A 288,358-nucleotide genomic window follows, 5' to 3' on the forward strand; every position below is an offset into this window, starting at 1 on the left:
ATAGACACTGACATTCCAACAAGAATATAAGAGTAATGATCAAGCATTACTAAACTACTGTATATCTGTCAGGCATTTCACCGCATCCTAAAATGCAAGACATTATCATTATGATTTTATGTTAAATGTTAAATTTATTTAAATGTTGGACAGAAAGTATTACACCAATATATACAGCTAGATTTGTAATATGTACATAGATACATTTAACAAACAATACATTTTCTACATCAAAGATAAAGGGACTTTCAGGAATTTCTCAACTCACACTGATAAAATCATAACTTTTATTAAGAATTTGGTAGAAATGTTGTCGGTAGTTGACAGAATAAAACGAAAATTATAATTTTACCTAAATACATACCTATAAATAGTAAATCTAGAAAAACCGAAAGGGACCATAGAAATCTTCTTTTTTTTCAGGGCCATATAAAATACATACAAAATATACTGTAATTGTATCATTATTAATTTATACAGTGAAATTAAATATAGATTCACTACATTTTCTCACGTTGTAACCTGCGATTACATTTTTCTCACGGTAGATGGCGTCAGTGTTCCACATCAGCTTCAGCTTCATTGGCGACGGAGTGTTTCATTCATAAAATCAAGGATTGCTAAAACCCCATACAAAAACAAAAGCGATTTACCTTTCAACCTATTTATAAAATTACCTCATAATTAGGTACATAATATTCTTATACTTTTCGAAAGAAAATGGACTGAAATATACATATATATATTTTTTATAAAACTGTTGAAGCTATATCATTGTAATTTATTAGGCTATATATGTAGCCTATCTGTTTCGTTTTTTAACCTCAACTAAAACGTATAGTTCTTATTTCAGTATAAATATTATTACATTTTTTCTAGAAGTGTTTTGGTCATTTGTCTAATTGCAAAACTCCTCCCTTTTTCCAAGCACTGGTTTGGGTTCCTCCCCACTTAGGCTACTTCTTCTCATACAGTAAGCCTTTCAAATATCCACTCATCACCAGCTATCCAACAAACTGCAGATCCTTTTTCTGTCTATACAGAATCTATTAACAACCCCCTGCATCAAATTCAGGATTTTTACGTCATCAAGGACAATATATGAGCATGGGATTAAATTCATATGAAGACTAATCTTCTTTTTTACTTTACCATATTATCTTACCAACCTTCCTTGTCTGAAGAACTTGCATGATGGAATTTTTGAGGCTGATATTCCTAGTTTGCTGTGGAGCATCTTATTCCGCACAGGTGAATGAGATGGAGCAAAAGACTGCAGACAATGCAGACAACCATGCAACTCTAGAAGATGAAATGGACAATCAAGAAAATATTTTAACACAGGTATATTTTATTGGTTATTTATATTCTGCCTAATATAGTACATCTACAGGTCTACTTTCTATAATCTTTATTCTGTATAAATGCATATACTGAGCCTGTATTATATAAACTGCATATTATGCATATGCATATGATTGTATAAATGATCAAAACACTTACTAATATTTTAATAATGTATAGGTCTTTTATTTAAGATCATTTAGAGTAAATAAATACATTTTTCAAAGACATTTTACGGTAAAAGGTGTTTTTTACAACATGTTGCAGTAATGCTTTTTTGTCAAAGACTATACATTTATTCATCTCTTCTGTCTAACAGCTCATAGGAGATTATGACAAAGTAAAAACTCTGTCCGAGGGCTCAGACTGTCGCTGTAAGTGTGTAGTGAGGCCTCTGAGCAGAAGCGCATGCAAGCGCATTGAAGAAGGACATGCCAAGACTGAAGACTTCTACACAATAGAGACAGTCACAGGACCCAACTGTAAAAAGTGTGCCTGCATTGCCCCTCCCTCTGCCCTGAACCCTTGTGAAGGAGATTTCAGGTTTAAGAAGCTACAAGAGGCAGGAAAGGAAGATGTCAAGGTAAAGTCTTTTGAAGAGAGACATGGAGATATAGGGAGAAAATAAACAATGGTGAATGTAAAAAGGAGCAAAACTGGACTATCCAAAATTCTAATGCTAGTAGAAAATACATTTGATAACTTATTGTTATGGTATAAGTTATGTAGATGTAGTCTACATATAGTCCAAAAGAAGCCAAAACACGTTTTCAATTTTAATGTAGAGTTTTTTTCTTATGTTATTCTGCATTTCTTTTTGTTTTTATTGCCAAACTGCATACATTTTTTTAGCTCTCAACCATTATGGACCTTCTGGAGGGATCATTTTATGGAATGGATTTGTTAAAGCTTCACTCCGTCACAACAAAACTCCTGGAACGAGTGGAAAATATAGAGAAGGTGAGTTGCAATTGTCTTCTAACTCAGTGGTTCCCCAGGGGGGCCGCGAGATGGTGCCAGGGGGGCCCCAGTTTTATGACATTTTATAAAATACATTACTTTATCATGAATTCTGTGTCATTAAACCTAAAAAAAAAAATAAGGCTACTAACCAACAGCACTACGTTTGTTTAATTAAAATGTTACGTTTTAGAACTGTTTTTGTCTTAAATTTTCTTTGGGGGGGACGTGAAGGAATTCACCGTACACAAGGGGGGGCACACGCTGAAAAAGTTTGAGAACCACTGTTCTAACTCATTGTTAATTCATGGCAAAAATCCAAATATTTTAAGAACTTATAACTGTGGTTGATATTGACACAGATTTACCCAATGCTATATGGATCATTCAATTATTAGCCGCTGAAATAAAGACATTAAAGGTGCAATTTGGGACTTTTAGCGGCCTCTAGCAGTTAGACTGTGAATTGCAACCACAGCTCAGTCCACAGTTCACTGAAACGCATAGTGAAGCTGTGGTAGCCGGCAAAGGACAAACATGTTATCGTCTGAGTCAAAGTAGAATCAAAACATGCTCTGTAGAACAGTTTGTCCGCTTAAGGCTACTGTAGAAACATGGTGGCACGAATTGGCGTCTTCCATGTAAGGGGACCTACGGTGTATATAAATAAAACATTCATTCTAAGGCAAAAAAAAAAAAACATTACCTTTCAGTTTTTATATTGCATTTCTGTCAAAAGATCCTTTTAAAAGTTCCACATTGTACCTTTAAATTACACCATGAAGTATTTTTTATAGTGCATAGTATCACCATGGTAACAGAAACACTGCTCTCAAATGCTGCCATCCTTTGGAAGAATCTGGTGAATGGATGAAACTACAGTACCACCACCCATGAACCACTATTGTGTTTACATTCTCACTATACAGTTGTCAAACCAAACAAAAGAGAAAGTCAGCATAAAAGGTGAAAAGGCACAGGGTAAAGGGTCTCGCTCCAATCAGCGTCAAGAGAAGAAGAAACGTTTGAGTGAGCTGGAGCCATCACTGCAGAAGAATGTGGCAGCTGCATTTGCTCACGCTGAGGTACAGCACAACACATTAAAACAAGAAACATTTATTCAAATGTCATATCATATCAGGATTCATTTACAATGTTTAATGCTGACGCAAACATATTGGTTTAAAAAAGATTAAACTGTGCGCATTTGCTGCAGATTTTTTTAAACAAACTTAAAATCCCCATAAAATCTAAATTGACGCTTTTAATATGAATGTGTTAAAGCAAAACTTTAAAGGGACATTCCACTTTTTTAAAATATTCTCATTTTCCAGCTCCCCTACAGTTAAATATTTGATTTTTACCGTTTTGGAATCCATTCAGCTGAACTTCGGGTCTGGCGCTACCACTTTTAGCATAGCTTAGCACAATGCATTGATTCTGATTAGACCATTAGCATCTCACTCAAAAATAACCAAAGAGTTTTAATATTTTTCCTATTTAAAACTTGACTCTTCTGCAGTTACATCGTGTACTAAGGCCGACAGGAAAATTAAAAGTTGCGATTTTCTAGGCCATATGGCTAGGAACTATACTCTCATTCTGACGTAATAATCAAGGACTTTGCTGCCATAACATGGCTGCAGCAGGCGTAGTGATATTACACAGTGCCCGAAAATAGTCCCCTTAGTAACTTTCAATAGCAGGGGACTATTTTGAGGCACTGCGTAATATCATTGCACCTCCTGCAGCCATGTTACGGCAGCAAAGTCCTTGATTATTACGCCGGAATGAGAGTATAGTTCCTAGCCATATGGCCTAGAAAATCGCAACTTTTAATTCTTAGTGCACGATGTAACTACAGAAGAGTCAAATTTTAAATAGGAAAAATATTGAAACTCTTTGGTTAATTTTAGCGCGATGCAAAATGGTCTAGCTTACTGTCAAATTCCAATCTCATAAACAACAACATTGGCTAATTTAAAAGGGAGAGAAGCGACTCAATATGTCCCGCAACTTCAGCCATAACTTTCTCTTTTTACAACAATGCACCGAACAAAGGAGCACATTTAAAGGCACATCAGTGTGTTATAAGAGACAATTACATAATTTCATATTCAGGCGAATGCCACTAAGTTTTTCCACACAGTTCATTCTACTCTACCAGTCAGACTGGAAGACATCTTGGTGGGGGAAAAACCATCAAAGCATACTGCTTTCCCCCAGCATGTTCAAGTCATTAATACACCACAAATTCCTCCTCATCTTATGCAGCAGGAACCTTTTGTAGCCACAAAGTGGGCGGCTTGGAAACATACAATAATTGCTTATTTGGTGCACTGTAAGAGTTTCAATATCAGGTTACTAACATGCATGCCTGTGTGAAGGTAATAACTAAACTAATATTTCCCCCCTGCACAGAGAAAATATGAGGAGAAGTTTGTTGGGAGCCAGGGTCCCAGCAAACCGGTGTTGAAGAGAAGCAAGTCTGAGGTCCAGGAGGAGCCCAGTAAACCTGTGAAGACCATGCCAGGCCCCAATGGCATAACCATCAAAAGCATGACCTTCTACAAAGCGAACACAATGGAGAATAGTAATGGGGAAGAGCAAAGTGAGTGTTTAAAGCAACCATGACATTCTGTGGTGAAATATTTTTTATAATTACCACGGATGCATCCCATTTCTCCTATTGCTTTTTACGAGAAAGTACACTGTAGTTAGTATGTACTGTAGAAAAAGAAACTACACTTCAAATTTTCACTTGAAATAGTAGACCATTCCGGTGCTTGGTAGATTATTCATTTCAACAATTTAAGACTAATATGTTTTAGGACAGATGTGACTCTGTCTTACCTTTTAACGTTTCCTTTTAACAGTAGCCACAGCAGCACACAAGGTTTTGACAGGCGATGGCTCAATAGATTTAGTAATTGAAGACCAGATTCATGAGAAAAAGTTGCCTGCACCTGTTACAAGGCCTGGAGACACTTCACCAACAACACAGTCTTCCACAATGCACCTCACCCCCAAACAACCAGGCGACTCCACTACTTCAAACATTCTTACAAAAGAATCTGAGAAGGAAAGCACATTTACAACTACGACAAAGACATCCCTGTCAAACTCAAAGCCTTTAACTATCGCAATAGCACCAAGCATCAATACAGAAACCCATGCAATTCCTATTGAGGTGCCAAAACAGCTGGACAGTGTTACAATGCCCACAAGAAGGTCAAAACAACTTTCCTGGGATGAAGCCACTACTGTAACAAAATCCCCAAAAAACCCCAAAGAACAAGGTAAGGTAAATCTGAGTATAGCAAGTACATGTATATGTGTATTCATTGCACACCTGCTTTGAAGATAAACCAGAAGTGCAATGCGTGTAATATAATGGTTCTTCCTGGTGGTGTTGTTTACAGGGGTCTGCAAGGACACATTAGCAAGCATTACTGATCCTGTTACACATAACACATATGGGAAAAATGAAGGTGCCTGGATGAGGGACCCAAAAGGCAACGGGAAAGTCATTTATGTTACCGACTACTACTATGGAAACAAACTTCTGGAATTCCGTGATATGGAAACCTTTAAGCAAGGTATATCTAACTTTATAAAAATATGTGATACCCAATACATTTTTTGGGTAGGCATAGTGTTGTTTATCTACTGACACTGCTTGGCTTAATGGAACGATAAGCATAAATGACATTGGTTTCTTTTTCTCACAGGGCAATTTACCAACTCTTACAAAGTCCCCTACAATTGGATTGGCACAGGCCATGTCGTCTACGGTGGCTCTTTCTTCTACAACAGAGCTTTTTCTCGTGACATTATAAGATTTGATCTTCGCCTCCGGTACGTTGCAGCCTGGAACACCCTTCATGATGCAGTCTTACAGGAAGAGGAAGAAGCTCCCTGGAGCTGGGGAGGACATTCAGACATTGACTTCGGTGTGGACGAGAGCGGGTTATGGTTGGTGTATCCGGCTCTAGACGAAGAAGGATTTCACCAGGAAGTGATCGTTCTTAGCAAGCTGCACCCCTCGGACCTGCAGAAAGAAAAGACGTGGAGAACCGGCCTGAGAAGGAACTTTTACGGTAACTGCTTCGTCATCTGTGGCGTTCTGTATGCGGTCGACAGCTTTGAACGCACACATGCCAATATCTCCTATGCGTTCGACACTCACACGCATACCCAAATGATTCCCCGCCTGCCTTTCATAAACAACTATACATACACCACACAAATCGACTATAATCCAAAGGACAGAATGCTTTATGCATGGGACAACGGCCATCAGGTGACCTACGATGTAATATTTGCTTACTGATAGTAATTTAAACAATACAGTTTATTAGGAGACTGCTTGCAGCACTTTTTTGTATAAAAAAGATAATGATTATGTGTCTACGTAGGTTGTAGATCAGTCTACATGACCATTTTATAGATATCTCTTGTTGTTTCTATTTTTGTCAGTGATTATGGGTCTGTTGCATGTTTTTCTTTGTTTATCAGTGGATGTGGAAAAACATCTTTAAGCTATTTATGACAAAGTTTTCACTGCTACTTAAAGTGCATATGTATATAATGTAATTTTGAATAAACTTCATAGCATAGGAATAGGGTTAAAATCACATGGCATTGCCATTTCCTGAAAATGCATGGTACCTACACATCTGTTTGTTGCCACTTTACTCATTTATAATACAAAAAAATTTGTGAGATGTGAGATGTGAATGTTGGTTGAAATTGTAGGCTATATATTAATTCATTTTTCTACATTAATTGACACCCTGCGGCTTGGTTCAAATAGTACAAACAATCTTCTGCTTATCAAAGAGGTGCAATCAATTTCTTTTATTGAAACCCAACCACTAGATTTCATAATTGTTATTGCTTCAATCTGGATTAAGAAAATGCTTTTGACTGTTTGAATGAAATAAACCGGGAAAATTTATCCCTGAAATTTGCATTATTTAATTACATAAAAGTTGTACTCCACATCGTCTATCAGACTTATTACAATATGTTTTGTCCCAAAAAGTTTGGAAAAAGCAACACATCATTTAAGGCTTCTTGGTTTTGGCTCAATCATTCAAAAAATATTTAAGTTAGATTACAAATGGACACTTACATTTTGTTTCTCATACAATTAGCGAAAGTCACAGAAGTGCAAATGTTCCTCCCATAGAAACAAACAAACATTAAGGATCAATACAATGGATAGATTTTTTAGGAAGGGTGCACATTTATGTCAAAATATGATGATAAAGATTTTACAAATAGAGATAAAGACCGAAAGCACAAAATGTTCGACTCTGAGTAACTACAGTATGTAAAAGGAATGATACATTTAACCCCATGTTAAGTGCCCCGCTCACACCTATAGTAATACCAAGAAAGAGGTAAACTAACTTCTGAAAAGCTCCACAGAGAGATGACCCTCACTATGTGGGATGGTGGTAAGAGGATGTTCTTGCTATGCAATGAGGCGTATCTTGCCCATTACTATTCCTCCATGGCCAGATCTAAAGGAATCATAACAGCTTATTCCTCCACTGCCTCCATTAAAAAGAGGGACAGAGATCCTCTGGAGCTGGCAAAACATCGGAACAGGCCAAGATAGTGACCCATAAGCCAAATTCAGCTATAATTTTCCAACACTTCAGATGAACTCCAAAAGGGTGAGGTTAAGAATGTTGCGCAGAAAAACAAGGTAAGATGAAAGAGAGGGGTCATAAATCTAAGTACATTGTCAAGATCTACAAAAAATTTACTGTGGGCCTCTTCACGATCAAGTTTACCAGGTGTTTCCATGGTCCACTAACACATTGGCCTTGAGAAAACTGTTTCAGACGTTCAAGGGTCCCTTTAAAGACTTCATAAATTGGCTTAAGGGACACAGCCTATTTCCTGTGTTGATGTATTTCTTAGTAAAACAGGAAGTTGAAGTGAGACATACAGTATCGAAGGGACTAATCCATTTTAAAAAATAGCCAATGGCCTTCACTGTACACCATGATCTCATGATTTGCTACTTGCTATTAAATCCAGATGCTATTATAGTTGTATAACTCCAGAAAGGCATAAATCATACATCCCATATCATAAATATCTTTTTATTCAAAAATAAAAAATAAAACTGGAAAGACCAGAAAAAACATGTTATAGTTTTTCTCAGTCGCTCTGGAGCATTTCTCAGATCAGAAATTTTATTTAAAAACATTTCTTTCAACCTCCACATCGGTTGTGCACAATAAAAGCAAAGTTCTTATTGTTTTGAACAAATTGCAGATGTTTGATACAATCATGCAGATGATTATTGTCTGCCGTTTTCCTACATTTTCAGTTGCTTAGGTCATTTTTATCAAAATAAATTATACTGGTTTCTGTTAAAATAGTCTTATACCTCAAATCATTTAGAAATTCGTTAATCGTACAAGGCATGTCATGCAAAATTGTTGCCCTTTGTGTCATAATCTGTTACTGTAAGCATGTTTTCTATAGTTTTTTTAGTGTTTCGTAATGTGATCTTAATTGATAAATGACTATCAAGTGAATCTTGAAATATTGAGTTATAGAAAATTTGACATTTCTTTACAGTGAATTTTGTAATTTTTTTATTTGTAATGTAAAATATATTTTCTTTTTTTAAATGTGTGTATTTTATTTAAAGAAAAAAATTGAAAATGTTAATTCGTCCACAGTTCACATCAGAAAATACTGACACATTATTTTGTACAAGTTTGACTGTCTTGTTTATGAACAATGAACAACATGTTCACTGATATAAAAAAATTACTTGTGAGGGATAAACGGATTTTGAACAAATTAGCTTTTGCAAGACATCCATGATGTTGTGCAGTTTGTATAAATTGTTCTGAGAAATGCATACACACTGTAAAAAATACTTTGTGCCTTAAAATTTTTTGTTAAATCAACTCAGATTTACAAGTCATGTCAACAGAGATGAGTTGTCACAATTTATAAAATATAGGTGTGAAAAGTCAACTTAATTTTATAAGTTATAACAACTAATTTCTAGTCAAGATAAATAATAGTAAGTTGAAATGACTTGTAAATCTGAGATGATTCAACAAAAAATTTTAAGGCAGCAAAGTATTTTTACAATGCATTATTTTGCAAATTTTAAGAAATATTCAAGAAAGGCTCCAAAGCGACTGAGAAAAACTGTACTACAGGCATCTTAAAGAAGAGTGTCCCTATGTTTTAATTTAAGTCAAATAATTGTGGGTAAAGTTAACTACATTTAAATCATATGTAAATATATTAATTTATGATAATGAAATTACAGAATGACCTCCAAGATAAAGAACAATCTACAAAGACACAAGGCAATACATCCAAAATATTGCACCAAAGCAAAGCCTTATAATACCCAATGAAGATATACCATTATATTGTATACATCATCACCAATACTGCGTTAATTCACTCAGTGGGCTAAACTGAGCCACTATAAAAACCATGATGTCTTTGTGAACAGGCATATTTTTAAATACACTCTCCAACAATGCCTTTAGGTCCAGCTTTCCTTTCCCCCAGCTCATGGGTTATTCCCAAACCAATCTGGCCCCAGTCTGTGCTTTCTATCATTGTGTCATGTGCATGTGAATATGCTCTGGCCATTCAATCAGCCAGTAAAGGGTTTTAGAGCAGAGCTTCTTGTCTTTGCTATAGTGTCAGCAAGATTTAACCCCAAAAAAGAGAACTGTATCTTGTCTCCATGCACACTGGCTAACAGCTTTAAGAACTGGTCAGTCAGACTTGGTTGTGTTTATTCAGTTTAGCTTATCAAAAACTTTAGAGTTCTGAGCAGCGCATATTTTGATTAAATGTATTTATTATTTGTTATATTAATATTTGTTATAATATTAAACTTAAAAAATTATGAAAACAATAACAAAAACAATCATATAAAAAACTTTTGTTGATATATGTGGACATTTTTGTGAAATCCAGGCTAAAGTCACAATGATCTTTGACATGGCCTTACTCAGTCAATATTAACAACAACAGGGTTAGATTTTCACATAATGTTCTTTATATTACAGTACGTAGGATGATTCAATTCAATCACAAAAATGACTTTAGCTGTGTTTTTACAGAAAGGGGCACAACAATACAGCATTTCTGCTTAAATTGAGCCCTGTGTTTCCTTTACCTATAAAGCGGCCAACTGAGCCAAGCCCATTCCAGAAACACATACACATGCGAGTACACCTCATAGAGAAGCAGCCTCCATTGGAGACTTTAAAAAGTCAAGAGATAGAAATCAGGCATGGCACTTTTTCTCTCAAGTTCCCACGAGCCCCATTCTGGCATATCATCAGACAGAAACACATTGGTCGGCTCATCTAGTCGTCATCGGGTTTAAATAACGCTGAAAATCAGGTCTGAAACTTCAGAGGAGCTGTCTGAATAGGGCTGATTGTGGGAGTGTTATCCCTGCGTGGCATTGGTTTTTTTTCTCTGAGATAGAGAACAGACTGAATGGTGAATTATCAGATTAGCATCATGGGAAGGCTTTTACCAAACCTCATCAGACTGTTTATGCAGCCATCAAACACATGGCATTACTGGAGACCTCTTAGAGGAGAACTTAACATGCTGTATCTGTATTAGATCAGGCATTACACATCATTCTTTAAAGTGAATGCACTTTTTTAGGTCTACTGACTGATTTTTAGTCATGAAGAGCAAAAATGCAAGAAACGAACTTTTTATTTTTCATATTTGGAATACTTCCATATTGTGAATTGCTTCAAATAATGTTTTTTTATATAAAAATCAACCTTGATTTCTCTGTGTATGTATATCCCAGTGTTTCTCTTGTCCTTTCTCGAGTATTGTATTTTATTGTAATGTTTGTTCCTTGTGCCTCTCCTGTATGGATTATCCTGTTTTTGTTTTGTTCATATTAAACCCTACTGCTTTGGATCCGCTTCATACAGTCTTGTTCAAAATAATAGCAGTACAATGTGACTAACCAGAATAATCAAGGTTTTTAGTATATTTTTATTGCTACGTGGCAAACAAGTTACCAGTAGGTTCAGTAGATTCTCAGAAAACAAACGAGACCCAGCATTCATGATATGCACGCTCTTAAGGCTGTGCAATTGGGCAATTAGTTGAAAGGGGTGTGTTCAAAAAAATAGCAGTGTCTACCTTTGACTGTACAAACTCAAAACTATTTTGTACAAACATTTTTTTTTCTGGGATTTAGCAATCCTGTGAATCACTAAACTAATATTTAGTTGTATGACCACAGTTTTTTAAAACTGCTTGACATCTGTGTGGCATGGAGTCAACCAACTTGTGGCACCTCTCAGCTGTTATTCCACTCCATGATTCTTTAACAATTCATTCACATTTCTTGGTTTTGCTTCAGAAAAAGCATTTTTGATATCACCCCACAAGTTCTCAATTGGATTAAGGTCTGGAGATTGGGCTGGCCACTCCATAACATTAATTTTGTTGGTTTGGAACCAAGACTTTGCCCATTTACTAGTGTGTTTTGGGTCATTGTCTTGTTGAAACAACCATTTCAAGGGCATGTCCTATTCAGCATAGGGCAACATGACCTCTTCAAGTATTTTAACATATGCAAACTGATCCATGATCCCTGGTATGCGATAAATAGGCCCAACACCATAGTAGGTGAAACATGCCCATATCATGATGCTTGCACCTTCATGCTTCACTGTCTTCACTGTGTACTGTGGCTTGAATTCAGAGTTTGGGGGTCGTCTCACAAACTGCCTGTGGCCCTTGGACCCAAAAAGAACAATTTTACTCTCATCAGTCCACAAAATGTTCCTCCATTTCTCTTTAGGCCAGTTGATGTGTTCTTTGGCAAATTGTAACCTCTTCTGCACATGCCTTTTTTTAACAGAGGGACTTTGCGGGGGATTCTTGAAAATAGATTAGCTTCACACAGACGTCTTCTAACTGTCACAGTACTTACAGGTAACTCCAGACTGTCTTTGATCATCCTGGAGGTGATCATTGGCTGAGCCTTTGCCATTCTGGTTATTCTTCTATCCATTTTGATGGTTGTCTTCCGTTTTCTTCCACGTCTCTCTGGTTTTGCTCTCCATTTTAAGGCATTGGAGATCATTTTAGCAGAACAGCCTATCATTTTTTGCACCTCTTTATAGGTTTTCCCCTCTCCAATCAACTTTTTAATCAAAGTACGCTGTTCTTCTGAACAATGTCTTGAACAACCCATTTTCCTCAGCTTTCAAATGCATGTTCAACAAGTGTTGGCTTCATCCTTAAATAGGGGCCACCTGATTCACACCTGTTTCTTCACAAAATTGATGACCTCAGTGATTGAATGCCACACTGCTATTTTTTTGAACACACCCCTTTCAAATAATTCAACTAATTGCCCAATTGCACAGCCTTAAGAGCGTGCATATCATGAATGCTGGGTCTCATTTGTTTTCTGAGAATCTACTGAACCTACTGGTAACTTGTTTGCCACGTATAGCAATAAAAAAATATACTAAAAACCTTGATTATTCTGGTTAGTCACATTGTACTGCTATTATTTTGAACAAGACTGTATATCCTTTATTATAAGATGGACAAGGCTCTTGACCCTGTCTGTGAAATCCAGGTTAAAGTCTCAAAATCTAATTATGAGCATCAAAGTTTGATTTTATTGCAATTATATTATGTATGATGATTTTATGTAAAGGACTTTGGCTGGATTTTCACAGCAGGGTCAGAATTTGGTCCATAAGAGATAATGGTTCCTCTCACTGTGTGAATCAAAGCAAACCTGGTCTCACTGAAAATTATAACAGTTTTCATGAATGAATAAATATCACGAATAATACCCCATCCCTACCCTCAGGGTCACTGGGGCGAAAACAAATCTAACTAAAACGTCCAATTAAAAAATTCAAATTAAATTGGTCACCTCATAAAATAGGTACAGCCAGAAAAGTGTGTGTGTGTGTATCAGGGCATGTGTATGTGTGTGACACACAGTCACTGATTAGCAGAAATTTGACCACGTCTAGGACCACTGACATTCCAAGATCCCCATTAGGATTCTCCCATTACACAGAAGAGGGAGATTCATCGGAATGTAGGCAGTGAATGATGTAGGTTGAGTGCTAGTGAGCATCTAGGGCGTCATGAGGCAGATTAATGAAGGAAAAACAGGTGAAGGGAAGAACCCCCATGAGGACTGGAGGTCTCACCAACTTATGAGATCACTGCCTCTAAAGCTACAGAAGGACAAGAGAGTTTATTAAGCATGCAGTATTTGTGACCAATGGCTGTCTTTGTTTTCTATAAAATTATCCTACATAATGTAAAGAAAATTGTTATAACCTTGATATATTTAAAGAGGACATATCATGAACATCAGACTTTTTCCATGTTTAAGTGCTATAATTGGGTCCCCAGTGCTTCTATCAACCTATAAAATGTGAAAAAGTCAGTAAATAAGTTTTGGTAAACCATTCTCTGCAAGCATGTGAAAAAATAGGTCATTTTGGCTCCCCTTGTGATGTCAGAAGGGCATACTACCGTCCCTTAACTTGCCTTATCCAACCACAGCACTGCCATTTAGTGCAGATATCAGCTCATTTGCATTTTAAAGGACACACCCAAAAACAGCACATTTTTGCTCACACCTACAAAATGGCATTTTTAATATGCTATAATAAATTATCTATATGGTATTTTGAGCTAAAACTTCACATACGTACTCTGGGGACAAATGTTTTGTGAAATGTTCCCTTTAATACTGATTGAGTAAGGCCAGGTCAACGATCAAAATCAAACTTTGATGCTCAAAATCTAATAATTAGATTTTGAGACTTTAGCCTGGATTTTATAGGCAGGGACACATACTGTATAATAGGCTGTGCACAATGAGGAACCATCTTTTTCTTTGTATGAATAACTTTTGAAGATTGAGTTAATGTGACAGAATATAATATACTAAGCTACTTGGGCCAGTTTAAAAGCTGCATGACACGTCGCCGGGATCTGTTGCCTGCATGTATATGATTTTGCCATTTATCAGGTTTGAATGCCTGCAGGGGCTCATGGGAGTGTTTTGCATGGATGGGAGTGTTTCGCAGGACTTAAAGAAACACATGTGTGTAAAAATGTACTTTCTCTCAGCTCCTGCCCTCATTCAAGCCAGCCTTGAGAAGACAACAGTTGTGCTGGGTAGATCTATAAAGATTCTGAAGACAAATACTCTTCAAACTCTGCATTTCATTGAGCCCAGTAACTGTTACAGCCACATGCACTATTTAATATTTTTATTTAATGTATTAATTTATTAAATTTATTTAATTTAACACACTAACTTGATTTTATATTACTTTTCTTTTATCTATGACTTATGATTTTTTATTACTTGATATTTCAATTTGTTATTATCTACACTTATTTATTTTTGTGTGGTTGTCATTGTTATTTGTTTTATGTGCTTTAAAACTACCGTACAGCACTTTGGTCTGCTTTTAAATCTGCTCTATAAAATAAACAGAACTTGAACTTAATGTAAACTTCAGATTTGTAAAAGCTAAAATTCAAGTTTAATTCAAATTAAAGTATTTACAAAACCATTTATCATGAATGTTGTTATTTCAACCAGTTTGCACAACAGACAACAAATAATGCTTAGATGCCCATAGTGATGGGCTGTCATTCATTTAGCCTAAACAAGAACTGACATCACACAGACTGTATTCATGTGCACATTACTATTTTGTTGCACAACACAATTAATAAATGGTAAATAATTGCAAACTGGTCTTCCCAACAGTGTAAATAATCATAACTTAGAATATATTCTAAGTACAATCACCTTTGATAAGTGAAAAATAAGTTTTTCACTTATCAAGTAACTTTGCATATTGTGCACCACGACAAATAATTATAACAAATATTGCCATTTTAATCCTATGGAAATTCTGCACGATTTGGTGTGACCTACTTATAACTTCATTACGTCTAGTGATTAAGCTTATATTGTTTATTGTGGAGGTTTGTCAGTATACGCTCTGACCATCCTGAACAACAAATCCTGTAAAAGCACAGCTATGGACAGAACAACAGAAAGGCTCTTAAGAAAACTCTAATGTGAAGTTTTAAGAATAGTAAAATTAACTGGGAGGTATTTCACTGATGCTTTTATTGCATCCTTTGTTTCCCATTGCTAAATGTATTATATATAGACAAATCAAACAGTTGTGGCTTTTAACAATAAATCTCTTTGTTCTTGGGAATAAACCAGACAGGACTTTTATAAAGCTTCACAATGAAGTTAGATTGCTGGGTGGATGCCAGAGTGACCTCGAGCAATCATTTATATTCCTGGACAGCGTCTGTGGCAGGGAGCAGCTCTACAGTAAAAGTAGGCTGCCAAAACTCAAATGCTGCTCCATTACTTAGTGTGAGACTCACATCAGTTACATAAGCAGATTCTGCTCTTAATGGGTTCTGCACACTCCATCAGCTGCGTTCACACAGACAAACTGCATTACAAACTCTGTATGTCACCCAGACACAGACAAACTGCTCCTCCGAACCTTTCCCTTTATATCATTTTTTATTTGATTTCTGAGGACATGTTTGAATAAGTTGAGCTAATAAAATATTCTTTAATCAAAATCAATATTTGTCCAGTTTTTACTCGTGTGGCAAGTAGCAGCCGGTTGTTATTACAAAATAAGCTTCTTCATGGTGATACTAGACCTGACCACCCTGTAAGGGTTTATTTTGTATTACACAGCTCATTGGAATGCTTGATTCTGATTGGCCAGTCACAACATTTGCAGGTTTGTTATTCCCAGATAACAACCGCTCAAAACTAATAACACACTGTAAAACGGATGCTGCGAATCATTTTCACAGGTACAGTTTCATGTTATACATACATGACATTATATTTACAAATGATTAAACCTAATGTTCCCTCACTTTCTTATGATATAAATAGCTGTGTAAATAATGGGATCATGTACAGGCAGACGGTTGTTATCACAAAATAAGCCCTCACACGGTCACATCAGGTCCTGATCACACTGTCGGGGTTTATTTCCCTTACTTAACAACTGGCTGGATGTACATAATCCCGTATGTGGGTGTGTGTGTTTGGATTATGGCCTATATACTGTATATAAGGCCATGTGTATCTAGAAGGATGCTGTAAACAATGTTAGCTGTTCTGAAACGTTCATCAGATAGTCACTGAATTTGAAACACCTCCTGTTTCTAAGCTCCACCATTCACTGATACAGTTTCAGCACTGAGAGATCTGGAAATCATAGTTCATAGGCATATAAGACATAAGCCATGATAAAAAAAGTGTATTTCCATCATACATCTGATTTTAAATGAGTTTACTGTTAAAGGTCCCATCTGGATTTCATTTATCAATACATTTTTATCATCCAAGAAAGTTTCTACATTAACAAGAGCCCAGCTATGGGATTTCTGTGTGTGTTTTAAACATTGACACACATGTGTTTGTGTACCAGATATGAAAAGGTAAATAAATGTAACATTGTTTAGCATACCGAATTAATGTCAAAAGTTAACACATCATACTTTTTAGAGAAAGCTACACAATGCCATTTGAAACAGCTGCTCTAAAAGAACACACAAGCTTCAGCTTTGATGTAACCATAAACACTCTTTTATTTAACCAGGATACTCAACAAAACTTACATCTAATGGTAAACTCTGTATGGATTTATTAATAATCAAATAATTGGCGACTATCAGTGAGAACAAACAACAGAACTAAACGATAACAACATGATACAGCCAGGAAAGACTTACAGTATAACAACTTGGGTCGAATTGAGCGCTTTAGTTCTAAATATAAATGCATTTGTCTCATCGAGCCACTTCCCAGCTGACGTCTCGGCATTCCTGCTTCCGAGAATCCTGAGCGCATGGAAAGTCCAAACAGCCCAGAGCGCCAATAGTCCAACTTTCCAGAGCATCCATCAAAAACTCAAACCCTGATTCTTTGCACGTTAGTGAAGGGAAAGAAATGAAAATATGGGCACAAGTCAAGCAGTGTGTTTACAGAACTGTGGACTATATGCAACACTGAGCAATCTCTCATTCAGCCATTCATTTAGATATTTATATTATTTTGCAGATTCTCCGATCCAAAGCGAAATACAGAGCATTCAAGCTATACATTTTTTTTCATAATGCGTGTTTCCTGGGAATCAAACTCATGACCCTTACGCTGCTCTTTCAATACAGGAGCAGAAGCTGGACTTCATTAAAACACAGAGGACGTGCTTAGACTCCTCTGTGGTGGGTTGTGAAAGGATCAGAAGTCAATACCAGCCAACAATGCTCTCTGTATCATGCGGTTATCAAGCCTCATTACGGACGATCAGATTGCATTAAGAAGTTCCCTGCTTTTGCTATGAGAATTGCAATGGGGACAGAATTAAGGTTAATTATGGTTCTGTTAATGTGGTCAGTTTCTTTTCATTCAGGGGTCTGCACTTTATGCCAAAGACGCCTGTTGACCTGATTTCGAGACGCAGATTACAGAAAAAAGCCATGCATGAACATCTAAATTAGAGCTTGCATAATGGAACAAGTCAGAGTAAATGACCAACAGGCGGTTTCAGTAATTTTACAGATTACAGAATCTACAGACATACAGTCTCTCATGAACAATATGCTGTGACTCCAGTTGTACACAATGATATTAAAAGCTGTGATAGTTTACATCATTCAACTGCAAAAAAAGAAAGATTTGAACCTCATAAAAGACTGATTTGGTACTGTCTACATAGGCGGCAGCTCTGCACTGGAACCTGAAACCTTTATGGCTGTATAGACAGCATGGAATATGGAAATCATTTGATGCAAAACTTTAATAATTTTAAGTCAAAACTTAAAAAATAAAAAAACAAATATATTATAAAAGTAAAAATTATGATTTTTGCAATTTAGGAACTTTTTTTAATAAGTACAATTTTAAATGTTCACTATATTTGTGAGGACATTTAAAAAGGTTTTTTATACATTGTGGGGACATTTGGACTGCACAATGTATAAAAACCTAGACACACACACACACACACACACACACACACACACACACACACTCGCGCGCGCACACACACACTCGCGCGCGCACACACACACACACGCACGCACGCACGCACGCACGCACGCACGTTCTGGTTTCCATGTTTTTTGGGGACATTCCATAGACGTAATGCATTTTATTCTGTACAAACTGTATATTCTATTCCCCTTACCTGCCCCATTCCCTTACCCCAACCATCACAGGAAACTGTCTGATACCTTAGATTTTCAAGAAACATCATTCTGTTTGATTTATTAGCTTGTTTCCTCATGGGGACATCAAAATGTCCCCACAAGGTCACAAAAATACTGGTATTCCTATCTTTGTGGGGACAATTGGTCCCCCCAACGTGATAATTACCCGGCCGTGCACACACACACACACACACACACAAACACTCGCACACATTGATTAATATTCTTCTAATCAAGAGACTATTGGTCTTGACATTTTTGGGTCATGTGGACTTAAGGTCCTTCTGTGATTGTTTCCACACTAGAGAAATGTAAGATTTCTAATGAAACCTATCAATGCGAGATTGACGTCAAGTTGAAAGGTTGGAAATTTAAATCACAGTACAAATGTTTTTTCATTCACGCTTTTCTAAAGCAATCAGGATCTTCAAACTTACTCTGAGGATAGACTTTGGCAGTTACATCTTATTCAGCTCATCTGTAAATCTGTTCCAAAACCTAGAGAGATGCTTAAGCAGTAACCTAACCATAATGAAACCTCATAAGAGGCTGTTTTGTAGCTGTCCACATAGAAAACTTAAGCTAAGAGACTTAGCTAATAATGTTGCTATTAACATTGACAGACTGTAAAAAGTAACTCTAACTTTCTCTATGAATCACTAAATCCAAACTATTATGTTATCAATAAGTCCTCTTAGCGTCTGCTAGATGTCACAGGTTACAGGATTAAAACCTAACACAGATGTGCATATCCAGGTTCCAGAATTCATCACATTACAGCTTTCAATAAACAGCTGTAGCATTGCAATATGGAACAAATGACCTACAGTCATTAAATAGTTTAATTAGCACTGCCTGTTGAACATTTCTAGATACTAACAAGACCTAGTTATAGCTGTCATAAGGACAGCCTGGAATAGAGGCAATCTGATGCATTATCCAGTTGAATGCTCATTAAATCAGTGAGGAGTATTACTTATCATTAAGAAAAATTCGAACAAAATAAAAAAAATTAAAAGCAAAAAGATTGGTATGCAAATAGTCAAAATAGTCCTGCCTTTAGTACAACGTAATAACAAACACAATGTAGTTATATTTAAATAATATCTCTTAATATATTTAGCTTTATGTGCTGAAATACTAAAACTACAACAAGACTTTAATATGCTAAACAACTAAAATTAAAGGAAAACATCACCGTTGTTTAATATTTTACTATGTTCTTACCTCAACTTAGACAAATTAATACATCCCTATCATTTTTCAATGCATGCACTTAATCTTTGTACAGCGTGTCGTGAATGTGTGTTCATTTAGCCTAGCCCCATTCATTCCTTAGGATCCAAACAGGGGATGAACTTAGAAGCCACCAAACACTTCCATGTTTTCCCTATTTAAAGACTGGTACATGAGTAGTTACACGAGTAATGGTGGCACAAAATAAAACGTGGCGATTTTTAAGCGGATAAAAAATTAGAACTATATTGAACAATTCAACCTCGGGCTAAAACTAAATTCATCCCTGTTTGGATCCTAAGGAATGAATGGGGCTAGGCTGAATGCTTACACATTAACAATGCGCTGTACAAAGATTAAGTGCATGCATTTAAAAAAAAGATAGGTATGTATTAATTCATCTAAGTTGAGGTAAGAACACAGTAAAATATTGAAAAACTGTGGTGTTTTCCAACCTAAAAGGAATGGAGTGAACTACACTGCAATCTAAACTAAATTGCAAGGTGAAATTGACAATAAAACTGAAATAGAAAGCAACACTAAAGAATAACCCATAATAAAAAAGCTAAGTATAAGAAAAGAATATGAACAAATCTTAAATATAAAATTGAATCCAACCACTGGTCTATAGGACAATCCTTCATTATAGTTTCAGTGGGTCCATCTCTGCACACAAAGAGCATCATAAAACCACAAAAGATCTCCTCAATGTCCTCCTGCAGCAGACAGACCTCACTCAACTCATGCAGCTCTGGGATCAGTTTTTGTATGCCATCTAATGCTTCTGGCTTTAAAACAATTTAGGTTCCAACCACAATGTTGTATTTGGTTTCCTAAGAAACGTTTCAAATCTGGGAGCCTGGCCATCTGTGAGGTCTTTTGGAAAAAATGACATTTCTGGCATTGGAATAAAGAACTGATACGTACGAGTGCAAGCCCGAGCAGCCATACTCAGCAAAAGTCAAACCCACTGCAAATTGCAAAGACAGAGAGAGGAAACTCATTCTTTTATGATGTTGCTGTTAACTTGGAGATGAACTAAACATTTGCCATTGTAAATAAAGGGTTGCCGCCCTTTGCTTACTGGGTTAAGCCCCCTTTTGCTTCCAGCCTCAATTGAACACAGAACAAAAAACCTCAAACACGTCGTCTTTGTGACTAAACAGTTTGCTTCAGAATTATAGGAACTGGGGTGCTGCAATTATCTGGATTGGCCAAATGTACAAAATTCATCACTCAAGCAAAAGAGACAAATATTCAGAAAAAAGTATCCGAAAATGTCAAACAATTTATAAATCCTAAAATGATTGAATAACTGACTGCATGCCTCAGAGAAGAAATTCTTTTCTTTTTGAAGACAGATTTACTTCCATAGCTCTCACTTCTATCTCCACAGCAAACATAGCAACAAATCTGGATTTCAAAGAGTCAGATGCTGTAAATTTTGTGGGTGTTTTTTTCCTCTGATCGTGCTTTTATTTAAGATCTGAGTGATTTATGATGATACCAACAATATCAAAATTATATCTCACTAAAATTTCGGAAATTCCTATATGACTTCCGATTTGGCATTATTCATTGAAGTATATAAAACTTACCCATTAATTTAATTGTAACTGCAGTGTAAGCAGATTGTACATAACCATGAATTGGTGAATTCAAATCAATTCACCACTAGTCCATAAACAGTTGAAATTTTTGGATGAAATTATTTAAAGCTCACAAAAACTTCAATGATGAAGTTGCACACTTTAAATTCTGCTGTGTTATTTTTGATTCCACACACAATTGGTAAGTCATAAAAATTGTTTTAGCTGTCCTGCATTAGCTGGGGCCTCTGCAAATAGACATCTTTCTTATTGTCTTCATATGACCACTGGCAGTACTAGCTAAAGGACATCATTTCAGCAGGGTACTATGGGCTCTTTGGTTTTTTAAATACTTCTGCCTTGATCGCAAGCCAAAGGAAGACATCAATACTACCCTACAGTCCACAGATGCTTAAAGACAAATTTCACATCCAGTAGCTTCTCATGAAAGACTGGACCGATAACATTAAATATGTGCTTTCATTTGCATCACATTTTTCACAGCTGTTTTGTTGCCATTTACAGTATGTGTCTCTTAAGATGAAAGAAGCATGTGTCACTGCCGTGACCTTTCTGAAGAGGAATATTTAAAGACGTGGCATGGAAATAAGGTCTATCCAACTGAAACTACTTAAATAGCCCAAGGTTGTGTCACTTGTGACATGTTGTTAATTCAAAAGCAGAAGTGGCTACTAACAGATGAGTAAAATTAAATGTGCATATTTGTGAATTAGCTCTTTAAACGAATACAGCTGAATAGACGGACAGGAAACCACTGATGACAAGAGCAAAAGTTTTGATTTAAAAATGTTAAAACCAACTTTAAAAGACATCTTGAGGAAAAAAAATTGTATTATCTCATTTAATTTAATAAAAAGCTCCAAGCAAAGCACAACACCATATAAATACTAAACAAGAATATCTAAAGAGTCATTCTTATGCATGATCCGACATATTCAACCAAAAAGCTAAATGACATAAAACTATTTGAATCTCATTTATCCTGAACAAGACAATGAGACGTTCCCAATTCCATCTAAATGGCTCAGATGTTGTGTGAGCAGTTGGCCAGATGTTCAACACAAAGAGCATATTTCCATATGGTTGTCACTTAAATGCATTCACTTTATATTTCTGCAGGATATAGCAGAGAAACAGTATAGTGCTTGTTGTTTGTATTAGCAGTAAATTTAACAGTAAGCACATTCTTATTATTAAATATGATACTATTGTTTCCTCTGATATAATGCATATCTATAGCTATTGGAGTCAAGGTATTGTACTTATGAAAGTAAGTACTATATTTTTATTTTGACAAATGCAACACGCTAACGATTTTTATAACAGCTTACCATAAAAGCAAAAAGGGTTATGCCTAATGTGCACATCTTTGACATGTTGTGCCACATTCGCTTGCGAGTTTGAAAGAATAACTTCTGCAAATTTGCATTACATCAAATAGCATGATTGATCGAGTTACATTAGTGCTAAGCACTAGGATGATCTACAAATCTAAGGAGTTTCATTTTATACCATATATGAAATGTATGTTTGACTATAAGATATACTGTAAAAAAAAATCAGACCTCTCTAACTCAAAATTTCTAGTAGGGCTGGGTATCGATTCAGATGTTCCGGATTGATTCGATTTCGATCTCGGTTCGATTCCTATTCTCGGACCGATTTTTGGATTCAACTCGATTCAATGAATATAGATTTGATACAAATACTTTATTAATATAAAAAACAGTGAACATAAGTTTACAAGTGGGTAACTAATAAAAAGAAATTAAGAGCCACCAACCTGTATATTGCACTTTTTTATTTTAGGTACACTTTGGTACATTAACACAGAACCCATCTCTAATTTTCAAATGCATACAATTATGTTAAATACAATAAAATTTTGATGCAAGATGAAAAATGTATGCTGAAAAAAGTCAAAACAGTCGCATTCCTTGATCAAACAGGATCAGGTTATTCCATAAAAAAAAATCGATTTGTGGCCTTTGATAAACGATTTTTAATCGACCATGTAAAAAAAAACGATTAATCAATAAATCGATCTATAATAGGTTCTATAAATTTATCACTTGTGCCAACGGTCCATTTCTCAAAATTGACAGAAATTACATATTAAAAAAGTTTTAGCCAACAAGTAAATATTAAGACGAAGAGGTCTGTAATCTTACAGTTTCGTCAAGTTGCAAGATACTTTCTGAATTGTTTTTTTTTAGTTGTGCAATTTGCTAAATAAATCTAAACACTGTATGGTGCACTAAAGTGAATCAGCCTAAACTACACTGTCTTTCTATTTAGCGAGTCTCACGCACACCCACCCAATCCCAGTTTTACAGTCAACATAAGGGCAACACTGCCCATTCCATTTGGAAGAACAGATTTTTTTCTCATTTCCTGATATATTTCTGTGAAACACTAATAGTTGTTTACACTTACTACTCTTGAAACAAAATGTGTATTGCAGCCCAAACTGTCAACAGTTTTAGATCTCTGAACCAATCAGATGCTTAGTTTTCCCACACCTTCATCATGACAACCAATCAAGCATAGCTGCTAATTCTGGGAAAGGAGCCTGCAACCATGATTTCAATCCCACTGGGTTGGCCTGAGCCCACTTCAACGGTTGAGCTGGAGCACAAAGAACCACTTGATTTCAGTTACATTGATATTTAACTTATATTTGACTCCTAAAATAATCCTGCTCTACTCCTAAATGATAAAGCCTCTCTCTCTCTCGTCTTGCTGGCACACCGAAGCAAAGATACACTTTACACTTCACAGAGAAAGAGTACAAGTCATTACATAGAGGATATGACCCTCATAAAAACAACAGGATCTCACAACTCCATGCCATTACCACCCACAGTGACTCTCTATGAACACATTACTACATAAAATGAAAGCAACTTCAACATCTTTTTGAATAAGTGCAAAAAAGGCTCAATTCAAACACCAAGACCTGTTTTTCTATAACTGTTGATTTAGTAGTAGAGCGTAAAGTCAGATACATAATGTCACCTAAAACTACTAGATTCATCAGCAGTGAAATCCAAAGACCTTTTGCTAGTATAGTGTCAAGACAGGACCAATGCAATCAGGCTTAATTGCAATCCTGGTTATAGGATGCCACCCAGTGGAAGGATCTTCTACTGTTATAGTGCAAGGTTTCAAAATATAAGGTTTGGTTTGAATAAAGATTAAACTTAAGAAATGATTTATTTGAAAGAGACAATCACTAATGCTTGTCAGTTCTTAAAAATGAATAAGGACCAACACAAATTTAATCAGAAGCAAATAGATAGATGGAATCAGTGCTTTCCATGCAAAAACAAATTGCGTTCACATAAAGCACTGTGCTAATCTGTATTTATAAAATATATGAAAAATATTGATGTATCTAAACATATATTACAACACTGTTGTCTTCAATATTTTTCCATTTCCATTCTTTTTAACGATAACAAAATAATCCCATGCATGTCATACAAATGATTATTTGTGGGTTATTTGAGTGGACATATACTGATGTATTTAATTTCATCCACTCTGTTTTTGTGCATCTGGAAGGCCGGTGTCACCCAGCGGCCACATGAACACTGTTCACCATACCAGTTAAAGGAGCCCAGCTTTGAGTTGCACTTGGGACACAAAAGCTACAAGAATAAAAAAGAATATATTTGTGTTAAGATGCATCCATATACAGTAGATACAAAGCAAAAACTAATGAATAACAGATATATAATAACAGAGTATTTGAACTCTGACCTCCCTAGCAGAAAAAACAGATATCAAATCTGTAAAAAGCATAATATCACCCAATAAAGACATCTTTATTTAAATATTTTATAATATATGCTTCAGTCCAGATGTGTGAAGATAGTTGGGTATTACCTGTCCATCCATAACACCCAGCAAGGCTTGCTCCATCCACTGCACTGGCTCTATGAAGTAGGATGTGCACTGTGTCTGCTCTTCATGTGTAGGGGTCACTATCTTGGTCTTTTTATGAGAGAATGCTGAAGCTCCGCCTCCCACGCAGTGACTCAAAATGCTGGAGTGGCGGAAAAGTGTCCGCCTTTTGGATCAGAGCACAAATGCGAACAATGTCATATTTGTTCATGCCATTCGCATTTGTTGTTCGGAACTTTGGAAAGTTTATAAATGTGCAAAAAAAATGTACCTGCACTTTCTACATCTGTAAACAGCCTCTGCATTCTGGGTTTGGGCAGGGTCAACAGCGAACACTTCTTTTGGAACATTCTGGAGCTCTGGATTGATGAAAATCAATACCCGTTTTAGGACAGTGAAAACAGCGGTATACAGATAAGTATATTGTTTGAAAAATACCGCGTTTTGACATGTGAAACATGAACTTCAAGTTCAAGTTTCAAGCTTGTGTTTATTTATATAGCACGTTTAAACACAGCAACCAGGGCTGACCAAAGTGCTGAACAATATAGACAATAAAAGAAAAACAGAAATAAAAAGCAATTCCATAGCAAGCAATCACATTGAGTTAAAAGCTAAAGAGAAAAAATATGTTTTAAGAGAGGATTTAAAAGCATTTAAAGATTGAGCTGTTCTAATGTAAATGGGGAGACTGTTCCACAGCCTAGGCCCAGCAACCGCAAAAGATCTATCTCCTCTTTTCTTTAACCGTGCCCTAGGGGCAAACAGAAGTCCCTGATCACCAGACCTCAGGTTTCGTGAGGGATTACGAGGACGGAGAAGGTCGGACAAATGCGTCGGTGCCAGATTGTGAATAGATTTAAAAAACAAATACAAGAATTTTAAACTCAATTCTAAAATGCACCGGTAACCAATGCAATGATTTTAGGATCGGTGAAACATGATCAAACTTACGTTTTCTTTTGAGGAACTTTGCAGCAGCATTCTGTACTAATTGAAGACGGGCAATAGAATGTTTGGATATGCCATAGTAAAGGGAGTTGCAATAATCCAACCTCGATGTAATAAGCGCATGGACAGCGATCTCTAAGGTTTTCTCAGAGAGAGAGGATCTGACCTTAGAGAGAAGACGTAGCTGGAAAAAACAGGAGCTAATCAGCGCATTTATTTGTTTATCAAATTTGAGATTGTGGTCCCAGAGAACACCTAAATTCTTAACGCAAGAAGAAGTTGGGGGAAGATAGTCCAGAGCAATGCCACTGCAATTAAAATTATCATGGGGGCCAAAGACAATAACCTCGGTTTTGGATTCATTTAAAAATAGGAAATTTTGAGAGAACCACATTTTTACTTCCTCTAGGCATGCAAAAAGAGAATTAACAGCCGAGTCTTTGTTTCGTTTCAGAGGAAAATAAATTTGAGTATCATCTGCATAACAGTGAAATGTTTTCTGAAAATGGAGCCGAGAGGAAGTAAATATAGAGAGAAGAGAATAGGAGCTAGAATAGATCCCTGCGGCACTCCACAGGAGAGTTGGATTGGCGAGGAAGAGGAATTACTGAGTTTAACGGAAAAACTTCTATTTGTTAAATAGGACCTAAACCAGCTAAGGACAGTTCCCTGGATGCCCACATTAAATTCTAGTCGGGATAAGAGAGTTTTATGATCAACTGTATCGAAAGCCGAGGTTAAGTCTAAGAGTATTAGGATCACAGGGTCACCAGCATCAGTCGCTAACAGAATATCATTAGACACTTTTAATAAAGCAGATTCCGTGCTGTGCAGAGGTTTAAAACCAGACTGAAAAGTTTCAAACATTTGATTAGAGTTAAGAAAAGTGTGAAGTTGATTAAGAACCGTTTTCTTCAACATTTTTGTAATAAAAGGAAGTGTTGAAATAGGTCGAAAACTATTGAAATCTTTATCATCAAGTGAAGTTTTCTTAAGGAGAGGTGTAACAGTAGCTTGTTTTAGTAAATCAGGGATAGTCCCTGTACTCAGACATTTATTAAAAAAGGACACCAAACACACTCCAACAGATTCAAAGGTTTGCTTCAAAATATGGGGAGAGAGAACATCAAGAGAGCAGAAGGAGGGCTTTAGAAGATCAACAATTTCTCTGAGTGACAGAAGAGAAACTGGGTCAAAAGCACTCCATGTAGCTGAAGAATAGCACAGTTCAAGTGATACATCAGCAAATGGTTGTATCTGAGATCTTAGAGAAGTGATCTTCTCACAAAAAACCTTGAGAAGCCATCACATAGTGATACTGAGGGATTGACAAACACATTTACAGGTGGATTTAAAACAGAGTTTAAAACAGAGAATAAGGCTTTTGGGCTGTGATGATTTTTCAAAATTAGATTGGAAAAATACTTTAGCAGATGACATAGCTTTCTGAAAAACACTGAGAGAGTTTGACAGCATTTCATAGGATATTTGTAGCTTATCGCTTTTCCATTTGCGTTCTGCTCTTCTACATGCTCGCCTTAAAGACTTAGTTCAAAATAAACTTAGTTATATTGCGCACTGTAAACACAATCAAAGCTTCAAAACATCAGAAAGAACGGGACCTTTAACACTTACACTAAGGGTGTAAAAAATTTACACATACTTGAAAACTTTAAATGCAAGTAAATTGTTGCAAGTAAATGTAAAAACACACCAGACATTTTTGATCTATTAAACAAAAGTGTAGGTAAGTTAAAGTAATGAACTATACATACTTACCTGGATATTTCTCTGTAATTTTCTTTAATCTAAACTGTTTGTATAAGGGATTTGTGGTGTCTACTTTACAATCCATTAATTCGAAAAGAGCCAGCTGGTCCATAAACTCTTCATTCATTCTAACAAAATAAGAGAAATGTGTCACAAATCTCTGAGCACATTTTTAACCTTAATGACAAACTTTCCAGCGGGAAAACAAGCAATAAAACATACTCACTTTACATCAGGCTTTAGGTTTTGTAGTTTAGTATATGCATCTTGTAAACTCAGGCCTTGTGTTTTCATTAAGTAAGCTGTCACCACAGCAGCGCTTCTACTTTGCCCCACATGACTGCAGAAGAAAAATAAGTTTAATTTCAGATGTGTACAAAAGGCAACTGTTGACTAAAGTGATTAACAACAAACACAAAAAATGTATACAATTTTCCAATGCTTTCTATCAAGTTAGTCATCAAGAATGCTCAGCAATGATCAATAACATATAAATACATATGAAATGCATGACGTTTCCATGTATTTGCTTGCACATTAACATTACACTAAACATTATATTTTATAATAAACGTGTTTGCAAAGTACTAAACCTACCAATGCACCAGAACAGCAGATAGTTCAGACTGTGTCTGAGCCTCCGTTATGAAGCTGACACAGTCATCCAGTTTGCTAAGGAGATCTGTAGATGCATCATCCAGAGCGCGGACAAATTTCGTGTGAAATCCAGTAAGAGCAGGTTCATCCGAGTCAACGGTCAGTATATGCGTTATACCTGCATCTGTTAACATCTGCACGTCCTTTAGATCGGACACAGATCCGATATACAGTCCAGCCTCCACTGCTATCATTATTTACTGGGTAAGAAGACCTTATTTTTAATCAATGCATTAAAAGTAATTACAAATTAAAAATAATACAAACACCAAGTAGAAATGCAAATACATTTAGCAATAGGTTGCTGATGTATTAATGTACTGTCTTACTGCATATCGCCATTGCTGACAATATTTAAAATTAAGAGATTAAATATAAATTTACTTTTTCAAATCAAATCTTAATAACTTACTGTAGCCTGATCTTTGCTTTTCTCACGTGTTACTGTTGTCAATACAGTGGTCCTGTAAAATAAACGGGTCGGTGGAAACGAAGAATAAATGTATTGGTTCCGGGCAAAAATATGATATTGCTTCGAATGGCCACTAGAAGGCGTCAAGAGTAAGATCAGGAAATATTTAGATTTACGCTGTAAATATGGGGGGGGGGTCATTTAAAGAAACACAACTAAACCAGCCTAAGGTGGTTGTCTGGTTTTTGCTGGGTTAAGATTAATTGAAGTAGTTTAAACTGTTCCTCCCAGCCTGGTAAAGCTGATCAAGCTGCTCTTTCTTTCTGACCAAGCTGGTGCTCTGCATGGTCTTACAATCTGACCAGCTAAGACCAGCTTGACCAGCTAAAAAAGTGGTCAAGAACCTCCTACAAAAACCATCTTGTTAAACCGGCTAATCCAGCTAAAACCAGCTTACCTCTTAGGGTTGCTTTTTCAGGAGGAATAAAAGTCCTGCAATTCCTGTTAAGGTGATTTAATTTTCTTAATTAAACATCTTTATAGCATGTTAAAACACTTCAGATTGATATTGATTATATCAAAACAAAAATCCATATCAATATGTGACTGGACCACAAAAAAAAATACATAAAATAAATCAAAGCTGATTAAATAAGCATTTCATTAATATATGGTATGTTGGAATAGGACAGTATTTGGCCAAGATATATCTGGAATCTGAGGGTGCACAAAAAATATTTAACAAAATGTCTTTAAAGTTCTGCAAATTATGTCATTAGCAAATGCATCCACTCACAAAAAAACTAATTTTGATACGCTAGGAAATTTACAAAATATAATGAAACATGATTTTTACATAATATCCTAATTATTTTTGGCATAAAAATGTATATTGCTTTTGCCACAAATATAGGCCTACTGTGCTACTTATGACTGGCGGTCATTTGTGGTACAGAGTCACATATAATATATATTTAATACATACACTTAAATAGATAAATCTCTAAAAAATAACTGTATTATTTCTTAAAAGTACAGCCAGATATTATTTTCCCCTGGACACTACTGACAGTAGCTTGCATATGGAAAACCTTCTCTGTTGACTTACTTATATTTTGCTCCTTTTTGCTGATGTAGTAAGATCTGCTGTCAGATATGTTCAGCCTAGAGTTCCTTGAGAACATGAGCTTGATTTGAGCTTTAACTATTCTGTACATCATATCAAGTTTCTATGATGTTTCTTAACCTAGTTCTACCTTTTCATTGAGCTTTTAGTTGTCCTGCATGAGATCCATGAAAGCCAACACTATGACATTTAAACAAGAGTGAAGGAGTTCAGTCCACTGCATCTTATGTCATTCAAAGTCTGTGTTTTACACCTCTTATATAACATTTTCTGTAACACAATGCATAATTAAAATATATTTCCTGTGCTTTATACAGTAAATGTGTTTTTAAACACTAACTTGTAGAGGAAGCTGCAAGAGATTTTGGGCAACAATAGGTTTTTACTGAAGAATATCTTATGACATATTATGCAATGTTAAATAACACATAAACAAGTCACTGTAACATTACACAGATGCCTGTGCCTTAATCTTACTAGTCCTCTCAGGACAAGTCCATCTTAACCTCACATGGTCCCTCAGAATCCGTGCCCAACCTGTTTCTGTACGTCTTTCCTAGAATAAGATGCAGAGCATTTACAGAGCATCACAGCAATATCCTATTAATTCCAGTTGAGATGAAACATATTTTGATCATCTTTTCTTTTGTCTAAATGCAGTCTTTTGCCTTCTGGCTGTCATATAATGATTAGGGTTATTGATTTTTGTAAGAGCATCAGAAATTTGTCTCAGCATCTTGAATTCGTCTAGACCCACAAACGCAGAGATTTAGGATTTAAGATCTTAAAGAAACACAGAACTGAATTTCTTGGAAAGAAGCATCTGTGTACTACAAATACTTCACTTCAGTTCTTTAGCATCCTTCATACTTGCTTGAGACATTAAGACCTCAACTAGAAAACATAATTTGCTCTTGCAACAGAAGAGTGTTAGATAATGAAAAGTATATGTTATTATTGAATGTTCTGCCTTGCCTTAATATATTCCATGAGAAATAAAACACGATATAGGAAAACAGATGCAGAAAATATTTAATTTATCTGTAATGTTTGGTCCAAAAGTCTAACACTGAACAATTTCAGCCTTATGGAGGTGACATGTGACATTTGCAATCAAAATTGAAATATAAATTCTCAAAGACTTTATTACCAATCTTTTGAACTATCTGTTTACATTTTCCAAAATCCCTGATGATAGAGTCCAGACATCACAAAAATATGTGACGAAAAATACTTTTTTGGAAGACAACATACTTTGTTCTGTAAATTAAAAGGCACAAACCAGAAGCAATACGCAACAAATAAAGAAAAGTTGGTTCTTCAAAGAACATTTAATATTTATTTTATTTTTTATATCTTTTATGCAAATTTATGAGGAAGATACAACTTTATGGATGTGACATTTCCTTGTTATGGACATGACAATTCTGATATCTGCACTTATTTAATCATTAGAAATGAGAATTTAAAAAAAACTTTAAAAAATGTAACAGAGACTTTTCATGGCAATTTAAACCACCAAATATAGACATCTGAGAAATCAATATGGTTAAAAACTTTGAGTTAAAACTTTACTTTTAATGATAAGGTTGACTTTTGCATGGAGTTGCCCTAATGCTTTGTGGTATTTTTTCTATAACTTTCAAATTATTTTTTTGGTCTTTCCCAGCTAATTATATTATCAGCATAACAACATGACTGATTTACATGAATGTGGCACATGTTGTGTTGATGATCCATGTTATGATATCATGATTAAAAAATATCCTAAAGTAAATAAATGGTGTCTTAATAGACTAAGGAAAGTCTGAGATTTTATACAAAAGAGTTTGCACAAATGTATTAACTTGATTAGTGACCTAAAAATAGTAAGAATGGTAAATATTTCTTAGATGCCATTATGTTTGTTAAATTTTATTTTTCAAAATCACAAAACTTTCTTGCAGGTTAGATAAGAACTTATAGAAGAAGCTATTTTTATGTAGCATAAAGTATTAAATATTGTAAATACATTTGTAAATTATTAGAAATAAAAGTTTTGGGGGTATTTTTTGTTCTGAAAACACCATATAAAAGTATGGTCGCACTTTATTTGATGGCATCACTGTTACAGTGTAATTATACATTTAAGTACTAAGTAATAATCATTAACAACATGTACTTACTATAGGGTTGGGGTTAGGATTAGGGTTTGGGTTAGTTGCATGTAATCATGCATAATTAACTGTTATTACTATAATAATTACATGTAGCATGTGTAACAAAGACACCATAAAATAAAGTATTACTAAAAGTACAGTGAAGTCTGAGATTACATTAAAGGGATAGTTTACCCAAAAATAAAAATTCTGTCATCATTTATTCACCCTCATGTTGTTCTAAACCGGTATGAGTTTCTTTTTTCTGTTGAACACAAAATAAGCTATTTTGATAAATAATGGTAACCACACAGTTGACGGTACCATTTGACTTCCATAGTAGGAAAAACAAATACTATGAATACAATGAGTACCACCAACCATGTGCTTACCATCATTTCTTCCTTTTGTGTTCAACAGAATAATGAAACTCATACAGGTTTAGAACAACATGAGGGTATGTAAATGATAACAGATTTGTAATTTTTGGGTGAAGTATCCCTTTAATGTGGTCTGAGACCTCACTGTACTTTCTTTATATGGTGTTTTCAGAACAAAAATATACCCAGAAAACTTATATTTCTAATTTACAAATGTATGTACAATATTTAATACTATATGCTCTGTAGGAAATAGCTTAATTTTTCTATTCATATGGTTCGCCTCAAATGTAGTCCATTCACAGAAGTGAGTTTCCCATAGCCACACTTTTAGGGAAAACTCAATTTTGTGTTGAAAGTGCCAAAGAGGTTTCTTACATTTGCACAAACATATATTAGATATATGACATATAAAACGTTCTAGAAGCTTGAATCTTGTCAGACTTCATAGTGGTTCTTTATGCAAATGATTTTACCAGAGCTCTTATTTAAAATTAGAAGCATCAATTGGGCTCAACGCAAATAATTTTTTATACTGACCTGGCCCAATTGGCCCAGTGGTTTAGGTTTTTAATTGCTCTGCCAACATTTTCACTGCCCCACCAAACAAAGATTTCAGAGTCACATATTTAAAAGAATATTTCAAAAGTCAAATATAATTGAACACATATACATTTTTTCATCATTTGTAAAAAGAATTGGCAAATTTAAATGTAAACTCTATTTCTGAAATTCCACAATACTTTTATCAGGATCAGTAGTTGGGGGTAGATAATAAACCAATATTAATAAAACAGTGTTATTAATATGCTCTCAGTGCACTTAAAATTCTCTTCATTCATACGTCTTGTCATTAAGCTCAGTGGACCAGATGAAGGGTTATCGGCAACCCTTTTAGACACCATGCAAACAAAAGGCTCCCAACTTGTCTGCTTTACATGGAAACTGATGGCAAACTGCAAAAAATTGCATAATTTATTTCGTTGTGTTTTACCCCTGTAAATCTCTGCTTCCAAGATGTTAAAAAAATATGTTTTTGTTTGGCCTCGTAATTAGAGAGCGCAGTCATCTTAACGTCTTTTTGTCCTACCAGTTGACGAAACACAACACACACACAATAGCGTCCACAACAACCAATAAGGTAGGAGAAACCTCATGACATTGCTGAGAAGTTACCGTTGGCAACGCTTAAAATGTGTCTTGATGGTAACATCGTATAATAATACATACAGATAAACTGGCCGATCCGACAAGTGACAATACTGTTTACGGGCCCGAGCGTCTCTCACACTGGCCACGGGCCACCGGGCAGTCCTTTATGTTGAGCCTTGATCAAAATAGCTCTTCTCACCTGGCACCCCTGACTCTTGTGCCTGTGTTCCTATAAGGCACAATTGATTTTGTCCTGTTGCTTCCTCTCAGAAGTTCACTAGGGGTTGCCTTGCAGTAGCTGTTTCTATTTCAGTGCTTCAAGAAATGAGCACTTCATTGCCAAGTGTGTTCCTGCATTGGGTTAGTTTGATTAATCAACTATTGTGTAATACGGTTTTGTTGTTCACTCTGTTCTTTCCTATTTTTCTATTTATATATCTGAACTATAAACACGCGGTGATTTGGGTTTTTTTTAACTCTGGAAAGTGTCTCATCATCAATTTGCCAAAATTATTTACAAACTTTCACTACTTCTTTCCAGGCTGATGTTTTAACACTTCCTTTATATCTAATTATACATAGTTATATTTTTTTCGTATTTTGAGACACATTTGAGACACATCAGTGGTGGGATAGGAACGTACTCTTGTTGCTGTCCATTTTGTATTACAATGCTTTTCTTCGAAAACATACCACAGTCTCTATGTTTTTATGTTTGATACTGACATGTCGATCAGTGTCATGGGTCAGGGTCAGGTCCCATGTGCTCTTCTGTCAATCGTCTTGAGTAAGATTTATTACGCACATCCTGTGGCGAAAGAGCAGCAGGACGCCATTTGTGATGTAACACCGGCAGTACTTTCTGGAGCTCATCTGCAGCCGCTGTGTTGCTTAAGTCTTCGTCCCACGTCCAAATTCTTTAAACAAATTGGTTGTGGGACATTTAAGGGAACTCTTACAAAACACTTTGTTAGGACATTTACGTCAGAGGACATTTAACCTAGTTTGCAGGGCATCAGAGCAACCTCAGATAGACATTTATATTAGGAAATTCATCTCATAGTTCATTTTGAAGTTTTGAGTTTTAGTGTTTTACGCTGTCTTGAAATGTGATCAGTAATTTAAATTTTCATCTTATACTCACAGTGATCAGTGTGCAACAAAAGTCAGGCCTCTTATTGGACATCTGAAGGCCATAGTTGACCAGTAAATAACATTTTGATTGATGCTTTCTTCTATAGCTTTAAACAAGATCATTAAAAATAAAGCTCAAATCATCCGTTTGCACTTCACACACAATAGATCTGGCATGCTGCTTTGGTGTGATTTGATCAAAATGTTGTGCAGTTTCACACCAAAAATATGCAGCACGTTCGGCTTTTGTGCTCGGAGATTAATGACCTTTGAGATTGATGATACTTGATGTGGCTGTGTTGGCCATGTCAAACCGTTGTGGGCAGTGTGTGTGTGTGTCCATGTGTGTGTGAACGGGCGTGGTTTGCGTTTGGGCACTGATTAAAACATGAGGGGGCTCTGTTAATGAGTGTATAACAGATGGAGGTCTCCCTAACACACACACACACGTCACGCACACAATCCTATGATATGATCAGTAGAGCATAGAGGGCAAATGCATCTTAAACAGGTTTTAATTTCAACTGGTCAGATAAAAATGACAAGTGTCACAAACAGGCATTAGTTTATCTCAAAAACCAGGTAAAACAAATATCTTTTTTAAGGAATAGTTAAAAAAATGCAAAATAAATTTACTAAATCATACTCAAAACAAGCCAGTTATTGGGCCTGGGCTTTGTATTTAGACAATTGATCTGTGAAACCATTCTGGTGAAGATGCGCTTACTGTTAGGTACATTTGAGAGATGTGACATATCATGGGACCAAAGCTGTGGCTAAATGAACAGTTCTTTAGAGAACAGTGGCACATTTATCTAGTCGTGGGGACCTCTATGTGTGTATTTGCCACATGGTTCCCCTAGACATGGTCTGTTGTCTGAGGGAGAGATGACCAGACTGTGCTCATTTCTCCTGGCTGGCCTCAGCTCATTGACTGTTAGGTTAAGGGGTGGGCCAGTGTGCTTTTAACTGGTGATAGATGATTGCAAGGGTGAGGTCCCCAACACTCTGCAACTGAATGGTCCATTGCCAGCCATTGTTGTAGACAAACACCAAGATAATTCTCCGATCCTTCTCCTATACGTGCAGTGATTTAGAGCTTCTCTAAATCACTGACCATCCGATCTCTTGTAAATTTCATATTTTCATTAGCCGTACAACTAAACGTCTGTGCATTTTGAATAAAGCATGCGCCACTTTGTGTTGTGTTTGCCGTTCTGCTTGTTAATGAAAGCAATCGGATTAAAAACATCACCAGGAATCATTATGTTGCTCGTGTTCTCATTGAAATATAATCCTCATTCTTGTTACCCTTCTTTTCATCGCTAATATACTTTGCAGCTCAGGGCGATTCTAATGCTTTGGAACATGTGGCTCCATTAGAGGGATAAAAGGGCGGTTGATAAATTGTCCTTTTAGTCCCTTTCTTTGACTCCACAAATTTACATTATCTAACAGGGAACAAATGAAAAGGCCCTGATTAGTGTGGAATGAGTTGGAAGAGAAGCCATTCATCTTTGTTAGCATCCCCCTGTGTTCTTTTATGTTGTGTTTTTACAAGGATGGGAGCCAGTGTGTTTTTCCCATTCGACAGCCCAGCTCATGGACTGACAGAGTGGTCATCACTAACACTCTCGGTGTCCCCCTTAAACAGGAGTTCAAGACTCTGAATGCTGGTGACTTCTGAATAACCTCCTGAGGTAGTGGGAGCTCACCCTTAAATGACCCCTCACTCTAAAGAGTTCCTGGGGGGCGTCAAGGGGTCTTCGGACCCTCTGTTAGCCTTGTCGGCAATGAGAGATTGGAATTTGGAGAATTTTTCCAAATTCTCAAAAGGCCATGGTCAGCAGATCTTTTACTAGGTAGTTTGTGCACAAGGAATGGCCTATTATTGTAATGCCTTGACCATTGTACTTGCCAATAATAGGGCTAGTTTAAAATAGTTAATTGATAGGATAACATGTAAGCTGTTAAAATTATTGAACACATTATGTTTTATCTTTACATTTGGTTATTTTAAACTAGTACATTATTATATATTTTATTATTTTATTAGGTGAAGCACCTTCCATTGATGACTTACTTGTACTTTAAGCTGTATATTTAAATCAGTGAACGTTTATCAACTTTTAGCATTCATTTACATTTATCCAAATATCAAACTTTTCAAAACATTTCTTTCAGGGTAGCTAGTCTGTGTATGATGCATTATACTTCTGTTCGCCCTGTATACTTATACATCATTGCATACAAGTATTTGGTTTCCAACGATAACTAATGTGGACTTAAGACAAATCATTTTAATGTATCTTAATTGCGTAAATAATGACGTCTGATCCATTATTATTGAGTATACAACCGCATGCTGTTTTTGTCTCCTACATTTCTAATTTCTGCAATTTTAGTAGGCTGTCATTGGAAGAGGTCTGGCCCTCGCCACCCCCTTGGCGGGGCCCCTCTTGTGGCAGCAGCGAATACTCAGTCAGATCGCGGACAGCAGCGGGGAGATGCTGCCGTCCAGCGCGGAAAAACAAGAGACTTTACAAGATATTTGGATTGTTTTTTTTACATTCATCAAAACATGGATAATAACGACACGTATCTACATCTTAGTAAGTGTTTAGTAGTTTTGTTTTCCTTTTCCTTCTCAGGTCCGCGTTCTTTCATTTGCACGCGTCTGTTTCTGAGTCCCCCCATGCTCTGCCTTATCTGAACTACGAATTCTTTTGACGGACTTTGTACGATATGGTCATAAATTGTACTTGTTTGAGTTATCGGCGCAGTCGTGTCATGTGTATTGACTTGGAACCAGTGCCAATGTTAAAATCAGGTGATAAAGATTGTGCCTCTCAGTCAGGGTCAGGGGTTGGCACTTTAATTGCGGTTATGTAATTTATAGCTTTCCAGAGCGCCTCTTGCTAAACAGTTTGCTGTCGAGTAGTTATTAATGGCTCTCAGTTGGTATCTGGACAGCAGTATGTCCTGGTTTATTTATTTGACAACAGTTTTGATTTTGTAGCCAGTTTACAAAAGGTCTATGACAACCCAAGATTGCCCCAAACAGGATCAAGCGGTCACGAGTAACTTCACAACAGATCTGATGTCACGATACTGACAAGTGGAACGTGGATTTTCCATTACTCTGCTTGTTATGCAGTTATGATTATTTCATTTTGTCACAGTCATCAAGTTGAGTAGACTTAAATAAACAATGTACAATAAGCATATTGTACATCTTTAATTGTGTAGTTAAGTATGGAGTACTAGTTCAATATTGAATTCTCCCTCATTTGTATAAAAGCGTCTGCTAAACAAATAAATAAATGTAAATGTGATTTATTAACAGCACTGAAATGAATGAGCATAGTCGGGCTTATTTCAAGCCTAAAATTATTGACTTAGTGCTGAAATGTTGCTCATCATCACACCTATTAAATTATCCGGACTCTGGGTTGAAGGTGTTTGAACATTTAAAGAAAGCGACCGTACTTGTTACATCGTATAACATCGACCCTGAAGTCATTTTTCCTTTACTAACACCCGCTTTGATGTTTTTTTTATATTTACCTTTAAATTTGTGTTCAATGGCAACCTGTGAACTCAATGTCCATTTATTTGAAGTTTATCTGCGTCTCGCGATAAGTTGTGCGCGCTACCTGAATTTATTGCATCATTTCACGCCCACGTCATTTTCGCCACAAAACAACTAAAATAGCAACATAATCAAAATAAGAGATATTAATTAGTCACTCTATTAGTCATTAAAAATTAACTTGAAAGGTTAATGATGTTATGACTGGTAGTATTGTCATTTATGGCATACTTCAAAAATGAAGAAAGAATGAGGGTAACATGATTTATTCATTACCTGGTCCTCCAATACTTTTTTTATCATCCATAAATATATAAAGTAAGTAAAGGAAAATTTGTGTGCATTTTCTAATAAAGTAAGGAAAGCAGTGTTGTACTGTAACTACAGGTCAGCTGATGTTTCAGTAGAAGACCAGTATTGTGTTATTGGTGTTTAAAGACCCCTTTCTTACTTGTGTTTATACTGGCCTCCAGGTAAAGGCTGTGATGTCCTATTCACTCTTCACTAATTGCAATTGTTGCCGTTTTGTTTTCACATCTTAAGAAGAATCTGGAAATCATTGCTGTCTTACCCGTGTTTGTTGACTTTTGTGATGCCGCAATTGCTTTGAATAATGTCAAAAAGTCTGAATGTCTGCTTGCATTAAAAGTAGACTGTCGCTATTTTAGACCAGCACAAAACAAGTTTGAACACAGATGACCTGATCCATTAGATAACATTCAGTCCAAAAAGCCTGGCCATTAATGGTGACTACCTTCAACACAGGCCGAACTGTTATTTAGCTTGCTAATCAAATTGACCTTCTTTCTGCCCCAATTATGACAGGCTCTTCCAAGGCTAGTTTCAGACATGAACTATGTTCCAGATGACCCACGTTATCCTTGATGATGTTGGCTGTTTCGCATCCCACACTCTCAGAAAATGGTACAAAAGCTGTCACTGGGGTGGTGACCTTTCAAATAAAGCACATTTTTACCTAAAAAGCGTAGTATATCATATGTGTGCCTATAGGGTGCATATTAGGACCTTTTTAAAGGGTACTGCCCCCGTTACAGCATTCGTGTAATTTTCTGAGAGTGCATGCAAGGTCACTACTAAATAGCAATTTATTTTAGGAACTTTTAAAAAACAAACAAATAAGCACCACTCTCTGTATTATTGATTCATATTTTTCTAATTAAAATTCTATAGATTCCTAAAACAATTAATACATTTCACAGATTTGATAGTAGCTTGACTGTCAAAACATTTAATTAAAGACACAACCACAAAGCCAAATCTGCATGCATTCCCACTCTGACATTTAGAAAGACACCCTTATTATCAGATTTTTGTCTTGCATCAGTTAACCAGTTCTCTTGTGATTCACAATATGATAATCTCCTTAATCTGAGTAGGTAATCCAGCATCACTCTGCCACACATCCCCCAGGGGAAATTGTTTCAGGACCCCCTCTCCATAGCTTTAAGATCCAAGTATCTTTTCCTAAAAAGAATTAACCAAGTAGTACCAAAAGAGATAACGTTTATTAAAATCTTTTCATTGCTATGATAGCTGTTGATTCACAGACTTGCGATTTGTGTGTGATATTAGCAGATTTTCTGTGCTGTTTCTGAAAAAAAAACAGTCTGTAGATGGGACAGCATTCAGTTAAGATAATCACTGCTAATGAACCGGATGTTGTTAAGAAGACTGGGAGTCTTTAGAATAATTACATTTAATTTTTCTTAAATACGTAATGCTATCTGTTATTATAATGTGACATATAGGACAGTGTATATCTGGCAGTATATAATAATAGTAAAAATAATTTACTTAATACCTATAAATTCATTCCCACGCATGTTCATTGGCTTGTTACTTAGAATTAAGTGAACTAACATTAAGCCAATCACAGGCCAATCATCTGTCATGCACGTTTGTTCCGAGTGTGAAAGCTCAACAGATGGAAATGGGAACATCGCGCTCATGCAGCTGAATACAGTGCTGATAGTAACACACAAACTATACATACATCAGGATATGTGTTAGAAACAAGCTGGTCAATAAACTATGCTAATAATAGGTGGCAGTTAGTGCAATGTGCAATTTTATTTATTTATTTAAAAATCAGAACAAAATTGATGCGTTGTGACTTTGCAGTAGAGGCCATTTAGAAGAACGGTGTCAATAACATGCTGAATAATCAAGTGAACAGTTCTATTTAAACCGATCCAATTTAAGATGATAAGTTATACTGTGTATACATGCTGTATAATAATTAGAGCTATGTGCTCCAGAATCTGTGTTTGTTGGTTACATTGATAATTTGGGGTTGTTTATTATCCAACCGTTTGATGGATATAACTATCTGTTAATATAAAAAAAAAATGTATATCTTGTTTAATCTTGTTTAAAATTAAATAAGTTAAATAAACATTATTTGAGCCATCACCATTAGCAAAATTTCTGAAGTACACTTACCGTTTGTCTTTGGTTGGCCAAACTGATAACCCAAACACACACCATCGATTGAACCAATGTTGCTATGTCAGATTGATCTGGATGCTAAAACAAACAGAGCTTTAAAATCATTTTTCAAAGAAACAATTGTTTAATATTGCTGCGTCTCTAGGTCTGTTAAGGATGAAAACTTTATAATAAAGCCTTATAATAACTGTTTGTCTTATAGGGCAAGTTATGCTTATAACAGTCAGTGGGTTTTTTGAGAATCCGTTTTAGAGAGGCATGCATTCATGGTATGCAAAGTTGTGGTTTGGAGGAGCTTGTTCAGGCCTAGAGGATTATATTAGGGATACTGATCTCCTTACTGTAAGTTGTTCCAGAAACCGAATGATCATCACGTGCAGCAACTACGGCTGTGAACATGAACACTCTGTCGTTCCAAGGATGGATGTTCCTTCTGGTTGGAATGTGACATTTAGATGGCGTTAATACCACTAAAATCTCGCCAGGACACGGAAACCCGTCTCTCATATCTCACTTGTGAGTGTGCGTGGGTGCAGAGGACACCTCACTGGCCATCTAAAATGACTTTATACAAAACATCCCACATAAGATGAACAGACAAGTTTGGAAAACATACACTGTAATGCCTTTTAATACAATTAGAGTAAGGGAAAACATTTGTTTTGGGCCGACTGACATGAGCGATTGCATTGTGGCTGGTTGTAAAAATCAGTGTGAAAGCTGCAGTGTATTTGTAATATGCATAACTTCTTTATACAGCCAGGCAGTGTTTTGCTGAAAGGTGTGTTTGGTAGATAAATAGAAGCTTTTGATTGTATTCTATTAAAACAGCTTTAACAAACCTAACCTGGATTGATGGTCTTAGCTGGTTTCGGGGCAGCTGGTAACTTGTTGGCCAGGCTGGAACACCAGATAGACACCAGTTTGGCTAGAAAGACCAGCTAAGACCACCAAAGCAGCTAAGATTTTGTTTTTAAAGGCATAGTTCACCCAAAAATGAATTTTATGTCATCAATTAACCACCCTTAGGATGACCTTTAGTTTCTTTATTTTTTTACACAAAAGATGTTTTGAGAAACGATGGAGGCACAGAGTTGATGGCATACATTAACTTCCATAGTATTTGCTTTTCCTAATATGAAAGTCAATGGGTAGGCTACTGTCAACTGTGTGCTTAACATAATTTAGAAAAATATCTTGTTTTGTGTTCAACAGAAAAAAGAAACTGTGAGTAAATGATGACATAATTTTTGACATAATAAAGGCATTTACTATAACATTTAAAACGTTTTATTAATGTAAGCATTAAAATTAAGCGTAATGATAACAAATAAGATGTACTGTACACACGTTTTAAACAATATAAACATTAAGAGTCACATAAACATGTTTATGTAATGTATTAAAGAGGAAACAGCCTACATCTTGCACTCAGATGAGGCTGATGTGTGATGAGCCCAGAGTGCTTGAATTCAGTCACACCTGTGACCTCAGCTACTGTGAAAATGCCACCAATCATTAACCTCATGACCGAGATGTCTCGCAGCATTTCTTTCATAAAAATGTCAAACTGTCACTTTATGTTTTTTTATATTTATAAAGTAAGTCGATGTAGAAAAAATTGTGGAATAGCATGAACAGGCCAAAGACATACATGCATGACATTTTTCCCCATCTTGTCTTTTTTTCAGGTTCTTCTTTGCAGGTGACCCATAGCCACCTGAGCTCTCCTCCATCCCAGCCTCCTCTCAGCTCCATGGTGACCCATCACCACTCTTCTATAATCAATGGTATAGGGTCACCCTACTCAGTCATCACCTCCTCCTCCCTGGGTTCACCCGCTGCGTCCATGCCCACCACATCTGGAATGGGTTATGGAGCACTCCACAGTCCACAGGTACAGTACAGAGAAAGATTAGATGACCTACTGTGCTAGCAAACAAGTACACACTCAATAATACAAGAATTTCACAGAAAGGCCAGATTGAGATTAAATGTTGTTCGCTATAACCCAGCTTAGTGTTTTTCTTTTTTTGAGGGACTTGTTTACATCTGGTTTTAAGATGCATTGTGGTAGACTGGATCACAAGTGGACAATGCTAAATATACAAGTGTAAATGGGGTGTAAAACGTTTTGAGATGGTCCACTTGCTGATCTTGATTCATGATTTAGAGCTAGTCGAAAATGCATTTGGTTTTGTGGTGTAGACGTGCATGTGGTCAAATGTGTTCGAGCAGCCATAAAAGACTGCCAACTATTTGCTTATTGATCTAATGTGTGATGGTGTACCGACTCTGAGCACAATGTTTTTACATCGGACATGACTTCTAGCGTGAACCCTTTAGGGTCTTTAGGCTTTTATTGAGGCTGATCATCTCCTCTTTCATTTTTGTTTCATTTTGCGAATGTGTGAAAGTCATCAATTGCTCTGAAATATCAGGGAAAGCTCTTACATATACATGGACAAAACTGTCTGCAGTATGTTTACTAACAACACAAGCAGCAGACTCATTTCTCCAGCTTGCGTTTAAAGGGGACATATTATAAAAATCTGACTTTTTTCATGTTTAAGGGCTATAATTGGGTCCCCAGTGCTTCTATCAACCTACAAAATGTGAAAAATATCAACCCAGTAATTTAGTTTTGGTAAACCATTCTCTGCGAGCATGTGAAAAAATAGGTTATTAAAATTTGTCTCCCCTTATGATGTCAGAAGGGGACAATACCGCCCCTTAATCTGCACTATCCAACCACGGCACTGCGATTTAGTGCAGAGATCAACTTATTTGCATTTTAAAGGACACCCAAAGAACGGCACATTTTTGCTCACACCTACAAAGTGGCAATTTTAACATGCTATAATAAACTATCTATATGATATTTTGAGCTAAAACTTCACATATGTACTCTGGGACACCAAAGATTTATTTGACATCAGCTGACATCTTGTGAAATGTCCCCTTTAAACGAAAACAGAGCGACTCGCCCACAAACCACCCCGTTAAAGTAATCAGGACAGAAGTGGTCGAAAGTGGACAAAAGAGACGGATTAAAACATCAGGTATAAATGTGAATGTGTCTCTCTCTCGTTCAGTTGTGATCTGATTGTATAAACAGCCCCTTTGCATGTGTAATTTCGGCAAAGTCATAAGAGGTAATGGGACTTTCTTAAGGGGACAGTTCACCCCCCCTCCCCCCAAAAAAAACCTACTAAAATTCTTTCATAATTCACTCACCTATACTGTGTTAAAACTCATGAGACTTTCTTTGTTCCTTAAAACTTACGTAACACACGCTGTTTCTGCATTTCTGATGTTAATCTGGAGTACCTATAGAGTAGTATTACATCCTTTATATATCTCCGAAAAGTCTTTAGTTTAATCAGATTTATAAAAAAAAGATTGGCTTTACCGAATCTTTCCGATAACGTACAAATAAATGAAGAAGGAGGAGTTATACCGCGGGAGGAGCGAGTACGAGTCATGCAACACTATACAACACTTATAACTTATGACTACATGTTCGTGTCATTTATATAATATGCACGCGCCTATTTCCAACATAAGACCGAAGTCTTACTTACCGCATGCAACTTATGACCCGGTTTGGGAAAATCAAGCGCATCAAACACACACGCAAAACTCCGCTGCTACCCCGGATAATAAACTATATCCATTGTTTCCATAAGGCTGGCTTTCTTCTCCTTACATCCAAAAACACACTTTCTTCTTTCGTGCCATTGTTGAGTTTTGAAATTAAACAAAGCTGTGTCGCGTGATAAAGATGTTTGCAAGTTCTAGCGTCTCCCGCTGATTGACGGGGTGGGCGGGGTTTTTCGGGGGAAGTACCCAATATAAAGAAGTGGTATGTATAGAAACCCCTGAAACGTCAGTTGGACCTGTTATCGAAAAAAACTTTCAGAAACTTGTACGAACCCTGGTGAAGTGCATCCGGCACAGAAATACTCTGTAACATGCCCAACTGCTTTTTTGACACTTTGCCTACGTTTAGCATGAGGAAACAACTCTATAACTGTGTTAATAAGTCAGAATGCTTGAAATACCATTGAACCACCCCTTTAAAAAAAACAAGAATATCAAATAGAATGTTATGCACTGCTTCGCTCACCATTTGTTTCCATTGTATGCTGTGAAATTGAATGGTGACTGAGGCTGTCGGTCGTTAACACTCCCCATTTTGTGTTCTAACATGATGATAGAATTTCATGTTTGGGTGACTATCTCTTTAACGTCCAGGGCTCTGAGGACAAACCTCGACTGTATGCACAACAGTCAATGAGGGAAATGCAGAATGCTCTTTTAATGCATCTCTTCTTTCCTCTGCAGGGCCTCCCTTCAGCCTGAGGGAGAACAGCCCATTCAGTTTAGTCTAGCCTAAAAAGAGCTAATGTAGCGTGACGGACAGCCCTAGTATAACCTTGGCTCACATGGAGGGAGATATCATTGCGCTGAGGCTGCGGAACAGCGGGCGCAATATGCCACGCTTCTAGAAAGCTGTGGAAACCTACCATAAAATTTGCAATAAAAAGCGTCCTATGTGAATGTCTCACCTGAGAGAAGCAACACCTCGGTAGTGGAAATTATTCTTGTGATCAAGACCCAAAGGCTTTTAATTATATACTGTATAGACTATAGGTGGCAGATTAAAGGAAGGTGATGGGGACTGGAATGAATGCATGCGTGCTGTTTATCACCTTCACAGCATCTTTCTGCCTCACTGCCTCATACATGCTTACAGTTTTAGGATAGCGCTCTCACAAAATGTGCATGTGTGTGTGTGTGTGTGTGTGTATGTAAGGTGCTATCCCTTTAAGGTTTGAGAGTGTCAAAATTAATACTTCTCGCTCTTAACATGAGTGCATGGTTGTGTTTGGCTTGAAAGCCTGAAGGGCAAGACGTTTTAGGCAGCTTAAATGAAAGCTTAATACTGTTTTCTTGCAAAGTTTAAAGGAGGGAAAGACTGTATGAAATATGCATTAACTAGTGCTGAGATCCATGAAAAATGCAAGTTGTGACATTGTATGAAAGATAAATGATGTTGTGTTAAAGGAAAACACCACAGTTTTTATTAAAAATATTTTACTATTGTTCTTATCTTATTAACACATACCTATCTTTTTTCAATGATTGCACTTTTAATCTTTGTACGGCGCTTCGTGAATGTGTTAGCATTTAGCCTAGCCCCATTCATTCCTATGGCTCCAGACTAAAGTGTTATTTTGTGCCACCATACTTACTCATGTAACTACTCATGTAACAGTCTTTAAATAGGGAAAACATGGAAGTGTTTGGTGGCTTCTAAATCATCCCTGTTTGGATCCTAAGGAATGAATGGGGCTAGGCTAAATGCTAACACATTCACGAGGCGCTGTACGAAGATTAAGTGTACACATTAAAAATAGATAGGAATGTATTAATTTGTCTAAGTTGAGGTAAAAACATAGTAAAATATTGAAAAACTGTGGTGTTTTCCTTTAAGCGTAAGGAGCAGCTATTGAGCAATAAAGGAATTTTATAGTTTTCTTTTTTTTCAGTTCTTTGACCTTTCTCTCTCTCTTTAGGCATGCCTGTGTAATTGTATAAGATTGATCTGCTCTGTCTACTTGACCATGATCTTGTTTCGCTCATAAAACTTGCCACTTTTGTTAAAGCTTTTGCTGTCCTCTACTGGTGAATGGAAAAGTAAAATAAAATCTCACTTTACAGCTATTGTAAGTGAAGTATGTTTTGCTTCACAGAATTGCCAAAGAAATACTACCATAAATGTTTCCTAAATATTTTCCCCAAAGCTGATCCTGCCTCAAAACCTACCAGAGCAATATTTTGATGACCCTGCACGCAGTGTCACAGTGTTAGAAGACATTAGATTTTACATTTATGCATTTGGCAGACTCTTTTATCCAAAGTGACTTACAATGCAAGATATAAATTATTTATCAGTATGTGTTTTCCCAGGGTTCAAACCCATGATCTTTTGTGTTGGTAACGCAATGCTCTAACACTGAGCTAATGTATACAGGAGCTATACAGATGTGCTTATCCAAAGCAATTGGACTGCATTACAAGCTATCCATTTTATTAGTATGTGTGAACCCATGACCTTTTGTGCTGCTAACATAATGCTCCACCAGCTGAGCTACAGGAAACACTGAGCCACAGTCATCCACCAAATGACTTGCAGTCATCTCTGCACTTTAAAGGATGAAGTATTCAGACGCTTTCTCTTTAGTGACACATATATGCAAACAAAGTTTACATTCCATTGTTGCAATATTTCCCCATCCCTTCTACATGAACTCTTTGAAATCTGTTTACCATTCATGTCTGTTAAGGCCTAAAGCCCAAAAGAATGAACGGAAGCCATACACAAACATTCTCAGGTCACGTGACCCAAGAGGAAGTGCTCAGGTAACAAATTTGGTCGTCGAGGTGGCAGGAAACTGGTGCGCACAGAAACACGTCCTGTCACAGCTTCGCTCTTTCTCATTGTTTTCTCTCTCCTGTCTTACAGATGAACTCTCTGAACAGTGTGAGCAGTTCAGAGGACATTAAACCTCCTCCGGGACTGGGCGGCATAAGCGGTTACCCGTGCGGCAGCCAGGGGTGCCTCTCCAAACACATCTGTGCCATTTGTGGAGACCGCTCCTCAGGTAACTGCCCTCATAAGTGTACCCACACACGTGCATGTTTCATCATGCTGAAACTCTCTATTGAGAAGCAGTCGCTCGAGAAAACTTCAGTCACCTTAAAGCGACAGCTCACGTAAAATACAAATTTTGTCACACGTCATGCAACTCGTATAACTATATGTCTTTCATGAAACACAAATGAAGATGTTATGCCAAATGTTAGAAACAGACAATCTCAGTCACCAATTTACTTTCATTGTAAAGGAGTCAACATTATTTCCTATTTCTTTTCATTTGTAGAATAGCATTGATATTGTATATACTTTGTTTGTGGGGGGGGGGCTATCCTTTTAACTTAAGACAAATCTTATCCTAATAGGCTTTATGCCTTGTTTCCTGTCTGCCATTATTGGACAAACTGATTAATCCAGGTGTGTCTGATTATTGTTGTTGTGACTACTGAGGTCGGGCACACCTGGATTAATCAGTTTGTCCAATAATGGCAGACAGGAAACAAGGAGCTTGGTGAAGTTCAGGAAGTAGTGCAGCTGGGCATAAAGCCTATTGACTTGGTAAATAGGATTTAACTTTTGTATCTATGATCTTATTCTTACAGGGAAACATTATGGTGTTTACAGCTGCGAGGGCTGCAAGGGATTTTTCAAGAGAACCATCCGGAAAGACCTCACATACACGTGTCGAGAGAGTAAGGACTGTCAGATAGACAAACGCCAGCGTAATCGCTGCCAGTATTGCCGCTATCAGAAGTGTCTGGCCATGGGGATGAAGAGAGAAGGTATGGATTGATGTAGTATTGCAGGTGAACCTGTATTGATTTGATTTTATACTTTGTATTATTAACCCAGTGTGGACTACTATGCTGGTCCAGGTCAATTATGGTGGATTAATGTAATAACATTGCAATGCTGTTTAACATGAAAATGTCTGGGTGACCAGTGTGGAAAATAAATGCAATTTTTTTCAGTAGGGTATTGAGATGTTTCATTTTATAGTGATGTTTTGTATGTGCAGCGGTGCAGGAGGAGAGACAGCGTGGCCGAGAAAGGAGCGACAATGAAGTTGAATCCAGCTGCAGCTTTAATGAAGAGATGCCAGTGGAGAAGATCCTGGACGCTGAGCTCGCTGTAGAACCCAAGACTGAAGCTTACATGACTGAATCCAGCACCGGCAACTCGGTGAGATAATTTATGAAGTCGAAAAAGCATGTCCTTCTGATATTTTTTTACATATGTGTCCCTGTCTGTGAAATCCAGGTTAAAGTCTTATGATGTAATAATGAATTTAGGTGCATCAAAATTTGATTTGACTTATTGGTTTCATTTTTGACCTTGTTAAGTCAATAATAAAGATATAAAAAATTAAAGTAGGGCTGTCACAATGATTAAATAATCGTCTTATCATGACTGTTTGACCTCATCGCGATGATTTCAGATCACCGCAATGATTGCACATCTCTTTAAAAAACACAAGGGGAGCTGCAGTGCCTGTATAAATAAGACCGTATTAGATGGTGATCCTTAACTGACAAGTGTAACACGATACATTATGCAAAGCAATTCAATACAGTGAAAAAACAGCATTTAAAGAAATGCTGCAAAACATTGATATGACCTTAGTAGGAGTGGTTACTATTTAAGGCCTGTTCTGGTATAGTCAGATTATTTTGATTGCATTTTTATTTTCAGTTATTTTTTAGACACTTTATTGTGTTTATATCTTATGAAAAAGTTTAATTTTTGTGAAAGATATATTCATTAAATAATAATATTTGTTATGTGTATTCATATTTGCTGCCAGGTAAACCTTGCAAAAGATTTAAATAATGACAACAATGTGTGAAAATTATTTCATGAAGAAAACAAAAAAATTATGAGGAATTAAATGTTAAAGCAATAACACAGACAATTAAGTCCTAAAACAGGCAATTAATCGTCATAATCATCACAATTTATTAGACAATTAACTGTCAGACAGATTTTATAATCGTGACAGCGTGATATAGTCATTTTTAACAAAATCATCCTACATAATGTAAAGAACATTCTATGTAGAAAACAGCCAATCACAAACAGTTTTCACAGGCAGGGTCATATTAGGGCTGCTCAGTTATGTGCAAAATCGTATTCACGGTTATTTGGGTAAAAATCGTAATCGCGATATGCATTTATTTAACCTTTATATCAAGTAAGTGTTACAATAAGTTACACATGTCAAAGCAGTGGTGCCTTCAAAGTACCTTACAAACATCAATTTATATTTTAATCGCAGAATAATTGTTTTACCTCGATTATCTTGTTTTTGTAATTTTTTGAATCAAAAATTAATAAAAAATTAAAGGAAAACTTTAATTGCACAGCCCTAGGTCATTTATTCATAAAATGTGTATTTGGAAAAATCTGATGGGAAATGTTGTAGTTCTTTTAAAATCTTTGTTATCTTGGCAAGTAAACCCTGATTGGAAACCAAGTATTTTTCTTAGGAATAGAATCTGTGAAATGTAGGGTTTAATTTAATGTAGTCTTATAAAACATTTATTAAATGATTTTTAACAGACAATAAAAATCTACCCAAGAGATTATTTTCCTTTCCTACAGGTGGTACTTTGTTAATATGTACAAATTTCTGTCTCTGATTCTCAGACAAATGACCCAGTGACCAACATTTGCCAGGCTGCAGACAAACAGCTCTTTACTCTTGTTGAATGGGCTAAGAGAGTCCCACACTTCTCTGAACTACCTCTGGATGATCAGGTTATCCTACTGCGAGCAGGTCAGTGGCCCTTTATGCAGAAACACTTTTGTGAAATACACTATACAGCCTCTCTTACTCTCTGTGTGTGTATTTAGGTTGGAACGAGCTGCTCATCGCTTCATTCTCACATCGATCTGTGACTGTTAAAGATGGAATCCTATTGGCCACTGGCCTGCATGTCCATCGCAGCAGTGCTCACAGCGCAGGAGTGGGATCGATATTTGACAGGTCAGATCAGATCTCTTATACTGTCACATAATCACAAATACATTTCATTCTGAATGTTGGCATTGCAGCTCCTCCTGGTCTGATGTCTGATGCTACTGTCTGATTACTGTGTATTGTTTGCAGGGTATTAACAGAACTGGTTTCTAAGATGAAGGACATGCAGATGGACAAAACAGAGTTGGGCTGTCTCAGGGCTATAGTCCTCTTTAACCCAGGTAACAGCCTGTCCTGTCTCTTCATCCACAAATAGGTGTTTGTCTTGAAAACCTTTAAAAAACCTCTAAATCAACGAAGAGTTAAATTCATTTTTAAGATAAGATGATGAAATAAATATAAATGTAACTGTCCACTTTTTAGATGCAAAAGGATTGTCAAATCCATCTGAGGTGGAGGGATTGAGGGAAAAGGTATACGCCTCTCTGGAGGCTTACACCAAGCACAAATACCCCGACCAACCGGGCAGGTACTTCGTCCACAGCCACCTTGATGTTTTATTTATAGAAAAGCACTTCTGTTCCTGTTTATGAAATACTTTTTACTTAAAGGTGTCATTATGAAAATTAGACTTTTTCCATGTTTAAGTGCTATAATAGGGTCACCAGTGCTTTTATAAACCTAGAAAATGTGAAAAAGAACAAACCAGTAACATAATTTTGGTAAATCATTCTCTGCAAGCAAGTCATTGAAATTTTGCTCTCTTTGTGATGTCAGAAGGGGATAATACCGCCCCTTAATCTGCACTCTCCAACCACAGCACTGCTATTTAGTGCAGAGATCAGCTCATTTGCATTTAAAAGGACACACCCAAAAACAGCAAATTTTTGCTCACACCTACAAAGTGGCAATTTTAACAAATTATCTATATGGTATTTCGAGCTAGAACTTTGCATACATACTCTGGCGACACCAAATATTTATTTTACATCTTACAAAAGTCTTGTAAGTGAAATGTCCCCTTTAAGATCTTACACATATATAGGTCACGTGGTGGTAAAGTATGAGTAGTTAACCAGTATGTACTTTTTAAGGTTTGCCAAGCTGCTCCTGCGTCTGCCCGCTCTGCGTTCCATAGGGTTGAAGTGCCTGGAGCACCTGTTCTTCTTCAAGCTCATTGGAGACACACCCATAGACACTTTCCTAATGGAGATGCTGGAAGCTCCACACCAGATCACATGACACAAGTTCAGCTTCATGTAAATATCCCCTAGCGCACACTTACCCCAATTTCCTGAAAGAAGTTCTTATTTTCTACCAAGCACAATGTGAAAAACAACAAAGATTTGTAATGGTATTTTCAAGGAAAGCGCCACTGTTGACGTGAAATGTAAATTTACTGTATACTTTTATTTTGTACATAGATTTTTATCCACTGTGATAGCAGCAGCAACTAAATGTGAAATTATTTAATTCCAATCGCAAATTGTATAAAACAGACACCAGCAATGAATTTTAGGATTATGTAAAATTAAAAAGTTGTTTAAAAATGTTGTTGTTTATGACAGTAAGTTATTTTAACATTCTCAAAGTCTGACATCTGTTTAGATATTTAACTTGTTGGTGTGATCACAATTACGCAACAAACCACTCAGAAACATAATAACTATTAGAAAAGTGTGGGATTTTGTGGTCACATGAGAACAGATTTTGCCTTTTCAAACCTCTGTCAAAAAGCCATAGATATAGTGAAGTAATATGGTGAAATGTGGGACCGATTTTTATCAGCAGGAGCTGGATGTCTTGTTAAAAGAAAATGAAAATGTATAAACATATATTTTATTATATATAATAAATTTACATACAATTTACGTATACTGAATAATTACATTGGTGTTATAAACAAATAGCTGCATGTTCTTATGCAAGTTTGCATCTTATTTCTATTTTTTTTTTTTTTAAGTCAAAGCCCATAAACAAAAACTTTAAACACTGCTTGTTAAAACTAAAGTCGTACACAAAGATTATATGGGAGAATCTTACAGTGTTAAAAATTGCATCCTACAAACATCACTTAAAAAATATCCCTTTGGGTGAACATGATTCAACTTTGATCTAGCACAACACACGCTAGCAAACTTTTAAAAAAGCTTTTTTTTAAACCTTGCTCAAAGACATCAAACAGGCTTGACATTGTAATGTAATGCCATCAGATCAAGCAACCCATTAAACTGCTATTAAAGATTTTACAGCCTAAGCAAATGCTCTACTCTTATCCTCCTAAAAGACACCTAACAGACAATCTTATAAATACTAACACAACAGAATGCTAAGCATAAATAAGTCTCCTCATTGTTTCATCTTGATATATAGCACTTTATTTGGACATTATTGACATTATTCAGTACCATGCAAAGTTTAATGGTAACTGGAAATCCTCAGCATGGTGTCACTAATGCTTAAAAACCGTGTTAAATTAACGATTTAGTAAATAGGACAAGGAAGAAATTTTATTGTGTTTGAGCTACATGATTGGATTGAACAAAGTTCAAGTTAACCCAAAAAGTAACAATTTCAAGTCAGTTTAACATGAGGCAGTCGTGTTTGAACGACAAACATGCAATGCCATTAAATCAAAATAAATTGTTTTAATAAAATCAAAATATCTTTTGTGCATCATCTGACAGAAACAATGTCAAAATTCTATCTTAAAACTGAAAACAGTACACACTGCTAAAGACTAAAGTTATAGGCCTGTTTAATGTGTGACTAAGTAATGAAGAATTTAAAATACAATATAAAAAAGTTTAGTATTAAAGTTTTGACTAAAGTTTCTCATTACTTTTAGGTGTAAATGTTTTTTTCAGGTCTGTCTGATGTGTCTAAATCAATGAACTTGTGACTCACTGGTTGGGAAACTACTATTGCTCCGCAAATTAAAAAGCACTTGTAAAGTGTCTGGACCAGCCGGAAAGGAACAGCAATAATGATTTTTTTTCAGAAGGCATGAATGAAATGCTTTCATCTGCCTCTTTGTTGTGTGTCTAGACTGATGGTATTTATATTGTTACAAATGTAATTTATGGTTTTATGGGTAATTTATAGGTTTATCCATCAAGTGATAAATTCTCAAATAAATATTTTTGCTAAAATCTCACATATGGAATTACTGCATCAATTGCATCACTTTTAAATGAAATTACACCTTATTTTTATTTTTAAATCTTTGTAAATGTAAACATTAGTGGCAATGCATACCCTTGCAATAGCGGAAATATATGACTTCTTGAAAGTATAACAATTGAATTACAAACAATTACAAAACATTTATTTTAAAAACATTTACAAAATGTCTCTTCAAGTCACATTTATTTGTATAGGACTTTCCTACATTGACTATTAAACATGTAGTTATTTAATATGATAAATAACAGGTGTTATATTAAACTACACATCTTACATGGAAATGGAACTTAAATAAATAAAAAACAGAAGAGCATTATTTTGGCATTACATAAGGAATTTGAAAAAATGCCATGAATAGCGATGTAAAAAGCATAAAGAAATTATAGCAAGATCAAGTGAACCACACACCTACAAAATTGAAAAAGTGTGAAGTCTTTAAGAATGCAGCTGGACCATTAGAAGAAAATCTAACTTAACAGAATTTACAATACCATAACTTAAATTAACAGAATTTACAATACGGCTAAGCTAAAGCCAGCGGTCTCCCAGTAAGCAAGGCTTAGCCAGGAGGACCAGTTCTCCTGTTGCACCTCATAACTTTAGGTTAAAAGGGAAGCTTGTAATAGCAATGAAATTAAAATTTTATTTGTTTGAAAACTGGTCTGATTTTAGGGTGGATGTGACTGAAAAAGAGACATACAGAGATCGCAATAAGAGGCCTTTTTGTTGAATAAAAAAGGAATACAGTAATAAGTTGGACAAAAATGTTGGTTTTGTCAGTCAAAAGTTAAGCAGCTGATGAATGATTTAAACAAAGAGGCATTATGTTGCTATAACATCGCATGTTGTTACACAGAATATTGTGTTGTCTACTTTAACTGGGCTGGAAATTGACACAAAAAACTAAAACAACCAGGCACATAAAAAGGTTTATTGTGATGTGTAATACCTTCAAAAATAAGGTTTGTCCAAGTTAAAATCCCTTTCTAACAAATAAAAACTAAATCCCAGAGAGCATAAGGTAAGTCTCAGAATATTAATGACATGTCTGAACAGAAAACCGATTGCCTTTCACTGTTGTGGACAAATGTGGTGGGTGTCCCTGAGGCAATGTTTACTTTGTAAAGTGCATGACTAAAGCAGAGGTTTAAAATAATCACTGCAGTATGTCTGAGGGTGGAGCGAACCGTCTCTACATCTGAAAAACATCACTTCAATACAAAAAACCACTGCCCACAAATAGGATGTTTTCCCTCTCACTTAAGTTTGTTCATAGCACATGGTAATTTTATTGCAAAAGAAAGAAAATATAACAATAGAGAGCAAAGCTGAAATATTTATTACATAGCACAATAAAATTTTAATAACTAGTAGATTGTTAAAATTGGCTATTAAGAGGTGATTACTCTCCCATTCTTTGCAATTTAATTGTGTTTTCTTGCAGATTGTTTAGTGACTGAAAAATCGACTTCACATTACACTCATTTACATACTTTTCAACCACACAAACATTCATCAAACACTCTATAAATCTATCTTCTTACATAAACTCAAGACTTGACACTATTGGTAATTGAAATAATAAGTCTGTCTCAAGTTCACTAAGTAAACCTGAAAACCTTTACCCATAGAAAAGAAAGATCAGAAATGAGATCTGTTTAATACTGTATATTTTTGAATAAAGACAGAGGTCTCTTTAGGACCTATATTTATAATTATACAAGTACTTTTCTTTCAGCTGTGAATAGATGTGTTCCTTGTGTTTAACACAGTAAATCCAATAGAGTTTGGCGTCTATCAATGAGATCTATGGTAACTGTTTTGACAAAGGTGTGAAAAATGTTTTAAAACAAATGAAAAAGTGTTAAGGCATTTGCAAGAGAAGACTTCTGCTGTGCCAAGAATGTGAAGGTGAAGCTCAAGATCAAGTGGATCCTCATTAAGTGTGTCTTAGAAAATGAGAAAAGCTGTAAATAATTGCAGGTACAAAGTCATTATCTGCTTTTTCAAATGTTTATATTATTCTAATAATTTGTTACTCTTTGTCTTGTATCACAAGATGTTACAGGCCATAACCATACAATATTTTTTTATAAAATGTGTCTTATGTAAATCAAAAAGATAATTTCCTGTTGTCCGAAATAGTATCAAGCTAAAGGGTGGACAAGTTTAGCTCCAACCCTAATCAAACATACCTGAATGTAATTTCTATTTCCTGAATATTACTTGGAAATGACATTCAGGTGTGTTTGATTAGGGTTGGAGCTAAACTTTGCAGAACAGTGGCCCTCCAGGACCAGGAATGCCCACCCCTGAGCTAAAGTGACAGTGTTAACAGCATGTAACAGAATTGGGGCCTGTTTCAGTGAGGAGGGTTAACCAACTCTAAGTTAAAACTTGAACTCTGAGTTGACTTACTCTGAGATCGAAATCTTAGAGTTTGTTGGTTTCAGAACAGCTGATCTGAGTTAGTTCAATCGACTTCTAAATAGTTTGACTCTGAGTTAAGCGCATGCACAGGCACTATGAAAAGCCATCAGTAATGGAGCACTGATATTATGATTCGGCAGGGAAACAGCACAGAAAAAAAAAGGTCTGAATCCTTTTTACTACTAAAAACTGAAAGTGCTGCTGCAAGTGTACAGCAACTACGAGCATATATTTTAAATAAAAGAGTTGTAAGAGTTGTAATAAACTGATGATTGTACGTTATTGAACCTTATATTAATTTTCATGCAGATTCAAACCCATGGACAAGAAGAACATGACAGAAGCTAAAAATTTAAATTAGGAATTAGGGGGAAACTAGTTACAAGTAACGCGCATTTCATAATAATATTACTTTTCTAAAGTAACGAGTAAAGTAACATATTATTTTATAAATGTACACATTAATATTTGAGTTTCTTTTTTAAAAAAGTAATGCGAGTTAATTTAAAAATAAATTAATGTACTGAATTAAACTGAACATATTAACATAGAATTACGCACTATGTGTGTCTGAGCGGGAACAGTTTGAGTCAGAAACGGAGATGGCAGGCCAGAGCTTGACATTTTGCGATAATAAAAAACACCTGCAAGCCTTGAAAGAGTGGCTCTGATGAGTTCATAAGAAATGTAAAGGCAACTGTTCGGATGCAAAAGCATGGCCACAGAGGCAGATGAGTATTGATCTATGGTATTTATATATTTAAAATGAAACAGAAAAATATTCATAACACTGTTATAAAACTATATTACAGGGTATTAACATTTAACATTTTAATGACAAATTCAATTTGTATCAGTGGTAAAAAGTGGTCAGTTACGTTGTCTTGCTAATGTCAAGATGACATGACAAGTTATGTGTTGGTTAATATCAAGTTGTCATAACAAAGAAATTTCAAACAATGTCATCTTTGCTTTAAAAATGACAAAATTCAACGAATGGCACTTAATGACAGTTGTCATAAGCGTGCATAAATCTCCTTTATGTTCATGACATGTGTCATGCCATGATTATGAAGGTGTCATGTCAGTCTTATGAACACCCCTTCAAGTAAAGTGTTACCAGAGCAATAAATAATGACTTGGACACGAAATGTACCTGCAATTATATAATCACCAACATGTGTTTCCTGGGGATCAAACTCACAGCCTTTATGCTGCTAACACAATGCTTTACAGGTTAAGCTACAAGAAAACTTCTCTTTAGGTATAAAGGAGTAACCACTAAGCATAAAAACTTTCTCCATGGTAAACTCGGAAAGGTCAAACGCCATCTGAGACAACTAAATAAAGTCTGGGAATAAAGCAGGACAACATTGGTTTCTCAGAATATGATTAAAAAGTTCATTTTGGACAATGAGCTGAACACATATGACGTACTGAAATCTAAACCAAAGCTTAAGGAGCATAAAAAAAGAAACAAATTAAGTGGTCAAACATGATTTTATTCCATTTCTGATATATGAGGAACATTGAGATCCAAAGATTTTTTTAACTGTGGCCAATTAATAAATGCCACAGACTCATCTTTTTCAGACACACTGGTGTAGTATGAAGTGTGTGTGTGTGTGTGTAGGAGGTTTGATCCTCCAGTCTTTACATCATCATGCTTTCATTGGGCTGCCGTGGTTAATTAAACAAGTTGCATGCCAATAGAAGAAATCCAGCTGCTGGTTGATATAAAAGAAACGGTGGCCAAAGACAGAACAAGGTGAGTTCAGGAAGGCGCTTCTACCCTGTAAGTCCTTCTCTTATTATTCAGATATCATTAACAATAAATCATTGATTTACAGAAGTGAGAACTTCATTGCTTTATGATAAAGTCAATGCTTTTTTTAATGTAGGCTTTTCGATTCATTGTGATTTTTGAGACTGACTGTTATTACCATGACTGAATCCGCTCTGGTTTCATCTCTCGTGGCACTGCTCTGTGCTCTCCTGCCACTCTGTGCTGCTCAAGGTGAGTGGGATCTTTTATGAATCTCTCCGTTATTGGTAAGGTCTGGTTGAATACTAAAGACAGCATGTGTTGTTGTGCACAGGCAGCTGCAGGGGCAGATGCGGCGAGCCGTTCGCCCGTGGCCAGATCTGCAACTGTGACCACAGCTGTTTTGTCTACGACGAATGCTGCAAGGATTTTGAAGAAGTCTGCACTACCAGTAAGACCCTTTTTTAACAAATCAAAGGGATTTTCAGTCTTTATATATTTATTTATTTATTTTTAATTGACAGGTGGCTCATGCAGGGGTCGATGTGGAGAGCCGTTCCTTCGTGGAAGAGAGTGTAACTGTGATTCAGACTGTGTCCTCTATAACACCTGCTGCTCTGACTATCATGCACAGTGTGGTAACAAAGACTTCTTTTCATTTGAAAGTACAGAATAGGCTTTATGCCCAGCTGCACTACTTCCTGAACTTCAGCCAGCTCATTGTTTCCTGTCTGCCATTATTGGACAAACTGATTAATCCAGGTGTGTCTGATCATTGTTGTTTGTGACTACTGAGGTCAGGCACACCTGGATTAATCAGTTTGTCCAATAATGGCAGACAGGAAACAAGGAGCTGGCTGAAGTTCAGGAAGTAGTGCAGCTGGGCATAAAGTATTGATTATGTTACTATTTTAATTTAGTTTCAGATTGATTTTTTTTTTTTTCATTTTTCAGATGCTTTCTCCAATCCACAAGCTGCAAGAAGCTCAATGCTTCACAAACCAACAGGTATTATGTTAATGTGTACCTATTCTTTTCATAATTGTTGTATGATCTGTTCAGCACTTTGAATGAATGAATCTCCCCTTAAAAGTTAGACTTTATTGAATTAGCAGCGCAAAAAGTCATGAGTTCGAACCAGAGGAACACATATTAATAATAATTAAAAAAAAATGTATACCTTATAATGCACTGCAAGTTGCTTTGGATAAAAGTGTCTGCTTAATGTTTAAATGTGAATGAAAAAATGTTTGCTCTACTCAAAAACATCAAAGATTGCAAATCAAAGTGGTTTTCTGAAAAATAGTTTAAATAGTTTCTGTGAATGGTTTGTTTGTTTTAGCTTTTTCCCCCTGCCTAGCTAGTCTAATACCTCTAAATGGATGTCAGTAAAGTATCCTAAACCTTTCTAAACCAGCAAACAGATCAACTAAGAAAGCAAACTATCCTATGCTGGTAATACTGTTTATTCATTAGGGTCAGCACAAATAAAGAAGAACCATAAAGAACCTTAATGTTGTTGGTTTTACAGATTATACGGACCAATGTATGGCATCATGTCTCGCAGCTCAACCAAGCCCAGATCTCCGGATAGATGGTAAGAGAGATAAGTATACAGCGCAGCAGACTTGTGTATTATTTCATGTACAGCACTTGTATGGTTATGTTTTCCCATCAAAGGGTCCAGTGCTCTGAACTCTATGTCTCAAACTGACGCTCCAGCAGTCCTTGCCGGAGCCCCAGTCGCCCTCAGCATTTATGCCCCCATGACCCCGTCTGACGTACCAGGTGACATACTGAGCTTCATACAAATTAAATATTTCCTTAATGTCTCTGAGTTTAACAAATATAATATTTTTATAGCCACTGGCTCCAATACTTCGGAAGTCCCTCTACCTGACTTAGATCCGACCTCTGGACCTTCTTCCGGGCAACCCCTAATTATTCCTTTACAGGCATCCCTCTCCATCAATGAACAAGGCAATAGCACTCTTGATGACATCACACAGGCAATGGGCGCAAGCACCCCTGCAGGATTAGGTATTGTAGCTGCAATAGCACTTTTGAATTTGTGCACATGCCTGATGTATTCATGTAGCATTTGCAGACTTTCATTAGTGTGTTTTAAATTAAAAAACATTTTTTAAAGATGCAAGTTTGAACCCTGACATCTGCAGCAGCCTTCCTATTGATGGGCTGGCAACTCTCTTCAATGGCACCATCATAGTTTTTAAAGGTAATCTTTTCTATGTGTGACTCAGCCTGTAAAAATCCAATCACGAAAAAGTCATTTTATGATTGTTTTCTACATAAAATCGTACATAATGTAAGAAACATTCTGTGAAAATATAACCTTAATATCTTTAATATTGACTAAAGAGGTCATGTCAAAGATTAAAAATTGTGTGAAATCAAACTTTTATGCTTTGAATTTTATTGTGAGACTCCAGCCTGGATTTCACAGACGGGTCACATATGTTGTTTCATTTTTCTTTGAGTGGTCACAAAGACATTAACATTGCAAAGTGATTAAGCAAAATGTTGCCCATCCCAGGTCACTACTTTTGGCTGCTGAATCCCAAGACCAGAAGAGTCGGTCCTGCTCGTAACATCACAGAAGAGCTTGGCATCCCGTCCCCTATCGACACTGCCTTCACACGCTGCAACTGTCAGGGAAAGACCTACATCATCAAGGTACTGACGAAAAAACCTTGTAATGTTGCCGATTATTATTGGATCTTCAAAGCATTTTTGTGAACAGCATTAAACAGTAAGGTTAGACTTTATGATAAGGGTCCATGAATCATACCTGAATGAATTAATTCTTACTTAAATATGAACTAATGATGAGTCATCATTTTATCTATCACGACACACTCATTGGAAAGGTCTGAACCTTTAGAATACATATTTTAACAGTGTTTTATAAAATAAATTATGTAGAGAGTAGGGCTGGGCAAAAAAATAGATTTTTCGATTAATCGTTTTTTTTTTTTAAACGTGGTCGATTCAGAATCGATTCTCAAAGAGCAGAATAGACTTTTTTCTTTCATGTTTATTTCTGCAAACATTGAACGAAAGATTAACGTTAATCAAATTACTAGTCTTCTTCAATAGATGTCACCCTCTTTTTTGCCTTGCGCAATGTTACCAAGGAGCTAGAGGCAAGCCTGTCATTCATTTATTCAGTGCTTAAAATGGTTTCAGGTGGTTCATCGATTTTATTAATTACCCACTTGTAACCTGCTGTTCACTGTTCTTTATTTAATATTTGTAGTAAATCTATTCATTGAGTTGAATCGAGAATCAAGTATAAAAACCAGCCTGAGAACCGGAATCGAAAATTGAATCGAGAATCGAAATCGAATCGATTTGATAGCTTGTGAATCGAAATCGAATTGATCTGGAGAATCTGAATCGATACCCAGCCCTAGTAGTGAGAGTAATTGATTCATTTTTGAAAAGAGTGTGCCTCAAAACATTTATATCCTGCGAAATGTCACTGTCTCGCCTACGTTTACTTCAGTGTTTTGTATGTGAATTCTTATCCAATCATGACAAACTATATATCATTTCAAAAGCTCAAAGAGTGTCGTTTTCATATTTCATCACCATTTCGGGAGAATTATGACGTAGTGAGAGTCAGTTTCTAAAAGGTCACGGGCCCACAGGCAGGCCAATGTTTTTTTTACATATTTATAACACTAAAACCCTACTTTAAACCTAAACAATCTTGACAAACTATATATCATTGGAAAGCTCTCAGAATGTCGTTTTCCTATTTCAGGATCATGATAGAAATAATGTAGTGATGTTTTTTTTGTTACAATCCCATAGGATTGCATATTAATAGGGCTGCCTAACAACTAATCGCAACTAATTGTTTGCAGAATAAAAGTTTTTGATTACATCATATATATTTGTGTATTGTGTATAATAATGTATATATAAATACACACAAATGCATGTAAAATTTTAGGAAAAAAATATTTGTATAAGTATTCATGTATGTACAAAATAAATTATATATTAATATAAAAATGTATATACACATGTAAATATTTCTTAAATATATACATGCATGTGTGTGTATTTATATATACATAATTATTATACACAATACACAAAAACGTTTATTCTGCAAACCATTAGTTGCGATTAGTTGTTATGCAGCTGTACATATTAATTATTATATATTCGTAACACTATACTATTATTAATCTTCAAAAACTTTGACAAACTATAGTAGTCAACATTTGAAGTGGATCAAAAACATTCATCAAACTTGTCCTAAGACAAGAACGGGTACTGGGTATTGGTTTTAAGACAACTTTTAGGAAAGGTTTTGATCCACTTCAAATGTTGACTAGTGTATATATCATTTTGCATTAATAATAGTAGGAATTTATTAATTTGTGACAAGAGTATGCAACAAACCAATGACACCTAGTGGCCGTTGTTGGTAAAACTACCAAAAAAGTGTTGCAAAAACCTAATTTTTGTGATTTTAACTTGGAATTTGGATCACAACTACTTGAGACTTATGGCTACATGTTTATATTATTACTTTTGTGAAATATTTACATTTTCAATGTGTTATTACATTATTTTACAATTTAAACTCCTTTATTACACGGCTCTCTGGAATGCTTGATTCTGATTGGTCAGTTGAGACATTTGCAGGTTCGTTCTTTTCGAATAATAACCGCTCCAAAATAATAACGCATAGCCGGTACTACTTTTACGAGTAAGATCGCTCCGCGCCAATAAAGATCAATAAAGATTACTGTCTGTTTGGCGCCATCTTGTGACAAACACTCGACAACCACGACAAGACACAGAGAGCTTACTGAGACTGAACTTGACAAAATAGAGCATGACAGCTACGAAGCCAACACACAAAAAAATACAGAATGGGCATTAAAACTTCTCAAAGACTGGCTAAAAGAGAAAAAAATGGAGACAGACAAGTATGAAGCAGAGGATCTTAATAAGGTATTACGATCATTTTATGCATCTGTGCAAAGTTTCGCGGAAGGATAAAAATGTTAATTTAAAACAAATATGCCAATAAAATGTTTCAAATTCATATTCATGTCCAGTTTTTTTTCTTATGTGACAAGTAGCCGTGTAATAAGCGGGATAATGTAGAGTCAGCCGGTAGTTATCGGGAAATAAGCCCCTTCAGTGTGATACAAGACCCTCCGCTTCGCGTCGGGTCCTGATCACACTGTCGGGGCTTATTTCCCGATAACTACCGGCTGCCTCTACATTATCCCTTACATAACATTTTTTTTTATATTTCACCTCCAGACACTTCTGTGAAAAACCTTAAATTGTCTTTATTAAAACAAGACCAAGATTAGGCTTCTAGACCAAAAAATACTGGAGTTATAATAATTTAAATGTGTGCATCACAGTTTTACCCATCACTCAAAAGGGATTTGTGTCAGTTAAGGGGTTTTAATGTATTAGTTAACAATGAATTCATGTGAACTGAAAATAGTTTGTTGTGCATGCATGGTAATATAAGCCAGGCCTAAAATGAACCACAATTTATACAATACGTAATATCTCTCTATCTAGCATTAACCCTTTTGATGGGTGTTAAAATATTATTTTATTTCAATACAATTTTTTGTAAGGTCATAGACAGAATTGTAATTATTTTGTCTGAACTCTTTTTCTTGTAAGGGTGAAAACTACTGGGTTTTTGAGAATGGTGTCATGGAGTCTGGATATCCTCGATTAGTGTCTAAGGACTTTGGTGGGCTCACTGGTGAGATCACTGCTGCTTTGTCTATCCCAGCACTTCGGAAGAGGCCCGAGATTGTGTACTTCTTTAAGAAAGGTGCTAACTAGGTTTCTCTTTCCCCCTTATCCACTGGTTGTACAGTTAGTATACATACTGCTCAACTGAGAATGTTAAACCTTGTGTTTTCAGGAGGAGTGGTTCAGAAATTCTCTTATCCACCTGGAAGTGGACCTGCTTGTCCTGGAAAGAGAAGCAAAGATTCAGTCTACGCCAAGATCCGGCGTGCAAGACAAGCAGGTAGTGTGATGGCGGGAGATTTTTTTTAGATAGTTGGGTGTTATGCAATCATTCAAGGAATATCAGATTTTTAAAGTAGTAGTTACAGTGTGGTTAAGGCTTAAACTAAATAAATGCCTCTGTTAACAGGGAACCAGTTATCAGGCGAGATCAACATTAGCCTCAAATGGAAGGGTTTCCCCACCCCGGTGACTTCAGCTGTGTCTGTGCCTAACTCCAGAAAGACTGAGGGGTTCGATTACTTTGTTTTCTCTTGGCGTAAGTGACCGTGTTTTATGTATTTCATGTATTTTTTATAACAGTACACTTGGCAAATGGTATTGGCAATACATTGTCAGAAAAAAAATAGATTTTAACATTGTGGCTTTACTTTACATTTCAGATTTTTTTAAGATTCACCAATTGTTTTTATGGACATTTTATTTTAATAAATGTTATAGATTTTTTGGGTAACACTTTACAATAAGGTTGTATTTGTTAACAATTAGTTAATGCATTTGCAAACATGAACAATACTTCTACAGCATTTATTAATCTTTTTTTATGCTAATTTTAGCATTTACTTATAAATTATTAAAAGCAATATAGTAGTTAAAGGGATAGTGCACCCCAAAATCTAAAAATTCTGTCATCATTTACTCACTCTCATGTTGTTACAAACCCACATAAATTTCTTTGTTCTGAAAAACACAAAGATATTGTGAGAATTTTTTGTAACCAAACCAATTGTGGACCCTCTTTACTTCCATAGTATTTGGTTACAAACATTTCTCAAAATATCTTCATGTTGATCAGAACAAAAAAATGTGGGTTTGTAAATGTTGACAATTTTCATTTCTGGGTGAACTATCCCTTTATTGCACCATGAACTAACATGAATAACTGTATTGACATTAACTAACATTAATAAGAATTAATAAATGCTGAAAAATTATATGGTTCAGTGGTTGTTCATGTTAGTTACTAATGTTTACTAATACAACCTTATTGTAGTGTTACCAATTATTTGTTTGCTATGGAATCAACAGAGCATTGTTTATTTAGTTTGCAAAAATATAGACCTACAGTGAAAAAAATACTTGATTGTTAGTAAAATAATACCGCATCTCTGTGATTTACAGCTAAAGTCTACAACATTAAGATCAATGGTGATCTGCCTACTTTGGCAGCTCCTGCCAGCAGCTCCTCCCAGCAGAATGAGATCAGAAGCTGGCTCGACTGTCCCTGAGAGATCGACACTAACCAGACATCAGCGACAGCTGCACAGCAACACACATTTCTTCATTTATTTGCAAAACTAATGAACATAGCATCAGCGTAATTACTCACAAAGTACAAAATTAATCAATTGCTTTAAAGCTCTGATGAAATAAAAATTTTAAACGAATTAAACAGTGGGTTGAGTGATCAGTGTTTCTGCTGGGCAGACGCTGTAAAGTCAGATGGATTTAAATGGGAGTGCCCCTGTTAAGACCTCGACCCCGACCTCCACGAGGAAAACCATCACCTGCAGGAAACAATTGAGAGCCTTGAGTTAGAGATATGCACATTTGTTAACAAATCTGTAAAAACATCCAAATTTTCACGAACTAATACAATTTTTTTTTGATTAAAGCTTTTGTATATGCATTTCAATAATCCTTTGCTTCATTAAAAAAAAAATCGGAAAAGCTTAAAGACATTTGTAGTCTGTATTGTATGTGATGTGGAGAAAATGGGGTAAACTGCATGTGATCTGGAGAGGTGACGGGATTGGTTAATCAGTGCTAACCTCTTCTGATGAGCTGGTTTCTCCTGGGCAGCTGATGCTGGGGAAGGAGCCGACTTGCAGGTTTGACCGGTCCTGTACTGGTGCAACTGGTGTCTAAAAAGAGAAATAATATGGAGTGATGCATAAGGCAAAACACAATGTTTGTTTGCAAGCATAAAAGACTGAGATGTTTGGTACCTGCAGAGCTGGACGTGGGCTCTTGGCTAGTGGACGGCAGGCTCGCATCATCGTTGGGCTGTGCAGATTCCATCTCCGACTGGCTCTCTAGACACGCTTCACTACTCACCCTGCACAAAATTATCACAATTTAACTCAATAACAAGTTTTGTGTCCTATAAACATATTCCTGAAGTCCCGTGTTCCCACATTCCTATATTCTGATCCCTGAACATGGTGGTGGTCCTCCTATCAAAGTTACATGATTTAAGGTATCATGAATGTCTGTAGCACAAAGTATTTGTATGAGTTATGCAGAAAAGCTTGATACTTTGCGAGTTGTAGTAATGCCTGGCTTGTAAAGCAGCTATAATAATACACTGCTGTGGGTCCCTACCCTTCACTCTCAGCCTCGGCTACAAAGACATCATCGCCGTCATCTCCCGGCACAGCTTCTCCCGAGCTAGTAAGAGCACCAGTGGACGTGCTCACCATAGGAACAGACTGGGAAGCGGTCTCTGATACGTCAGACGGGTGGCTTTCTGTAAATACTGTCACTGTCAAGAAAATGATAAAAATAGGAGGCAGAGATGTTAGGCATGTCTTTGATTAGCAGCAGAGATGTCAAACAAATTACTAGATGTCTTACCTGGAGCTGCCACCTGTAGAGGGGTGGTGGGCACACTCCTACCTCCAGACTCTTCATCATGGGTAGGCAAGAAGAGAGGACTCTCGTACATGCCCAAACCTTTGAATCAAAAAACATTAACTTACTTCAATGTGATTTACTCAGATTTACTCAAATGAGCATAATTGCAGGTTTTCTATTAGTTAGAATCACATAACCAAGAATACTCCTGTACCTTGCATAAGGGTTCACAAAATACCATTTTCAGTTTGGGTGATCATATTAAAAAAGTAGAACTTGTTCAAAACGGCAATATTGCTGCTGTTTCTTTACTCACCTCCATGTGTGGCCAGATGGCTCAAGTCAGAGTGAGATGAGCTGGCCTGGGGCATCATGTCCTCAGGAGGGCCGAAACGAAAGCGAGGGACCCCGGCCACCTGAGGGGAACTGAAATGAGGAGATGCTTCATTAATGAACTTGTTTAATGATGCGTTCATCCCATGCTATGAAAACAATCTCCTGGGACTCACTGAATGGCCTCGGCAAAGCCGTCCGTGCGGTGTGGTACCACAAGAGTAGGAGTGCTGGGAACCATCCTGTCATCATCATCAAAGAAATGTTGCTATAGGAAAAAAAATAATAATACCTCACATCAGAAAAGTTAAAGCCCTAAATATATGTATAGGTAGAATTTTGCAAGGTATAGGCGGGTTGTACAAATATTAAATATACCATGCTTCCGATTCCAGGCGTGAGCTGGGGTACACGACTCATCGAGGGCCGTCTGGTCTGTCCTGACTGCCGCTGTAAAACAAGACACATATGATACCTACTCCACATCTTTCTTAACATTAAACTTGGAATAAGTGTACAGGTTTGTTCTCTATACCTGGATGAGGGGTGGTCCAAGCTCAGGGACCGGGTGGATGTTGAGGCGTGGGGGTGGGGTGTGATGTGGCCTGCGGGGGGACGGGGGCAGGCGTGGGCCCAGGGAAGAGGTGGTGGTGCTGGGGAGTGGCTGGTGCTCTCTCACTGGCTCAGCAGCAGGAAAGGATTCCAGGGTGCTTACACTAACTTCACCTACAAACATGTGAAAAACTCAGCTGAACTATTCAAGTTATTCATCATAGTATTATAACTAAATATGCATTGATTTGTAAAAGTAAGAGGTTCAATGTGTTCATATTCTTAATCACAGTGAAGGGGATTTGGAATGGGAATGTCTACACAAAGTCTGCTAGTAGAGTTTAGTAAAAACCTTTTGGGAATCCATTCAGCTGATCTCTGGGTCTGGCGGTACCACTTTTAGCATAGCTTAGCATAATCCATTGAATCTGATTAGACCATAAGCATCGCGCTAAAAAAATAACCTTTGGTTAATTATATTACGCAGCAGCCAAAAATAGTCCCCTTAGTAACTTTCAATGGCAGGGGACTCTTTTCGGGCACTGCATAGTATTATTGCGCCTCCTGCAGCCATGTTACGGCAGCAGAGGCCTTGATTATTAGACCAGAATGTGAGTATAGTTCCTAGCCATATCTGCCTAGAAAAAGGCAACTTTTAATTTTCTGTCGACCTTAGTACACGATGTAACTACAGAAGAGTCAAGTTTTAAATAGGAAAAATATGGAAACTCCTTGGTTACCCAGAGATCGGCTGTATGGATTCTAAAACGGTAAGAATCAAATGCTTAACTCTAGGGGAGGTGAAAAATAAGAATATTTAAAATACATTAGTAACCATGTATGCATTTATTTTACCACTCTGAGAGTCTGCTTGTTTCTGGATAGAATCAGATGCTTCTTGACTTTCTTCATTGTCGACAGCTGGATCTGGATCTGCTGCACCTTCACCCTGTAAACACACCGTAGCACATCAGCTATGCCTTTAAATTGTTTGACTTTTCGAACCTTAGAGAAATGGCAAAAATTTGTTTCAGAGAAGGGGGATCAACAAGTTCACCTCTGCCTCATCCCCTTCATATGCCTCATTGATATCTCCACTGCCTTCATTACTCTCTTCTCCTCCTTCCGCCATCCCTTCATCACCATCATCATCATCCTCCTCATTTTCAGCATCATCATCGTCATACTGTAAAGAGAGGAAAGTTAATATCTGTTTATGATGCAAACAATACAACTCATGTACTTCTCAGAGAAAACGTATACAGACCTGTCCAGCATCTTCTTGCTCCTCCTCTTCCTCGTCGGTGGTGCTGTCCGTCTCTATAACAATGACCTCCTGCTTATACTCCTCAGATAAGTCCTGCTCACTGATCTGAGACTCGGGAGGCTGAGACTCGCTCACCTGATCCATTGGGACGGACTGAGACAAAGACTCTTCATCTCCCTCTCCTAAAACTGGATAGGCTACCTGTAAAGAATGAATGAGTAATATAAGATTCACTTATTCTTAAGTTTCACACCCATTCGGTTCTGTGAGCAATTAACAGCTGGTACCTCACTGTCATCTGCAGGCTGCTGACTATCGAAAGCTTCGACCATGGCATCGTTGCTCTCCTCTGTACCAGAAGCATCCTGCAAAAGAACATTGTGAAAGGATTTGTTTTAAAGCATATATAAAATATATATTTTATTATGTATTGTGAAAGGGACACTCCAATTTTTTTGAAAATATGTTAATTTTTTGGAATCCATTCAGCCGATCTCCGGGTCTGGTTGTACCACTTTTAACATAGCTTAGCATAATCCATTGAATCCAATTAGACCATTAGCATTACACTAAAAAATAACCAAAGAGTTTGGATATTTTTCCCATTTAAAACTTGACTCTACTGTAGTTACATCGTGTACAAAGACCGACTGAATATTAAAAGTTGTGATTTTCTTGGCCATATAACTATGAACTATACTCTCATTCCAGCGTAATAATCAAGGACTTTGCTGCTGTAACATGGCTGCAGGGGGTGCAATGATTTAACACAGTGCCCGAAAATAGTCCCCTGCCATTGAAAGTAACCAAGGGGACTATTTTTGGCCGCTGCGTAATATCATTGCGCCTGCTGCAGACCTGGAAAATATCAAATGTTTAACTCTAGGGGAGCTGGAAAATGTTTTGTATTGTAATGTATATACACATACACTGCTCATCTCCAGACCCGCCCGCCTTATGATGCGGAGCTTCTTGGAGATGGGAGGGTGAAGGGTGTCATCCTGCGTGGTGTCTGTCACCTCACTGGAGCTCTCTTCCTGCTCTTCACGCACACGTTTAGGAACAGACGAGCCTGCGGTCGCTGAAACTAACACAACAATCACAAACTCAATGACTTCAATATGACAAAAAGGGGCAAATGAGTGCATGTGACTGAAATTACCTTTGTAACAACTTGCTAATAATGGGCAAAATGAGAAACGTACCAGTGTCATGTATTTCTGAACAGATACAAAACTATTTTGGCAATGTTTTCTATTGTCCCTATGATAAATCAACAAGTCAGCCATTTAAAATCTTACATCTTCCGAACCTAATTTTCCAACGAGGTAATAACGGTTTAGCCACTGTTATTGAGCTCAGTCAATGAGCTTAGACATTTCTCATACTGCTTGTCAATATTTACTAGCATTTGGTAAGCTTTAATCTTTTAACACTATTGTACCTGTGCCAAAGACAGCAGTGGAGGTGGACGGTCTCTCCATCTGTGAGCTATGCACCGCCTCCATAATAGTTGCTGTTGCCTCCTGACTGGCCTGCTGTTGAGTTGGCTGCACAAAGGCTGTGGCTTGGTTCTGCTGCAGGCTGAGGATTGGCTGCATGGTCTGTATGTTAGGACTGGTGGAGCGCACTGATCCACTGGCGCTGCCAAAGACAGTAACATGCTCCACTGGACCCTCAGTGGACTGAAGGGCTGATGAGGCAAACCAGTAACGGTGATCTATTATGACTTATGACACACCAATATAACCAACTACATCAAATAATAGTGAATTAATTAATGAAAAAATAAGAGAATAGGTCTAAATGTCATGAACCTATAACCATACCTTCCTGCGTTTCCACAGTGGTGGGCATGACTGTAGCCGTGGGCGTGGACATTGGAGCAGGTGTTACCATTGGCCGGATGCTTGCCCTAGGAGTAGACTTGCTCCCCGCAATCGGTGAAGGCTTACCGGGGGCACCGGTGACTGGCGTGGGCTTAATGTTAGCTGTGGGGGGTTCTGATGTGCTGGCACTGTTTATAGATACAAAGATAAAATTGAAGAACTTTCCTGGAAAAAGAATTACATCATCAGTCTGGGGTATATATATAAACCATTACCTTCCCCTGTCAGCAGCAGGTGTGGGTTTGAGAGTAATCTGTCGGGGGTCTGATGACCTCTGAACCTCTTGAACCTGCAAGACATTTAACAGTACTTAAAATCTATCCTACTTTTGTTATGTGCCATTATTAAATTAATGTATTTTGACAAAATACTTTTAGGAATAATGTATGGCGCACTAACCACGCCAAAAACACATAGTAAGAAAAGCTCCATGCATGACTATTAATTAAACTGAGATACAGCCATCAGTAAGTGCACACATAAGCAGTAAGTGTCATGTATGTGGTCTCAAACCTTGCTTTGACCAGGCTCCTGAGCTTCATCTCTCTGGTCCCCATGTCTCTCCTGCTGCTCCCGGAGGTCTTTCAGCTCCCTCTCCTGTCGGCTCAGTCGACCTTCGTACTGGGACTTGAGCGCGCTCATCCTCACCTCCATCTCTTCTCTCTGCTGCTTCAGCTCCTCATTCTCCTTTGAAAGCTGCTCTTTCGCACCTAACACACACAGGCGCATGTTTATCTATCTCTAAAGACCCCCCCCAAAAAAATCTGACTTGTGTTATGGACATAAACAAATAGCTCTTTGATCATAGTAATATATAAAAACTCATGTGCTTGGTCTGGTTTACTAACTGTTGAGCTGATTGATCTTCTGCTTGGCACCCATGAAGGCTTTTTTGGTCTTCTCTTCTTTATCAGCCATCTGCTGTCTGAGCTGCTCTTCTAGGTTACTTTTCTCCTGCAGCTCCGCCTTCAGGCGGTTGAGCTCTGGCTGCACCGGTCCCAGCTGCTCCTGGAGGCTCTTCACCTCAGCTTCACGCTCCTGGACTGTCTGTTCATACATAAACAAACATCATCACTTATTAAGTCTTTAATTGACTGACTGATTAGTCATTTAGGGATCACACTGAAACGTCTCATTGTCAAAAGTGACCAAACCACTAAAAATTGAACTTTGTTAATGAAATCAGTGTAGTATATTGTTAGTTTGTTTTATTTTAATATTTTGTATTTGTAAGAAAATTGGTTTAATGAAATAATTTTTTCTTTTTTATAAAAGTATTTTTTTCTATTATTTTATGTTTTGTTATCAAGGCTGTATATTAGGTCAAATATAGAAAAAGGCATTTAAAATCCATAGAGGCTTAACTCTTTCACCGCCATTGACGAGATCTCTCGTCAATTAAGAGAAAACCCTCTCCGCCAATGCCGAGATTTTCCGTCTTTCCGCAATACCGGAAAAATAAACTTTTTTAACCTGGAAGTATTGCCCTATGGCAAGCGGCTGCATGTCCGTGTCTGTTTTAAAGATCGCTCTGAATGGGATCTCTATGTAAAGTCCGTCACAAAAATGGAATTATGTCTGCTTTTTGCTCAAAATGTGGTGTTTTTGCATAAACCTACCCATATTCAAAAGCTGATTACAAAAGAACCTCTGAAGTTAGGATGAAACGTTTTTTGTTTTTTGAAAGCAGAGGGTCTGTTCTTTCATTTGGTATATTGTATGTTTATATATTTAAAGAAGAACATTTTCTGGAAGGCATTAAACTTGAAAATCATGAAAAACGCTGGCACTGGCTGGCAACTTTTTTAAAAAACGCTGGCGGTGAAAGAGTTAATTAAAAACAGCAAAATATAGAGGTTTGTATGTGTGTCTTATTGTTTTTACATTTACATTTATACATTTGGCAAATGAATTTAATCAAAGCGACTTAGGCTGGCCACACACACACACATGAAGATTTTAAGCCTATTCGCACCATTGATGATCGAAAGGGGGCGTGACACAATTAAAGTTTTACCGCAGAAAATTTTTTGTCCAAAAAATGAATAAATTCTGGTGTGTGGTGTAAATTGAGATTATTTTGCTGCTCCCTAACGCGTTGGAGCCTCCCTAGTCCCAAATCGTTAAAACAAGTTTGATATTTACGACTCTTGATTGGGCTGCCTCAGACATGAGTTGCCATAGCCAATGAGAGTGTGCAAGTTTTAACCGTTCGGATGTTACAACAGTTTGAAAAATCTTGCAGCACACTAAACTTCAAATAAGTACCTTCTGTGTATTGTCCAGCTGGGTCTCCAGTTCCGAGGTTCTGTTTTGTGCCTGACTTAATGAGTTCTTCAGGTTCTGAATCTCCTGTACAGAGGCCTGGCGGTCTTCCTGCTCCTGTGCTGGCTTAGCAGCAGTCTCAGCCACCATCTGTCAGAAAGCGAGAATTGTGTATTAGGCAATGGTTGGAGAGACATGGGCAGTAAGCTGGCACTTTGATAATCTGCCAATCATTTGTTCTGGTGTACCTTCTCATGCTGTTCTTTGAGTTCTTCGTACTGGGTTTTGTAGCGCCGGCCAATCTTCTTGACCTGCGTGATGGTTTTGAGTTTCTCCTGAATCTCTAGTGTCTTGGCCTCCAGCTCCTTCTTCAAATCATCTCTTTCAGTATTGATCTTCCCTATGCTGTCCTGCAGGTTTTGCACCTGGCTCTGAACTGTGGTGATGTATGCTTGGCTCCTGTTTAGAGAATGCTCAGATTTAGAGAAGATTCACAGTGACATAGCTTCTTCATACTAAGGAGCTTAAAGCATGCATTGACCTGGCCAATTCATTTTTTAGCTTGCCCGTCTCCTCTGTAAGCAGCTGGATGCGTTTGAGATGGGCTTCCCTCTCAGAATGTAGTTTCTTATTTTCTTCTTTATCGCTGTCTTTTTGCTGGCTCAGTAGTTGCTGTAAAGAAAAACAGTTCAGTGTGAGTTTAGTAATACCTTTACAATATTCATATTTTGGATTAACTCTAATATTATATACTATATATTTAAAACCATAAGATACTGCATGATACATTCATTGAACAGCACATTCATGAGCAGTGAGATCCTAAACCTGTATGCGGATCTTCAAGCGCCTGACGTCCTCATCCAGAAGTCTCTTCTCGACCTGTAACATGCCGTTCTTCTCACTCAGCTCAGCATTAGACTCCTGCAGGGGTTGAATGTCTGCTTCCAGCTTACGCATCTAAAGTCACAATACAAGAATCAGGTCAAACACTCGTAGTATAAAACTGATGGTTTTGCCTCTAAATACAGAGTATAAGAGCTGTATTCAAAGATGTTGCTCAAACTGGATATCAATTAACTTGTTTGATAAAAAAATAATGCTTCAAAGGGATAGTTCACCCAAAAATAAAAATTCTGTCATTATTTACTTACCCTCATGTTGTTACAAACCTGCAGAAATGTCTTTGTTCTGATGAACACAAAGGAAGATATTTTGAAAAATGTTTGTAACCAAAATGGTTGTGGATCCCATTTACTTCAATAGTATTGTTTTTTCCTACTATGGAAGTGAATGGGATCCACGAATGGTTTGGTTACAAACATTTCTCAAAATATCTTCCTTTGTGTTCATCAGAACAAAGACATTTCTGCAGGTTTGTAACAACATGAGAGTGAGTAAATGATTTTTTTGGGTGAACTATCCCTTTAAGCTACTGAATAACATGGATGATGGGTCTATTTAAAGGGATAGTTCAGCGAAGAACGAAAAATTACCCCATGATTTACTCACCCTCAAGCCATCTGAGATAGGCTACATGTCCACCATCTTTCAGATAAACACGTTTTTAGTTATTTTAGAAAATTAATTTAATTAATAAAGGATTTAAAGGGTAATCAATGTGATTTTGTAAGAAAAGTATCAAAAGTAGCTTTTGGTGACATCCAATGCAGATTCACCAGAAGGTTGCAATGCATACGATATGTAAGATGATCTGGTGAGAAAAGACTCTCGTGTGAGAACCGTGCATTGCGAGTTGTCCTGGAAAGTCCTGGACCCCGTTTTTAACCGTTAAATTGCTTGGTAGAGCTAGGGCATTTTCTAAAATAACTGAAATTGTATCTCGGATGGTTGAGGATGAGTAAATCATCGGTTAATTTTCATTTTTGGCTAAACTATCATCTCGAGGTCTTGCCTTGGCCTGGTTCTGCTGTAATTCATGCTCCAGTCTGTTCTTCTCATTCTTCAGCTTATTGTTGATCTCAGTCAAAGCATTCATATTCTCCATTCGCTTGATCATGTCTTCTTGCTGTGCCAAGGTCTTTGTAGTAACCTGTACCATTAAAACAATCATTATATTTGTTGATACCAGAAGTGCACAAAAAACACTTAGGAGTGGTTTCCCGGATAGGGCTTTTCACAGTCCCAGACTAAAATGCATGTTTAAGCTGCCTTCATTTAAAAACAAATTGCACTGATATATCCTAAAATGCATCAGTTTTATTGTTTTGTCTCAAGATGCACGCCTGCATTGTTTTTCGTAAGGTTTGTTTGTAAAAACTTCTTAAATGTCCTCATAAAACGAAGGCCTAGTCTTGGACCCTGTCTGGGAAACTCCTCCTTAAAGTAACTGCAATGCTTAAGAGCCTATTAAAGTATAAATGACCTGAAGTTTATCCCTTTCTGCAGTCAGACTCTCCTGTAGTTCCTTCAGTTCTCCCTCGAGGTACTCCAAGCGCTGTTTATAGCGCAGAGTCTCCACCTGTGCAACCTCCAGCCGAGTCTCGGTAATCTCTTTCTCCCGACGAACAAACCTGGGTGGAATGGGACACCGCATTAGTGAACTTCCTTGCGATATACAGAAAAGGATTCTAATGGCACGTGCCACCAGGTCTAAACAAGGTATTGTTTGATATAGAAGAACTGGCAGGATTTTCACCTTAGGATTTCCAGGATCTGCTCATGAGACGTGCCCTCTTCGCTCAGACTGCTCTCTTTGGGTGTCTGCTGCTGGGTGGACGCAGCGATTTTGCTGCTGAGGTTCTCCATCTGTTCGTGGAGCATCGTATTTTGTTTCTGCAGCTCCTCTGCTCTTTTCTGTGCTTTAGACAGCTCCTCCTGAGGTGAAAAACAATATATTCATTTAAAAATAAAATCAACAGTTTACAAAAGCATATACGAAATAATATTTCTTATCAAAGCAACCCCCCCATCACTCAACAATTCCCCCATTCAAATATGTTTTCAGCTGAGATTATAACTATAACATCACTTACACCAACTAATCTCTCACCTTTAGCCTCTTTTCCTGCTGCTCCCAGTCAATTCGACATTGACGAAGCTCGGCCGTTGCCTTCTGAGCCTTCTCTTCCAGCTGCTTTAGATTCTGCGCTGAAATCTGGGCCTGCTTCTTAGCGGCCTGGAGGGCCTCCACATCCGCAGCATGCAGCATGAGCTCTCGCTCGTACTTATTTTGAGCTTCTGCTGCCAGTTTACCCTGGAGCCCAAGAAATAAAACATGAGTAAGCCAATCAAACCATCTTCTTACAGTCTCACATGGACTGATCTGATCACCTGTAGTTTGCTATCCTGTGTGGCTTTCTGCTCTTGGGCCACAGCTGCTGTAGCTCTCTGTAGGGCATCCTGCAGCTCCGTTTGCATGTCTGTCAAGCTGCTCTTCAGCTCCTTCACCTGGCACAGAGCCAAAACAAAGCGTTTTAATTATCAGAACTTTGCCGCCCTGTACAGGTGCCGAAAACCGCAAGGGTTCCTTACACGTTCTTCAATGCTCTCCACAGCTTTCATCTTCTCCTCCTGGAGCTCCAGCTTCTCTTTCTCTGCTTCCGCCAATCGGGTCTCTAGCTGCTGGCCCAACTCCTGCGCTGCCTTCAGCTGGATTTCAGTCGAGGACTGTGCCTGCTCAGCCAACTGAAAGAAAAATTTTTTATTGGTTCTCAGAACTAAAAACTTCCTGTCCAGTCCAAAATGCATTAGGTAAAGCTAAGCAGCAAAACACTTAATTCATAATATAAATATGCACATTTAATTACTATCCACAATTATAATAATGTCCAATTATAATACTAAATGTACAATATGGTAGATCCTTAGATTTTTAAACACCAATCATTAAGAAACCAGGACAGTTTAAACAGTAAATGCCCTGGGCATTACCTGCTTCTCTTTGTTGAGAGACTCCTCCAAACTGAGCACCATGGACCTGTACTGCTCTACGCTGGTGGTGGTGGTTTTCAGACGTTCCTTCAGGTCAGAGTTTTGCTCCTCGGCCTGCTGTAGACGCACACGGAGCTCATCCACCTCCTGCTGAGGAACGCCAGGAGCTGCAACAGCAAACAACAACATTCTTACATGGTACAAAACAATGTTAATTTGAGCAACAAGTCCAATGTATAATTATAGTTACCTCTAGGTAACGTCCTGAGAGGTGGTTTAGGTGTTGTGCTGTTGCTCTCATTGTTCAGTTGCTGTCTGAGGGAGGTAATTTGCTGTTCAGAAGTTCTTAGCAGCTCCTTAGTCTTCTGATGAAGTGCCGTTTGTGCCTCCAACTGCTTCTTAGCTTCCAACAGCTTAGCCTAACCAACAAAATTGAGAGAATTACAATGATGCATCTGGAAGACGCTTCTACCTGAAGCGTCTTACAGTGCATTACATGGCATACATTTTTTTTTTATGAGTATGTGTGTTCCCAAAACCATATCCACGGTGCTATACAGTAGCAGATTTTACTTTTTTTATACACCCTATCAGAGACCTACAATAGGCACTGTGTTCCTGCTTGGAAAGTGGAAAGTACGGCTACACACCATAGACTGTAAAAACGCAACCCCGCTTCCTTTCATTATAATGAATTGAAGCCAAAAATGTCCGACCATGGGCCCTGCCATGTTACGTAAAAATGTCAGTTTGGAGGCAGGGCATGCGCAGAAGGAATCGTCCGTGGAGCCAGAGGCGGAGCCGCAGTATCAAACTTCCGCCCGAACGTTTGCGCGCCCAATTCATCCACGACAATCATAACAACACGCCCCGTTTCTATAGCATCAAATAACTAGCTAAAATGAAACTTGTCACAAAAATGAACAATTGAACATATATCAGCGTGATAACAACTACCTTAAAGGACCAAAACTATCTTTCAGAAAATTTTATTGGAAGTGTGAATAATTTGTGTCAGTGCCTTCACTTTTCAAGATGTATGAGGCATACCCGCTATAAACACATAGGGGTTGTGCACACCAAAACTTTTAAACACGGCTGAAAACGCCTGGAGGACACGAATTGCCAGCTGTCTTTTCAGCTGACCGCCAGCTTTCTTAAGCTGAGCCCTTTGATAGCTGTGATACTTGAGCTGTGAGCCGGTTGGTTGTTGTGGTAATGTCCCGCCCCTCCTTCACTGTGATTGGACGGCCGTGTGAGAACTGACATTGACGAGTGAAGCTTTTCACCCAAAGTTAAATTTCTTTCAATTCCCGACACTATGCGCCGAGTAGAGCCCGACCGATATATCGGCAGCCCAATATTATCGGCCGATAGGCATTTTCCAAACTATCGGTATTGGCATTCATAATAGCCTGATAAATGAATGAAAAACGGACGAAACAGTCTTCATTAGATTTCCTCAATGTTGGTGTTTTTGACAGAGCGCTCTGAACCAGTAGCTGCTGGTGGGGTCCAGATTTAGGCATCTAGCCACTGCCTGAGTCAAGTGATCAGCAATTTATATTTGGCTGTTGTTGTTATTTATCAGAACTTAACAGAATTTGTCCCCAGTCCTATTCAAAGTTATATTTATGAACCAAGTCTTTTAAAACTGGTAACTTTGATTTGGTTGTTGTTGTTGTTGTGTTTTTGTTAAAAGGCTTTTACGTTTCATATCTTAAGTTTGTATTTTTATACATTTTATTTATCAGAACTTTAATATATTTTGATGTTCCTCTGTTCTGTTGTGACAATAAAAGAAACAAATTTCTTTTTAAAATCCATTATTATTTTAGTTAAAACTCATAAATAACTACAAATATCTAATATTAGGGAAATCTGTTAATGTTTTGTTGCGCGTTTCTGGGAGAAAAAAAAATCAGCAGATATATCGGAATATCGGATTTTAAAACCAACAAACATTTGTATGGGTATCGGCCTTCAAAATACTTTATCGGTCAAGCGCCGGTTTTCAGCGTTGAAAAAACGCTAGCTGCTGGCTTATTTGAAAAACTCAGCGCTTCCATTGGAAACAATTGAAAACATGTGCCGGCCGCAGGCGTAAAGCTTTGGTGTTCACGCCTCATACTGCTAAAAATATATAGCTTGAACTTGTACTCGAAGTCACAAAAATTTAAATAGTTTGAATCTTACCTACAATACTAAAGTGTTCCCATTACAATAAATGACACAGTCCTATCTGCCTGTAAACAGCATTGCATTTCATCTGATGCGGTCTATGGCAGAACCGCTGCATTTTACATCTCTGATGTCCATCTCACTTTGGACTGTGTCTGCGTGACTGTGGTTGTTTTGGTTTCATCAGCTCGCTTTCTGATTGGTTATCGTTTCAACAGAAATGTTGAAAATTTACGATTGAAGGAGCCACAACGTGCTTTTGAGCAGATTCAGTTACTCTTAACACACCACAAGAAAATCAGATAAGATAATCTGTACAACCACAAAGACAATCGAGGCTTTACCTAAAATTCTTGTAAGTGGGGATAATCGGCACACGTTCGGCCCAGTTATCTTTTATTTTGTGCCAGCCTTTAGCAACTTCTTAGACAAACAAGACTTAAAAACAGCTCTCCTCAAATATTGTAGATCTACTTGGTAATAAGACTGGTTTTAGACAATAGGATCAAAAAGCAGCACATTCCTATCTTACATCTTGGTTGCGTTCCAGCGCATGTCTTTGTTCCACCTCCTGCTCCAGTTTCTTCTTAAACTGGACAATCTCTTTCTCCAGACGCTGGATTTGATTATTGTAGCGTTGCTTGGTCTCGGTCTCAGAGCGCTCCATGGTCAACTGTAAATAAATAAGAAAGCTATTAATAATAAAAAACACCATTAGGAAACATGCTTTAAACAAAGTATGGCTGGCATATGCACACAACCTGAATGGATTTGAGGTTGGTAAGCAGAAGGTTCTGACTCCTCTGCTCCGACAAAATCGACTCCTTCTCCTGGGCCAGTCTGTTCTCCACCTGTTTCAGTATGTCTCGTTCCTTACGGGTGTTCTCAACACGCGACTGGCAGGGAACATTTCAATACCAGCAGAACATTAGTTTGCTATTAGCCATGCCTCTAAAGCAATTTTAATATATTTTCCTTTTAAATAATGCTGTAACAATGTTTTAAAACCTTTCTTTTTTTTAAAGGAAAGATGACAAAATAGCATCACTTGGATTCTGTATGGCAAAACTGAGCTGCCCCAACGTGTCTTGTCCAAAACTCTTTCCGTCCTAAAGTTAAAAACATGAACTTGCCCTCACCTCAGCCATAGCTAGCTTTTCATTGGCCTCTCTCAGGTCTTGGGTTATTGTGTGAATGATCTCCTCATGTCTCTGATGAGTGGCTGTCATCTTCAGATTCCTCTCTCTCATGGCTTCAATCTCTCGTCTAAATCCTTTCACATTCTCCTGAAGCATGTCGTACCTGCAAGAGTGTGATATGAAAATATTAAAAAGGAAACTGGACCACTCCAAAAGTTGGAAAACTTGATGATCCATGTTTAACTGAATTTAAGTAAACTTAAACTAACCGTTTGGATGCAAACTCCAGCTGAGAGGAAAGCTTGGCCTTTTGTGACAGCAGTTCAGACATTTGACCTTGAAGCCTCTCTATTTGTTCATTCAGAAGTTTGTCGTTTTCTGCCTTTTCTTTTTTATAGGTTGTGAAGGCATCATTAAGCTTTGAAAAGAAAACATTAGTATAAAGTGATTAATATAATAGTTGGACAAACTCTTTCACAGCTTTCAAAGCAGGAATTAAGTGGGTTAAGTATGTGTATAACCTGTTTGAGTGCTGCTCTGGCCTGTGTTGCCTGGACAGATTCTGCAGCTGCAGACCTCAGTGGTATAGCTCGGCTGCCCATGACTCCTGGTCTGGTGGGAGTGGGGGCCGGAGATCCACCCTCTGAACCTGAGCAGAGACACAAGAAATGAGTAACACGCAGGTTAACACCTAGATCAAAAGCCGATAAATGGCAATGGGTAAATCACCCTGTGTTGGAAGCTCGACTCCGGCTGTCTGCAACAGGATGCGGTACATGTCTCTTTGCCGAGTGCTGGAGTCGGCCAGCTGTTTCTGGTGATTCATCTGTTCCTTGATCTGCTCCAGATCCTTCTTAACCTTCTCTAGACTCTGTTCCAGCTCAGTTTGCCTGAGAGAGCAGAGAAAAACACCAATAATACCAAATCTCCTCAACTCTCATGTTTTATAAAAGTACTTTTTTTGAGAAGACACAAAATGGCCACACTTGAAAATTGAATTTCATATCATAGATATCTCTATCCGCCTATGTATTGCAGATAGTACCTGGCAGTCTTAGCCTGAGTCTGCTCCCTCTCTCTTTGCTCCTCCAGCTCTTTGACCTGGGCCAGAAGGTTTTGGTTCTGCTGCTGAAGCTCTTGGACACTGCGGAAGGCCACTTGCCGTGAGCCCTGTACCTCAGAGCTGCTGCTAACTGCAGAGCTCACGTCCTCACGGACCACATGATTACCACGCGCCTCCTCAAGCTCCACCAGCAGCACGCACACCTGAACCATTTTAAATAAAGCAAGAAAAACAAGAATGTGTATTTTTACTGACTGGAGCTAAGGTTTTTATTATTTGTATGTGCAATAAGCATCAGATGGCCTAGACTACATGCTGCATCTCACAGTTTAACATAACCACATAGTAAGTGTGACTTACCTGTTCAGACACGTCTGCTAGCTGTCTCTCAGATCGCTGATTATCTCTCTCAAGCACTAAAGCTCTCTTATTGGCTTCATCCGTCTCCTTCTGCAGCCGATGGACCTCCTGATAAATAAACCGCACAACAGATTAAAGGGATAGTTCACTGAAAAATGAAAATTCTCTCATCATTTATTCACCCTTAAGTTGTTTTAAATCTGTATAAATTACTTTGTTGTGCTGAACACAACGTTAGACATTTTAAAGAATGTTTGTAACAAAGCAGATCTGGGCCACCATTTACTTCCACAGTAGGAAAACAAAATACTATGGAAGTGAATGGTGCCCCTGATCTGTTTGGTTACAAACATTATTCTGAAAGATATTATGAAGCAAGCAATTTATACATGGGTGAGTACATGATGGAATTTTCATTTTTGGTTGAACGCCTCTCCATTATGCTCCTATTGCCATCTCTCTCAAACAGGCACAGACCTTCATGGCTTGCTCCAGTTTCGCACAGAGGCTGGCCATGGACTTCTGCATGTTCTCATACTCCTCTCGCTGGCGTTTTAAAATGGGAGCCTTGGTCTCCACCTCCAGGACGATCTCATCCAAAACCTTGTTAACACGCTTGTTCTCCAGCTTCTCCAGGTGCAGTTTATCCTGTGCCTCCACAAAAGCATTATAAAGCTGGAAGCAAATACAAGAGTTACTTAAATTAACCTTCTCGTACTCTGAAAAAATATTCTTCGATTATTCCAGTGTGGATATCAGTGGTTTGCATGAGCAATTGATTTAAAAAGAAATGTTTGTGAGCATCTTTCCTACCTCCATGAGCTTCATACCAGGCTTAACAATCTTGGCCACTGCAGCTGCAGTTGGGGAAAGGTTTGTCAGCTCTTCTTCTGTGAAAGCTGGAACACCTTTAAGTACACAACATAGATACGGCATGAAACCTTGCACAGTGTCAGACACAAATGATTCATTTGATAAATAAATCAGACATGTATTACCATAAACATATCATGCTACATTAAATTAGATACTTTAATCTAAAATAAAATGATGAACCTCAGGCATCTCACTGTATTACCTCTCCTCTTAAAATCTGCCAGGCGTGTGTTGGAGTTCTCAAGCTCTTTTTCCAGATTCCTGATCTTCTCCTGTAGATCAGACTCTGCTTTTTCCCGTAGACCCGCCAATTCTGAAAGCTTCTTCTCTGTGTCTTTTCTGGCTGTTGATGAAAATGAAACTTCCATTAAGCTCCACATATCATCTCGATTCAGAATAATAAATCTTTGTATCATACGCTTTAAATCATACACTTTTTTCATAGTTTTGATTTGTTTGAACTAGTTTTAGTCACTGCATAAATCCTATAGTTTACACAAAAATAGGCAAGAAATTGTTCGGACCGTCCACGGTTTCCTTTAACAGCTTATTAAGCTCCTCTACAGCTCTGTTCAGCTCGCCGTTCTTGGTTTCAGCTTCTGCGGCTGCATCCTATGGAGAGACAACAAATGGATTTGGACCTTAATTGTTCCACACATCAGCATGGTATGCTGCTAAACACATACACAGTTTACAGACCTTGTACAGGTTGCAGAGTTTGAGGTTAGCATTCAGCTCATTGCGATACTTCTCCTCCATGGAGGTTCGCTGGTCTTTAGCCTGAAATAATGAAATACAAAAGTAAACTTCGAGTTTCACTTTCCCACAATGTCAAGGGGTAAACCAAAATGTGATATTGGTGAACCTCTTTGAGCTTGTTCATCAGATCTTCAGTACTTTTCTGCAGGTTGTCATTGTTTTGCTTGAGCGTGTTGACTTGGTCCTGAAGCCTGGTCACCTGATGCATATGACATGTAAGTTCATGTTAGTGATTCAATTTAGTTATAATTCATAGATGCCAGCTCGAAAACACAAGTAAATGCTCTCATACCTCATCCGTCTTGCTCTCTAGAGAGCACCTTAGCCCCAGGATCTCTTTCCCATTTTCCCTGGACAGTTTGGATAACTCCTCGGACTTGCTCTTCAACTCTGAATTCAGCCATGTGTTCTGGTTCTGGAGGAGCTCTTTCTCTTGTTCCATTCTTTTCTCACGGTACTGATGAGATGGAACAGATCAGTTAACTACTTCAGAATTAAATTAAACAAATACAACCCACATGCACTTCCTGTACACTTAAAGACCCAATGAAATAAATTGTTCATAAATGCATGAGAAAACTAAGCTTGTCAAGTCATTTCACAGGAGGCGAGTCATTACTTACTTGAATGGAAACTTCAGATGCCTGAAGTTCATCCAGTTTAAGCTGGAGCTCCATCTTGACTGTGTTGGTCTCCACAAGTTTCTCATTGAGTCGCTTGAGATCCTCTGTACAACAAGCATAAGCAACTACATCAGCAACTATCATCAAGGCCTTTTAAATCATTTTGATCAGATATGCAAAAAGTGGACTGAAATCAAGTGCTGAAGTAAATGACAGCATTGATCACAGAGCTATAAGTAATTCATACCACTAAGATTGTCCACTTCTTGAGATCTCTTTTCAAGCAAACGGGAGAGCTCTCTGTTCTCTGCCTCGATTTCATACTTGGCTCTTGGTGGTTTACTCTGAAATAGGAAAGCATTGGAATCATTTCCACATATAAAATTAGGTATGATGAACTATGATGAAGTGTAAAATTCAAATAGTTACCTCCTGTGTTGTCCCCTGCTCTTCCTCTATATCTTTTAACTTCTTAAGTTCCTCAGCTTTAAAAGAAAAACACAAGCACTCACCTTATAAAGCAGCTCTTCATTAATACATTCCATAAACTTTATAAAACAAAGAACTTACTTAGTCTGGCGTTCTCCTCCTTAACACTGTGATAATCTTTACTTTGGGACAAGAACTGCTCCTGACTCTCAGCTAGTTTCTTCTCAAGATTAAAGTACTGTTGCTCTGTAAGTATAAACACGCAAGTAATGATTTACATTGAAGCCAGTAGTTCAGTAGGTATGTCATTATAAAAAAATGCATTCATTAATCAAATACGTTAACGTTATATGTAGACAATACTCTAGGTTTTTAATTGTGGGATGATCTGGCCTGTCTGTTGTTACATACCACAGTCTGCTTTATGTCTCTCGTGATGGGACTTCAGTGAGTCTATTTCTGTCTGCTGGTCGCCGAGAAGCTTCTCGAGCTTGTTCTGGATAGCTTTCGGCAGTTTGCTAAATTCGTTTCTCTCCAGAGTTTGCTGCAGAAGTGCCGCCATCTCTCCGGCACACTGCAACGGTTAGCATTAGCAGCTAGCTACCGTTACATCATATTTGTGCGATTGTAAACTCAAGAAGCACCGAAGACGGGGCTGTCCAATCACGAGGCGCGTTCGACTTCATGCAGCGCTGCGCAAACTAATCAGGTACCGCGAGAGAGATTCTACAGGTGGGCTTTTGAAATGCTCTCGCGATACTTATATTTCATACGCTGTGTGTCTGCGCAGCGCTGCATCAAGTCGGGTTGCGCTTATTTGATGCGACGATGTCATGTCACACGTATTGGTTAAGTGTTCATCAGCTGCCTGAAGTGTGCACGAACTAAGGTACTTTTAAGGGTTTTATTAATTTCGTTTTCTTTTACATTGCAGTGTCATCATACGCCATAAAATCGCTTTATTCTTCTTTATGCGTTGTAATAAAATATAGATGTTTGTACGTCTGTTACTGCCAGCTGTTAGTTTTTAGTGCATACAGTATGCTTCAACCTCATTGAGGTTTAACTTACTATCAGCCAGGGGATATTATCATGGGATACATACATTCAAAATGTTTAAATAACAGCATGAATAAAATAATGAGAAACAGAAACCAAAGACAGAATTCACAATCAATGTTAGCAGTTTCATAGTCACATAAAAATGTCAGATAATATGTATTAAAAACATACTACAAAGTCGGCATCTGCTTCATGTACAACCATGTTAGGTTTTGGTTATGCTGACAAAATTATGTCATTTGATCCACATAAACCCGACTATTATAATAGGACTGGGTGAAAACTATTTCTTATCCCCTCTAAAGGAAACTAAATAGTATCCTGTGCTACACATTGCCTGTTTTGTGGGTTAAAGGTACAATATGTAAGATTTGTTTGCATTAAAATATATAAAAGCTTCTAACACAGTGTTTGTTTACAGTTGTTGGTTTAGAATTTGCAGTTTTAACCAGCGTAATGCCCCTATTTATAGAGTTGCTTGTCAGTGGAGTCATGTCTGGGTTATCCTAGGTTTGACATCAAAGAGTCGTGAGAGCAATTATGAAAGCAGTACTGTTGTTCAATTAATTTTTTTTACTGTTGTGTCGCTTTCATGATACTTTGATGTCATAAGCCGATCAATTTTTGCAATCTTGCATGGGGTAATAGTGTCTGCACGCCACTTCTATCAAGCCATACTGTGGGCTTATGTTACAATGTAACGGTTATAAAACTTGATTTCATTACGTCATCCACGACCATGATTTACGAGTCCTGTCAGATTTTTATATCTTTTGTATATTGTTTGTTAGGGGTTTTAAGACATTGATAGGGTGCAGCACACACTAATTGTATTCGTTTATAGGCAGAATGGGTAGAAGCTACATTGTAGAAGAGGCGGTGGAGATATATCTTGGTGGGCTTCAGACACCTCCTGGATCGTGTGTCACAGGACTTTTAATTGGTCAGGTAAAGTAACATTTTATCATATTCTACGTGTTAGAAAAAAATGTGTTTTGGTTGGTAATGAGATGTCCCTGTCTGTTCATAGTCATCCCCTCAGAGAGAATTCATAGTGTTGGCTGTACAGACTCCATACAGGGATAGTAAGGGCCATCCGAAGGTTTCTACAGGCAGTCCTCTGGATGAGATTGATGTGGAGTGGGTAACAGAACATGCCAAGCAGGTGGGTTATCTGCTTTAAAAGATAATTGTTTATTTGTATGGTTAACAACCCACTGAAGTGTCTTGAAATGTGCAACTTTGTTTAATGTATCGTCATTTCAACAGAAACAGGAAGTTAGGCCAGAGCAATTTAAAGGTGTATTGTGTAACTTTTAGTAGGATCTCTTGACAGAAATGCAATATAATATATACATAACTATATTATCAGTGATGTATAAAGACCTTACATAATGAACTTTATTGTTTTTATTACCTTAAAGGAATAGTCTACTCATTTTCAATATTAAAATATGTTATTACCTTAACTAAGAACTGTTGAATCATCCCTCTATCATCTGTGTGTGTGCACGTAAGCGCTGGAGCGCGCTGCGACGCTACGATAGCATTTAGCTTAGCCCCATTCATTCAATGGTACCATTTAGAGATAAAGTTAGAAGTGACCAAACACATCAACGTTTTTCCTATTTAAGACGAGTAGTTATACGAGCAAGTTTGGTGGTACAAAATAAAACATAGCGCTTTTCTAAGCGGATTTAAAAGAGTAACTATATTTTATGGCGTAATAGCACTTTTGGGAGTACTTCGACTCGGCGCAGTAACACCCTCCCTCTCCCATTATGAGGGTGAGAAGGGGAGCGGACTTTTCAGGCGAGTCGAAGTACTCCCAAAAGTGCTATTACGCCATAAAATATAGTTCCTCTTTTAAATCCGCTTAGAAAAGCACTATGTTTTATTTTGTACCACCAAACTTGCTCGTACGACTACTCGTCTTAAATAGGAAAAACGTTGATGTGTTTGGTCACTTCTAACTTTATCTCTAAATGGCAGCATTGAATGAATGGGGCTAAGCTAAATGCTATCGTAGCGTCGCAGCGCGCTCCAGCGCTTACGTGCACACACACAGATGATAGAGGGATGATTCAACAGTTCTTAGTTAAGGTAATAACATATTTTAATATTGAAAATGAGTAGACTATTCCTTTAAGGGATAGTTCGGCCAAAAATGGGTCCACGTCTTTCAAGTCCAAAAAATTTGCATCCATCCTTCACAAAATAAATCCTAACGGCTCCACGATGATAAACAAAGGCCTTCTGAGGGTAATCCGTGCAGTGTTGTTGTAGAAATATCCAAATTTTAAACTTTATAAACGAAAATAACTAGCTTCTGGTAATGCCGCCATCTTCGACTAGAAGCTAGTTATTTTTGTTTATAAAGTTTTAAATTTTGATATTTCTACAACAACACCGCGCGGATTACGCTCAGAAGGCCTTTGTTTATTATCGTGGAGCCTTTTGAATTTCTTTTGTTAAGGATGGATGCAAATTTTTTGGACTTGAAGGACGTGGACCCTGTAACGTTGAGTAACTGAAAGATCTAAAACATTTTCTAAAATAACTGAAAATGTGTTTGTCTGAAAAACGACATATGCATCTCTGACAGCTTGAGGGTGAGTAATTAATGGGTTTAATATCATTTTTGGACAGACTTTCCCTTTAGAATGAGACGTTTTTAACTCCATACATCTCCATCTCCCCTTACATGAAAGTTGCCATCATGACTCATGTTTCTACAGTAGCTCTAAACGGACAAACTGTTCTACCGAGCGCATTTCGTCCCTACGTTGACGACAAAATGTTTGTCCTGTGGCGGCTACCATATGCGTTTTAAAATTGAATAGTGGTGGGCTGTTCGTTGCCATATCACAATCTCACCACTAGATGCCGCTAAAATTTACACACACCACCTTTAAGTATCTTCTGCACATTTTAAAATGGCTTATAGTGTTTAGTACCTTATAGCCTGGAATTTGATGAGAACCTGAGATGCAGAATGATAAAATGTATTGATCAGTATTGAGAGACTGTAAGCTTTAAAAGCTTATGTCTTCTAAATGCAAATGTTATTAATGTTTTGGAGCACACTTGTTTAACTTTACAGATACCCTTAAGGCTAGCATTCTCATACTAAAGCCAAAAAACATCATTGTTGTAGTTATCCCACATGTTACCAGGAGGTCTCAGCATCCTTGGCCTGTTTTTGGTAACCCCACCTGAACTATCTAAAGATGCCCAGAACACTCTTAAAAGGGTAAGTTTCACATGCATGTGTGTATATGGGACTGTGTCTGTTAAAAAAATTAAGGATGTTGCAAGAGACCATCATATCATCACACAAAACAACATCAGTCTGACTTCAGTTATTTCTTTCCTTGTTTTCTACATACAGCTTATATTTGCTGTGGATAAATACATAACTAAAGGAAGACTATGGGAGCTCTCAGAGGAGGACGTAACGGATCGAGTCACACTGCACATTTGCTCCAAATCGAAGAAGTATCCTCCACACTATCATCCATTTTACCGGATATAATCATAACTATGTTATGCTTGTAAACATGTCAATAGTGTAGTCATTTTTAAAGTTGCAAATGAAAGGTGATTCTTGACTTGAATCTACAGAGCTGTCTGTAAAACATTCGATGTGAAGGATCCAAAGGTGGGAGACACTTTTCTGGCTAAAACTTTATACAAATTAAAAATTGTAAGGTTTTATATTTTTTACTTTGTTTACTCATTACTTATTACCGGTTTGCAGAGTTCAGCCAAGCCAGCAGACTGGAAGTATCAGGCAGGAGTCTCGACATCCTGGCCCATGTTGACCTGCTCTGTGGAGCTCGATCTTCTGATACCTCTGACTGAATCATCTTCCGATAACACAGATAAGTGCATGCAGGTGAGACCAAATACAGGCAGGTATACTAAGGCCGTTTACTTTGTCTGCTATGTCTGCTATTGTACAAAACATTGTTTAGATAAAAAAAAAATTCTTTGTTATCCAGGATGGTCTTAGGAAATGGGCCAAGCAGATCGAGGCTGGTCACTGTCTCATAAATGGTAGACAGGCATTAGATGACTCTGAACTCATTTCAGGACAGGTAAAAGGGTTTACTCTGATTTTTGGTCATGCATAGATAGGGATATTTTAATTCTGCATTTCAGCTGAAATCTTCTTTTACAGAAAAAAAATCCAAAGATTACCCAGCATCTTACTCTTCCAGTACGGATCCTTGTTTCTGATGTGAGGACTGCACCGTCATTTGGACATTATTGATGTGTATATACTCTATTGTGCACATTGTCAGATGTTTAATTTTCTCACAGGAGCAATCAGAGGTGGATGAGAGATCCAGTGCGCAGGTTCAAGTGTGTAGTGGTTCAGCAAAGGTTCGAGGGGTGGTGTACTGCAGGGCCTACATCCACAACAATAAACCTAAAGCCAGACATGCAGCACAGGTCATTGAAACTGCTATCACTATTTTGCTTGCATATGTGTTTGTGTTGTGACTTGTGTTGTTTGCCTGGTACTTCCTGTTATGAAATCAATATTTGTTTTGTGCTGGTAGGTCATTAAGAGAGACATCATAAATTCGATTTCCTGCAGAGTTGCGATGTTTCTTGAGGATCTCTTAATAAGCGAGGGGAGTCACAAAGGTACAGTGGCATATTTGACTAAAAAATTTAAACAAAACTTCAAACTTTCCAAACATAATACTGGCCACTAGATGGCATCCAGGTTTCATTTTTGTTTTCGACACTGAATTCTTGCACAGAAAATGATAGTTTAAGAATAATTCAGGATGTTAATGAACTTTCCAGGCCCGTGCAGTGGTCCGAAGGCTCTTCCTCGACGTGTTTTTGTCCCAGTGCCCTGCTCTGGCCTGTCTGTGTGTGACTACATGTTCCCAGATGAAAGCACAGCTGATGTGGCCGAGCGTCTTAAAGAGATGCTGGACTGGGAAACACCAGAGGGGAACATAGATATTAGTCTGGAGAGCAATTACTGTAAGTCTTTCCATAATTAACATTAACAATTAAATCAGTAACAATCTAATATCAAATTTTTTTGAGTTTTTTTGTAATAAACTGTACCATTCTCACGCTTTCCAAGCGTGTATTGTATGTGATTAAAGAGTATTGTGTAATGTAAGTAACCTCTTGTAAAGACCCTGCAATTTAGAGATGAATGTGCACAGGTATTGTTGAGTTTCATTGTTCAGAATGCGTATCTAACAGTCATGAATGTGTATAGGTGTGGGGCTTGCTGAATCCAAAGGATAACCCTTGGCAAAATGAGCTTGAACTGTTTAACAACCTGGGATACACCCTGTCTCATTTCCCCTTCACAATAATAGCCAGTTACGCCTCTCCTCCTGTCCAAACCCGTTTAAGAAAACTTTGCTGATAAATGAATCTCCATTTGTGGGAAAAGCAATATTATGACAGAGGTAATATTGCTAACCGCAGGCGATAGAAAATCCAATCTCTCTTAATAGCAAGCCCTTTGGGAAGTTTGGATTATTTATCTCTATGGCAACATAATCCCAACAATTTATAGACTGCGTCAGTGGCAAGAGACGGTCCTCACTGAAGAATACGATATTCAGGGGGCTGGTTGATCCAGATGCAACTTCTCCTAGTTTGTATAGACAGTTTCAGCAGCAACAACATAAACAAAACAGGCTTTTGTGGACTAAACGCAACTTCTGATAGACTTTCACATATAATCAATAACAACAGAGTCCTTTTAGAGACGTTTATTTCTGATAACAAAGTAAATTATATCATATCTAAGGCGTATCAACTATTACACTGAGCTAACATAACTCTATAAAATTTATGTATACAATGGTAGCTACAGGTTCTTGAATTCTTAAACTGGCTGCCAAACCTTTTTTCCCACAGGGGTGATCCATGCTTGCTGTCTTCCCTTGTCTTTAGGAAACCAAAACATTTTTTTTTTCTAAAGGTATTTGTTCAAGAGGTTAGTTTAGCCACTAGCCAGACCGATGAACAAACACAGACTAGACATTAACTTTGGGCTAGGCACCTAACCATGGCAACGCTTGTGCTTCCGATAAAACCGTCTATAGGACAGTGACAGAAAAATAGTTATTTCTTTCTTCTGCTTGGTGATATAAACCCAGTTCATAAATTGCATGTTTTCATGCATCTGTATGCATTTCAGTATTTTGCCCTGATGTAACTGAAAGTCGCAGTGATGACTACAGCAGTCCTTTCACTTCCGAAGCACAAGTTGAAACACCTAAAACCCAGAAAGCCTTTCAATACTATGCTGGTTAGTGTCTTTTTTCTATAAGTATTTATTGTATTGCTGCTATGTACTATTCAATTATATTAAAATATGCTGTTAAACAGCTCGTGGTGTATATTTAATCTGTCTGCGAGTAATAATTGGAGCAATTTAGTACTGTAATAATTATTTTATCTTGTGGTTTTAGTTGATGCTTAAACCTAAACAACAAAACAAGCCTTATCGAAAATATTAGTTTTCCTCTATTACAGAACTCAATGACTAGCTCAGTTGTATATGTTGGATGCTGCTTAGATGTATTGAACAGATTATTTTTACTTAATTATTGGACTTTCACTTTAATTATTTAACTAAACACTTCTCTTGGTCTATGTCCAGTCATCAGATTCACTGTCTCTCTTTTTCTCCCACAGGTTTGGCAGTAGCAGCAGCCATTGCTGTTCTTGCTACAGCTACATCCCTGCTGTATTTCAATGAATAACACTAAAAACTACAGTGTATGTATGTATGTATGTATGTATGTATGTACAAGTGTATAAAATAGCATGGTTGAGTAATATTAAATGTTTTCAAATATAATTTACTTCAATAAACACTTTAGGTTGTTTATAATTCATGAAGCTATTTTATACATTATACATTTTATTGACATTTTAAACAACTTAAGTTAAAAAAAATGTAATGTAAAGAGCATTCTGTAAAAATGTAACCTTGATATCTTTATTACTGTCTGAGTAATGCCATTTCAATTATTGAAATCAATGATTTAAAGCAAACTTGATGCTCTTAATCTCATAATTGGATTGAGAATTAAGCCTGGATTTCACAGGCATGGTTGCAATTTTTATTTTCTCCTTTATTTTCTGTTTTGAAAAGCACTGCTGGCATGTTTCCACATGTGCTGTATTAAGAACAAAATAAAAGTTATTATCGTCATCTTTCTTGAAAGTCTGTGGCTTCCTCATTGGCATTTTGAGTCATTTTTAAACTGGTATTTTCTGGCTTCTGCCAGCCCCTCATCTTTGAAGAAATACAGGAAATGATGCGTAAAAATGGAACAGAAAATCCCCTTGGCAAGACAAATAATTGATGTATTTATAATAGGTTTTATGATTTACCTTAACTTATTACTTAATTCACTATCCTTAAAGGTCACATTCTTTCTGAACCAATTTTTTAAACTTTAGTTAGTGTGTAATGTTTCTGTTAGAGCATTTATTATACCTGTAAAATGATAAACGTCAAAGTTCACTCCCAGGCGATATATTTTCTTTAACAGTATTCGCCTTTTAAAGCCTACAGCAAACGGCTGGATTGGACTACAGCCCGCTACTTCCTGCTTTAATGACATCACTAGAACCCCATTCACACAGACCTTTGGTCCCAGAAAATACCCGTAAAATTGCCAGACAAGCGTCTGTGTGAACACAAACATGTCGCATATATCTTCTGGGATCGTTGCTGGAAAGAGAACCTAGTCAGATACACGGAAAACCCTCTGTGTGAACAAGAAGCCGAAACAATGCAGAAATGGGCGTGTCATAGTGAGGACGCACGAATCATCACAACAAATTTATGGTTCAGCTCCTTAAAACGAGAGATAACATGCATATAAACATTCACGATGAGAAATGTCTGAAAACTGTTTTAAAGCAGAGATCAGGGAGCTCGTCAAATATCCACTCAGAAGCTGAGATCATTCACCAGAATAGAACTGTGCATTCACGCGCTCCTTTATAGTCTTATCATAAACAAAAATGCATGCGAGTTGTTTCTGGAGAGATAAATAATCAATAATATGCAAACTTCAGATGCTGTGTAGAAGAGAGGGCAGGACTTTCAACAGGTCACGTGTCTTTCCGGGACCTTGCAGATGCCGGCTAATCATGGCAGTGTGAATGAACAAAAAATCAAACGATCCCGAAAAAATTCAGGATAGGATGCCTTTTCCGTGTATTTTCCGGAATGTCTGTGTGAAAAGGGCTTAGAAGTTTTTTTTGACTAACCTACGCCCAAGCAAGCTAAGCTGCTATCGAATCACAACACACTAACAAGCTACACAATCGGAAGTCGTTACGTATTTCTGAAGGAGGGACTTCATAAAACAAGGAAGACATCAGCCTGTTTTGAGGACAGTGAAAACAACGCTATACAGATAAGTAAAATGTGTGAAAAATACCGCTTTTTTTACACGTGAAACATGAACATGTTACATTGCGCACTGTAAACACAATCAAAGCTTCAAAAAAAAAAAAAAAAAAAAAATGAAAGAACGGGACCTTTAACTGTCAATTCAATACACTTAAACCACATTCCCCTGAACCACCAAATAAACACATCCGCATGTGGATAAACCTGTAATCCTGTGGTGTGTGTTGGTTGCTTGTCAGGACTTGTTTTATGGAAGGGCCTTTGTTGCACAAAAGTAACCAGATATTCATGATGACATAAAAAAGTGAATATGGGTCCATTTTTGTAAGGTAGTCTATATGAAAGAATGTAACTCGAATTTCATGTAGTGAAGAACTGCAACGTAAAGTCAAACATTCTTCTTATAAGGTAAAACATTTATTATAAAACGGGCAGTTCTGGTTCTTCATTCTGATTGGTTGAAACGCGTTCTAAGCCGTGATAAAATACACCGGTAAACTCACGGTTCAGACCACATTACATAAGTATCACTGCGCCACTGTTACTGCGTATTGATTTATGAAAATAAACACCACAGTCTTAAATCATATTTTTAATTTGTCTACAATTGCACAATTAATGGCGATATCCAGATGAATGTCCATAAATATTGTTGAGTCATCTCGTCGATAAAGAGAAAACGTTGTCTGAGGATTTTATAACTCAAGTTCATACGTCCGCTATTATCCACTGGGTGGCGATCTTACCCAACTTAAACACTGACGCATTCACTGAAAACACCGTGTAATACTGTTCATGGCTCCATCTGAATCTGATCTCTTACTAAAGTTCTTCACAAAAATGGAAATATCTCCGCTTTTAATAAAAAAATTTGAGAGGTGATAAGAGATCAAATGAAGGTAGGATGAAATGTTTTTTTGTTTGTTTTTGTTTCAAAGCGGATGGTCTGTTCTTTAATTTGATATTTTATGTTTATATAAAGAAGATAATTTTCTGGAAGGCATTAAACTAAAACTGGGTGGCAACTTAAAAAAAAAAAAACGCTGACAGGGAAAGAGTTCAGCATGCTTCCAAGCATATTTGATCATCACTTCAACAGTTGCACGATATAAATGTTAATGTATAAATTAGATGAATGGTGATTTATAAAATAAACACCACAGTCTTAAATCATATTTTCATTGTGTCTTTGCTGTGTCTGTGTTGGTTGGGAACTGCGCTCTGTTTCAGTCACACTTGATTCTGAGGAACTACTTTGTTCGGCGGAAGAGTAATATTTGTACTAATATAATTACAACTTTTTTGGGTTTTATTTTATAAAATCCCGCTAACGTTATGCATATGAAGTAACCGTTTTATAAACGCAATAAACCCCTCGAAGCGTTGGGTTACCAGTGCATTTTATAACAGCTAAGGGGGTTTACTCCGCTTCGCGTCGTGCCTAACAACGCCCCTTAGCTGTTATAAAATGCACTGGTACTGCTTCTCGGGGTTTATTGCTTTATTTTATTCGTTAAGCAATTACTAGCTTGATATACAATAGAGATGCTATATTTACATTTATATCAAGTTCTGAAGTCTTCATAGCGTCAACAGGATCTCTATTAGTCAGGCAACTAGATGACTGGTTTAACCTTTTAAAGTTTAAAAGCTTCATTCCACGTCGGCGTTGTCATCTTCATCGGGACAGGCTGCAAACTCTTTTTCTGGTAGCAGACCATACGCATTTAAGAAGTTCTCCACATCTGTGGCGAAGAACTCCTCGTTCATGTGCTTTGTAATGGACAGGAAGTTACCCAGCAGCTCTCCAGCCTTGTACACCAGCAGAGCAGGCAGAACGTCATCCGAAAAACGCTCACCTGCCCCTGTAGCAAAAGCCCGTATGCGGCAGAATTTCACGCTAGAATACTCCGCTGCAAGGCAAGTCAGGCAATTGTTGAGCGCGTCGCAACCTTTAATCCCGTCATCGTAGATGTGCACCACTACCAGGGTCAGGCGATGTTCCTTCTCGATGGCCTCCAGAAAAGCCTCCCCGTTTTCCAACTCAAAAACGCCATCAAACTTGGGGGCAAAGCTCAAGCGCTCATGCATCTCCTGCATACACTGCTTGCGATACTTACGCAGACAACTTTCATCCTCTTCTTGGATCAACTCGTATTCCTGCATGCTCATCTGCGGGCAGATGTAGTGTTTTAATAACTATGGAAAGCAAATATCATTTAAAGATTTACCACAAAAATCCTCAACCACACCATTAGCTTGCATGTGAAATGTAGATTTTTTTATGAAAAAAAAAAACACTTAAATTATTATGATAAGATAGGAATACCAGTATTTTTGGGACATTTTGAGGACCCAATGAGAAACCAAGCTTATAAATCAAACATAATGATGTTTCTTAAAAATGTGAAGCAGCAGAAAGTTTTCTGTGATCGTTGGGTTAGAGTTTGTGTTAGGGGAAGGGAATAGAATATACAGTTTGTACAGTATAAAAACCATAACGTCTATGATTGAAATGTCCCCACAAAACATGGAAACCAGAATGTGTGTGTACGTGCATGTGTATGTGTTTGTGTTTTCTACATTGCATTTGTGCGCAAGTACCAGGCCTTAATTTCTGTGTGGAAAGTTTCAGATTTTTGCTAGGTTAATTGATTTTGTTTTTACAAATGGAAAAAATATTTTTTGTTGTTTTTGCATTACCCATTCATATTCAATTGAGGTCATATTAACCTCAAAGACCAGATTAATAAAAAAAATACATACCTTCAGAACAACCCAATCAAGCCCAGTTTTTTGTTTATGTATAAGATTATTTAGGAAAAGTCACAAAATGTTATATCTCTGAGAAGAAGGGAACCACTTTTTTAACTAATGAAATGTCTATTGGGGTCATTTAGACCCCAAGGATCAATTGAGGGTTAATCTGTAGTTATTTATTTAGATTACATCAAAATTGTATTCTTTATTATGATTTTTAAAAATTTTAAGTAAGGGATAATCCACGGCTAGCCATGCATTAAAGGTTTTTAATGCACGACGTAGAGGTGAAGAACCACCCGACGCGTAGCCATGCATTAAAACCCTTTAATGCATGGCTAGCCGTGGATTATCCCTTACTTAAAATTTTTAAAAATTTTGTAAAGAGAGACGCTCTCTCTCTCTCTCTCTCTCGCCCCTCTCTCGCTCTCTCTACAAGTGTAACTGTGTAACTATGGTTACCAATGTTTATAGTAGCGGATTAATTTCTAACTTTAATGAAACTGACTGGAACTACCTGTGCGTTAAACGGTTTTAATGCACACCTTCCAGCCAATCAGAATCGAGTATTTGAACAGAGCGTGGTATAAAATGTATTATATCATATTTATATAAATATAAAATGTAAAACAAAAACATGTATGAAATGTAGTGTAGTAAAAATTATGTTTGAAATCCATGTTTTTCAATGAAAAACACTTATAAAATATGAATACTTGAAAATTTTATTTAAGTAAATAGAAAGTAAAAATAGTACACTACCCTCTGTATTTGACTGGTAGAGTATGCAAAGCTCAGACATGTAAGGGCATGTGAGTCACATAATCATTAAACCTCTGCTGTATTTAAAGTAGGCTACAAAGTGATGGGAAATAGATATATAAATGTATTTCCTTTGAATCATTTGTTTTTTTAAGTGTGATCATCAAGTATGCCTTACCTTGCGGTTGATCAGTTCTTGTGTGTCATCAACATAACTGGATTTTGGGTTGGACATCTGTCTAAGCAGCTCTCTCTTGTTAGGTGGGATGCTGTCATGATCCTCACTCTCTAGTTTAAACTTTCTCCAGTCGTGAATTACCCCTTTGGGCCCTAAGATGTACGAAAAGATGCCATGTTGTTGAAGTTTACCCGCTAATTATTGATCTAATTATTGATCTAATTATTCTTCAACTAGTTTAACTATTTACTAATGTAATTGAATGGAACATTACAAATATAGCACCTATTTTAGAGGTTTGTGCTTATGGAAAACTGGTCCACCAGGAATGCAGTAAATGGGCCTGAGAAGATGTAAAAGCAGCTAAATGCCACCTCCATCAAAAATTAGATGATATTAACCGAATGCTCTCGGCACATAAATGATCATCAAATAATTTAGCTTCAAATCTGTTTAATTGTGGGCCGCGGCCTGCAGGCCATTCAGAAATATCTGTTTGTTGGCAGAATACATTAGGAGTCTTATAAAAATGCTTATTTACAAGAAAACACGCACTAAGATGCACTTAGTGGGTTTTACATCTGAACTCTTATAGCTCAAAATCATTCAGAATGGGTTGAGAAAAGTATGATCAGCAAGACAAATTAAATTGGTTGACTGAGGAGTATTTACAAATCCATCTTTTTAAATCCTTCTTCCAAATCGGAAGTAGGCTACATTCTTTATTTACTAATCATCATGGGTGTGTCCGTATAATATGGGATAGTCCAGTATTACCTCACTATCACTGTTAAAACCTACATGTTTACAAGTCCAATCAAGGTGACACTTGTTGTGATTTTTTATTAAATCAGATGCCAACAACTCATACGTTGCTGATTTGTGCTTTCAGTTATCAATGGCTTATTCCAGACATCAAGATATCTGTAAAAACATTTGTTTAAAAGCTGTGAGATTTTTGTCAAACCTGTCTGTGTTGCTGGTAGTTCTTCATTCCCAGCTGACATGACTTCTTTAGGATCTTCTGTGGAGATCTGATGGTACAAATTACAGATCATATTAGATTATTATTTAATTCAGTTTATTTATTTCATTTATTTCTAGGGCACATTTTAGCAATTCGGCTGTACAACATAGGAAGAAAAAGTTTTAGAATAGCAAAAAACAAGACCTCACAATATATTAAAAAAGATAGCATACAAAGCAAGCAAAATATTAAAATATAATAAAAGCCTTATAAAAAGATATGTTTTGAGATTTGATTTGAATGCTGAAAAAGGAAGAGCGACACTAATATAATAATGAAGACTGTTCCATTATTTAGGACCGGCCACCCAAAAATGTTTCAAAAACCCATGGGACTTGGAGAAAATGTTTCATCTTCCGATCTTAGGCTATATGTTAGGTCTAGACTATGAGCCAAAGTATATTATTAGTAATTTTTATTTAATAATCTTTTTATTTATATTTTTTATCTTTACTTTTTAAACTGTTCTGGTGATTTAAGACAGGCAAAAACAGATAGACATTTACATTTATTTGGCAGACACTTTTATCCAAAGAGACTTTCAGTGCATTACAAGGTATACATTTTTTATCATGTTGGTTCAAACCCATGACCATTGCAAACACAGCTCTACCACCGAGCTATACAGGATAGAAAACCACAGGAATGCTTATCCGGAATGCTCCCATTTTGCGCAACTTCCTCATATGATCTAAGAAATGTAAATTTAAAACAATTAAACTGAACAGGAATAGTGATGAAATGACGAGGCTGACATAACACAGTTGCTTCACTTAACTATTATAAGAAATGACAGGAAATGTGAGATGTTGGCACTGCAAGCCTTTATACATTTATCCAGGTTGGGATGGAATTAGCAGCTTCCTGTTATAATTGATGGATTAAAATAAAATTTTGTTCAGTTTGAATGAATTCCTGCAAGGTGTGCGTCTTCTTGTAAAAGTGCATTATCATTGCGATACTTGCAAAGACTGAACAGTTTTACCAAAATCACAAGTAATATCTGCATAGATTGAATCAGCAAACTGCCTAGTTACTGGAGCTGCGGTCTTAACGATGAAATATGCTGATTGTGTCAAGTGCAATGAGTAATACAGATTCAGACATACGTCAGAAATAATCTTGTTTAATCTCATACAGATCCCTCTATGGTTTCACACATATTTTCACAACTAACATAGACCATATAAACTTCAATACCAATTTTTTTCTTAAGATTATAAAAAAATGGATACTAAATACTATTAAGGACTATTAAGGAACAACTGCGCCATTAATTCATATTGTATCACAGATTAAAATCATTTTGCTTATCATGCACAGTTAAACATTTTGGTGGCTTTACCAAATTGAGACTTTATAGTTTCACTTTCATATCGTCTTTATTGGGTCCTCAATAGTGCATATGCAATCAAAAGCAGATTTTAATTTTCCCCGAATGTTTATGATTTGTGCAGCCTATGTCAGAAAATAGCTAAAGTTACAGTTGACTATGCCTGCAGTGGTCATTTGCTGTTTTTAATCCCTGTCTGCCATACATTAGTTACAATTTACTTTTATGCATTTGGCAGATGCTTTAATACAAATGCTTTTTACAATAGGGTTTAAACTTGCGCTGTTAACACAATGCTCTACCATTGAGCTATACATGAACACATACAGCATTTTACACTTGATCTCAGAAGCGAATAGTCAGAAATTCTTACCTGACCGTTTGTCTCTCTGTGCACCTGTCACTGCTGTGCTCTATTAAAAGTTTACTGATAACTGTCTCACTTATACAGGGGCTTTGTCTACATGGACATCATTGTTATATATGTGTAATAAATGAGTGTCATGTAATAGGATTAGTGCACATAAAGCCTGCTCTAATATTGTCTCTATCCAAAGCACAGAGATAAGCAGACAAAATACAGGCCAGGTTCAATATGCCTGTTTACTGCAGTTGTGACTTCAAGAGCTGACAATTAGATACAGTATAATTGTTTGTGTTGTCTATTTGACTAATATGAGTAAATTTTGCAGTGAAAGTTTGTCTGTTATAGCTATCACTATATGTTAGTAAACTCGTTCTAAGTGTATTTGATTTTATGAAGAGAGCAGATTTACACTCTTCAGCACCCCCACATCTGATATTAGCAGGCCACACATCTGTCTGTGCTGGCAATCTGCCACAATGTGCTTGCAATCGTTTGTGGGCCGTTACCACACACCCTGTGCTGACGCTTTTTTGAAGATTGGGTTCTTGATATATTTTTTACTCACTAAGCAAGCACCAAGCCCATGGGCTTTGTTACGCCATTTTGGGGGGTGCTTAAGCCCCCACCACCCCCCACCCCAAAAAAATTATTCTCAGTCCCTCTAAATATTTTGCAATTTTACATGAAAATGGCAGCAGGGAAGATTTCGGCTCTTACCCCATTAAAGCAACAAAAAGAGTTTTTTTACCTTAAAATAACGTTTCCAAAAAAGTTTCAGTGGTTCATCCACTTGAAACAGGGTGAAAGGCACTTTCACATTTGCTTTGCAGCCCTCTATCGGCCAAAATCGCACTAAAGAAGTTTCCAACCGTCGGGTCGCGGTCCTGTAGTTTGAGTAAAAACTACAAAAACTTGCTTTACGGCAGACCTACAATCCAATCAGAGCCAGCTATGCTGCAATGTTTACGATAGTGGTAGTGGACAATTACGCTTCTAACCTGTAGGGGGAGCAAAGAGCAAAAACTCTTTAGTGTTGCTTTAAGTCAGCACATTATTAGCTTGTTCAGCCCATCCATGCAATACAGTGGAAAAATCCAATAAGATGGCAGAGCTAGAGGGGTGTCTGGGTGTCCAAATTAATTCCACTTTCTCTAATAAGTAATTTCCTGTTCATCGACGTGTTTATTTAGACATGGGGCAGCGCAGCACATTTTTAAAAACAAGTACTAACAAATGTATATTTGTTTACAAAATATACATTTTCTACACATGCCAGCCAAATCCAGTGAAGCTGGAATAAATAACTCTTGAGTGTGTCCAACCAAATGTGGATAATGTAAGATTTACTCTATGTTTTGGCTTTGTGCTACAGTTTAAATTAATTCAGTTTTTAAGATCCTTAGTAATATTAATTTAGTTATTTAAAAAGGCTACACCCACGGGAGAGCAGTAGTGCCTGGCACAGTTTAGCTTGTCTGTTGTGCAATAAGTGAAAGTTTGAGGAAGTGGAATATCCGTGCTTGCTTCAGACCCACTTGGAAAGCTTCCTTCCTGAACACATAAGTGTCTGCATGCGTCTTGTCCCGTTGCTGACCTCATAAGGTTTTATCATAACTAGTGCGCTGTAAACAAAACTCGCCACTTGGTGACGTTACTCCTGGATTGTCTAAACAATGTTCACCGGTCAGGAATGCTTGAATTCGTAGAGAGTTTGTAACAAGAAAGGTTAAATGAGTAAAACACTGTGACTAGATCTTAGATATTCCCTTGTTGCACTTACCAAAATTATTCCTTGGACTGGATATAACATAAATACTTGTTAATCTCAGGGTTAATCATGCAATGTGTAGCCTGATATTGCTTAATTTGATTAGTTGTCAGACATGATTAGTTGTCATACAACTGTCTTTTGCACATATCTTGTAAATGTAATAAAGATGCAATACTTTCTGTATGTTAAAGTCACAATGAATTTTAAATTTAAAACTTTATTTTTTTTAAAAGGTTGTGGTATTATTTTACAATTTTTTTACATTATTTAAAAAAAAATTTGTTGCCATCATAATTTTTAATCATCTCCTCCCCTCTTCGAAACAGTCATGATGAATGTCAGGAGGGCGAGGCCTTGGAAAAGATTTTAGCAATTAGCAACATGCATTGACCCAACTTCCAACGATCCAATCAGTTCTCGACTGGACAAATTCTAGTCCTGCCCTGCCTTTTTTTCGTTTCAGAAGCTGTTTGACTCGTATCAGGACAGGAAAAATAAGACAATCACTATTTCCGTTTCATTAATAATAAAATGGATTGACAATTAATTTCACAGTGAAATTAACAATTTTTCACAGTGAAACCTTAGGTCACTTAGGTTTAATAAAATTAAATAGATTTGTGTTAGTTGATGTTGTCTTAACTTTTATAAGATTCTTAAAACATTAGAAGTTAAAACATTACATTGTAAAATCAGTGCGCAAGACATTTTGTCTATATCCTGCAATGTTAGAAATAAGTAACTTTATACACTGAAAAAAATTATTTGCTGCCTTAAATTTTTTTGTTAAATCAACTTAAATTTCCTAGTTATTTTAACTCACTATTATTTATCTAGACTAGAGATGAGTTGTTATAACTTATAAAATATAGTTGAAAGAAGTTATTTTATAAGTAAAAGCAACTTATCTTTTCTCAAGATAAATAATAGTAGGTTGACATGACTTGTAAATCTGAGTTCATTCAACTAAAAAAATAAAGCAGCAAATATCTTTTTACAGTGTAGGGAGATTGGTTTAGTTCAATGAATTTGTAAATCACATCACATGCAAAAATGGGCTTTATAAAAAGCCCTTTCCGTGAAGAGTAAATTTAAAGAAAATTCAGTGAAATTAGGTACTTAACCTTCAGAAAATAATATTGTCTGACACCCTCAGGAGGTAAAACTAAATATTATAGGTTTAGGATTTGGGTTAGGGACCTTGTGAGTTTTGAATATTTGCAAACATCGTTACCAATACTTTAAAGCATGGTTTTGGTATTTTACAGTAATTATTGGTTTGTATTAATAGAAAAAACTATTTTCCATAAACTGTAGCAATTAATAATAATTTTATTAAATTTATTTCTGCTACAATAATTTGGGTAACAGTGTTGATTAAATTGAGGAATACTAATGATCATTTTTAGACAATAAAACATCATATAGTCATCACTCTAAATGTTTTCTTTATTTTGTTTATGAATCATGTTTGGTTCAATCCACTTCATTTTGTCAATTTTATTAATCAGCAATTCATCAGTCAGCCTCAGCCAGTCTTGACCAGCATTGGCTAAGAACAACAACAAACCAGCACTGACCAATACAAGCCAGCTTAGACCAGCATGGATATTGACGCTGGTCTCTTGCAGCAAGACTCTTACTCACAGCCGGAGGAAATACGATGACTATTAGGAACTCTTTTTCTCTGGTTTTGTCATTATTATTCTTCATTTTTTTATAATTTCTTCTTTCCCAGAAATGTTGTAAACTGCTGAGAATGAGACCTTATATAATTCACCCAGTTACAGCTCATGAAGGATTTTCCACTTTTTGGAAGTGTGTGTTTTGGTGAGTTCATTTAAAGGTCACGTGCAGGACAGAACTGATAACCAAAGTTATAATAGACTACATGTACGTTTGATCTAGGATGATCCAGCACTGTTTGAAATACTCACATTTTGAAATGATTTACAGTGGCCAGATGTTGAATCGGTCAGGACACATACAAATTTTTATCAAATCACTTCCTGTGTTCCCTTTACTTTTCTGACTCTTGAATTAAAATATTAATTTTAGATCTCAAAATCTGCAGTGTCTGATTTCTTTATAGGTCACATTCTCGAAACTGGCCTTTCAGGTAATAACATCTTGCCATTCTCAGTTTTCCACCTCTTTCTGTCTTGTGCAACCTAAACTGTTATTCAAATTCCACGCTACAGATAACAAAACATTAATTGTTCACAGTGTAAGATCTGATTTTGTGATGCGTACAAATTTACCAAGATTTTGAAAACCACTTGTTATATTTGAAAGTCATGTAGGAGAAGATAAATTTTTCAGTTTCAAGTATAGTTTATTTATTAAGCACATTGAAAACAGCCACAAGGCTGACCTAAGTGCTTAACAGCATCATAAAATTAATGAGGCAGAAAACATGGATAAAAACTACAAAAAGCAGGAAAGCAAATGTTTGACATAACATCATAGAATTGATATGACAAAAGCAACTTAACCTTACTAAAATGCAAATCCAGTAAATCTTAATAGGCCAATGAAAACAAGCAGACTTCAAAATGCTCAGTCTAGGGGCCATATAGTCTTTCGTATATTTTGCTTTGCAAAATCACCCGTTCCATGTACGTTGCCAGAACTCTTACTTTCTATTTTTCCAGGCACTATGCCATCCATGCAAACCGCTGATGCTTTAATTCCCACCATTGTGTGAGATGCCCGCTGTGCGTCCGAGCATACCCCAGATTGCGTAGACAGTCAAAGCCCTGTGTCAGAACTTCCACAAGCACAGACTGTAAATCCGTGACAGCTTTACATGAACATTGCTTTACTGTTATTACAAAAATGATGAATACGGTTATTCTAGCTTACGACTGGTTTACAGTAAGTCGTGAGTAAGTGGGAGAAATGTGTTTGAGTCTCCGTGAGGTAGAGAAACCAGTTAGTGTACTTCACACAGAAAATTACATTCCCAGACGCCTTATTCACATTCAAAATTGTAGTGTAAAGGTGAGCAAAAGTATTTCGTAGAAATTTTATCAATGGCAATTTCAAAGGTTTTTGACATCCTAGAGTAGTAGCGGTGTCAGCTCACAATGTGATCAATCTTACGCCCAGAACAAAACAAACAAATAGACCTGCGTCCCTAGCAACAGGCCTTGCCTCAAAGATTAGAAACGGGTGAGCAAGGAATGTGATCATAATCAGTACCCTTACCTTACTAGTCCATCACTTCCGCTCCAAAACCAGCCAGTCACTCCACTTTCTACATCAGATGTTCAAACGTGTCTTTACCTGTTTAATACATTTGAAGTTTTTCTCCTTAGAGTCAGATAGGAAATAAACTAAGCAATGCATTCACTAATTTTACACCAGATAAAAGTTTATTTCACTTATTCTTCTTTTATGCTCAATATACCTCTTGTTTGTGAACAAATGACGTGTACAGGTGGAAAGGTTCTCGGGTCATTTCATGTCTGTTTACGGTATACTTTGTCGTTTGTTTCAGTATGTTCTTGCCTTTGTGTACATTGCCTGCCTTTTTTAAATTCAGATATCATTGGTAATATTTGAACGTTTCGGTTGAATTTCTTTTTAATACCCTGTCAAAACAAACAGTCCTCTTTCATATTTTTCAGGTTTTGAGTTAATTAAAAGTTTAAGCATTACAAACCATCACCATGTATATTATAAAAATGAAATGATACTGTTGTTTGAGATTTTTTTGATGACACACTGGTGAAAACATCTCGAGAATCTCTCTTTCATCATTCCAATTCTGAAAGTATGTCAACACTCTTAGTTTTTTTGCATAATGTTCTGTGTTGACATGGGTTTACTGTGGTTTGGTAACTCTCTAAGTAATTGACACTCCAGAAACTACCTTTCTCTAAACTCATCTTCTTATCAGATGACTGTCTGTGACCTGTATACATTAGACCGTGGGATAAGTAAGACATGTCAACAGTGACGGCTGGTGACATCTTTTTGGAGGGCGAGCGATGCACATGGTTCACATGACGCAATGAACAAATATTTTGGAATGACGAGCAACACACATGACACACCGAATAAATTTTGAATTTGCGCCTCTCGGAAGAGAAGTCACCGGCTGCCACTGCACTTCACTATATTGCATGCATTTACTAAATGTAAATAATCTGTGAAGAACATTTGTGACCCTGTCTGCGAGATCCAGGCTGACGTCCCATAACTTGAGATTAGAGAATCAAAGTTAGATTTTGAGTCATTAATTTTTCTCAGTTAGTAATGAAGATTTCAAGATTATTTTTTTACATAATGTTTTTTACATTATGTAGTCAAAACTAGTTCTCTGTGTACCTTATAAAATAATATCCCAAATGCTTGATGTCAGGGCAATCAGATTTTAGAAGCAAATTTAACCTTATTATATATATATATATATATTTTTTTTTTTTACTTTTCATGCATGTTCTCTTCTGTTTCTTACACAACACATGTGCAATAAGCATAAAGTTGTGTAATCCAAACTGTATCGGTAATTTGTAATCTTTTCACCTTTGTGAGGAGTGAGCTGAATACATTGTGTCCCGTGACTCTTGCCCTTCTTTCTGGTACTCCCCACATTTAACATCAATCTACCTCTTATCCCACTGTCAGTTGGGTAAAGTGAATGAAACATTTTTCGGTGGCCTTTGTTAGGCATGCTGGTACTTGTATAGAGCCCTAAGCTCCTTATGTTCCTCTAACGTTTCAGTAACACCCAAAAAGTCTGAGGTCTTTCAATGATAGCCAAGTTTCACTAATGAATATCTTTTATTTAGAATTCTTTATTTGTTTTAGTGATTTGTATGTTTAGACACACCTGCAGTAGGCCAAACTAAATGTGATTTATTTGTGTCTGTGTCAGATTTTTTGCATAAGTTTTTTCTTGTTTTAGAATCACGGGGGTCTAAAAGAAATCCAGAATAGAATTCAAATTAATGTTCAGATTCAAAATGTATTGCTGCACATGGGCTTTGTATTGTTAACATTTGCTCTTAAATATGTTTAAAAAAATCTTATAAGTAGTCACAGAGAACATATTATATTATTTTCCATTGCCTTATTTTTTCATTGCATATATATATATACCGTGTTGGTTTTTTACATTATCTAGTCAGGACTAGTCCTCTGTGGATCTTTTGTATAAAATTATATCCCAAATGCTTGATGTAAGGGCAATCAGATTTTAGAAGCAAATTTAACCAGCTTATTATATGTATATATATATATATATATATATATATATATATATATATATATATATATATATATATATATATTTTTTTTTTTTTTTTTTTTACTTTAATACCATCCTTTCATCCATGGTTTTTTCTCTTTCCTGTTTCTTACACAACACACGTGCAATAGCATAACAGTTGTGTAATCCACGGTAATTTGTAATCTTTTCACCTTTGTGAGGAGTGAGCTGAATACATTGTGTATTCATATATATATGGTTCATATATTGTAGTCATATATATATATATGACTGCAATAAACCATATATATATACATATATATACATATATACATACACATATACATACACACACACACATATATATATATATATATATATATATATATATATATATATATATATATATATATATATATATATATATATTACCATTTTAACACTTTTTATTTTTATTAAATGAAAGGGACAACACAGTTAATAGTTACAGTAAAGTAATTGTTTAGTTAAGGACAGATTGTATTGTCTTTAACACAACAGTTTTTAGAGTCTACCATGTCATCATTGGTCCAAGAGTTTCCTGTATAATAGTCATGATGTCATGATATCAAGATTGGTGTTAATATTACCCATTTGAAATACACAGTAATATTTACAAATATAGCTGCAAGCAGCAATTTCATAGCCAGTCATCAAGGCAGATGACAAAAGTACAAAGATAATGCAAGGTTAAACCGGTGCCTGCAGCTTTTGGCCATCAGGGCATTCAATCCTTAAATATGGCCTGAAATAAGCCCTGAAAGCTTTCATCTGAGCAGCTATAGTGACACTAGAAGGTTTACTAAAAACAAAACCATTCACACAACACTTTGATTTCAGAAAATCTCCACACAATTGGCAGAGAGCCTTCTGTGCGAACACAAACACGTGCCGTAAATGTTTTGGAATCGTTCCTGTAAAAATAGGGTTGCCATTGCCAACTGTCATGATTTCTTTTTATATAGTTGGTTATTTAGCCGTTTGTACACGTATAATAAGATCTGCATAGTTACAAAGTTCAGTCAGTTCTGAAGAGATTACTGGTCTAGACCTGCCTAAATACCTCAATCTGAAATGTCCCAAGGCATTTCCAACTTTGCTAGGACATTCTTTTGATTCACAGCATGTGCTATGTTAGTTTTCGTGTCACAAACTAATACATCATGTGTCTTTATGGGATCTTTAGGGTATGTTTGTGAATGCACGGTGCACCCAAAGTTTCCGGAAAATTGTTGACAGTGCATTTCTGCAAATGCAAATCCAGGCATTTTTCGTGTATTTTCCGTAATCTCTCATTCTTTTTATTTATTTTAAAGAGTGAGCTAGACAATGGAAATAAAATAATACAAAACTGAACTTGTATTAAAATAATTTTTTATTTGTAAAAAAACATTGTCAAAGTTTGTCAGACATACATCAAAATAAAAATTATATAAATAACAATCAGTACAAATCACCCAGAAATAAATAAATGATTCAAATAAATTATTTAAATAAATAACCTAATAAATAAAAACTTAAAGGTGCCATGTGGGACTCTCAAAGGATCTCTTGAGATTGGTTGCAATTCACAGTCTCACTGTCCCACACTGCACCTTTAAGTATTTGCATCAAGTAAAAATACTAAGGCATAACGCTGATGTGCATTTAGAGCTCTGAACTTCTCTCTCTTAAGACAACCGTTGGGTTTATATTATTTTGTGTGGAGTGCACTGAGCTTAAATTAACTTTTTCTAAATCTTGATATTTTACTTCGGGCACCTGAAAGGACACCACTGGACAGGAGCCTTTGATGTTCATGCACACCAGCTTCTTTAGTGAGGCAGTGTTAACAATGTCAAATCCGACTTTCCCACCAAATGTGCTGGGCATCCAGTATTCAGGAGAACAAATAGCATTTCCCATGAGGCCTTTGAGAGAGAAGGGGGCTCCCATCTCCACCATAGTCTCCCCAAAGACAGAGTTGGGTCTGGGCTTCTCAATAAGAAGACCAGTATACAGCTCAACTGCATTTACATCACCGTACAGGTTCTTCAGGTCAGCTGCTAGCTCCTTGTCTCCTGTTTAATCACACAGAATTGGGGATACGTCTCAGAATATGTTTTTACACTTGTTGTAATAATCCTCTAGGTCTATACAAACACATTTCTATTAGCTTTTAATGTGATTGACACCCGTGTTTGTTCACTGTTTATCTTACCTGTCATTTCCTCAAAGGACATGTAGGGCTTCATGTTAAAGCGCTTCCTGTAAGCATTGAACGACTGGTAACGCATCTCTCTGGAATGTTCTAAAACTTTAACAGCCACTCCCTGGACAGCGGCTGGCAGGTTTCGTCCCCCAGCGACCTGTTCACATATAACGCAGCGAAAATTAGCAAGGACAACCGAGTAAAGATAAATTAAGCTTTCTATAAATGAGTAAATCTCACCCTTCCAGATCTCTGTTTGCTAAAGGACTCCACCATATTGCGGATGCCATGTTCTGTCACTATGGAGTTGTTAAATACGAACTGGTGGTAGCCGTAGACCTGATCCTGGATCTGAAAGTTGTCGGGCATCAGTGGGTGCCAGTGATACAGAGTGTTGAACTCAGATGCGATGCGATTTTGGTACTGGAAGCGCTGATTGAAGAGAAGCTCTGGGTCAAACTTGAGCTTGAAGTGGTAGCCGCTCAGATGCTGGACATAGTCCTCGATCACAATTTTGATTGTCTCACCTGTAAAAAAAAAACAAGCATTAAGTCTTTGATTTCGAGTCATTCATATATTTACCAAATTTAGGATATTCAGAGTCATGGTTTACCAATGAGGATAAGACGGGTGGTCTGAAAGATTCTTTCATCGTCCCAGTCGGGATGTTCTTGCTTCATGATATCACAGACACGATTGTGCTCGCGCAGCCAAATGGTAGCATACATCATCAAACCTGGAACCAGACCGAAGACTTCATGGCCAACAGCAAATTTCTGTTCTTCTGGGATATGAGGAGGGTAGTGCATCTCCACCTGGACATCTTTCACCAGAGGAGGGTATACCTCGCCATCCACAATCTGAGGGGCCAACCATATAAATCTATTATTGACTGAAGTTTATTTTAAAATGCTATACAGTAGAACTTCAATTTGCATGTCAATTTATTTCATTATGTCACAGTACCTGATACTTCAGCTTGCCATCTTTAAACAGACGGAGTTTGTGTTGTCTTTCCATTGTTTCTCCATAAATATGACTTAAATCCACCTAAAACATAACGGAATTGTTAGAAATGGCATCATGGTTTCTATATTAAATGCAAAGTGAAAAGATTTTTGACTGAAACTTTGAATGAGACTTACTCCATGGCCTAGAGCTTTTGTGAATGCTGGTCCTTTTTTAAAGTCAGTTTTGAAGAACTGGTGAGTGAAATGCTGGGCGAAGAAGGCAAACATAAGACTGGTCCCTTGCGGATCAGGGATGAACTGTTTTCTTAACAGCACCTTCTCCACAACCTGCTTTGGGTTAGGGAGATCAGGTGTAGGACAGTTCCTGGACAATGGCGGAAGAGTGCGCGTGTAGTAGGACAGGTTGGAATATGCTTCCCAGCTTTTGTAGCCATATTCTGCATTGTAAGTTGGTGGACTGTCGATCAAATGTGCTCTTGCTGGAAAACAAGAAATGAGAAAATACCAAATTAAAAATACATTCGTTACTTCCTTTTTCAAACAATATGCGAAGGAGCCAGCGATTTCGCTCTGAATCCGAAGCGTTAAACTTACATGTCAGGACATAGGCCATTATGGAATTTCTCAAATAGGAGATTTTGTTGATCAGATCCCAAATCCATTTATAATGTGTTAGGATGTAATGCAATGTGCTTGGAGCTGGTTTCACAGTCAATTTGATCCATGTCAGGAGTTCAGCTGTAAGGGAAATAAAAAGCAGAAATCTTTTTTTAGTATGTTTTCTACATTAAGTTAAAAATCAAATGTAAATACAATCCTATGGAAAACTTACGAGAAGTGCAGTTTACACCGTAATATCCTGTCCTGGTACAGTCACATTCATAAGCATCGGCACCTTTAGATAGACACACACCCTGGTTTTGACAAGGTTCTGCACAGCAAGGGTCATCTGTGGCAACAGACGCAAAGAAATAGGTTAAACAATCTGGCTTTGGTAAAAAAATCAAACCTCAAAAGCTGCACTTCTGTCTACTTACATCCTTCACAGGAAAAGATCCAAAAGCTTGAAAGTAGGACCAAGAAAATCACTTTATGCATTCCAGAAGTTTTATCTGCAGTGTTTCTTATTACAAGGCAGAGCAGAGCTGTGTGCTAAAGGATCTCCGAAAACTGTGCCTTGATGGATTCCTGCGCCTTTTAACCAAAAGGGAGAGGGAGGGACTCTTGCGCAACTTAAGATGTAAGACGAGTAACGTCATAGACCTAGGCTATACTGTATTTTTCCATAAAGCTTTAAAATTGATTGATTATTTCTCTAGAGCTTGGGACCTTGACCTAAATATTAGCAAATATGAGTTGATGTCAATTAAAGTTTGTAATGTTTCCTTATATGCAACATTTCTGTGAAGAATTTTTTAGGAATTGTAATTAGTAAAGAGCAAAAAGAAAAATGTAAACTAAGCTTTGATCCTCTGATTACAAAACTAAAAGGAAACTCTACTTTTGGCTACACAAAGATTTTTTAATAAGAGGAAGAATTTTGCTCTCTAAAGCTGAAAGACTGTTTACTCACTTATATGCAGCTGCTCTCTCCTTGGAGGTTGATAAAGGAATGTTTAAAAAAGGTTGATAAACAACTTTATTTGGAAAAATAAAACCCACTTTGTTAGAAAATCAGTACTGATGAATCCAATAAAGGTGGTTTGGATTTTTTTTAGACTAAACAACATGTTTAAGATCAATTGGCTTAAGATTTTTTTAAGAACCCATTTTCACTCTGGAATACTTTCCCTAACTTATTTTTTTCTAAAATTGGTGGCCTGAATTCTCTTTTATTTCTTTTTTTTGATGTTACAATTTTTTTTACAAAGTTTTTTTTAAGTTTCTTATTGTCATAAGCAGATGCTCTTATCCTGGTCTCTATAAGATACAAATAACTTTTTTTCATAAAAATATTACTCATGGAACAATAAGAATATTCTCTACAAGAAAAAAATCTACTTTCTTTTACAACCGGTTCAAAAAAAAATATTTTGTTAGTTGGACAACTTTTTAACTTACATGGCAGACTCTATACTTAGATTCATTCTAATAAATACTGTTTCCAATGCTATTCCCTCTGGAGTGTTTTTATTGATTCAAGGATCAACATTTCCATGGCCATGTACTTATTGTTTGAATTTAACTGACACAATAATTGGAAGTATGCTTTCGGTGAAGCAATTTCAGAGAGAATTAACTAAAATTCCTTATGTAATAATATTGTAGAGTTTCTCTGGGAGACACGGTCTTTGCCTCGAAAGTTTTTGCTTACCAAAAAAGTAAAGAAAGTAACATTAAAATAGATTAACAAATGTTACCAGACTAAAACTTTTCTTAGAAAATATAAGAAAAAAACTGCTGTTTTTGTCACTCTTTAGGAAAATTTTATACCTGCACAGAGAAATTTTAAACAGAAATCTTATTGTTAATACAGTTTTCTTTTGTTAGTGATTTCTCTTTTTGTTTTAAAGATGTCTTTTTTTTGGATTCTTTGACTGTTTGAAAGATACAGGTCAATTTTATGTAGGCTAATTAATTTAACCATTGGTTTTACTGCAGTTAAAACAAAACAAAAACATGGTTACTAAAACCACAGAATAACCACCATAGTTAAACCATGGTTAGTGTACTAAACCCATGGTTTTGCTATAGTAATCAATACACCAAATAACCATGGTATACTTTTACCACAATAAAACCATGGTTATTTTGGTAATGATTGCTCATATAAAGGTTGGAGCCCCCTTATCTATGGAACTATTCAAAGCTCTATTAATCCTAAAGCAATAAAAACTATATCTCCGTTTTGTCCTAAATTTATTTTGTCCTCTGTGGTTCCCTGGCATCGTATTTGTATTTTTATTTATTTTTTTGTTTTGGTTGTATGACCTTTACTGCTACTGTTGTTTTGAATAAAAAAAATGAATCTCTGTTACGATCCCAAAAGTTATTTAGGGGTACGGATGGGATGTAACAATGAATGATTCATTCGATTTTAGAAGATAAAATGACCAGCGCTTTAAACGCAGATTCCTGTAATCTACTACAGTTCGTGAGCGCCGCCTCGTGTCTATGCAAATGTCTCACTTTTGCTATTCAGTGTCATTGGAGCTGGTGAGAGTGTCGACCCGAGCTCGAGCTTCATTCATATTAACGATTCGTTTCGTTTACGGCGGTTCTTTTTGATACATTTTAGGTAAGTGATTATAAATGTGGATGAAACGTCTGTCAATATTTTTTTATTTATTTTTATTATTTTTTAATTTTTTTTGGTTGAAAGAAACTCAAAGTTACCTTTTATCACAATATGAAACGTGTTTTTAACCTTTTTTAGTTGAATGTGTCACTGAAAATTACTGAGACTCCTACTTTTATTTAATATTTATTTAATTTTTCAGCTTTACCCTCAAACATATTCCATATTCGTTTGATACACTTGCGAATCGAACAGAATCACAAAAATGAACCGACTCAAAAGAACAATTCGTTCACGAATCAAATATCTTTAGTCCGCCCAGTTTATGCGCATTCCTCTCGTCTTCCTGAAATGCCTTCAGTCGGAGAGAGTCCAACATCACTTTACCACCAGTGGTAAGTTCTCACGCGTTTCGTTTTTCTTCTAAACTGTTACTACGCGCCAATATGATTTTTGAAACAAGTCCATCACGTCAGTAGACACCGAGAGTAAAGCTTTGTGGTTCGTTTCAAGACGTCTTCCTTATGAACTCTGCATATCTTATTCGACAAGACTCAGTGTCATGTTTCAGCGTCTTGTGGGTCGACACTATTTTTTCTTCCTTTTTTTCATCTTGTTAAAATAACAGATGTTTCCCGGACTGTCCTGAAAAAGTGCCGTCCTGACCATCAAACTGCAGCAAGAATGTCTTCCAAAGACCCCTATCAGTACATCATAGTAAGTTATATAACAGTAAATCTATAGTCATTTTATTGTTTAGTATTTGATGCCATTTTTTGGGTCATTTCAAAACACAGAGGTTCATTTATGTGTTGTTTGTTCGGAATAAAAAAGTAATGTTTAAAGTCTTACATTTACTTAAAGTCACCAAAGAGCTGTAAAGTATGAATAATTTGCATGAGGGAAAATGGGACAAACTTGACCATTTTATTACTTGTTTATTCATGTCAATACAATAATCATATGCATCTTAAAGAGACACAATTATATATTCTACTATTATGTTGTATCATAATAACAAGTATTAACTGTGTTAAATACTTATTTTGCTTACATATGTTTTATGTTTCGGTTTGGGATTCACCTGTTGTGCGCTTCCTAGACAGATATTTAAATGAGCTTCCTTTATTACATAGATAGGAACATTTTATTACCTCTGCCACTTTTAATCCCTGACACTGAGGATCATTTATATATACAGGTTGAGCATCAGTATTCTCATAGATTGAAAGTGACCGTGGTGGGAGCTGAAAATGTGACTAAAGGTGCATTTGGGGATTTATGTGAGTATACAAGATCTCTTCTCTTTATTTAAGGACATCTTTATTTATATAACAAGCATACATGTGTTTGTTCACAGTGGACACCCCGGACCCATACGTGGAATTGTCCATTCCCACCACCCCAGAGTCTAGAAAACGAACACGGCACATAAATAATGACATTAACCCTAAGTGGAATGAAACCTTTGAGTTCATATTGGACCCCAACCAACCCAATGTTTTGGAGGTGATAAAATCATAATCTTTTACATAGAAAAGTTCAGAAGATGCTATTAAACTGTCTGCATGCTATCAGAGACTTATTGTTTTATTCTAAGCAAACGTCATTTGATTCTCTTCACTGTTGACAACTTAAACAGATCATGCTTTTTGTTTTGAATCATTGAAGTATAAAAATGTGCATCATATTTATAATGTCATTTGACTGTGCTTTTTTTTAAGATGATATTAATGGATGCTAATTATGTCATGGACGAAACTCTTGGCACAGCTAAATATTCCCTTTCAAAACTCAAAGTGGGGCAGACTGAGAAAGTGACACTTCCTATTGGCAAGGTAAAAATCCAAAATGCTTTTTTGCTCACACACGGGCATACATTATAAATGGTTTGTAATTGTCAATGTCTTCAATTCCTTCTAGACCACCAAAGTGTTTCTCAGCCTGTCCTTAGAAGTGTGGTAGGTACAAATGCAATTTTATGCAACATATTGTTCCCCTTTGTACACGATTTAGTGTGCTCCATATAGACCTGTGAGAGTCACATTGCTATTATTGTGAATGAATGAGTGATGCAAATTTTTTTTCGGTTTCAAGTGCGTCCACAGACTTGCGCTTCAGCATGGCTCTGTGCGATCAGGAAAAGCTTTACATGCAGGCACGCAGGGACAGAGTTATGCTTAGCATCAAGAAGCTTCTTAAAATGGAAAACCCACGGTTCCTTCCAGCCTCACCACGAGAGGTAAACACAAAACCCACTGCAACCATGTCATTGCATATTTTATACTAAAAAAGAGATCTTATCACGAGTGAGTCTCATTGCAGTTCTGTCTGTGCTCAGGTTCCAACCATCGCTATACTGGGCTCTGGTGGGGGTTTTCGTGCCATGGTGGGCTTCTCGGGAGTGATGAAGGCTCTGTATGAGTCTGGGGTGCTTGACTGCGCGACATATGTGGCAGGACTTTCCGGATCAACATGGTTAGCAGTCAAATAGTTGGCTATAAATGCTTTATTTTGAGTTTTAGTTGTTTGTCTTGAATACAGCACTGCATAACTGAGATTTCATAATAATGAATTTCCACAGGTATATGTCCATGCTGTACTCGCACCCTGAATTTCCTGGTAAAGGACTGGGCGATATAAATAAGGAGCTGATGAACAGGGTCAGCAATAACCCACTTAAACTTCTCCTGCCCCAAAACATCAACCGCTACGTCAAGGCACTCTGGAAGAAAAAATCAGCCGGGCAGCCCGTCACCTTCACAGACATCTTCGGCATGTTGATAGGAGAGACTCTCATTCCAGGGGTAATATATGCAGAATATATACTGCTTCAGAGAGTACGAATACGGTGTACACTGTTAGCTATTCAAATACAGTCAAATACAAATACAGTCCTTTGTATGTTGCATGTCTATTATGCATCATAATGCAAATGGTCCCATGTTGGGAACATCGTCCGTATGAATCAGGAAGATACTTTTTTAACAGAGTTGAAAGCTGAGAGCCTTTATATTTGCTGTATAAATGAGTCAACAAAACAGCACACTTTAATATAATGTGTTTTAGCTGTAAGTCAGTGTTGATTCAGCTTCTTTAATTACCAGATAAAATTGTGTAATTGTGAATTTTCCTGTGAAATTTGTACTGCATATTTGTGCAGAGAGTAATATGCAGTAGAAAAACATTGATAAGCAATGGCTGAATGAGCTGTCCCATCAGTGATACATTTATTCCAATGCATACTGTATATTCGGTACCCTATATACTAGTGGCGGCTGGTGACTGCTCATCCGAGGGGCACAAATTCAAAATATGTGTTCGGAGTGTCATGTGTTTTGCTCGTGTTTTCATAATATGTGTTTGTTGCATCTTGTGAACCATGTGCATCACATGTTTGGTCAAAATAAGTGCCTGCTGCATACGCTTCAAAACCATTCATCACTATAACCATCACGTTAATAAAGTACACGCAAGACACTCCCTTTGATTATGCATGAGATTATGCGAGTATCTGGCAAACTCGAGGGTCTCTTCTATCATAAACCCTTAAGTTGCATCTGCAGCAGGCACTTATTTTGACAAGACACGTGATGCACATAGATTCACTCGACGCGCAGAACGCATATTTTGAAATTACGAACCACACACATGACGGGCTTCATACATATTGTGACGAACTTCGCATCGAGTGCCCTCAAAAAAGACGTCACCCGCTGCCACTGCTAAATACAAAACAATGACCATTTAGACAGACTAGAAACTTTCAGGCCGGTGTGTTTAGGGAAGTTTCGGCAAAACTCTGCAGGACATCTGCCCTCCATGACCGAGTTTGGACAACCCTAATTTAAAGTGTTCATGTACAGAAGTAAAGTTTCTGTTGCTTCAATGAATGTCAAATGTTTTTATTTATAGTACGGATATATTTACACTCAAAAGAAAGTTTTATCCTGTGTGTTTGTGTGTTGTTTAGAGAATGGACACTACTCTTAGCTCCCTGCAGGCGAAGACTAATGAAGGTCAGTGTCCTCTGCCTCTCTTCACCTGTCTTCACGTCAAACCTGATGTGTCTGAGCTCATGTTTGCAGGTAAGAATAAAAAAGAAAGTTGACATAAAACACGCAATGAATGGCAGTAAAATGATGCATATATTTATAAAACAGACCCTCGGTCAAATAACCTGGTGCATTGGGGGGGTGCATTAATAATTCATTTTAAATAAAAGTAATAGCAACTGTTGCAAAAGTCACTATTCGTAAAGATAGCGAAGGGTTGTGTGTGCTCTTCTCGGCCACGGTGGAAGAAATCTATTTGTTTATATTTGCTTAATTCATTGGAAACATGCAAATATCCATACAGTGTGTGAACTAATGATTGACCCACTGTAAAGTTGGTGTGTACGTAAACAGCTCTGCCCACAGATGTAGACTGGCTATTTTTAGAGGCTATCTATTGTGAGTGGGTTGGTTGTTGTTTGCTGAATGGGATCAGAGTGTGTGACTAAGCATGGAGTTAAAAGAACTACTTGCTGATGAAAAGGAAGTTGGTTACATTTATCTTCCTTTAGTGCTAACTTGAGTCACACAAGTATTTTTAGCATTTGTTAACAGTATTGAGGGGATTATGAATGATTTGTGTTAGTAATGATTAAGGTAATGTAATATTAAAACATTGTGTTTGATTGATCATACATGAGCAGTTATTCATGTGTCTGTCTCCATTAGACTGGGTAGAGTTCAGCCCGTATGAAATTGGCATGGCTAAATACGGCACCTTCATGTCTCCTGGGCTATTTGGGAGCAAGTTCTTCATGGGCAGCGTTGTGAAGAAATATGAGGAAAACCCCTTACATTTCCTCATGGGTAAGACTGGAATTGCTCTGAATTTCAACAGAAGCATTTACTCATTCAAACCCTTCCATTATAAAAGTTAATTTAGGATCAGTACGGTAAACACTGTTTACTTCTTATACTGTACTGTATATATTACACACTTCATACTTCCTGTTAGTCACATGTTTCTTTTCTAAACTCATAGTGTGAAAAACACTTTCAATGTAAGAACATCTTATCTGTGACAAGTTGACAGCTGATCTTGCACCTCGCATCTCGGGCTCGTTTCTGCAAAAGTCCTCGAGGGGATGAATTTAGGCTCTTTATTACAACTGATTATAGGATTCTTAGTAGAATACCATCAGTTTTACTATTGTCTATTGTACTATGTTTAATCCATTAACTTTATGTACTGCAGGTGTATGGGGGAGTGCTTTCTCCATACTCTTCAACCGGGTTCTGGGTGTAAAGGAGACGTCCAGCAGTAGCACCATGGAGGAGGAGTTGGGTATGATTGATTGTATCTGTTCAATGTTATCTCCCTTCTTGATATTACAATTGAGATAAAGCACACAGTACAAGGGATAACTGGCACTGTATTTCAAGACTAAGTCGTATTGTATTGTCATATTCCTTTGTTTGTGACAATGTGTTATGCTGAAAAAAGTGCCATTACCGGTTCTTCTAGTGAAGAACTGTGCGGTTAATACGCACAGTTTAGAAGGTGTGGACATACAGTAATAAACAGTCACATACTAATCTACAAACTATTACTTTGTAACCTCCATCAAAAGCACACACTCACCGATTTCTGCAATAAAAATGAATCAATATACTTTTAACAGAGAGCTATAATTCCTATTCACAATGAGTCATATGTTTAAACGCTGTATCAGGTCTTAGGGAATAACCTTGTGGAGTTTATTACTAAGTGTTAAAGTGTCTGTAAAGTCAGATATTAAATGTGTTCTGAGTTTGTCAAACAACAGAAAAATGTGGTATTAACCACCCAACCGAATTTGAATGCAAAAAAGCTAATAAATAAAATAAGTTATCATAATCTTGGAAAAATAGGGAACATTCACTGCTCTTAAAAGATTAGTCCAGTTTCTTAAAAAATAAATCCAGATAATTTACTCACCACCATGTCATCCAAAATGTTGATGTCTTTCTTTGGCCAGTCAAGAAGATATTATGTTTTTTGAGAAAAACATTGCAGGATTTTTCTCATTGTAATGGACCACAACTCACATAGCTCTAAACAATCCCAAACCATGCGTAAGGGTCTTATCTAGCAAAGGTTCATTAACGTGAGAAAAATCCTGGAATGTTTTCCTCAAAAAACATAATTTCTTCTCGACAGAACAAAGAAAGACATCAACATTTTGGATCACATGGTGGTGAGTAAATTATCTGGATTTTTTTTTTTAAGAAAATTGACTAATCCTTTAAACAGTCAAGCGTTAACGCTTCTGTCCCGTGTGAATGTACCATTACGGTACATTCACACGTGGCGTAAACGCTACGCTTGACGGAAGGCGTGTCTAAAGCGTGGCCAATAGCCAATTACAGTGGCCGCAACACATGGTTCTCTGGTCTTGCATAACGTAATTGGCAGGCTTTGCACTAGGTTATTTGCATAAGGCGATCTGATGAGACGATAAGGCGATCTGATTGAAAAGTTGAGAAATTTTCAACTTCTGCCGCGAGCAATGGCGATGATGCGACGAATCCAAAATTCAGTTCGGCAATGCATGACCCATTCAAAGTAAATGAGAAGCATTAACGCTTATGCCCCGTGTGAATGTACCGTTAGGGGCAGGGCAATTTACAGGGGCTTAACTTAAGTGTGTCATTGAGCCACTCGGAAATGGTGAAAAACTGTATAACTGCAAATCAGGACTACATATTTTACAGTATTTTTGGCATGTTTCAGCAACACATTTCTAACATTTATAAAAAAAATATAAAACATTTTCAAGATTGACTTTATAGAGACTTTATGAAACTGCATGAGGATCACTTCCTGTCAAGTTCTATTACTTTTCCTTGGTTTATTAAGATTATGCTATGTATTAGGCTGGGATTTGAACCTGGCCCTATGCATGTAAAATAAAAACTGGTGCATGACACTTGTATTACACTGACAGAGGAGCTTGTTCAGTCCATCATGTTTGTTATTCTCATGCCTGTTTGAATAGGAAGTGCTGTGTTTATATTGGCTTTCATGTTTGTGGGTCTCCTGTTTTCAGAGCAAATTAAACCCGAGCATATTGTGGGAGATGACTCGACAGATAATGAAGAGGAAACACAAAGAGGTGAGAAGAACTTCTTTCCCACGCAGACCATTCAGTTCATTGCACTTTGCAAACTACATATTGTGCCAATATAGTACCACTTTATAGGGAACAGTGTCTTTGTGGAGGCCAAAAGGCAACACATGTAAAGAGGTTTTGTGTAACTCGGTTAGTAGAGCATTGTGTTAGCAATACTAAGGTTGAGAGAAAAAATTCCAAAGAATACTTATGCTGATAAATTGTATAGCTTAAATGTGTCATTTTGGATTAAAGCATATGCCAAATGCATAAATATAAAAGAATGTCTCTTTCTCTTTATCAGGAGGCACAGAGAGCACAGAGATGCAGGATGAGCGCCAACGCCATGCCCAGGCTAGTTGGATGCAGCGCATGTTGACCTCCATAATGGGTGACACCACCCTGTTCACCACACGTGAGGGGCGTGCTGGAAAAGTGCACAACTTCATGCTGGGGCTTAACCTGAACTCTTCCCTGCCCTTCTCTCCCTTTGGCAGCTTCATGAACCAGAACTCTGTGGATGAGGAGGTGGATGCTGTCACAGGTACCAACACTGCATGAGGAGCTACAGTATTATGAAACTTCCCTACTGAAGCATAAGCTGGTAGCTGGTTTTAGCTGGTTTAAGGTGGCACTAGCTGGTTTACGCTGGTCCTCCCAGCCCGACAAAGCTGGCCATGCTGGTGGGTCAGCTGGTCTTCCAGCCTGACCAGGTAAGTCCAGCTAGACCAGCTTAAAAAGTGACCAAAACACAGCTAGACCAGCTTGCTACACCAGCAAAACCAGCTAAAACCAAGCTAGGAGAGCAGCTTAAACCAGCTCACCAGTATTAGTTGGATTGCTGGTATTAGCTGGATTTTTCAGTAGGATTTACATACAGCTTTTTGAGAGGGTGTAATGCTTACTTTAAGTATATTAACAATTATGTATTCATATAATTTTTTGCAACCAGTGATATATGAAGAGTTTGGTTCCAAAAAGCGATAAACGCCATTTAAAAAAAATGACCACCAAAATCAGTATTGTATCTGGTCAGTATTAAAAAGTAAATTCTTAATTTTTCATGCAAAATCTGATATCCGCCGTGTTATTCTGTCATCTTTTCTCACTTTTTCTCAATAAATCACAGCACACCATTCCACACATTGTAAACAATAAGGGTGGCGCTTTGAATACATGGAATCCTAGTTTTTCTCATCTATTTTGTACTTCGTGATCAACAAACAAACAAAAACAAAATTAAACTTGATGGCATTGATAAACCTGTGGTGGTTTTCTGTGGCGGGGAAGAAATGTAAGACATTCGCGTGCTCGGACGAAGGATAAATGCCGGCTGTTGCTTGTTCTCGCACTTTGTGGATCCACAGGGTCTTAAGTTTACATATTATTCGTGATTTCATTCTCCGATTAACCACAAGCATGCAGTTTTGTTTCTGAGTCGATCATAAAGGATCGATCTCGGTTTCAGAGCAGATAGTGACGACCTCCCTGATCTCTGCTTCATTCCAGTTTGCAGACATTTTTTGTTGTGAATGTTGATCTGCATTAAAACAAAAAGTTGAACCATTACTTCTTGTTGCAATAACAAGGAACTTTTCTGGGATCGATGTGCTGTGTAAATTGGGTTAATGAGATTAGCAGCAACGTTTGATTTCACATTAATTTCAATCTTTGACATGGTCTTCGTTTTAATTACATTTCTACATTTTTGTTTTCAAAATAAATAAACTTGTCCATACTGCCGTTTCATAAAAGATCTCTGTCTACACTATACACAACCTTCGAAGTCTTAAGAAGTTTGGCCTCCCCTTCAACTTTTACAGATGCATTGTTGAGAGCATCTTAACTGGGTCCTTGACTATCTGGTATGGTAGCTTCTCAAACGAAAGGCCTTTCAGAGAGTTGTAAGAGCAGCTAAATTCATCACTGGCAGCAAACCCCACACCATACAGGAAATTTTGCATTTACGATGTCTGAGGAAGGTTTGCAAAATCACAACAAGTCACACTGCACATTGCCTGTTAACCATACTGCCTTCAGGCAAGAGGTACCAGAGCAAAGAACAGATTTTTAATCACAGGCCATCAGAACACTTAACAGGCTTTAAATAAGGACACTATCTCCCTTAACTCTCTGCACCGGATGTATATGCTTCAGCACAATATGTATAGATTCATTTGTATGTAATCTATTTACCCAAACAGTTAAATTCCCTGCTGGTGTGTGCACAGCATTAACTTCAGCAGCACTGCGCAACTATGACATCAGAAGATCGCAGGAAATTTTGAGACCATTGGTTAATTTACAAGTTGTAAATGTAATCTGTCAAAATGACAGACGACTTTTAGATTTTTCCTTTACTGCTTAAAATAGTCCGTCAAAGACAAAAAAATTCGCTTAACGCGACCTCTGCATCACACATACCTAACTCAACATTTCCTACATTCTTTTTACGTGCACTTTACTGTATTGTACTGTACTTGCACACACAACCCACATTCCCAAATACAGTACATAATAGATTGTTAGATAATCGAAGTACACTTGACAAATAACTTGAACTTGACCATAAACTTATGAAACATGACCATTCCATTCACAAGTCAAGTACAAGTCCTCTAATAATTGTAGACAAATGGGAGCTAGAGCGCTGCTGGTATCGCTTGTATCCTCTTGTGCTCTTTGGAAGAGTTAATTATAAAAAAAAGAATTGGAAAGAGTCCAGGCACTCAGTAGGATGCAAGTTTAAAAGCCTTTATTATTTTTAAGAGCGAAAACCATAGACTGTAAAAAAAGATAGATGTAGTGTCTGTGAAGTCACTCATAGGTTTCTGAAGATCATTGTTGAAGCTTAAAGTAGGCAGTGCCTGCTGTCGCCATCTTGGCCACGTGTCACAGCTCATCACTCAGATATTAAAAAATGGGTAAAGAGGCGGGACGTGGGTGAAACTGAGGTGGCTGGTTGCTGAAACCACGCCCGCCTAGCTCGACTCTAGTGACAGCAGTGGCTGTTCAACGGTCACTCAATTATGCAGAACTTTAAGGCTTAATATAATTTAAACAGATAAGTAACACCCCCCTCACAGTTGCCATGAAGGTCAAACTTAGCTATTCAGACCCAAAACAGTTTTTGTACCAGGCTGTAAACATATTATTTTCTACTGTAAAGTTGGCCATTTTAACATGGTGGTCTATGGGAATTGACTCCATTTTGGAGACAGCCTCTAGTGGCCAGTCGATGAATTGCAGTTTAAATCACTTATTGCTTCATCAGAGGATCTTCATCAGGGAAGGTTGCCCATTGGCTACAACATTAAAACACCAACGCATATCGGCCCACTTGCCTTTATCAGGGTGTTGGTCAACCTTTACACCAACTCCCTGATGAAGGCCAGTGGGCCAATATGCAATGGTGTTTTAATGTTTTAGTCCTCAAAAATTATTTTTTTCCAATTCATTTTTTTCCTCTAATAATAATTTGTCTCTTGCGCATGTTGGCACCTGCAGTGTTATTTAATGCAAAGTTTAACTGCACAACAGCTGTTAACCTGTTAAGCCATTTGTATTGTAATTCATAACCAATGCCCCTGGCATGAATTTATACTGCACATGATGGAAGCAGGCAGTGCGTGCTACTGCATGCAGCTCAAAGCGAAGCACTCATAACACTATATATCCATAAGGATAGGTGTGTAAAAAAAGTTGATATAGGGGCAGCTTCCCGGACAGGGTTTAGATTAATCCAGGACTAAGCCTTAGTTATATTAGGACATTTAAGTGGTTTAACTCTTTCCCCCCAGCATTTTAAACACACACACACACACAAAAAAAACATTTTTGTAAAGGACTTTTTGATAGAAATTGGATTTAAAGCCATTCTTAAAACATACACAGACATACAGCTGTTTGCCCTAGGGCGATACTTTTGGGTTTTATAAGTTGGGAAAGAGCATAATGGCGGAATTACGGATTGCCGTAAATACTCGTCACTAGCATGGAAGCATTCTCTCATAATTGACGAGTTAAAAGAGAAAGCGTTAACAAGCAAACCTTAAATAAAACATTACTGTGCATCTTGAGAAAACAAAACAACAGCACAACAGTCTGGGAATAGGAAAGCACTGTCCGGGAAACCACTCCATAGGGTTTATAATCTGTGGCAATAGTTGATTGCACTAATAGTTAAGTCCACTATTAACGCCCCATTCAGACAGCCAGCGACCCGAGCGAAAGTGACCGCTGGGGACCGTATGGGTGTGTCCATCGACGCGAGAAAGTTAAGAAAAGTTTAACTTTATGCAAATGTCGAGCGAATTTCGGGAGCGACTACCAATTAGAACAAAGCAGTGGAGTTCACGTCATCCTTCTCTCGCCAGTTACTGGCGTCGATGGTACTCAATTGTTTATGACAAGGGCGGATTTAGAAACGCCTCATTGAAAGTGACGGGCGACACACAGTGATAACGTCGCTGGCTGTCTGAACGAGGGGTTAGGGTGCGGTTTAACTCACTGTCACTTTAAAGCTGGCAGTGCTTAACAATGCAGAGTTGTGCATATTAAACAAGCTATTACTGTACTAATTAGTTATTAAGCTGACATTTGCATCCAAAGCAAGTGGTGGTGATTAAACCTACCACCTTTTGGTTACCAGCCCAGATCCTTAACCTTTCATCTAATTTGACTCAAAACATGTATGTTTCTTTGTGCCCGAAAGTATACCTTATACAGGCCCCGTGAAGTACGTGGGTGAAATGGGTGTGACACAGGTGGAACAATAGCCTGAATGCTGGTCAGGTGCCACAGAACTTGAGGATGGGATTTCGAACATTATTTAGTGCTGAAGTGGGAGGAGAGGGGAAGTCAGTTAGTCAGCTCTCAAAACTTCCCGCTCGTATGAAATACCAACACACCCACTGGAGATTAACTTCTCCCCCAGAGGTTAAATACACAGAGACACCTGACTACACCGCAGACATGAACCAGCATTAAAAGAAGCATGCCACTGCAAGATCAGTAATCACATTACATGTGGCAACGTTCAGAGCTCACTCATTGCGGTGTGTGTTAAGTTTCTGTGTCATTATGCTTCACGCACAGATGAGTAAATGCATGGGTCCCACTTTATAATTATTACTAATAATAGCATTGTATGTTTCAGTGACTCAGCAAGAGTGAACTTCCTGTTGATGGGTTGGGTGTGGGAACATAGATAAACTTTTTAAAATTCATATTTTAAGAAGAGATCACATTAACAGTGTATCAGACGTTGTTGCAACATAAAAATGTCATTACTCATAAGCAACATAAAAGTAGGTGTGTCAACCTTAATTGAAATCATGGTGATGTTGTGTTACATTTGTGTTATAAAAAATGATTCAATATTTTACATGACCCTACTCCCATCAATATTAAAGATAAGGTTATATTGTTACCGAATGTTTATTACATTATTTAAGATGATTTTATGTGAAAAACAAAAAAGCACAATATAAAATGACTTCAGCTGGGTTTTCACAGACAGGGTTAAATTTGGCAGAATAATGAGAAATAGCGAGGTCCTTACACAATCAAACCACTGAAACAAACAGAATGTGTTTTTGTTTTGTAGATCCGGATGAGTTTGAGCGAATCTATGAGCCACTAGATGTGAAAAGTAAAAAAATCCATGTGGTGGACAGTGGTCTGACCTTTAACCTGCCCTACCCTATCATCCTGCGACCTCAGAGAGGGGTGGACCTTATTATCTCCTTTGACTTTTCAGCCAGGCCCAGTGACTCCAGCCCACCATTTAAAGTGAGTGTTTTAAGTTTTACTAATGAGTGTCTTGTATGCCACATGAATGGGTATAAATGTATTCAAATGTAGATTTGTAGTAAAAAAAAAAATTATACATTTGGAATGGTCTCATGTCATACAGCGCTGTTTGTAGCATCAGAAAGTGTACACATCTGTACTTTATACATTTTATTGGTTTTATGGTTTCTCTAACCTTTACAGAGCAGAAAGGACTTGGTCATATGTGTATTCCTCTTATTTTGTTTTTGTCAGGAGTTACTGCTGGCTGAAAAGTGGGCTCGTATGAATAAGCTGCCGTTTCCCAAGATCGACTCCAAAGTATTCGATCGAGAGGGTCTTAAAGAGTGCTATGTGTTTAGACCTAACAAGGGAGATAAGAATTGCCCTACTGTCATTCATTTTGTCTTGGCCAACATCAACTTTCGGGACTTCAAAGCACCAGGTAAGAGCATATAAGTTTAATGCATGTCACAAGCATTTTAAATATTGGTTTAACCGAAGGTTGATTGCGAGTCACCTGGGCTGAAGTGTGAGAAAGTAATCAAGGGATTTCATGATTCACATCAATGACTTCTGTGTTTAATTTAGTCTGATTCACCTTGTGTAAGATTCAAAATGTAGGAATTTTTCACTCTTGTCACAACCCCATTTCTATCCTGTACCATCTGCATTCCTGTTCTCATTCAAACATCACAATTTCCACTGTATTACTAATAAATACTTAGAAGTAGCAACGTATAGGTGTTTCTTGAAATTTTCAATTCGTAATTGGGTAATGGTTCACATGACTCCTACAAACTTTTAACTTTGCAGTTTTTTTTCTGATAATTTGCTAATATTTAGCGTTATTTAGCATTTCGGTAATTATTCACATAGCCCAATTCACAACCTGAATGATGAACTCACATATAGGTATTTTACTGTCCACCGTTTTAATTTATTTAAGTTAAATGATAAGACACGTTCCAATGGACGTGTTACGTTATTTGGTGCCATGATAATGACATAGAAGAAATATCATGACAATGCTTGTAACATTTCTATTCACTGCTGGCGTGTTATTTACGCTTTTTCTGGATGACTGCTGACAGCACGTCGTGTTGACAGAGTTCAGTGAAAACTTGTCAAGTAATGTCTACAAATTTGAGCTTAAGGTGTATGATGAAAACACATGCGTACTTTAGTTAGTGCGATATAAATACAATGAAATTGTTAGCGTGGCGATGTATTGCAATTAAAATCGGCATACACCGCATGTTTTAATACGTTTATTCTTGCTGCAATTATGCGCTTATTTGCACTATTTTGATCAAAGTATTGTGTTTACATTAAGTGTAATTGCGATATTTCCGAACCCTCATTATAATTGCATTATGACGGTGCATGTAAACTAAAGGGCCGTTTACATTATAATGATAACTAAAAAAAGTTTATTAAAGGAAATATGTAATATTAGTTAATGCCATAGAAGGTAAATGATCTGCGTGAGTACTGCGCCTCGCGAGCGAAATAGCATTAAGTTGTCGTTATCGTTCAGGAGGTAATATAGTTATTGTTATAGTTATTGTTATAATGTGAACGGCCCTTTAGTCATTGTCAATATATTATTTAGCAGATGTCTACTCTTACTCTGAAAATAACCATTTCACAAAATAGTTTATTTTTTTTATTGTTTAACCGAGAGGCATTTTTAAAGAAAATGTTAAAGTACACACAGTTAATATCTTAATTTTGTACAACTTTACAGTATTGTCCCTTTACGTATGTTTCTGTTGTCTTTCAGGAGTACCCAGAGTATCAGACAAAGAGATCGAGTTTGCTGATTTTGACATATTTGATGATCCAGCTTCTCCTTACTCTACCTTTAACTTTAAATACTCCAACCAGGCCTTCAAGAGGATGCATGATCTCATGGAGTTCAACACGCTCAACAACATTGAGGTCAATTTCACTCATTTACATTCATTCTGATTACAGAGTGAGTTTTTAGTCTTTGTCCAACACGTTTCTGTGTGTTTTGTTTTTAGGTTATAAAAGAAGAAATTAAAGACAGCATTCTGCAGAGACGAGAGAGTCCCTCACGCTGTTCCGTTTCCCTTTTACTCAATGAGATCGAAAACAAGAAGTTCCTGAAACGGGATACAGGCAATGCAAAAAGACACACCTAACAGATAGCTATGCAAGAAAAACCCTAAGAACTACACAAAGCCTCAGCTTCTGGTGTTGAGACTGCATTGGTTTTGCTCTGATGATTCTGAATCATGCTGTTGATGAGAATCACGTGCAGCTATAGACAAGACTGAATCAATCATTTTACTGAGGTTCAACATGTATTGAATTACAGTGTCGTTTTCAGCATGCTGCTTGATATCCTCACATATTTAAAGTGCTTACATATCTGGTTTACTTCTCTAAAGGTTACAAGGAGCCGAATACTGGTGTTTTTTATGGTTTAGCAGCAAATGCTGCTCTGAACTCTGACAGTAATATATGGACTCAGTGACAGTCTAAACCTCAGTACATGCTGTTCCTTATACATTTCTTGCTATGCGATAAGAAAACAGTTTATGTTCTCCATTAAGTTCTACTGTGACGCACCCATGACCAGTAGATTAACCAGGTTTGTGGTAGACCTTGGCTTCAACACACGATTCATCTTGTATGAATTATTATTTTTTTTTTAATTTAAAACTGGATTTTTTTCTTACAAATGTCAATTTGCCTGTTCAGGGGATTGAAAAGAACAAGAAGATGATACAATATTTTACTCATCCCACACAGGTCTCCACCTTTTAAGAAGTTATAGGACATAATATCCTAAGATATTTGATTAGATATGTGTAATTTCCTTTTGTATCACATAAGTTACATTTGTGTCACACTATGGCATATAATATTTAAAAAAAATCAAAATCTGGTTTACCTCCACATAATCATTCCTCTGGTTTACATATTTAACAGTGAAAATATACCGTTATTTATTTGTATGCTTATTGTGTAGTTTTGTAATATTCAATGTAAGATTTTTATTAATTTGATCTCATTTAATCCATACAAATTATGACCTGGAAGGACATGCGCAAAATCTGGTTTGACAAAGCCTTTCCTTAAAGGAAATGTCTGCAGAATTAAATTGAAATGTGTAATATAAACTGGCAGAGCAGGTCAAATTAATACAACTGAACTGAGGTCAATGGGAGAGAGGTACATGCTGGAAAACAGAGTGGTAAAATATATATATATATATATAAAATATACGGTATAACATTTAAGAGATAACATGCAGTTTTGCCTTTAATCATAATTTCTACATGTATTATGACCATTTCTTTCCAGTGTTTGTTAAATTCCAACCTCATGAATGACAAAGTCACCCAACATCAATGTGTTTTACATTAAAGATGTGATTACAAATCAGGGTTATTCCATTAAATTTATGTTTTTACAAATTTCCTAAAAACATGTAAAACATTAGCATTTTGTTATTGAGAAATGAATTTGAACTTGTATATTTTATGTTATTTGGACCATGTTTTCTCCATTTCAATTGTCAGTAAATAAATGCAAATAAAACATTATTTTTATTAGGAACTTGGGAGAAATGTTTTCGGTAGTTGGCAGAATGAAACAAATCATTTTACTTATTATGTATAAATAGTAAAATTTAGAAAAACTGAAAATAATCTTGAAGTGTTCACCTTAACATTATGTGTATGTACCCCTTTTGCCACCAAAACAGCCCTGGACCGTCCAGGTATAATAGAAACTCCACTAGAGTTACACCTTACTCCTTACACTTGCCCATTTTTCTTGCTTCTATCACTTCAACTTTGAGGAAAAATACTTGTCCTCAAAGTTGACGTGTTATAAACGGAAAGGGACAAATTGTGATGGCTAGACGACTTAGTCAGAGCATCTCATCTCCTTCTTGGGAACACTATTGAACACTGCAGCCCGGAAACACCCCACAAGAGCTGCAGTGTTCAAAAGTGTTCCCAAGAAGGAAAAGTGGGAACCGGCAACAGGGTCATGGGCGGCCAAGGCTCATTGGGAAGCGAAGAGTGACCCGTGTGATCTGATCCAACAGACAAGCTACTGTAGCTGAAATTGCTGAAAAAAGTGAATGCAGAAAGGTCCAGTGGCGTCCATGCCTCGACGGGTCAGGGCTGTTTCGGTGGCAAAAGGGGGACCTACACAATAATAGGCAGGTGGTCATGCACTGAAAAAAATGATTCATTGAATTTAATCAATTTTTTAAGGTAAGTGGTTGCAATCAATTTATTTAAGTTACATTTAAACAAAAAAGATTAGTAAAGTAAAATAAAATATAAAACTTTTGTTTAAATGAAGGTTAAATAAATTGATTGCAACCACTTACCTTAAAAAAATTTATTAAATTCAATGAATACTTTTTTCAGTGTAATGTTTTGGCTAATTAAAAAGGACATTTGTCAAGGACATTTACTGGAAAGTGTAGTATTGGGCAAAGCTCACATGCATAAACTCTGAATGACAAAAATCATTACCGAACCTTTTAAGGTAGCATGTACACACTAACTTGCATACAGTTGCATGATTGTTCACATGATCAAGATTAAGTGCATATGTTAAAACACAATTATACAAAAGTGTATTTGATAGAAAACAAATAAGTATGTATTGAAAATAAACAAAACAATAAATTATATATAAATGTGTAATTTATAAAATAAATTACAAGGCTTCTTAGATATCCACTTATTTTTCATTGGTTCACAAGTAAGCCATTTGATGATGGATTTGGGTGATTCTCACGATTTAGAAGGTGTTCGTTCAGCATCAGAATTTTTGCACATATAAGATTAAGGTCTGAACTTACTATAACCATTATTTTAAGAGGATTTAAAAGAAAATTCCTATAGAATTATTTACATTTTTTAGATTATGATTATAAAATGATGATTACCGTAACATGACATTACATTAAATACTGCATATGCATTTAAAAACTCATGTTCGGTAATGTGAACTAAAAAGTTGTCTACTACAAAATTTCAACTTTTATCTGGAGAGAAAAATAAGAACTGCTCACCTGGTAGCCATCTTGAGTGTCACAGTGAATTACATGTATGCATCATAAGTCTGATTTCGCGAGAATCACCCATTTGCCCAGGTACTGTGTGTACTATTTGATAGGAAGCATCTATTTGAGCTCAGGAATCTGATTGTACTGCACTGGCATTATATGATCATATGCTACTGACAATTGTGGCATAAACAGCATCCCAACCAAGTAGTCAGTTACACCATAGATGTTACACCTTAGAGTTTTGGATGGGTATCTGGGTACACGGGCATCTGCTCTGAAGCCATTAGCCTGTAAGAGTGAGTAATACATGCAGGCGTTCCAGTGGATGATGAGATTCAGAAGATGTTCTGAAAGTTGGTACAGGACTTAAATGTTGATGAAATTATGGGGCCGGGTCGAGTTTGAACTGAATACTCAATTCAAATGTCAATTTTAAAGCTTTTTTCATCTTTTACCAAGAGACACTGTTCTGGATCCTGCACAAACATGTGCACATGCCTGAACTACTCTTTGTCACAAGATCAACCAGGAAAATGTAGTTTTAACAAGGGCATCCCTTAAAGCTGGTTTCTACAAATATGAACTATTGGACATTTAGCCTCTTTATTATTTAAAATGCATGTTACACTGTATTTGTATATAATCTTTATTTTTATTTGTGGGTCTGAATGTTGAATAGAAATTTTAAAGGAAAATTTGGTGACCCAACATTGGCCATATCACCTGCTGGGCCTCATTTATAAAGTGTGTGTATGCACAGATTTGATCGTAGAGTGTGCAAAAATCCACGGCAACGTTTACATTTATAAAAAAATTGACATGGAAAACTGCTTACCGCCAGTCAAGGTCTGTGCTTTACAGTTAGTATGAGCAGTGCAGTGACATCATCTTGTGACCTTATGAGCTCACAGTGAGTGTGCAGTGACATCATAGGCGGCAGTGGCTCAGTGGTTCATGTAGGTTGTCTACAAACCGAAAGGTTGGTGGTTCAATCCCCGGCTCCACCGGACCAAGTGTCGAGTTGTCCTTGAGCAAGACACCTAACCCCAGCTGCTCCCGACGAGCTGGATGGCGCCTTGCATGGCTGACACCGCCGTCGGTGTATGAATGTGTGCGTGAATGGGTGAATGTGAGGCAAACTTGTAAAGCGCTTTGGATGGCCATAGGTCTGTTAAAAAAGCGCTATATAAATGCAGTCCATTTACCATTACCATATTGTGACCTTATGAGCACACAGTGAGTGTGCAGTGACATCATATTGTGACCTTATGAGCACACAGTGAGTGTGCAGTGTGGTTACACTTTTAGATCACACATTGTGATAACATTATGAGCATCTTGTGAACTCATGGTGACTTCACTGAGAGATTAAACAAATACCTTGTTGAAAATAACAAAACATTTGTTTGTTTCCTAGGTAATCTACATGTTGTTTATTTTGCTTGTTCTTAGGGATGCACCGATACCACTTTTTTTTTAATACGAGTACTTGCATTTCAGTACTTGCCGATACCGATACTGCGAGTACTTAAAAAAAACCCATGATTTAAATTTACAGGTAACAGCTTTAGTCATATAATTTAACAAAAAAACAAGGGACTAGTTTTCCAGTTTGTTGTAAACTCTGCCTCTTTGGACAACACAAGAGGCATTAACCCCTTACACGCCGCTCAAACATAGACATTTCTCAGACCGTGGCATCGATCCCCGGTATCGGGGGACTTTTAATGAGTACGAGTAAAATGTGGTATCGAGGCCAATACCAGTATCGGTATCGGTGCATCCCTACTTGTTATAAACTACTTTAAATGGATTTTGGTGTTATTTATTTTTAGCGGAGTTTACCAGAAGTTGCGCGTTTTCCACGAAAGACGCTTGTTTATGTTGTTACTGCTGAAACCGTCTATACATTTAAACATGCACCTTTATTTAAATATAGATTTTTTTTAATTTATGAAAAACATTTAAAGGGACACAAGGCAGCATTTTTATGTTAATAAATCATCTTCGTAAGTCGGTATATGGTTAAATGACTCATTACCGGACGAATGAAGACTCTCTCACCCGCCCCTACCGTCTGTAGGAAGAATACCCCACTTGCAAGTTTGCTGTATCCGACCCGGTGTCCTTCAGTCTCGCAAAGTCTTAGATATCACGAGAAGCAGGATCACTTTACGGCAAACAACACAGAGGCAGGCGAGCTAAACACGGCTATCGATTGTTGCAAATGGCAGAGCCGGGGAAGAAGCATCGAAAACCCTTGACGGAAGGGAAACATAACTGGATTGGATACAAGCTAATAAACTTGGTTCCGAGGGGGAGGGACAACAGTTTGTTTTTACGACAGTGTGTTTGAAAGCATTTACTTTCAGACACTAGGGGAGGTTGTAGAGAAATATTATGCAGACTTGCCTGGTTTCCCTTTAAGTCAAGGGAACAGTATTATATTTTGATTCTGTATGTATAAAATTATTCACTCTCAAAAAAAACCTTTTAATAATTTTTTCTTGAAAAGATGTTTTTGAAACGGACTGAATGATGACACACAATACCTTAAATCATGCAACAGGTCAGCACCATCAGCCACAAACAGCATAAACAGGTGCAGAACATCAAAATGTGTGTCTCTTTTCATGTACAATACACCAGTAAAACAAGTACTTACTGTCCTTAAAGCTAACTGTGATTTAACCTCTTATCACCATGTTTCTATTACATTTCCCAAAAATGAACAAGATAGCTGTGGGGAAGTGTATGTGCATGTTTGTTTTTTTTTCAATATCTTTGTTACAGAGAGATGATTAACTGGCACCCTGGAGCGGTTGAATTGCCAAATTAAGAAGATCAGACCAAAGATGATGTAACCCATGACCTGCACAGGTCAATCTGTGAACAAACTCTTACTTCTTGTTGGCACAATCAAACTAGATATGCTCTGAACTAGACGTTCATGTGTGGAAATTTTTTAAGTTTATCTATAGCTTAACCAATCAAACTCATGAAGTTTGACATGGTGTTCTAACATGGGGTTAGAGTACAAATACTTTTGTATTGTAGGTACTGTATGTATTGTCTTTAGTAAAATTTATTTTATTAATTTCATCTCTGACTTCTGGTATTAAAGTATAAGGAGTTTGCCAATAATTTTCCAAGCACAATGTGTAAATGTATGTTCTGGAAAACTAAAGCTTGAACTTATTAACGCAATGATCAATGAGCGTGAGCTCCGATGCTAGAGACAAATTAAAACGTGATCATAGGCAGTGGAGCATCACGCAGAACTTGTGTGTCATTATTTGCACACAGCTGTCAAGTTCACACTTTTCTGTGTAGCCTGTCATAACAGCTGCAGTGAGACTGAAATAAGTGAAGCGGAGCACCTTTCATTTTCGTAACCAAAATTTTGTGCATCACAACTGAATAATGAAGAAAAGCGGTCAATAAGCAAAAAAAAAAACCTTTCTTCTTGTGCAGACTTTGATGGACTACTCCATGTTTTAAGCAATCCATGGCACCATATATGCACAATGTGTTTGACTTCTTATTGAGTCGGAAAGAGCAGAGGGTTATTCGTGAGCAGGCTTGGTGACACAAGATGAAACAAATCTTTAAATCTCCAAACAAGATAAAATGTATTAAAACCAAATTTAGCCTTCAAGTAGAGCAACCAAACATCAATCAGCTGTAACTTATATTTCAATTAATATACAGAAAACAAAAAAGTAACAAAAACCTAAAAAATAATAACTTTCATACATGCTTTCAAACCATAAGCCAAAAAGACAAGTTAGTTCAAATCTCTCTGGAGCCAGCCAAACAAGACACAAGGAAACATAACAGCTGTATACACAGCAAAAATTGTAGAGATCAAATTTCAGTGTTAAAATTTTTTAGTTGAATTCAACACCTAAATAGTTAATTTAACTTATTTAGAGTAAATTGTTGTTCAGAGATAAAGTTAAAGGTGCAATTGGTAAGATATTTGCAGTAAAATATCCGAAAACCACTAGGCCAGTGTTATATATTTTGTCCAACTGATTACTAACAATATCTTTAATGTTTTCAACTACTTGTAAATCGTGAGAAAATTGCCATTCTAAACATTGACATGGGGCAGTGCAGTTGCCTGTCAATGACGTTAATATCCACGTGACCCTTTGTTACCCAAGTTTATCTTTACTACTGACGTACTGATGTAAATTTATCCTCTCCAAGGCCGCGTTATCCTAATGGGCAACATGGGCTGCAGCCCAGGGCCCCGAACACTAGGGGGCCTCCGAGACAATTCTATTTTGAGTTTTTAAAAACATTTTGATTGACGTAATTATGCGTAAGTGCTACCTAGAGCAGAGGCCCCCAACCACTGGGTCGCAAGAATGTTCTGAAAAAAAATTGTATAATAGCTACGTAATAGCTTATGGGATATTTTGTCCTTTAAGAGCTGACAAATAACATCGATCATTTCCACTCTTGTACAAGGCCGCGGTCTCTCTGGGACCTTCAGCCCACCAGGAAAAATTATAAATGGAGTACTAGATTAAAACCTTGGATACTGTACATAATCTATGCGGACAGCATCCAAGACATAATCTATTAAAGACTTCTCCCTGTATTAATTTCGTGTAAGAAGGCTGTGTCTTTATTTCTTGTTTGTGTATGGATCGACTTTTTTCTTAGTTTAACTGTTGGATGGATACATGAATAGCCATCTTCTGTGGTAAGTCCTTACATTAAGTATATGCAAAAGCGAAGTTGTAAGATAAGGCAACATGCATGTTTATTCTGTTTCATGTTTATTTCGTTTCGTTTTGTATAGCCCTTTTTATTTTATTTTTTCTGCACCCGTTGCAACTGCAAGCAGCAGAGCAACCTGCCTTCGCTTTTTAAAAATAGTATGTGTTGATAATAAACGTTTAAACTAACATTGTGATATGCTAAAAATATTTATTTAAATAGTTGTTATTATAGGCAAGTGTTGATTTGAGAGGCTGAATTCATCATACATGTCGTCAACTTGCTGTCGGCCGCTAACCACTAGTTATCATAAAAAACTTTAACAAACAAAAACTGCTCTAAAATGTAAATAAAAAAGAAATATAACTATTTTGCCATTTAAAACAAAACTGAACTGCTTTAATTGCTGTAAGAGTACAGCTGTACAAGCTGTGTAAGCAGTTATTTTTTGCTATTTCTGCGGATTTCTTTTGCAAAATCTATGCAGAATTTTGCAGAATGATTTAAAATGTTTTAAAACGATCTGAGAGAATGTGTGCTGTGAATATTACAAAAAAAATTAAATATTTTATAACATATTATACATTTTATTAAAGGATTACCCTGAATTAAACTAGACCAACATGAACCAACAGATAATGGATAATGTGCTTTCACGACCATAGAGTTTTTTATTATATACATATATTACTGTCTACAGTGTAACAGTAAAAAGAAAAGGCTTCTCATAATAAATATAGCGTATATAGCAAGATAATTTCATCAGTTTAACAACACAATGTATATATATATTTATCTTGTAAACGGATTTGAAATAATAAATAATTGTCGCGTCACGTAGCAAGAGAGATGATAGAGATCTCATTAACTTCTCCGCAGTAAGTTTTATTTCAAATTCAAGTTTTACATATTAAATAGACTATTAAAAAGTTTGTGCTGCTCTCATAAAAACCTCACTGCAGACAGCACAGACTTCTACTCACAAACATACCGCGATGCAGTAACTATATCTGCGGAAACAGATTCCTAATGGGGAGAATTAAAAAGTTCGGACTCGGGCTGAGAATTCTGGGCTCTTCTACTTCTACAACTTGATTTTAATAATTTAAATGAGGAATTATATTTAAAGAAGAACAGACAGAAGCACTTTTAGTTGTGAGTTGCATTTAATAAATGTTATTTTCTGGGCTGTTTCTGATTGTAAAATTATTACTTGATAATATTGTTTAATTTATTTAAATAATTTCAGCCTACTTTTGCGTCAACTTGATTTTAATGATTTAATTGAAGAATTCTCTTTAAAGAAGAGCAGAAAGAAGCACTTTTTGTTGTAAGTTTTATTAAATAAATGTTATTTTCTGGTCTATTTCTGATTGTAAAATTATTTGATAATATTGTTTAATTTATTAAAATAATTTTAGCCATTTAATGTTGCACATACACTGTAAAAAACACTGGATTTACTAAAAAATATAGACAGTTGCATCGTTTTTGCATCCCTTCTTTTTAAGTAAGTTTTACTAAAAAAAAATTCGCAATGGGGCACTTAGTAAATCCAGCCTATTTTTTTCAGTGTATATTGGGGGGGGCCTCAAACCAGCTAGCCCAGGGCCTCACAAAGGCTTAACCCGGCACTGATCCTCTCTATCATCATCTCTGTTTGAAACCTAAAATTGCATTTTACATCTTACTGGTAGAGTTTGTTGGTTTTATTTACTGACATACTGATGTAACTTTATCCTCTCTATCATTATCTCTGTTTGAAACCTTAAATTGCATTTACATCTTACTGGTAGAGTTTGTTGGTTTTATTTAAAGTCACCATCATTGCATCAGTGTTTGCATTTCATTAGCTCATTTGCATTATAAAGACACAACCACATTTTTGCTTGTACACAGCAAAATCACCATCGATAAATGTATGCTGGTGGTGTATATATGGGTATCACTAGATCTGATGGTACTCTTATAAACACCAGCAGTATACATTAATGCAAGTGATTTCACTGTATACAAACTGGCAATTTTAACATATTATAATAAATTATCTATGTGGTATTTTGAGCTAAAACTGCACTCCACGTGGGCACACCAAAGACTTATTTTACACCTTAAAATATCAAAGTCAAAGAAACTCCCTATATAAAACATACACAAAATATTATTAATTCAAAACATTATAATACTAAAACAGTGACAAGCTTTTTTCACAGAGTTTTTAATTTAACAAATGTTTTAATTTAAATGTTTATTTTTTTAATATTCAGCCATTATTACAGGTTTGGATAGCCTAGGCTGTGAAGGATTTAATTCGTTCTATCCTTCGCAGCCCTGAGAAAGAAGGACGCATTCCATATTCTGATGCTGCATTTTAAGCATCCTTCGAATTGGGACGGCCTTACTAGCGTTTAGTCACGTTGTGACGCAATCGTTCTTATAGAATTCAGCCTTGTTTGGAGGTCGCAGCTTTCGAATTGGGATACAGCTATCAGCTATGCCTTTCAAGGCTCTATCTATCATAAACTCTTCTCCCCTCTAGTGGATGTTTTAATATCTGCTACATAACAGACTGAAATGAGTAACGCTGGAAGGTTTTTAGGCTAATAATCATTTACTTTTGCAAACTATAAGCAGCAGTGACTGCATTAAATTTTTTATTATTTCATTTATTATATACATTGGTATTGATTATATAAATATAAATGTATTATTTTATTAAAATACAAACAATACCTGATCAGCAGCATTTTAAGGACTGGAGTGAGTGCACCCATGGCCCCGCCCCTGTCTAGACATGCCAATGTGGGCCTTTTTCTCAAGATTCGTGAAATGCGTCATCGTAATATTAATTCTTTCCGCAACATATTAAGAATTTTTTCATTTAACGCGTTTTCTATTTTTTTTTCGTTGTTTCATTATTTCTTTTCTTTTCATGTATTTCATGTATTTGTTGTTTGGCAAATTGTTCTTTTGGTGAAGTATTTACATATTCATTTTATCCTTTAGATAATCGTAATAGATCAGAAGGACCCATTATTTGTCACTACTGAACAACAAAAGCTCCACCTAGAGTTAGCTAAGAGATGACACGTAACATGTCAATTTTAGTGCAGGCACTAGGGGGCTGTCTATGCGGAAGTTGAAAAGCAACCGAACTGCTTCCTGAAAGTAGTGGGACTAGTCTGTGTTAAATTATATTTCTTATTGAGTGACCAAAGCAGACATGTCGAAGAACACGGTGTCCGATCGATTCAGAAAGGTTGATATAGATGAATACGACGAAAACAAGTTTGTCGATGAAGAGGATGGCGGAGAAAATCAAATAGGTCCGGACGAGACAGAGGTGGATTCTCTCATCAGATCATATCCTTGCATACCTAATACTTTTATTTTATTTTTAAATATTGCATAACGCTTGTTTTTAAGGTTTTCAAGGAATGAAATGTTGAGGATAAACTGCTGTAATATTTTTTGAGTAGACATGGGTGTGGTAGTCAGTTACTTCATTCATTTGGAGCATGCAGCCTTTAAGCTCACTTAACTAGATTTCCTTGCTGGATGCAAATCTTTAAAATACTTTAAAGTAAACAATTACCGCTATATTGATTAAAGCATTTTGTGTGTAAAGTTGAACCCTATTTATGTGGCATTTATCGTGATCTTGGGGTTGCTGTAGAAACACTTCCGGATGATGCTGATTTCCGGTGGCATGCTTCTTAATTTCTCACATTAAATCTGTTTATGTAACTATTGATAGAAACTTATATCAGTAACTAAATTAAAATACAGCTTTGTGAGATTCTTTCCTTAGTGCATTGTACAGGTAACCTGATGGGGGCTTTGCAGGCAGTACTGAAGAATCCACCAATCAATACTAAGAACCAGAATGTAAAGGTGAGTTACAGCTAATGTCAAACAGTTTAACCTTTGGTTACATGATTTAGTTACATATTTCATTAAGATTTTTTTGTGTGCAGGACCGGGCTGAAGGCCTTGTGTTGAAAGTACTCAGCGCTTTCAAGGCGAGCGATATAGAAAAGGCTGTTCAATCTCTGGATAAGACTGGAGTCGATCTCCTCATGAAGTACATCTACAGGGGTTTTGAAAAACCCTCGGACAACAGTAGCGCCATTCTGCTTCAGTGGCATGAGAAGGTAAACAAAGTAAAAAATTGAAAGTTTTCAGCATATGTTAAAGAACGGTTCCTCGCCCTCCCATTAATAGGTGGTTAATTTGTTAACTGATACTTAATGGAGTAATATTCATGTACCTTATTACACGACACTCTAAAATGCTTGATTCTGATTGGCCAGTCGCAACATTTCAAGGTAACAAACAGATAACAATGACTTAAAACTAATAACACATGGCAACCCGGATGCTGCAAATCATTTTGACAGGTACAGTTAATTATTACACAAAAATAGGTCTTTTAATAGCATATATGAAATTATATTTACAAATAATTAAACTAAATAGTGTGTTTGCCTTATCTTTGTAAACGGATAAAAAAAAATTGTAATCAAAATTTAATGTTCCTTACGTTACTTATGAGGTAAATAGCCGTGTAATAAGCAGGATAATATACAGGAGAATGGTTGTTATCACAAAATAAGCCTCTTAGTGTGATACAAAACTGTCTGCTTTGCATCTGGTCCTGATCACACTTTCGGGGCTTATTTTTGACAACCTGCTGCCTATACATTATCCATTACATGCCTGCTAAGATCCAAAAGGTAAAAAAAGTATTCTATTAAAATTAAGCAAGAATAATTCATTGTTCTTCTGTTAAAAACAGATATTATTTATTGGATGAGTTGATATTAAGTACCTGAAAAAATGTCATCATTATTTGAAGATCTTTATGTTTTGGATCCTGAAAGTATAACAGTGGCTTCTGCACCTCTTGTCCTCAGGCTCTCTCCGCAGGTGGGGTTGGCTCCATTGTCAGAGTCCTTACAGCTAGGAAAACCGTGTAGACTTCACCATTCTTATACTGTGGCAGGATCAACAAAGGGACTGGCTGGCACAACCCCTTGTGGTCTGGTTTCTGCCCTTTCTGCCATACTGTGGATGGTGTTCAGTCAGTCACCTTTTTTAAATGATCAAACTTTACACTCTCATTTGAATTTTTTGCAGTGATATGCACCTTGGATCAATATATTAATAGAAAGGTTATAAGAAATGCTGTTATTGACCTCAGCAGAAAGTAAGCACGGACGTTTCAGCTGTTATCAAAGGATTTGTTACTTGTCTGTTCAAGCTTTTCTTAATGTCTCAACAGAGCAGATTAAACAGTACAATGTAATAGCATTTTAAATCATTATACGATACTGCGGAGTATATTGGTAATTGTTTTACCCCATGAGATGTAATCAGAGCTGCTCTGTGAAACATACCAACATCAGTATTCAGCTGCTCAGTTAATTTAATGGCATATGCTGTATTCATTACCACAATTTCTTTTCCATCTAGATGTTAGTTTTAAGGTGCAGCCTCATATTAATGCCTTGGCTTTTAGGCAAGAGGTTGATTTCTTCCTCAATTTATTGTCTTCAGATTGATTATTTTCCTTCCTCATGCAGCTGTTATGATACATTCATATTGTTTATTATCACACAGGATTACATATTTGAAAAAACTTTTTTATTGTCACAATTGTGGATTAATAGTAGTGTGCTTTTGTACGCTTTACAAAAACAATGGATTTAAATGTTTATAGTGTTTAGTATTATTAAAATTTACCATGTCACATCATTTTTTAACAAAAAAAGTTAACATTATCAACATTATTTCTCAACATGTACTTTGACCTCAGACATTGTATTTCAGGTGCTGTTGATATAAATACCTTCTGAGACGCACAAAGTTTGTGCACTTTCCACCAAACACAGCAGCAAGCTGATCACGCTTTAGGCTGTGAGAAACATGAGTGCTGATTGTGCTTCCACTGTGGTATACTTTTTTTGCCAAATTTAAGCCATACGTAAGCAACCCAAGGAAGTTTTTAGTAAATGTTGAGTTTGCACCACATCAGTCACTCATTTGATTAAGTGCAAAATTATCAACTAGTTAACCAACTGCCTTATAAAAAAATCATTTTGTATTGTATGGTTCTTTTTGAGAAATAAATTAAATGTCTTTCACAGTTTCTGTGTTTTTGTGTTTAATACTTTTGAATTTTGGGTTGCTCAACCCATGGTTGGGTCAAATGTGGACACACCCAAACATTTGGTTAAAGTAACAAAAAATTCTGTCCTATTTCACACTGACTTTTTTCATTTTTGGTAGTGGGTTATTTTTAAAAGATTTAAATTTTGGTCCAAAATGTTTGTAATTTTAATATACTTCCTTTTTTTAAAATACTTACTTTACTATACATTATTTCTTTTAAACATTAATTTAGTAAAAAAAAATTTGTAACATTTATATTAAGTGCATAGGTTTAAATTCGTTTTGAAATGTACTGTGTAGTAGACTTTAGCCACAAGAGTGTTGTTTCGAATCTGTTATTTTGCTATTGTTTGGAAGTCTATTGAATGCAGTTACATTGTGTTCATATGCAGCAATAGCAAATGGCACTATTCTTACTCTGGTTATTCCTATCATTAGGTCTCCAAAGGTTCGCTTTAAATTCTGCACTAATAATAATCATTCCTAAAGAAATCGCTTGGGGTCGCTGTTTCCTGTTTATGTTTGCACCTGCGTAAAACATAGGCGTAAAACCCTTTCGTTTCCTCGTGCGTAAATGAATCGTGAAGAAGATGCAAAAATGTGGGTCACATGACGTGGTTTTATGTGAAGAGGAAAATATCTGTAAATACTTGAATGTTTTGAGGGCAATATAGAGGTAACTTTGGAAACACGGTTAAAAGAGTTTGACTGTTTTTTATTGTGTTTATGAGTCATTGAACTTATTTGATCATTAACCCGAAGCAGTCACTTTCTCAGCAACTGTTTTGAAGTGGATTACCAAGGTTATTTTGGACATATTATTACATCCAACACTTAACAAAAGACTCGATTAAATGTCAACATACTCGGCAGTGTCTGACAGGTATTGTGTCTTGTCCTGAACAATACAAAGTAATTCTGCATGGCTATGGCAATCATTTACGTAGCCTAGTGAACAACAATTATGACACACAAATCTCCACACAACTGTTTGAAATTTAAATGGCTAGCGTGACAAAAGCTTCTTAAGGGTCTTATATTACAATCTGGCAAACTTGGCGTATATGACATATGCGAGTAGTAGATCATACAAGATTGCCCCAAATGTCCCTTTATTAAATCCCTGCTGGGCCTTCACTGGGAATCTAAGGGCCCATAACAATTCCCTCTGTGATTCTCCATCTTAGAGATGTACAAGGATTATTCAAATAATATATAAAAGATGTTTAAATATATATATGATGTCATATGTTTAGCAACATATGCAACAACAAAGACAAACGACAGAACTCAGATTAACAATAGACCTAAAAATTCTGGAGGCTATAGGAGATTATATATTGTAAAAAAAAAAACTTGCTTAAGCATGTCACATAGTGTCTTTATTTATTATGCATGATCATCTAAACAACCGGATGATTTGAGAAGGGGTAAAAGTGGCGCGTGTGCATATATTCATGTGTCCTGGGTGGATGGAAACCATGGAGACACCAGAATAATTTAGAAGTGCTTAAGTTGTGGTGATGGCATAATGCAGACCTTCACATTGGAATGTAAAATGACTTCACAGGAAGTTAAGGTCTGGGTCTAAAATTCAGCACTTTTGAAACTGGTGCCTGTAGAGCTAAAGAGAGACAGAGGGGAAGTGATGATAGAGATGTGATTATCAAAGTTATTTTATTTTGAGAGTACTAATAGATGTTTGCCCCATACGGTGTTACCACAACATGCGGCTTTTAGGACTTGTTTTTTTGGATCTTGTTTTTATAAATAATAGCCATCTATATTACAGGCTGGGTTTCTTAATATAATATTACAAATACAAACTAGGGCTTCATTTTTATGTTTATTTTGAGAGAGAGCTGATCAACCATTCATTTTTTTTTTGTCAAACTAATAGCTTCATGTTCCCGCCCATCGTGGTGTTGTCGTCAGCGGTGACGCAGCATAGTTAAGCGCGCTCTTTCTTGTCATTCACTGCACCACGTTTCGGCGTTTGTTTGATGGTAGTGTTGTTTAAAGTGTATACATTAATAACAATTATTTTGCTGTTCGCTTGGAGAAACAATGTCAGACATCGTGAACAAACAAAGGAACCAGGTGAGCCGTGAAATTTAGATTTTGGTGTGAATATATAGTGTTTTTGTCCGGTAGTGATTTAACGTTAGCCAGCAGGTTCGTTGTGTAAAAGGTTTGCCCTTACGCTTCAATTTCGGTTGTGGTTTAAACGATTAACGTTATGTTGTTCAGTTTTACTGCTGCTGATGATAATAATTTTTTGTATTTCCTCTTTTGGGGTGGATAACTTGTTCAGTTTTGCTGACGAGTTCATAAAACTCAACTTGTGCTTTAACTCTCCTTGAAACAGGCTGGACGTTTAACGTTAAATTACGTTAAGCCGTTAACGTTAAATTACTTGCTACATTTAAATCGAATTGACTTTAACTGGCCAGACAGCATGGACATCATCACCACTTTAATAAAACGTGTGTTTGATTTTTAAGATCGTTAACATCTGGTTTCTTTCAGGTTAGAAATATTATTCATAACAAAGTTATGTATTTCAAAACGTGTTTATCTAAGTTAGCTTTTCATGATGTGACCGTAACGTTACTCCAGGATTGTAATTGTTATGTGTTTATATTATATTGTTGTGAATACAGCGGCGACTTCCTGTGTTTCAAGATACCGGTTCAGTCTAGAAAGTGTGGCGTGCACTGCCTCGAGCCTTACATTAGCATTAAACCCGGAAACTAATACAAAACTGTTTAATGTATCTTTCCGCGTGTGTATTTGTTTATGTGTAACAACAAATATATGTTTTTACATTTTCCAAATGTCCCCACAGTGATAGTAAACAATTTAAATTAATTAATAAACATACTACATTTTTATTCAAAAGTCTAAAATGTGAAATTTTCTTTTAAAAATGTTCTACTATTACATCATATTTAGTATTATGCACTTAAAACTGAGTAGAAACGGTTCTTGTATCTTAAATTTGTGTTTCTTAATTTTTTGGTTTAATAGATCTTTATGGATGATCAAGGTGGAAGAACCAGGATTTTGTAGCTAACTGAGGTACATCAGGCACAGTTAGTGAGAAAGTCTGTGAAGTACAAGTTGACGCAGCATCTGGCTCTTCTTCGCTAAAACATCTCGAGTAGATCACCATCATCAATTTTTTTCCTCATATGGTAGGTGTGTCTTACATTAACATTTATGCATTTGGCATATGCTTTTATCCAAAGTGACTCGGTGATCGTACATTTCAAGGAATATATTTTATCAGTATTTGTGTTCCCTGGCTTTGAACCACTGAGCTATAATACAGGGATATCTTTCTCTTTCATTTCCCAAGAAAGATCTGAGGAATTCTGCTGAATTTGAATACCTGTCAAGTTCAACACTAGTTACACGTTCACTTATTAAATGTTTTGACTATGTTTTCAGTTTCTAGTTTGAGTGTAGTACTCTAGCAGTTAGGATCTTTAAGTGTATTACTTTTCGGCACAGATGGCAAAAAAGCACATGCTTAAATGTTGTTCTGGGTGTAACAACCAGCAGTTCTCATTTTCCTACATTTTCCTCATTTCTCTAGCACTTCTGATAGATCCATCAAAATGCTTCCCAACGGCTGTTTAATATTTGAAGATGAGAGCTTCCTTGATTCTACTGTGGCCAAGATGAATGCTCTGCGTAAGAGTGGTCAGTTTTGTGATGTCAGACTGCTGGTAAGATCTTGGTCTATTTGCTTATCAATGTTTTCAGTATCTACTCCAAGCGTCTTAATTATGTTGTTCCCTCTGCAGGTCTGTGGACATGAGCTGATGGCCCACAAGGCTGTGTTGGCTTGCTGTAGTCCTTACCTTTTCGAGATCTTTAACAGTGACGCTGAGTTACAAAATGGAGTCTCACTGGTCAAATTGGATGACCTCAATCCGGATGCTGTCGAGATCTTACTCAACTATGCCTACACGGCCCAGTAAGTTTATTTTTCATGGGATTTAAACTTTATGGGGTGGTTTCCCAGACAGATATAAGCTGAAGCCAGGACTAGACCTTAGTTTAATTAGGAAATATAAGTAGTTTTAACAAACATGCCTGACTTAAAACATTACTTGTGTCCATTCTGAGGCAAAACCAAGGGGACTGGTGTATTTTAAGATATGTCAATGCAAGTTGTTTTCAGTTTGGAGAGCTTTTACACTTGTTTTAAAAGCACATATTGGGTTTCTTTCAATGCACATAGTGTATTTGTTAATTTTATGCAATTAAAAATTACATTTGCACCATTTTTATGAAAGTTGAGACTGAATGGGCCTGAAAATGTCAAATGGTGTAACCACCAATTGTGCCAAAGAATAAGAAATATTAAATATTTTATCCACCTTGATGGCATGTAAGCATATGTAATTTTATTAGTTATTTCTAAATGTAAATTGTAATAATATTTAATTAATATTTAATATTTAATACCATTTTGTAATATTTGTCCTGACATATGCTAAAAACAGTTCTTTTTTAATAATCTTTGAAAAGTGTATGTAAAAAAAATCATATTGCACTAAACAAGATGATTATATCTTATTCCAGATTTTTATGAATATATTTTAATAAAAAAAATACTAGTCACACCAATTGACATAGACCGGTTACACTGCATTGACATTTTTGCAAATATTCTTACAAAATGAAATAAATCCAGAAATTTTAGACTTGGTCCTTAAAAAAGAGGATTTATGCAAGTAATCTGCAAATTTATTTTTGAAATTTTAACCCTTTTACGTTCAATTGAACCATACGGACACAAAATAATTAATGTCACATCACTGACCCTTATCTATAATTTCTTTTTGACAGGTTAAAGGCAGATAAGGATCTGGTCAGAGATGTGTATTCTGCAGCAAAAAAGCTTAAACTGAAGCGAGTCAAACAGGTTTGTGCAGGCAGATGATTTGAACTGTCACATGTACAATAAAATAATGTAGATAAATAATAATCTTTTGCATTTTCCTTTGCTGTTTAGGTCTGTGGAGACTACTTGTTATCAAAAATCGACAGCCAAAGTGCCATTTCCTTCCGCAGTTTTGCTAGATGCATGAATGATAATAGGCTTCTGGAAAAGATTGACATCTATATCCAGGAACATCTTCAGGAGATCTCAGAACAGGATGACTTCCTTAAACTTCCTCGTCTGACGGTGAGTCTAATGCAGGGTTTTTATTAGATTTTAGGTAGTCCTGAAAATTGCTCTGGTGTGTGACAACTTCTTCCTCTATCCCAATAATCTTGGTGTGTATGTGTGTTTGTAGCTGGAGGTTATCTTGGAGGAGAACTTGAGCCTGCCGGGTAATGGCAAACTTTATTCAAAGGTGATTAAATGGCTACAGCACAGTTTGTGGAAGAATGGAGATCCTCTAGAGAAACTGATGGAGGAGGTCAGTATTTTCCCTTTTTTGCTTACTCTTGTTTCCTAAATGTCTTTTTGAGAATGTCCATTTAGAGTTCACCCCCTTCTTCTGCCCCCAAGTTTTGCTCTTAACCTTTAAGTTTTGCAGTACGTTTGCTTCTCGAAATACTGAAAAACTGAACGATTTTCAGGTGAGCCAAACTGACTGTTCAGTTTGCTTCCCCCTTTTCTTTCAACCCTTGTCTATTGTAACTTACCATTTTCTTTCCAGCAGGGCATTTCGAAGTATTATTCATTGGATTCTAATGGCCACTCCTCCCCCTTGATCTCCCCATCTCTCCTGTAGGTTTAATATTACACAGCAACAGCAGATTTGTCAAGCACTGAAGAAGAACGCAACATCCCATCCATCAATGATACTATGTGAACCAACCAAAAGCCGTACGCTTCCATCTGTGTTCCTGAGAGCGTTGGAGATTTTTTCCGAACCCCTCTGTGCATCGATTGTTTGTTTAGATGGTGCTTTGATGCAAAGTTACTTGCACTAGGAATGATCTCTTCTTCCAGCAGTGTTACTGTATTACAGTTATTGTAGGCACGTGCATTCTTTGCCTCCTCAAGGTCTAAATAGCACGGTGTTGGTTGCCAAGGACCTCCCTCATAGCAGCTGACTCCTGCTTCAAGAAACACAGCACAACACTTGCTTTGTTCTTGTTATGGAAACACCCACATGGGTCTTGTTGGTGTTTTGTTGTTGCAGGTGCAAACGCTGTACTACTCAGCAGATCACAAATTGCATGATGGGAGTCCGCTTGAGGGGCAGGCAGAGGCCTGCAGCTCTGAGGATGACCACATCCAGTTTGTGCAGGTACAGGACTGGTTTTCAGTCTTCCTCCTACAGTGCACTCTATATTCACTGCTATAGAATAGCACTGTTATCTGCTTTATTAGCGGGTGGTACCAGTATAAACCACAAGGTTTTTTTAGTTGCGTGCACTGTGGAAGACCCCTTTAATGGTGGCAGATGTTATTTGAGTGGGATGGATTTGAGTTAGTCTATGGCCTGTGTGCCTGCATGCTTGGTAGAGGTAAGGGGTGAAATCAAGGGCAGTGGTTTGTAGCCGCCTGATTTAATTTTGCAGAAGAAACCTCTTCGAGAGCGAGATGAGATGAGCATGAGTGCCTCTGCCAGCCTCTCAACCACCTCCAACAGCCAGTTCAATACGCATGAATGGAAGTACATTGCTTCAGAGAAGACGATCAGTAAGTCTGTGTCAATCTTGGTATTGAAAAATCTGTCGCTATGCTATTAGCATGTGAATTTTTTTTTTAACTGCATATCAACAAGGCTCTGAATCTCCCTGTACTCTTCTCCAGACAACACATACCTGTGTCTGGCTGTTTTGAGAGGCGTCCTCTGTGTGATCTCACTGCATGGTCACAGTAGTCCCCACAGCTCCCCATCTCCAACTCCCTGCTTGCAGAAGAGCCTAAGTGTTGAGGATCAGCCAGAGGAGGTGCAGGAGAGACTACTGAAGCCTATGCTTTACGCTCGCTCAGGCCTGGGAACTGCTGAACTGGATGGCAAACTTATTGCTGCAGGTATGCATGTGAATAGTTTAATAAAGTACTGAGGTATGTAGTTGATCACATGTTCCTTAAGAGTTGTTTTGTAAAGCTCATTGTTTGTTTGCAAAATGCACACTCTCCATTCATTGCATGTATCCTTTCTTTGTAATTGCATTGAAGGAGTAAACAAATACTGTATCTTTCTGCTTTCAACATGTGTCATCAAGCTCCATTGAAGACCGTTCGTCATAATTATGTTCACCCCACCTCATGTTATAACATAGAGGCAAACATTGTAAGACAAACACTTGCAGTGGTGGATGAGGGAGTGGAAACAAACACAAAAACGAAAGCAAAAAATAGCATAACACAAGATTAAAATGTTACGCATGGAAACGAGCTAATTATGAATTACTTCTATATTGGTAGATGTACGTCAGATTAAGGAATTCATTGCATAGTTTTAGATCTGATGTTTATACCCGCTTTCTTTGCAGGTGGCTACAACAGAGAAGAGTGCTTGAGAACTGTGGAGTGTTACGACCCAAAAAAGGACTGCTGGACTTTTATTGCTCCCATGCGCAATCCACGAGCTCGCTTCCAGATGGCTGTGCTAATGGTAAGGACGGCACTGTTTCTAATCTTAAACTAGCTATTATTCCTGCTACTAGAGTTAATTCAATGGTTTTGTTTTAGGGTCAGCTGTATGTGATGGGTGGCTCCAACGGTCATTCGGATGAGCTGAGCTGTGGAGAGATGTATAACTCTGTAGCTGACGAGTGGAGTCAAGTCCCAGAGCTCCGAACCAATCGTTGCAATGCAGGTATGCATCACTTCCTGTTGTAAAGGTGTGGTCAAATGAAAACAGGAAGCAAGTTCTCTATGGTTTCAGTTTTAATTAAATACATTCCAAATGTCAATTAGTAGTAGTTTAGTAAAAATGTTGTTCTACCTCCCACAACCTTCCAAACCATGCCGCTTTGGAAGTTGAGAATAGTTCCTTGTCTGAATGAAAATGGAACACAAAGATGTTATGGTACAAAATGACTTGATTGGCTGGATGATCCCTTTTTTGTGTCGTCAGGTGTGTGTTCCTTGCAAAACAAGCTTTTTGTGGTGGGTGGATCTGATCCCTGCGGTCAAAAAGGATTGAAAAATTGTGACATGTTTGATCCGGTGTCAAAAACTTGGACCTGCTGCGCTCCACTCAACATCAGTATGTCAAATCCTTCTTTTTATATAAAGTAGTTTGAATCTGAAAATATCACTAATGCTAAATGTGTTTTCTAATGTTTTTAGGGAGGCACCAAGCGGCGGTATGTGAATTAGATGGATTTGTTTATGTTATTGGTGGTGCCGAGTCCTGGAACTGCTTAAATTCAGTTGAACGCTACAATCCCCAAAACAACACCTGGACGCTTGTGGCCCCCATGAATGTTGCTCGTCGTGGAGCGGCTGTGGCTGTGTTTGAAGGTAAAATAGGATTATTTATAAAGTGTATCATTTAGTACCTGGCAGACATTGGGTAAAAACTTTAATTGGGTGTGACAAGCTAAAGTTATTTTTGTGTTTACAGGGAAACTTTTTGTGGTTGGAGGGTTTGATGGCTCTCACGCTTTGCGCTGTGTAGAGGCCTATGACCCTGTCAAGAACGAATGGAGGATGTTAGGAAGCATGACGTCTGCGCGAAGCAACGGAGGGGTGGCCGTGCTAAACCGTGTGATCTGTGCTGTTGGGGGCTTTGATGGCAATGAGTTTCTCAACACAGTGGAGATTTATGACCCTGAAGTCAATGAGTGGAGCCCTTTTGTAGAGGCTTTCACTAAAAACTGAAAAGGGTGGGGAACTTTTTGTCCCCCAAAAATCGAGGTTTGTAACATAGCTTTGTTTTACTAAGATGCTGCTGTTTTTTTTTTGTTGTTGTTGTTTTGTTTTGGTGCTGATGAGAAGAATGGGTGGGTAGGATTTTGGGTTGGGGGATTTAACTTTGATAGATGATGTCACTGAGTTGCCTAGAGCAACATTTAAGCCTTTGCATATTGCATATTTTACCATGTAAATAGATTTTGTTTCGTTATAAATGCTAGTAAATGAAGTCATATTTGGAGATGGTAAAGTAAATGCCATTTTACAAATTTTCCGATTTATCAGTATGTAATATGATCTGAAACGAAAGGTTCACAGCTTACTGCAGTCTGATGCATTTCTTAGTCTATCAGGAGTAATTTGACATTGATTCACAGTGCCTTGCTTATTGAAGTTAAAATACATGTATAGTTAAAGTCTACATAATGCTTATATGCAAAATACAAGTAAACGCCTTGTCATCTTGGAGAGCTGCTGCTGCTTTGGTGGAATGGTATCTTGCCTTTTTATAGCTTTTTACTTGTATCTAAGTTTCCAGGATAGATAACATCAAACACAATTAACACCAACACACAACACATTTCTAATCATTTCTGTATTTTAAGCTATGTTAGACCTCAACTCTAAATGGATTTTTTTTCTTTTGGTACAAAAAATGATGTATGATTAAATAAAGCATTTCAACTGGACTGAATTTTGTGTTGGTCAGCTTTTCATCTGTTCTACCAGAAAGTTCTAGAACAGAACTTGAAAACTTCAGTGTCCATCAAAGACATTGTTAAAGACAAAGCTTCTGGAAAGGTCACATAAATTCATGCAGGGCCTCTGTACTTAGAGTAGACTAACCTTCGCTCCTGATCACTGTGGTAACATTAGGGCAGGTTACTGTGGATAAGTGAGTCCGCGTTGGAGTTGAGACAACAATTGCTCTTTACAGCAGGTGTCAAAGACAGGTCATGTAATCCAATTTAAAGACTTTGTTGCCCATTTGACCCGTTACGGCTCTATCAAGGATCTTCAAAAATGTTCAACACTAATCTGAAAAGTGTTTTTAAAGATTTTACATTGGGGATATTATTTCAGATGCACAGTTGGGAATTAATTTGAATTTCATGTATAAAAGCTTTAAAATAAAAAGTGTCATCCACTGCTAGGGGCCAACCTGGCCTTTTTGCTTCAAAACAGTGTATCATTTGCATGACAAGTTTTACATTTATGCCACACATGTATTATCTAGCAGGTAGAGTTATAATGATTAAATAATTGTCTCATAGCGATGATTTCAGATCACCACAATGATTGCATATCTCTCTAAAAAACACAAGGGGAGCTGCAGCGCCTGTATAAACAAGACCGTATCAGATGGCGCTCCTTAACTGATAATGCAACGTGATACATTGCAAAGCCATGCAATACAGTGGAAAAACAGCATTTAAAGAAATGCTGTAAAATTTTGATAAGCAGTATGAACTGCCAGGTAAACATTCGTTTCCAAAAAAGCAATTCCAAATTTAGGGATGTCAAGGATGCTATCCTTAAGGATCTGTAAGAATTTTTTTTTTTTTGCAGCCACTACAGACTTGTGGTCCAGTAATAATATGACCTTAGAAGGATTGGCTACTATTTAAGGCAGGGGTCACCAATCCTGCCCCTGGCTGGCGCCCTAATTTAAGGCCTGTTCTGGTATAGTCAGTATATTTTGATTGAAAATAAATATGCAGTAATTTTTCAGACACTTTATTGTGTTCATTTCTTATTAAGAATTTTCAGATATATTCATTAAATAATTACTTTTATTCCATGGGGCTGTTGAATGCTGTGATCTGACTGGTTGAGAAATGTTACATGGGTGTTGGTTATTTTTCACCTAACTATGGTATAAGGTGGTAATGAGGCATGAAGCGGAGTGCCGTTACACCGCGGTTGTGCATTATTTTCTTTTAATTCAAAGAACCGGAGTCAGTTATCATTTATACATTCATTGCTACTTGTATCTCTCGCTTGCACAAAACATGTAAGGGATAATCCAGGGAGGCTCGCACTCCGTCCACTTCAAATAAAGTAGTGCCATTGTATTGCTTTTATTTAAATGAATGACATTAAATGAAAACAAAAATTAAACAGCTGGAAATTTTGAAGCGATGTTTTAAAAGAGATAGACAGAGAACTGAAAGAGAAGCACCAGAGAGAGAGAGAGAGAGAGAGAGAGAGACACACTTTAAAGAGAGATGTGACACACTCAAGTCTCTGTTGCTCGCTCTCTCTCTCTCTCTCTCGCTCTCTCTGCAAGTGTAACTGTGTAACTATGGTTACCAATGTTTATAGTAGCGGATTAATTTCTAACTGTAATCAAACTGACTGGAACTACCTGTGCATTAAACGGTTTTAATGCACACCTTCCAGCCAATCAGAATCGAGTATTTAAACAGACCATGGTATAACTACACATGTAGTATAAATCTATAGAAGGGATAGTTCACCCAAATATGAAAATTCATCATTTACACTCATGTTGTACCTGTATACATTTCTTTGTTCTGATGAACACAAAGAAAGATATTTTGAGGAATGTTTGTAACCGATCTGTTGACTGTGGGTACCGTTGACTGTGTGGTTACCATCATTTATCAAATGATTATCTTTTGTATTCAACACAATAAGAAAACGCCTACAGGTTAAAGAACAATATGAGGGTAAGTAAATGTTTAGAGTCAGCCACAGGATAAATCGCACAGAGATGCCACAGTGGAACAATGAACAGCTGAGAATGTCGAAGTTGTTTTATAAGCGTTATGTAATTATTTGTATTGTATTATGGAAAGTAAATAAATAATCAAGACTGGAATTTCTCACCAAGAGACTTGAAATGAAATGTAATATAGGCTACCAAACCCTTTTGTGCATTTGTTATTTGTCTGGTTAGAGATTATGTATGAGTCATGTCATCTTATATAGTTGTGGTGTGTTACATAAGAAAGGCTGGGCCTGGTACTACAGTTTAAAAACGTATAAATAACAGCCCTAAACGTTTTGAAACCAAGACTTGTGCTGTTCACAGGCCCAAGCTAAATGTGTGATAATCAGGAAATTATGAGTTGCAGTAGGTAGTTGCCTCAACTCGATGTTAGAAGATGTGACTATTTACCTTTTATCGCTTTAACGATCTTCTGCACTTTAGATTTAACATGTTGTTTCAATGTGTTTTTTATTACGAGCTGTATTAGCAACACTAAAGTTTGTGGGTTGATTCTAGGGAACATATTTATATATATATTTATATATATATTTATTTATTTATATATATTTATATATATATATATATATATATATATTTATATATATATATATTTATATATATATATATATATTTATATATATATATATATATTTATATATATATTTATATATATATTTATTTATATTTTTATATTTAATTGGTGCATGGCAGAGAGTGGCCAGACAGGAAAAGTCTGTTTGATGAACTGTATGAGGATAGAGGTTTGTGTTGTCATCACTTACAGAAAAGCCAGGTATTAACATAACCAAGAACTGGAGAAAACTTGATAGACTACCACTTCAATCTAATGTTTGATTCAAATGGAGAAGTGTGGCACAGTGCTTGGAATGGGAGGAGTTTTTGAGGGGGCATAGTATTGTTGAATGGCAGCAGACATAAAATATCCCTATAGCTGGATTTCTTTGAATGTTTGTTCCTCATTACAACTCTATGATGGTTCCTAGTAAGAGGAATGATTCCTTCAAAGGTTTCACTGTAAATTATAAAAAAAACAATGTTGTTTTGTTTAGTAACTGAATTAAAACTCGACATTAGTCATATTGGTTACTTGACACTCTCTTTCAAACGAGTCTATGCTGGTAAAGCTGTTAACAATATGACTGCTGGTGGGTGACAAGGTCCTTCATGGTAGTTGTGAAGAACATGTGTCAATATTAATAGTCCAGAATTTAGATAATATACAGTAAATACACTGTCAGAAAAAATGTCCTAATATGTCCCAGGTATACATTTGGTACCAATACTAATATGAACTCTTTACTCTGTTTGAAAATACCAGCCCACTGACAAGCTATAAGGACCATTTTTTTCTGACAGTGTTACCTTTTATGGACGAATATTTGGATTTAGTATATTTAATTGGAAGCACACATGAGAGAGAATTTGTATGTCAGTAGATTTTAACAAATGCTTCAAACTAATTGTTGATGACGTTATTTCAATATTTATATAATAAGTATTTGCTACTATTAAACATCATACTATTATTTAAATGATGTTTAAATAAACTTTCAATGAATGAGAACATGAGAAGCAAGTGTATAAAAAATCACATTGGGAAACCAAATCTCTGTTATGCAAAGCTATTAACATATATGCAGATATAAGAGATATGCCAGCATTCATTCTGCACATCGTAAATGACATTTAAACATTGACACAAGCATGGCAGCACAGATGTAAAGATAAAACACTCAGATTTCCATGAAAGTGCACGTACGTGTACGTGCGGCACATGATCTGCTTGAGAACTGGCTTGAGGCGTGCGCTTTATGTGTTGTGAACACAGAGTTACTTTGTGAAGTCCTGAGTCACGCATACAAAATAGACATAGTAGCAACAGCACACCAACAATTCTTCCAAATGCCCAAATAGTGGCACAGTGCCCATGATCTCAGATTTGGCCCACGTTTCTTATTGCTCCCAAAACAAAGTCCTGGAAAGCATTCACTTAAAGGGCACCAATTACACCACAGCACATTTTGTACTTTTATCTCATTGGCTGAAGAAGCTTGATTTAAGACAGAGTGACAGTTTATCCTTCTACAACAACAACAAAAACATTTTTGTTGGGACTTGAACGTGTAGGTCAGCATGTGCTTAACAACTTTAAAAAGTCAGTATGGTAACTTGGCAGCAGATGCCACTGGATGCAGGGATGGCTTTCTCACATGGGATCAGATAAAGACAACTTTGTTGTGTGATGTGAACACACTTTATTCAACAGCAAATGTTTGAATGAAATTGCAATAGAGTACAAAATATTAAATCTTGTATTTCTTCTAAAGAAAAACATTTCACCAAAAGATGCTTGTTAGGTTTTAAGTGATAAAACAGATAAAAACAAAAGATTTTGGATTTTCTGGTTAAACTTTAGTGAAACTTGAAGGGAATAAATTTATAATCTGTAGTTTTAAATGTGTGTCTTAAAGGAAAACACCACCATTTTTTTATATTTTACTATGTTCTTACCTCGACTTAGACAAATTAATACATACCAATCTTTTTCAATGAATTTCGTGAATGTGTTAGCATTTAGCCTAGCCCCATTCATTCCTTAGGATCCAAACAGGGGGGAATTTAGAAGCCATCAAACACGTCCATGTTTTCCCGCGGCGTGCAGTAACATCAACATTCCTGACTACTTCCCCTTTTGCTCAAACTTCCATCAATATTACTGCGCCCGAGGTCAAAGTGCTGCAAACTAAAGGGCGATTTATAGTCGTGCGTAGGTCCTACGGCGTAGCCGCGACGTAGGTTCCGCGTCGGTTTTCATTTATACTTTTGCGTCGCCGTCCGCGTCGACGTGCAAACACACGCGAAACCGCTGGTTGGCAGTAATCACGCGTGTAACCACAGTAGCAGCAGAAGTCGTCACAGAAGAAGAAGCTAAGCAAGTTAACCCACAAACGAGGAAGGAAAAGGAACTTGTTGTGTATAATTTGAGAAGACCAGCAATGATGGAAGTAAATAAACAGCGACTTATGTTGCAGTTTGAGTTAAATCACTCCTAAACTTGGCTCATCTTTGTTTTCACCGTCTCAAACGGAAATACCTATGACGCAGTTTTTTTACCTGACGGGAGGGGTTCTGTTGGACCAATCACAGCGCTTGCGGTCTGTGTAGAGCCGACGCGCTGTTAGAAATTTTGTGAGGTGCGCGTCAGGCTACGCAGAGCTACGCACAGGCTACGGATAGCCTATGCCATAGCTACGGCGTAGGACCTACGCACGACTATAAATCGCCCTTAAGTGCTCTTCCACCATACAATATAGTTCTAATTTTTTATACCACCATACTTACTCGTGGAACTACTCATTTACTTCCATAGTATTATTTTTTCCTAGCCTGACATTGTCATACTCAATTCTAGTCAGAATTTGAGTCTGATACCGCTCCATTGAGCTATAATTATGAGGCGTGTCTCAACCGAAAAAATGCCTCTGCACTCAATTGGATAGACCTACGACCAATCAGAGCAATGGGGTGTGAGACGTATGTTGAAATGACGTATTTGCAGCTTGACCGAACTGCTAGTTATTTCGTTACAATGACACACACTACAAGTCTGAGTTAGCGAACGTACATCAACACCTACTATGTTTACAACATTTCATTTATATCACAATAAGTCATACAGTAAGACTATCTCTTACCATTTGTACATTAGTTGAACTTCATCCACGACGATACCCATTACGTTTGCTTGAAAAATATCCGAGCCTAGCATGTCCCTCCACGATTCCGGGCTTCCGAAAAGAAGCTGGCAACGACCGCTAATTATATCCATCTCGTCGTGCACACCGAGTTGCATCGCTGTGATACCCATTTCAGTTGCTTCTTTAAGTTGATCTTTCATAAGTGCGACAACTTTTGCCGAATCCCGTAGGAAGGACTGCAAAAACATCAACAAATGCCTTGCTCGCGTGTCTCTGTTCTTCTTTTAAAATCAATGCTCTGTCGATATCTTTTAGAACAGACTCAATGTCAGAATCCACACATAATAATAATAATAATAATAATTAGTTACATTTATATAGCGCTTTTCCAGTGCTCAAAGCGCTTTACATATGAATGGGGGAATCTCCTCAACCACCACCAATGTGCAGCATCCACCTGGAAATCACATCTGATTTCTACCGCGGCAGCCATTTCGTTGTAAACAGATTCAACACACGCGCTCTTTGGTGACGTGGTTGATACGTTACTGTTGATCATCTGTCCATCATCGTATAAAGCCCGCCCTCACAATTTGATTCGTCTGCCAGTTTTGGGACTCGCATAGTAGCTCCTCAACGGTGAAACCCCAGACCGATCTTCCCCTTTCTCAAAATGTTGTGGGTGGGGCTAAAATCGGCTGGCACCCAGGCTAATTTTTTCCTATTATGGAAGTAAATGGGGTCCACGAACGGTTTGGTTACAAACATTTCTCAAAATATCTTCCTTTGTGTTCATCAGAACAAAGAAATTTATGTGGGTTTGTAACAACATGTGTGAGTAAATGATAACAGAATTTTCATTTTTGGGTGAACTATCCCTTTAAGTGCACGCATTGAAAAAATAGGTATGTTGAAAAACGGTGGTGTTTTCCTTTAAGTGTGTAAATATTTATTGGGAGCAATGCACCGTACAGTATGTCAATACAAAAGTAAAAACATAATGGACCTAATCGTCCACTTCTATTGCATCCATGACAGAAGTGATAAATCGTTCAAAAGTGAGATTAAAACTAAAACTATTTTCTTTAAAATGACATCCCAAAGTCTCCGAGATGATCTTTTTAATGTTTGATAAAAGATTTCAAGCAGCAGGCCTTCCATGACCTGACCACATGAGTCGCACTGTGTGTGCTAGTAAAAACACATTTCTCAGACTGCAGAGTCAGATGCACCCTTGCTGTGAGGCTGAAAAATCCATTATGAATAGGCATATCAGACTATAAAAACTGCACAGCAAATTCACCAGTTTTAAATGTACACTCCTGGTGTATATATGGGTACCACCAGGACTGGTGGTACCCATATAAACACCACCAGTGTAGATTTAACACTGGTGATTTTGCTGTGTGACACACAGGCTTAAAACCCAACGCAGGTAGTAAGCCACATGGTTGTCTTCCTTTAGTTGGCATAAATGACTGGAAGGTAATCTGAAGTCAGGTTAATAGGGCAATTTAGATCACTAAGCTTACGCCACAGGAACGGAAAGCGAAAGAGAGGATTAGTTTAAATCGGGCAGAGATTATCACTTTGTAAATGAAATACAGTGGCTTAAAACTATGTTTCACGCATGAAGCACTATAAAATATACCAGAAAAGCCAGTCTTTTGAAATGTGAATTTGGCAACGTGATTGAGAAACACTGACATATGGTCATAAGAACAACCATTCCACTTCCTCTTAAAGGGACACTTCACTTTTCCATTCAGAGGATTTTCGGGTCTGGCGCTACCACTTTTAGCGTAGCTTAGCATAATCCATTGAATCTAATTAGACCATTAGCATAACACTCAAAAATGACCAAAGACTTTCAATATTGTTTGTATTTAAAACTTGACTCTTCTGTAGTTACATCGTGTACTAAAATTAAAAATTGTGATTTTCTAGGATAATGATATTACGCAGTGCCCGAAAATAGTCCCCTGCTATTGAAAGTTACCAAGGGGACTATTTTTGGGCACTGCGTAATATCATTGCGACCCTGCAGCCAAGTTACGGCAGCAAAGTCCTTGATTATTACGCCAGAATGAGAGTATAGTTCCTAGCCATATAAGCTTATAAAATCGCAACTTTTCATTTTCTGTTAGTTTTAGTACATGATGTAACTACAGAAGAGTCAAGTTTTAAATAGAAAAAATATTGAAATTCTTTCGTTATTTTTTTTGAGCAATGCTAATGGTCTTATTAGATTCAATGGATTAGGCTAAGCTATGCTAAAAGCGGTACCGCCAGACCCGGAGATCAGCTAAATGGATTTCAAAAAGGTAAAAATTAGTTGTTTACCTCCAAGGGAGCTGGAAAATGAGCATATTTTCAAAAAAGTGGTGTCCCATTAAGCCACCATTCTTCACATGAATAACCTAGTACATAGGCCTTCCTTGACCTTTAGTGGTCTTCAGATAATATCTATTATTGCAGTGTTTCCCAACCCTGTTTTTGGAGGCACACCAACACTACCAAGCTGATGACTGGATTCAGGTGTGTTTGAATAGGAAGAGGTGGAAAATGTGAAGAAACGCCAAGGTGGGAAATAATGGGGTCAGATGTTGGTAACATCGGAAACGTGCACTGTTGGTGTGCCTCTGGGAACAGGGTTGGAAAGTGCCAATCTATTGCACTGGTAAGCGAGAGAAACAATCATGTGACCTGTAATGACAGACATTAACTTTAGGCATTGATTGACAGATTATGTAACCATTCAATAATCCAATAGTTTAAAGCATAACTCATTTAAAGATCCAATCCATAACCTATCAATTCTCTTTAGCCATCTTTGTTTGAAACATAAAATTGCCGATCACTTTACATATATTTTCTCATATTGAGAAACAATTGATATTTCTACTAGGAATCTTACTCAACAGCTCAATTTATGCATCATTATTATATAAGGTTTCTGTTGTGAATCAGATTAAGATAAGGAGAAAGTTTTGAACACTTTAGGGTGGTTTCTCAGACAGGGTTCATCCTAGTCCAAGGCAAAAATGCTAATGAGCTGCCTTAATTTAAAAAATTTCACTGACATATTTTAACACATATCAGTGCCATATCTTTGTCCCAAAATGTACACCAGTAATGTTTTTGGGAGATATTTGTATATTTTTATGTCCGAATATAACTAAACCCCGTCTGGGAAACCCGCCTCATAATGTAGCCTATTTGTTGAATGATTTTAGCTGATTTCTAACCAATGAAGTTATGAATTGCAGCTTTAAAATCAATATCATTTAACCTATATTTCTATCACCTTAAATGACCTGATGCACTGGCGCCATCTGCTGGGAATACGTTTCTACTCAACCTCAGCCAGAAATAGCTGTGGCATGGCACAAAAGTTGTGACACCAGCATTTGCATACATTATTTTATTATTTTTTCAAACAAAGAACGCTGTATACATTTTCCCCAAACAACAACAACTCAATATGTATGCCAAGAATGTCAAACTAAAAGTACTTCATGCTCTAAAAACTTGATCTTGTCTTGATGATAAAGCTTCTATGAAAATGCGACTATCAAAAACTTGGTTCATTTTGATGTACAACTGCCAGTTTATGTTTATTGAAAAAGTACTGAAATAGCTGTAACAATGGTATCAATATACAATTTCAATGTGGTTACTATAAAGTGATGTATGTACAATCCCCAAAGCATATGACGTTTTTTAATTGACCAACACAGTAGCGCAGACTAGTGACACGAAAAGTGTCAACTATGCCATCACATTATCTGGACACACAGTGGCAAAATGCAATTGTGTTAGTCAACAAATGTTGCTGCTACAGGAGTGGCGTGTCAACAAATGCACTTAAAATCTCTCACAGCTTCACAAACGCTTCATATGTGTAGTTTGATGTTAAAAGACACCACCACTGGCTACGAAGGCCACCTTCTGAAAGAGTCTTTCGTGAAACATCCTGTTTGACTCTTAAATTAATTATGTTGTGGTATCCGTTTTGGGGACTAACCTGTTGGTTTGTTGAAGGTTATGTTCTTGATTCAAAAAATAAGAATTGAACATATGACAATGAAATGATGGTGTCAACTTAAAAGTGGGGAGGGGGACATCCACACACTGGTTTGACTCTTATGGCCCTCTCACCCCATGCCTATTAATCAACCCTTGTCTCATTTCCAATACAAAAAGACAAATATAAAACAAATCAGAGCAGCCACAGTTATTGAAGAGTCAAGGCTCCAGAGAACTCCAGACATGGAGGAACAGCGAGAAGACAGAAGGAAGGAGAGAAAGACCAGAGAATGAACCATCAGTCTGTCCTGGGCCTGTCTCAGCCCTTGTGTCTTGCTGTATTCATTTGTGCTCCTTTGTTGGGGCGAAGTACAACTCCATGGGCTTGTTGACCTTCCAGTACTTCTCGCTCACCAGCTCCAAGGAAAAGGAACCGTTCAGGACCTATGGGGGAAAAGTGACATTTTCATACTGAAGAAATTCAGATGACATGCTACTACATACTCTGTGTGTGTGTTAGGCTACGTAGAAAGTGTCTGATAACAGAGAAAATTTGTTATGTAAGGGATAATGTTTTAAGGTTCAAATGTCAAGAACACACTGTTTGATTGAATCATTTGAAAATATAATGTCATATGTTATTAACTCTTTCCCCACCAGCGTTTTTTTTTAAAAGAGTTCTAGTCAGCGCCAGCATTTTTATGATTTTCACAAAAGTTTAAAGGGACACTTCACCCATTTGCATTAATCTTTGTATAGTTAGAACCCCAGTCTTGTTTTTTAATGGTCGTGCATCATTTCCTCAGTTGCCGCTGAGACAGGAGAAATACAGATTTCAGTGTTGCACTTCCTTCTTTCAATGATGTAAAAATCATCATTTTGCATCATTGAAAGAAGGAAGTCCAATATCTTTGTTGAGGGGGTGAGACTACAAACACCACTTTTCTCAGTCAAATAGGCACCAAATTCTAAATGTATTTTACATTATAACACACTTTCAATAAAGATGAATGTTTCTATGGGTGAAATGCTCCTTTAATGCCTTGCAGAAAATGTATAAACCTACAATATATCAAATGACAGAACAGACCCTCTGCTTTCAAACAAAATGTTTAATTCTACCTTCATTCTTTCTCTTTTTATCACCTCTCAAACATGGGCAAATATGGGTTTTTCAACAAAAGAAGCAAAGATAATTCCATTTTTTAAATCAGATTCAGAGCGATCATCAAAACATACCCAGAGTTTGAACTGTTTGTCCTAAGGGACTACTTCCGAGTTTTATAAGTTGGGTAAGGGCACCCCCTGGTGGATAATAGCGATTAATGATTGCCAAAAAAACTCGTCACTGGCAGGGAAGCGTTTTCTCTTCATTTTATTTTTGTGTAATAATAAACTGTACATGTCAAAATGATTTGGCTTACTGTACGTTATTAGTTTTGAGTGGTTAACTGGGAATAACAAACCTGCAAATGTCACATATGGCCAATAAAAATCAAGCATTCCAACAAGCCAAGGCGTGTAATAATTAAAACGAATATATTGTGATCTGTGTTACATCAGTGTGCCCGGCAATAATATGGTGATATGATCATGCAGTTATGCGCTTTTTGGTCTTTCCAGCTTTAGATGCATTATAGATGCATGTCGATAAGCTTGTTTAAATGCATGCAGTGCTTCCACAGAGGGATTGTCATAATACATAAAAATACAGTGAGAACAGACAGTTTGTTATGCTTTCGAACTGGTCTCCCATAAAATTAAAAGCAAGGGTAGTGGTTCAGGATATCACTGCATACGCACATTATAACTACGTTTAGCATTAGAGATGAAATGATATGAAAATTTTATATCAAGGTTTTTAGTGACCAAAATCATCATGATTATCAATATCATGGTTTTGTGAACAATTTTTTGAAATGTAAACCAAATTTAAAATTGATTTTACATTTAAGTGCACTTTTTTTTGCATAAACGTCATATAAATAAGATTAATCATGGCACATTTGGGGTCATAAGCTGCACACCTGCACTCACAGAAAAAAACAAACAAAGTAGAAAAGAGCTTTAACTTATCAGATCACATCATTTAATGGAAAATGAATAGAAAAGATGGATCTGTATAGAAATATTCATTTAACATGTGTCAGTAAAACTAACTGTTTACACTTGGCATTAAAGGATAATTCCGGTATTTAACACTTTGAGTCTCATTTCTGGTTTGTTTTTGATGAATTACAGTGATGGACACCGAAATTTTGACAATGGGTCGTGTCTTGACTTTTGACTCATTTTAGAATGGAAGTCAATGACCATGCACAAACATATCATTAAAACTCTTTTACACTTAACGTTCATTTTCAAAACTGTGCTACTCACCGAGTGGTTTGTGGTGTTCGTTGATGATTAAAAACAAGTTGTGTAGCGAAATACAGCTTCTGTCGTGTTTTATTTGGCCTTTTGAAAAATTCCATTGACTTCTCTTGGAAGACTCATTGCTCGCTGATATATCACTCCGCCGCCGGGAAACAGAAAAGGGTCTGTTAACATGTGGTTGTAGTTTTTTCGCTCGGTTTCTCTCAGAAGAATTTTTTCCCATATTTGATGGCTCAGTGACCAGCTTTAGGTTTGAAGTTAAGCTCGATTGTGACTGTCTATACGCTACACACCGAGCGTACTTGTATGGCAAAGTGGTTGTCGCCATCAAGTTGTCGGGAGTGTGCTATCGCTTCAGACTCAAATATGGAGCGGAAGTATATACGCGGTTGTGAGGTATCTGAAAAAATAGTTCCACTATAGCAAATAACACGGATTAAAATCATACATTGCGCCAATATATTTGTTTTTAATCATCAACGAACACCACGAACCACTCGGTGAGTAGTACAGTTTTGAAAATGAATGTTAAGTGTTGTTTTAATGACATGTTTGTGCATAGTCATTGACTTCCATTCTGAAGCAGTTAACTCTTTCACCGCCAGCGTTTTTAAAAAAAGTTGCCAGCCAGCGCCAGCGTTTTTCATGATTTTCACCAAAGTTTAATGCCTTCCAGAAAAAGTTCTTCTTTAAATAAATAAACATACAATATACCAAATGAAAGAACAGACCCTCTGCTTTCAAACAAAAAAAACCGTTTCATCCTACCTTTAGTGGTTCTTTTGCAATCAGCTTTTGAATATGGGTAGGTTTTTGCAAAAACACCATATTTTGAGCAAAAAGCAGAGATAATTCCATTTTTGTGACGGACTTTTCATAGAGATCCCATTCAGAGCGATCTTTAAAACAGACACGGACATGCAGCAGCTTCCGGTTTTAAAAAGTTGCGGAAGGGCGCCACCTGGTGGATAATAGCGGTATTGCGGAAAGACGGAAAATCTCGTCATTGGCGGGGAAGCGTTTTCTCTTAATTGACGAGATATCACGTCAATGGCGGGGAAAGAGTTAAGAGACGCTTCTAAACGAGTCAAAAAGTCAAGACACGACCCATTTCAAAATGTCAGTGTCCATCACTGTAGTTCATCCAAAACAAACCAGAAATGAGACTCAAAGTGTTAAATACCGGAATTATCCTTTAACATGCGTTTTCATCGATCGGATCACAGTGGATGACGTTAATGCCAGGTGTAAACGGTGTTCAAAACGTTTTTAGCTCGTCCACTTTCGACCACTTTCAACCACATTCAGAGGTAGTGAAAAACCCTTTCGATCGGATTGTTTTTGTAGTGTAAATGCACATGTGGTTGAATGTGTTCGAACGGCCACACGCGACTGCCTTCTCTCCGCCCATTTATCTAATCTGAGCACAATGTTTTACGTCTTTTCTGACTTCTGCCGCAAACACACAGTGTACAGTACTATTTTAAGCCTTTCATTGATCAAACTAAAGCGGCTGATCTCTGCAGTTTCATTTTGCAAGCGTGTGAAAGTTGCGCGATCTTATTTCATCAATTGCGCTGAAAATTCAGAGAAAGCGCTAACATATACATGTACAAAACAATGTGCAGCATGTTTACCTACAACAAAAGCGGTGGACTCAGACATTACATTAGTTTGCGTCTATATAAACTTGTCGTTACTCCCGCTCACGTTTAAATGACAGTGGAGAGACTCACCCACAGTCTCACAGACCACCCCCCCTCACAGTATTCAGGCCAGAAGCGGTCAAAAGTGGACAATAGAGACAGATTTAAATACCAGGTGTAAACGTAATGTGTGTCTCTCTCGTCCACTTGTGATCCGATTGATGAAAACACATCTTAATGCCAAGTGTAAACCCCCTAGATTTTCCTAAATGTGAAAATTTTGTTTTTAAATTCAGTCAGTGAAGCACGTTCATCACAAACACATGGGAGCAGACGTGAATAAATGTGTTTGTATTATGATATTTAGTGATAGACTGATATATCGGCCGGCCGTTATATCGGGCCAACATTTGCGAGGTTTATGTGTATCGGCATCGGCCGATATGTGGCTGCAGTTTTCGCAGATTTTTTCCCGGCATTATTTACAGACAGAGTGCTGGAAGCCGCATGACAAATTTATTGTCAGTGAAATTCACACCAAGGGTGTTACACACTACATACTTTTTCCTCACCTTCTTTACAGTTCCCCCCACCAATTTTCTTGATAAATAATGGGAATATGTTACTATCTTTAGTAGATAGTGGTACTAAACTTACTGTGAACTGGTTGTTGGCTGTGGGAATGTAGATGGTATACTGTTTTTCACTGGCCGCTTCTACATTGATGGGGCTTGCCTCTGCATTCTTGCGCATTTCCTCGAGAGCTAGTCTGACGGCCAGGTATTTGGAGAGGTGATCCACCGTCGCATTCCCTGACGTCTTGATGTACCTGATGTATCAAAATCATATTAAACAACAAAATGAACAAAAGAAAAACCTGATGATTAAAACATAAAACTGCGCAACTATTACACCAGCCAATCATTAAAAATGTCCCACCGTGTCTGTGCAGCATCTTCTTTCTCCATCAACGTTGGGTGAGGACGAAACACCAGTTCAATCTCACTGGCCCCATCGAGTGCCAAGTCACCTCCACCGTTTTCTGTGGCATTGTCCATGTCAAGCCCCGAGTCGTCTGAAGTTTTGGTTCGTTTGATACTGGGCCCAGCCTCCTGGTTACTGTGCACTGATGCGTTACTGCAGTGTGAGCTGTCCCCATTGTCCTCTGCCCCACTGCCGTTTTCAATCTGGTGCTTCTTACCCCGCGGCTGTCTACAGCATCCCCAGTGATGCAATGATAGAAACACAATAACAAAGTAAACAAAATACAAATAGAAAAATAAACAATCGGCATTGATCACTCTGAAAGCCACAAAATTTATGAACGAAATGACAATGAATATAAAAGCAATCAAAGAACTATAAACTTACTGATAGCACAAAATGATTGACCAGGCAATAAAGCCAAATATTTACAGTTCAATGTGAACGTATATCTATTATTACAGATCTAACCTGTTCAAGGCCTGGATTTTAAGGCCTTCTTCAATACTGTGGCTGAGTGCCTGCTGGTTGTTGTGCTTGCTAATGCGGGCCAGCACTCTCTCCTGATGGGCCTCGTACTCGTCTCTGCTCGGGTAAATCTTACTGATCAGGGCATCGAAGTTAGGGTCGGGACGGAGCGAGCGCTTAGACACCAGCTTCTTTCTGCACGTTGGACATTCCTTATTTCTGTGAACCAAAAACAAATGATGATGGAAAAAACTGATCAAATGTATATGCAGCTATTCATTGACCCCATAAAACCAGCATCATACAAACATCCACTATAATAACAATCCAAGAAAGTAAATAAATCTCCAAACAAGCATTGAAGACATGAACCCACCCTGATCTGAGAGCGGTGATAATGCAGTCAGCACAGAAGCGGTGTAGGCACTCCTTGGTGGTCATGGTGTTTTTCAGCATGTCCAAGCAGATGGGACACATGAGTTCACTGTGCAAGCTGCGTGGGGACACGGCGATCTCCAGACCGTCCGTGATGGCCTCCTAGAAATGAATAGAACACAAGCTGCATTTTAAGACCGTAACAATCCTACAAACTCCAAAGCTTTCAGATACTAATCATACACTTAGACATCGCTTGATGAAGACGCTACAATGGGAGTGTCTTCATCAAGCGATACATGTGATGTTTTGACATTTGACTCGTCTTACCTGTGGAGTTCTCTGTAGTTCATAAAGACTGAGTTCCCAGGTCTTGCTTAGGGGTTGGACCCCATTCGTCTGTACTGTCTGTGTCATGTTTATACGCGTGGATCCTTCACTTCTGTGATGAAGGAGCCAAAGAATGTATAAACAATAACGTTATATACCAAGGGATTCATCAGCAGTAGCGAAACAAATCTTTGTACATTATCAAAATAAAATAACTGTGAAATGATTGTATATACGGTCAGACAACATAGAAACATAAAAAACGATTTTACGATTTCAGATATTATAGTAACACTTACAGTTTCATATCTCCTCTGCTCTGTCAAATGACACCTGAGAGGAGATATTAAGGTCTCAGTAGTGGTCAAATATTGCTTTCAGTAGAGAGCTGATCCATGGGATTCATAAAGATCATCAAAATGATACACATGTTTAATTTCTTTAAATTTTACTCTTTAGTTGGCTATAATCATCACGCTTACAGCAATAATATCTTGTTTATCACTACAGCCGCGGAGCTAGCATGCTAAAATTAGCTCTAGAAGGCACTTATAACTCATTGTGTTTCAAAATGAACACCTCTTCTTACTGCATTTAAATGACAATGTTTATCATTCACAATGCACCCATTTTAAATAAACAAAAGCAATGTAAGTGGCTCTAAGATGATTTAGATGTAAGGGTTTTATCTCCTGCGCTGTCATAAAACGCAAAGCAAACGAGCTAACGGTTAGCTCTCGTCCTGCTAATACAGGTGCTGCATTTACAGTCCTCGTAAAATCAAGTTCCAAACCGATGTCGGCGTGCTGGCCACATATGCAAGCATTTGCCCAAGTGAAAAAAAACAAGTACCGTAATCAGAAAGCACAAATTTATGTTAAAATGCAGCTGTTTACATACTTACACTTCAGTGTTGTGGATACTCTATTCCTTTCCCAGACAGCGCGCCGCGATTTGGTGAGCTCAATATGGCGGATTCCGTGCGCGCAATGAAGTCTGGGAAATGTAGTGTATTTATTTATAAATGAATTATTTACAGCAAAAATTACAATTCTGTCATCGTTTACTCGTCCTTGTGTTTTTGAAAACCTTATCACTTAACTACTATTTTGAAGCACAAAAACACAGGATATTACACAGGATACATAAATACATTTTGATTGTAATTGAAGAACAATCCTTACAAAAATGAGAATATAACGTTAGTGAAAGTGTAGTTTTACTTGTAGTAAAATCATGGTTAATTTTCGTAAATATGCGTGGTGACTGTCACATAAATATAATAAATATAAAAAATAAAATACATCCACATTTTTAAACTTTTGATCAAATAGCCTACGTTTGATTTATTTGTACCATTTAAATAAAATTGAACATGACCACACACAGCCATTATAAGATTTATTATTATAATGATAAGATTACTACTGTTACTACTACTACTACAACTACTACTGTCAGTATTATATTCAGTAAATAGAACAATCACTTTCGAATCAACATTTGTTATAACAACTTCTTCAACAAATATATAACAAATAGAAATAAATAATAAAAATTACAATTGAGTAAATCTAGCTTCAAACTGTTTTGTAATAATGACCAAAAGCATGCTCTCGGGATGTTGACAGAGAGGATAACCGGGCGGCGCTGCAGTTTGAGGAAGTTTGAGATGCGCGAGTCATTTGCGCTCGTCATTATCTGACAGTCAAAACAGTCGCATCGCTTCAGGACCGGATCAGACTAACGGGAAAACGCATCCGCCCGGGATCACTGTGACAAACTATTCGCTACAATGGGAGCGTCTTCATCCAGCCTTTTGGACGAGAGTAGAATAAGCTACGTTAGAGGTAGGCGAAAATGTTTCTTTCTGATACTCGATCACACTAGAGATAACGGTCACAGCTTTCTGTTTTAAGAAGTAAATTGATCTTTTTCAGAGCTACAAGTATCGTTCCTTCCCACTATTTTAGGCAAAATTTCAAGTATAAGCAAATCACAAATATATTGTATGTAATTGAATTCCAAGCACAATTTAAACGGTTTTAGACATCAGACGTAGATATGACAGCTACAGTATAGTCATCAGTTAATGTTGAATTCTTTGCAGAATTAGGTTACACCTTTAAACTGAGTCTTTAACTAAACCGGAATGCCCCCACCCCTTTTACTCTACCTTTTATCATTCATTCACCAAGTTGCTAAATATCATGTCATTTTCATTGTTATAATTTACATCTAATTGCCGTTGTTCTCCTTAATGAAACAACTGGGATCACACTTTACATTAGTGTTTAACTGTGTTTACAGTATCTTGTATATTCTGTGTTGTTGTATTTTATTTTTAGAAATCATTTTTACTAGTTACTATAGCAATTTAGTAGCTTTGTATGTAGCCCAGAGGCTGTCAAGTTTTCTCATTTTTGCATTTCTTCATGCATTCGACCACCGTTTTTCAGAGCTCCATTGTATTTAAAACTTTTACTTAATTAAATTTTGTATATGTTTTATCATTGTTTAAAATGTTAATATACATAATAGAAGTCAAGCTCATATGTAATGAATACGATAAATATCAAAATTTAAGCTATTAGAATGTGCTTTGGTGGGCAACTCACAGATTCCGTGTGGGCAACCTGGTGCCCACTGGCACCATGTTGGAGACCACTGCACTAAAGTGTGTATGTGATTTCACAGGAATGTCACATATTTAGGGCACATGTACTGCAGAGAATGGACTTCCTTCCCCTGATGGGGAGCACAGCTGTTCCTGCATAATAGGGATTGTTTTGCTTTTATTTCATCTGTTCTGGCCAAAAGCGAGCAGGAAGTATTGGACCAGAGTGGAAACTCATTCACTTCTCTTTATTGTTCAGTGTTTTCAACTGATAATTTATTCGCATTTGTTTGCCGACTTAAGCTGTGATCTGAATTATTTTGGAATGGCAGTGATATTATCAAAAATTGATTTAGTATTGTGTTGTATTGTATTTCGATCAATGCACACAATAATTACAATAGCTGACATCGTATGACATCATATATGTTGTTCAGATGATAAATAATTAGCAGAAAAATGTCTGGGTAATAAACTGAACCAGAATAGGCTTCAGTCTTGGAGTGAATAACGCCCTTGTGCTCCAAAAACTCAAGTTATTTGCCACGTCCTCTTCGCTTTTTTTGGGTCCTGGCATGTATTTGTACAGAGCTGTCCAATGTATACACACACAGGTTAAGTGAGGACTCGGATCACTTCAGGGTTTATACTATCATTAGTTAGCTGTATGTTAAATTACATTTGTTTATTGTTTTCCATCCCATAACACTTTAGCTGAGGCAAAGAGTGTTTTGTTCATGTCATAAACAGTCGTTCTGTAGAATGCGTGCAGGATGAAAAAATAAATAATAGCCGTTAAGCCGTATATAGGGTTGTGGGCTGATGTAACAGATGGTTAAAATCATAGCAGCATATAAAGGCACACAAAATGTGTGATTAATTATGAAAACTTACTCTACACCACTCCCTCTTTCCCTAAACTCCTCAAATGATGTCATATTTTTTGGAACTAACTAGGATTGATTTGGCCAAAAGGGGGTTGAGGTGCTCTGGGCTCCACTTCACATCTGCTGTAAAGTGACCCATATTTTTCGGTGTTTACTGAGTAATGGCCTTAAGCAGCTTGTTTAACTGCCATGGCTAATTGTTTATGAGCTTGTTTTGTTACATTATATTATAGGACATCAGTAGAGCTGCACAATATATCGTTTCAGCATTCACATCACAATGCGTGCATACAGAGCTGGTTTTTTTGTCAAATAAACACTATTTTGGACCCCTTTACCATTGGTACACTATGTAAGAAAGGTTTAACACGGCAGAAGAAAATCACAGATGTCTGTGAGAAATCAGTGAGCTATTCAAAAATGCAAGATAGAAGTTAATTCCTCTTAAATAGAGCTTTTATTTTTAAGTCATCTGGTGAAGTCATCCAGTATTTCTCATATTGCAATATACATCGCAGGAAAACATAACATTGCAATGTAAGTTCCTCCCACTATCGTGCAGACCAAGACAGCAGGATAAAAATAAGAGCATACATTTTAAACTTAAAGTCAAGTCATGTGCAGGTGTGTAAACAACACTTGGTTTTCACAGTACTTTACCCACTCGCAGAGATTTTTTTGTAATTATAAAATATCACAGTGGCAACAGCACTACTAAATATTAACATCTTTTGTGTTATTTTGGACTAAGCACAGTTGTGTGCCCTGTGAGTAAGGTATTTTGGCATCTTGCTGAGGTGTCCTGTCCAATTTGGCCAAATTTCTCTGAAAGGAATCAGATGACAGATTTGTTTTCTGTTATTCAGCTGTCCTGTTTTTTGTTCCTGGCCATGTCCTTCATCTCTTCATTTGAAGATCATGTAAATCTCCAATATGGATCCACTTTGTAGATCCAGATGTTTAAAAATACAAATAGTTTTTTTTTTGCTTTTGTGTAGCTCAATTGTTAGAACATATTCCATGCTATGCTAAGGGTGTGAGTTCGAAAGCCAGGTATTGCACACATGCATTTAAGCATGTTGTTGTTTTAGCCCCAGTGCATTGCATTAGCAGTGCAAAAAAGTCATGAGTTTGATTGCTAAGGAACAGATATACTTTTAAAGTGTATAGTTAGAATGCAGTCGCTTTGGATAAAGCTGTCTGTCCAGTGCGTTAATGTATATGTGTACATTTTTCAGTGTTGTGTATTTGTGGGGCATCTGGTGTGACACCTGCGTGATTTCCTGTCTTTTTTATTTAGTTTGAATGAAACATGCAGTTCAGACTTTGTCTTTTACTTCAGAGAGCCTTCAATGAGGATGTGGGTGGGATGGTCATGGTTGTTCAAACTTGGTGCAGATGGCTCATTCTGCTCACTTTACCCACCATATGTGAAAATCCAATATGTAGGATGACTACGTGTATGCATTTCCATGACAGACACATTCACTTTTCACCCTTTCCATATCAGGGTTTCACATTTATCAGTCTTCCCCTTTGGTCTAAAATAATGTTCAAACTTCCTGAAGACATGCCGCTTTCCTTATCTCTATTTCAAAACATTCCTATCAAATTTGCTGGACATTCTTCACAAATTAAGTTCAAAAAGTGACTGTCTGGTATTAAGGTCAATAATGCAGCTTTTAAAATGTCATTTATCTCCCAAATGGGCTGGGGTGAGAAGGTTTGGGGTTTAAACTTTAATAGTCTATAGTGTCTCTGGGTGTTGTGCTTTTGGAAGGAGTATTACTAAGAGAATCTGTTTCTTTCTGATGGCATGGGAGGAATGAGAGACTCAGTCTGGGATCTCATCCCAAACCTCTACAGAGGAACACAAAGCACAAAATCGAAGGCTCACACCCTCTGGAAAGATTTATTTTAATATACAAGTCAGATACGGACACACGTATGCAAACAGAATGATTATTTCTTATTTCATTTTAAAGGATTTATTTTTCGTTTATGTCCAGGTTTAAGTTAAATCATTCAATCCCATATTTTTAGTCTTTTGGACCTTGCTGTGTTGTCCTACTGGGTGAGCAGCATACCACATTAATAGTTTGGATTCCAAAGTATTATAGATTGCAAAATACTTCCTCATGAACCCGCAGAAAATAATGTAGCTTCCTCTAAAAACATCCCATGATTGAGGAACCACAAACTATCATTCAGTTTGGATAGGAGAAATAATGGGAGAGCAAGAGAGTATTTTTTCCGCTCCCATTCGTTAGTTATGGATCTGTCTCCCTTGTTTGGTGTCTCAGGCTACAGATCTCTTATTCAGGCCAAGAGGTGATGGGAAAAGCAGTCTCCTCTCAGCTGGTCATCCAAACTACTCGAGTGGTGTAGAAAAATAACAACTCATTGATAAGAGTTTACTTCATCTTCATTCTTTAGTTAAACTGACATAAAAATGTGTGGTTACTTTGTAGCATGTGTGCCCAAGAAAGCATCAGTCCAATGCAAACACAATATGTTTTGTCATAAATTATCATCATTCTGACATTTTATCTGTTGGTTGTTAAGATGATATTCTGCTGCATGAAATATGTCCATAATAAAAAATATAAATATTTCATAGTCCCAGTGTAACATCTGGAGATACAAGAGATGGGAAGCACTGTTATTTGTGTTTTAAAATGACAATTTTACTTGGTGTAAACTTGAATAAACCTGTTTAAGCTAGATCATGATTTCACAGCTGCTTTGGAAGTTAGCAGTGCTTGGGTTGGCAGGAAATGACCTCACTTCAGAAGTAACACATACCACTGCATAAACACTTTGTTCTATACTTTGAATTTTATAAGGGATGTCCAACCCAAAACCAGTACAGCACTAAACAACAGTGCCAATGTAAAGATAAGGAGATAATAGGTTGTATGATTGTATATCGACTCTTATCATAGTTTACGTAGGTCCTCATAAGAGATCTGAAAGGAAGGTGGGTTGTGCTCACTTTCTTCAAACTTAAAGGAGACACGTACAGAGATGCAAAGGATGAGCTACATATAAAACAGAAAAACCAACTTCCCAGTCCCAGTCTTCTGTCAGGTTATCTGTAATTGTGGAGAAGCTGGAAACAAGGGCTTTTCAAAACTCTTGTTTATGTGCTTTGGGATGAAGGTAGGTTCGAAAGCAGAATTATACTGCAGATGTGCACATGCTGTAGTTATCACAGTCCTTGCAGCCCAGTTGAGAAAACGCTCAGCATTTTTTATGAAACGTCCATGGAGACCCTCTCTGAAACCTGCAGATCTGCTTTACTCATCATTTGACAAACATGTGTCTCCATGTCTGTTGTTTGTCTGTTTACACATGCAGCAAAGTGCCATTGACACAGTGGGATTAAACAGCTGCTCTTGATTGAAAAATGTAACTGTACTGATTTGTTTGCATATATATATAGTAAATACAAAAATCACTATGCAATATGAATGCATGCAGCAGTTTTTTCTTTGTTTTGTTTCTTTCTTGAAAGTTGAGGGATTATCTACATCAATGCATCCTGCAATTACTTTTCAGCTGTAATAGCCAACAATTATATTTAAATGTACCAATTACCAAGAAAGGCCCGATGCCGTACAAAGATGCCACCATCAATAGTTTCTTGAAAGCTATTGATCTTAATTAACCAGTTTTTATCAAGATGAAAGAATACAGAGAAAGATACTCTGTGTATTCAGAAGGCTGCAGAGGGTCATGACCTTCTAGACTTTTGTGGTGTATAAAACCCGCTAAGAAACATTGGGATTCATGTTTTTACCACCTTTACCTCTTGTGTGGTCTGTGGCTCAGTTGTTCAGTAGTCAGTACGTTAAATCGATTAGGATTTAGTGAATTTCAGTTGAGTAGGACCAACTCTCATGCCTCTGGGAAGAGATCTTGTGTTGCGGTATGCGTCTTTGTCCAAGCAGATTTGCTGAGTTTGACTAAATTTAAAGGAACAGGAAATGATTAGCTCATCTCTCCGTTCTCCAAAAAGCAATTCCCTGTATATACCCACTTATTTACTCATTTATTCAAAAATGATTGACAGGACTGAATGTTTAGGCTTTTTTAATCGATTCAAGTTTGTCTAATAGTGAAGATACTCAAGCATCTACATTTCTTCATTTCTGGTGGTCAGGCCAGAATCCCACCCTGTTCCTTTTTGAAACTAGGAATGCATGGATACAGTAAGTGAGCGGTCTGCCAAAGAGATTTAAAGGCAGCCGTAATGAAACTTAACTAGGTCAAATATTTTCAGGAGTACCTTGCCACAATCCACCATAAAAGCTTTGTTTGGGTATCCTCCCCAGCCGGGAGCCAGGCTGAAGAGTGGCGATTGATGAGACAGGGGTGGCACTGTTATCAGTGGAGACTTTCTTTCCATCACACCCTGTGCCCAAAATTAAAGTCAGTGCAAAGGACAAACAGCATGAGCCTTTAAAATAAATAACAGTCAATCAGGGGAGGTGGGAAAGACTTTGGTTGGTCTTTTAATATTTGGTTGGTTTAAAAGGATGCAGTGGTGGATCTAGACCATTTCAACTGGACAGTTGTACTGTTAGAGGGGCCAGTTATATTTAGACCTTATTCTTGTCATATTATTTTCTGCACTAAAGGCATTAACAGGCCAAATACCATGTTTATGCCACTGTCTAATAACGGATGTAAAAAACAACAATCACAAATTTTTTAAAAAAATAATTTCACACCCCACATTTAGTGGGGCCACAAGGGGGTCCAAGCTTGTTGTCACAGGGACACTGGCACCCGCTGGCCTCTCCCTAGAACCGCCACTGAAATTATGTTATGATGATAGATGTCTACAAACCATAAAGAGGTAAGAGGTTGAATTTTGGGCAGCTATGCAAACCAAATTGCATAATGTCACAACTATTAGCTTGTGTTAGAGTTAAACCATTTACACAAACTGCATTGAATCTCACCACGCATTTCTTTCGACTGTTCTGTCATTTATACTTTATATGTATGAGTCTTTTTGGGAAGGTCCATAAAAACAGCATGATGATGAATAGGTGCACCCTAGGTGTTTAGGTAACTATGGGGCGTTTTCCCGGACAGGGATTAGACTAGTCCTAGACTATAATAAATGTAAGAGCTGTCCAAACTGAAAACAACTTGCACTGACATATCATTAAATACATCACTTTAATGGTAAGTAATGTTTTTAGTGAGGCATGTTTGTTAAAACTATAGTTATATTTCCTAATTAAACTAAGGCCTAGTCCTGGCTTAAGCTAATTCCTTTCCGGGAACCACCCCTAGGTGTTTTATATAGCATGTCTTGTTGAAAACGTGCTGTCTAAAGTAACTTATCTGTGTGCCCAATTAAACGCGAAGAATCAACATTCTATACTTTTTCCTTGGCAAGGAATAATACTTCCAGTGAAATTCACAGGATATTTTCCCTTGGAAAATGGGATCCATGCCTAAGAATTACTGCAAGAAAGGTTTTGACTTTGGGTTGTGCTAAAATAGAACCTGTGCCATGTTATTTTGGCTGTGTAGTGGAGTGGCAAAGCTTTGGCTTACTGTAATCCTCCAGATAATACATAACAGAAGTACCCTGAAATGTGTCATTGTCTTTCTTAATCATTAGGACAGATAGTTACTGAGCTGTTACTAAAACTGATGGCTATCTGAAGAATCAATCTAAATTATTTATTTATTTTATTTTTATTTGTTTGTTTATTTAACAGGGACAATACACTAAGCATTGTTACACAGAGACAACCGATGCCTTGTACATAAAGAATATAGCATAAAGCTAAATGATAAGTCTTGAATTAAATGCCTGACGATCTGACTGAGGTGACAAACACATTTAGTTTAGGCCTGGGACACACTGGGAGACCAGAGACATATGGACAGTATCAAAAGATTTGTTTTACAACGTAACCCTCAGAACGCACAAACTGGATGATTCACTGTGAGACCACGTACATGATAACTGTAGTAAAGAATTCAAACATAACCTGAGAAAAACTAATTTTGTGGTAGTTCTTGCATGATAAAAGCACTGTTGTGCTGTTGCCATAGTTGTACAAGTCAATATTCTTTCTCAGTACTCCTCTTTCATGTAATGTTTGTGGGTGTCCTGTTTTAGCTATAGAAGCATGCAACATCCGGCTATTGCAGCTGTCATATTGGAGGCAGGCAGCCCTATCAAGAGTCCTAAATATCAGTTTGATATGTACGATTTGGGATGAGGGAGGCTCCTCCAATGTGATCGGGAGCAGCAAAATAATCGCAATGACACCACACACAAAAATAATCAGCCGAGGTAAAACTCTAATCGTGTCACGCCCCCTTTCAATCGCTGCCAATCGGGCTTAAAATCTTCACGTGTGTGGCCACCCTTAGAAGGGAAAACTTACACTCTTAAAAATGCTGTATTATATTTAACCCAGTGTTGGGTCAAAAAGGGATATTATTCAGTTATAATTTTACCAATGCTAGGTTGTTTTAACCCCAAAATACTAGGTTGTTTTAACACATCGTTGGGTCAAATTTTTTTTTTTTTAACCCAACAGGTTAGGTTTGCATCTTTATGACCCAACCCTGAGTTGAAAGTAACTCAGCATATTTGGGTTAAAACAACCCAGCATAGGTAAAATTATAACTTTTTGTGTACTTTTTAAATATATTATTATTAATAATAATAAATCAATTTATTATGTCTGGTTTGTAAATACTTTCAAACCTATTGAGCACCTATGGTCTGATTCACAATTTTTCATTTCCTTTGGTGTGTAAGTGCGTATTAGTACATGTTAACAATATGCAAAAGGTACAAACCCCAAAGTAAATGATGACGTGAGTTATCGTTTCCAACGTAAATATCCAACAGAAACATATATATGCATAAAAAAATCTATACCTGGAATAAACTGTAAGTTGCTTAAAAAAGTCAGGTGTACTGGATAAATCTGACGTTTTATGTGTTTACAGGTCGAACAGAAGCTGAGCTGATGAACTTCAGTCCTCATTACAAAAGACAGAGTTACGTTGCATACTTTTCTCATCTAAAGGATGAGGTGGAGCAGCAGAGAGCGGGTCAGGCTCAGTTGCTCAAACAGAAGGTAAGAGTCATACATTAATGTGGTTGTTTTAGTGCTTGTAGCTGTGCACCTATGTCAATCTTTCGCTCAAAATAATCGCATATGTATGTGCCAAACTCAGAGCACGATCTCAGTTTCAAATGTGTGTTTATCAGTCACAGGAAATTGCTGTAAATAGTGCACTGTCGATTCGTGCCGTTGCAGTGTACAAACCTTTTGTAGCACAGGAGTTATTATACGTGGCCGACTCTATTATTTTGAGTCACTTTGACACAGAAACACATTCTGAATTATATGCAATTTGTTATGCAATACGTATCTTTTTTGGTAACTTTTTCTTTACTTCCAACTTAAAATGATAGACCAGGTCTCACATAGTGAATACTATAAATTCTGTTACTGACACATTGCTGTTATATCTCACTTCACAGGAGCCTCCACAGGCCTCAGAGGTCCTATATAAAGACAGCATGCTTTACTTTGATGACAACAGGAAGTGGAAGGAGAGATTTGTTGTGGTCCGTGCCGACTATAGCCTGGAGCTACACGATAGCCAGGAGGTCTTTATAAGTTCTCTTGTATTATTTCAATGCAATAGGTCTTTTTGTAGACATATGGAAATAACGTCATACTACCTCATGCATTCAGAGCTTCGCAAAGGGAAAAGCTGCACCCCAAAAAATCCTGACAACAGGGGGCACTGTACTGACTTCAGAAGAGAAATATACTGCCATCATAGACAAGGATTTTCCTGATCCCAATGGTAAGGTTGTCACCTGTCCTCTAGTCTTGCATAGTGTCATGGACTGTGGGTCATATAGTCATCTGAGAGTAATCTGTCATTTGAATGAATGTTGGCTTGGTGTTTAGGTTCTAAGGATGACTCATCTGCTCCTTTGGTGGTGGTTCCTGGCCCTCTTCCCGTGTACCTGAGACTTCCTTACAGACGAGACTCATACTTTTGCTTCCAGCAAGAGGAAAAGAGAGCACGCTTTGTCTCAATCTTGAATGACTGCATTCGCTATCAGAACCAAGGTAACCACTTGCCACTTTAACCTGGCTTGACTACTTCAGTCTCAGTCTCATTGGGAACCGATTCTTTGTTTTAAAACAGAAAGATTTAATATCCTTAGAGTTACTGGTGATTCAACATGCAGATATTGGATTTTAGTCTGATTCACGTCTGACTAATACACAAAACATAGTCAACCATAAACATTTTCTGTATCTCAGTAGACGGCTGATCAGAGGATACCTCAAGCCACGTGTGTCAACCACTGTTCTGTGATCAGTTTCAACTGTTTTTTATTGGTGGTCATGGTGATACACTAATAATATTCAGCAATGCAAAGCTGTCTTCCTGTGTGTGGGGAAGACCTGCTCTGACTGCTTGCCACTTAGTGGTTACATGACTTCTGCAGAGCATGAAGCTGTATGCCAGATAACCGAACGGAAACCCTTATGCTTGAACTGTTTTCACTATCAATATCTTAAACATGAAACATGACCAAGCTTTTACATTTTGGTATATAACATTAGAGTTCTGTTTAACAAGACAAGCAGTGCTGTTTTGGGGTGCGTTTCCCTAAAGCATCTAAGTTTTGTTATTATTGATATAGTTAAATGGTAACAACGACCATAGTTAGCTAACGATGCTTTTGGGAAACATACCCCTGGATGGTTGCCTACCGGCCCTGTAAAGAATACTTTGGTCTGTAATAAATTTATCTTGGCTCCCACTTTCAACGTTTTACCCAATTTTATTGTCAGACATCATAAATCCAGTCTAATTCTAAAACTATTCATATTCATTCCTATATTTTTTCTGTTCACGATGGCTCTGCAACCACAAAAGAGAACCTTCTGAGAACCATTCACGTGATCCTGTATTGCACAGTTTTGTAAGTCAAGATGTTTTTTTTTTATCTCTCTTCTCTTTTTTAATCTATTTGCAGATTATCTGAGGAGTAGTGCATGTGAGGTACAGGCTTTCCTAAAGGCCATTCACTTCTACAGGCAGGAGAAAGGACACTATGAGTCATGGGATATGCTGGTGGGCACCGACTATCAGGTGGGCCTATTTGTCTATTATTTCTCCATCAGTCACCATATTACTCACATGCAAGTCCAAAACCAGAGAGTATGCTGGCAGAATGGCATTGTTCACTGGCAAAGAATGGCAAAGTGTAATACTAAAGTTTGACTAACAGATGAGTCATGCCTCTTTTGTGATGAAGTGTATTTCATTAATCCACAGCACTGTTGGAAGCTGTGTGATGCAGGCCGGTGGAATTTGTGACTGAGCCACTGGTCAGTGATTTAGGGTTGAGGCTAAAAATCACTGACCAGTGAATACTTTTAAAAAAATCTTATGGCTTACGAGAGAGAGAGAGAGAGAGAGAGAGAGAGAGAGAGAGAAAGAGAGAGAGAGAGAGAGAGAGAGAGAGAGAGAGAGACATAGATACATAAATAAATAGATAAAACATAGATATATATAATTACCATTTATTCATATCATTACGTAAGTCTAAGCTTTTATAAACGTACAGCATACACTACATTCTTAGGGCATCCCAGATGTCATCATTTGAGATTTCATTATGGAGATAAAGGTTAAGATTGTGATTTCCATAGGTTTAAAGCACACCGTGAGTTTACTGGTATTGTTTGCCTAAAGTCCCTGAAAAGTTAATTTTGAAAACATTTTCTAAACATATTATGAATGTTAGAAATGTTTGGCTGAAACAAGCCACAAAGACTGTAAACTCCAGTCAGCCACATCTCTTGCAACATTCAAAAAACAATAAAAAACCCACCTCTTCCAAAAATACTTGACATAAATATTGAGCGCATTTCTCCCTTTTCAGTAAAAAAACCAACAACGTTATTTTTCTCTCAACAGGTATTGTATGTTGTTATAAGCACATTTTTGTATTATTGCCTCCCTATGACACATTGCTTTTATTGTTTCCTAATCTTTGCTTTGGATAAAAGAGTCTTCTAAATGCTTAAATAAATGTAAACTATGTAGTACTGAATTGCAGAGTTAGATCGTTAAATAGCTTTTCAACATTTTTAGTTCAGGATTTTTTGATGGGACCCAAAACGGTGGCTCAATAAAACACTTGAACCACCGTGCACGGCCCCACCCCTAACACAATCGTGAGCATCCATTTAGGTTTTAGCAGTATTTGAAAGTTGTGAGAGACGGCAGCGAGTGGGTGTGGTTTCAGCACAAACAGCGGACAGGAACACGTCCCCACTGCTTGACGGCAGAGAATGCTGCCCTATTTTTAAGATTTGAATTACTTATTTTATTTACTTGCCGTTTTTTCCTTCATTTGAATGTGGTTGGATGGTAAACAGCCCACATTTAATATCAAGGACTTTAATGCAACTGATATAGCAAGCAGGTCTGTGTGATGTCAGACTTAACATGTGAATAAAACACACACAGTAATTTAAGATATCATTCATATCTATAACATTAAGAGCCCTTTGTGCAAACAAATAACAAATATCTAACCCTTACTATGAGGAAAAACAGTAATAGTGAATGTTGAACTATTTGATATGTAGCTTCTGACACCAAAATCCCTATTATTACTATCTTGAGATCACAGCAGGGTCTAACAGGATGTCCTGTACCCAATCAAAAAGAACACCTCTGCCTTCCTTAAGCTATTGTTAGGTCCCATTTTCAACCCTTATTTGGTAAAATAAAAAAAAGGTGTTACCATGTTAGGAAACCAAAAAGAGAGCATGTGATGGCCAATAGCGTTGTTATGAAAAAATAAACTCAAGCGTGTGATCAGGACGTCAAACCCAACTTACTGTATGACACAAATAAACAAACTGAACAGCAAATATTTCAAATGAAAGAGTTAGAGATGCAGACAGCACAGCTATGGTTGTTCAGGGACAACAGGCAGAATAATATTTGACTGTCGATTGACCAATCAGAATCAAGTATCCCATAGCACAATGTATTATGTAATTTGAGAAAAAAGCATGTGACACTAACAGGCTACTCTTCTGTCTTGATCGGCTATGCATTTGGTGATTTTATCTGTTTTGTGGTTATGTGTTAAGACCGACTCGTTGCTATGACATTACAACAATGTATCGATTCTGTGCTTTTACAGTTTCTTCATGACTCAAATGCATGAGGATGTTTGATGTCTGTGACTCATTTACAGCTCTCTGCATCTGCTGTGACTACCCACAGTCCATATTGACTCTCTCTATGTGTTTGCAGGTGCTTGCTAACCTGGTGATGGAGGAGCTGCTGCCCTCTTTGCAGACTGAGCTGTTGCCCAAGCTAAAAGGGAAGAAGGCGGAGAGGAAGAGGGTGTGGTTTGTGGTCAGTGACATCAACATGCTCCACACTTCTATTCTTAGGCTTCAAGTGCTTAACTTTGACATAACGTGTTGTGCAACATTTTACTTCATACTTTTGGTTCATGAATTTGACAGACTAATATGTCTTTGGAAATCTAGTCTGGTCTTCATTACCACATTAAATGTTTTATATCATTAAACATAATTATTTTTTTTAAAGTTAGTTGTAGCAGAGGTTGCAGCTCTATAAATGGTCTTCTTGCTATTGGGCAAACCTTAGACAAAAACAGCTTTGTGTTGACCATGAGTCCGTTTATGTTGCCACATTTAGGATGTGATGTTTTTGTTTTTTGTTTCTTCCCCGTGTGCTTAGACAGTAAAAGCGACTTATGAGATTGTGCAGGAACAGCTGCGAGAGGGACTAGAGAGTTTAAAAAATGAATGCAGAGATGCTACAAGACAACAAGAGGCGCTCATCCGCTCAGACATGGACCAGATCATCAACTCACAGACATTCCTAGAAACTAAACTGCAAGGTATATACAGAAAATGTGTCCATACAGTGTACCAGTTTTAAATGTAATGTTTAATGATTGTACACAGCTTTAAATAATAATATAGAGTATAATAAAAAAATTTCCTCCATAACAAAGCACTAATTTCCATAATAGCTGTCAGGAATAATATGGGGGATGTTTTCTGGACTGGTTTATATTGGGACATTTAAAATCATTAAATTAAATTGAAAAACTGTAATTTTTGGAATATTGTGGTATTTTTACAAATCTGTAAGCTTCATTATTTTTAAAACATTAATGTGCCCTCATAATCTTTAATCAAAAATGCTAATCTCCTCCCCTCCACAAAACGATCTCTCTTTACTTCGTACATATGGCAGGTGGGCTGTATCCGGGAGATCATCACTGCGATAAGCAATAAGCAACCAATCAGATCTTATTGGACAATGTCATATCCAGCCCTGCCTTATTTAATATGAGAACCGGTTTCACACGGATATACGTCACCCCGGGGAAAATTAGGCAATCGCTACTTCCGTTTCATGATGACTTGTTTTTACATCTTATAAAAAACATTACTGGTGTGCATCTTGAGATAAAACAATCGCACTGATATATGTTAAGATTTGTCACTGCAAGATTTTTTTGAAATTAAGGCAGCTCAAACATGAATTTTATTCTGGGACTGGGAGAAGTACTGTCCAGGAAACCGCCTCTTAAGTGTTTAAAACAATACTCTGCTAAATGGTGCATACAAGAGTTGGTCAAGTCAAACTGGGACTTGTGTATACTTGTATACCGGTTTGATTTGAACGACCTTTCATTTTAGGGTTGGTTTCCTGGACAGGCTTATCCTAGTCCCAGACTAAAATTCATGTTTGAGCTTCCTTCATTTAAAAGCATCTTGCACTGATGTATTTGTCTTAAGATGCAAACCAACAATGTTTTGAGCTGCCTTAATTTAAAACATCTTGCACTGACATATTTTTAACATATATCAGTGCCATTGTTTTACCTCAAGATGCAAACCAGTAATGTTTTTTTTTAAGGTATGTTGGTAAAAATTACTTCATATAACTGAGGCCTAGTCCTGGATTAATCTAAACCCTGTCCGGGAAACATCCCCATAATGATATAAAGAGAGTTGAATACATTTAACATGGTATACATGGCATAAAAATACAGTGATGACAAAAAATAACAAATACATAGAGCAATAATAAATGTATTCTCATGTTTGTTTCTAAACATCTTTCAAGCTTTGGTATCAGAGCCTGCCATGAAATACTGTTCAGAGAGTGTAGCCCCATACCTGGCTTCAATCCTGGAGGAGCTGATGGGTCCAATCAGTACAGGCTTCCAGGCCGCCAGGTTACTACTGGAGGATGAGCTGACCCGAGTCTGCAAGGACTTCCCTCAGGGTGGATTCACAGAGGAGCTTCAGAAAGTAAGAGTGCAGTACATTCAAGTCTTTGAAAACCCAGTCAATAAGTCATTTTTTGGGGGATTTTCGTTTTTTTTTTTACATAAAATCACTCTATATAATGTAAAAAACATTCTGTAAAAATGTAAACTTGATATCTTTAATATGGACTGAGTAACAAATCAGGTCAACTTTTTCCCTCAGAAGAAATGAAAGAAGAGCTGACTTCATTATATGAATTCATCTCTTGTGAGATCTCATGACTCTCTCTGTGTTTCAAGGCTCTGCAGCAAGTCGGGCGTGACCGGCTGGAGGACTGTTACCAGCACGTGAACGTCCTGAAAGAGCAGCTCCAGGAACTTCGCAACCGCTTCAAGTTCTCCAACACAACACGGGTCGTCCACTCCACCCAGACCCAAATGCAGCAGGTGGGCCGAAAGACTTTATTTCAGTACAGAGCATTTGCAAACTTGATGGGGCTATTCAATGTCATAGTTATGCAATTGAAAACAGCTACCTTCTTAGTTAAGTTTAATGGCATAAATAGTAGGGGTGCCCCGATATATCATCCGATGATCCTTGCAATGCTTTTCAAAGAATTGCGGTGAAATGCTGCTTCATTCGAAATCCAGAGGGCGCTCTTGTGCAGAAACTCAATATGTACTATAGACGAAGAACCATAAACATGCAGCTATGACACGCAGCTCCAGGAAATGGCTTAAGGATATATTTATATTATATTGCCATTCTTCAAACCTTTTAAACGGATAGTTCGGCCAAAAATGATATTAAACCCATGATTTACTCACCCCCAAGCTGTCCGAGTTGCATATGTCCATCGTTTTTCAGACAAACACATTTTCGGATATTTTAGAAAATGTTTTAGATCTTTCAGTTGATTAAATGTAATGTTACGGGGTCTACCCATAGTCCACGACCTTCAAGTCCAAAAAAAGTGCGTCCATCCTTCACAAATTAAATCCAAACGGCTCCAGGATGATAAACAAAGGTCTTCTGAGGGTAATCCGTGCGGTGGTGTTGTAGAAATATCCATATTTAAAACTTTTGTTAACGAAAATAAATACCTTCCGGTAGCGCCGCCATCTTAGACTCCTCTGTATTCAGGAGAGAGTATTAGCGTAGTGTACGCACTTTTCTTAGTGACGTATGACAAATTGGGAGGGTGGGGGCACAGAGCAGCAGCAGAGTAGCCTCCGTAGGCTGCGTAAGCTCTCATCCTGAATGCGGACGCGACTAAGATGGCGGCGCTACCGGAATGTATTTATTTTCGTTAATAAAGTTTTAAATATGGATATTTCTACAACAACACCGCGCGGATTACCCTCAGAAGACCTTTGTTTATCATCCTGGAGCCTTTTGGATTTAATTTGTGAAGGATGGACACACTTTTTTTGGACTTGAAGGTCGTGGACTATGGGTGGACCCGTAACATTACATTTAATCAACTGAAAGATCTAAAACATTTTATAAAATATCTGAAAATGCGTTTGTCTGAAAAACGATGGACATATGCAACTCCGACAGCTTGGGGGTGAGTAAATCATGGGTTTAATATCATTTTTGGCAGAACTATCCCTTTAAGGTATTTTCATGATAATAAAGAATATGTATATCAGCTGTGCGATTCAGAATAGTTATCGGCCACGTATTATTAGTGTATATCGGCATTTATCAGTGCACCCCTAATAAATATTTTTTGGTCAGAAGACAGTCGACAGCAAAGCACAAAAGTCTAGTGTCATCAGGTTTGAGTCCCCATACAGGCCAACATCTTGTATCTTTTAGCAAGAGAATATAAACTGTATGCTGATTGTTTCTTACCGACTCTATTTAGCTGATGGAGAATGGAGTGTTCACATTTGAACAGCTGCTTGAATCTGGATTAAAGGATAAACCTGACAAACAGGCCTCACTCATGGAGAAAGCGAAGCTACGTGTTCTCAAGGTTGGGTTTGCTCACTCATACAGGACAAAACAAGAAATAACTGCAATACAGTAAAGCATTATGGTCATTATTATGTATTTACTTTAGCAATTCGACTATGACAGCAGCACTGTAAGGAAGAAGATTTTTCAGGAGGCCCTTGTTGATATCACTCTGCCTGCCATCAGGAGAAATCTGGCCCCTGGCTGCAAAACTGTACGTACCGTTTTTCTGTAAACTAATGGTCGTTAAACACATATAAGTTATTTGTACTGATCATTAGAGAAAGTTTATGAAATTCTTAAAGGAAAACTTTTACTATGTTCTTACCTCAACTTAGACTAATTAATCCATACTTGTCTTTTTTCAATGCAGGCACTTAATCTTTGTACAGTGTGTGGTGAATGTGTTAGCATTTGGCCTAGGCCCATTCATTCCTTAGGATCCAAACAGGGATGAATTTAGAAGCCACCAAACACTTCCATGTTTTCCCTATTTAAAGACTGTTACATGAGACATTAATCGAGTAAGTATGGCGGCACAAAATAAAACGATTTTAAAAAAAGAAGATAAAAATGAGAACTATATTGTATGGTGGAAGAGCACTTAGTTTGCAGCACTTAGACCTTGGCGCGCAGTAACATCATCACTCCTGACTACAACCCCTCTCGCTCAAACTACCATCAATATTACTGCGCCCAAGGCTTCTAAATTCATCCCTGTTTGGATCCTAAGGAATGAATGGGGCTAGGCTAAATGCTAACACATTCATGACATGCTGTACAAAGATTAAATGCACACATTAGGTATGTATTAATTCGTTGAGGTAAGATCAAAGTAAAATATTGGTGATGTTTTCCTTTAAGAGTTGCCAAGACTATACTAGTCTTTACAAAGACAAAAAGGTGTTGCTATTGTAATACTCCAGTAATTACTGTTTACAGTTTTATCCAATCAGAGCTGTTGGTTGAAAACCTTTTTCCTTTTCATTTTGTAGGAGCTTCAGAAATTTGAACAGTTCATCTTTGCCGATTACACAAACTTTGTTCAAGTGGAGAATGTCTATGAGAACATATTACTCAACATTCTGAATAATGAAGTTAACAAAGGTAAACTTTATTAGCTGTGTTAAGTGTCTAAGAACTGGCCGTTTTGAGTTTCTAGTGTATTTATAATCCTTCTTTTCAATATAGTGGTAAAAGAGGCGGCCAGTCTGAAGAAGAACAACCTGTTTGGTGACAGCACTGACCTGCAGTGTGTAAGTCAAAGCAGCCTGGCTGATAGCCGGACTCCGCCCCTCTCCGCCCCATCCAGCCCACCAGTACCGCTGGCTTCTGCAGAACAGAAGCCCACCACATCATTTGAAGGAACTATCAATCAGAAATCTGAGCCTTTAGTCATACCTACAGTCACAATTACGGTGTCTTCACCAGAATCTGTGGAACCACCATTAGGTGTTGCTGAAACAAGTCAATCAGATCCATCAGCATCACCTCCTATTCCAGAGCCGTCATCATCTCCTGATTCCAAAGCAGTCACATCTGACATCTCGATGTCAGAGACTAAAACAGAAACTACCACAATTGATGCTCCTACAGCAGCTATTGATGTTTCTTCAACCAAACCTGAAACCGATTCATCATCTACTACAGGACCAGAGGAACTCCCTTCTGAAGTAAAAGATGCTGATACAGATCAAACCTTGCCTGACAAAAAGGAACCTTCTGCTGATAGTTCCTCTGTGACTTCTGACCAAGCAGTCGGACACAACTCAACACCCGAACCCAACGCAGAAAGTCCTGTTCCTCCTGCTCAGTCAGATATGGAGGTTTCCCCGTGTGTTATTGTTAAAGCAGATGACGAAAGCAAAGATGTAACTCCCCCTGAAATCGAAAATGTATGTGTACAACCTGACGAAGTTTCTGCAAACATTGATGTCGAAGTTCACCCAGTCCTATGTGTTAAAGACACTGACGTAACGATGGCACTAAACACCAGCGCTTGCAATGAGAAGATTGTGGAGAACAAGGCCTGTGAAGCAGCGCCCTCTATTGATGAGAAGAAAATTGTCGAGGAAGACATCACTAGAACAGACGTTTCTCCTGTACTGGACTCTGTTCCTGATAGTCCAGTAGAGGACGCTGTTGCTTTAACATCAAGCGACACGGTACCAGAAGAGGTCTCCATTGACGATAGTGTGAACGCTATCAGAAATCTGATCATGGAGGTCATTGAAATAGAGGACGAAGTGAGACCCTGTGTTGAAAATTAGCCTTAAAATGTCGAATGAAAATTATAACGGCTATGACTGTGCCCCCTAAATAACCTAACAAGACTATCATGTGTCATTGTATAATATGTTTTTTACTTGCAGCTGTATTTTAATTGTTTTTTAAGAATAATCTTATTATTGGACTACACCATTTGGCATGAAATTATTTTATTAAAATAGCTTTAAAACCAAGTGCCTATTTATATAGCCCTTTAAACTGCATTTTGTATCATATGAAGTTTTTAAGCAGTTCTTTTATATTTGTGCTCCTAAAAGAAAAACATGAACTGAATGAGAAACATTAGAAAATCTACATTTTTAAAAATACTACATTATGAGGTACAGATTTTTTTGCAGTCTAAATTTTTTTAAAAACTGGCCTGTACAGATTTTATTGTCAGGAGAATAGGCTATGTAGAATAGGGTGGTCCATATAATGGGTCAATTTTTTTTAAATGTTCAACCCCCCCAATGTGTTAGGATATCAATAAAACACACTGTGCAAAATTTTGAATTGTTCCCACAATATCTAGAGGTTGCTCAAAGCCTTTGAATATTTCCGAAATCACAATTTTTGCAAAAACTGTACCATTTAAAAACGCACAACACACAACTTGCTCCTTGGAGTAACTTTGTTCAAGTTATTTCAGTCTCTTCTGATCCGAGTAACCATATAGCGGACTTGCTTCGTGTCGCTTCAGCCACTGTCTCAGTGTATATTGTCTACTGTGCTTCATTCACATTGAAGCTTTCTTGCTTTGAAAGACATATCACAACTAAAACAGTAGTATTAATTGCATGGAGCATGGTCAACTAAGTCCATTGCTGCCATAACTATATATATTATTAAACAATTATACATGCTAGCACAAAGTATCACATAATACGCAAATGTGTTAAACTTCAAAGGTCTTGAGCAACCTCTAAATATTAATTGATATTGAAAAAAAATTGCCAATTTTTTTTTATTAATTTATTCAAACATATTGGTGGGGTGAGAACATGAACCTTTAAAAGTTTAAAAATAAGGACCACCCTAATGTAGAAGAGCTAAACAATTATTTTGTACTGTGCTGTATTTACTGATCAGTTGAAAGTGGTACACTTTTGTAGATACAGGCATTTATTATTGAGAGAAAATAAATTGACACAAAACTTTAGTGCATTTTTTTATTTATTTTGTCTGCCATTAAGGACAATTAACTTGATTAACTCTAATTCACAGGATCATTATATAGTAGCAGCAAAGGGCAAGATCGTAGGAGGCACCTTTTGTGTCTGGAAATACAGAGACGTCCTGAATTGTAATAATTTAAAATTTACTAAAAGTGACAGTACTGTTTTATAAACACTTAAAAATGATGGATACAGCAACATCTTAATACAACATATAATAAACAAGTAAATATATACACAAAGTCATAACAAAGGCAACATTTAACACCCTAGAAACAAAATTAAAAATTAAAAAAAATTGTACAATAAATCTTGGACATAGTTAGGTAGTTAATTTAATTCATAAATAGCTCTACCGAATAACATCGTCTTATATATAATTTTATATGATATATGATGACATTTTTGACAGGTACCAAGTACAGAACACAGTGTTGTTATACATGAGAAGTAGTGCAACATATCTGATATAAATGATGTAAGGCTACATTTTAAAAGCTGCATATGCAATCGGGTTTCATCCAAGCATACTTCTTTGTAATAAATAATATCTGAATTATAAAGTAACTGGCTTTAAGTTAAAGTTCATCGTCACACATTTTCTTCTTGATAGGATATGAGTAAGTTGGTCATCCAATTACAGCTTAGTACTGATTATGACAAATCAGTATGAAATTAATGTAGTGCAGTTACAGTTAAAGTGAATTCCCTGCAATCCCAACATGTGTTAGTAACTAAATAACTAAAATGTAACCACCAATAATGTTTTCTGAAATTAGCAACTTTGCTTCGTGGCAACTGGAGCATGCATTACAATTACAGAGTACCCTGTATATGACTGGAGTGCCGTTTTACGAGATCTTAAGCCAATGAAACCACAGAGTTTCAGCTAACACTTTTTCCAATCATTTTATAATGCTTAATATATATTAAGCAATTTTGTTGTACAATCATTTAGATATTTATCTATGAAACATTATGTTATTATGTTAATGAATGCTATAAAAAGCACTTCACTGGGGGCTCTTCATTAAAATGCCTTTTTTTTAAGCTCACATTTTGTTGAATAAGAACAGAGTGACTGAGTTTGTTCACCATGCTAGGAAATAAAAATGGACTTGCAAAAGATGTAGTTTCTGTAGCAGCCCTGTCTGTTGGATCAGTACCCGTGAAAGAACGGCTCATCTGGACGAAAACCATAGGCAGTGGCAGGACGTCCATCAGCTCCGTTGCTAAGAAAAGAGATTTTAATATTGTGAAAATGAAACACAGCTTGAAGAGGACAGTTTAAGACAAACAGAGAATACAGTAATAAAAGTACCAACTATTTATATCCTTCACATACCATATAGGATTCACAAAACAAGAACCATAACCAACAAAACCGAGCCAGACTGAAAACCATTACAATATGAAAACTTCAAGCTGATATTCAATATATATCCACAGGCATTGAAAGTGCAATATGGGCGACATATTTTCTGAATGCCAATGCTTGAAACAATAAAGCTTGATTTGAAAAAAGAAAAACAGCGCTTCTGTTAACTGAAATAATCTACAAAATATTTTAAAGCCAACATGATCTCACGAAAAGTCGTGTTATAGACACGCAAAATTTGATTAATTTATTTGTGTCCATGTCATGAAATTCAGCTTTTTTCATGCCTTGAGCACGAATGTCTTTTTCGTGACACTCGCATCAATTTCTATAAATAGTTTCTTGTGTCCGTGGCACGACTATCTTTTTCGTGTCATTTTATGTATTGTTTTTTCTTTTTTTTCTTTTTTTAAATCATTGTCGCTTGGGGTTAGGGTTAGATTTGGGGTTTGGAAGTAATTTTATGTATTGGTTTCTACATGTTTTTCTTCCGCTTTTAAAACTATTGGGGTTTGGGAGTTGGGGTTTGGGTTAGGATGTTTAAAAATGTAACAGAAAGTGATTCTAACCCCAAGCGACAATGGTAAGAAAATAGGAAAAAAGCTACAAGAAAACAATGCATAAAATGAAACGAAAAAGAAAGTCATGCCACGGAAACGAGAAACTATTTATAGAAATTTGTGCGAGTGTCACGAAAAAGACATTAGTGCTCAATGCATGAAAAAATCTGAATTTCGTGCCATGGACATGAATAAATTATTCAAATTTGAATAAAAAATGAATAATGAATAAAAAATGAATAAAAAAATTAATAAAAAACTAAATAAAAGACTCGATCCCCTTGAAATCATTGTATGATTTTAAACTGTGTTCCTCTAACTTAATTTGTAGAGCATTGCTTTAGCAGCACAATGGTTGTGGGTTTGAATCACTTATACTAATAAAGACTAATGGAGAAAAGCGTCTGCCAAATGCGTAAATGTTATAGTTTTGAGCACGGCACCGTAAATTCGTTGTTCTCTTGGCCATGTCAGTCTTTTATAAAAGAGATTTCTAAGTTCTAAGTAAGTAATTTCTAAGTAAGTTTTTAATCTGGTTAAAGGAAATGAGAAAAGTATCCAGTAATAAAGACAAAAAGTGGTTGTAATTTAGGAGGCACTACTATGCTTCACATAAAGCAGATCACATGAGAGATTTAGTTCATGTTTCTAAAAATGATGTTAATTGCTCCAAAAATTGCCTGTTGGCTCATTCTGCCTCTCTCGCTCTCTCTCTCTCCCCCTTCCCTGCACTAACAGGTATTACAGACTTTAAATTATGAGCTGTTTGCTTCCCCCCTATGTGCCCACATAACAATGTGTTGTTTTAAGCCTTGTATGACCTTCAGTAATCAAATACAGCAAGCCCCTCTTAGCACCCCGACTCTCACAGACTTCACTGTCTAAAATATGTCTTTTTCCTTTTGGCCTGTTGGATCTGTCAGGATGAATTTGAGCAGCAGGTAAGAAGGATTCACGCTTTGGGGGTCTTTAGCTCCACAGCACCTGTAGGTGACTGTTACTTCTGCACTTAGCCTTCATCCCAAGGTGCTCACCTAAAACAGTTCATCAGTTTGAAATACGGGCTTCCAAAACTTAGTACAAGCTGATCGCTGCAAGAATTTATAGCTTTTATATCATACTTCACCTCAGGACACAATGAACTCAATGGAGTTCAATCTAATCTAAGGATAAGTGTTCACTGGACCAAAGTGAAAGTAAATGAGAGGGTTTTTTTTATAGAAGAGGATTTATAAAAGTAGATTCAAATAACATGGTATATATAGGGGAGAGCGGGGCACAACCTAACGCTTTTTGACTTTTCTCTATCATTCTACAAATGAACACTTAAGGTTTGTTATCGTACCGTTATCGTACAATTACACTGAAAGTGACAGGAGTGCAAACGTTACCCCATAGGTGGGGTTCATTTTAACAAACAGAGGGTTTGTTGTAACACCTGCTAAAAAATTTAGTTTAAACACAAATAATTCAACACAATTCTGACTATATTCTAAAGGTGGATAATATTTATATATCTGAATATAATAGATAGATATCCACACATTCATCCATCCATGATCCTTCATCTAACCATCATTGTATTATGCATCAATGCATATAAATAGATTTTTAAGGCTGCACAATTAAGACAAAAATATATAATTGTGAGTTATTTCCCCATGATATTGTATTAACAGTTATCATTTTGATTAAAACTATTTAAATTGTTTTCATTTCATTATCATTGTATACTGGAGGTTTAATTGTAACACTGTGTGACAACTAACCCCGCTGGGAAAAATGTTTTCAATCCCAGCTATCAGTTACTACTGTAAGAGTTGCTGTTATGTTTCGAAATGGTTTTATGTTTTAGGTAACAAAACAGTGTTTAAAATAATATAAGGTTGGATTTGGTGGCTTACACACCCAACTCAGAAATTGAAAAAAAAACATAAGACACAGAAATTTTCTTTTATGCCTCCAGCACACTCTTTGTTCAATATCTTAACCAAAACACATCGAAACTTTTCCAAATTCACAGGAGATCATCTTCTGACAGTAAGAGAAAAAGACCAAAAGCACAAATTGCTCGGCCCTGTGTAAATATGTAAAGTAGCTACGTTACAATTAACCCCCCGTTAGTTTGTGTCCCGCTCACCCCTACTTAACATTACGAAACAAACTTAGGCTTTATGCTACGTACACACCAAACGCAAAGCATCGGGTTACTCGCTCTAGATTACTCACGGGATTTCATTTCATGTCATGTGAATTTTCCGTTCGAGTTGAATATTTTCAGTTTAGCGCATGTTATCGTGGCAATCACGCCGCCCATATCGTGTCATTCGCATCGGCCCCACGCCGAGGTCACTTTGTATATAATCTACTCACGCAAATCGTTGAACTCCAACTGGTGTGAACCCACAGTTAGTCATGCATATGTGATCCTGTCTGTGAAATCCAGGCTGAAGTCTCATTAGCACATTTTGAGATAAGGAGCATCAAAGTTTGATTTCGCACATTGATTTCAATCTTTGACATGGCCTTACTGGGTTAATATTAAAGGGGACATATCACAAAAAAATCTGACTTTTCCTATGTTTTAGTGCTATAATTGAGTCCCCAGTGCTTCTATCAACCTAGAAAATGTGAAAAAGATCAACCCAGTAACTTAGTTTTGGTAAATCATTCTTTGCAAGCATATGAAAAAATACGTCATTGAAATTTGGCTCCCTGTGATGTCAGAAGGGGCTAATACCGCCCATTAATCTGCACTGTCCAACCACTGCACTGCTATTTAGTGCAGAGATCAGCTCATTTGCATGTTAAAGGACACACCCAAAAACTGATTTTTTTTTTATCAAACCTACAAAGTGGCAATGCTACAACATGCTATAATAAATTATCTATATGCTATTTTGAGCTAAAACTTCACGTACATACTCTGGGGACACCAAAGACTTATTTGACATTTTTAAAAAGTCTTGTGAAATGTCCCCTTTAAAAATATCAAGGTTTTTACAAAATGTTCTTCACATTATTTAGATATGATTTTATGTAGAAAACAGTACATCACAAAAAAAGACTTTAGCTGGGTTTTCACATATATGAAAACTTTACAGACTATGCACTGTAATACTGTAGCAGTCAAACAAAATCAGACTGTACAAGGATACTTGATACTAATCAGACTCAGAAAGCCATACTTCTGAACATTTTACATGCAATTTAAACCGAGCGATATTGAGCAGATTTTTCTAAACCAACACTCCTCTACCCCAAGACCCCAAACATTTCCCATCATTTTATGTCCACTGGTACTACAGATCAGAGTTTCTGTCCAATTCTGATCCAGTCTGTCACCTCTTCCTCCACAGGGTTTCAAAACAAAGCAATAAAAGCTGAGTGGCGGTGAGCCTGACAGCTCATAGGGAGCCAGGTCGGCACTGATATGACCAAGGGTGCCCGTAAAAAAGGCCCCTTTTAACCAGACATTGTTTCATAGCTCAGAAGAGTGTTTGCACAGGAAACGGGTCTCAGCACTTTCATAAAAGGACGTTTCTCCGCCTTTTTTCCCCAAGTTGTTCTCCAGCCTTTGCTTTGATCTTCTATTCCTGTCACTTCTCTGGTTACATGGCCTCACCTTGGCTGTGTCAAATCAACAGCACCCCCTTTTTTCTTCTCTGTGCCTGACTGCTTCTCACATCCCTGTTTTCTATTTTCCTCCTACGTTCTCCTTGGAGCTTCCCGAGGCCTTGGCGACACAGAGCCCCACGCGGCTTGAATAAAGACGGATTTGTCTGATGCGCGTGCGATCAGCTCACAAAAAGACACGCACGCAGAGTGAGGTTTCCTTGGGACGTAGAAGCTCATCTGCAGACAGTGTCTCACTTCCTCTACTCCAAGTGACCAGATTTAACAGATTCAACACTTCTTCGACTCATCGCCCATCTGTCTTCGTTCTCAGTCTCACTTACGCAAACGTAAACAACATCCACGGGAGCCGTGCCGGATTACTCGAGTTAATCAAATACCTGTCTTAGGTTGGCACGCAAAGTCTAACCACACCAAAAGCCTGCGTTCACACGCATCGTTTCACATCATCTTAAGTAAAGACCGGGACTCTATTTGATTATTATGGTAACCTCTGTCACTCAGAGCTGCCCACTCAAATTAAACCATTCATCCCGGGACCCTAACTTTGCCCCCAACCCTCGTTGTATATTTGAAATGTATCGCTTTACAAAGAGCCGCCAGAGAGCTCACTCCTCCATCTGGACTCGCCTCCCAATCCTCAGCCCGCCGGGACTCGAGCGCTCGCCCGTCATCCCGCAAAGTGCCCAAATCTCCACCCAGCCAAAACAAACAGACGAGCGGTGCATTCTCCGTACAAAGTACACAGCTTATAATAAACAAGAGATCTCATCAAGCGTGTACAATCACGGTAAGTTTAGACTATGCGACTATCAGAGCTGCGTATCAAACACAAGCCACGGATCCATTTCCTCACAGAGAGCCGACACGATGACTGAACTGGATAGAGAGGTGAAATGTTATTTCATCCCTATGTGTGTATGTGTTTGTAAGAGGAATGTGGACGATATATTCGGCTGCGTGAGACTTGAAATGTATGTTTATTTTTGGGCCGTAAGAGTGCAACGTATGGAGGCAGAGAAGCTCAGACTTCCCTTGCCAATTGAACAGCTGTGCTTACTATAGACATCTATTGGCCCAACTGTTTTCAAAACTTATGCGTTTCATGTTTCAATTATTAGAATGATGTAGTTACGGAAGACTATGTTTGCTTAAAATGAATGGACTGTATATTTGGGACTTACTGTATGAATATGTTAATTAACCTCTTTATGATTGTCTGACTAAATGAGTAACAACACCCGTGCAACGCTGCTGTATAGGCTTTAGGTTGTTATCACAGAAATAAGCCCAGACAGTTGTATCACACTGACAGGGCTTATTTAGGGATTAAAACCTGCTGCCTGTACATTATCCCGCTTAGTACATGGCAATTTTCCTCATAAGTAAGGTAAGGAATGAATGAAGACCTTTCACAAGGAAAACCAATTTACTTTCGGCAAGCCGTTTATACGTCACAGACACACTATTTGGTTTTAATAATTTGTAAATATAATGTCATATATGTTATTAAAATATTAAAATTTTTGTGTAATATGAAACTCAGGGTTCCCACACCTTAGTTAACTTCAAATTCAAGGACCTTTCAAGGACTTTCCAGGTCCAATACCCTCAAATTCAAGGACTAAATGGGGGGAATCATTTCAAGTGAGAGCAAAGTTACATCTGTTACCTTTAAAGATACATTTCGAGGGAACTCGTGCTGCGTCACTGCGATGACACTTTATGGATGCCTCCAAGTGCGTTTGAATGTGTATATCAAATTCAACCAATGGTGAGGCTTAACGACAAAGACAGGGTGACGTGGGAGCTAGGAAGTATATCGCTATCTGAAATATTGCCAAAGATGGCGTTACAGGGACGCAGGAAGTATGGCTAGGGAGACGCAACGTCTCGCTCCCTTCTCAGGGAACAACAGTTACATACATAACCAGAGACGTTTTCATTTGTCAAACACAACTATGCAAAAAAGCATTTTGGTATGAATCAACATTCGCATACAGAATATTAACCATGTAAAGCGAGCAGTTTAGTACGTGTGCTTTAAAAGTTTACAATTTTTATGATATTATCCTACACTACACAGGGAATAATATGGATTTTTTTCCAGAAAACTTCTAGCATAGATTCAAGTACTTTCAATGACCTGTCTCTTTGAGCCTTGAATTTACAATTATATAATGTTTGGGTCTACAACATTTTATCAAACATGTGTATAATTACGGTTTCGGACACACAGTCATCTTGCTCTCGAGTATTCATCGACCACCATGGCAGGGTTGTCAGATTTGCCCAACAAAACAAAACCAACCCCATGGCCAATTAAAGGAAACACTGCAGTTTTTCAATATTTTACTATGTTCTTACTTCAATTTTAGACTAATTAATACATACCTATCCTTCATCAATGCGTGCAGTTAATTTTTGTACAGCGCATCGTGAATGTGTTAGCATTTAGCCTAGCCCCATTCATTCCTTAGGATCCAAACAGGGATGAATTTAGAAGCCACCAAACACTTCCATGTTTTCCCTATTTAAAGACTGTTACATGAGTAGTTAAACAAGTAAGTATGGTGGCACAAAATAAAACATGGCGGATTAGATGGGTTTAAAATAACCCTGACTACTCCCCCTCGTTCAAACGTCTGTCAATATTACTGCACCCGAGTTCGAAGTGCTGCAAACTAAGTGCTCTTCCGCAATAGAATATTAGTTCTCATTTTTTATTCTCTTAAGAAATCGCCACGTTTTGTGTCACCATACTTACTAGTGTAACTACTAGTGTAACAGTCTTTAAATAGGGAAAACATGGAAGTGTTTGGTGGCTTCTAAATTCATCCCTGTTTGGATCCTAAGGAATGAATGGGGCTAGGCTAAATGCTAATACATTCATGAAGCGCTCTACAAAGATGAAGTGCACGCATTGAAAAAAGATAGATATTTATTAATTTGTCTAAGTTGAGGTAAGAACATTATTGAAAACGGTGGTGTTTTCCTTTAAATCAAGCCATAGCTTATATACCAACACTTTATTTTCATAAATGAAATCATTTTACCTTAATATTGACAGCTGATAAAGACACTTGGCAACACTGGTTAACGTAACAGCCTTGGACCGTTCCAAAATGCCAAATGCCAAATTACTACATCAATATGAAGGTTTCAGAAAACGCCATTTTTCTTTTCAATTTCAAATAAGCAAAGAAAATCGTTTTCCATATTGTAACTATTAAAAGCACTGCCAGCAGTGGTTTAGTGGTGGTTTTCAAATTGTAGTTGAGTCAATCGTATTAAGCCTAACGTAATCACTGGACAAAAACTGAGCTCATAAATTATGCAAATGCAAAGTTTGCTTTTGTAATGGAGGAAGCCAGTTCAAAGGGCTGATGAGGGTTACAGCTGCTCACTTACCAGGCGTTGAAGTCTCCGTTCTGAGTGAGAAACTGGTTGTAGAAGTCTGGACTGAGGCCTGGCTCAGGGGGCATCATACCGTCTGTAGCGACACACACATACACACAACGATGTAGACACAGATTATATAGAACAAACAAACATATGAGACAGCGGCCCACCAGAGCCATTTCCTCTCAGCGGCCAGTCTCATTTATCTTCCTGACAACCTCTCGCTACGACAAGCCTTTGATGACACCAACTCAACGAGCGATCAGGCCAAAACACAGTATCGCAGTTCTACTGGAAAATTGGACAAATCTAAATGAAAGGTTTTAGCTTTCAACGTCTGTCACATTGTGGCATGGGATGCCAATCATGTCATGTAACCAGATGAGTAAACACTGGCTGTCTATTGTGGTTTAAGGCATGTTCTTCACATATTACCCTATGAGATGGTTGGTGTGTGTGCAGTTTCATGATTTCTTACCCGTGCTGTAGAAAAGATCAGGCTGCTCCAGGGCATCAGGGTCGTCTCCGTACAGATAGGGCTCCGCGTCCTCCATCTGTCGGCTCTCAACCATCTCCAGCCACTGAGAGTTGTGCCAGCGAAACTTTTCGCTTTGGATCTTCTTACCCCACTCTTCATCATACTCCTTTAAGGAACACACATGAATACAGACATTGATATTTATTCATAAGATATACGTTACTCCCCTCTAACCTAAATTATACCACACACAGCTGTGCAAATTCATACATTAAGTTAACGTCTACTTTACTTCCCACAAGAGATTTCCAGTCAATATCAGAGTGTGAAGAGGTCCCATACGTTGTCACTACTAGCAATCTACCATTTTACCATTGCAATCTTTCAGTGGCATATCTTTAACATGCAAGAAAACTACAGTCTAACATACAGTAGTTCGGACCCTCCACAGAAGCCTCTAATCAGAAATATACTTTATCCCACAATGAGGGCTACTGTCTGAGCAGGGTATTCCCTATAGGCTGTGGCTGCTGATGGTGCCATAGAGAAACAGAGCTCTGGTTTAACCGAGTAAAGTCAGTGATTAAAGGTGCAGAGCCCACAGACTGGGTGGAGAGCCACACGCACAACATACGTCGCCCACAGCCGTATGTTTTCTGCCCAGCCTGGCTCTTTCTATTAATCTGTCTGCATCTTTTTCTTCTGCTCCCATGGGCTTGCTGATATTCCAAGACAAGCAAGAGTTATAAAGCACCTTTGTGCTTTTAGCCAAGATCTGTGATTTACAGGGATAGTTGACCCAAAAATATAAATTATGTCATTATTTACTCACCCGTATGTTGTTCTACAACTGTATGAGTTTTAGATTTTAATCTAAGCAAATAGATGGCAAGCATACAGTTGACGGTACACATACACTTCCATAGTATATGTTTTTCCTACTATGGAAGTCAATTGGAACCGTCCACTGTGTGGTTATCATCATTTATCAAAATATCTTCTTTTGTGTTCAACAGAATAAAACACTCAAACACGAGGGTGAATAGATAATGACAAAATTTACATTTTGGGGTGAACTATGCCTTTAACTCTTTCCCCGCCATTGACGAGATATCTCGTCAATTAAGAGAAAACGCTTCCCCGCCAATGACGAGATTTTCGGTCTTTCCGCAATACCGCTATTATCCACCAGGTGGCGCCCTTCCGCAACTTTTTAAAACCGGAAGTATTGCCCTATGGCAAGCTGCTGCATGTCCGTGTCTGTTTTAAAGATCGCTCTGAATGGGATCTCTATGAAAAGTCCGTCACAAATATGGAATTATTTTTGCTTTTTACTCAAAATATGGTGTTTTTGCAAAAACCTACCCATATTCAAAAGCTGATTGCAAAAGAACCACTAAAGGTAGGATGAAACGGTTTTTTTTGTTTGAAAGCAGAGGGTCTGTTCTTTCATTTGGTATATTGTATGTTTATTTATTTAAAGAAGAACATTTTCTGGAAGGCATTAAACTTTGGTGAAAATCATGAAAAACGCTGGCGCTGGCTGGCAACTTTTTTTAAAAACGCTGGCGGTGAAAGAGTTAAGAAATGCATAAATGTAAATTCTATTAATCCAAATTAGCAATTGCAATATTAAGAAATACAATTGACATTCTGTTTGATTTTCATGATTTTAAAGACTTAAATAATACAAATGCACATTTTCACACAAGTTTTTTTTAAATTTACCAACTCTTTGGTAACACTTTACTTGAATGGGTGTTCATAAGACTGACATGACACCTTTATATTCATGACATGACACATGCCATGAATATGAAGAAGATTTTATGCAAATTTATGACAGCAGTCATTAAGTGTCATTTGTTCAATTATGTCATTTTTAATGCAAAGATGACATTGTTTGAGATGTCTTTGTTATGACAACTTGACATTAACCAATACATCATAACCTGTCATATTAACTTGACATTACCATGACAACACAACTGACCACTTTTTACCAGTGATACAAATATAATTTGTCATTAAAATGTCATTAAGTGTTAATACTCTGTCAGATAAGTTTTATAACAACATCATGAATATTTTTCTTGACCTCAACTACAGTGGTACAAATATAATCTGTCATTTAATGTCATTAAGTCTTAACACTCTGTCAAATAGTTTTATAATGGTGTCATGAATATTCTTCAGTTCATAATGTTTTTTTGGGATTCTTCCATGGGTTTAAGAAATAAAATCAATCATCCAATAATAATAATAATAATAATAATAATAATATTTAAAATTGATCAAATTATATTTTATAACATTTGGAAACCCATTCACCTAAAATTAAATGAAAACAGTACAATTATGTGTTAAGCCACGCAGCGTTAGGTCCATATTACAGGAAAACAGTAAATTTCATAAAATGAATTAATTAAATTAATTAAATGGTTTTGTTAGTTTTTTCTTCTACGTCAGAAAATTTCAGAACCCTCTGTGTGTATTGTGCACATACATAAAGTTAAATGTCTATTGCATTTTGTTAAGGTATTATTATAGGTAAAAAAATTTGACATAGTATTAACACTTTTTAAGTTTAAGTTCAATTTGTGCCACTGTAGTTGAGGTCAAGAAAAATATTCATGATGCTGTTAAAAAACTATTTGACAGAGTATTAAAGGTATAGTAGAAGATTTTCTCAATTTTTTTAAAAGAACAGCCCCCTTCAATTTAAAAAAAAAAATGCACATGCGCAACACTCTACCTGCTCAAGAGAGGGAACGCCTATTAAAAGTGTGCACGAGAGAGAGAGAGAGCATGCACGAGCCTAGTTCTTCTCTTCACTCTGTTTACAAGTTGCTGTCTGCATGTTTTCGTGTCTGCGCGGTTCGTGACTTGTGCCAGGGCTAGCATCGCTAATCATAGCTTACATCAACTTTTACTAGCAGTGATTTGAATGGATTTCTCCAAATAGCATTCAAAACTTTACCTGTCGAGTAGGAACTTTGCGTGGGATGCCCAACCTGTGCTTTAAGCGCAAGCCAGCGTGTGAAATAGTCTCCCAAAAACACTCTGGTCTTGTTTCTTTCTTCAGAGGTCTTTCTCTTCTTGTCATACAATTCGTTGACACTTTTTCTCTTGCGAACCTCAAACATTTTGAAAAAACACGGTGAGAACGCGAGCTTCAATGAATGGCTGAAGCCGTAGCCCACCACACATATACACCTGAAAGTGCGAATGTGCAGAATGCGAACCTGGGGACGAGCACGTACGACGCCCTCACGTCAACATATCATCAGAATGATTGACAATTGGGATGACCAATAGTAAAGATGATCGACTCGGAAAAATAAAATCTTCCGCTATACCTTTAACACTTAATGACATTTAAATGACAGTTTAATGTAACGTTAACCCATAAAGCTAGGTAGTTTCTTAAGTTTGATAATTATTCTGCAATGTCATGTTTATGACAAGTTATAATGTATTGGTTTATGTCAAGTTGTCATAACAAAGACATCTCAAATAATGTTATCTTTGCATTAAACATGACATAATTAAACAAATGACACTTAATGACAGTTGTCATAAACGTGTACAAAATCTCCTTCATGTTCATGGCACGTGTCATGTCATGATTATGAAGGTGTCATGTCAGTCTTATGCACACACCTTTAAAGCAGACATATCATGCTTTTAAATCTGTCCTTTTTACATATAAATCATCTATTTGTGGTCTATGTAAAGCGAAACTGCAATGCTAGGGTCTGAATTCCTCATTATTATAGCCCCACAGGCCCTCTTTCTACCCCTTTTCTGATGTGCATCTGAGAGCAACTCGTTTTGGTACTGTCTTTTTAAATGCACGTCATACCCTGCCCCCTCTCCAGGTTGCAGAGGTGACACTCGGTTAAACTCCACCCCGTTCGGCCATTTTTGTAGTTTTATAGCAGAGATACGATTATCTAGCTGCACAGAAACTTTTTATTTACTCGTTATTCACAAAATGTCAACAACGGAAGACTTGTCCATCCAGCCTTATATGTTCGCGCCAGAGTCGGAAACGAACTGAGAGGAAAATGAAGACGACGAACCTGCAGAACAACGTCTTCATATGGAGGTATCGTAATGGTGTGAGGCTGCAGCCTCCGGAGGTCGCATATCCAGGCTGCATACGTTATCAAGACGGTCTTATTTCAGAATATTAACAATTATAAAGTTTACTATTATTCTTAGTTAATCGTAAGTTGTTGTAATATGCTCATGACTTGCAAATGTGATGCTCAGTTAACTTAAACCAGGCTTGATGCCCAAAAGCGATCTCCGCAGGCTGCAGCCTTCGGAGTGAGAAACAGCACTGCTAAACCATGACCACCGTGTACTTTACTTTTTTACTTTAAGTTATAAACTGCTTACCGAAGTGCTCTGCTCGTCGTCTCCAAAGAAAGAAGTAACTGACCCCTCAATCAGACGAAGTCTATCGGCAAATCCTTCTTTATACTGGCGGAGATTGGTGAAGTAGTTATCCTTAAAGTGCCTCTGGCACACAAAAATGACTTTACCCACAGATGTGAGTACATTTCTTACGCTCTCGTAACTTCTGCATCCTTGAGCTTGGACTACAATATCGCAGCGAGAAATATAAAATGGCGGATTGCTCGTAGTGTTGGGCTGGAAGTCGATGTCCTTATTTAGCAGTTCCGCTGCAAATACTGTGACGTAATTGTTCAAAAAACGTAATAGATAATAGAAAAATCAGAACCGGTTGGAAAATATGACCAAAACAGAATATAAAGATATCAACAAAGCACCTGAAGAGACTAATTTCAACTTTTATGTACTTATAAACACTACAAATATACAACAAAATGCATTTAAGAGCCAAGAAAGTGGATTTAGCATGATATGTCTCCTTTAAGCAAAGTGTTATCAACTCTTTTAATAACTTTTTACACTGTGTATAGAAAATTAATACATTTGTCTTTCTCTCAGATCAGCTGTAATCTAAGATCATATGTTAGACATGCTCAGGTTCATTCTGTAGTGTTGTTGGAGGATGCAGGGGGGAAGGTGCCGGAGCTCAGGGTAGAAGGCCAACTCTCTGTCCCCAGGTCTGACGGCCCGCTGAGGCGTCCTGCCGCCGCCCGCTCCGCTGAATGAAAATATAGATTAATCAGGCGAAGCCCCCTGTGGCAGAACCTGAGTAAATAAGCCCTGTTTCTCTTTTCTCTGCTCTGTCCATTCATCATGTGGACAGCATAGCAGAACCGCGCGGGAGCCTGAGGCAAAAAGCCTGATGCAAACCCAGAGGGCCAGTGGGAGCGTAAACTCGCACACAAACACCCATAAACACATGCACACTAACTTATCAAGCCAGCTTTGTGCGACCTTAAACACTCACCCGCTTAAAATACAAGCAGGGTCATTTGCACAAGAGAAATCAGTATTTCCATGCTGTAATTTCACGAGCAATTGCATAAAAAAACGTAAACCTGCATGCTTTATACTGTTGTCAAGCCTTGGCTGAAAAATGTCATCATGCTGCAGCAGGACTATCCATCTGCTCTTTCTCTGTCACCACAGATACAAACCAGATCCCACACACGCCCTTTCATGTGGCCGAGGTTTAACAAGCTGCCTAATAAAGTGAATGAAACACTTCCCCAAACAAACCTGGCTCTCAGAGTTCACCGCCAATTACTGATATCTAATGTCAGGGAGTAGGCATCGAGTTGCAGAGATTTTATCGACACTGTAAACACACATGGTCAGCTTAGTGCGAACGCATGCACACTTAAGTCTCTCACTCCCATTGGAGCAGATATGTATAGTGAAGTTGTGTGTGAGTACTTACAGCGATAATGTCCAGAGTGTTGTCACAAACCTTCCGGATTTCCACGTTCTTGTCGTGCATTAGGTCGATGAGGTAGGCAGGGGCCTCTTTGGGAGAGTTAAGGATTTTGCAATTGACAATTACTTATAATATCTTTCATTCGGATGTGAGATTGTTGTAAGGTTTATAACATATGAACTAGCAAAACATAAAATGATTCTCCTAATTTAGGTCTGCTTATTACTGAATTCATTTAGTACAGTTGATAAGTTAAAGAACATTCTGTGGATATATAACTTTGATATATTTATATTGACTGAGTAAGACCCATGTCAAAGATTGAAATCAATGAAATTAATCATTGAAATCAAATTCTGATGATTTATATTGAGACTTTAGACTGGATTTCAAAGACAGGGTCACATTTATACAGACATTAGGCAGCAAAGAATAAGTGAGGACGCCATATGTATTGTTGTTTTCAATACAGTTGAACAAAGCCCAACAGAACGCAGATTACTACTTTTTGTAAATTATCTTGATTTCGAATTTGAATTATTTATTTATCTTCCACAATAACGTCTTTGAAAGTTTTGTTAGGGGCATTGTTTAGCAAATGTCTATAGACGGTTTCATCGGACACATGTGCGGTGACGCGATTACGCGTCTGAATGGAACTAAACTTCCAGTGGCCGGTTCATAAACATAGCCGTGACGTTAAGACTATGTCTTAAGAATGAGTCTGACTAACTAGCAATTAGTTAGGCCTAAAAAGTTTTATTATTTGTATTTAAATTAAACCATCTACCTTTCTATGTAACATACTTAAAACAGGTATGATCAGTCTTGAAGAAAAAAATTCATGACTAACTTTTAAGACTAGTCTTAAAGGTTTATGCAACCGGCCACCGGTCTCTGTTTGTTTAATGGTTTGACTAGTGTCTAAACTGAACTCTGGAACAAAAATAATAAATGTTTTGGTTTCCTGAAGACAAGGGAAGAGGGCGATTGTGGATCACTGCTTTTTGATGGGAGGTTTGGCAGACGATCTATAGTTAAGATTGTATACATTATATAAGACGCATTTTACACAGTAACGTTAGCTCATTGTAGTAGTTGATACGCTTTAGCTATTTGAACTAAGGTTACCTACTTGGTGTCTATTTTGCTTGTTATCAGAAATAAACTACTCTAAAAGGACTTTGTTGTTATCGATTCTTTGCGGAGTGTACCGGAGTTACGCGTGTTCCACGACAGCCGTTTGTTTATGTTGTGGGCAACAACATAAAACAAACAGCTTTCATGGACCAAACTTTACTTCCGGTAGACTTCCACATAGTCTCAATAACAAGTCTTTCAAGAGCAAATTATTTTTAATAACAAGCAAAATTAATAATCAGTAAATTACCTTAGTTCAATTAGCTAAAGCGTATCAACTACTACACTGAGCTTACGTTACTGTTTAAAGTTTATGTATATAATATTAGCTACAGATCCTTAAATTCTTGCTAGGCTGCAAAGTCTGCATAGCGGGTACCACGCTCACTGTCTTTTGGAAACCGAAAATTTGTATTATTTTATAAGTTATTTGTTCCAAAGGTCAGTTTACTCGCTAGCCAGGCTGATAAACAAGCACAGACTGAAAGTCAGCTTTGGGCCGGGTGTGTAACCGTGGAAACAAGTGTGCGTCCGATGAAACCATCTATATACAATATTAATTTGGTCAATGAATTCATTATACACTAGTAAACATTTGAAGTAGATTAAAAGCTTCCATATAAGTTGTCTTAAAGGGGACATTTCATAATTATTTTTTAAGATGTCAAATAAGTCTTTGGTGTCCCCAGAGTAGATATGTGAAGTTTTAGCTCAGAAAACACCACAAATAATTTATTATAACATGCTAAAAATTGCCACGATGTAGCTAAGAGCAAAAATGTGCCATTTTAGGTGTGTCCTTTAAAATGCAAATGCGCTGTTGATATTAAAACTCAATTGTGTTGTCAATCATTTTTTTCTCTCTCTTTCTCTCTGGACTAAATGGCAGTGCCATGGTTGGATAGTGCAGATTAAGGGGCGGTATTATTATAATAAGATCCCCTTGTGACATCATAAGGGGTGCCAAATTTCAATGACCTATTTTTTCAGGTGCTTGCAGAAAATTTAAAATTTAAGCGAATATGTTCTTAAAACAATCTGCCAGTGTTGAAAAAAGTATTTCAACTTATTTTTAAGAAAAATTTTCTTATTCCATTGGCAGATTTTTGGCAGACTAATTTACTTAATGTTTATTTTTTTTGTCTAAAAACTAGACTTATTTTCCTAGGTCATTTTGCTTAATAAGAATTTTTTTTTACTGAAAAAAGGTAAAAAAAAAAACATTAAAAGTATGAAAGTAATTTTTTTGCAGTGTGGGGACCCAATTATAGCACTTAAACATGGAAAAAGACAGATTTTATGGTATGTCCTCTTTAAAAAAACAAATACCCATTCTTGTCATTGGAAAACTTTGATGAACTTTTTTTGATCCACTTCACATGTTGACTAGTGTATTTATCACCAGCATTGCTGCTAAAGTTTGGATGTTATGGTCTTGCAATACTTCTGAACAGCCTATTAACATTGCCTTCTATCTATCCCAGAGGAAACTCGTGGCTAAATCTGTTGATCATATATGTACCTGCAGTGAAGAACTCCCAAGTACCAATGAGCACAGGCCAAACAGCTGCGGAAAAAGCAATTACAAAACATGTGCACTGAATCAAATGCACAGAAAAATCTATTTATTGTAGTAAGGATACGTGTGTCCTTAACGATCACATCTCTGGTGGCCTGGTGGAAGACCATCTGGTAGAAGACGTAGATGATCTGACACACAAATTCATCGTCTTCCTGCTGGGCTGGTAACAGAGCAAACACAAGCAGATGATGGACCTCACCTGGCTATCAACAGAATGATCAAATTTTTTCCTCAAATGAAATACTGTACCAATATTGTTTCGTCATTAAATAAAGACACAATTGTTTCCTTGTCATGTGATAGCACTACATTCCACCTCTTTTTTACGCACACAGGCATTTCCTATCTGCTGCTGCCCGGTCATACGGATTGACGTTCAGAACCTCCTCCAGTGGATCATGTTTATGTATGAATGCTTTCGTGAGAAGCCGCCATTTGGCGAAAGTATCAACTTTTCATTTAAAACGGTACAGAAAGCTCCTATGGAGAAATGTGTGGCTGTAGCTGCCCCCTCCTAACTTTAATAAAAAAACTTTTTTCAATTTTGATCTGGCTCAGTTTAATCTCTTCCCCCGGGATTGAAATTCCTCTAGAAGAATGATAGCAAAGCGGCTAGCTGCTCCATGGGACCAGAAACTGAATACTGCTACAGCAAGGAGCTGGACAAGTTTTGTACAAGCTACAAATAACTTCACAGAGGACATGTCAACGCCTTCTGATGAGCGAAAGCCAATGAGAATACAAATATGGGTGCTGAGAAAAGCTGCATAAACAAAACAATACACGAGCAACTCTCGATATTGTGTTGTGACATAATGAGGATAACAAACTTCAGCTTTGCTTTTACATTGTCCTGATCAAAGTTGTGAAGTATTAAATGGCATCAGGGAAAAAACATTTCAAGTTTTGTAATCAAAACCGTTTTGTTTACAGCGGGTAACCAAAAACGGACAAATCTTGCTTTATGTGAAAGCGTGCCAATACAGTACTTCTCTACCAAGTCAATCCTAAAACAATAGTACTGAAGTAAAAAATAACAGGTATCCACCATCTTGGCTCCTTTAATTTTCAAAATCCGTTCTTTACAAAAAAAAAGGAAGGGTCCTGCCATCAGACATTTATTAAAATAAGGGCTCACACTGAGCAGAACCGGCTCATGCATACCATGAGAGTGGTGCTTTCCTGTTTCTGAAAACACTGTCACTTTCCAGCATGTAATCCAGAAAGCGAGAAGCAGCCCTCCATGTCCCATTCAGCCCTGGCCTGTTTATTTATTCTAATTTATTCTAATTTAATATTAGTTTAGTCTAAATAAACTCTTCCAATCTCATTTCATCTAAACACATTATGAAAGACAAGGCATGCCAAAAAGAAATCTGGTACTCGAGTGGCTACAGACACGCAAAGCAGGGGGGCAGCTGTTCTGATTTGTGCAAATAAAAGTCAAAACATTACCGGCCTTTTCCTCAAGAATTTACTTTTATGGTGATTTCTGCACCACTAGCATCATCAAATGGATTTTCTAAATTAAAGTTTTCAAATGGGTTTCCAGAACCCTGTTCCTGTGGCTCAAAGGATAGACATTGCGTTAGCAACACTAAGGTTGTGGGTTTGAACCCACTGATAAAAGAAAAATAGATTAACGGCCAAAGCATAAATATAAACACCTCTCTCCCTCATCTCTTGTTGGTCAGACAGCCGATTCACCAAAAAAAATGGTTACAGTAAATGTAAGTAAATATTGTTTGTAGCATACCATTTAGCAGCTCAATGAGGGCAGGGATGATGCCAGACTTAGCAAGCATGACGGCACAAGAGTCATCCGTAGACACTGTACCAATCATGATCACCACCTCCAAAATCAGATCATCCTCTGCTGAGCCTGAAACCGATGTCAAAGGTTAAGTCTGGTTGAGTTTAAAAGCAAAGGATATATCACCATAAGAGGAATGCAGTAAGTATGATATAAACTCTGTAATGTACAATGTTAACTGTGCACTGCATGGACATTTTCTTTATAAATAAAATTTGATCCCCTACATGACTAGCTTAAACCCAAGGATTCTCTGCAGTGTAAAATACTATATTAAGCAATGTATTAAATGCCTGTAGACACTGCAGTATGTACAAGATCTTACATTAGTGTTCAATCACAAAGGGACACAAAAAGATGAGAAAACAAACAAGCACATGTTAGCATCCTCAGCCACGTGTTGGCATTACCAGGTTTGAGGTGGTCTTTGAGGTAAGGCACCAGGTTGTACTCTTTCAACAGGAGTTCCCAGTCCAGGTCAGAGATGGTGAGGTTTGCCATTGTACCCAAGCACTCAATAACAAACTCTTCATCGCCCTCTTGATTGATCTGAGCCGCTAGGTCGCCCACAAAATCCTGGAATGCAAATGACACAAAACAAGGTGTTACGTGAATGCCTTCAGTCACAGGAAACTTATTATATCTCCATGGAGCAAGCATTTATACTTTTTTACAAGATTAGTTCTTTTACATTTTTCAAGTTCTTCTTACTTGGACTCGAATTGCTAACAAAACTGACACTATTATTATCAGAAAAACTTAGGACATTTCCGACACCTGCTTTATGCAAGTGACCAATCAGAACAGACTGTGCCAGCTTGATATTTCAGAACTGACTGAACGCTTCAAAATAAGGAGCTTCATAGAAGCGGTCTACAAGTATCAGGTGTGCGCCTCAGACACGGTCCGGTATAATATTAGTAGCATCTGATCTCTGGTAATATAAAATGAATGTGTTTTTGCCAAATGGACCCGAGAAGACCCAAACTATCCCATGTGTTTGCATCAAGTCCTTGGGTCAGATCGGACTCTGGTCTAATTTTGTGGGGGTTTGTCTCGGGTCAGGTCTTGCTTTAAAAAATAATGATTTGTGCACGTTGTTTAAAAAGTGATTCGGGTCATTTTGGGTCGGGTACATTGCTGTGGATCCAAGAAGACCTTTACTTCATAGAGACCAGAACTACAACAGAGCATCTAAGACAGACTGTGAAGATATTGTTAGTACACAATGCTAACAACTCATGGACTAAAACTTTTTGCAACTAAAACTATTTGATTACCAGCCAAAATTATTCAACGCGTATGGCAAACAAATTTACTGTGGAATGATGTTTAAAGCTCATAACTTTATCACTAGAATTGCAGGTCACAAACAAACTATTTAAAGGTACACTCCACTTTTTGAAAATATGCTCATTTTCCAGCTCCCCTAGAGTTAAACATTAGATTTTTACCGTCTTGGAATCCATTCAGCTGATCTCTAATTCACTTTTAGCATAGCTTAGCATAATCCATTGAATCTGATTAGACCATTAGCATCCAAAGAGTTTCGATATTTTTCCTATTTAAAACTTGACTCTTCTGTAGTTACATCATGTACTAAGACCCAAAAGATTCCCAAACGGTAAAAATCAAATGTTTAACTCTAGGGGAGGTGGAAAATTAGCCTATTTTGAGTGTCCCTTTAACACAAAGGTTTTAATACTTTTATAAGTTGACTATGAACAGCTTGTGGCTTTTAGTGAAACAACAATAAGATGTGCATTTACAACGAAGAGCTGTTTCAAGTGGCCGTCGTGCTGCGAGATGTTCCTAATCATCTTCATCAGTAGTGGGTCCTTCAGTTTGAGTGCTCGCTTCATCAGCATCTTCAGTCTATTTCCTGCCAAGCAAATAAACAAATCTGACCAATTACAATCAATCATGTTCATTCAGAGATTAATCAGAAACCAGAATTCATGTAGCATGTATTTTAGAAAACTAACAAAATCACTGGTGTGTGACGGTATGTTTTGATACACGTCAACACAAATGACAGTGCAGCTCAGTGCATTTGCCTTGCAGTTCATTCCAGAGAAAGAAGGCACAAACCCTCGCAGATGATTTGAGCGTTCCTCTTGTTGGCGGCCAGGTTGATGCAGAAGGAGATGAGCTCCGTGTCGATCGTTTCGTCGCCGTGTTCAAACAGCATCTGCATGAGCTGACCACAAACGAAATTAAAAAAACGTTATCAACACACAATGCATCACATGCTCAATCCACACAATACACAAATGTATAGCAGGCCTCAGATAAACAAAGGACAAATTCTGACAAGTGAAGCTTCAAATGGACCATCATCCGTGATCGGGGCGATATGTGTGCTTTCAAAAGTCCCCAGAGCGTGACAGCACAAAGGGCCGTTTGAAGAGCGTTTCCAAAACCAGAAACATTTTGCATGTGGAGTATCATGAAATAATCAGAGAGAAAACAAATGAAAGTTACAAATGATGAAACGGGCTGTTACTGACAGGGAGAAGTATTAGTGCTGTCAGTACTGGCGGACGAATTGCTATTTGTGTTTTAATTTAAGAGCCAGGGAGAGTTGAGACAATGTCCCAAAGTCCACTTTAATCAGTTCGACACTGCGGCTGATAACGGACCAATGAGAGGACTTGGCAGGCGCGTTTTATGGTGATAACTGTCCAGCTGCGAATAGACTGAAAACGTGTGGGTGAAGATTGCATGAGCAGAAGAGAGAGAGATTCACGGGTATGGCTGATTGGATGTTAAACAGGAAGGCACAAACAGACAAGGCAGGGCTGAGCCAGGCCTGTGAAGAGGCAGCAGTCTGCAATCAGGCCTTTCCCATACTGAGTATCACATAACCAGGTCTCGGGCCTCCAAATCACACAGTCTAGACTCACTGGCACCTGCTTGCTCCTTTTTACCAGCAATGGGAGGCCCTGCCTCATACCCCAGTGTCCTCCCCTCATGCACACCCACCTACCTCCGACTCTAGCACTCAATGGTTTCATAGCTCCATAACCCCTTCAAGCATTTCCTCACACACCCGCGCGTACACACACTCTCACAGCTTTGAGTAATTACAGCGAGACCCCTTTATTGGTGAGAAATGGGTCTGGATGCTGGGCCTCTACTCGCCAGTTTAGATCCCAAGGCAGTGAGGCTGTTTGATCTAAATTCTCCCTTTACTGAAAAAAGTCCAGTCCTGGAGGACACCAGATTCAGAGGCAGAATAAGAGAGTCAGACTTTAGCCATCTATGAAGAATTAAGGAAGTCTTTGAAATACTGTAAATGAAAATGTATTATATTCTATTTTTATTTAAAGGAAGAACGAAAGAAAAAGTACATAACTCCCTAAGGAGTCAAGCAGCTATTCTGACATCATACCTTGACTGTCTCCAGGCAATTGACTGAGCCATTAGGAAAGGGAATTCAACAAGTTTTTTTACAAGCATCTGGTAGGCATTTTCACCCAATTAGAGAAGACAAGCATTTTAAAGATGACAACGATTGTGCATAAGTTGTTTCAGAGAAACTGTAACCTGCCAATTGCTGGTGACCCCACAGAGGCCCTGCTCCTATTTAGTCAGCTCTGTTATCTCATTAAAGCCATGTGAGAGAAAGACGGCACCAGAATTACACCAATTTTCTAAAACACTGTTAGGTACAAACAAAAAAAACACACATACAGGATGCAGGACAGTAGCAAAAACACAAGCTATGTTCTTTAAACGGCATACTGCCAACATTTCTGTATGCAACTATTTTTAGTAAAAACATGAATGACTGAGTAAATGTCAAGATGAGCATTATACGACCAATAACCTACAAGTAATTACAGCCACAGATTTTAACATCACCTCTTTCACTCATTATTTGTATGGGCTGCCAAAAGTTAAGAAAAAAATTGATAAAAACATGCACATTTATTTCCAAGTTCCTGAACTAGACACTAAACTCACTGAATATTCATTGTATAATGCACAGTTCAAATCCAAAACATTATACTAGAGACAAAAGTTCAACCAGTAATGTACACTTTCACTATGGCTGCCACACGTGTGCAATAATTCCAGCCAGACATACAGACAATCCAAGGTTTTAAATATACACTGTAAAAAATTATTTTGTGGCTTAGTAAATTTAACTAAGTAAACTAAATAAATTCTATTAAAAAATTAATTCTTGTTTTTTTTAACCAATTTTGTGTAAAAACAACAGAAAAAAGGTCAGTGATTCTAAATGAACACATTATTAAGTAAATTAAACTAAATTTTATCATGTAAAATTTGTAAAAAGGAATTTAACTTAATAATTTTGTGTTGAAACTACTTGAATTATTTTAGTAACTATAACTAACTAACTAGGCAGTGGACTTGTATACTGTTAAAAACAATACGCTGGATTTACTTTGCATAATTTTTGCATCCACTTTTTTAAGTAAGTTTTACATGCAATTTTGTTTAAAAAAAGAAAATTCCATGTAAAACTTAATAAAAAAATTGAAATTGCTTAAATTGCTTAAAATTCCACATAAAATGTACTTTAAAAAAATTGCAATTGCTTAAATTTCTTAAAATTCCACGTAAAACTTACTTAAAACACTTGCAATTGCTTAAATTTCCACGCAAAACTTACTTTAAAAATTGCAATTGCTTAAATTGCTTAAAATTCCACATTAAATTTAATTTTAAAAAATTGCAATTGCTTAAATTGCTTAAAATTCCACTTAAAACTTATTTAAAAAATTGCAATTGGTTAAACTGCATATAATTCCACTTAAAATTACTTTGAAAAAATTGCAATCGCTTAAATTGCTTTAAATTCCACTTAAACTTACTTTGAAAAAATTGCAATTGCTTAAATTGCTTAAAATTCCACTTAAAACTTACTTTATAAAATTGCAATTGCTTAAATTGCGTAAAAAAAAAAAAATTGCATTTGCTTAAAAAAGTGCATGCAGAAATTATGCACTATATTTTGAAGTAAATCCAGCATAATTTTTTTTAGTGTATACACCTAATGCATTTAAATCAGAGGTAAATAAGGAAGATACTAACCTGAGGGATGCAATCAGTATATGCAAACATGGATTTGGATTTGTCGTCCACACTGATGTGGTAGAGTATGCGCATCGCCACGTGCTTATGCGAGTCATTACCTACAGAAAAGAAGAAAACATTTTGAAAGATTCACAACGTGTGTAAACCTTTAAACGCTATCTAAATTGATCAGTCGTGGTCAGTTAGATAATGTATTTTTACTGGCTCGTGCTGAGCGCGAGCAATTTTTCAGCGAGATTGCAGATAAGAGCATGTGGGGTGTGTGATTACAATCCCAACTCATTTCACTGGGGAAAGAAACTGCAGATACACACACAACACACACACACACCCTCTTGCGCTTTACCCTAAATGAGTCACCTAAACACTCTCATTAATAACACTTTGAGGCCTCCTCTCTCTCTTTTTCCCCAATGCTGATATACTCTCCCATGAGATAGGAAACACTTCGATAGATCAATTGCATAATTATTCATTAGGAGCCTGAGTGTGGCAGCCGGGAACCTAGACACATTATCACATCCACTATTAGAAACAGATGTGACCACTGGGGATATCTTTTCTTAAAAAAGAAAAAATACAGAGGATAAGCAAGGAAAGTGAAGTAGTTAAAAAAAAAAAAGATAAGGTTTACTGGGAAGAAATTGTTTAATTGGTGATACAGGAGTATGCATATATTACAGTGGCATTAATAAGCCTGGACGAACTCTGCGCTGCCCCCGGTGGCCTGGACATGTGTTTCTAGTTAGTGGCCACAGATGCAGCTGACCCATGTTAACACCTCACCTCAGTGATCGCAAACTGAAACGCAGAGTCTTTTATGACGGCACCCCGCACTACTGAACCGTAAATGGGTAACACGTTGAAAAAATTTGTGCACCAATTAGGCTCTTAGACTTAATCATAGAGAAAGCAGCGTTTTCTTAATTTTCGTGCAACATTGTTATTTGAAAATGTTAGGAAAAGAGAGACGCACTGTATTCAAATGACCAGAAATACTGTGGTCTTTGGCTGACACAGACGTACAAGGAGAAATGACAGATTGTTCTGAACAGCTCAAAATAAAACCAGACACAAAGAAGATTTCTCGTATGACTTGTGTAGGTGAACTCAAGGTAAATGTGTTTGGCTTCACTTGATTCAGTAAAGTGAAGAGTCAGATATCTGCTAAAACTTGGCCAAATGGGCCATAATTTGAGTCGAGCTTCCATCAAGAGCACCTGCACCGATGTCTGCCAAAGCAGGTTTTTAGTCTCAATGTTACTGTATATTCTACAGCCTGATTTAGATCAAAGTCTTCTGTATCCATTTTCCAACTTAAACTGTGTCTCTAGTTCGAAGATGATGGGCATAAACACATACAGAATAAAGATGACTTCAACAAGTAAATTAAGTTCACTACAGTATTCGGTTTCTTTAAATTTTTGTTGGAAAAGATTTTAAATGGAAAACAGGAAAATTATACGTTCGCATTTATTCTTAATCTCTTGCTATAAGACTATAACAAATCTTGGCTTGGTTTACAAGATTCTCTAAATTACAGCCTAATTCAATTACAAAAGAATGACGATTGGATCTCTAAAGCACCATTAGGAAGGAAAGAAAGTTACCCAGCAGAGCAGTGAGTTTAGGAAGAAGACCCACTTGCACCATTTTGGTGCGCAGTCCTGTATCGAAGGAGAGATTATGAAGGAGCCGCAGAGTGACGTTTAGCAGGTCTTCATGTTCGCATGGAACCAGACGAGCCAGTTTCTCCACTGTATCCATCTCGGCCTATTAGAAATAAACATTTAATATTGAGTGTTACATGTTAAAATAAACACCTAAACATTTAAAACATCTTTAAAAAAAGATCCTGTGTAGAAACATTGTCTTCGTCCTTTCCCAGATGGCCAGACTTCTTTGGTCCAACATGTGTTTTTATGTATGGACATGTTGAAAGACTTTCAAAGCCAAAACCCAATTTCTTTTATCTACAACATGGATTTGGTAAGGGGATACAGAAATAAAAACAACTGCTCCTAATTTGGAGCCTTGATAAATGCACGTTCGTAGCCAGGGCAGATTGATTCCAGGTGGACTGACAATGGTGCAGTTTAAGGACAAGTGGGACAACGTTTTGTACAGCAATAGATGTTAACTGGCCTGTAAACATCTATACATTTATAGGTTCTATAAGGTTTCTCAAACATCTAGGAACTTGAAGTGTTGCTATATGACTTTGACATTCTGACAAACTGTAAATAGCGGGATCTCACAAGGACAACTGGCCCGGCAGGAGGAAATCATTTGATCAAATACTGAAAGCGGAGAGGCACTACACCAGTGGTTCTCAAACTGGGGGCCGTGGACCCCTGGGGGCCCTGAGATGGGGAGGGGGGCCCCGTTTAATGACATTTAAAAAAATACATTAATTTATCATAAACTCTGTGTAATTAAACCTCAGAAAAATAAGTCTACTATCAAACAGCACTAAATTGTATACTTTAAAAGTTTTGTTTAATTCCAATTTTGGAAGTTTTGGAATGTCTTATGTCATACATTTTCTTTGGGGGGTTACGAAGGGTTGCATCGTACACAGGAGGGGGGCCGCACGCCGAAAAAGTTTGAGAACCACTGCATTACACCAGCCTAGCCTATATATATATATATATATATATATATATATATATATATATATATATATATATATATATATATACATATATATATACATATATATATATATATATATATATATATATATATACATATATATATACATATATATATATATATACATATATATATACATATATATATATATACATATATATATATATATATACATATATATATATATATATACATATATATATATATATACATATATACATATATACATATATACATATATACATATATATATATATATATATATATATATATATATATATATATATATATATATATATATATATATATATATATATATATATATTTAACAAAAAAATTAAACACATTATGTTATCCTAAACACTTTTACCCATAACCATCATGAAGTTGGAGACCAAATGTTTAGTAATGTATTACCATTTTATTTATTTGTGTTTCTGTACCACTTACTATTGAATATTGTAAATATTTTAACCTATTTATTTTAGTTTTGTGTTTTATATTTTAAAAAGTATAAATGTTGGCCATTTAATTTTCTTTTAAATATTTATTGCTAGACATAAAATTGTGGTAGTAGAGTAATAAAAAAACTTCAAAAGTTAAAAATGTTTTTTTGGTAAAGCATTGACTACACTGGACACCATAAAGCCTGCTCACCATGTCATTCTTGTTCTCCAAAAAGATGCTTAGCTTTTTGAGGAAGGAGACCACCAGCACCAACAGTTCCTCATCATCTCTCTCCAGAGTCTTCACCAGCAGGTGCACAATGTTCTTGTTCCTCATCTTGAGCTCTGTTCTGGTGTCTTCAGACAGGTTCAACAGCAGGTAGAAAGCAACTAAAACAGTGGAAAAGAAAAGAAAAAAACTAAATATTTCCTCATAAATAAGGGATACTAAACTGTGGCAAAAACATGTGTCACTTCCTGTACCTTGTAGCAGCTGCTCCTGTTTGAGCAGAAGACTTTGGTATTTCTTAAGAGTTTTCTCATGCTCCTTTCGCAAGCTCTGGTTGTCGGGGGCTTCATCACGTGAATATGTTAAAGAATAAGTATTGTGAGAAGATAGGGCAGTTTCCTGGGCAGGGCTATAGTACCAGTCTAAAATGCATTTTCGAGCTGCCTTAATTTAAAAACGCCTTAAAAATAAACACCTGTAATGTGTTTTGTAAGGTTTGTTTGTTAAAACTTCTTAAATGTTCTAATATAACTAAGGGCTAGTCCTGGATTATTCTAAACCCTGTACGGAGACCTGCCCCATAATGTATCTAGTGCCTTATACCAGTGTTTCCCAATCCTGGTACTCGAGGCCCTCCTCCCAGAATGTTTTAGATGTCTCCTTATTTAGCACACCTAATTTAATTGGGAAGCACTGCCTTAAACTTCAGCACAGCTTAATAAACAAAGATAAATGTTGATTCATTTTCTAAAACTGTGCTATGTAATTTGAGTTGCAAACGTAATTTTTTTTACTTAAAATGTATTTGGCAAAAAATACAGTACATTACAGGGTATACATTTGCTCAGTATGTGTTCCATGGGATTAAACCCTTAACTTGATCTATCATATGAACTTTAGAAACAAAACCACTGCCTAAGCAAGCCTAAGCAAAACTAAGCACATACTTTTTACCTAAATTATTTTTACATCTATAATAAGCATATCTAACAGCTTATTAAAAGCTGAATGCAGTATCTGTTTAGCGCAAACATCTATAGGTGTAATAATATATATATGCATATGCATATGACATCTATATGGTTCAAAACACAATACTGGTCCAAAATTACATGCCCGCCTTTCAGCTGAGATATATAATAAAATGTTAATGCAAAATTATGGCCATTATTAGGAAAGGAACCAAAGAGGTTTTGAGGCAGTTTCCCAGACTTAAGTTAAGTCCAGTCCAGCACTAAAATGTTTGTTTGAATTCTCCTAACTTAAATCAGCTTGCACTGACTTTTAATATATCAGTGCCATTGTTTTGTCCCAAGATGCACACCAGTAATGTTTTTTGTAAGGTATGTTTGTAAATGTCTTAAATGTCCTAATATAATTAAGGTCTACTTCTGGATTCATCTAAACCCTCTCCGAGAAACTGCCCCATTACCATCCATTTATTATGGCACTTGTACTACCGCTGTGAAAACAACAGTATGTCCATTTGGAAAAGCAAATTTAGACATTTTCGTAACATGGGAAGTATTTAGAAAATTACTTTTGAGATTTTGGGTACAAATGTAAAAGCTTCACCATAGCACAAAAAATTCCCAAATGACACTGATGATCTGAAGCCCTAGAAGTCACATTTTCCTAACTTACATACTTAACTGATCAGTGAGTAAAATATTTTCTTGACCATCTTCCCAACACACCACAAATTGCTTGGTTATTCTTTTCTCATTTGACAATACTGTTAGAGTACTTTATATAACAGTGCAATTTTTCTTCTCTAACTCATTACATGAAATTTTATCTACCTGATGAATGTCAACATACATATACTGATGACATTTTAAGATAAGTTAGTGAATTATGAATATTTAATCATTCTGTGTTGAAAGTAGGGGTGGGCCGATCCAATACTTGGGACCTTTTTTGCTGGATCGGGTATCATTCTAACGGGGCCGATCCAAATCCGTTCCTCGTGGTTGTTACTGTCATGCTATAGAAAAGTCTGACTATTATTAAAGCACCATAAATATTTTTATACACTATATTAAAAGTCTACCTAATATATTTGACAAATTTATGTGAAAAACAAATGCATATATGAAGATATTTAAGGTCACCAAAACTGAATGGTGTGGTGCTTGCAAAGTTAATGCACTGAAGTAGCTGTGAATTAACAACGCGTCATGTTGTAACAGTTTTTCAGGTTTTGAAATCGGATCGGTAAGTGGTATCAACCCACCCCTACAGGAGAGCAGGGCAGATACGGCTAATGTCTCTCTCTCCCTCCCTCCCTCTCTCTCTAGCATACACTGAGTGCCTTCACACTGCAACAAGCCATCGTTGCTAGCATAAAAGTGATACTATTGTAGAGTAAATTATTATTTCTGAATAATCTTCTATAATTCATGAGAAATCTGACTTGTCTGATAGTAAAAGGGTCTTTTGTTCTTTGAGGACTTGTTGATTATCAGCAGTTTAAGCCATTGATAGAAAGGATATAAGCTTTGTCCTTCTTCTCCAACTCATCCTGCCACATGTCATATTTCCTCAGTTCATGCTCGATGATGTTCAAGCAGAGAAGGCCAATCTTATAGTGTGTAATAAGACCATGGAACTGAGAGAAACTGGAAAAAAACACAGAAAGGAAATTATGAACTCACTGTGAGGTTTTGTCCTACCGCGACCTTTCCTCGCTCAAGTGTCCAAAACACTAATGCATACAATAACCCGAAAACTAGACAGTGACCGGTATGCAGAGAAAATGAAACGGTTTTGTCACATTGATTTCAGGCTCTACTTATGACTAATAAATAAACAGATTTGAAAGATCAGACAAATCAAACAAATCATCATACATTTCAAATACAACTTTCATCTGTCAAATCCTTCAGGCTTGAGGCAAGTAATTTACTAATTTGCCATGTGAACAAAGGTAAACTTTCTGATAAGGATAAACACTTTCATACCTCGAATGATTCCTGACAGCTATTCTGAAATGAAAGTAGTAACCTGATCTGTGGCCATTTTGTTGAGAAGGTCTCATGACTTTGTTATGACTATTGTAAGTGCTGCAATACTTCAAGCTGTCAGCCTGTGATGCACACTCTCTCATGCAGTGTAGGTGCATAAACCAAATCTCATACATACTTTAAAATGCTAAAAACATCTGTCTGCATCGACTAAAAGCTAACCAATCCCAAAACAAGCTGCATATACATATACACAATAAAACAGAGACCTATTAAGCGTAATAACAAAAAATTGCTCACAGCAGGCAATGTAAAATTTGACAGTAATTATTTGTTACACAAGCCGTGTTTTGATGGCTGTAGCAGATATATGCTTTGAATAGGATGGATTCAGAGACTTCCCAGAGAGATTTAACCATGCTGACAGACTGTCTAACAGAACGTTACAGCTCAACAGGCAAACATCAGTGCAAGGAAAACCCCAGAGGAATTATGTACCTTGAAAAGCAGAAGAAGACATAGACTATAGTAGTAGCTAATTCCACACTCTGTTTCCAGTCTTCTCTCAGCACTCGGGCCAAAGCTCCAAGCGCAGTCTCTGGAAAAACATCAAGCACATAACACAACTCACAAACAAACAACCTGACAATAATCATTCACAAAGATTAAACCAATATCCACTCTCAGACCGCCAACTTATGAAAATCAAACTATAGCAAGCGAGGTCAAAGATGCTTGACTGTAGCACTTCACCACAATGATTTCTGTTTATTGTTTATGATGTTTATGAAGTTTGTTAAAACAGAAAACAACAACGTTGATGGTGTAACTGAAATATTTATGCGCCAAGATGAATTGGGAACAAACATAAACAATAAGACCTCAATGTCGGCGCTGCTCTAGTACCATTATGCAGAAGCTCCTCCAGGTTGTCAGGGTTACGGGCCAGCTGGAGAATCAGAGTGGAACCTCTGATCTTCTCTGGGATGCCTTCATACAAAAGCTCCATGTATTCATCAATTTTATTAATGTTGGCCTCTTCATCAATCTGATAAACACATGAGATCATGGAAATAACATTAGTTAAAACATGTTGAATATATTTTCAAAAATAAGTCTGGACGGAAAACAATCAATTACATACATCCATTCCTTCAAATGGCATCAGTTCTCTGGGTTTAACTGGTTTCTTCTCTTTCTTCTCCACTAAGAAAAGTCAACAAGAAGCAAACAAATGTCATCAGTATGAGAAAAGAATGTAAAGACCTAAATTTACACAAAAAATTACAAATAAACAAGGTTAAGAATTGCTCTTCTGGAATATTGAAGAAATTGTTTACATGAAGCTTAGAAGTGTGGCTTACTTTCTTCAGCTGATAATAAACAAAGATTTTATATAAAAACATGCTCCCCTTATTGATTTTTTTATTTCAATATTGCTAAATACTTCCAAAATATTAGCTTTTCTCTAATATTAATTACATCACACATACACATACACACTTCTTTAGCTTCAGAAGACATTTTTAACCTACTGAATATTAATTGGATTACTCTAATGATGGATGGATGTGATTTTAAAGAAATGTTTTGGTTTCCTAAGTAATCCACGTGTTGCTTATTTTGCTTGTTATATAAATAAACTACTTTAAAAGGACTTTGTTGTTATTTATTCTTAGCAGAGTTACCGGAAGTTACGTGTTTATGCAGGGAAGGCCGCTTGTTTATGTTGTTACTGCTGAAACCGTCTATACTATTGACGATTAGAAATCATGTATTACAGTGTAAATTACATTTGCTGCTCGGTTTCTTTCGGTTCTGCAGATAAAGCAGCAGATGTTCCACCTCTGGCAGCTTTGATGCATGAATGAGCCTGCACTCATCCACCACCTTCCTGGCAAAAGAGGGAACATCAGTCCCCGCATTCAAACTCCTCAGTCTGATGCTAAATACCACAACAAACAATAGACAAATGTTAATTTTTTTCAATTGGATTAAATTTCATTAGCATGACAATTTGGCATATGACAATAATAATATTCTTGCTTACATTTTTTGACATTGTTTCACGCCCTTGTGCATGGCATCGCCTGTCTCTCCTAAAATGGACGCTTCAAGTTCATAGTGTATAACCAGTGCTTTCTCTGTTGGATGCACATCTATCTCACATTTCTTTACTCTGTTAAAAGACAGAACATGTACATAATAGTATTACTTTATATGGCACTTGAATTCAAAAGATATATGGTAATATTGGCCGCCTCTCTGTTTAGCAGTTAGATAGCAAGCCTGGAAAACAAGAATATCCTGTTGTAGAGCATCACTGGTTTTAGTATAGTAACCATTGTTTAACTATGGTATCTTAGGTCTCTAATTAAGGTCTCACTACAGTAACCAGTTTAGCATTAATAATTCGTATGGTAAAACTATGGTCACATATTAAAAAAACAGGTATCATTACAAAACTATAGTCAAATTTCCCTAATGTAGAAGGCGCACTAGGTTTTGAGACACGGCCATAACAGGGATGCTTACAGTAAGCCACGCCCAACTGCGATTACATCGGATCATTTGACCCAGATTAACAATACATGACCATACAAATACATTAACGTGACCGTAGACAGAACAAGGTACGGTGTACACAAGGATTTCAACATGATATAAGCAGTGTCTCTTCTTTAAAAGTGACATAACCGAAACACAGTTAAACTGTCATTGTGATGCTGGATGTGACAGCATCCTATAGCTAAGTTAACCTAAATGTAACCGTTACCGTTTGAGAGACTGTGGATCGTCCGACTGCATTTTCCTCCGTATAAATTGCTCTTTCACACTGTTAACATGAGACACTGTACCAACATAAGACTGGTGTAATCAAAGCATCTTCATCTGCAGCCCTCTGATCCTCTGGTGCTGCACCTCATCTGATGTGATGATCCTGTGAAAGAGCTTTGGTTTCACTGAAGACTACAGTGAGCGCCGTCGCCATCTATCGGACAGGAGGACGATGTGTTACTGTACGGGAATGAACAACAGTCACTCTTTTCATGAAAGTGCATGGTCACTATTAATGTTTTTCTACTTTTATAAATACATGCACTAAAAGAAATTCAAAATCATTTAAAATATATGTTTTTATAGTTATGTTATCTCCAAAATAGCCACCAGAATTAGTACAGAATTTGTAAAAATGATCTCTTGCCATTTGAGGTTCCCATCTAATCGAAGCTCTTATTGGCTGATTTTCTTCATTATTCATTCCAAGTCATGAATTTAAAAAACTGTTTTAGTTTTATAGTGAAGTAAAATAACATTTAGATTTTTGCCTACATTCTATTTTGAAACATTAAATAGACAATCAAATTAAAAGATTTTAAGGTGAATGAGAAACAGTTCCGTCAAGTGACCCTGAACTTGTGAACGGCAGTGTTTAAAAAACAATCTCACCAAATTATCTCTCTCATTAATTATATTAAATATAATATGATTTTCCCCCATTTTATTTACATGATTTGTGTGAACTGTTAAAAGAAAACAACAACTGAAGTTTGTTCATTATGATCTTAGAAATGTTATACAGATGTGAATCTTATTTAACCAGATCAATTTTTAACTTTTCATTGATGGAATGAGGGATCTTGGAGCTCTCTGTTGGCTGATTTACACAGATCTGACAAACACAGACACACAAGCATTTGGATTTAAAATGTTTGGAATCATTACTTCTTTTATCAGCCTTTATCAGATCAGTGAATATTAGCTTTAGTTGTATTTGTCATGCAGCATCTTAACACATTTCTTATTATTCCAGACATTCTCTGTTTTCACTTAGAAAATCTATCATACCTCAGAAATAAATGGTAAATTTGTTGGCCCTGATTTTGGTCAGGCTGGCGTAGTATAATAGGATTAGAGGGTCTTTAAGAACTTGTCAGCTGGACAGGTTTGTAGACCAGCTGCCCAACCAGCAAAATCATCTAAACACCAGTCTGGTAGAAGATTAGCTAAAGCCAAAAAAACCCAGAATAGTCTGGTTTAACTTGTTCTGTTATTTATTTGTTTAAATATTGTTTTTCAGCTTGGGGCTGCTTTTTAAATGAAACAATTTTAAGAGTATCATTGTGACAACGTTGAAAAGAAAACTAGCCATGGTTTCCATTTCTGTTTTTTTTCGCTGCGAGACACCGGAAAGTGCACATTGTTTTAAAATGCTGTGAGTAATTCCGATGACAGCCAAGTTCAAATAAAAACTAAACTAAATGAAAAAGATCCAAGAGGCTGGCATGTATAATGTTTATCTGTATGCGCCAAAGAAAATAACATCCTAAGAAAATTTTTATAATATAAACTGGGCCCATGGTTACTTGTTGATGATCAGCTTTCTTTTCAAGATTAGAAACCAGCAGATTCCGTTACATTATAAGAGGCTGGTGGTATCCAGAGTGTTTGAATTGAGGCATTCACAGATATAAGTTGTGCATTCATGTGTAATCAATATCAACACCATTGGGTGGCCTATATACAGCATAGCCGTGATACTTATGAAGCACAGTTCACATAGATTCAGTCTAGTGCTTTTTAAACTACAATGATCCAAGATATTTCACACGTGTGACTCATAGCACTACCCGAAACCAGTTTACTCCCATAATTAAATGTTTTCATTTCTTAAAATGAATCATCCGGTTGGATCTGTGTTCTGGTCAGCCCTTGAAAGCTTGCCATTTTGTATTAAGAAGGATATTTTCAGGTTTTATTTGAAGTCAAACGTGAGTAAAACCATTGGAAATCATTTGTCAGATCCATCATTTTCAGTGCTGAACTTTCACCGATTTCCATCGCTGCTTGTGTATGGAGGATTCAAGACATCATCATGCTAAAAACATCACTAACGTCAGTCATTTACTCCACCATCGAACATGATGATTGTTTTTCCGTCCCACCCTGCAATTCTGCATCTAACACATTAGAGATGTCTTGCACCCCATCAGTTACCCAGACGTAAAACAGTAATCCAACTAATTTGAAACATTGCGTGGTGATTTACAAGCAAAGCTTTGAAATATGACTTTAATAACGGTTACAAATGGCTCAAGTGCTGTACAGTATGTCTGAAAAACGCAGAAGAGCTGGAAAGGCGGCATATTTTTGGCAGCCCATTTGTTATCAGTGAAATGTGAAAATGACTGTGGTGTGGTTTGTTCTGGTTATTTCAGACTGAACTGTTGATTAAGCTGCTGTCCTGTGGTTTTGTTGTAATTGAGCTGAAGGTACTTTCATGTGTCTGACTGCGGGATGCGTGTGGTGCCAGTAAGCTTGCTGCCCTTAATTTTTTACGAGCCAGCTTGTTTGTTTCAATTCTTCATAATAGTTACTTTACTGTTGACCATAAAATATTTTGCTATATTTAGTGATTACACCATTTAGCTGGACAAATAAACATCAATGTTAACATTAAATGGAAAATGTTTTCAAACAGAGCAACTTAATTATAACAGTTACAAAGGTTAAACTTGTTAAAATTTTGCCATGAACATTTTTCTTCTACTGCGTGACCTTCAGGGTCATTCGAGCTCAGCAGTAGTAACTTCAGAAGTCATTACACTTAGGCCTCGTCTGGTCCTCTGAACCTCTCACATGCCTTCGTTTTGACCCATAGGTGAGCCTCATGCCAAACCTGACACCATTAATATGCATAAGCTGACTGAACAAACTGGGATCAAACACATGCACTACATCACCACACTAAACGATCATAGCATCATACTAGAATGTCTGTTTGCTTTCCTAAAAAAAATCGCTGTTGAAATTTAGGGCCATTTTACTAGGAACCATTTTACCATAACCTGTGCCAGCACCTTCTGAAAACAATTAACCTAAAGTCTGCTCAGCATTGAGACATAAAAGCATCACATCCAAGTCATCATTATTCAGGAGATGCTGAATAAACATTGCCTCCGATCGTAGGATTTATGTCGGCAGTGATACGGAATGAAGATGGGAAGCGCCTGCTTCGGAAAGAGTTAAGGAATGTTGTTCATTGTCACATGACGTGGGAGAAGACAGGCAGTATTCGACACCCCCTCTCCGCAGGGCGCACATCTTGCCCGCAGATGTTGTGATACCACAAACACTTCAAAGTGCCTCCTCTCAGACCAACTGATATTCTGACGCCAACTGTAAATGTCCTGGACACGGAGAGTGGAAAATATGAAAACTTTTACATGGCTATGAAGGAACTTCTTTTGAGAAAGTAATGCAGCATGATTTAGAAAACTTATAACAGAATTATTATTATTTGTAACCCTGCCATAATCTAATTATGAGTTTTATTTCAGTCATTACTTTTACTTTAATTTCAGTCTTTAATATAATAATTAGTAAATATTAAAAAATATCAAGGTTATATTTTCACAGAATATTCATTACATTGTGATTTTATGTTCAGTAAAAAGTAAATCACAGAAAAGGGTCACGTTTGTTTTATTGTCTGAATATTGCCAATTTACCTGCATTGCATTAAATAACACAAAACTATGACTTAGTTTTCTAAAAATCCTAAAACTTTGATATGTATTTACATTAATCACTCTTGCATCAAACAGAAAACATGTATGCTGTCTTAGCTTCTCATGGTTAGCACAGTAAGACAGCTTTGACCTTAACCAGACAACAACTGACAGTCCATGAAAACCTCACCACAAACCTCGTCTAAGTACCGAATGATACGTCTGTGCCCGTCTTGGGTCTAGACAGCCAGATCTTTTCTGTGGCATAAAAACTATATCATGCTTCATAAATTGACCCAATCCACAATTTGAACAGGAAGTTGGAACAGCTATGACAGAAAAACTAGTCCAGGTTCTTTTCATTTGAACCCAAACTGATGTTCTGATCTTGGTAGGTGAACCAGCTGTGATAGATGTATGAGCTAATAAGGAGTGTGTTTAGAGTGAGCGTTATGACACCCCTAAAGTGGCCTGTTAGCATTGCGCTGGTTCACAGTTGACAGGCTCAGAGAGTTCAACTCCATATGGAACATATATCACTCAATCTTCTTAACTGCTGTTGCTGCTACACTTATTAGACACATGGCATGTGGGCTTCACGCAAGTCTCCCCTGCACACATGCAACATGCTCTCACATGCCACATAAAGCAGTGTGGTCAGCTTTATCTTTTACTGGATGTGATTAGATTGAAACACTGAAATGTGTAGCTTATCCAAAAGGACATGTTTTCTTGTTTATTTTCATAAACCACACAAAACTGTTATTGACCTTGAGAGCCACACTGTAAAAATATATTTTTTCAGTGCAGTAATGATGTGAGAATATGGTGCATCATTATCTATAATTTTTTTATATCTATAATGATGCATATAAAATATATATATTTTTAAGTTTTTTAAAGTTTTTAAAACAAGTTCCCTAACTTTTTAGTTTTGGCTTGTGATAAGTTGACATAACTTATAAAAACAAGTTGAAAGGGTAAGCTTAATTTTTTAAGTTAAAGTAACACAAATAAATATATATTTTCTTTCAATGCAGAAATGATGTTAGCATATAAGGGGTGTGCATTGGAATTGCCCTTACAATTCGATTCAATTACGATTCACCAGGTAACGAATTCAATTCAATTCGATTCTACAATGCATTGCGATGCATCAGAGTTCTACTGTAAACAACAAGGCAAATTTTTCATCAGTCAAGTAGTAACAAAAACGGAAGCTTAGCAGCTTTAAGACAATGACAATTACATACCTGAGATGAGAATTTTACACACAGCGTAAGTCTTGTCTAGTTTCCCATTAATTTCATAGAATCTGAAATGTGCCCATATGTCTGCTATCCATGGAAAAGGGTGCGTTTTTATTGTCCACTCGAGGTCAAAAAATAAACAGTGACATAATCGATTATGGCACTTTGCAGCATCGATGCTGAATCGGGCATGCGCACATTGCGATGCATTGCCGAATCGATTATTGATGACACCTCTAATTTTTATTGAGATTCACAGCAACAAATTTTTAAATTTTTAAGGCTAGAATTTAAAAAAAAAAAGTTTTTTAAGGATTTTAATCTTGACTTGAATTTGAAGCAACAAGTTTCCTAATTTTTAAGTTTTGGCTTGTGATAAGTTGACATAACTTATAAAAACAAGTTGAAGTTGTTAGCTTAATTTTTTAAGTTAAAGTAACACAAAAATATTTTTTTTTCAGTGCAGTAATGATGTGAGCATATAAATGCATATATATTTTTGTTTTTTAAAAGTTTTTTTAAGGATTTTAATCTTGACTTGAATTTGAGGCAACAAGTTTCAGTTTGACTGTGCATAAGGTTCCTGAAAGGAATATAAAATAGTTTGTGCAAAAAACCACAGTGTCTAAGTAATGGATTATTCATTATCTGTGTCATTCATTTGAGTCAACTTATAGTCATCATCATCATATTTCCATAAGACATGACAAGTCAAGTCCAAAGCAGTGTCAACCAAATACACCTGTGGCTGCAGGATTGCAGTGATGTTTTATTTGGACCTATTTACAGCCCTCTTAAGCTGAAAACACAACATATTACGAAAAGTACGGGATAAATGATTCATTTATTAATTGTGGCCCATTTCCTTAATGCCTTCAACAGCTTAAACCACATCCTTCTGTGGGAATCAGCTGAAAGAAACGTAAAACAACAGGATGCAGGACTTTAACAAACTTTATAAGTATGCCCTGTGTTTTAACATTACATAATCATTTTTAAACTTCACAGAAAAAACCCCAAAACAACACCTGTTCAATGATGCACTTAAATAATAAGCTAGAGATTTTTGAATATTCGAAAAACAGACAATTTACTGATTCCCATGGTGCATCAATGTTGACTATTAGCCGATATTAGGGGACAATAGTCTATACCACTTGCTTATTTTCTCATTATCATAAATGTAACTCCAAAGAGCACATAAACTATTTTAGGCGCAGGGTGAGGGGAGAAATGGGGAGAGTGTAGCCACATAGTGGGTTGCTGTGTTTTCCATTGCTCTCTTGCTGATGGCAATATTAAAGTAATCTCAACCAGATGTTCATTAATGGCTTTTTAAGAGATCTCAGGGAGCGAGATGGAGAAGCGGCCCAGATCCGTGCTCTGATCTCGGGCTCGCTTGCACCACGCCAAAGGCCTGGAGCTCGATAATAATACACATCATCTGACAGCTCAGCTCCATAGCAACCAGCCTGTTTACAAGAACAACACTGACCAGGGAGCCTTTTCACACGTTTATTCCCGCAAAAAGCATCTTTCCTAACAATGACCTTATTGTGACAGATATGATAAAGCAGCTGAGTCAGAATTTTACTGTGAAATGTCCTAATGGGATTTTCATAAATCGATATAGGCATACTATTATAAATGGGACCTCATAAATTAATGGATAAAACTTATTTTACTCTAAAAATATTTTATGAAGATTTTTATGTCATTTATTCTTTTAAATAGATCACAGACCAGTTTAAATTGTGCAGTCAAAGTGTATGAGATATGTGAAAATATGTGACCCACTCTTTGAAAATCCAGCTAAAGTCATTTTTTGTATTTTACTGCTTTCTACATAAAATCAATATACATAATGTAAAGAATATGGTAACACTTTACTTGAAGGTGTGTGCATAAGACTGACATGACACCTTCATAATCATGACATGACACGTGTCAAGAACATGAAGGAGATTTTATGCACATTTATGACAACTGTTATTAAGTGTCATTCGTTCAATTATGTCGTTTTTAATAAAAAGATGACATTGTTTGAGATGTCTTTGTTATGACAACTTGACATACACCAATACATCATAACTTGTCATAATTGACAGAGTATTAACACTTAATGACATTTAAATTACAGATTATATTTGTACCACTGTAGTTGAGGTCAAGAAAAATATTCATAACGCTGTTATAAAATTATATGACAGAGAATTAACACTTAATGACATTTAAATTACAGATTGTATTTGTATCACTGTAGATGAGGTCAAGAAAAATATTAATAACGCTGTTATAAAACTATATGACAGAGTATTAACACTTAATGACTGGTAAAATGTGGTCAGTTATATTGGCTTGGTAATGTCAAGTTGTCATGACAAGTTATGATGTATTGGTTAATGTCATGTTGTCATAACAAACAATGTCATCTTTGCATTAAAAGTGAAATAATTGAACGATTGACACTTAATGACAGCTGTTATAAATGTGCATAAAATCTCCTTTATGTTCATGGCATGTGTGATGTCATGATTATGAAAGTGTCATGTCAATCTTATGGACACCCCTTCAAGTAAATGTTACCAAGAATATTTTGTAAGAATATAACTTGATTTTTTTTTTAATATTGACTTAGTCAGAACATGTCAAAGATTGAAATCAATGTTAAGGAAACCATGGTCTAATCTGATGCTCCTAATCTCATATTTAGATTATGAGACTTTGTGACTGGATTTCACGGATAGGGTCACAAATACAAGTGAGAAATGAAACACAGCCCAAAGCTGCCTATACATAGTTTTCACTATTCAGATTTAGACTGACTTATCATGCAATATACCATCTACGTTTCTCACAGAAGCTGCGGTGCGTTCATAAATTCCTTTGCACTGCCACAGTGCCTCTTAATTCACAAATGTATCCATCTGAGAACTTTTCTCAGGTTTCGTCAGCATTTAAGCGCAAAGGTTTATGGGTTTTACAGTGCAGTTGTGCATAGACTGCAAGTTCTGGTCTCGATGGTTTAGATCAGCAGAACACCATGTACTTCCTTTGTTCCTTAATGCAAACCAAACATGAAAACAACTGTGCATTGTTATATGAGGGATTGGGTTTACATGCATTCCCAATTAAGAGCTGGGCTTTTAAAATGGCTCCAATCTAAATTTAGTATCTTCTTAGATCTAAAAACCCACCACTTACATTTCTTCAAAAACGACACGTTTGACCTCGGGCAAATAGCGTACAATGGAACAACCAAATTGGACTATTAGCGTTGCATGATTTGGCTTGTTTGTGAATGACAGTGTGTTATAAGGTACACGACAAGTGGTTGCAATCATTTCTGAAGTAATAAAGCGGCAAATCGTGAGATCTTCACAAAACGCAGGTATTGTACTTTTCTCTGTCGTTCTGACTATATTTGAGACAGGCCCCGCAGCTCTGATGCCGAATGCCGACGCAGAAATACTGCACTTCCACAGTGCTGCTCCAGTCAGCCAGCGGGTCCCACAGAGCCTGACAGGAGGCATTTATGTCAGAGAGACGCCAAACTTGAAATGATTTCCAAAGTCTCTGCTGCCAGAGGCTGCTTTAGGCCTCCTTTTGTTCTCCCAGTTTGAAACGGGCATTGCAATAATTACGTGACTGTAATGCTAATGACGGGTTTATAATGGAGGTTCTGCTGTTCCCTGCAGACTTGGGATCCCAACAGACTGAGATTACCTAGGCAAGCCTTACCACAGATGGGCAGTGGGGAAGTCCAATTGGTAACAGATGTAGGTCTATGAAATGCTGGCTCAGACAACACTGATATATTGGCCCTCAAGGCCATCACAATATTATTGATACAGATAAACTACAAAGGCAGCATATGCTGTCATAAGTCTAATAACGCATAATTGTTTAAGAGGTCCATTAAGAATGTCATTAAAGCGACTTTCTGAAATGCCAAGACCACATTTTAATATTCAGGGTTGTGGAAATTACACACTTCAGGTATTCAGGCGACATACGCAGTTGTGTATTTGAGCAAGGTCCAACCACGTCTAATAAACACATGGGAAAGCATAATAAACTAGTGACTATGAAGGTTAGTCCTAAAACATGGGGTGAGCCCCCACACTCAATCACCTCTGTAAACAGCGCACTGGCCAGATTTTTCCCCTCTTTTTATATATACGTGTGGCTGAAAGCACAAGTTCAACTCAATTATAATCAGGCATATCTGGGCAAGAGTTTATTTACTGGGGTAAAGCAAAACAAAAGGACGTTTTAAGCTTAACTAAATAAACCAGCTATTAACCCTGTCCTCCACTTAAACTAATGGATTTAGCCAGTGTTTGCTTTTCTGATACTTACACAAGGATAGGCATTTTAATGGCACTAAATAAGCAGCTCCACGAGCACACGCTTGATGTGGATGTTATATTGCTTTTCACAATAATGCTGTTTTATACATGCGTCATGATGACAAACATCTATGCCTCTTCAGACTTCATTGGGATATATAAAGCAATAACTCTTTAGATATAAAGCTCAAATGAATAACGACTGTGAGTAACTTTGCAGGTGCATGAACATGTTTAATATCACCCGGGACCAAACTAAATGTTGTTGACAGGTAGTGTCTGATTTTAGATCCCACCATACGCCTAAGGCAGTTTGCTTCAACCCAGACGTTTAGTTGGTGGTCAGACACATCAGCCGAAGTCATATCCACTGTTAAGCAGCAACATAGTTTCCAAAGAAAATCACTGGTGTTTCCAGATAAATACAGTTGTTGGTAAAGTTACACTGTAAAGAAATTCTGTAGAAATTTGAGTATTACTGGCAGCTATTTGTCAGTAACTTATTGGCAACAGTTTGTTTAAAGTTAAATGAACATTAAACATTAACAAGTCTTTATCTTTACAAAATAGAACAGATAACAGATAAAAATAACAGCCTCATCAAAGCATTCTGTGAACCAATATCTGAAGAAAAAGAACAGGAAAAGGTTGATGAGGATTTCTGGTTCCCAGAATGCTTTGCATGATGCTGTTATTTTATAGTTTTAATATGTAAAGACAAAGACTTGTTGATGTTTTATGTTCATTTAACTTTGAACAAACTGTTAAATCTACAGTAAGATACTGGCAAACAGCTCCATAACTACAGCAAATCTTTTATTTAGTGGTCACAATGCATGGTAATAGTATTACAAGATGTCAAGGTCAATGATAGGTTCGTAAATATTATTTAAGTAAACCATGACAAAGAGCAATACCCTGTTACATTTATAGCGCTTTTAAAAGATATGCACATGAGTAGCTCAGATGCAAAAATTAGATAATGATTTTTACTCGGGGGCTAAAACTCATTGGAAGAGGTGGAGGCATTTCTCAAAGAGACCGATAGTGATCCATACAGTGGCCTTGAACTGAACGAAAATCCAGAAGTTGGGGCAGCTGACCACCCCTCCAGCACATTCAATGCCAATGAACCAACCTGGACGGAAATCCAAGAGGTGGTGAAAAAAGCAAGAGCTGCTTCAGCCCCAGGCCCCAGCGGCATTCCCTACGGGGTGTACAAGAAATGCCAAGATCTCCTCCGCCGCCTCTGGAAGCTATTTAAAAAGGTCTGGAAGAAAGGGTCTGTTCCATCAAGCTGGCAGAAGGCTGAAGGCTGCTTTGTTCCTAAAGAGGAAGGCTCAGTGAGTATTGGCCAATTCAGAACCATCTCTTCGCTCAGCACAGAGTGTAAGATCTTCTTCTCAGTGGTGGCAAAAAGAATGACCACGTACATGATCGAAAATGGATATCTCAACACCTCGATCCAAAAGGGAGGAATCTCAGGCTTTGCAGGGTGCCTGGAACATACAGGAGTCCTCAGCCAGATGATACATGAGGCCAGGATGAGGAAAGGGGTCTTGACCGTAGTCTGGCTGGACCTCGCCAATGCCTTTGGAACCATCCCTCATGATCTTATCCAGACAGCTCTACAACACTACCACATCCCAGATCATTTCAGGGCAATGATCAGCACCTACCTGGGGGGAATCCAGCTCCGCTTTAAGACAAAGGATTTCATCACTCTGTGGCAGCACCTTGGAAGAGGGATTGTCACAGGGTGTACAGTATCCCTGATCCTGTTTATCATGGGCATGAACCTTATCATCAAGGCAGGAGAAAAGGAAACCAGAGGCCCAAAGATGGACTCAGGGATCCTGCAACCCGCTCTTAGAGGTTACATGGATGATCTTACAATCACAACGTCTTCCCATGTTCAGGCCCGGTGGGTCTTAGCGAAACTCGAAGAGATGGCGACATGGGCCAGAATGACATTCAAGGCAAAGAAATCAAGAAGCTTGATAATCAGGAAAGGCATCATCTCCTTCAAGTACAACCTGGCCATACAAGGTGAGACCATCCCCTCTATTAAAGATAACCCAATCAAGTATTTGGGGAAGTGGTATGATGAGTCACTAAAGGACCACAACAATGTCCGTACCACTGAAAAGCAAGTAGAGCTGTGGCTGAAGAAAATAGAATTATCTGGAATTCCAGGCAAATTCAAAGCATGGCTGTATCAACATGGCCTGCTCCCCAGACTAATGTGGCTACTGACTATATATGATGTCCCTCTCACTGCAGTGGAAGGGGTAGAGTGTAAGATCAATACACACCTTAGAAAGTGGCTTGGAATTCCACCTAGTTTTACATCAGTTGGGCTATACATCAGATCAGGGCAACTTCAGCTACCTCTCTCTTCTGTGGTTGAGGAGTTTCAAGTAGCCAAGTGTAGGGTGGCCATGACCTTTTGAGAATCCAGAGATAGGAAAATCAGTGAAGCAGGTATAAGAACAAGGTCAGGACGGAAGGGGGATGCCACTGCTTCGCTAGCTCTTGCTGAAAGGAACTTAAAGCTCAAAGATATCATTGGAGCACCCTGTGTAGGATGGCAAGGCCTTGGTATGTCCCACTTTCATACATGGGGGAAAGCCAATGCAGTGGAAAGATGATCCAGGCAGAAGTAAGGGATTTAGAGGAAGAGCGAAGAAGGGCAAAGGCAGTGGAACTTGGATCCCAGAGTGCCTGAACTCGATGGGATCTCCCTAAGCGGAAAGTGTCATGGAATGATCTTTGGAGGCTGGAGCCATACTGAAAATCCTTTTTACTGAGGGCCGTTTATGACACCCTTCCTTCCCCTGTGAACCTCCACAGATGGGGGTTAAGGGATGACCCTCTGTGCAAGCTCTGCAGGAAGAAAGGAACAATGGCCCATGTCTTGACAGGTTGCAGCACAGCACTTGCTCAGGGCAGATACAGATGGCGCCATGACAAAGTCCTAACAGTCCTTGCCCGATATTTTGGAGCAGGAGAGAACCAGGAAATGCCAAAATAAGATCAAGGCGCCCCCTGCAATAGCTTTTGTAAAGGAGGGTTCAAAGCTACCAGGTCCCAGTAAGATCAGTGCAAGCATTCTGCAGTCTTCCCAAGCATGGGAGCTTAGGGTTGACCTAAAGAAAATACTTCAGTTTCCTGACTTTGTCCACACTACCTTGAGACCAGACACAGTCCTTTTCTCTTACACTGGAAAGAAGATCATCCTGGTTGAGCTTACGGTGCCATGGGAAGAGGGGTGTGAAGAGGCATTTGAGAGGAAATCTGAACGTTACAGGAAGCTGGTGCAAAACTGCAGAGAGAAAGGCTGGCAGACATGGCTGTACCCTGTTGAGGTGGGATGCAGGGGGTTTCCAGCCCAATCAGTCTGGAAACTGCTGACAGCTGTTGGACTGAAAGGATCAGAAACAAAAAAGGCGGTGCGAAGACTTGGGGAGGCAGCAGAGAGAGCCTCCTGTTGGATTTGGAATAGGAGGAAGGAGTCGAGCTGGCAGCCAGGAGGGAGTGAGTAGTGGCTGGCCACCACTGCTGACCCGCCAAAAGGAGAGTGTTATGGTCAAGGGTCAAAACACTCAATGATAGTTGGTAAACATCTGATGACACAACCTCCTGGCTAAGAGCTCCAGTCATTGCAAAATGACTGAAGGAGTAGCATCTAAGGATGTATGCTATCACCGCTAAATCACTGCTAAAGTCACAATCAAACATAGGGATGGTCTTATTTTCCTCGTCGTGATGTATTTCCGAGGGAAACGGCTTCTGAAATTTCATAAAAGGTAGGGTGGGACTTGAATTCGACCATCGAGAATTGATTGGATCGTTGTAAGTTGGGTCATGGTGATCTTGTCCTGGGCCCTCTTACCATTCCTCTTGACCTGAAGTAAAGAGAGATTGTTTCGAGGAGAGGAGATTTGCGTTTTCATTAAAGATTATGAAGGTACAGATAAGTCATTTGTAAAAATACCACAATATAAAAAAATTTATGTTTTTAATTTCAATTTCATTGTGACTTTAAGCTAGATGTGTTCAACATCATGCAGCGCTGTGCTGTGCAGATCAACAAGCGTATGACAGCAAAGTTCCACAAAGTGATTCGTAAGTAGTGTACGCTTGGATTGCTCTCGTAAATGTGTACTTCTGTCAATCTGCCCAGCTCTGCATGAAGTCGAACACACCTACTGAGTGAAATTAAAAGAAGAAAAGACGATGGTGTGTGCAAACGCTGTCTATAGCCATTGTGTATTTTGTTTATAGTGGATTTTTCTCATGCATGCACTGTTGTACACGTACTGCACGGGCTGCATGGGATGAGGTGTACAGACAAGGCAGAGCCTAAATACTTGGTGTTTTGATGGCCGCGGTATACTTTTAGCTTTTGAAAGCTGGGTGGATGCGGACAGAAAGTATACCTGGGCCTTCAGTCTAGCACTGAGAAATGTCAGAAGCTGTTTTTGTTAAAGGAACAGTATATGTAAGAAATTTATATAAATTAAAAAAATGATGCCGACACCCTTACTTTACCATTTATATGTTCATCAAATCACTTCAAATCCACTTAATCCCGGCCTCAGGCCATTCAGAAGTACAAGTTTGTTTTTCAGCAAAGTCCCCTTAGTGCACGAAAGATGAACTGGCTGAAAAATGGTGGACAAAACGATCGCGGATCACATTCAAACTTGTCTCCATTGTGAGTTCTTAGACCAGATTCACGAATGTGGCAGTGACATGGATCATAGCACCTCCTGATGTGTGATTCAGTTTTTCATTTTTACATTCTGACTTTAATTATTTGCAATGTTTCTAGTTGCATCTTTAGTGATTTTGCAACTATAAAAAGTAGATGCACTTTGAGGGTTTTGCAGCGAAAGACATTCAAATTTGTTAAATGCCATTAAAATGACAAAAGAGTGATATTTGTGAATGTCAGTTACTGACTAATAATCTTTTCATTGCCCTTAAAGTGACAATACTGAACCTAAACATAAGAGCCTGATAAAAATGCTAATTAGAAAACATGTTAGATGCACTTGGAGGGTTTTGGATCTGAACTCTACATATGCAGTTTGAGTAGATATAGTACCAAGCAAAACATTTGTTACCTTCTTACAAACAACAAATGTTCTAACTACTGTCATCACCTTCTTCAAATGCCTCTCAAACTTGTCCTTATCCTGTACATAATGTATGTACACTGTAATTTAAAGAGGGTATCAGGATACCAGCTTTTCTGGTACCCTCTTTAAATTGCCCACACTGAATAATTCACATTTCGTTGCTACTGTTTGAAATGAATATGAAAAGAGTTTGGCTGACCTTTGGATTGCAAATTAAATTCTGTTAGTTGGATGAGAGGATTTATGTTTTTAGGAAGAAATTGATAGGGGTATAAGTGTTTTGACAACCTTTGCAGATGACCATTGGTTTAGTTTGATGCTATGTAAGTACTTTAGGGCTAGATCAAGAAATCTGGCTTTCGCACAGAAAATGAAGATGTATTGGCCTTAATGGTAATTGAAAACATGAGGTTAGCATCTGATGGTAACACACGCTCTGAAGAATGTTCCACTAACTGGTGTGCTTCATTCATTCTTCAATGACAGTCCTAAAGCAAAACATATAAACACAAAATTTATGAAATCACAGTGGTTAAATGTTTTTATTTATATAATATTTTATTTATTTTCATAAGTTCAATCCAGTTTTATTCAGGACAGACATTTTCTCTGTGCAGATCATTTTTGAGCATTTTATTTTTGTTGTAAGGAAAGATTTGTTATGCTTGTTACCTTCAAAACCTTAACTTACATATGAAGTACAGGGTCACACACATCAAACCCACATAGACTGAATATATACAGTAACAGATTTATTTAATAGGCATTTTTGTTTAATCCAATTGTAAAATGCTGGAAAAAACTGCCTTCCCTGCTGCAACACAGTTGTCTGCCTCGGATCAGGGCCACCAAGCCCAGTGTGAGTTGCTTCAGGTCTGGGTCAGGAGTTGGTAGGAGCCCTGTGCACCCTGCTCTGGGTCTCAGCATCCTAAACTCACTGCAGATGTGAGAAGCTGCAAGGTCATGGCTGGAAATTAAAGAACAAATTCAGAACAGAAATAAGGCAGTTCATTGGTTAGGAAGATGGACATATCCTCAAAGTAAGGTCAGAGTTGTCCAGAGACCATCTGGCTTGTTTAAACACAGTGATTAGTGAAGCCCGCCAATCAAAGAGAGGCCAGTGTTATCCCAGGTTTGGATGTGCTTGTATATAACATGCATTAAAGATCCCGTACAAATACATGTCGGCGTGTTTTGTCTCATGTTGCTTGCCCACTTTAAAGCTTTTGTTTTCCTACCTTTTTTCACACAATGTCAAAGTAAAAGGCAAAAGGAGACATCTAAACTAGAATTGCTGTGTTCATTGAGATGGCCTAATCTGCTTTAACCTTTTCACTCAGAGAATCCCTGATTGGCAATTTCCTGTCCGTAATTAATCATGCCAAGTTTTTGACAAGCTCAATATCAGTATTATCAGTAATTTTGTAACTATTCTACAGTTTTCCTAGAAAGAAAAGGTAGCTAGGAATGTGTATTCATGAGAACGTGTTACCGTAATGTAATAGTTATCATTATTATCCATTATTATCCATGCACACACACACACACACACACACACACACACACACACACACACACACACACACACACACAATATTTCCAAATTATGTGCAAAAACATAATCATATAATTTCTTTCATTTTTGACGTAATCAATGGCTTTGATAAAGTCATAAACTGACATGACTCCAAATGTTCCAGAGTCATCTGTACAGTTTCAAAATTTAACAAACAAGTTTTCAGATTCCCAAGCATGTACGTCTGCATTTGTTGGGAAGCAAAGCAGGAACCTTGCGCTGAGCTCCAGTCGGCTCTCCACTGTGCATGCACTATGCAATTCTAAAATATTTTGAAACCCAATTTCCTGTTTCCTGTATGAATCATTTCTGCTGCCATGGCAACAGCTGCCTCTGGCTCTCCAGCACTCACATCCTATCATATTGGAGGTAAAGTTACTAATTTGCTAATTTGTATAATAGTTAATAGTTAAAGGGACATTGCACTTTTTTGAAAATATGCTCATTTTCCAGATCCCCAGAGTTAAACATTTGATTCTTACCGTTTTGGAATCCATTCAGCTGAACTCCCAGTTTGGCGCTACCACTTTTAGCATAGCTCCATTGAATCTGATTAGACCATTAGCATCGCACTAAAAAATAACTAAATAGTTTCGATATTTTTCCTATTTAAAACTTGACTCTTCTGTAGTTACATCATGTACTAAGACCGACGGAAAATTAAAAGTTGCGATTTTCTAGGCCGATATGGCTAGGAACTGGAAGGCCCTATCAAACTGAAATAATGATCAAGGACTTTGCTGCTGTAACATGGCTGCAGCAGGCGTAGTGATATTACGCAGTGCCCGAAATAGTCCCCTGCTATTGAAAATAACCAATGGGACTATTTTCGGTCAGTGCGTAATATCACTACGCCTGCTGCAGCCATGTTACATTAGCAAAGTCACTGATTTTTACGCCAGTTTGAAACACAAAACACATATTTTGAAAACGCAAGCAACACACATGACACTCCGAACACATATTTTGAATTTGCACCCCTCGGATGAGCAGTCACGAGCCGCCACTGAATGTTACCAAATGTATGCATATGTGTATCTAAAAGTTATAAAGGGTACTGCCCCAATGACAACTTGGGACCATTTTTTTCTTATAGTATTTTATTTGGCCATACAATTTAAGTGAGTGCAGTCAGTCCTTGAACATGATCACAGGATTTTGGTGGACTGTTTCTTTAAATAACGTTTGCTGCAATGTGAGCCACTTCCAGAGAATTGATTTATTTTTATTTATGTGTTTTAGGTTTGGTTCAGTTTTGTATAAATAAACCTAAAAAGTGAAATTGTGGAATATACATATCACAGACATAAAAACAAAGCATATATTTGATTAGGTGGTTTCAGATGTTCATTAGCATTGATTTAAAAGCTCATTTAGAAAGGGTACAGTGTGATGGAAATTTTTCAATGGTGCGTCATCAGACAACAGTATCAATCTTGGCACCACACTTGATGAACAAACAAAAAAATGTGTTTGTTGATGTTAACAATGCGTTATTTTTGTTACGTTCAAAGATTTATTGCAATGAGGAACTTTTCCACCCAGTTTCGTCAGCATAGGAAGCCGAGTCTAAATATAATCAGAATATGGTGGCTATTTTTTCACAGTTTATCTCATTAATCCAAAGTAATTAAACAATAGACTCATTCTTTAGTAGTATCCTATATTTGCTTCTTGTCAGTGTACCATGGGAAATTAATATGACACATGTCCTTAGGCATTTTGTTTTGGAAAGAAATGTGACTTTATAGATTTGGCCTGAATTTGTCTCTTGCTTTTAACATACAAGTAATGTATTCAGTCCTAGAAACATAATTATCATATTTTTATTGATTGGGCCTCTGCATATGTTTTCAATCAGAGGCCCTCACTGTGCCAGCACAGTCTGGTACACAGAAATTCTTCAAATTGTGACTAATAGACGTTTCATTTCTTTAGAAAACTTTATTAGATATTAATAGGCAGCACTGTGAAGTTGAACCTTGGGTGTCAGTGGACTGTTTTAAAATTCCAGTGCATAGAGGAGCCTGCTCCATATCACACACACATGCACAACTGTATTAACACACTAAAACACAACCTCTATGCCATTGTACGAGCCTCTCACATCTTTGCTTGCGTAATACAGTTTCCTCTTAAAGCCGTAACTATCCGAAGGCTAGCACTTTTTCCACAAGCAAAGCCAGGGCAGCCTGGGATTTCTGATCCTGATAAAATCAGAACTTAATAGACAAATGAAGGAAAATTGGATTAGTGTTGCAATCTGAACAGTCATCTTACATCTGTGCTGGAACAGTTAAGTTAAAGCAGATCAACACTAGTCCATATCATTGTCCACAATCACAAGTACTCACAAGAGGGGCCTGCCATTGGCCCATCACTCAATAACTGGGTTAATGGCCTAACACTTCCCATTAATAAATGACTACTTCTCCTGGCCTCTCGCTCCTTCAGAGGTGATATTCATCACTGCTCTTAATTTTGTTTATCTTTTCATGCTCTCTCCCCTTAGCGACGGTCATCAATTAGCTACTCTGGCCTTCCTCTTCATGGCCTCAGCCTGTCGGCCGGCAGGGTCAAGGGGTTAATATAAGAATGAGCCTAATTTCCAAACAGCTTTGAGTCCCATGAGGTCTGTGGAATTTGGAGAGGTGGTTCTTAAACGTTGCTCTGCGGGTCATGCTATTATTATCAATGAACTAAGACAACCAAGAGGATAATATAAAGGAAATGATCATTGTTCTTAAGTTAACTGTTCTGTATCTGTGTTACAGGGATTTTCATGCCCAGCAATGAGGTCACAAAATGGCAAAACACAATTAGGATCAAGCTCTGCATGCGTTATTAGCATGAGAACTCATTTAAGATGCTGGTCTTTTGCACATTTTCTTTTATCAGATCCTGGCTCTCATTTTTGGACAAGTCTTGTTCAGTTTTCTGTAAGACTCAAAAATTGAATCTTTATCCTTTGATTGGACTTACAATGTTTTAATCATAAATCCTTCACTTTAGCAATGTTCGCCATCATCCACACAATACCTCAAAGCATGAATAACTATAAAAACCATATTGTAGCTATTGTAAAATTTGAGGCCTGAAAAATGACAGTAGAAGATCAGTTATGAAATATTTCGTCATCATCATCACAAAAAAACCTTATTACAGAAGTCTAAATAAAAAACCATAAAACACACAGCAAACACACTAAAACAACAAACAAATTATTGCATCCATAATTTGACATTCATATTGTCATAATGAGTATTGGGTTTCAGGACAGGTGCTTTACATGTCCATACTCATTAAATAATCATTTCATGCATTTTTATATTTTGTATAAATCACTAAAGCATAGGACCGAATAGACGTGTATGTGTCTAAATACACGGCAGTATCAGTCGTAGTTCATCTTCATTGATGAAGTACGTTGGATCTGCTTTTAATTTACGTGAGGTTGCCTCTCCAGACAACTTGGAAAAGTAACATGAGATGTAAAAAGACTAAGATCAACATACTGAGCACTAACGCCGCTGGCCACGCATTAGTTATAGATTGTAGCTCTTGACACAGTGTGTAAACGAAATGGTTTAAAATAATTGGATTACAATAAATCATTAATAACTATTGGACATGTTTGATCGTGAGGTACAAGGAAACACTAGCAACATATTAAATTGATTAAGAATAAAGCTGCACGACATTTGAGTTTAGCAGATGAAATGGCTCTCAGAGAAATGGTTTGCATTTAGGTAAATACAAGCTTTTTATATAAAATAACGCCTCAAAAATATAACAACAAAATATCCTTTTTTGTGTAAAGTTTGAATACATAATATTATATTATAAATTAAATGATATTTTGGATCATTTATAGACTTAAATGTGTATGTGAGTTTTCTTTAGCGAGGGGAACATTCCGACCCCTACAGTTTTAGGTGCATTTATTGTAGGCCTATTTATGTTAACCTTCGTTTTTGCTCTGCTCGTTAGAAAAATGTATGTTAGGCTACCTACTACAGATATGTAATTTGTGCGTGTTTCATTTTAAGGAACATTGAATATTTTAAGGGCCCGTAAGATAAGAGGTTCCTAATCTAACCACATTGTTTCATGGATATAATGATCCACACTGTGATAAAAGATTACGCCCAGAGCAAAGCGCACGGTTCAAGTCGCCATTTACTGTCCTTCGTGCAAACAAATAAGATTAAAATAAAATTTTATTGATTGAATTAAAATTAATTAAATCAATAAAAACATGTTTTTTATGCAAGCTTTATGATTGTGAACTTGTAATCATTTTACACATTTAACTTTATTACTTTATTTATGACGTTTTAACACATTTAACTTTATTTTTACAATACAAACCTTTAATCCACGTGATTACAAAATTACAGGCATTGATGCATTTGTTAGCTGAAGCTCATTTTTTATTAGATATGTAGCTATTGAATTATAATTTGTAAATCATAAAAATGTTCGGTATTTTAAAGCATTATTATTATGATATTATTATTAATTAATAATAATAATAATATAATTTATATTATAAACATATAGGCTATTAATTGTCTTTGCCAGAGGGGAGTTAGTGACAAATTAATCAAAATCATCTGTATCTGTGTTTGATTGAGATCCTCATTTGTTTTTAACGTTCTCTTTGTAGGCCTATGGGGAATGTAAAATGTTCCTTTTTCGTTTAGGGATATATTTTAATAATGTGATTTTCTAAACGTTTTAAATACGATTCACATTGATTGTTTAGTAATTTGTGGGTTACAACTGACTTAAGTGCAAAATTAATTAAATGCAGTTAACAACTCTGAGAGTTACAACGATACATTCAATAACTGAATTGTATTACCATACCTAAAGACAGAGCAGACTCATTTTACTTCTCATTTTACATTTTACTTCATTTATTTTTCTGCCAATGTGAGCATCATTCCCATAGCTCTGTTGATTTGACTTAGGCAAAATATTTTATAACTATTCGCATTATTTTGCAAACATTATGAATGAAGAGCAAATGCTGTTCCAGAAATCTACTCTTCATTATAGTATCCGGCCGCTGTTGTTATAAATATTATTGTTTACATTTAATCATTACAATTGATGTTTTAGTGTGCTAGAGTAGACCTTACATACTTTAATTTATATTTACTTTCTGTCAAAATATCAAGATCGCTACATGTATCTTTTTTATGTTTGTCATTAATATGATATTTACGTAAAGTAATTATTAAAATAGTCTTGGTTTATTTATCCGGGCCTGACTTTGGCTTTCCCTGCAGTGTTCCTTGTGAGGTAAGAGCTTTTCTTCACAGAGATTCGAAGCTTCGATATGTGGCAGATTTACAGGCAGAGTAAAATAATAATAATAAAAAAGCAAAGCGCTGGCACGGGCAGCGAGCTGGGCTTCGAGGGAGAAATGAGATCTTGGGGGGAAACTAATGATGAAGAAAGATCTCCTCAATCCAAGCTCCTTAATTAAATGCATGGAAAAAACGAGAGAGGCACTGCACATCTGGATTCAATCTGCACCCCTTTGATGGCATCAAGTGCTCTTTTCCCAGACCTAGGAGGCTGACGGAGGCAGCCTGGAGCCTGAACTCATGCCATTGCGACACATGCAGAGCTCGATCCCCTCCTGACGGGAGACTCTTTAAAAGCGCACGCAATGTCTCAGCATCCTCTGTAAACCGAATATTTTAGCATCTAATCATAGATATGTTGACACAATTAGAGAATGTACAATGTCCATCCCAAGAACTTTGTTTGTGTTTAAACTTGATTTCTTTAAGACAACTTTTTTATCAAGTATCACTTGAAAATTTCCCATTCATTTTTAAGACGTTCATAAAGTAAAAAAACAATTGAAGCATTATGTTTTTTCCAATCTAATAAAAAATAGCTCATTCAGTTTTTATTATCACTAAAAAGATCCCCGAGTCTGTTCAATCAGATAGGCAACTCAATTATATAGCATAATTATTAAAATAGGTTACTTTAAATGTTGGGGTGGGGCTGTGTGTACAATGTGTGTTGTGGGTGGGGAAAATTTTAAACATTAGAAACACCGACAAAAACATTGCCACGTAATTAGGTCTTCTTGCATGTGTATTATCCCTCCCGACGACTTCAGATGCATGTTGGGCTAAGCTCCCCCCTCTGTGCCAGTGTGTCGCCTGAGGTACTGAAGAAAGGAGCTAGAAAGGAGAGGCTCGTCCTACCTCCTACTATTGGGCGTACGTCGTTCGTTTGTGCCATCATACTTTTCTCGCCAGCTTACTCATTCCCTCATTTAAAACTCCGTCAGAATGAGAAGAAAAAGTCTCTGTTGTGCAACTTAAGAGGGAATCATCGTGTAATGCAAATGAGTCCTTGATGTGGAGATGTCTACTGGTGATGCCATTTCCCATAAAGACACATAACTGTCAAGTTAAAAAGTGGAAACGACGCGTGTCTGGATCAACACGACGCTGAACAACGGATGTAAAAGTCTCAAATCGCTCTATTTGTCGAGCACAGAGTGATTGTTTATGGTCAAGACTTAACCGATGTTGGTTATAAGTGGAAGAAAGTTTTGGTTTCGTCAGTTTGCGTCATGACTTCCAGCTATGCTCATCTAATGGACAGACAAGCCACGCTACCTAACCGACTGGAGAATCCGATTACCGCAAATCAGGATCATTTACAGGCTAAGAAAAACTTTTCCGTAAGTCACCTGTTGGATCTGGAGGAAGCGCGGGAGATGGTGGGAACTCATGCGGAGGAGAGCGCAGTAGAGACGGGCAGGAGTATGCTGGAGTCTCCGGGACTGACCAGCGGCAGCGACACAACACAGCAGGAGAGTAAGTGCATAATCAATGCATAACTTTCAAATACTCAAGCACCTTTTAATTCAAAAAGTACTTAGTGTCATAAAACCGATAGGTAATAACTTTCATTTTTGAGACCTATAAACAAGTTTTCGGTTTGGAAAAAAAATTGGGCTATATAAAACCTTATATATGAGCAGTGAATTTTAACATGCCGCATTATTTGAATGCCACCTCATTCGACCATTTGAATTAGTTTTCATCTTTTAACATGTCCACTGTCCTGAATGAAATTGATCGTAGTGAAACTTCCACGCCAACTTTGTGGTCAAAAGCTTGAGAAATAGGAAAAATATGTCAGGTCACAGGTCAGTAATAACTATTTTTCATATTACCTCATATTACACACATATCATAGGGGTTTATAGAACCACGAACAATCAGGAAGTAATAAAAATTCGATATTTTATTAGCATCATAAGGTATATAAAACTGTCATATTTGTAGATTTAATGTAGACATCAGCAAATGTAGACTAATGGCCGTTTTTATGAGTCTTTTTGATAATATGCACAATTAAGAGATGTATTTAATTGCGTGTTGAGTTGTTACATTCAAAGCCTTTACTCGACTGTTGTAATTAAATCTAAGACATTGGATGATGGGCCTAAATTATTCTGCATTAAGGTTCAAACAGAAAAGATATAACATAATGTTTAGGACTTTCAGGTAGAAACTTGATTAATTTGCTAAGAGTAGCCTAGCAGTAGGCCTATTTTTATATTTTCTTCTAAGCGAAACTAGGTCTGAATTTTTGATTTCCAAAATATTTTTTTATTTCCGAAATTTATATAAAGCCTATATATAAATAACAACGTAAAAGAAAGTGAAGATTTTAATTTTTTCAAATAAAAAAGGAAAGAGCACAATTTATTTATTTGATATTTTCTTTATTTGATGTTTTATGTTTTTTTTTACCTATAGGTTTGTTTTCACTTTGCCAGCTGATGATTATAATAGGCTGCATTTCAGATAAATTATAAAAAGAGAAAAAACCCGAGAAATTAAAATAAACACACAAACCACTTGCAAATGGAACCATAAGCAACAATTTTACGTGTAGGCTAATTGTATATGATGAGCGTTTTTTTATATAATACATTTGAATCCGCTACTTTGCACAAGTAAATCAAATAAACAACTTATAAAAAGTGACATTTATTTAAAAAATATTTAATGGATGTAAATAAAGTTGTGCGTGTGTAACCTACGTTTTAGGTCTTGCGACATAACCAAGCAAAAATACTAGGCCTCAGCCTATAATTTCGAAAACCGATCAAATTCAATAGATTTTCAACATCCCTATCCAGACAGCTGTCACATGTAGAACTGTTAATGCTCAGGGTTTAGCATTGATAACCTCTCCTTTTATCTTTGTTTTGAGTTTAAGTCCTAAGAAGAATTGGGGCGAATCAATTCGTCACTAGGGTATTTTTCTCCCTCTCTGGGCAGTTTTATGAGGCGCTTTAAGACTTGATTAATGTGTCCAAAGACTCTGTATTCAACGATCTGCCTTTTTACCAATAAAAATCCTAAAGATTATACTGGGTTCCACGAACTAAAATGCCCTATTTTTTTTGTAAAATAAAATTGTGTCTGATGATGGATGATAAAGAAAAAGAAAAAAGAAAATATTACCATGTATATTTGAGAAAACTGATACTCTGAAGTCAGACTGATTGCATAGTTTCATGTTGTGATTCTTTATTTGCATTTCTATAAAACTAATATATATGCAAGATTATGACACACAAGATTGCATGAAAATCATTCTCAAATCCCTTCAATGAGCTTTTTTGATAATATTCCCTAACATTATCATGCCAGAAAGATTTGTAAAGTATTTTTATATAAAATGTTTTGTTGTTGATTTTCTACAACAAACCAGTTCTACTGTTCATTATGTATTTCATTTTCTATTTCCCACTTCAGGTCGGTTGTTAAATGAGTACTACTATATACTGAGCATATTCCTGACAACATCATCCTAATTTCACGGTGTGTATTCATACATATGTGTGTGTTTGTGTCTCCTCAGATGAACAACTCAACTCAGAGGAGAAGAAAAAGCGTAAACAGAGGCGAAATAGGACCACATTCAACAGCAGCCAACTGCAGGCCCTGGAGAGGGTATTTGAGAGAACACATTACCCTGACGCCTTTGTCAGAGAGGACTTAGCACGACGGGTCAACCTTACTGAAGCTCGAGTTCAGGTTAGTTGATTTTATATAATCCATACAGTCAGTGGAATGAACTTTCAACTGTTCAGTGTAAAGACACCATGTGGATTCAACTGTACTTAAAGTATAATTAAGGTGATCTTAGAGCACTATGTTGTCAAAGCTGCTCTTTATACTATGTATTTCAAAGCAAGAATCTTTTGTTGTTTCCCAGGTCTGGTTTCAAAATCGGCGGGCCAAATTTAGACGAAACGAACGCGCAATGCTGGCCAGTAAAAATGCCTCATTGCTCAAGTCTTTCTCGGGAGAAGTAACAGCCGTAGAGCAGCCAATTGTCCCACGACCTGCTCCCAGGCCCAACGACTACCTGTCCTGGGGAAACTCACCATCATACAGGTTAGATGTCTAGCTATTTATCTGTCTAAAAGGGTTAGCCATTAATTATACTGTAGATTATAGGGTATGGAGTTTTCAATCTAATTGTAAAGTGGGATGAGTTACACTTCTTTGTGGATTACTCATTCATGAGAAAAACTGCTGTTTTAGTTGGTGTGGATATGGTTCCAGTCATGGAGAGACAAGTTTTGACTTGCCACTATGTGTAGAAATTAACATGAAAAAATATATATTTAAAAATACACTAATGAAAATTTAATGCATCACAAAATACAGTTAATGAATCATTTAAAATATGCAACTGTAACACTTTATAAATTGTATTTATATAATCATAATTATAACCATTTAGGAATCTATCCATGAAGAACTCGGTACACTTGGCATCTATACCAGAAGCAACTACAAAAATTGAGCTTCAGTATATTTCCATATATCTGTCTGTTTGCATACTGTAAGCGTATAAACTGTAAACATATGTGACCATGGACCACAAAACCAATTATAAATAAGCTTTCTATTGCTGTATGATTTGTTAGGATAGGACAATATTTGTCCGAGATACAACTATTGTATAAAAATCTGGAATCTGAGGGTGCAAAAAATCTAAATAAAAAAATATCGCCTTTAAAGTTGTCCAAATGAATTCCTTAGCAACACTAACAGTATTACTTATGATAAATACATTTTTGATATATTTACGGTAAGACGTTCACAAAATATCTTCATGGAACATGATCTTCACTTAATATCCTAATGATTTTTGGCATTAAAAAAAATCTTTAATTTTAACCCATACAATGTATTGTTGGCTATTGCTACAAATATACCCGTGCGGCTTATGTTTTGTGCAGGGTCACATATTCTCAGAAAGTCATAATGATTTTTTCAAAATTGGTAATGTGGTAATCGACAGCAAAAATTTCTCTCCCTTTGCTTAAACTATATAACTGTTTAAATTAATTAAAGTAAACTGTTGACAGATTTAATAAGATAAATGTACGCAAACATAATGTATTATGATTTTACAAAAAAAAGATTAAAACTTATATACATTTCACCAGTTAAGTAAATTTTGAAAATAAAAATACAGAATATTCAAATCAAACACATAATTGAACACGTATTGTGATATTAAACATGTATAGTTGCATTCCTGATCTGAGGTATTACTTAACAATTTGAATAAAACTGAAAAGAAAACTTCCTGACAACCTTACTCCTTTCTTACAGTGCCATGGCAACATATTCTCCTTCATGTGCGAACAACAACACAGCACAGGGAATGAACATGGCCAATAGCATCGCCAACCTGAGATTGAAGGCCAAAGAATACAGTCTCAACCAGGTACCCACAGTCAACTGAACTGGACAGCAGAGCAATACCAACATCCCAACCAAAGCTTTCTGTCAGCGACTTTTTACATATTTTTCTGTCCTTCTGTATGTGTTTTACTCGTATTCATCTAATTATCAAAAGAAGAGGAAGCAATAAAGAACTTCATAAAGGTACCAAGCTTTCCTTAACCAACCGAAGACATGCCACATTCTTGGCATGTGGGAAAATGACATGTGGGAAAATTTGGTTTTGGAAAGCACAAAATGGAAACATCACCCAACTGTTGGTAGCATGAGTGTGGTCATCTCTTTTGAAGATGATGGCTTACTATAGATTTTTTGAAACCGTTGCTGACCACAGGGATTTGACGACCTCTGCGGAATTTACATACTACGATGTTCCGGGCATCTGGGAAGTTTTTAGGATTTCCCCCTTGATTTCACTTTGGAACTCATAACTGCACTGAGGCCACAAACTGAGATTTTAAAGTGTTTTGATTTTTGGAACTGGGTAAAATGCCTCTCTTATTACTTTTCAGTTTTTACCCATGACAAGCAAGCGTTATGTGTTTATTTTGGCATATACAGAAGTGTAGCCATGTTATACAACAGTCTGTAATTAAGGTTGAACCATGACATCTTTTCAATGAGTTTGGAGTTATGATTTTACCCATTTATGTTTTCTAAATATATCTAAACATGTAAAATACCTTTGCAATAAAAATATCCAAGCAGTGTCATGGCTTAGCGTACCAGGATTAGTGTGTTAGAGACAATATCTGTTTCCTTAAAAGCCCGGTCAGTCTCACATGAAAACTTGATTTATTGTTCAGAGCAACAAACCTTGCTGTTATGTTAAAGTTTTTCAAATGTTCTTAAGCGCATAAACTGGTGGCTTAATCTCTTGTTATTCTGTTGCTGGCAACAGTTCTGGATACAGTATCACATGTCAAGTCCTTTTACATTATGTACGTAGCCTCAGAGGAGGTATTTTAGAATAAAAGTAGATGAAACACACACTCCCCCAATTGGCCGGTTTAATTTACACCATTACACTCCAAAAGGAAAGACAAAAGTGAAATAATTCAGAAACCCAAGCGCACGAGAAGTGCATATGTGTGCTTTCACAAAAGCTAAAATACTCATGTTTGATGGTTGTTAGTCTTTTCCTCCCTCTGTGAGAGCACACCTTCAAACTGTAAAATAACTATACATCAGGACTCTTGGGTGCTCCGTGAGAAACAGTAGAAAGCGTAGCCGAAATTCCTGTGGCTCTTTTCCTAAAACCATACGCTTGTTTTCACCGTCACTCTGTTCTTAGGGTAAACAAAAGCGGGGAAATGACTAAATTCAACTAATCGAGTCGGTCAGTTAGCATTAGATCCAAACACTTCCAGTGCTGATGTTCTTCCCCTGCCAGCTATCATCTCATTAAAGTGCCTGTGTATTTGCTTTGGACATGAAAACGTTTTAAAGGCTGAAGAGAAAAATCAGCTGACAAGAGCACACTAAAAAACAGCCTGCGCGTTTTACTACCCGACGATGGACTTTTTGGTGTTGCGTGGTGAACTTTGATTCTTTTAACCGGTCTTTAGGGCCAGCCCTGTAAAATTTTTGTTGAACAGTAATGTTTACTTTCAAAACAGGCTGTTTATGGCACAGGAAGTGATCGTTTGGGTTTAAGTGGCCATGGGCTGTTTTTGAATGACTGACATTGGCTTGTTTATGTACCTGATGGCTCCCTTGGTCTGCTGATTACATGTGACCTCAGAGATAGACAACAGGAGGAAGGGGGGGTGAACAGTGGTGAGTTGTTTTTCCTTTTTTTCATCCATGTTTCAGCAGCACTGCAAAGAAATTTGTTCGCATTGTAATGCATTTCGTAAATGAGAGTATATTTGAGGGAAGTATAATATGTGCATTCGGTTGAGTTTGACGTTTAAAGTATTAGTTTAAAAAAAATCCAGATAATTTACTCACCACCACCATGTCATCTAAAATGTTGATGTCTTTCTTTGTTCAGTCGAGAAGAAATTATGTTTTTTGAGGAAAACATTCCAGGATTTTACTCATTTTAATGGACTTTAATAGACCCCAACACATAACAGTTCTAATGCAGTTTAAAATTGCAGTTTCAATGGAGTTTCAAAGGACTCTAAACAATCCCAAATGAGGCATAAGGGTCTTATCTAGCGAAACTTCATTTTTGACAAGAAAAATAAAGCGCGACCTCACGCAAAACGTCATCATGTCAAGAGGTCATAGATGACGTATGCGAAACTACGCCCCAGTGTTTACAAGTGTGGAGAAAGAGGACCGTTCCGAAGTTTTGTATGTCAAATGATACTAATGAATGTCTTTGTGTTAGTTTATTGGTCCGCAAATGTTCGTTTCATATATGTAACACGTGACCTTTCCACGGCATTATGCAATTAAGTGAGGTCACACTGGCGCGTCAGAGGACCGGAAATAGACGAGAAGTTGTGGTTTAAAAGTGCATATTTTTTATTTTTCTTGTCAAAAATGACAATCGTTTTGCTAGATAAGACCCTTATGCCTCTTTGGGAACGTTTAGAGTCCTTTGAAACTGCAATTTTAAACTGCTACGTGTTTAAAATGAGAAAAATCCTGGAATGTTTTCCTCAAAAAACATAATTTCTTCTCGACTGAACAAAGAAAGACATCAACCTTTTGGATCACATGGTGGTGAGTAAATTATCTGAATTTTTTTTAAGAAAATGGACTAATCCTTTAACAGCTTTTGCATCTCCTTATATATACTGATAAAATGAATACCTTGAATGCACTGTAAGTCGCTTTGGTGCGTCTTTCAAACGACAGTGAAGTCCAACATTATGTATGAGTTTCCCTCACAACATTGCCGCCTTTTAAATTCTTAGATGTTTTGAGTACTAGGAAACTTTTTTGATGTTTTCAGGCAACCTTTAAAAATAATTATGGATAACGAGTATCCATAATTATTTTTAAAGGTTGCCTGAAAATATTTCAGTCTAAATAAGTGTTTATTGGGTTCCAGCCCTTGCAGTCTCTGTAGGAGCTTCAGTCAGATCGAGTTTAAATGCATCCTGTTATTTCAACTCTGAAAAATTCATTCATGATCCTAATGGAAGAAAAAAGTTGTTTCACATTAAATAAATTGTTGCCTTAGGCTTGCCAATAACTATGAGAGTTGGCAGGAGCCTACGTCTAACAAGACTGAATTGGAAACGGGCACATTTGTTTCTTCAGTGTTCCTGATTGGATGAATAACAGAGATTAACCTCTCCTGGTTTAAAAATAACGGACAAAAAGGTGAATGCTGTCGAGTTGAAAACTTTACTTAAATGATGCATCTATGTTAAAATTCCTGTCATTATTCCAATTATGCTGCCTTTAATGTGGCTTCTCCCCGCAAGCTGGGCTCGTTCCATCCAATTTGCAGTGGAATCCTTATGATCCACCAGTTCATGAGTCAAACCATTTCCAAACACAGCCATCCTCGGAGGACCTGCTATATACTGGATGTTCACTTTGGAGAGCTATTTCCCATTTCAACAGCTTTCTTTGACACTACCCTCTTTCAACCATTTATATTAAGGTCAATGGGCCTTGAAGGTTCCCCTAACAAAGTGAGTCACTTGTTGGAGGTTGTTTAATGATACACGGAGAAACCTGGATGAAATCGAGACTGTCCTTGAGCCAATATCAACCAAACACCTATGAATGAATTAATGTGCGTAAGTTTTATTCTGTGGACTGTAAAACGATTTATGTTTATTCACACTTATTTGATTTAATAAATAATCAAATAATAATTGCTCCTGTCTCTGGTTGAGTTGAAGACTAGTCAATAGAAGAGTAAGATAAAAACGTTTATGTTGTCTCCCTGGCTGAATGTCCATCCTACCCCTCACAGCCAGGGCTCACTGACCCCGAGTGCTTCCAGATGTCGTCTAGTTCTGACCTGAGCCCCGGCAGCCCTGATCATTCGCTCACCCTACCCCCACATCATCCCTCTGCACCCTCCAACCTACTGACAGAGTCTCCCCATGGACAGACAGCTCTACGGATGACAAGCGAGCAGCTCACCCCCATCAACCTCCACATCTGGAGCCCATTAGGAAGGAGACAGTCGGAGAGAGAAAAATATGGAGAGAGAACACAACAGAGAGTGGGGTGGGGGAGAAGTTAAACTAGCATTGGTTGGAAGTGCGTTTTGATCTATCCGTAAGCCATTACCTTTTTGACACCGTGTCCTTTCTGACATGAGACGCAATGAGATTCCAGCTATGAGCAATTTGTGCTGCTCGGTGTATGCAATCATAGCCAATCAGAACAAATTTGATGTTTAATGGGGGGCAACAGTGCCCGCCCACTTTATAAGCTTTATAGTTTTTCGATTTATATATTCCATGCGGATGTTTAATAAAATTATTCATTTAAATGTTCCAAATAATGAATCGAACCAAACAGTTTGGTTTAATCAGAACATTAGAAACTATGATTTGAAGCAAAAAGTATTTAAAAAAGACAAAGGTGAATAGGGTTTCAAAATTAGGTAATAAACTACAATGCCCACTTAAAAATGTCTGTTTGGGATAATTTGACTTATGGATAAGTTAAGGAACCATAACCACTAAGTTAGACTGTCCTAATAACCAGTCGGAGCAACCACCCTTAAATTAGTTAACTTGTAAGTAAGAATAGTCTAGTGTTTTGCAAAACTAGTATAAGCAGTTTTTGCAAGCGGCCACTGGCAAAAGGTTACATGGTGTAGAGAGGCAAAAGTTATGCATTGCAAAAGGTACATATGTCTGTAGCATGAATACATTTCTGAACATACCATGTTTGCATGGTCATGTGACCTGTATGTTTGTTGATTCCAAAACCATGATAAACTAATTTTTTGGGGGGGTATAAAAATTAGGAATACATTCCTTGTATCACTTGAACTTGAAAATATGGCTGGAGATACTTAAAAATACTTTTATAAAGCTGGAAACCACACTGTAAAAAATTATTTGCTGCCCTACATTTTTTTTGTTTAATCAACTAATTTCAACTTATTATTATTTTTCTTGAGAAGAGATAAGTTGCTACATCTTATATAATGAAGTTGATATATTTCAACCATATTTTATAAGTTAAAACAACTCATCGGTCAAGATAAATAATATGTAAAAGTTTTAACTATGCACTACAGCCAAACAACCAAATGGTCTGCACACATATTGAAAATGATAAAATACCCCGATTCATGAAATAACTTTTACTGATTGACACACTGGTTGTATTTGAAAACCCCTATACAAAATATCTGTGTTGTATGTACACTGTAAAAATTCCTTAAAATTTTAAGTCTAATCAACTTGAATATACAATTGTTTTTAACTTTCTTGACTAGTGAGGAGTTGCAATAAATTATAAAAATAAAGTTGAAATAAAAAGCTAATTCTACCTTTTTATATATATAATTTATCAATTGTAAATTCAAGTTGATTCAACTTAAAAACAAGGACTTTTTTACATTGTATGCAAGTAGGCTATAACATTAACACAGCCAACTGAGCCATTATTTTTTACGTTAAGTACATTGTTACTAATGCAGTCAAACATTATTTTTACCAGCTTTACAACTTACTCGTAATAAATTTTGTACTTGGCCCAGTCCATAAAAGATACCCTTTTTTGTCTACTGTTCTAATCAAATTTATCTCAAGATCTATTCATTAAATACCAAACAGACACATCTTTGGCATGTGAGGTTATTGGAAACTGCAAGGCTTTGAATGCGGTTCAGAATTTTTCTAGGATGTTACATATACAAGACAAAAAACACTGGTGACCTTCACTCACACTGACAACCATCAGCCCCGCCTAATGTGTTCCTGCCATGAAGACGACCAAAATGCTCTTTCTGATTATAAAAAATATGCCTTGGGGAGAGCACAAAAAGGTCATACTCGATCGGCCAAAAATACAATGCCCCAGATTTCTCTATGCATATATTCAGAAGTACTACTTCAGAGAGTATATCCAATTATTTTAATATCCATACTTATTAAAATAATTTTTGTTAAAAATTTTAACATGCGGGTCAACAAACAAGCACACATTAAATTGTAAATATTTGAGGAATTGACAGCTCATTTAATAATGAACAGATCAGATCACACAGCATCTCTTCTTTTCACTCTCTCCCAGAGGACAAGACCTTCCTGCATGGGCTTTTCTCTCACTGTGATGTGGTTCTCATGTTAGCGTCTGTCACGCCTCATTACTGATCAGTCTCAGTGATGCTGACACATTCATGACCAGCAAGTGACTGAGCCAAACTATAAATGTTGCATATTGGAGGGAATTTAGGGAAAGGATTTACTAACTGGAATGGAGGTGACAAAGATGGCATCTCTATAAATACTGTATCTGGTGTATGTGGAGTAACTAGAATCAATGATTTTGAAAATAAACAGACATGTCAAAGATTTATCGCCATCAGCATAATCTGTTTGTCTTTTGTGAGTTTTGTCCCGTCATTATATTTCTATTATCTGTCAAGATATACAAGTAAACTCTTTTTAGTAAATTATTTGCACAATTTTTTTTTTAAATGATACATATTGACAAAAATAAACTGTTTAATTGTACATGGATGCAGGCTTCCACAGTTCTAAAAATGAGAAGTTCCTTAAAAAGTCCCATTTATTTATTACCATTTACAGTCTAAAGAGACTGTTTTCTTTAGAAGTTAAAGGGGACATATCACGAAAATCTGAATTTTTCCATATTTAAGTGTTATAACTGGGTCCCCAGTGCTTAAATCAACCTAGAGTAACTTAGTTTGGGTAAACCACTCTCTGCAAGCATGTGAAAAAATAGGTCATTGACTCCCTCTGTGATGTCAGAAGGGGATTATACTGCCCCTGAATCTGCACTACCCAACCATGACTCTGCCACCCGTGCAGAGATCAGCTCATTTGCATTTAAAAGGACACCCCTAAAACAGCACACTTTTGCTCATACGTACAAAGGGGCAATTTAAACATGCTATAACAAATTATCTATATGATTTTTTGAGCTAAAACTTCACATAAGTACTCTGGGGACACCAAAGATTTATTTGACATCTTAGAAAGTGTTGTGAAATGGTTCTTCGATGGCATAGTGTACCACCTTTATTTTCAAGCGTCGAGATCACATAGCCGAGTACCAGCCATAACAAAATATTTTGTTCTTGCGTCATAATGCCTTTGCACTGCTCGGTCCCAGTCAGACAGACCAAGTTGACTGTCATATCGAGGGCGCGATCGTTCCAAACTGTTCTGTGATGTGTGGACCAAATAGACTTCTTTTCACTTTGCCTTTCCTTCTCTGTTCATTTAATGGCAACTCCCTCTTTCCCCAAGTGATGGAAACAACACTACACTAAAACTCCAGGAGAAGGAAAACAGGTTGCGGAGGAAGACGGCATGAGAGAGTTTTTCTAGCAAAGTAGCCACACCATAAATCTGCAGCACCGGCTTATGGAAGGAAGCAGCGATATTATACATTTGTCCCAGAGGCTTTGCACCTTCCTCCCCAGGCTGATTAAGTGGGCTTATTCATAAGGGCCAGAAACAGGCCTGCTATTGTGTTGCGTTATCATAACTCACTCTCATATTCAATACAAAAAGCCCCCTGATGCACGTAAAAAATTTCACTGATTTACACAATTAATTACAGATCTCACTGGACCAAAGGACTTTATTGTTACCAAAGGGAGCATATTATCACTTTGTCAAGCTTGTTTTAAACGCTATTGGCAACAAATGATCGAATTATGAACAATTATGTACAAACAGCTCCTTTACAGTGGCCGTCACATTTCAAAGACTCAGAATATGTGAGACATATTACAAAATATGAAGGATCTATTTAATCCAATTTCATGTGTTATATGAGTCGTTTAAAAATATAATGTCATGCCTCTGAGAACAAAATCTGGTCAGGAGGCCATACATTGAAATCTGCCTTTAATTTCCTTGCTGGCAGCAATCTGCACACTGACAGCATGCGGATGTGAACCCCGGAGTTTAGTTTTCCAATTACCAATTATGACTAATTGGCAGCATAGCAAGGAGATCATGATACTAAAATGGCATTAACAAACGTTTAAGATCTGATTACAATGGATGAGTCAAAGTCGATTTGATTCTTTCACTGTTTAGCAGACTATCCACTTTTTAAACCAGTGCACTGTTCAGTGGCGTCCGGTGCTTCCTCGAAAAAAACGAAAAATATGTGTTTGCTGTGTCATGAGAACTATACACATCAAAAGGGTCTCGCAAGACACTCACTTAACACTATACACATGAGATTAAGTGAGTATCTAGCAAACGCAAGCGTCTCTTATCATAACGGCACATTTTTACTCACACCTACAAAGTAGCAATTTTAACATGCTGTAATAAATGATCTGTGGGGTATTTTGAGCTAGAATTTCACATATGTACTCTTGGGACACCAAAGATTTATTTTATATCTTAAAAAGTCTTGTGAAATGTCCCCTTTAAGATTATAAAAAACTTTCTTGGGGCAAAATGATTAAAGCACTGAATTATTATTATTATTATTATAATGATAAAAGCTAAATCTGTGGCTTATATTTATTAACTTAATCCTATTTAAAGAGGAAGCAATAAGAAAATCCAGTGTAGACAAATGTATCCAAAAATAAAATTAACTTTGGTTGATCGTGTCTCAAAAGAGTGTAAAACTGCGGGAGTCATCTGTTTCAAATCTGCTAGTAATTGTACGGAGTAGTATTATAATGAAGTTCAATCACTTTTTCCCACTCTCGCCCTCTTTCTCTCATTTGGTTTTGATTAGGGTTGATCAGGAGCCCTGCCAAAGTATTTCATAAACACAGAGGTGGGCAAGTTCTCGGCCTGGATTCCAATGTGTGTTTTATTTACATGCTAGATTTACAAGATTCCCTAATTCATTTTCCAGTCCTCCCTAATTAGGGATAAACCTTTGTGTTCTCTTAAAGAGAAGTCACGTCAAGAGTTTAAAGAATTGTGCAATGATATACAGAAAGAAAGCAAACTGACACTACTCAACGGACACCCCAAATGTGCTTGTTATTGTGGGTTTCTGGAAAGACATGGGGGAAACTGAATAAAGAATGTGATTAAATCAAAAGAATATTGTATCGGCATTTGTTAACACTCTGGGATTCACTGAAGTCATTAAATGATAGAAATTATAGCTATTTTTACTCCTAAATATAATGTAAACATTACATACAACAGAAGCTCACACTTAAAAGTCCCTGTGAAGTTAGATATTAAATGTGTTCTGAGTTTGTCACAACACAAATAAATGTGCTATTAACCACCCAACCAAATTTGAATGATGGAAAAAACACCAAGTAAATAACATTAGTTATCAAAATCTTGGAAAAACATGGATTTTCTGCTCTCAAACACGGAGGGCGTGTCCACTGTTGGCCCTGAAACCACGTCCAGTTGCGGGAAAGCTGGTGTCTCTTTCAACTTTCAAATACAGCTACAACCTGAATAGATGCTCACAATTGTATAAGTGGCGGGGAAATGGTGAAAAACTGTTTAATGATCTAACTCCCTCCAGAAAAACCCGATAATGCGATTGTATGATTTAATGCATAATCAGCCAAAGTCTGCATATTTATGAGGGGAGGGGGGCATATTTCAAATACGCAGCACTTTCGCACGATAAATTGCAGATTTACGTGCTGGGCTTGCATGATTTCATAATCTCTGCATTTTCGTAGCAAAAATCATATAGGTCATTCTACAAAAAAGGTGGAAATGCTTGTCCCTTGCTTCCCTTTGTTATTTAATTTGACCCAATAATCCCATAATGATATATATTTAATACATATAGACTGTCCTTAAAATGATGAGAGAGTTTATTAATTTAATTTTTTTCCTTTTTTAAACTTTTTGTAAATGTCTGGTCCTGAAAATTGCCCTGTCCTTTTGATCATACATGGAAGTTGAACTGTGTTATTATTTAAAACCATGTTTTTGTAAAACAAATCAAATTTACATTTACCTTTAACCCTGTATGAATTTACTACAACACTGAAATGGTAAAAATACACTATTAATATGAATAATATCAAATAAATATTTGTCCCCCAAATTTATGTGATTGGTGTTACCCTACCCAAAGCACTTTTATTTTGAAACAATGCATAAGCTCTTTGAAGTTTTTCATGGTTCAAGAGGTCAGTGAAAGAAGTGCAGTGGAGGAAGGCAACAGGTTTGTGAGATGCTTACCGTATTTGTCTAAAATATCATGATATATCTAAGAATTTTGAGATAAGATTTTTTGGATGTCATTAGTGTTACTCTTTTTTTATAGCTGGGAGTGTTAAGATTTTTACATAAAAATACATAATACATAAAAATACATTATATGAATTAGTATGTGATTGTTACATCTCTGATGAAATGGCACATGGCTAATGGCAGCCTGTAAATTTACATTCTGTAAATTGTCATTGGTGTTACCATCATTGGTGTTACCGTCATTAGTGTTACTTCTCTAATAAGTACTTCCTAAGCACTATTCCTTTAACTGACCAACATAAAAGCATAAAAAGCATAAAAGCATAAACAAGATGGAAAATTTTATGAAAGTTTATAATTTTTATCATATTCATTATCTATTATTATATTCTAATTTTGCCATTGGTGTTACATTGTGTCATTGGTATTAAACCAAGTTTTGGTGCTATGAATGTATTTTCTTGTACTTTCTAGTAATATTTTGTTGTTGATATGGGATGTAAGACATTGTTGATATTTCAGTCTTTGCATCAAAGCCTTTTTGATTGAATATTTTTGTTTTTGTTGGTTTTAAAGAAAAAAGTCAAACTGAGAATCAAATAATTTCATACAATGCTGGGTAAAGATGAAGAATTTAATTAAACAAATATTAATAATCAATAATTTTTCTTGCTGTTATCATTCCTCTACTAAACCTTTAAATAAATACACAAGCTGTAAAGAGACAAATAAATGACTCTTGGATTCTTTATTAAAATGTATTAAAAAGTTAAAAGCCCCCTGTTTTGCGGATTCATAGATTTGACAAGTTAATTAATGCTATTAAAGAAGTTTTGGGTATGTTGAAAGAAGTTCGTTTAAGCAAATTTCCATCACCCGAATTCCACCTTTTCTGTAGAATGACATATATATATAAGCAGAAAGTTGAAAAATGTTGCATTTACCTAACACAAGCGCAGCCATGTCCCCTGTTGCCATGGGAACATTATGAAGTGACGTGAACATCATTCAAAAGCAGCAAAAGCAGAAAAAGTTTTTGCAAGTTCCCGCAGTTTTTGCAAGTTCCTGCAATTTCATTGCATAAAATTGCATAAATATCCCGCATATTCCATCACATTTTTTAAAAAAGTCTCTGAAGGGGTGTCACAGATGTAGGAATATTACAGAAGCAAATATTACAAATTGACAAAAGAATGCTAAAAAATAGCCCCATCTATGAGCTCCGAACCCTCCCCACAAAGCAAAATATATAAACACAATGATTTTATAACCAACGGCTTTGAAAACAAATAAGCACTGAAAAACAAGTATTAATTCTTGCAGCAGTTTTACTGACACATCTGATATATTCTCACAAATGGTTAAGAGGATGCCAAGGATTTCATTTTTTGCTTGGGAACTCTTGTTAAATGTTAACAATATCTTTGTTTACAGGCCCACAGGTGTATAACTAAAAGCAATTCAAGATGTTGTTTGTCACAAGTTGATGCTCTACAGAAAGACTCTCTCGGCACAGCAACTCCACCCCTTTGTTATGCCTACGTTATGTAATTGTCCATTTAAATTGCTAAGAACGTTGAATTTACACTTGGCTCAGAGTGGAAAGAATTCCCCACCTAAATCTGGAAACTTTGACTAATATCAAGGGGAATGATTAAAATACCACTTAAAGGGTGGAGAGCGAAGGCGTGGGTTTTTGTTTTCCATCATCACGCTAGTTCACAGAATGACTCAAGAGCAGACTCAGTTTTCCTTCAGCACCACCGCACATCACAATTTTTCCCACAAATACTAACAAACACTCTTTGGTAGACTCGAGCTGTGCATAGACATGCAAACTAATACACTGTTCAAGTCCATATTCATCATCTAAAATTTGACGACAATTAACTACACAGCAGTTTAAATAAACAAGGGTTTATGAATAGTACTTTCGTGCTACACGATTTTAATGTGGACCTAGTAGCCATACCATGCCTTGTAGATCAACACTATCAGTTTTCAGCCAGTCCTCAGTAGGGATTGTTAAGGAATGCTGTGCATTTCCCCTCTCAGAGCCCAACCTCATGTCACATGATCAATGCCTCATCAGCCTCACGAAATCCAGCCAATGATAAATTAGCAACATTGAAGCAAAATATTAGCAGCTCAGTGAGCTGCTGGGTTACTCTTAAGAATATACTGGATTTTTGTGGTTGCTTTTTAAATGCGCTGTGGACTGCCATACTGCCCTGGTAAAATAATCAACATTAAGCATATTGGTCCATGTTTTGGATGTTGGTCCCCAGCAACCACGTTACTTCACAAGCCATGACGAACAGCATCAAACCATTTAAATAAGCCTGGATATTGGAAATGAAGCCTTTTCAGCATGGTGTAAATGCCAAGTTTAAGTTGGGAGGTTTGGAGCACATTTTTTCATTTAGAGAAAACATTAGACCATCTAGGTATGTCTTGCATACTGTTTTGTATACAGAGGTTTTGGACATACTGTTCATAATGCATTTGTTTTTTTACCTACTAAATAGTATGGAAGTACATGATTGTGGATGCAGTATCTCCCGAACTCCAAACTGAATGTCAGAATGGGAAAGAAAGGTGATTTAAGCAATTTTTAAGCAATTGCTCAGTTACTGGGATTTTCACGCACAACCATTTCTAGCATTTACAAAGAATGGTGTCAAAAGGGAAAAACATCCAGTATACGACAGTCCTGTGGGGTGAAAATGCCTTGTTGATGCTAGAGGTCAGAAGAGAATATGCCGACTGATTCAAGCTGATAGAAAAGCAACTTTGACTGAAATAACCACTCGTTACAACCAAGGTATGCAGCAAAGCATTTGTGAAGCCACAACACGCACAACCTTGAGGCAGATGGGCTACAAGAGCAGACGACCCCACCGGGTACCACTCATTTCAACTACAAATAGGAAAAAGAGGCTACAATTTGCACAAGCTCACCAAAATTGGACAGTTGAAGACTGTAAAAATGTTGGTCTGACGAGTCTCGATTTCTGTTGAGACATTCAGATGGTAGAGTCAGAATTTGACATAAACAGAATGAGAACATGGATCCATCATGCCTTGTTACCACTGTGCGGGCTGGTGGTGGTGGTGGTGTAATGGTGTGGGGGATGTTTTCTTTGCACACTTTAGGCCCCTTAGTGCAATTGGGCATTGTTTAAATGCCACGGCCCACCTGAGCATTGTTTCTGACCATGTCCATCCCTTTATGACCACCATGTACCCAACTTCTGATGGCTACTTCCAGGAGGATAATGCATGTCACAAAGCTCAAATCTTTTTAAATTGGTTTGTTGAACATGACAATGAGTTCACTGTACCCCACAGTCACCAGATCTCCACTCAATAGAGCATCTTTGGGATGTGGTGGAACAGGAGCTTCGTGCCCTGGATGTGCATTCCACAAATCTCCATCAACTGCAAGATGCTATCCTATCAATATGGGCCCACATTTCTAAAGAATGTTTTCAGCACCTTGGTGAATCAATGCCACATAGAATTAAGGCAGTTCTGAAGGCGAAAGGGGGTCCAACACAGTATTAGTATGGTGTTCCTAATAATCCTTTAGGTGAGTGTATATGTCAATGATGCAAAATGAAACCTGAAGTTTAACTAAGCATTGCATTATCGGTGCAAGACTGTGGGTTTGTGGGGAGCTGCACATACTAAGAAAAATGAATAGCTTGAACATATAACTTTAAATAAATGTGTCTGTCAAATGCATGTCACCCTGGACCAAAAATCAGTCATAAGTAGCATGGGTATATTTGTAGCAATAGCCAAAAATACATTGTATGGGTCAAAAATCGTTAGGATATATATATAAGATCATGTTTCATGAAGACATTTTGTAAATTTCCTACCATAAATATCAAAACCTTTATTTTTGTGAGTGGATGCATTTGCTTAGGACTTCATTTGGACAACTTTAAAGGCGATTTTCTCAACATTTTGCACCCTCAGATGTCCTACCATACATCAATGGAAAGCTTATTTATCTAGATTATTAATTAAATCTTAATGAAACCAATTGTCAAAAATGTATACATTTAGTAGGAGAACCAACAGATGCTGTTAGAATTGGTGTTAAGTTGTTAAGTAGCTGACATCATCTCTACACTTATGAGATGATGGACAGCATCAAAATTAAATCCCTTCTGAACAAACGCTTAAAAGTTTATTATTAGCGGTTCGTGTTTAAGCACGTAATATGATGTAGTTTGAAGAGATGACTATTATTTTTTAAGTGCTCTGCAGAGATCTCTCCAAGTTTTCCTATCACCATAATAGAGATGATTTACGGCTATGAGGAGAGCATGTTTCTTGTCCACAGTCAGGTCATTTCAACAGCAGCTGTCTAAACACAACACACGTGGTGGGTGTGACTGATCCAGTGGCAGCGTGGTCTCCTAATCTCTCACTCACTCTCTCTAGTCCTCCATCTTTTTCTCGCTCTTGTTGAGGCAAGAATGAGTAAAACACTTCAGTTGCAAGCCGAGCCGATGCTAAATCACATCAACAGAAGCGTAAAACCCCAAACAATCAGACTGGATGACACAGATATGCGTGATCAAATCGAAAACCTCTTTGCCTTAAAGTAATAGATAAATATGCAAAGATCATAAAGACTTACCTCATGTCTAGAAATATATTTGTGTAGATATTCATGGATACATTCCAGTTAATTTCCCCATGTTTTTGTTTGTAGCATATTTTAGCAATGATCTTGCAGTTCTGGCTTCAGTCTGTAACATATGGCACCAACATGGCCCAGAGAGATTCACTACAATCAGCCGCTGGAAATATGACCATGTTAGTCATTAATAGTCAGGGCCTTAGGGCCTGAATCATGTAAAAGCAATGGGAATGAATACACATCCTTCTTAGAAAAGCACTTCCAAGTTCATGTTTTTCCCAGGCCCTGGCGGTTTGAGGTCCAGTATAGAGAGATACCTAAGAGAACTGCATCCACCCATAACAACTGATCTGGCATTGACAACCTGTTGGATGTGGGATCAGTCGCTACCAATCACTATCACATCATAATCTTTACAAAAAAAAAAAAACGGAGAAAAGGCATAATAGCTCTTTAAAATTGGTCTTTGAAATTATGAACACGTTTTTAAAACTTAATACGCTTTTTACTGGATATTTTTATTACAGATTTTGATGAGTTTAATGTTTCTTTATATTTGGAGAATGATGACCTCAGTCGGGTAACTCTTTTCTTTAAAACTCCATTCGCCTGGCCAATTGCCAAAAGCAGTAATTGATGCTGAAATGTGAACTTTTGGAAATTCATTGAAACCCTGGACCAACTTAAGTAGCTTAAGCATTAGCTTAAGTTTTATTTTCTGTAGTGGCAGATTATAATGCAATCTGAATGCATAATGATTAATTTGACATAAAAGTGAAAAACGGAGATTGAATTCATTAAAACCACCTAAGCGATCTTGTTTTGGATGCTTTTAACAGCTGCGTTTTACAGCACCGACAGTTTCTACTTTCTGCTGTTGTTTTCAATTAGACTGCAAATTCTTTAAATGTCCTTCGCCATTTAAACCTGCCTGATTCTTTTTCCATGATGTTTTAATAATCTTTAATGAGTTTGTGCAGTAAATGTTAAGGACCTGCTAGATGTTTGAATGCTGCCAATATGGATGTGATTGTGGGCTGTGGGATTCCCCCTAAATAAAAACCACACCATTGTTATTGTCTTTCTGAGGTTTTACCTCCTGGATTTTCCCTCCCCTTAATAAACAGGGCATTGCTTGCCATCTAACTTGAACAGGGTCATGTTTTAACAAGAGAGAGAACAACATGCTCTTTCTTGTCAGCTGTGAGAATTTGCCCAGGGTTAAGCTTACATCTCATAACAGAACACATCATCAATAAAACGCCTTTATCCAAGGCTTAAATGTTTGCCAAATATATATTTGATTATCTATGACAACATATTTGTGGACTTTAGAAGTAGACCTTGTTAAATTTGGCTGTGTATAGATCAAATTAAGGCTAGTTTTGACTTAGTTTGACTAGTTATCTTACTATGAGCCAAAACCGGCTCAACTTACATAGATTCACTATATAATAAGGGATAATGTATAGGCAGCCGGTTGCAATAACAACTTATTACAAGACATTTACCTCATAATTAGGGTAAGGAACATTAAAATATTGATTTGAAATATTTTATTTGCTAACTTTTACTGAAATGCAAACTTTCCGCAAGGAAAACCCATTTACTTTCGGTTTTAGAAGACTAGATGTGCAAATGTCACAAACACAATATTTGGTTATTTGTAAAAAAAAAAAGTCATATAGACCATTTCAAAAGATGTAAACAACACTGGTCCAGAAACACTTCCTGTTTCAGTTTGTGGCTATTTTTTATTTCACATATATCATTATCTTTAAAATGTTTGTTTAACTTTTTGACTCAGTTCTATGTGTTCTGTTGGTTTATTTTCAGTGTTGGGTAAGTTACTCAAAAAAAGTAATTAATTACTAGTTACTAATTACATCTTCAATCATGTAATTAGATTACTTTACAAATTACTCTCTCCAAAAAGTATTTAATTACTTATTAATTACTTTCTAAATCATATTTAGTACATGATACAAGGATAGGCTTGAAATGGCTCGAAGAAATAATATACAAAAGGACATCAATTATTCTGGTCCCACTTTAGGGTCCAGTTCTCTCTATTAACTAACTATTAACTACTTTTGCCTCAATATACTCCAACTACAGCTTATTAATACTAAAGAAGTTGTTAGTTTTAAGTATTGGTAGAAATGGGGAGGGTTAAGAATGTAGAATAAGGTTTTGCAGAATCAGGCATTAATATGTGCTATTAAGTATTAATAAACAGCCAACATCTCATTAATAATAATGCTAATAATAATCAACCAGTTAATAATGAGAATTGTAAACTAAAACCATGTTGAATCCACTATTGTATTACTACTATACATAATTGTTTTAGAGTCCATTCACAGTATTTAGTTACATCAGAAGTAACTGTAATTAGATTACAAGAAAAATAAGAGTAATCCCTTACTTTACTTTTTCAAAGGAAAAGTAATTAAATTACAGTAACTAATTACTTAGTAACTAGTTACACCCAACACTGTTTATTTTATCCCAATGTTTATCTAGTGTTAAAAAACTGAAAAAGGAAGTGCTTCTGAACCAGTGTTGTTTACATCTTTCGAAATGGTCTATATGTTATTAAATACATATTTAATTTTTAGATTTGCAGCACCCAGGTTACCACGTGTTATTAGTTTTGAGTAGTTGTTATCTAACAAACCTGCAAATGTTGCGACTGGCCAATCAGAATCAAGCATTCCAATGAGCCGTGTAATAAAGAATATTATGTTATAATACACCTATAATACACAATGCTTTCTTCTGATTTTTATTACATTCTTGATCTGCCAATTTCGACATTGCCGAAAAGAGCTAAGCTGTTAAAAAAAAAAAAAAAAAAAAAACTTACAGTTCCTATCCTGAAATGAACTGAAAATAACAAATTATGCCAAAATATGTCAAGCTGCACAAATCACCCATCCTATTTACAAGACAAATGGTCAAAACATTACAAATTAAACACTTTGCTATGAACCTACTGATTTTTTTTATAGCAGGCAGTGCATATAGCATTGTTTGAAATGTTTAGGGCTGCAATTGTGCTAGCATAAGCAGACAATGGAGTTTATTAGTATAAAAACTCAGATATTGCTCCAGGTTTCAACGTAATATATAATAACAAATTATATATTCAGGAAACTTTAAAAAAGCTGCCAAATCAGGAACTTCGGAATAAAAGCTTTACATGAAATACCATTTAATGGCAGAAAATCTAAAAGTGTAAGAGCCATATAGCAGAAAACAATGATTAATAGCTTCATTAGTGATTTTCTTATAGTAATTTACTTTTGCGAGCGTTTCAAATACTCAGGGAGCAGTCCAGTGTTATTTCACAAAGCATGTTATAAATACATTGGCTGACCTGCAGTGCTATATGCAGAAAAAAACGGGTTGCCTTTAGATTCTTCATTGCAAACACATTTGGTCCTAATGAGAAGCAGATTATGGCGAGATTCTGGTCTGAGTTAAACCATCAGGCATTAAAAGCAGAGAAATGCAGAGACTAATATAGCTTTTTATGTATTTATAAGCAAATATAGCTTTTTAATGTACTTTACTTCTAATCTAACAGGCTAACTACATTTACATTTTCACAAAATACCAGAATTCGGTCCAAAAAAGTTTGTTATTAAACCATAAACTGCATGTAAACGTGTCAATTAGCCGGTCATTATGGGTACTATCACAGATTGTGTTGTTTGAGAGAGGACAAATTTTCATTTCTTTATCACTGTGTGCTTGCAGTACAGTGTCTGTGAAACAATCCATTGTGTTGTACTCAATCAAAGATAATTTACAGTGGTTTCAATAAATGCTGTTCCAATTAGTGATAATTGCCTCTTAATAGGACACAGCTGAACGTATGTTTTCGATTTATTTTCTATGCTTTAAAACAAAGATGTTATTAATAAATATTCCGGTTGGATTTTCCTGCGGGCACTAAGTATATGATGTTTAACATGACAAGAGAGACAGAAATGAGATGAATAGATCTGAAGTATTATTGAAATGTGTTTCACATAAGCAATTGAGGTAATTAGATAAATAACCAAAGTCCCATGCTTATTAGCCTTGATAATCACTTCCATTCACACTATAGAAAGGATCTGAATAACATTATAATGATCAAATATCTTCTGTTGTGAAAACGATAGATAGATAGATAGATAGATAGATAGATAGATAGATAGATAGATAGATAGATAGATAGATAGATAGATAGATAGATAGATAGATAGATAGATAGATAGATAGATAGATAGATAGATAGATAGATAGATAGATAGATAGATAGATAGATAGATAGATAGATAGATAGATAGATAGATAGATAGATAGATAGATAGATAATATATTTTACATTATTAATTTTATTTTATTTGAATTCTTTTATTTATTTTTATTTGATTTACTTTCCTTGTAAGGTCTTTGCAAGCACCTCTTTGACTATTTCGCCACCTTGTGGCCAAAGACTGATTAGCACAGTGGTTCTTAACGTTATTCCTGGAGGCCCACTGCCCTGCACATTTTGTATGTCTCCCTTATTTAACACACCTGAATCAAATCATCAGCTCATTAGAAGAGATCTCAATGAACTGAACTGAGTCTGTCAGACAAAAGAGACATACAAAATGTGCAGGGCAGTGGGCCTCCAGGAATAACGTTAAGAACTAGTGGATTAGCAGACACAAGAAATTAATGTGCAGCCTTGACCTGAGCATGTTTTTAACAACCCGAGTCCAATTCCTGTTTTTCTATCCTGTATTTCCATGAGAGAATATGATTACATCACATGACAGTCACAAGCCCTATTTCACAATCACATGTCACTGCCTCTAAACACCTGCTCCCTCAAGGACACAATGGTAATAACATTTGAGATTTATGCTAGGACACATTTGTAAGATTTAATAGTTTAACATAAACCCTTTAAACAAATGCAGATATGTACTTACTTACTATATGTACTTATGTAGGCCTACTATACAATATCATACTTATGGTCCAAAACAGACAATGCATTATTTAGAAAATGGTTTTATTTAAAACATAATTATTGTTCTTTTAAAAACATCTTGATCATGTCAACTATTTGAACTTTGAATGCATTTCATTTACATGAGTGACAACTTACACAGCTTCTCAACCTGACTGTCACATGCATCACACAAGATCAGGTGACCACAATGACACTGCATTCCTGTCAATAAGTTGAATGCTAACAATGACAAGTTACAATGCTACAAAAAAGTCAGTTTATAAAGAACATTTATTCTGTTCAGTAAATGAACAGAAAACATGTCAGACATAAAAATAAACAAAACAATGCATTTATATAAAATGAAAGAATAAAGCAAAACCACTCTTGGTGGTTACATGGAAATTGCACAAATGTTTCTCTGGTCCCTTTAACAGAAACAACTCAGAGCAAAATGTCTAAAAATGACTTTGTGTCCCTTATAACAAACATAAATCCTTGTTTCCCAAAACAGAACTGAGCTGGTTCATGGATTCATTTTAATTATAACAAAGCAAAACATCCATCATTACTTGTGCGTTCTGCCGACCTACGAATCAGTAATAGCTTAAATAGTTTAGCAGACGGCATTTCCCTTATTGGTGTTTGATTTAAATATTTGTGAGAAATGTGTATATCTTGTAAATAACAGATTTTTTAAGATATACACACAAACAAGTTTAACAGTGCAGAAAATAGTTAGTCCCTTCATAAAGTGTCCGATTTGTGCAGACTGCTAGATTATAACTATAATTGATCATTTTAAATTAAATTTAAACTCAGCACACTTTCAAATATTTTCCCATGTGTGTAAAAGTTAGTTTTACAGATGTCACAAGCAAATACTGGCCTGAGTAAAAAGTAAAACTTAAATTCTAACCTTAAGCATTGTGACATAAGTGTCAACCAACAGATCCCTGTGACTTTTGGCTTTAAGTTGTTTAGTTGACTGAAGGCTGTTCAGAGCTCTCCGAGTCTTCTCTATCACTCCCAAGAATGCCAGTCACCTCAGGCAGATCTAAAAATCACAACAAAGGGATTTAAAAGTATTAAATATAAGTAATTTTGATATACATTTCCTGATGGATACCCCATTGCTTGCAAGGCAGCAAACTAATAAGTGATACAGTTTTAATGTAAATAGAAGAGCCATTTTGACTTTTTTCTGTTGACTGTCATGAAATCATCATTTAATTAATGAAAAGATGGATATAAATGAATGAATATATAAGGTAACTGCTGCTAAGCACTGGAATTCATGGATACAAAAATGCAATCAGAGAATGCAAATCTTTTTCAAAGTAATTTTTTACTTTGGTTAAAGGAAAACACCACAGTTTTTCAATATTTTACTATGTTCTTACCTAAAATTAAAGGAAATAATACATACCCATCTTTTTTAGCCCATTGTGAATTGAGTAAGCATTTAGCCTAGCCCCATTCATTCCTTAGGATCCAAACAGGGATTCATTTAAAAGCCACCAAACACTTCCATGTTTTCCCTATTTAAAGACTGTTACATGAGTAGGTACACGAGTAAGTATGGTGGCACAAAAAAAACCTTTTGTTTGCAGCCATAGGAATGAATGGGGCTAGGCTAAATGCTAACACATTCAAAAAGTGCTGTACAATGATTAAAAGTGCACGCATTGAAAAAAGATAGTTATGTATTAATTCATCTAAGTTAAGGAAAGAACATAGTAAAATAATGAAAAACAGTGGTTTTAACCAAAGTGATCATTGACATGTTGATTCAGATCAGTTGGTTTGATTCCTGATTGTCATTATTGACACACGACCCTCACCCTTAATGTCACTGCTGTTTACTGAACCATTCACATGACCTTGATTAGATACTGAAATACAAAACAGCATGTCAGACATGTGCTAAAGAAGTTAGAGAGTTGATTTAACAATGTTCTAGAAACAGTATGTTACACTGAGTCTAGACCAACAGAGAAGTGTGTGTGAAAGTAAAAACAGCAAAGTTGAATTTCTTACAGCGAACAATCTTGATAGGCCAGATAAGGATGGTGCAGAGGCTAAGAGCTGCTAAAACAGCCATTCCACCAGTGACGATAACCATGACGTAGTGGTAATACCATACACAGGCTGGACAGCAAACTGTAGTGCTGAATGATAGAAATCACAAAAGTGAAGCATTACATTAGGGTAAACATGAGAGATTATCCTCTTGCTCTTAACATGCATAAAAGCTAATACACTTACTGGCAAGGGTGGAGCATCTGGATGATCATCACTCCGACACCATTAGCAACTTTGTCTGTGAAACTCATAGCTCCGTAAACAAATGCCCCACTTTGCTGTCAACGAGTAAGGAGTTTATTTGTCATCATCCTTCTGAGAGTCAAATTTTACACATCTGAAATTTGTATTTTTGAATGCCTATTTTCACTTCTGCAAACATCTGCTTTATTTAGATTCAGACAGTACATACTGTGTATATATAGGCAATATCCTAAATAAAGCAATTACTTAATGTTTACATTTCACTTACTGTCTGATCTCCGATAAGTTCAGCCGTCATGGCAAGTGACATCACTAGTATGGTTGCAGATCCCACCCCTAGCAAAACTGCTGCCCCGTACACCATGTCACCCATGTCAGTATCCAGCAGCACCCAATAAGAAAATGCCAGAATCAGTAGCAGTCCCAAAAAATAGGTCATCTATTAATAAGGAACATAGAAACAATAGTGTTGATGTTATTATGTTTTAACAAAGGTAATAAGTATTTGGACACTGTGGCTATTAATTTTAGTGGATCATGTTTGTAGTCAATGTGTGAAACGACACCTTCTAGGACACTTGTATAAACTTTATACGTTTACTAAAAAACTAAAAGTAATTATAAGTGGCTCAGAATTTTTTTTTTATCTAGCACTACTTATTTGCAGATGAATAAGGCAATGTAAATACTTACACATTTTCCTATTAGCTTACTGACAGGTTTCATGACAAATGAGGAAGCAAAGCCGCTCACATACATGACCAGAGGAATAGTGGCTATGTATTTCTGCAAAAGAACAGGTTAAAAATAGATTACCATGACTTTTATCTTTACTGAGGCTAATGTGAAAAAACATTGTGTATTATGAAGCAGAGAAGTACTATAGTTGTCTTACCTTTGGAAGGAGTAGTGTATTGGTGAGGTACATGGAAATGTATGTTTGCGACAAGTTCACAATCAGTCTGGTGGACATGTAAAGCATAGCAACCTATGTAGGATATGGGAAATAAGGAAAATATTAAAGGTTCATTGTGTAACTTGTGTAAGTATCTCTTGACAGAAATGCAATATAATATACATAACTACATTATTATCAGTGGTGTATAAAGACCTTACATAATGAACTGTAATGTTTTTATTACCTTAGTATGAGCCATTTTTATTTACAAACATGGCAGGTCCCCTTACATGAAGTTGCCGTACTGTTTCTACAGTAGTCCTAAACGGACAAACTGTTCTATAGAGCGCGTTTCGTCCCCACGTTGTTTTAGATGACAACATGTTTGTACTGTGACGGCTACCATATGCATTTTGAAATTGAGGAGGGAGCTGTTGGTTGATATTCGAAATCTCACTACTAATGCCACTAAAATTTTAGACACACCACCTTTAAAGAGCACCTATTTCATTGCTAAAAAACGTATAACGTACATTTTTGTAGCTCCAGATTTCACTCTCTTCCTGATTTAAAAAGCTCTTTGTCCCTGATTGGTCAGCTAATCTGTACGTTGTGATTGGCCTGAATACCTCTGACGTCAGCCGGAAATTTGACGCTCCTTACCATGTTTGAAAGATTCGCTCACAATGCAATGCTAACAGGAGTTAACTTACAGGCTGTGAGTCCGAAGATGATTTATGATAATGTCGGTCTTTTCTACATCACCAGTCTCAGGAAGTAAACTGTTGCCTACAATCCCTGTGTTTGTTGTAGTCCAAGAAAAAAGATTTACGTTGGAGACCATAACTTGCATCGTTGTTTACTTTGGGGTATGTACCTTTTGAATATCATTAACATGTACTAATACACACTTACACACCATAGGAAATTTTAAAACGTGAATCGGACAATAAGTGCTCTTTAACTTTGCATGGTTAAACCACTGTATTACAACTCCCTATGAATACATGCTTAGAAAGCAATACATTAGATGCAACTGAAGAGTAAAATTGCTACCTCTTTACTAACCTGGTAAAAAGATGGCTGTTTCAGCCAGTGTTGCCACTGCAATAAACTGGAGGGTGAGGAGGACACGGTGGCATTATTTAAGAGGGATTGGCGCTCTCCAGGACTGGACCCAGCCTCTTCCTGACGGGGACGTGATCTCTTCTCCTGTGTGCCCAAGTGAAACAGCAGCGAGAACAGAGCTCCGATGCACACTACGATAATCCCTAGATTCTGATTGTGAAGAAATACATGTATACATTTTAAAATTTATCAGGAAAACATATATTTATGTATTGCAATCTATTTACATTTACATGAACTTGGAATTTGGAAGATGCTTATATCTACTCACTCTGAACAAAGGAATGTCAATAGGCCCAAGACTGTCTGTAATGGCAGGGTCATCCACTTCTCCTTTCTGAAAATGAAACATCAACCAGGCCACTGCATACACTGTGATGTTGGCTATCACTGTGAATGCATACCTAAGGCATACAACCAAAACAAATTGAAACCATGACATATTTGTTGCAACAAACTCAATCCATGAAGACTTTCATCATAGCAATGCTTAGGAATAGTTCAACCAAATGTAGGTATAGGACTTAATTTCCTCAGCTGAACACAAATGAATAAAGTTTACATATAAAAAAATGTCATCATGTTATCTTACTCAGATACTTTTCATAGGTACGTGCTGTCAGTTTGGTTCCTTTCGAAGAAACTTTGGATTACCTCAGGCGACGTGCAGAGTAAAAACATTCTTGAAATTGTAATATGCATTTAGTTTAATTGCTAAACTGCAAGTGAGCATTTTTTTAGCATTTAACCATGTTTTAAAAAAAAATAACGTACCACAAAAGATGATAACATGAAAGCATTTTAATAAAAATACACATATACATTTTGGATGGCATGAGGGTGAGTAAATTATGAGAAAATTTTCATATTGGGTGAACTATTCTCAAATATCCGTTGCATGTTCAGTGTCAAATCCATGTTAGATACCTGAATGCAGTAAGCTCCACTTTTTCATGCTCGCAGGACACCAGCTCAGGAATAAGGGACAAATGGGAAATCTGGGTGGCAGCCCAGCCAAACTGGAATATTACAATAAATGGGATGAAGTAAGTGAGACTGACCCACTGTGGAGTGTCGACATCACAGCCCAGACACTGGTTAAATATAAATGGAAAGGACAGTATGACACTGAGGGTTCCTATGTGGAGATAAAGAAAGGGGAATTCATTGTTTAGTTACTGACTGTGGATCTGTAAAAACCTAAAGCGTCTGTGTCACTCACCCACTAGATGCCATGTCTTTCTTTTCCCATAAGACCCGCAGCCCGGTGTCCTATCAGACTCGTAACCAATAAGCGGCGTGCACACTCCGTCTGCGATCTGCCCAACTAAGAGCAACACACCGGCATACGTGTTTTGAAAGCCCAGCACAGAGTGATAATACACCAGCAGGTATGTGAACCACATAGACGCACACAAATCGTTGAGAAAGTGTCCCACCGCATAACTCAGCCGCCTGAACGCGGGCAACGTTAAAGAGCTTTCTGGGGAGTCCGACATGATGAAAGAACTCCGGCACCTAAACGTATCGATTACTGTGTGTCCGCGTTAGCATTGCTTCTCCGCCGGTGTTACACCATCTTCTTCATCGCGAACAGATGTAATCTTATGAAAAGTTAAATGCTCGGTCTATCGCTTTCGATCCAGTAAGTGGGCGTGTCCAACTTCATATGGTTCTGTGCAGGCCATTTAGCGTAAAACATCAAAGTACCGCGAGATCGATTAAAACGCTGTATTATCTGCTTGCTCTCGCGGTACCTTGATGCCTACGCCGATCGGTCTGCGCAGCGAAGCATCAACTTAAACACGCCTAGTTCCGCTATGTTAGCAAGTCAGCTGACTCGAGTCACGATGGAGGCGCGCGCATGTAAACTCACCTCACCGTTCAGTTCCATAAATTTAGAAGAATACCGGTATGGTAATATATTCACATTTCAATTGCAAAAAAATCATGTTTTTAAATTCTATAAACGGAATAATTAATATTTTTCGAGTGGAAAAGCTGGTGTACCGAAACCATACAAGTGTGACGTGTTATAAGCCACGCCCTCTTATGTAGCGTACAGCAAACATGGAAGGCTGGTTATTTTGTGATCTTTATGAACTGAAATTTGTTGCGCTAAAAATAAATAACGAACCAATACAAAATAACTTACAAACGCTGGCCCTTTAAAATATTTTAAATAACTATAGACACGTGAGCCATATAAGGGGTCACATTTATCTCAATGGCCGTTTCTCAATCCAAAGGCTGCAGCCTCCGGAGGTCGCATTTCTAGGCTGCATACGTCATCAACACTGACTTATTTCAGAATATTAACAATTATAAAGTCGACTATAATTCTTAGTTAATCGTAAATTGTTGTAATATGCGTATAACTTGCAAATGCAATGCTCAGTTAACGTAAATAAAGCAGGCTTGATGACGTACGCAGCCTGCATGCGGCCCCAGGAGCCCTTCGGATTGAAAAACGGCCAATATATACAGTCAACCCCCTATCATTCACAAACCTTTCTATTTTTATGAGAATTTATGTCCACCAATATAATATCCACATTCACCTTATCTCCAATCATTTCTGTTTTAACGAGGTTAATGATTGAAAACTCAATGGATGTGACCCAAGTAATAACTTGCTTGCTCTGCTGTTCCTGTAAAAAAATGAAACTTCGAAAGAAAAAAAAAAATGGTTGTTATGCTATACAATAAAATGTCTTTAATAGAAAGCCAGCACACTCAAGGGTGTGCCACCCATTCTGGGAATGTGTATTGAGTGAATTGTGTTAAACACTGATGTGTATTACAAAAGCGGAGTTTAAGGCAATTGCCTTGCAGCATTGCAAATCTGTTCTATGGCACCACATCCTGGTGAAACATTGTAACCAACACTGTTTGTAGATGACATCACACCATACTGAATGCAACTGCAGGGGTTGGAGAATAAAATTGCACCACAAACAAACTCAAAACAGTTATTGTGCATAGATACAACATGTAACGTCTTTTGAGGCATAGAAGAAAAGCAACATTTAATTGGTATGTAAATCAATATACATCCTCAGTCTGATAGGCAACCTCTGTTACGGAGTATAAACCCACAGAATTTTCTTGTGGACTTGCTATGATACACTTTACATCAAAAGAAAGAAGTCTGATAAATGCCAACTAAATCCATTAGACTGGCATATAGCACACAGTACGGAATAAACATCTGCAGGCCATGGACAGCTTACCTGGATAGAGAGGGATACGTTAGTGTTTAGTGTTTTACTCGGAAAGGCACAAACTATGATTCCCAGATAACTTAATCTAATGGAGGAAAAACATAAGAAATGCACAGGACATTTTTCCACATTATCACTGAGAGCATTACTTTGTCCCTTTGGGAGAGACCAGCCTGCTGTATAAATGATCCCAATATCTGCCTTTATTTCTGCTGCTTTCAGTTCATTTCAATGATGAAAATGCCAACCGGTTTTCTATTCCCCAAAAGTGCAATTTACAGAGGAGAGACCCCATGTATTTCTCTCCATCTCCCCACAGTACCTGAGACCAGCCACTGTGCTACAACATTATCCACATTAACAGGAACCAAAGAGAGATAAAAAAAACTAAGAGCGGTTTAAAAAAAAAGAAATTTCTACAACGAGTAAAACTGTTCAACTTAGGGGAAGGCAGATCTTGAAAACAACTTGTTTTAAATTACAAAACAAAGATAAAGAAACAATTTACATCATTTGAGTCGGGTGTACATTTCTTGACACATCAGTCAACAGTCTTTCCCGACTTATCTTGATCCCATAAAAGAAAACGCCATGAATTACATCACTCAGTCATCCAGCCTGCCAGTGTGTCAAAGTGAACGGATTTTTGTGTGCCCGAGTTTACGGTTCAATAATGGTTTTGCATGTCTTCTAAAATACAAGCTTAAACGCTCCATCTGGGTTTAAGTCACATAACATATATCCTCTTATTAAAGTCTCTAAGATTTCCGGTGTCCCACATTGTACAAATATATTTATTTGTTCCACTGAATTGTTTCATTACAAAGAGTGTCCCCGAGCTTTGAGGTGTGTCCTCTCTGAGCAGAAGCCAAACTGAGGCAGTGAGTATCTGAATATCTCGTCTGAAGTTGAGCAGAGGACTCAGAGCAGAGACAGAAGGGAGGGTGCACCACATTTCATCTGCAAGTCCTTCGCTTTAATTTTTATTTGCACGCGCCAGTGACTCTTAATGCGTCAATGATGTTTCTCCTCACTTGTGCCGCTGGAGCACTTTCCTCTTCCTTCTCTTGAAGAAACAACAGCACCTTAAAAAAATACATGTTTAAAGCATCTCGAGTGGGTTTCTTGTGACCACTTATGATCATATTTCAGAAACAGGGTCTCAGATTTCATTACTACATACATGGGTATTTCTTGCAGACCTGTACAGTCTGATCCGTTACCAAAGACTTAAATGCATTATCGAAACTAAAGATGCTTTAGTATAGGTCCTTACTTTGTATCATCAGCCACCTCCACCTCAGCAGGGGCGGTAATGGGAGCATTTGAGTGTCCGGCTGTGGGATCGTCTGTGTTTACTTCTCCATTCGTCGAGCTCATAACCTGACGAATATATCATTACCAGATTAATATTTAGCATTTCAAGAATATATAGCTATATATTTGGACACTAGCCACACTTATACAATAAATATATGTCACTGCATCAGATAAAATATTAAAGGTATAGCAGAAGATTTTATTTTTCCGGGTGGATCATCAAGACTATTGGTCATCCCAGTTATCAATCATTCTGATGATATGTTGACGTAAGGCTGTCGTACGTACACGTCCCTACATTCGCTTTCAGCTCGCGTTCTCATTGTGTTTTTTCAAAATATCCGAGGTTCGCAAGAGAAAAAGTGCCTACGAATTGCATGACAAGAAGAGAAAGGCCTCTGAAAAAAAGAAACAAGACCAGAGTGTGTTTGGGAGACTATTCTATGCTGGTGTGCGCTAAAAGCACAGGTTGGGCTTTCCACACAAAGTTTCTACTCAGGTAAAGTTTGGCATGCTATTTGGAGAAATACATTTGAAATCACTGCTAGTAAAAGTTGACGTAAGCAATGATAAGCAATGCTAGCCCTGAAACAAGTCACAAAACCATGCAGACACGGAAAACATCTCAATGTATGAGCCATGCCGGCAGCAACTTGTAAAAAGAGCAAAGAGAAGAGGCCCATGCATGCTCGCTCTCGTGCACACGTTTAATAGGCGTTCCCTCTCGAGAGCAGGTTGAGTGTTGCGCATGTGCATTTAAAAAAAAAAAATGAAGGAGCAGTTCTTTTAAAAAATTAGGGAAAATCTATACGCTATACCTTTACAATAGATGGTAAAATCTACAAAGCATGTCACCAAAAGACATTTGTTAGGGTGCAAAACATTAGATACACGGTTTAAAACAAAAATGATAATTTGTTGTCAAATGTTAATGGAAAATGTCCTAAACATTGCTTACTTTGCTACACCTGTGTCAGCGTGTGACTTTAAACATCCATTAAAAATTACATTTGCCCATGTAAAAAAGGCTTAAAATTTTAAAGCTAGTTTATAAAAGAGCTGTGGTATCACGTGTTGTCAAATGCCACTTAGTTTGTGATTTTAATTTCTGCAATTACATTCATAGCTTTTATGTGTGTCTTAAATGCAGTTGAGACCAAAGACTGTAAAAAAAAAAAAAGATGGACGACGCCCGTTCGCTCTCTTCCATTGGTGAAAAGTGAAGCCACCGGTGTCCTGATACAGGGCTGACATCTTGGGTCTCGAGTCTGCACAGTAGCGATTTCGGGACCAGTCCTGCACAGTAGCGATTTCGGGACCAGTCCTGCGCAGTAGTGAGCAGGAAGTAAAGCCGCGAAATCAAGGCCACGCCTCTGCTCTCGCAGAATGCTCATGTATCAATCATGGCGTGACACCACCGTTTTTAAAGCATTAGTTTAATTTACATCAGCATGATAAAAACGACAGTAAATGACAAAAAACAGCTTCCGAAAAAAGATAATTGAAGTGTAATTAAATTGTTTAGTTGATCTCAAGTCCCATTGAATAACATGGGGGAGGCGGGGTTTATGACCTATACTTGGACCAGTCACTGTGGGGGGGGCGATCGAGACGTTTTGGCTTCACTTTTCAGGGCTTGTGCGGCACGCTTGGTCGAGACCTTCAAACTCGATGAGTTAAGTCTAAGACCAAGTCAGAGTCCAAATAAAGCTAGATTTGAACTCGGATTTGACAATCTCTGGTCTCAGACTTGACTCAAGCTCTAATGAGTTGGTCTCAACTACAAAACTAGTGGCTAAAACTATTTTGGGGGCCACTGTATTTGAATTAGCATACAAGTTGTAATAATAAAGTTGCGCAGCCCAAACAAGCTTAGGATGTTAGGAAGAAAGGGTAAATAGGGAAAATGAAGCATAAAAAGAGCTAGTACACAAAATACAAGTAGAACTGGAATAACAATAACCCTAAAATGGTGTAAATCATTGTTACACCTAGGATAAATCAATAACTCACTGCCTGTACATATGGCACATGTCTACATTTAAGTCTTGCTCAGCTAATCATATACAGTAAAAGAGTATTTTATACTCAAGTCACCAGACTCCAAGCAACCAGTAGCGTGCAAGTGCGATCCATGTGTTAGACAAGGAAGTGACAAAAGGAAGACCAAATAAGTGTTCAATGCCGTAAAATGAACAAAGGTGTCTCGAGTGTGAAAACGAAAGGGAAGATAAACAGCACAGAGAGGGGAAAACATCGACACGAACACCATGCAGTACTGCGCAAACACCCAGTACCTGGACAGAGCCCCCCAGCCTATCGGCCGTGAGGTGCGACCCCAGGAGCTCCCTGTTGGTCATGGGAGTGGGCTGGGACTCACTTCCTTTGGGTTCTGGCGACTGGCATGACAGCAATGAGGAGAGGATGGCAAAGGGCATAAGAGATGTGTTTGAGAGGATGTGAGGGTGTAAAGAAAAAGAACAGAACCAGTTTAAAGAGGAACGTCTTCCATGCACAAGCAGACTGCTCTAGCTAACAGAACAGAGGTGGGAAAAATAAGTGTGAGTGAAAATAGAAAGCACATGGCATGCAGAGATGCAGAGGAAAGCTAAGCTCTTATCGTTTAGCAACAGCTCTGATCGATCATTTCATGAACTCTAACATCAACTCTCTGTTTTAAGAGACTGTGACCAAAACGTGAAAAACCACCATCTTAAATAATTCAATTCTGATAAAAAAATAAGATGCTTACAAAAGGTTAAAAAAATCATGATTAAATGTTTTTTTATAAAAAGTAACTCAGGACCATTTTCTTATTTACAAAACCTTAAAGGAATAGTCTACTCATTTTCAATATTAAAATATGTTATTACCTTAACTAAGAACTGTTGAATCATCCCTCTATCATCTGTGTGTGTGCACGTAAGCGCTGGAGCGCGCTGCGACGCTACGATAGCATTTAGCTTAGCCCCATTCATTCAATGGTACCATTTAGAGATAAAGTTAGAAGTGACCAAACACATCAACGTTTTTCCTATTTAAGACGAGTAGTTATACGAGCAAGTTTGGTGGTACAAAATAAAACATAGCGCTTTTCTAAGCGGATTTAAAAGAGTAACTATATTTTATGGCGTAATAGCACTTTTGGGAGTACTTCGACTTGGCGCAGTAACACTCTCCCTCTCCCATTATGAGAGTGAGAAGGGGAGCGGACTTTTCAGGCGAGTCGAAGTACTCCCAAAAGTGCTATTACGCCATAAAATATAGTTCCTCTTTTAAATCCGCTTAGAAAAGCGCTACGTTTTATTTTGTACCACCAAACTTGCTCGTATAACTACTCGTCTTAAATAGGAAAAACGTTGATGTGTTTGGTCACTTCTAACTTTATCTCTAAATGGCAGCATTGAATGAATGGGGCTAAGCTAAATGCTATCGTAGCGTCGCAGCGCGCTCCAGCGCTTACGTGCACACACACAGATGATAGAGGGATGATTCAACAGTTCTTAGTTAAGGTAATAACATATTTTAATATTGAAAATGAGTAGACTATTGCTTTAATTCACATCCATGAACTGAAACAAAAATCACAGACTACAAAATAACAAAAACATTAATACATGACATGTATTAAGCAAATATGCAATGCAAACTGGTTTGAATGGCATGAGGGTGTTTTATTTGTTATATACAAGGGTGTGTGTTTTTACCTGGTTTTTGGTCTGTGGTTGTGCTTTGTCTCTGCTGCTGGGCTGCAGAGGTGTGTCACTAGGCATGGGTCCTATTGGAGTCGGCTGTATAGATATGAAAAAGTTTACCACGCATGTAACTTGAACATCATACAGAGGACATTTATGGCAAAAATTCAAACTGAGACTTACCAGTGGCTTGCCAACCCAGTCATATTCATAGTCAAAGACGTAGCCATTTCTGTCAAAGAGGTCTGTAAAGAGTTTTCTCAAGTAGTCATAATCCGGTTTCTCAAAGAAATCCAGTCTTCGCACATAGCGCAGGTAGGTGGCCATTTCTTCTGCAAAACGTTAAAGTTAAGAGATTTGCCCAAGCAACAAGAGCTGGATTACAATTTCTTTTAATGGGTTTGAACAGATTTTAGGAGCTGTCTGATCTAGTCATTGCTGCACAAAAAAGCTAAGAGCATTTAGAAGCATTGAGCATCATATACAAAAGATTTCAAATCAGTCTATTAAAAATATCAAGCATGTTTAGGCAAAATGAGTCTGTAACTATCATATAGGGGTTGTGTACACCAAAACTTTTACGCCCGCGGCCGGCGCATGTTTTCAATTGTTTCCAATGGAAGCTCGGCGTTTTTCAAATAAGCCAGCAGCTAGCGGGTTTTTTCCGCGCTGAAAACCGGCGCTCGGCGGTTTTCACACGCTCGGCTCTGAGAGTCTAGAGTTGAAAGAGATTTAACTTTGGGAGAAAAGCTCCGCTCGTCAATGTCAGTTCTCACACGGCCGCCCAATCACAGTGGAGCAGGGGCGGGACATTACCACAGCAACCAACCGGCTCGCAGCTGAAGTATCACAGCTACCAAAGTGCTCAGCTGAAGAAAGCTGGCACTCAGCTGAAAAACAGCTGGCATTCGGCGTCCTCAAGGCGTTTTCAGCCGCGTTTAAAAGTTTTGGTGTGTCCAGCCCCATACTGTGCAGTATTCTCTCATTATCCAGAACCTGCAGATTGGCTATGGTTAGCGGCAACTAACACTAATTTCTCCAATCATGAAGTGTAATCCAGCTTTAAGAGAAATTACCATTTGAAAACAAACAACATGTTTACCTGGGAAACTCTCACAGAGAACTTCTATAGGTGTTGACCTTTTGGTATCTCCAATTTTCTGGTAGCGCTCCTTCAAGGTATCAGCCTAAATGAATAAAATAAATAGATAAAAACATGACTACAGCAAAATAACATCATGGCTCTCTTATTTCTGGTTTACACTGCACCAAAAACACCAAGGACAGTTCTAAGAACTGTTAGTTTAGCGTTTGTTGGGGCAGTCTGGACTAACCATTATATAACAGGAAATTACTTCAAAATGTTAACCAAATCAGGTTGTAATAAAAAAATTGGGGATTTTTCTGGTCTTCTAAATAGGTCAGCCTATCTATGCTCTATAGCAGTTGGGTCTGCAGACTTTCCGTAACACCGACTGATAGTTCAGTTTTTTACTGTTTCAGACACTAGCTAAGCGAGATAAGACCAAGACTAGAAGGATACCATCAAAACAGTTGAAAGTGTGAGAAAAGAATGAAGCGGAAATTCTAATGCAACAGTTTTGGACTCATTTGAGGTAGAAAAACGGATTTGAACTGATATGAGTTGAAGACTCCCCATAATAGCACTAAAAGGTCATAATCATAGGGGAACCACTTTTTAGTGCTATAAAGCACCTTTGAAGAACCATCTGGGGGGGATATAGCACCAGATTTGGTTCTATACAGCACAATATGGTTCTACACAGGTGCTACATAGGTGCTATATGGCACTTAAAATGGTTCCCCTATGATTACGAGCCAGTGAAGCACTTATGGTGCTATTCAGCACTGGTTTTTTTTAAGTGTAGACTTTTAAAAAATAAAATCCCTTTTTTTTATGATGCTTTTCTTTGCAAACTTAACAGATGATATTCTCAGTTTTAAAAACGAAGCAAACTTTTCTTGCACTCCACCCACTGCGATACCTTTAGGCCTTGCCAGGGTAGACTGCCTCGCAGAAAGTACATAAACATATGACCCAGCGCCTCCAAATCGTCCCGTCTGCTTTGCTCTGCAAGAATAAAGATTTATGTAAACATTAATCAAAGATTGCTATGTGCGTATAGTTTAAATTCACAATGTAAAAGGAATCCCATGCGTTTTTTACATTTAACATAAAAAGGTCTAAAGTTGCCTGTATACCAGTGGCAAGGCTACTTAAAGAGTAACTAAACCCTAAACCAACTTTTTTTAGTTAATGATCTGTAAGAATGATGCTTTATTAGTGCCGTTCATTGATTTTAGTAATTTTTTTGACATTTGGATATAAAGTGTTTCAATACTACAATATATGGTGTTAAAACGTCTGATTGCTGCCCTCTTCAGGTTGAACGGTGGCTACTGCAGTTGAATTTTCCCATTGGATGTTGGGTCCAAAAAATGACTCGTGATGTAAGCAGGTTCAAGCTCACCACGCCCTTGTTACGATCTCACCACACACTTGATACGCGCTTAGTTCGTCCCCTCTATCTTCGTTGGGATCTTCCCACTTTTCTTGCATTTTTCAAATATTGCCAGTGGGTGGAGTCAGGCTCTGACCAGGGGTTTAGTTACTCTTTAAGGGCACTGGCCACTAAGATTGACGGCTGGCCCACCCAGTCAGAAGAGACAAAATATTTTGGCGAAAAATCATGCATAAATTATAATAATGCATCAGTTATGTCTTAAAATAAACACAAACAGTTCAGAAAGAAATCAGATGTGTGTCAGTAGGATCCCTGCTTATTTGGTCTTAAAGTGGCAGTAACCTCAAAAATATGCTTTTAAAGGTTTTTGTATCATTATTGTGTTTATCAAACAACAGAAGACAAGAAAAGTCACTTCTGTAGCTTTACTACATTAATTATATTTAATTTATAAAATGAAGAAGACAGTGTTATTATTCATTCGATTCTATTTCTGTTCCTTAACACTACTTTATTTGTAACGTTTTTATTTCCTATTTTCATATGCTTATAATTGTTTTGATTTGTTCTTATTTTATTTACCTCATTTCCCATTTTTTGCTGATATGAAAATTATTCGATCCATAACTACAAAAAAACGTAATGTAATCCATTTAACCCAAAATATATTGTAAAATTATGTAATTTGAAAGTAGGCATTGTTGAAGTCCACTCTTTTTTACCGAGGTCAATGCAGTTCAAAATTTCTGGCCTTGCCACTGCTGTATACGACTAGTGTGAGAAACATGCTCTATTACTAATGCAGAGTTCAGACTGCACGATCTTAGCCCTGATTTTGACTCGCCGACAGGTTTTGAGAAATCGCAGACGAATGCCCGAAATCACAGGCAAATCGATGCTCGTGCACGCAAGTGACAATCACACAGTGTGAATTATAAAAGACGCGTTCTGAGAGGATCGCCGACACCCGTGAGATATTTGGCATGCTAAATATCTGGACCTGTCGGCGAATCAAAATCAGGCCGTGTGAAATGTGTTTTGACTGACAATAACATCGGGGATGACCTACAGCCAATGAGAGAGCAACATACAGGGCAGTAGGAAGTTCGGGGAGGAGTCTCTCAAAACATTTTCACCTTCATAATCTTTATTTCTTCAAATGAGCGCACATGCAATTTGTATGTTAAGATTCTTGCGAGCTACCATTTTTAATAATAATTCCAGTCTCACGTGAGAACTCCGTTCTTGCACGCGTGACCTCGCGTTGTTTCCTTCGGTCACTTCTCACGTGCGTTTGGTTGAGACGTAGTTTGCGGACCGGAACAAAAATATCAGCGATTCTTCTTATGGTAAAGTCATGCAGTATGAAAACCTGTCGCCAATCCATCATGCAGTCTGAAACAGCAGCGACTGAACGCTTCCCCAGATAGCCATGCAGTATGAAAAGATCTGTGACCCGACGACTTTGAAAATCGTGCAGTCTGAACTCGGCATAAGGGTGCAAACTTGTTAGTGAACAAGGTTTAAGAAATGTTTTAGGCCTTAATCCTTAATAATTGGAAAAACGTACTAAGCCTTAACATGACGAGTCATTCTAACATCTTTTGTTAAATTGCGATTCCTACCTTTTCCCAGGTGTGTGTTGATACTCATATATCTAGCCGTCCCCGTTAAGCTCTTGTGTTCCCTGTAAGGGATGTGTTTTTTGGTCTCAGGGTCAATGTATTCTTTGGCAAGCCCAAAGTCGATGATGTGGATTGTATGTTGTCTCTTGGTCCCTGGCCGGCCCACCAAGAAGTTTTCAGGCTTAACATCTCTGTAGATCAGACTTCTTGTGTGTACATACTCCATTCGTGTGATCTAGAACAAAAGCATGAGACACTTAGAAACAATCTACCATGTAATGACTTTCCGACATCTCAAAACATCCATCACATGGTCACAGGTCCGGATACATTTTGCTTACACATTAATGAAACTTTAAGGGGCAGTTTCCCGGACAGAGATTAGACTAGTCCTAGACTAAAATAAAATAAATGTAAGAGTGTTTCAAAATGAAA

At 37.1% G+C, this 288,358-nt stretch overlaps 17 protein-coding genes across 28 annotated transcripts in view; 9 read left to right on the plus strand and 8 right to left on the minus strand.

Moving 5' to 3' along the window:
- Nucleotides 1-994: 994 nt before the first annotated feature.
- olfml2bb (olfactomedin-like 2Bb) lies at nucleotides 995-7,264 on the plus strand. 3 transcript variants are annotated; one of them, XM_065276122.1, is made up of 8 exons: nucleotides 995-1,344; nucleotides 1,664-1,927; nucleotides 2,197-2,304; nucleotides 3,234-3,389; nucleotides 4,726-4,915; nucleotides 5,181-5,603; nucleotides 5,727-5,903; nucleotides 6,036-7,264. In XM_065276122.1, the coding sequence occupies exons 1-8, from the start codon at nucleotides 1,192-1,194 to the stop codon at nucleotides 6,635-6,637; spliced, it is 2,073 nt and encodes a 690-aa protein (XP_065132194.1). In that variant the 5' UTR covers nucleotides 995-1,191; the 3' UTR covers nucleotides 6,638-7,264. The 3 variants fall into 3 exon arrangements, with proteins under 3 accessions (XP_065132194.1, XP_065132195.1, XP_065132196.1); XM_065276123.1 differs by having other exon boundaries at nucleotides 5,184-5,603; XM_065276124.1 differs by lacking the exon at nucleotides 5,181-5,603.
- A 17,446-nt stretch (nucleotides 7,265-24,710) lies between these two features.
- Nucleotides 24,711-29,284, minus strand: dusp12 (dual specificity phosphatase 12). The gene is made up of 7 exons (XM_065276125.2): nucleotides 29,176-29,284; nucleotides 28,704-28,963; nucleotides 28,333-28,446; nucleotides 28,116-28,234; nucleotides 25,657-25,744; nucleotides 25,368-25,551; nucleotides 24,711-25,129 (listed from the first exon to the last, which is right to left on the minus strand). Exons 2-7 carry the CDS (start codon nucleotides 28,955-28,957, stop codon nucleotides 24,980-24,982), a joined length of 909 nt encoding a protein of 302 aa, XP_065132197.1. The 5' UTR covers nucleotides 28,958-28,963; nucleotides 29,176-29,284; the 3' UTR covers nucleotides 24,711-24,979.
- Nucleotides 29,285-37,524: 8,240 nt separating this feature from the next.
- On the plus strand, nucleotides 37,525-53,902 carry rxrga (retinoid x receptor, gamma a). The gene is made up of 10 exons (XM_065276126.2): nucleotides 37,525-37,717; nucleotides 42,858-43,063; nucleotides 47,699-47,837; nucleotides 48,433-48,612; nucleotides 48,849-49,012; nucleotides 50,477-50,606; nucleotides 50,684-50,816; nucleotides 50,940-51,031; nucleotides 51,174-51,279; nucleotides 51,845-53,902. The coding sequence occupies exons 1-10, from the start codon at nucleotides 37,687-37,689 to the stop codon at nucleotides 51,990-51,992; spliced, it is 1,329 nt and encodes a 442-aa protein (XP_065132198.1). The 5' UTR covers nucleotides 37,525-37,686; the 3' UTR covers nucleotides 51,993-53,902.
- Nucleotides 53,903-58,115: 4,213 nt separating this feature from the next.
- Nucleotides 58,116-65,524, plus strand: prg4a (proteoglycan 4a). Of its 2 annotated transcripts, none has more exons than XM_065276130.2 (14): nucleotides 58,116-58,134; nucleotides 58,268-58,383; nucleotides 58,466-58,582; nucleotides 58,656-58,769; nucleotides 59,086-59,139; nucleotides 59,663-59,728; nucleotides 59,812-59,919; nucleotides 59,995-60,171; nucleotides 60,281-60,367; nucleotides 60,686-60,825; nucleotides 63,826-63,982; nucleotides 64,076-64,183; nucleotides 64,313-64,441; nucleotides 65,305-65,524. In XM_065276130.2, the coding sequence occupies exons 2-14, from the start codon at nucleotides 58,311-58,313 to the stop codon at nucleotides 65,409-65,411; spliced, it is 1,437 nt and encodes a 478-aa protein (XP_065132202.1). In that variant the 5' UTR covers nucleotides 58,116-58,134; nucleotides 58,268-58,310; the 3' UTR covers nucleotides 65,412-65,524. The 2 variants fall into 2 exon arrangements, with proteins under 2 accessions (XP_065132202.1, XP_065132201.1); XM_065276129.1 differs by having other exon boundaries at nucleotides 58,120-58,161.
- tpra (translocated promoter region a, nuclear basket protein) lies at nucleotides 65,456-84,993 on the minus strand. Its single transcript, XM_065276128.1, has 51 exons — nucleotides 84,801-84,993; nucleotides 84,531-84,635; nucleotides 84,390-84,445; nucleotides 84,208-84,304; nucleotides 83,961-84,064; nucleotides 83,630-83,794; nucleotides 83,444-83,536; nucleotides 83,278-83,358; nucleotides 83,103-83,190; nucleotides 82,781-82,921; nucleotides 82,516-82,610; nucleotides 82,180-82,377; nucleotides 81,703-81,810; nucleotides 81,325-81,545; nucleotides 81,009-81,169; nucleotides 80,801-80,928; nucleotides 80,549-80,697; nucleotides 80,280-80,442; nucleotides 79,902-80,036; nucleotides 79,673-79,813; nucleotides 77,210-77,378; nucleotides 76,960-77,126; nucleotides 76,561-76,713; nucleotides 76,360-76,476; nucleotides 76,079-76,282; nucleotides 75,725-75,903; nucleotides 75,452-75,599; nucleotides 74,981-75,118; nucleotides 73,894-74,025; nucleotides 73,607-73,737; nucleotides 73,314-73,524; nucleotides 73,069-73,215; nucleotides 71,649-71,847; nucleotides 71,314-71,510; nucleotides 71,016-71,089; nucleotides 70,741-70,928; nucleotides 70,356-70,604; nucleotides 69,841-69,998; nucleotides 69,199-69,276; nucleotides 68,912-69,112; nucleotides 68,702-68,830; nucleotides 68,500-68,593; nucleotides 67,628-67,818; nucleotides 67,471-67,542; nucleotides 67,269-67,360; nucleotides 67,076-67,185; nucleotides 66,760-66,858; nucleotides 66,508-66,667; nucleotides 66,132-66,241; nucleotides 65,955-66,047; nucleotides 65,456-65,690 (listed from the first exon to the last, which is right to left on the minus strand). The coding sequence occupies exons 1-51, from the start codon at nucleotides 84,949-84,951 to the stop codon at nucleotides 65,632-65,634; spliced, it is 7,029 nt and encodes a 2,342-aa protein (XP_065132200.1). The 5' UTR covers nucleotides 84,952-84,993; the 3' UTR covers nucleotides 65,456-65,631.
- Nucleotides 84,994-85,199: 206 nt separating this feature from the next.
- odr4 (odr-4 GPCR localization factor homolog) lies at nucleotides 85,200-92,669 on the plus strand. The gene is made up of 14 exons (XM_065276132.1): nucleotides 85,200-85,278; nucleotides 86,296-86,399; nucleotides 86,482-86,616; nucleotides 88,609-88,704; nucleotides 88,843-88,949; nucleotides 89,076-89,112; nucleotides 89,212-89,349; nucleotides 89,456-89,551; nucleotides 89,635-89,694; nucleotides 89,778-89,909; nucleotides 90,020-90,107; nucleotides 90,273-90,458; nucleotides 91,642-91,752; nucleotides 92,142-92,669. The coding sequence occupies exons 2-14, from the start codon at nucleotides 86,301-86,303 to the stop codon at nucleotides 92,207-92,209; spliced, it is 1,353 nt and encodes a 450-aa protein (XP_065132204.1). The 5' UTR covers nucleotides 85,200-85,278; nucleotides 86,296-86,300; the 3' UTR covers nucleotides 92,210-92,669.
- A 1,219-nt stretch (nucleotides 92,670-93,888) lies between these two features.
- Nucleotides 93,889-105,425, minus strand: pdca (phosducin a). Its single transcript, XM_065276133.2, has 4 exons — nucleotides 105,288-105,425; nucleotides 98,547-98,613; nucleotides 97,580-97,731; nucleotides 93,889-96,051 (listed from the first exon to the last, which is right to left on the minus strand). The coding sequence occupies exons 2-4, from the start codon at nucleotides 98,584-98,586 to the stop codon at nucleotides 95,533-95,535; spliced, it is 711 nt and encodes a 236-aa protein (XP_065132205.1). The 5' UTR covers nucleotides 98,587-98,613; nucleotides 105,288-105,425; the 3' UTR covers nucleotides 93,889-95,532.
- A 3,266-nt stretch (nucleotides 105,426-108,691) lies between these two features.
- On the minus strand, nucleotides 108,692-111,754 carry ptgs2a (prostaglandin-endoperoxide synthase 2a). Its single transcript, XM_065276131.2, has 9 exons — nucleotides 111,534-111,754; nucleotides 111,329-111,445; nucleotides 111,091-111,234; nucleotides 110,671-110,975; nucleotides 110,492-110,575; nucleotides 110,139-110,385; nucleotides 109,766-110,052; nucleotides 109,535-109,682; nucleotides 108,692-109,394 (listed from the first exon to the last, which is right to left on the minus strand). Exons 1-9 carry the CDS (start codon nucleotides 111,592-111,594, stop codon nucleotides 108,982-108,984), a joined length of 1,806 nt encoding a protein of 601 aa, XP_065132203.1. The 5' UTR covers nucleotides 111,595-111,754; the 3' UTR covers nucleotides 108,692-108,981.
- A 2,307-nt stretch (nucleotides 111,755-114,061) lies between these two features.
- Nucleotides 114,062-130,268, plus strand: pla2g4aa (phospholipase A2, group IVAa (cytosolic, calcium-dependent)). Its single transcript, XM_065276134.1, has 18 exons — nucleotides 114,062-114,129; nucleotides 114,363-114,451; nucleotides 114,936-115,017; nucleotides 115,095-115,243; nucleotides 115,459-115,572; nucleotides 115,658-115,695; nucleotides 115,832-115,976; nucleotides 116,076-116,212; nucleotides 116,319-116,541; nucleotides 117,708-117,822; nucleotides 118,459-118,596; nucleotides 118,985-119,074; nucleotides 120,819-120,884; nucleotides 121,186-121,425; nucleotides 126,490-126,674; nucleotides 126,930-127,119; nucleotides 128,461-128,618; nucleotides 128,705-130,268. The coding sequence occupies exons 2-18, from the start codon at nucleotides 114,419-114,421 to the stop codon at nucleotides 128,843-128,845; spliced, it is 2,244 nt and encodes a 747-aa protein (XP_065132206.1). The 5' UTR covers nucleotides 114,062-114,129; nucleotides 114,363-114,418; the 3' UTR covers nucleotides 128,846-130,268.
- Nucleotides 130,269-139,602: 9,334 nt separating this feature from the next.
- arpc5a (actin related protein 2/3 complex, subunit 5A) lies at nucleotides 139,603-142,627 on the plus strand. Its single transcript, XM_065276135.1, has 4 exons — nucleotides 139,603-139,841; nucleotides 140,300-140,373; nucleotides 140,457-140,633; nucleotides 141,396-142,627. Exons 1-4 carry the CDS (start codon nucleotides 139,703-139,705, stop codon nucleotides 141,456-141,458), a joined length of 453 nt encoding a protein of 150 aa, XP_065132207.1. The 5' UTR covers nucleotides 139,603-139,702; the 3' UTR covers nucleotides 141,459-142,627.
- Nucleotides 142,628-144,594: 1,967 nt separating this feature from the next.
- Nucleotides 144,595-152,190, plus strand: ivns1abpb (influenza virus NS1A binding protein b). Its single transcript, XM_065276136.1, has 15 exons — nucleotides 144,595-144,753; nucleotides 145,684-145,850; nucleotides 146,255-146,387; nucleotides 146,466-146,638; nucleotides 147,517-147,592; nucleotides 147,683-147,856; nucleotides 147,969-148,094; nucleotides 148,827-148,934; nucleotides 149,209-149,329; nucleotides 149,444-149,668; nucleotides 150,133-150,254; nucleotides 150,332-150,458; nucleotides 150,720-150,851; nucleotides 150,935-151,108; nucleotides 151,212-152,190. Exons 3-15 carry the CDS (start codon nucleotides 146,277-146,279, stop codon nucleotides 151,466-151,468), a joined length of 1,926 nt encoding a protein of 641 aa, XP_065132208.1. The 5' UTR covers nucleotides 144,595-144,753; nucleotides 145,684-145,850; nucleotides 146,255-146,276; the 3' UTR covers nucleotides 151,469-152,190.
- A 9,176-nt stretch (nucleotides 152,191-161,366) lies between these two features.
- rnf2 (ring finger protein 2) lies at nucleotides 161,367-169,146 on the minus strand. Of its 3 annotated transcripts, XM_065276137.2 has the most exons (8): nucleotides 169,070-169,127; nucleotides 168,465-168,498; nucleotides 168,166-168,277; nucleotides 167,837-167,997; nucleotides 167,464-167,679; nucleotides 166,948-167,220; nucleotides 166,666-166,837; nucleotides 161,367-162,430 (listed from the first exon to the last, which is right to left on the minus strand). In XM_065276137.2, exons 2-8 carry the CDS (start codon nucleotides 168,470-168,472, stop codon nucleotides 162,329-162,331), a joined length of 1,044 nt encoding a protein of 347 aa, XP_065132209.1. In that variant the 5' UTR covers nucleotides 168,473-168,498; nucleotides 169,070-169,127; the 3' UTR covers nucleotides 161,367-162,328. The 3 variants fall into 3 exon arrangements, with proteins under 3 accessions (XP_065132209.1, XP_065132210.1, XP_065132211.1); XM_065276138.1 differs by lacking the exon at nucleotides 168,465-168,498 and having other exon boundaries at nucleotides 169,070-169,146; XM_065276139.2 differs by lacking the exon at nucleotides 168,465-168,498 and having other exon boundaries at nucleotides 169,066-169,089.
- A 701-nt stretch (nucleotides 169,147-169,847) lies between these two features.
- Nucleotides 169,848-190,434, plus strand: niban1b (niban apoptosis regulator 1b). The gene is made up of 14 exons (XM_065276140.2): nucleotides 169,848-170,015; nucleotides 178,666-178,796; nucleotides 179,207-179,335; nucleotides 179,424-179,538; nucleotides 179,646-179,810; nucleotides 180,731-180,846; nucleotides 183,034-183,138; nucleotides 183,490-183,652; nucleotides 184,894-185,081; nucleotides 185,339-185,485; nucleotides 186,913-187,023; nucleotides 187,111-187,218; nucleotides 188,000-188,111; nucleotides 188,196-190,434. The coding sequence occupies exons 1-14, from the start codon at nucleotides 169,961-169,963 to the stop codon at nucleotides 189,272-189,274; spliced, it is 2,724 nt and encodes a 907-aa protein (XP_065132212.1). The 5' UTR covers nucleotides 169,848-169,960; the 3' UTR covers nucleotides 189,275-190,434.
- On the minus strand, nucleotides 189,522-224,593 carry kifap3b (kinesin-associated protein 3b). The gene is made up of 20 exons (XM_065276141.2): nucleotides 224,424-224,593; nucleotides 223,698-223,826; nucleotides 223,441-223,592; nucleotides 222,792-222,853; nucleotides 222,554-222,695; nucleotides 222,146-222,245; nucleotides 221,178-221,302; nucleotides 218,936-219,034; nucleotides 218,664-218,842; nucleotides 216,962-217,124; nucleotides 215,349-215,449; nucleotides 212,373-212,481; nucleotides 212,051-212,163; nucleotides 210,692-210,857; nucleotides 210,225-210,350; nucleotides 208,530-208,628; nucleotides 205,750-205,835; nucleotides 199,905-200,070; nucleotides 199,436-199,517; nucleotides 189,522-191,682 (listed from the first exon to the last, which is right to left on the minus strand). Exons 1-20 carry the CDS (start codon nucleotides 224,453-224,455, stop codon nucleotides 191,610-191,612), a joined length of 2,304 nt encoding a protein of 767 aa, XP_065132213.1. The 5' UTR covers nucleotides 224,456-224,593; the 3' UTR covers nucleotides 189,522-191,609.
- Nucleotides 224,594-246,620: 22,027 nt separating this feature from the next.
- prrx1a (paired related homeobox 1a) lies at nucleotides 246,621-252,023 on the plus strand. Its single transcript, XM_065276142.2, has 4 exons — nucleotides 246,621-247,341; nucleotides 249,407-249,582; nucleotides 249,764-249,945; nucleotides 251,179-252,023. The coding sequence occupies exons 1-4, from the start codon at nucleotides 247,095-247,097 to the stop codon at nucleotides 251,309-251,311; spliced, it is 738 nt and encodes a 245-aa protein (XP_065132214.1). The 5' UTR covers nucleotides 246,621-247,094; the 3' UTR covers nucleotides 251,312-252,023.
- A 19,124-nt stretch (nucleotides 252,024-271,147) lies between these two features.
- mfsd12a (major facilitator superfamily domain containing 12a) lies at nucleotides 271,148-277,240 on the minus strand. 2 transcript variants are annotated; one of them, XM_065276143.2, is made up of 11 exons: nucleotides 276,796-277,240; nucleotides 276,501-276,711; nucleotides 275,845-275,977; nucleotides 275,514-275,723; nucleotides 274,443-274,535; nucleotides 274,241-274,333; nucleotides 273,816-273,986; nucleotides 273,527-273,621; nucleotides 273,299-273,429; nucleotides 273,103-273,153; nucleotides 271,148-272,315 (listed from the first exon to the last, which is right to left on the minus strand). In XM_065276143.2, exons 1-11 carry the CDS (start codon nucleotides 277,070-277,072, stop codon nucleotides 272,239-272,241), a joined length of 1,542 nt encoding a protein of 513 aa, XP_065132215.1. In that variant the 5' UTR covers nucleotides 277,073-277,240; the 3' UTR covers nucleotides 271,148-272,238. The 2 variants fall into 2 exon arrangements, with proteins under 2 accessions (XP_065132215.1, XP_065132216.1); XM_065276144.2 differs by lacking the exon at nucleotides 273,103-273,153 and having other exon boundaries at nucleotides 271,154-272,315; nucleotides 276,796-277,238.
- A 1,335-nt stretch (nucleotides 277,241-278,575) lies between these two features.
- The window catches only part of csnk1g2a (casein kinase 1, gamma 2a), a 16,879-nt gene continuing 7,096 nt past the window's right edge, over nucleotides 278,576-288,358 (minus strand). For 3 of the 6 annotated variants that reach the window (XM_065276147.2, XM_065276145.2, XM_073814973.1), the window contains exons 5-12: nucleotides 287,924-288,158; nucleotides 285,819-285,904; nucleotides 284,915-284,999; nucleotides 283,996-284,144; nucleotides 283,825-283,908; nucleotides 282,415-282,516; nucleotides 280,074-280,180; nucleotides 278,576-279,882 (exon numbers count right to left, since the gene is read on the minus strand). In XM_065276147.2, the coding sequence (XP_065132219.1) occupies nucleotides 279,828-279,882; nucleotides 280,074-280,180; nucleotides 282,415-282,516; nucleotides 283,825-283,908; nucleotides 283,996-284,144; nucleotides 284,915-284,999; nucleotides 285,819-285,904; nucleotides 287,924-288,158 (903 nt within the window). In that variant the 3' untranslated portion in view covers nucleotides 278,576-279,827. The remainder of the gene's footprint in view (nucleotides 279,883-280,073; nucleotides 280,181-282,414; nucleotides 282,517-283,824; nucleotides 283,909-283,995; nucleotides 284,145-284,914; nucleotides 285,000-285,818; nucleotides 285,905-287,923; nucleotides 288,159-288,358) is intronic. The other 3 variants (XM_065276148.2, XM_065276149.2, XM_065276150.2) reach the window with 3 other exon arrangements.

The sequence above is a fragment of the Paramisgurnus dabryanus genome, chromosome 6 (assembly GCF_030506205.2).
Source record: "Paramisgurnus dabryanus chromosome 6, PD_genome_1.1, whole genome shotgun sequence".
In the NCBI taxonomy this organism is placed as follows: domain Eukaryota; kingdom Metazoa; phylum Chordata; class Actinopteri; order Cypriniformes; family Cobitidae; genus Paramisgurnus; species Paramisgurnus dabryanus.

Coding starts and splice junctions, on each gene's coding strand:
- mfsd12a (XM_065276143.2), bottom strand. CDS start 277,072: ATGTCGGACTCCCCAGAAAGCTCTTTAACGTTGCCCGCGTTCAGGCGG. Junction 276,712..276,795: donor AAAGACATGGCATCTAGTGG/GTGAGTGACACA, acceptor ATCTCCACATAG/GAACCCTCAGTGTCATACTG. Junction 272,316..273,102: donor AAACAGCAGTGACATTAAGG/GTGAGGGTCGTG, acceptor TGTGATTTTTAG/ATCTGCCTGAGGTGACTGGC.
- ptgs2a (XM_065276131.2), bottom strand. CDS start 111,594: ATGCATAAAGTGATTTTCTTGGTCCTACTTTCAAGCTTTTGGATCTTT. Junction 110,576..110,670: donor CAAAAGCTCTAGGCCATGGA/GTAAGTCTCATT, acceptor GTTATGTTTTAG/GTGGATTTAAGTCATATTTA. Junction 110,053..110,138: donor CACCCGTCTTATCCTCATTG/GTAAACCATGAC, acceptor TTTTTTTTACAG/GTGAGACAATCAAAATTGTG.
- pla2g4aa (XM_065276134.1), top strand. CDS start 114,419: ATGTCTTCCAAAGACCCCTATCAGTACATCATA. Junction 115,244..115,458: donor ACCAACCCAATGTTTTGGAG/GTGATAAAATCA, acceptor CTTTTTTTTAAG/ATGATATTAATGGATGCTAA. Junction 115,696..115,831: donor AGCCTGTCCTTAGAAGTGTG/GTAGGTACAAAT, acceptor TTCGGTTTCAAG/TGCGTCCACAGACTTGCGCT.
- tpra (XM_065276128.1), bottom strand. CDS start 84,951: ATGGCGGCACTTCTGCAGCAAACTCTGGAGAGAAACGAATTTAGCAAA. Junction 75,904..76,078: donor AGCAGGAAAAGAGGCTAAAG/GTGAGAGATTAG, acceptor TTTTCACCTCAG/GAGGAGCTGTCTAAAGCACA. Junction 67,819..68,499: donor ACAAGCAGACTCTCAGAGTG/GTAAAATAAATG, acceptor ACATGTTTGTAG/GTGAAGTTAGTGTAAGCACC.
- odr4 (XM_065276132.1), top strand. CDS start 86,301: ATGGGTAGAAGCTACATTGTAGAAGAGGCGGTGGAGATATATCTTGGT. Junction 90,108..90,272: donor AAGCGAGGGGAGTCACAAAG/GTACAGTGGCAT, acceptor TGAACTTTCCAG/GCCCGTGCAGTGGTCCGAAG. Junction 90,459..91,641: donor TAGTCTGGAGAGCAATTACT/GTAAGTCTTTCC, acceptor TATGCATTTCAG/TATTTTGCCCTGATGTAACT.
- rxrga (XM_065276126.2), top strand. CDS start 37,687: ATGGATAATAACGACACGTATCTACATCTTA. Junction 51,032..51,173: donor TATAGTCCTCTTTAACCCAG/GTAACAGCCTGT, acceptor TCCACTTTTTAG/ATGCAAAAGGATTGTCAAAT. Junction 51,280..51,844: donor TACCCCGACCAACCGGGCAG/GTACTTCGTCCA, acceptor GTACTTTTTAAG/GTTTGCCAAGCTGCTCCTGC.
- ivns1abpb (XM_065276136.1), top strand. CDS start 146,277: ATGCTTCCCAACGGCTGTTTAATATTTGAAGATGAGAGCTTCCTTGAT. Junction 146,639..147,516: donor AACTATGCCTACACGGCCCA/GTAAGTTTATTT, acceptor TCTTTTTGACAG/GTTAAAGGCAGATAAGGATC. Junction 147,593..147,682: donor AACTGAAGCGAGTCAAACAG/GTTTGTGCAGGC, acceptor TTTGCTGTTTAG/GTCTGTGGAGACTACTTGTT.
- kifap3b (XM_065276141.2), bottom strand. CDS start 224,455: ATGCAGTCGGACGATCCACAGTCTCTCAAACG. Junction 218,843..218,935: donor ACAGGAGCAGCTGCTACAAG/GTACAGGAAGTG, acceptor CCACTGTTTTAG/TTGCTTTCTACCTGCTGTTG. Junction 205,836..208,529: donor TGTGATCGTTAAGGACACAC/GTATCCTTACTA, acceptor ACTCTCCCAAAG/AGGCCCCTGCCTACCTCATC.
- pdca (XM_065276133.2), bottom strand. CDS start 98,586: ATGTCAGCTGGGAATGAAGAACTACCAGCAACACAGACAG. Junction 97,732..98,546: donor ACTACCAGCAACACAGACAG/GTTTGACAAAAA, acceptor CGTACATCTTAG/GGCCCAAAGGGGTAATTCAC. Junction 96,052..97,579: donor AAGAACTGATCAACCGCAAG/GTAAGGCATACT, acceptor ATCTGCCCGCAG/ATGAGCATGCAGGAATACGA.
- dusp12 (XM_065276125.2), bottom strand. CDS start 28,957: ATGATAGCAGTGGAGGCTGGACTGTATATCGGATCTGTGTCCGATCTA. Junction 25,745..28,115: donor AATTACAGAGAAATATCCAG/GTAAGTATGTAT, acceptor TCATCAATCCAG/AGCTCCAGAATGTTCCAAAA. Junction 25,130..25,367: donor TGGGTGTTATGGATGGACAG/GTAATACCCAAC, acceptor TTATTCTTGTAG/CTTTTGTGTCCCAAGTGCAA.
- rnf2 (XM_065276137.2), bottom strand. Junction 167,221..167,463: donor AAAATCCAGGCCTTGAACAG/GTTAGATCTGTA, acceptor GGGATGCTGTAG/ACAGCCGCGGGGTAAGAAGC. Junction 166,838..166,947: donor GAAGATGCTGCACAGACACG/GTGGGACATTTT, acceptor TTGATACATCAG/GTACATCAAGACGTCAGGGA.
- olfml2bb (XM_065276122.1), top strand. CDS start 1,192: ATGATGGAATTTTTGAGGCTGATATTCCTAGTTTGCTGTGGAGCATCT. Junction 4,916..5,180: donor TAGTAATGGGGAAGAGCAAA/GTGAGTGTTTAA, acceptor TCCTTTTAACAG/TAGCCACAGCAGCACACAAG. Junction 5,604..5,726: donor AAAAAACCCCAAAGAACAAG/GTAAGGTAAATC, acceptor TGTTGTTTACAG/GGGTCTGCAAGGACACATTA.
- arpc5a (XM_065276135.1), top strand. CDS start 139,703: ATGTCGAAGAACACGGTGTCCGATCGATTCAGAAAGGTTGATATAGAT. Junction 139,842..140,299: donor GGTGGATTCTCTCATCAGAT/CATATCCTTGCA, acceptor TAGTGCATTGTA/CAGGTAACCTGATGGGGGCT. Junction 140,634..141,395: donor TGCTTCAGTGGCATGAGAAG/GTAAACAAAGTA, acceptor TCTTGTCCTCAG/GCTCTCTCCGCAGGTGGGGT.
- prrx1a (XM_065276142.2), top strand. CDS start 247,095: ATGACTTCCAGCTATGCTCATCTAATGGACAGACAAGCCACGCTACCT. Junction 247,342..249,406: donor CGACACAACACAGCAGGAGA/GTAAGTGCATAA, acceptor GTGTCTCCTCAG/ATGAACAACTCAACTCAGAG. Junction 249,946..251,178: donor GGAAACTCACCATCATACAG/GTTAGATGTCTA, acceptor CCTTTCTTACAG/TGCCATGGCAACATATTCTC.
- prg4a (XM_065276130.2), top strand. CDS start 58,311: ATGACTGAATCCGCTCTGGTTTCATCTCTCGTGGCACTGCTCTGTGCT. Junction 58,583..58,655: donor TGAAGAAGTCTGCACTACCA/GTAAGACCCTTT, acceptor TTTAATTGACAG/GTGGCTCATGCAGGGGTCGA. Junction 59,729..59,811: donor CCCAGATCTCCGGATAGATG/GTAAGAGAGATA, acceptor TTCCCATCAAAG/GGTCCAGTGCTCTGAACTCT.
- niban1b (XM_065276140.2), top strand. CDS start 169,961: ATGGGAGCGTCTTCATCCAGCCTTTTGGACGAGAGTAGAATAAGCTAC. Junction 179,811..180,730: donor CATTCGCTATCAGAACCAAG/GTAACCACTTGC, acceptor ATCTATTTGCAG/ATTATCTGAGGAGTAGTGCA. Junction 185,486..186,912: donor CCCAGACCCAAATGCAGCAG/GTGGGCCGAAAG, acceptor GACTCTATTTAG/CTGATGGAGAATGGAGTGTT.